This window comes from Camarhynchus parvulus, chromosome 4 (genome assembly GCF_901933205.1).
Source record: "Camarhynchus parvulus chromosome 4, STF_HiC, whole genome shotgun sequence".
Taxonomy (NCBI): Eukaryota; Metazoa; Chordata; class Aves; order Passeriformes; family Thraupidae; genus Camarhynchus; species Camarhynchus parvulus.
This window is the reverse complement of record NC_044574.1, coordinates 654,122-897,914: the sequence shown is the minus strand read 5'-3', so window position 1 is coordinate 897,914 and position 243,793 is coordinate 654,122. Positions and strand designations below refer to the sequence as shown.

Genomic DNA, 243,793 nt, shown 5'->3' with positions numbered 1-243,793 from the left:
CCATCCGATCCCTGCAATCCCTGCCCTCCCCATCCCGGCCCTGCCTCCGCGGGCCTCCCCTCTCGGCGGGGGCTCAGGTGCGGCCGCCCCCGCGGGCCCCGCAGGTACCGCCCGCCGCCGGAGCGGCCGCCGGGGCTCGGGGCTGCGTGGGCGCCCGCGGGTGGGCGGCGGGGCGGGGGGGCGGAGGGAAGGAAGGGTGCGGGCCGCGGGTCCGCGTGTGTGTGCCGTGCCCAGGGGAGGTTTCTTGCACACGCACACACACACACCGCACACCGCGCGCTCCCGCAGGACCGGCCCCGCCCGGCCCCCCGCTCCCGGCTCACACCATGTTCCAGCCGTCCGCGAAGCGCTGCTTCACCATCGAGTCCCTGGTGGGCAAGGACACCCCCTGGGCCCCCGGAGGACCCCCGCGCCCCGCCGCCCTCGCCTACCCCGGCCCCGCCGCCGCCGCCGACGCCGCCGCCTTCGCCCCCGGCTTCCAGGGAGCCGCCGGCCGGGCCCTGTACGGCAGCGCCGAGCTCGTCTTCCCCGAGGCCGTGGGGCACCCGGCGCTGCCCGTCGGGCCCCCCCAGCTGGGGGGCTCGGCCCTGCCGCACCCGCACCCTTCTTCGGGCCGCAGCACCGCGACCCGCTCAACTTTACCCCCTGGGTGCTGCGGAACCGCTTCTTCGGCCACCGCTTCCAAGGTGAGCGGGGGCCGCGGGGGGCGCGGGCCGAGCGCTGCCGGGGCCCCGGGGGCTGCGGGGCTCCGCACCGGGGCTCGGGGGGCCCGACCGCACCGCAGGACCTGTTGCTGCCGTGCCCGCACGCACGGCCGGGGCCCCGGGAGCTCCGTACCGGGGCCGGTATCTCCGAACGCCCGGTGCCTCCGAACTCCCGGCGTCTCTGCAGAGCCGGTGCCTCCGAACGCCCGGTGCCTCCGAACTCCCGGCGTCTCTGCAGAGCCGGTGCCTCCGAGCGCTCGGTGTCTCGGAACCCCCGGTGTCTCCGAGAGCCCGGTGCCTCTTCATACCCGGTGCCTCTTCATACCCGGTGTCTCCGCACCCCCGGTGTCTCCGAGCAGCCGGTGCCGGTGCCTTTCGTAGCCGCGGCCCCGCAGAGTCCCGGCCGAGCATCGCGGAGCTCCGGGGCACGGGACCGGCGCCGCCGCCTCGGTGCGCAGCCGAGCCGGGAATTTGGTTTTCTCCTTCCCGGGAAGGAAGGGAAGGATTTCGGTGCGGTGGATCTCGGCTGCGCAGAGAGATGTTGTTTGGTTCTGTAGATTTTCTCTCGATCTCGATTCCTTTTCTTCCCTTTATTTCTTTCTTCTCTTTCTTTCCTTCTCTTTCTTTTCCTAGCTTTCTTGTTTTGCTTCTTTCGTTCTTTCATCCTTTCGTTCATTCTTTCCTTCTCTCAATTTTCCGATTCTGTCTCTATTTCTTTTCTCTTTATTTTCTTTCTCTCCGTTCCTTCCTATCCTCTTTCTTTTCATTTTCCTTTCTGTAGCTGTGTCCTTTTCTTTCTTTTTTCCCCGTGTTTTTTCTTTCTCCTTATTTTTTCCCCCCTTTTATTTTCTCTTTTTTTGCCTCTCCGTTTCCCCTCCGCCGCCGTCCCCTCTGTCCCGCCGCGGTGCCGGGGGGTCCCGCAGCCCGGATTAGTTTTATCTGCTCGGCACCAAGCCCTCGCTGGTGCCCGGGGCTCGGCCGGGGATCGCGGCCGCTGCCGGCGGCGCCCGGGGGCACCGGCCCGGCCCCCTCGGCCCCAGCAGCGGCTCCGGGTCCCCCCCAGCCCCGAGCCCGGCCCGCCGCTCTCCCGAGCCATCCCTCGCTCCTGCCTTCTCTCTCCGCTTTTAATTTTCTGTTTCTTTCCCTTGCTTTCGTTTCTTTCTACCTTGTTTCACTTGTCTGCTTTACAGATTTCCTTCTCTCGCTCGTTATTCTTTGCTTCTTTCTTTTTCTTTTTTTTTTTGCTTTCCCACTTCTTGTCTCTTTCTTTCTCCTTTCACTTTCTTTTCCTTCTGTTTTCCTTTCTCTTCCTTTCCCTCTTTTAAAAATTGCTTTCCCACTTTTCTCCTCTCTTTCCGCGTCCCCTTCCCTCTTTCTTTCTTCCCTCCACTTTTTTTCTTCCTTAGTTTTTCTTCTCTATTTTTTCCTGTCACTTTCTCAGTCTTCCTCTTATTTTATAATTTCTTTTTCTCTCTGTCTCAGTTTTTTCTCTGTCTCCCACCTTCTCTTCCTCTCTTTCCTCTTTCTGCTGCTCTCCCCATCCATGCCTTCTCCTTCTCTTGATTTCTTTCTCTCTCTCCCTGCCCTCCCTTTTGCACCGTGTCCAACCCCATCGTGGGGCTGAGAGCACCCAGAACGTGGCACAAAACCAGCAATTTCAGGGTGGGGAAATCTCCCAAAAATCCCCCTTTTTGTGCCCTTGCCGTGTCCCAGGGCCGGGCAGTGACCCCGAGGGGGGCCGGGGCTGCGGGGCCGCGCTGAGCTCTGTGTGTGCCCGCAGGGAGCGAGGTGTCCCAGGAGAGCCTCCTGCTGCACGGCCCCTTCGCCCGCAAGCCCAAGCGCATCCGCACGGCCTTTTCCCCGTCGCAGCTGCTGCGCCTGGAGAGAGCCTTCGAGAAGAACCACTACGTGGTGGGAGCCGAGCGCAAGCAGCTGGCCAGCAGCCTCAGCCTCTCCGAGACACAGGTACTGCCACCTGCCTGTCCCACCGTGTCCCACCGTGTCCCACCTGCCTGTCCCTACCGTGTCCCACCGTGTCCCACCTGCCTGTCCCTCCGTGTCCCAGCAGCGGCCCCAGACCCGCACAGCGCTCCCGTGTGAAGCCCCAGCTGGATCTCCCCAGGACCCCCAGAGCCTGCAGGTGTTCTGGGGCTCCTCAGGGTGGCTTTGGGGTTTTTGTGAGGCAGCTTTTGGTGTTCCAGGAGCTGTGGCAGGTTTGGGGTTGGGAATGCGGCTCTGGTGTTGTCCCACTCTCCGAGCGCTTTTCCGGTGTTGTTCCTCGCTGGTTTGGGATGTTTGCCCTGGGAGCAATTTAAGGGTTTAAAATTCCAGTAAGGAAAGGAGCAGCAGGCTGAAGGCTTCCCTGGAAAGCTGGAAAACCGTGGCTGAGCCGAGCAGCTCTGGGTCTGTGCACCAACACCCGGAATTCAGGATGGGTGTGAGACGTTGCTGCCAAAGGGCGCTGGTGTTGGATGAGACTTTCTAGGATCAGAACAGACATTTCACGGGAATTTAGCTGTAAGGAGACCCAGGAGAAGCACGAGGACGAAAGGAAAAGTGTACAGAGCTGGGGGAAAATGCGGGAGCTGGGGCTGAGCGTCTCTGTGTCCGAGCCCGGTGTCCCGGTGAGCGGCTGTTCCCAAACGCTCCAGGGGAAGGAGTTTTATTTCCCAGGAAGGGAGAAAGTTTTCCCCAAATTCTGGTGAGGTGGTTGGGCCTGTGTGCTGAATTAATTGAAATTTTAAGCTTAAATTTAGTTGGGAAATAAAGCTGGAGCCGTGGGTGTTCCCAGTACCCGCCTGGCTCATCCTTGCCCAGGCTCTGCCAAACAAAACCTCCAGACGCGTCCCTGGGAGCAGGAACTTCCCGGGAGGAAAATGTCACCGGCAAGGGGACGGAGGAAAGGAGCAGCTGTGGGTGTCAGGAAGCAGGGACTGAGCCCCCCAAATCCCCAGCGTGTTTGGATGCCGAGGGTGAAGCTGCCCCAGCTCACGGCTCGCGGGGCTCAGCGCCGACACCGGCTCGGGGCCCTTCCCGCTGCTGCCGTCACCTCTCCGGGCTGGAATGGGGGAAAAAGGGGAAAAAAGGACAAAACCCAAAGGTCAAAGAACAGCCAGGAACTTGTCGGGGTGGAAAGGGCAGCTGTGGGATGCCCCGGGGGGAGCTTAGCCATTCCCTGGCCTTTCCCAGCACTGCCTGGAGCCTGAATGCAGTAATGCCATTTCCTGGGGAAGCGCAGCAGCGGCATCCAGCCCAAACCCCAGCGAGGTTTCAGGGTGCAAGGAGGCCACGGAGATGTTTTAAATTTTCATTTTTTGGGTGCTGCAGGCTGTTCGGTGGTGTGGTGTTGCCAGGATTTTGGGAAGCTGCTGCTGCTGGCGGGGAGCGAGCGCAGGGAGGCGGCGGCGGGGCCGGGAGAGGCTCCGTCCTTCCCGCAGCCCCTCGGATCCATCCGGGAACAGCACCCGGCTCTGGGGCTTCAGCCTGCGGGGAAACCTTTTCCTTTCTGTTTTGTGGCTTTGGAAAAAATATCTTTTTTTAAAAAAAAAATCTGTTTTAGCTACCTGGAGGGAAATAATCTCAGTGTGCTGAGGGTTTGGAGACACCCAGGTATTGGGATTGGAGGAGTGGGACAGCCAGGGGCTGGTGGCTGTGCCAAACCCAGGGTATTATTATGATTACTATTATTATTATTATTATTCATTAAATGTTCAGTGATAAATCCTGCATGGAATCAAATTCCCATGGAAAACCAGCCTGCTTTATCTGTGACACCCATCCTGGTGTGACACAGGTGTGTTTTCACCTGGGGCCCCACACCCGAACCCACAGTTTGGGGGTGTTTTACCATTTTTTCATGGATTTAACAATTCCCAGGGGTTTGCAGCTCATGGCTGTGCCTGGCCCTATTTCCCAGCTGCTTTTCCCCTGGAAAATGGAATTTTGCTCCCTGGGCTGTGCCAGCTCAGGGTCCCCCAGGCAGGGAGCAGCACCTGCAGCAGCCCAGGGCAGGTGAGGAGGGTTCAGGTCCTGCCCAGCACCAGGAAATGCCCTGGGATATGGGCTGGGGGTGGTGCAGGTGTTTAACCCCTTCCCAGCCGCTCTCCCACCGAGGAGCAGCGTTAATTCGGGGTGAGATTGGAACAACAGGTCCAGAACAGCAAAATCAAAGGGACTGGGGGAACAAAACGCAGCTCGGGGCCCTGAGGGAAACCCAAAAGCGGGGTCGGGGGGGAGAAGGGGCAGAGAGGGCTCCGAAGGGAATCTGGGGTGGTCTGAGCAAGGGGAGCCATTGGGGGGTTTGGGTGTGATGGGGACGTGGGGGTGTGACACAGGTGGTGTGGGGGGGGAGGGGTCTGGGCAGGGTGGGGATACTGGGATCAGCAGGGGATCCTGGCATTGGGATCAGCAGGGATCCTGGCATTGGGATCAGCAGGGATCCTGGGCAGTGGGATCAGCAGGAATCATGGCATTGGGATCAGCAGGGATCATGGGCAATGGGATCAGCAGGGATCCTGGGCAATGGGATCAGCAGGGATCCTGGCATTGGGATCAGCAGGGATCCTGGGCAATGGGATCAGCAGGGATCATGGGTAATGGGATCAGCAGGGATCCTGGGCATTGGGATCAGCAGGGATCATGGGTAATGGGATCAGCAGGGATTCTGGGCATTGGGATCAGCAGGGATCCTGGGCATTGGGATCAGCAGGGATCCTGGGCAATGGGATCAGCAGGGATCCTGGCATTGGGATCAGCAGGGATCCTGGACATTGGGATCAGCAGGGATCACGGGCTCTGGGATCAGCAGGGATCATGGGCAATGGGATCAGCAGGGATCATGGGTAATGGGATCAGCAGGGATCCTGGCAATGGGATCAGCAGGGATCATGGGCAATGGGATCAGCAGGGATCATGGGTAATGGGATCAGCAGGGATCCTGGCAATGGGATCAGCAGGGATCCTGGGCAATGGGATCAGCAGGGATCATGGTAATGGGATCAGCAGGGATCCTGGCATTGGGATCAGCAGGGATCATGGGCACTGGGATCAGCAGGGGATCCTGGACATTGGGATCAGCAGGGATCATGGGCAATGGGATCAGCAGGGATCCTGGCATTGGGATCAGCAGGGATCATGGGCACTGGGATCAGCAGGGGATCCTGGACATTGGGATCAGCAGGGATCCTGGCAATGGGATCAGCAGGGATCCTGGGTAATGGGATCAGCAGGGATCCTGGCAATGGGATCAGCAGGGATCATGGGCAGTGGGATCAGCAGGGATCATGGCACTGGGATCAGCAGGGATTATGGGCAATGGGATCAGCAGGGATCCTGGCATTGGGATCAGCAGGGATCCTGGCATTGGGATCAGCAGGGATCACGGGCAATGGGATCAGCAGGGATCATGGCATTGGGATCAGCAGGGATCACGGGCAATGGGATCAGCAGGGATCCTGGGCAATGGGATCAGCAGGGATCATGGGTAATGGGATCAGCAGGGATCCTGGCAATGGGATCAGCAGGGATCATGGGCAATGGGATCAGCAGGGATCCTGGGCAATGGGATCAGCAGGGATCATGGCATTGGGATCAGCAGGGATCATGGGCAGTGGGATCAGCAGGGATCCTGGCATTGGGATCAGCAGGGATTATGGGCAATGGGATCAGCAGGGATCCTGGGCAATGGGATCAGCAGGGATCCTGGGCAATGGGATCAGCAGGGATCATGGCACTGGGATCAGCAGGGATTATGGGCAATGGGATCAGCAGGGATCCTGGCATTGGGATCAGCAGGGATCCTGGGCAATGGGATCAGCAGGGATCCTGGCATTGGGATCAGCAGGGATCATGGGCATTGGGATCAGCAGGGATCATGGGCATTGGTTTCAGCAGTGCCCCCATGCCCTGTGGTGTTGCCAGGATCAGCAGGGTCCCCATGCCCTGTGGTGCCCAGGACTGTGTGCCAGGCTGGGATCTGGGATGTGTGCTGGGAATGGGACGAGCCGGGGGCAACGTGCTGTGTCCTGCTGGGTTGGGCATGGCTTTGCTGTGTCCTGCTGGGTTTGGCATGGCTTTGCTGTGTCCTGCTGGGTTGGGCATGGCCTCACTGGTGGCGCCAGGTCACTTCCCCTCCCATGGGAGCAGCCTGGGCTGGGAAGGTGCTTCCCTGGGTTCCTCTGGCACGATGGAGCCCAGAATTCCCAGCAGAGCCGCTCCAAGCTGGCACCTTGTGGGGGAAACCCCACTCGGGGTCTCCAATCTGCACTCCCTGGGCAGAGAGCTCTCCCTGGCTGCTGCAGAGGGGAGCTTGGGGTGATTATGGAGCCACTGTATGTCCCAGTGTCCCCTCACAGCTTTGGGGTGGTTATGGAGCCCCTGGATATTCCCTCCTGGTTTTGGGGTGATTATGGAGTCCCTGGATATCCCGGTGTCCCCTCCCAGCTTTGGGATTTTTATGGAGTTTCTGTGTATCCCAGTGTCCCTTCCTGGTTTGGGGGTGATTATGGAGTCCCTGGATAACCCGGTGTCCCCTCCTGGTTTTGGGGTGATTATGGAGCCCCTGGATATCCCGCCATCCCCTCCTGGAGCTGTCCCTGCAGGGACAGAGCAGCCCTGGCCGGGGGCTCGGTGCTGGCTGTAATTAATCATTAATAATTAATGGAGCGGATGCCTGGGAATCACAGGAGGAGAAAGATGCCCAGATAGAGCTGCAGAGCGAGGCCCAGGCCTGGCAGCTGTCCCCTGCCCTGAGACCTGTCCCCAAAAACAAACCAGAGAAATTTTGGGGAGTTTTAGGGGAAAAGTCCCCGCAGGAACAGGCAGAGGTGCAGGGCTGGCACTGTGGGTGGTGGCACTTGGGGTGACAACCCGGCACAGGCAGTGTCACCCAGTGACAGCGGGGCTGCTCCCTCCCTGTCCCCATCCAGGGCCACCCCAGTGCCCTCACCCTTTGTGCCACCGCCTGGGCAAGCTCCACGGGGATTTTAACTGTCCCCGAGTAGTGAGGGCAGTGTCACCTTGGGGCCAGCGCTGATCCCCCAGGTGCCAGCAGCATCTCCGGGTGGCCGTGGTGGCCCTCAGGGCACAGCAGAGCTGGGAATGTGCGGGGAAACACGGACGGGAGCTGGGCTTAGGGACGGGACAGGGATGCAGGAGCCACCCGGGACTGTCACTGTACCTGTGCCTGTCCCTGTTCCTGTCCCTATCCTTGTCCCTGTCCCTGTCCCATTCCTGTCCCTGTCCCTGTGCCTGTCCCTGTCCCTATCCTTGTCCCTGTCCCTGTCCCAGTCCTGTCCCTGTCCCTGTCCCTGTCCCATCCCTGTCCCTGTCCTGTCCCTGTCCCTATCTTTGTCCCTGTCCCTGTCCCATCCCTCTCCCTGTCCCTATCTTTGTCCCTGTCCCTGTCCCATCCCTGTCCCTGTCCCATCCCTATCCCATCCCTCTCCCTGTCCCATCCCTGTCCCTGTCCCTGTCCTGCAGCAGGAGCTCGGGGTGGGAGGTGACCCCGGGGGACAGAGCCAGCCCCGGGAGCAGGACCTGGAATGCACAAACACCCGGCATGAGAAGGGTTAATTTGGGAAGGGATGAAGCCCCGGGCTCCGGGGTTTAGAGCGATTCCTCCGGAGCTCGGGGCCAGCTCATGCCCGGTGCCCGCGGGGAGCTCCCCGCAATTCTCCCGCCGCGGCTGCGGCCCTTGGAGCGAGGGACGCGGCCCGGGAGCTCCTCCAGCCCGGGAACATCCCCGCTGCCAGCCGGGAATCCCGGGGAGCCCGCAGGAACCGAGCCCAGCCCAGCCGAGCCGAGCCGGGCCGGGCCGAACCGAGCCGAACCGGGCCGGCCAGAGCCGGGCCGGGCAGAGCCGCCGTTCCCCCGCCCCGCTCCGGCACGGATTTAATTGCTCGGGCAGATTTAATCGCTTTGTGCCTCGGTTCCCCTCCCACAATTCAGGGATAAGGCAACTTCCCCTCTCCCGGAGCTTTAATTAAAGTTTGCAAAGTGCCCCGGGACGCCTGGATGGAAGGCGCCAGCCCGGCACGGCTCCGGGAATGCCCCAGAGGTAGGAAAGGCAATGGATTGTGTCCCAGGAATGCCCCAGAGGTAGGAAAGGCAATGGATTGTGTCCCGGGATTGTGTCCCGCTGCCGGGAGGAGCCGTTCCCAGCCGGGACAGGCCAAAGTCAGCGGCTGCTGCTGGGCTGGTGTGGCTCCAGGGAATGTCGGGCCGGGGTGGGAATGATGGGCTGGTATGGGAATGCCTGGGATGGGAATGCCAGGCTGGAATAGGAATGCTGACCCGGGATGGGAATGCTGATCCGTGATGGGAATGCCTGGGATGGGAATGCTGGTCCAGGATGGGGATGCCTGGGATGGGAATGCTGATTTGAACTGGGAATCTGGCCCAGGATGGGAATGCTGATCTAGAATGGGAATACCGGCCCCTGAACTGGGAATGCCAGGCTGGGATGGGAATGCCGTCCCCAGAACTGGGCATGCCCCAGAACTGGGCATGCTGACCGGGATGGGGATGCCGGGCTGTGCCGGCCCGGGGAGGCTCCGGAGCAGGGAGCGGTGCCGTGGTCGGGGCTGAAGGGAAAGGGCCGCTGGTCCTGGGATCAACTGAGCAGGGCCAGCGGCTGCAGGGCACGAACAGCTGCGGGAGAGAGCTCAGCCTGGGCCGGGCTGGGCCGGGCTGGGCCGGGCTGTGCTGGGCCGGGCTGGCAGCGGTGGCCGAGCAGCGGCACTCAGTGCTGCAGGCCTGGGAGCCAGGCAGTGTCCGCAGCCCGCCGGGGGCACCCTCGTCCCTCCGGGGGCATCCTGGTTCCCACCTGCGGCATCCACATCCTGCACCACTGCCTGCACCATCCCACCTGCAGCATTCCTCATCACTGCCCACAGTGCCCCTCATTCCCAGATGGAGCATCCCATAACCCTGCCTGCAGCACCCCATCCCATAACCCTGCCTGCAGCACCCCATCCCATCCCATAACCCTGCCCGCAGCACCCCACATCCCATAACCCTGCCTGCAGCATCCCACACCCCTCGCCCCATCCACTCTGCTTCCTGCAGCATCCTGCATCTCTCACCACTGCTACCAGCATCCCTCCTTGCTGGCATCCCCCATCCTGTATCCCTGCATCCCTGCCTGTGCCATCCCATATCCTGCATCCCTGCATCCCTGCATCCCTGCATCCCTGCATCCCTGCATCCCTGCCTGTGCCATCCCCATCCTGCATCCCTGCATCCCTGCATCCCTGCATCCCTGCATCCCTGCCTGTGCCATCCCCATCCCTGCCTGTGCCATCCCCATCCCTGCCTGTGCCATCCCCATCCCCATCCCTACCTGTGCCATCCCGCCTCCCTGTGTGCCCCCTGACCCTGTGGGTTCCCCCAACATCCCAAAGTGCCCCAGGCTGTGCTGCCCTGTCCCCAGCTCTGCCCCTGAGCCCAGCCCAGCCCCTGCTGCCAGCGCTGGAGCCAGGACTGAGGGGTGGATCGGGGTGGGATCCCAGCGATGGAGACCCTGCTGCCCCTGTGGGCTCCTGGGACAGGGTCTGGCACCAGCAGAGCAGGAAAGGTCTCCTGAAACCTCAGTGGGGTCAGTTAGTGATGGATAATTGGGATCCTGGTCCTGGCTGGAGGTGTGGGGATGGCCCCGAGCATCATCCCAGTGTCACTGGAGCCGCCATGCCAGTGGCAGCCTGGCAGCAGTGGTCAGTTAGTGATGGATAATTGGGATTCCTGGCTGGAGGTGTGGGGATGGCCCCAAGTGTCGTCCCAGTGTCACTGGAGCCATGGCAGTGGCACCTGGCAGCAGTGGCAGCTGGAACAGGGCTGGCTTTGGCTGCTCCCCCGTTCTGTGCCCGTCCAGGTCCAGCTCAGCTCGGGCTGAGGGGCTCTGGGTGCTGTGAGCAGTGTCACCTGTGCTGTGAGCAGTGTCACCTGTCCTGTGCTGTGAGCAGTGTCACCTGTGCTGTGTCACTTGTGCTGTGTCACCTGTGTCAGGCTCTGGGTGCTGTGAGCAGTGTCACCTGTGCTGTCCTGTGTCTGAGGTGTCAGGCTCTGGGTGTGTGAGCAGTGTCACCTGTGCTGTGAGCAGTGTCACCTGTGCTGTGTCTGAGGTGTCACCGAGTGTCCTTCACCCCCCTGTGTTTCTCCAGGGCTGCGAGGTGGCAGCAACCACATTTGTGCCACATTTGTCCCATATTTGTGCCACATTTGTGCCACATTTGTCCCCCGTGTCCCACCTTGCCGTGGGAAACTGAGGCAGGGTGCGCTGGCTGTGGGGGTGCTCCTGGAGGGACGGGGACAGGGACAGGGACAGGGACAGGGACAGGGACAGGGACAGGGACAGGGACAGGGGCAGGGATAGGAACAGTGATGGAGTAGGGATGGGGACAAGGATGAGACAAGGACAGGGACAGATGTAGAGACAGGGACAGGACAGGGACAGGGACAAGGATGGGACAGGGATGGGGACAAGGACAAGGATAAGGATGGGAACAGGGAAAGGGACAGGGACAGGGACAGTGATGGGGATAGCGATAGGGACAGGGATGGGACAAGGACAGGGACAGGGATAGGGACAGGGACGGGACTGGGATAGGAACAGGGACAGGGTCGGGATCAAGGACAGGGCCAGGGATGGAGACAGGGATGGGGACAGGGCCAGGGCCAGTCTGTCCCCTCTCCAGGGAATCCCGAGCCGCCCCCCCTGCAGGCCCGGCCGTGGAGCCCACAGTGCTGTGTGTGTGCCGCAGGTGAAGGTGTGGTTCCTGATGCAGGTGAGGGTGTGGTTCCAGAACAGCTGTGGTTCCTGATGCAGGTGAATGTGTGGTTCCTGTGTGCCACAGGTGAAGGTGTGGTTCCAGAACAGCTGTGGTTCCTGTTGCAGGTGAAGGTGTGGTTCCAGAACAGGTGTGGTTCCTGATGCAGGTGAAGGTGTGGTTCCTGTGTGCCACAGATGAAGGTGTGGTTCCAGAACAGGTGTGGTTCCTGTTGCAGGTGAAGGTGTGGTTCCTGATTCAGGTGAAGGTGTGGTTCCTGTTGCAGGTGAAGGTGTGGTTCCAGAACAGGTGTGGTTCCTGATGCAGGTGAAGGTGTGGTTCCAGAACAGGTGTGGTTCCTGATGCAGGTGAAGGTGTGGTTCCTGTTGCAGGTGAAGGTGTGGTTCCAGAACAGGCGGACGAAATACAAACGGCAGAAGCTGGAGGAGGAGGGCCCCGACTCGGACCAGAAGAAGAAGGGCTCGCACCACATCAACCGATGGCGCCTGGCCACCAAGCAGTCGAGCGGAGAAGACATCGACGTCACCTCCAACGACTAAGGCAGGGCCGGGCTGCAGGTGCGGCCAGCATGGCGAGGAGCGCAGGGCGGACCCCGGCGGCGGCACCCAGCGCACTCTAGGGACGCTCTGGGGACACTCTGGGGACACTCTGGGGACACGGCCACGCCGCCGCCCGCGGCCTTTCCCGGGGCCGGGGCCCGTGCCCGTCCCCCCGCCGCCCGGGGCCACCCTCGGAGGGGCTTTCGGGGCGCTGCCGCCCCGCCGAGCAGGGACAGGAGGCGGCCAGGGCGGCCCCGCAGCGCATCCTCCCCGCGCTGCGGCCCGGGAGATGCACGCACCGCCTCCGACCCGAGGCTCCGTGTGCCAAGCCCTCCTCATTTGCCTTTTTATTCTCACTTCCCCATCATTCCCCCCCCATTATTTGCTCATCGTTTGGGTTTTTTTATGACGATTTCTTTTAATTTATTCTCTCTCCCCGTGCCCGTGTGCGTGCGTTCCCTCCCGTAGGTAGCGGCTGTAGTGAGTGTTACTGCGTGGAAATAAAGGAAAAACCTGCTGGAAACTCACCTGGACACCTGCGGGGTGGGGACAGCGCCCCGCCAGCGGTGGGGACAGCGGGGTCCCTGTGGGACGGCGATGGGAGGCACTGGGGGGCACTGGGAGGAACTGAGAGGAGCTGGGAGACACTGGGAGGAACTGGGAGGAACTGGGAGGTGCTGGGAGGAAGGGGACAAGCGGAGTTTGGTGGCTCCATGGCACTGGGTGAGGACAGGGCTGTCCCCTCGGGGGTCCCACAGGTGTCACAGGTATGTGGGGTGTCCCTGAGGGTCCCACAGGTGTCACAGGTATGTGGGGTGTCCCTGGGGGTGTCCCCGGGGGTGTCTCTGGGGGTGTCCCTGGGGGTCCCATAGGTGTCACAGGTATGTGGGGTGTCCCTGGGGGTGTCCCCGGGGGTGTCCCTGGGTGTGTCCATGGGGGTCCCACAGGTGTGACAGGTAAGTGGCAGCTCCAGGGACAGCAGCCCCACACCTGCACAGGAGTTGAGCGTCGGGAGAGCTCCCGAGCTGCTCTGGGGAATGTCCCTGCAGGGATGGGACACCCAGGGCTGGCCCCACCGGGACCCCCCAGTCGGGGCAGCGCAGGGGAGAAGGGTCAGGAGCCCCTCCCAGGTTTTCCTGAGATTTGGGGGAAAGCACAGATAAATATTAAAACAAAACAAAAAAAAAAACCAAAACCAAAAAACCAAACCCATATATATATATTAATTATATATATATGTAAAAAAAGAAAATAATAATATATAAAATATAGCCTATATACACATATATACACATGAATAAATAATTTACATACAAATGCATATATAATGTGTATATTGTGTTCTATAATTTATATTTTATATATATTTATTAGTATGCACACCGTGTACTTTGTATGCAATATGTATATATAAAATATAGATTGTGCTTTATGAGGTGTATACTATATATAATAATATCTAATTACATATTTTAAAATATATCAATTGGCTTATATATTTTATTATATGTACTAGATGATAATTATATATATTATGCCTATAATTATACATATTTTTATAGTCTAGCATGATACAGATTTTGCAGTTATTTTTGTATAATTATATACAAACACACAAAATCCATCATTCCTGCTCCCTCCCCACATCCTGGGAAAACCATCCCAAGGAAAATCCCCATCGCCAGCAGCTTCTCCCCTGGAGAGCCAGCCCATAATAACCCTGTCCTTAGAGGGGACCTTTCAATCCCAACGCTCCCTCTGGAACGGCACACGGAGCTGGGAGCACAGCCAGGTGTGACCTCTTTATTGTGACAATCCGCGGCTGGCACGGGGACTCGCGGGCGCTGGCAACGCAGGGGTTAAAAACAGATGGAGACGAGGGGGTCCCGAGGTGTCCTGGGGTGTCCCTGGGGGTGTCTCTGGGGGTGTCCTGGGGTGTCCCTGGGTGTCCCTGGGTGTCCCGAGGTGTCCCAGCGTGACCCAGGGGTGTCCCAGGCTGTTCTGAGGTGACTCAGGGTGTCCCCAGGGTGTCCCTGGGTGTCCCAGGGCTGTCTCAGCGTGTCCCTGGGGTGTCCTAGGGTGTCCCAAGGGTGTCCCTGGGAATCCTGAGGTGTCCCAAGGTGTTCTGGGGTGTCCCCAGAGGTGTCCCTGGGTGTCCTAGGGGTGTCCCTGGGTGTCCCTGGGAGTCCTGAGGTGTCCCAAGGTGTTCTGGGGTGTCCCCAGGGGTGTCCCTGGGAGTGCCAAGGTTTCCCAGGGTGTCCCAAATGTGTCCTGGGAGCGTCCCAGGATGTCCCAGGGGTGTCCCAGGGTGTCCCAGCATGTCCTGGAGGTGTCCTGGGGCTATCTCAGGGTGTCCCAAAGGTGTCCTGGGAGTGTCTCAGGGTGTCCCTGGGTATCCCAGAGGTGTCCCTCGGTGTCCCAGGGCTGTCTCAGGGTGTCTAGGAGGCATCCCAGGGTGTCCCAGGGATGTCCCCGGGAGTCCTGAGGTGTCCCAAGGTGTTCTGGGGCATTCCAGGCTGTCCCTGGGTGTCCCAGGCTGTCCCAGGCTGTCTCTGGGTGTCCCAGCGTGTCCCAGGCTGTCCCTGGGTGTCCCAGGCTGTCTCTGGGTGTCCCGGGGGTGTCCCCAGGACTCCTGAGGTGTCCCAAGGTGTCCCAGGGTGTCCCCGGGGTGTCTCAAAAGTGTCCTGGGGTGTCTCCAGGGTATCCTGGGTGTCCTGGGGGTGTCTCAAGGTGTCCTGGAGGTGTCCTGGGAGTGTCTCAGGGTGTGCCAGGCTGTCCCTAGGATGTCCGGGGTGCCCACCCCGCTGGAAGACGTGCTGCTGGCAGCTGTCCCCTCACCCTTCCTGGGGGATTTGCTGTCAGGTGTGCTCAGACCCAAGGATGTGTGGATGCCAAGTGCGGAATGAGCCATAAAAACCAGGAAAAAGCCCAAAGTGGTGTTTCCTAAAGGGACCTGGGGACACACCCGGAGCTGGGGACAGCCACCAGCACCAGGACCCCACATCCCAGCCTGGGAATGTCCTCAGAGCATCCCAGAGGAGCTGATCTGTGCCCAGAGCTCTGCCCAGGGGGGTCTCACACACCCCGGGACCCCCCACGCTCCTCCCAAGGCCATCCCAGGCTCTGGAGCTCCATCCCAGCCCTGCACGAGGAGGGGACAGCGCATCCCTCGGGCAGGGGGCATTGCCAGGGATGTCCCAGCACCTCCTGTCCCTGGGTGGCAGCGTCCAGCATTGGCCAGGTGACCCCACAGGGACCTCCTGCCACCCTGCCAGGACCTGGCACAGCCCAGGGACGGGAGCAGGAAAAGGAGGAACAAGGAAAAACGGAAGGAGCTGAGCTGTGCCCAGGCGGGGAGTTTGGGACATGGGTGACAGCACCCTGGGCTTGTCCCAGGAGCAGCCACCAGACCCATCCTCCAGGAGAGACACTCCAAACTTCTCGCTGGCACCTCGTGCTGCAACCTGGTCCTCATTATTCCTTAATTAACATAGCCAAGAAATCAATTAAGCACGCCATTTCTAATTAGATGCTCCGGGAGCCGACGGTCTCGTTATTGTTCTGTGCCGAGGGGAAGGACCCGATGTGAGCGGCGCTCCCCGTTCCCTCCCTCGTTCCCAATTACAGCAAACCGGGAATGCAGCGCTCGGGGTCGTTCCCGCCAACCCGGGGCTCCGTTCTGTGCATGAGGAGGTTAATTAGTGATTAAATGAATGTGCAGAGCGGCGTCATTGCCTGGGCTGTGGAGCTGCCTGGCACCGCTCGCTGGCCTGACAATCGGAGCTGACGTGGAGCCGAGGCCTGACCCTGTGTCCCGGCCCCAGAGCCGCTGGAAGGGCTGAGGGGGACATTCCCTCAGGGGACATTGCCATGCAGGACGTTCCCATGGGGCATTCCCATGTGGGACATTTCTATGTGGGGCATTCCTGTGGGACATTCCCATGTGGGACATTTCTATGTGGCACTCCCACGTGGGGCATTCCTGTGTGGGGCATTTCCATGTGGCATTCCCATATGCGACATTCCCACGTGGGACATTCCCATGGGACATTCCCATGTGGGACATTCCCACGTGGGACATTCCCATGTGACATTCCCATGTGGGATATTCCCACGTGGGACATTCTCATAGTGACATTCCCATGTAGGACATTCCCTTGTGGCATTCCCATATAGGGTATTCCCACATGTGACATTCCCACATGTGACATTCCCATGTGACATGTGACATTCCCACATGGGGCATTCCCATGTGACAGTCCCACATGGGACATTCCCATGTGACACTCCCATGTGGGACATTCCCATGTGACATTCCCACGTGGGACATTCCCATGAGACATGTGACATTCCCATGTGTGACATTCCCATGTGACACGTGACATTCCCACGTGGGACATTCCCATGTGACATGTGACATTCCCACGTGGGGCATTCCCAGGTGACATTCCCATGTGGGACCCACTCCAGGTGGGTTCAGCTGGGGACACTGTGATCTCGGCGTCCCCATGCTGGGACGCCCAAGGACTCTGGGTTCCCAAGGGTTTGGGAGCACAGGGCCACCACCACGTGCTCCTCGTGCAGCGCCCTCATCCTGCTCGTCACCAGGCTGGGGACAGCGAGGGGAGGGCAGCAGAGAGGGACCTGCAGTGTCCTGATTGCCCCAGGGACGCCTGCAGCGTCCTGATTGTCCCAGGGACACCTGCAGTGTCCTGATTGTCCCCGGGGGATGCACTGGCTTTGGGAGATGTGGAGACAAGTCCCACGGTGTCCAGGGCCACCTCCCCACCCCAGACCTGCAGGGACTGTGGATGAGCCCTCCCTGGCAGGGGTTTGGAATGGGATGAGATTCCAGGGCCCTCCAACCCAAACCATCCCACGGCTCCCTGCTGCCAGAGGAGGTGGGGAAGGGAACTGAGCCCAGGGCCTGGTGGCTCTGCCCAGCTCCCCCAGGAGCTTCTGCCCAGCGCTTTGGGCAGGGCCATGACACTTGGAGTGACACTGGGACAAAATCTGGGAGGAACCGCTGCTGCCCCGCTGGCAGAGGCTGGCAGAGGTTCCCCTGCCAGGGGCAGGGCTGGCTCAGGCCCGGGTGTTTCACTGCTCAGCACAAACCCTGCCGAGCTGACTGAGCCCCGTTCTGCTGCCACACCAAGCCAAACAAGTCTGACGGGGTTTGTGCGGGCAGACACCACCCCAGACTCATTTAGGGCCTGTCATTGTCACTTGTGTGACGGAGCAGCTGCCTTTGAGCCGAGCCACGCTCACAGCACAGCTCCTCTGACATCCCCAAGCTGTGCCCAGCCCCTCCCCAGGATCAGGCCCTCGGCATTCCCCGGAGCTGCCTGGCTTTAATAAACCCGGCTCTCTGCTCTGGATGGATCCAGCCCCTGCTGGTGGTCACTGCATGGTCACTTCTCCACCTCCTCCGGCAGCAGGGAATGCTGGAATGGTTTGGGTTGGAAGGGCCCTGGAACCTCATCCCATTCCAAACCCCTGCCAGGGACAATCAGGACACGGGATGGGCAGCCCTGCTAAGGATGTGTGATCCCTGCAGGGGATGTGTGTGCAGGGAAAGCACCCACAGCCTCTCCCACCGCGGGGAAACAGGGATGTGGCTCCTTCCCCGGGCAGACCCTGATCAACCCCTGGTTTTCCTTGATGGCAGCAGAGCCCAGGCTGCTTCCATCCACTGGGAATCCCTTGCAGGTAACCCCAGCTCAGACACCACCCCTGGGCTCTGTGATCACCCACAAACCCGAATTCTGCTCCCTCCCCTCCGGGATCCCACAGCAGAGCTCAGCCTCCATCCCTCCCTCCTTCCCCCTGCTCCAAACAGAACCCTGGCATGAGGAAGCTCTGAACAGAACCCTCGGGGAAGGGGGAAGGGGGGAGGCTGCCCCAGGCAGGCACCCGAGCCAGGAGCCCTCCCCTGCCTCAGCCCTGTGCCCACCCTGCAGCACAGCCCCCCTGCCACCGGGAATCTCATCCTCAGAGGAGCCTTTCCCTGCTCCACACAGCCCACGGAGGTGCTGCCAGGGCTGCCTGCACTCCCAGCACCCCAGAGCCCCAAGGAAAGGCTCTGCTCCAGGCTCACAGCTGCTCTGGGCACTGCCAGCATCCCTGCACTGCCACATCCCCCTGGCACTGCCAGCATCCCTGCTCCCCTGGGCACTGCCACATCCCTGCTCCCCTTCCCTGGGCAGTGCCATGTCCCTTCTGCCCTCCCTGGGCACTGCCATGTCCCTTTTCCCCTTCCCTGGGCACTGCCATGTCCCTTTTCCCCTTCCCTGATCTCGTTTCCCCTCCCCTCACTGCTGCAGGAGTTATCTGTCCCAGGGTGCTGAGAGTGGCACAGATGGCCATGGAAATGTCCCCAGGACAGCTGCCACCTCCTTGTGACCCCCCAGATGCCAGCTGGGGTGGGACCATCCTCTGCAAGGTACATTCATCTCATCTAGTGCATTGAGGGACTCAGTGTGCCCAACGCAGCTGCGCTGGCCCCGGTGTAACCCAGAGCAGCCCCAGGGTGAGGGGGCCCACTCTGGGTTCCCAGCAGTGTTTGGGACCAGGAGCTGCCCCAGAGCAGCAGCTCTGAGGGGCCTGGAGCTGCCCCTCCTGTCCTGCCTGCTGAAATCCACAGCATCCATCCCCTTTGTGCAATTCCTCCCGATTTACACCAGGCAGGGCAGGAGCAGGGGCCCTGAGCTGCCCCACGGGGTGGATCCTGCTCCTGTGGGTCTGACCCCACACCTGGGGGGCTCAGACCCCCCAGTTCCAGGCATTGCAATAAATCCATCAAATACATTCTGTGCCAGTGGGGATTTGCTTTCCCCTTTGCCCCCACCCTCCCCAGCCCCACAAGAAATTGGCATTTGAAGGGTAAGAGCCTGTGCCACCCCAGCACCACCACGGTGCCCTCTCCACGGGGATCCTGCAGGGACAAGGGTCCTGCAGGGACACAGATCCCTCAGGGACAAAGGTCCTGCAGGGACATGGATCCTGTAGGGACAAGGGTCCTGTAGGGACAAGGGTCCCTGCAGGGACATGGATCCTGCAGGGACATCCTGCCTCTGGAATGTTCTGCTGGTGGCCACGCTTCCAAATGAAGCTGAGGGAGTCCCTCAGGGTCGGATTTGGGGTGAATTTTTGTGGAATTTTGTGAGGTACCAGAAAGTCACACTGTGCCCCCAAACCCAGGGAGGGCAGGACTTGGTGCAGTGTGGGGGTGACTCAGCTCTCCCCTTTAACCACCCCAAAGCTTGAAGGGACAGCCAGCCAGACAGCCAGATGTCCCCAGAGGGCAGTGTCCCCTCGGAAGGTGCAGTGGCACAGCCATCAGCTCAGCACAGCTGCCAGGACCTGGCTTCGGGTCCTGGTCTGCACCAGCACAGGGACTTGGGCAGAGCTGGCTGTGCTGGGTGGAGGGGTTGGAAAAATGGGGGAGAGGAGAGGAAGGGGAAGAAAAGGAAAAGAAGGGAGAAGGAGAAAAAATAAAGGAGAAGGAGAAGGAGAAGGAGAAGGAGAAGGAGAAGGAGAAGGAGAAGGAGAAGGAGAAGGAGAAGGAGAAGGAGGAAGAGGAAGAGGAAGAGAAAGAGGAAGAGGAAGAGGAAGAGAAAGAGAAAGAGAAAGAGAAAGAGAAAGAGAAAGAGAAAGAGAAAGAGAAAGAGAAAGAGAAAGAGAAAGAGAAAGAGAAAGAGAAAAGAGAAAGAAAGAGAGAAAGAGAGAAAGAGAGAAAGAGAGAAAGAGAGAAAGAGAGAAAGAGAGAAAGAGAGAAAGAGAGGAGAGGGAGAGGAGAGGAGAGGAGAGGAGAGGAGAGGAGAGGAGAGGAGAGGAGAGGAGAGGAGAGGAGAGGAGAGGAGAGGAGAGGAGAGGAGAGGAGAGGAGAGGAGAGGAGAGGAGAGGAGAGGAGAGGAGAGGAGAGGAGAGGAGAGGAGAGGAGAGGAGAGGAGAGGAGAGGAGAGGAGAGGAGAGGAGAGGAGAGGAATTCCAGTTGGAAGGGGCCTGCCATGATCCTTGTCCAGCTGGGGATTGATCCAAACTTAAACCACATCCTGTCCTTAGACGCCAGCTCAGCAAAGCGTGGCTTAGCCAAGCACCTCAGATTAACAACCTCCCTGTCAGAGGGTGCTGGGTGGGACAAACCCCCCTCAGGGCTGTGCAGAGGAACAGAGCAGCTCCAGCACCATTTCTACTCCAACACTCCACCCGGGGGCACCTCGGCTTTCCAGCATCTTGAAACCCAGGCCAAAGCCCCTGTGGAATTCCAGGGGCTGGGATCCAGGGCCAGCCAGTCTCGCAGTGAAGGGCAGGATGCCACCAGCAGTGTCTGCAGGAGGAGGAGGAGGAGGAGGAAGGACGGAGGGGCACAGCCCAGCCCTTCACTGGGCACACGGACGTGGCAATTCCTCTTCAGCTCTGGGGTGAGTGCTGGGGTGGGATGGGCAAGAAATCAACACTGGGCATTCCCAATCCCCTGATCGATCACAGCCACGCTCCCCTTGGTCTCTGCAGAGCTGGTGTTGTGCAGCAGCCGTGGGGACACAGGATGTGCTGGGTGATGTCTGTGCCGCGCAGGCGGCTCTGAGCTCGCCCCGATCTCCCTCCATGCAGTGCCAGCCATTCTGAGTTCTGTTAGCTAGTTCTAAAGTGGTTCAACGTGATTTTATTTGTTGCAGTTGCTGCTCCTGTTGCTAAGTTAGAACTTTTACTATGACTCTTTTTGAGTGGTGTGAGGTGTCAGTTCTCTGCAGGTGTTAATTCACTCCCGGGCTGCCGGGAGCAGCTCCTATCACCGAGCTCTATTATTTCATCTTCTTCTTGTTGCTGTTTGCTTTCTCGCAGGGCTGGAGCTTCCCCTCTTCCCTCCCCAGACCTCCTGGGCTGGGATGCTCCTCTGGCACTCACAAGCCTTTGTTGTAGACCACGGTTTTACTGGTGGTGGCCATGGCGATCTCCGGCTCCAGCTGGGACGTCTCGATCTGCGGAGGCCAAGAGGAGCAGGATCAGAGCCCAGGCATGGATCAGCTGGAGAATTGATTCATGGAGAGGGAGGAGATGGGGATAATTCCATGCCAACCACGCCGCCGCTGGTGTTTGGTGTGTGCCTCCCCCCCGAAGAGGATGGGTTTGCAGCACAGCGAACGCTGCACGTTCTGTGCCTGGCAGTGCTCAATGAATTATTGAGTGTCTGAGGCTCCAGCACATCCCACCCAGCCCAGCCTCCCATCCCTTCCTTCCCTGCAGCTCCCGGGGTGCAGAGCCCAGAGCTGGACCTGCCAAAGCCCAGGTGGTGCCTAAGGGAAGAGCCTGGCTGGGCTCCACCCTCCTGGCCAAACCCTTCCTGCCCCTTTCTCCATCCCCATGAAATCTCCATAAATCTCCATCCCTTCCCTAAATTTTTTCCTTCCACCAGCTCCTCCTGAAGCTCTCCCTTGCTCTGAAATCACTTGGAATCTCTGCATCCCCAGGAGGGATCCGTGGCACTCCTGGGGAAGCAGAGACCCCGCTCCCAGCCGGGCCAGGACACCTGGGAAAACCTGGAATTTTGGGAATCCTGTACACTGAACCCACGCTGCTGCTGACACAATGCGAGGAACCCACGTTAAAAATCGAAATGCTTTTGAAAATGTTTAACCTAGTTAGACAAATTAGCAAAAATTTGTGCAAAACAATTTAGGTATTTAAAATATTCAATGTTTTTAAAAACTGGAAAAACTGTTCTTAGCTTTCAGCTGCAAAAACCCAACAAAATATAACATCAAAGCAATCTTAACATGAGGTGCAACATAACCCTTCAGCAAAGCTGTTAAACAGCTACTGAAGCATCATGGGAAATAGCACTTCATTTATTCAAATGCACATATGTCAGGTTTTTGCACCATATGTCATTCCAAGCTATTTACAGTAATAATTAAATCTTAATCAACGTTTAACCTCTGTAAAATGTTTGAAGGGATCTAATCACCCTTCAGACTGCACTAATGAAGGAGAAATATATAAACATAAAAAGAAAATGATGCATAGATAGCACACCAGAAAGAACAGTAATTGCAAAATTGTATTTCTTTTAAATATAATCAGCAAATTATGTAAAGTAAAGCCAACGAGTATTTTAAGTGAAGACATCTTGGGTGTCAGAGGTGTGATCAGCTAATTTTGTACTGCTATCCATAACAGATGTAGCATATTTTCTTTTAGTGCCATTATTAGCAACTTCACCATTGCTTTCAGCGCTGCAGCACAAAGTGAAGCATTGTGCCGGGAGAGCACCGGCAAAGGTGCAGCGGATCCGGATCCCACGGATCCCTCCCGAGGGAGGATCAGCCCTGCTCTGCTCTGCCCGCCTCTGACGCAGCTTTCCTCCCATTGTCTGGGCAGTGTTCTGCCAGCGACACACGGAGCAGCTCCGGGGTTTTTGGGGCTGGGTGGGTTCAGGAAAACATCCCGGGGGAAAGCGGAGCCCCAGCCTGGGGTGCAAGGAATGGCTGGAGGGGGTGATGCCACCCTGGTGCCAAGGTGGGGATGGGTCACAGGGTGGGTTCCTCCAACCTCAGCCATCCCGGCATTTTGTGCTTTGAAATTAATTCCACCTGGAATTGGGAGGGTCAGCGCCGACCGTGCATGGGAAATGGGGCAGCTCAAACCCAACCTGCTCCACAGAAACAGAATGGAGAGGCCCCCCCAAACCCACCCTCTTGCTCAGTTTGGAGAACTGGGAGCCCCAAGGAAGGCCCAGGTGCCCTGGAGGAGCCCAGCTCAGTGCTGGGACAGCCCCGGGGTGCTGGGGATGGGGCTGTGCCCAGCTGGCAGCACAAGGCTGCATGGGGAGAGGGGAGGAAGGAGGGAAGGAAGGAGCAGGGCTGTGCTCACGCTCTCGTGGGACACAATTCAAGAAGCAGCCAGCACAATCCAAGCTGAACAGCAGGAAGAGGATCCTGGTGGGAAGAGCAAAATATCGCAGCCGACTGCTGGGGGAAGGTGTGGGGCGTCTGTGGTGGGAAGTTTTCAGCACAAATTACAGGGAAGCCATCAGGAATAGTTTAGGCAGAGCTGAGCTTGTCTTGGTGGAAGGAAGAGATGAGATAATTGTTTGGAGATCCTTCCAGCTTCCATCCCCTGGGCCAGGGGGGAAACAGCTCCTTTCCCTGCGTGGGGAATGGGTTTTTCACCCATGGCAAGGCTGTACAGAGGGGTCTGAGGTGGGTTCAGGGAGCTGGGAGGCAGGTGGGATAGGCCTGGTCACCGAGCAGAAGGATGTGGGAAGTGCCTTAGGATTCATGCCTAAGGTGGAAGTGCTCAAAAACCACACAGATGTGGCACGTGGGGACATGGTCAGTGCTGGGGGAGTGGTTGGACTGGATGGACCCTGAGGGCTGCTCCATTTTAATGACTCCATGGTTCTTATGCAGGATGGGCACCCAGCCAGGGCCCCCTGTGACATCACCAGCCACAGACACTGCTTTGGAGCTGTGCCACCAAGCTCAAGCACCTTCCTGAAGCCTGGGAAGGTGTTGCACACACTGGGGGTGACTGGTTGGACTGGAGCCTCCCCTGCAGGTCTCCTTGTGGTTGGGTTTGATCAGGAAGGGATTAAAATCTACTCCAGAGCCTCAGGAGCTCCAAGGGGTGCATCTGCACCAAGGAAAAATGTACAGGAAATTGGGAAAGCTGCTCAGAAATCCATCGGGAGGAACCTACTCCTCCCGCCTGGAAACCAGATGGAGAAGAACAGGAGATGGTGGTGGGTTACAGGTACCAAGACAACATTAAATCCCAGCCTTGCTGTGCACCAGCCTTTGACTCCCTTGCTGGTGGTTTTTGTTGGAAAGTGTAATTTCACTCATTTTGGGGTTTTGCTGTTCCAGCTGCCCAGAATCCTGGACCTGCTCAGCCAGCTGGCCAGGGAATTGTGACAGATGTGGGGACCACAGCTTCTCCTCAAGGTTTTGGTGTCTCAGCTGCCAAGATGTCCCCAGTGATGGTCATGGCCATGCTGGGAACCCTCCTGTGAAGGAGCAGCTGCCTTGGAGGGTGCTCTGAGGAGCAGGCTGGGCCTGCACTGGTGGGACCTGTCTCACACAGGGCACTTTGTCCCTGCAAACCAATGCCCACCATGGCACTGGGGTTGAATCGTGTCCATCCTCCTCTTCCCAGCTCTGTCTGTGCCAGGGCAAAGGAGGGATCCCCCTCTGGCTTTGGGATGATGGCACTGGGGTGTCACCGGGGAAGGGCCTTCACCAATGCATCCAGCAGAATTCCAGGAGGGACAGAAGCTCCCAGCAGCACTGAGGGACCCAGGCTGGGCAGCACCACTCCCAGACAGTGCTACAAGGGGTTGTTTGGGCAAACCCCAGGATTTGGGGCTGATGGTTGCACTGACAGCTTGGTACCCAACATGGGGAGCTCTCCAGTGAGGCTGTGGGAGAAGCAGGAACTCCTTCAGTGCCCTGTGAGGCCACTGGGAGCTTCGCCATAGATCCAGGGAGATCCCCACTGAGGGCACCACCAGGATGCACCTCCCAGCTCACCCAGAAACGTGGCTGGGATGAACCACAGCCCATCCCAGTCCCTGGGAGCAGGTGAAACCCAAGGATGCTCCTTTCCCTCTGGCAGACAGTCAATAGCACAAGAGGAAAACCCCAAAAACCCCAGTGCCCTGATCCTTATTAAGCACCTGCTCATGGACCAGCATCTCTCAGGTATCTCGGGCAGGATGGCAGCAATGCCAGCACCAGGGTGAAACCCATCCCTCCCTCCCAGGGAACCACAGCCCATCCCAGCCCTGGGAGCAGGTGAATGTTGGGGATGCTCCCTTCCCTCCGGCAGACAACCAAGAGCACAAGAGGAAAACCCCAAAAACTTCAGTGCCCTGACCCTTATTAAGCACCTGTTCATGGACCAGCAGTGCTCAGGTAACTCAGGCAGGATGGCAGCAATGCCAGCACCTGTGCCCCTGCCTGGTGAAACCCATCCTTCCCAAATAAAAACAGCCCACCCCAGCCCCTGGGAGCAGGTGAATGTTGAGGATGCTCCTTTCCCTCTTGCAGACAGCGAAGAGCACAAGAGGAAAACCCCAAAAACCTCAGTTCCCTGATCCTTATTAAGCACCTGTTCATGGACCAGCATGCTCAGGTGTCTCGGGCAGGATGGCAGCAATGCCAGCACCAGGGTGAAACCCATCGCTCCCTCCCAGGGAACCACAGCCCATCCCAGCCCTGGGAGCAGGTGAATGTTGGGGATGCTCCTTTCCCTCCGGCAGACAGCCAAGAGCACAAGAGGAAAACCCCAAAAACCTCAAGCATGAGAGAAAAATGGGGGAAAACCCCAAAAACCTCAGTTCCCTGACCCTTATTAAGCACCTGTTCATGGACCAGCATGCTCAGGTATCTCGGGCAGGATGGCAGCAATGCCAGCACCAGTGTGAACCCAACCCATCCCTCCCAGGGAACCACAGCCCATCCCAGCCCCTGGGAGCAGGTGAAACCCAAGGATGCTCCTTTCCCTCCGGCAGACAGCCAAGCATGAGAGAAAAATGGGGGAAAACCCCAAAAACCTCAGTTCCCTGACCCTTATTAATCACCTGTTCATGGACCAGCATCCTCAGGTATCTCGGGCAGGATGGCAGCAACGCCAGCACCAGGGTGAAACCCATCGCTCCCTCCCAGGGAACAAAGCTGGGAATCGCCTCCCCGCGTACCCACGGCTCTCCAGCTCTCTTCCCCCCATCCCTTGCCTTGCAGTGGGAGCCTCTCTCCTCTCATCAGCTCAGACAAGGCTAATTGGGGTGATAAAGAACTGGCTGGGAGTGCTGGCGTGGGCTGGAGGAACAAATGGTGCGGTGGTCACAGCTGGTGCTGCGGAGCCGGCGCGGGAGCGGGCGCGGGGGGCTCGGGGCGCTGCACGGGGGGCTCACGGGGGGCTCCCTGTGTTTTGCATGGCTGCTGACACGGGTGTAACGTGCAGGCACGGCCGGTGAGGCAGCAGCAGGCAGGAAGCAGATGCTTTTTGTTTGGGGTTGATACTCATTTCTATCCCAGCTCGGGAAAAGGTGTAGAAAGGAATGTGCTCCGGAGAGTGCGGGGAGAGAGATAGGTCTAGGCTGGCTGCCAGGGATCCTGGAACGATATGGAAGGCAGCTAGGGGAGACAGGAGCAGATGGATTTGGCATACAGCTCATCACTCAGCCAAAAAAAAAAAAAAAAAAAAGGAGGGGGGGAGAAAAGGGAGAAAGCAGCCAATTTTGGGAGGGGGAGGGTCAGGGGGACTGGCGGATGCTGCTCCGGGCTGGGGGAAGGGAGGGAGGGCCAGCGTGGTCACTGTGGCTGCTGCCGGCAGGGAGAGGTGCTGGAGGCTCCTTGGGAGCCTGGGAAGGGTCTCCTGGCCCTTCCAGCTGCTCTGGGCCATCTCTCCCCAGGCCTCTGGCCACCAGGGCAGAGCCCAGGGCACGGGCTGGGCGCTCCGAGCCCCTGGGAGGCTCAGCCTGGTGTAGGAAGGGCTGTGGCACCACGGAACCATGGAATGCCTGGGGTGGGAAGGGAGCTGAGAGATCACAAAGCCCAACCATGTCCAGCACTGCCATGGCCACTGCGCCTGTCCCCAAGTGCCACATCCACAGGACTTGAAATCCCCTCAGGGATGGGCACTCCAAACCTCCCTGGGCACTTCCAATCCCTGACCCCCCTTTCCATGGGGAAATTCCTGCTGGTGCCCACCCTGAGGCCATTCCCCCTCTTCTTGTCCCTGTTCCCCTCCTGGCAGGAGCTGTGCAGAGCCACAAGGGCCCCTGAGCCTCCTTTGGTCCAGGTGAGCCCCTTCCCAGCTCCTCAGGGATTCTGCAGCCCCTTCCCAGCTCCTCAGTGATACTGCAGCCCCTTCCCAGCTCTGTTCCATGCCTGGGACACGCTCCAGCCCCTTTCTTGTCGCCCATTTGCATTCCCAGTCAAATGTGACCTTTCCAGTAATCCAGGAGCACTGATAAATGGTGGGAAATGTCTCCAGGAATCATTCCTTCCCCCAGGTCCCCCAGCCCCTCTGGATGGATCCATCCCTTCCCATGGATCTGTGGTGTCTCAGCAGCGTTTCAGGTCACTGACCAGTTCCCCTTGGATTATGGGGCTTGGAGCACCCGGCCTAGTGGAAACTGTCCATGGAAGGTGTCCCTGACTATGGAAAGTGTTCATGGAAGATGTCCCTGGCCATGGAGGGTGCCCATGGAAGGCGTCCTTGCTCATGGAGGGTGTCCCTGGCCATGGAGGGTGTCCTTGACCATAGAAAGTGCCCTTGGCCATGGAAAGTGTCCCTGGCCATGGAGGGTGTCCATGGAAGGTGTTCCTGTCCATGGAAGGTGTCCGTGGAAAGTGTCCCTGTCCATGGAAGTGTCCCTGATTATAGAAGGTGTCCTTGGCCATGGAAGGTGTCCCTGGAAGGTGTCCCTAGCCATGGAAAGTGTCCCTGCCCATGGAAGGTGTTCATGAAAGGTCTCCTTGCTCATGGAAGGTGTCCCTGTCCATGCAAGGTGTCCCTGATCATGGAAGGTGTCCATGGAAGGTGTCCCTGTCCATGGAAGACGTCCCTGGCCATGGAAGATGTCGATGTCACATGGAAGGTGTCTATGGAAGGAGTTCCAGATCATGGAAGGTGTCCCTGGCCATGGAAAGTGTCCATGGAAGGTGTCCCTGGCCATGGAAGGTGTCCCTGGCCATGGAAAGTGTCCATGGAAGGTGTCCCTGGCCATGGAGGGTGTCCGTGGCCATGGAAAGTGTCCATGGAAGGTGTCCCTGGCCATGGAGGGTGTCCCTGGCCATGGCAGGGGTGGAATGAGATGGGTTTTTAGGTTCCCTCCCACACAAACCACTGAAGTGTCCCCAAGGATGGATCCCTCAGGAATGAGACGAGGACAGCAATGCTGGCTAAGGAATCCTCCTGGAATGGCTACAGACCTGCAGACAACTGAGGGTGACCCGAAGGTGACAGAATTCGGGAAACACCCCAAAAACCTTTCGATTATATCACAAAAAACATTTTTCAGAACATCTCCAGCCTCTGGTTCCAGAGCCCAGCAGCTGTGGAGCCCCAAGGCCTCTCCGTGTCCTGCTCTGAGCAGCACCAGCCATCCCCAGGGTTGGCATTTTCCTAAATCCACAATTCCAGCTCTTCATTTATCCATTTGCTGCCCTGAGGAGCTCCCTCCTGACAGAGATTTTCCTCCCATGAAAGTGCCCAAAGATTATCAGCTCAGCTTTGTTAAAACCGACAGACAAAACTTGTGGTTCTCCTCAGCAAGGCAGATTGTTGCCTGAAATGCTGGTGTTAAAGCTCTTTGCTGACAACTTCCCTGTTTCTCTACCAAGCTGAAATCCTGGTGTGCCCCAAGACTGGGCACATTGGTTGAGAGATGTTCTCATGACCGAAGTACAAATGAATGATTAATGAATTACTGATATTCAATTTTCTGCCCAAATCACCGAGTTGGGGGAAAAGAGTTTTTAGAGAAAGCTGAATTTTGTGAAGTTTTCCTTCAAATTAATAATAAACATTGAATTTAAGAGGTGACCAATCCAATTCTCTTCATTTTAGGTTTCTCTCAAGTCTTTTTGACTCCTGTCTTTGAAAGAAATGTTCAGTTTTCATAATAAAAAAAAAATTGTATTCAGTCAAAATGTTTTTCACAAAACCATGGAAAGTCTCCTGACATCTCAAGATTAGATCCATGGAATCATGGAATGGTTTGGCTTGGAAGGGACCTTAAAAATCCTCTCATTTCCACCCTGTCCTACAGCAGTTGGAGGTGGGTGCTGGTGGCCAAAGCCTTCATGGCAAAGAAAAATCTGGAATGGATAAATCTCAGGAGCCAAACACCCCAAATTTACTCCTTTTCATTGTTCCAAAGAAGGGAGAAAAGCTGGAAATGCTCTGCCTGTGACAGGACCCATGGTCAGCACTTTTGCACCAGAGCTGGATCGGGGCTGCTGCTTCACCCTGGGTTGGGGGAATTAAAAAGCACCAGAACTTGAAATGAAAGTTATCTTTAAACAATAAAAATGGAGGAAAGTTGGAATATTTGGCTGTTCTGGAATATTTGGTTGTTTTGGCTTTTGAGAGTCATTAAGTTCAGGAGATCTTTTTTGTCCTGGAATATTTGGCTGTTGTGGTTTTTGGAGGTTTTCCCATTTCAGGAGGCTTTTTGTTTGCCGGGGATGCTTTGCAGGGATGTTCCTGCCCTCAGCTGAAATGGGAATAACCAATTGCCCTGAAGCAGAGCAGATTTCAGGATTTTTGGGGCAGCTGTGGGACTGCAAATTCGCCCCCTTCACTGGGTTGGGCGGTGCTGGTTTCATGGCTGGATTTGATGGTTTTAAAGGTTTTTCCTGCCTAAATGATCCTGTGGTGCTGGGTTAATGGTTGGACTTGACAACCTTAAAAGTCTTTTCCAACCTAATTTCATGATTCTACAATCAAGGCTGGGAGTTTTAAAAGAGTTTTTTTAACTTTTGGGGAATTACCACAGCTTCTCTGAGGAAAAATACTCAGCAAAGACCCCGACATTTAATGAGGTGGGAAGAAGGGAAATGTGGATTTGTGGAAAGGAAAAAGAAGGGAAATTTGGGAACGTGGATTTGCGGCTGGAGCAGGGAGCTGCCCTGGCCCGGGATGTCTCTGCAGTGAGTGATGATAACAGCCATGATAACAGAGCACAGGTGGGATCCCACACCTGGGGAGGTGACCCCGCTCCCTGCGTGTCCCAGCCTGTCCTGGAGCAGCAGCTCCTGAGCTCCAGCCCCGTGGTCATCCCCAGTCCATCCCCCAGGAGCTCTCCTGCTCCCACTGCCCCACCTGAGGGACCCTGCGGGGGCCTCACGGTGACATCAGGGACACCCAGCACACACCAGGAGCTTCTTCTTGGTCTTGCTGTTTGAAATCTGCAGGTTTCTAAGCCTTTCTTTGTGTTTTTTGGGGGGATTTGGTTAACACTGAGCTCTCAGAGCCTCAGCACTCCCAGCTTTATAAAAATTGGAAGCTCAACCCCCAGCACGGCAGCAGCTCCAGGTCACTGCAGAGCTGTGAGTTTGGGTCTTCTGGGAAAGCAGAGGGCTGCCCACAGCTCCAGAAACCTCAGCTGCTCAAACAAAACACCAAACCCCCCCAAATAAAAGCTTTGAGACCCTAAGACTTCAAACAGCAAGGTCAGGAAATCTTCCAGAGAAAGGAGACACCCAAGGCCGTTATGGGAGATGGACCTTCTCCCCTCTGCTCTGGAGGTTTGCTCGGAGTGGGAGGTCCAGAAACCTTGGCTGCTCAAACAAAACACCAAACCCCCCCAGATAAAAGCTTTGAGACCCTAAGACTTCAAAAAGCAAGGTCAGAAACACTTCCCTGAGTGTCCTCCCAAGAGAGGAGATGCCCAAGGCCTCTGCGGGAGCTGAACCTTCTCCCCTCTGCTCCGGAGGTTTGCTCAGCGTGGGATGGGGTTGGGATGGGGTAAACCTGAGATTTCCACAATAAATTCTCTTCCACAGCAGCTCCAGAAAGGTCTCAGGCTGGCACAAAAGCAGCTGTGTGGTGACCTCAGGGCTCGTGGCCTCCCTCAGGACAGGGCTGAAGGAACTTCTCCTGCCTTCCTGGGAGAACCATCACATTCCAGGATGCAGATTTTTTTTGGAACATCCAAGCCAGTGGATTGGTGGAAAAGTCACCAGCCCACTCCAAATATGGCCTTGAGAGCTCCCAAAATTGCAGTTTGGTTGTGATTCCTGATTCTTGCTGGAATGGAAAGCACCTACACAGGCACTCAGAGTTTCTCCTTTCTTGGAAGGTAAAAAAAAATCCTACTTTTGAATGTGGACAGTACTAAAAAGTTTCCATTTGGATGAAAAGGAGCTCTTAGGTCCATTCCAGCAGGAATTCCTCAGGCAGCTCTGCCAAGGAAGAAGGAATTTGTTGCTCTTTGCTGAAGACATCGACCCCTGAACTCTCCTGCTGTTCAGGAGGAAGAGCACGATGGAAGAGCAGGGTTTAGGTTTTAGGATTTCCCTTGGTGCTTTAGGGAAGCTGAGCAAATTCCTCAGGACCCCAACCTCCAGCACATTTCCTTCTCTCACAGACCACCAGCCTCACTAGGAACAGGAAATTCAAAAAGCAATTACAGATAATTACATATGTGAGATGTGATTAATAAGGCATCCTCAGCCCTAAGCAGGCAAGTCTGGACAGCTGATCCCCTTCCTTTGCATCCTGCACCTCTTGGGGAGCCCAGAGCTGCTCCAGATGAGCCAAAACAGCTCCAAATACACCAAAAACGACAAATGCAACCCTGTGCAACAAGAGAGGGGCAAGGCAGGAGATGGGCAGGGAAGATCTGGGCACCAGACGAAGAGGCCTCTGACCAGGAATGATGATATTAAAGGTATTTCTGATTTAATGATTCCTGTGTGGGGCCAGCAGTCGGACTCTGCATTCTTCATTTTTCATTTTTCATTTTTCATTCTTCATTTTTCATTCTTCATGGATCATTCCTGATTCCAGCTCAGGGCATTCCATGATTCCCAGCAAGTGGCCAGGGGCTCAGGGTGGGGCAGGCATTTGGTTTTCAGGCCCAGAATAAAGCAGCAAAGCGCAGGAGCCAGGGGAGGGCTCAGGAATGGCCAGGGCAGGGCAGGAATCCTGGGGAGGAGCCCCTCTGTTTACAGTAGGTGCTGCTGAAAGGTGTCCCGAAGAAAGACAGCAATTAACAGGCCAGCGAAAAAAATGGCTTCTTTCCACAAAGAGCCTTTTAAGTCTGTTTTTCGGGCCACTTTAAGGGTTAATGTTTAGCTGTTTATCCGGACTTGTCGGATGTCAGCTCTTTCTTTTGACTCCTAATGGCTTATAGCCATCAGGAGGTGAAGACTCCTCAAAAGAGCTGGTGTCAGGAATGTTTTTTTATGCCCACCAGCACCCACACACCTGCAGCAGCCTGTGCTTGCAGGGGGATAGTTTACATACTTGAACCTGTCTCCCAGGGCCAGGGGTGTAAACATGAAACCAGATCCTGTCTGACAGCCCTGGGCGCTGCAGAGGGTCCCTGCTCCCACAGCCAGCCCCTGGCCACAAAGAACAGCTCGGGTCAGGCCCTGCTGCCCAGCTCTGCTGCTCCACCGAGGCGTTTTAGGGCTCTGGAGAATGTTCAGCGCCTTTGAGCGGGGAAACAAAGGAGCACTGCCAGGAGCAGCCATCAAAAACCAGCTGGGTCACAAATCAAAGGCTGCGGGACAGGCAGGGGAGGCAGAACAAAGGCACAGCCCCCACAGCCAGCAGGGCTCTGCTCACTGCTGACCTTCCCTGGCCCTCAGGTGTCACCGAGACCAATGATCACCCAAACAGGCGGAGCAGGTGGAAATTGAACCACCCTGAAGCGGCCCAGGGGCTCCTCAACAGTGGTGGTGGAGCCCCTGAAGGCCAGAGCCTTTCTCTTCTCCTTCTCCTTTTCTCCTTCTCTCCTCCTTCTCCTTCTCCTTCCCCTTTTCTCCTTCTCCTTCTCCTTTTCTCCTTCTCCTTCTCCTTCTCCTTCTCCTCCTCCTCCTTCTCCTTCTCCTTCTCCTTCTCCTTCTCCTTCTCCTTCCCCTTGGAAATGCCCCTGGATCCCTGGCAGTGCCCAAGGCCAGGCTGGACAGGGTTTGGAGCAGCCTGGGACAGTGGGAGGTGTCCCTGCCATGGCAAGGGGTGGAACAAGATGAATTTTAAGGTGGGTCCAACCCAAACCATTCCAGGATTTTAGAGAAGCATTTGCTCCCAGAAGAAGTGACCAAGGTCTCCCAGCTCCAGAGCGGGGAAATGCTTTGATTTTGAAATTTTGAGAAAGAAGTGGGGATGGGAAGCCCCATAGAAATGGGAGATGTCATGGTCCAGAAATGTTCTTTGCTTGGCCAAACTGGCTCCTTCTCTCCTGGTCAAGAGGAGTTTCAGTTGTGCCAGGACACAAATCCAAAGGGCACTGCAGGGAAGAGCTTCCAGATGAGTTTGGGAAATGGGGGTGGCCCTGGGACAAGGCCAGTGCTGCCTCTGTGGCATCGCCGGCATGGATCTGCAGCTGGAATCCCACCAGGTGGAGCAGGCAGAAGGGAATTACGGGCACACAGCATCTGCTCTGTCCCAGAGAACCTGAGGGAGCATCATCTCACGGTGGGAATGAGGAGTTGCCCTGCAAAAAGGACAACCTGGGGGTTCTCCTGGCTGGAATGTCCCAGCAATGGAATGGTTGGGCTGTGTGGTCTCTGCAGAAGCACCAGGCCCTGACCCAAAGCCCTCCCTGGATGGAGCAGGAAGGGGCTGGAGGCTGCTGGATCAGCAGCTCAGGACAAAGCCCCACTGCAGCCACTTCTGGCTTTGGTATGTCACTGCTTGGGCCTGCCTTCGTTCCCTCTCTGACACGATGAAAAGCCAGTTCTTCATTCTCAGTCACTCTAGTTCTTTGCTTATTCTGAATTCCGTGTTTTCCTTGCTCTTGTCAAAAAATCTTCCCGCATATTGAGCAAAGAGTACTTTTAATAATGTTCTGAAGACTCTGCCTACGGAGGAGCAGAAAACATGCTGTGGTGCTTCTTCTGTGCAGGCAGATGAGGAGCTGCTTTACTTAGAAAGCCAAAAGGGAAACTCCTTGCTTCTTTACCTTGACTTTTGCTGTTTAGTCTTCTAGACCTGACATTTGACACTGCAAAGCACAGTAGCACAAATGGTACTGTAAAGTACAAGGGCAGGACAGGACTGAGCCTGGCATCCCTTCCCATGCTCTGAGGCAATCCCTTCACCCAGGAATGCTCTGGGAGGTCTGGAGCACCTGAACCTACCTCTGTCCTCACCTTGAATGCACCTGAGCTCCCCAAAAAGCTCAGCTGTCACACTGACCTGCAGTTTCTCCCATGGAGGGTGGCCTGACCTTGCAAGCTCTAAAGCAAACCCAGCTCCAGGTCCCCTTTGAGGGTGGAGATGATGCCAGAGAGAGAAACTCCAGGTGGGAGCAGGAGCTGGGGCAGATCCCTGCAGCCAGGTGCGGTTCCATCAGAACTGGGGGGTGACAGATGTGCCCTTCACCTGAGCAGATCTTTGCCCTCCAATGCTCACCTGAGGCCTGTCCTGGAGCAGGGACACCTGCCTCCCCTCAGTGGGGGATTCTGGTCCTCTGGTGTCAAAACTCAGCTGAGATAAATCCCACCAGCCTTGAGAGATCCCAGGAAAAACCATCACAGCACAACTTCTGAACACTGATGGATGGACAGATGACTCTTCAACTAATTACAGTTCAAAAGTGCTGTGTTTATTACAGTGCTGGACACAAGCTGAATCATTTCTAAAGGCATGTGCACCCTTTGAGAGTCTAAACTTTGTCTCCTAATTTGTTGCATATGCATTAATTTTTGTAATAGGTTTATGCATATTTATTTCTTATTAGTCTTTGTGCAGAGAGCTCTCTGGCTGTCTGTCCATCTCCTGCACCTTTGGTTTAGTTCTTGTTTCAAGGTTTAAGGAGCCTTTCTCATCTTCTTCTAGCTTGGAAGTTCACATTCTTTCACCTTGTTTGAGGCAGGTTTGTGAGCTGCAGGCTTTTGTGAGCACAAGTTTTTTGTGAACACAGCAAATTAACGAAACAATTCAAAGCAGCACACTTCACTTAAATCTGAAATAGATTTCTAACCTAGTTCCTAACCGCGTATCTCAGCACCTGCCGTGGGCCAGACAGAATCCACAGGAAGCAGGAACACCAGGATGGCACAGCCAGTGTCCATCCACCGGGGCAAACTCTTCCCACCCAAAGGGAGCCTTCATCTGTTGGCAGCTTCCCTGGCAGCAGGACCCTCCAGGATCAGCTGGAAAACCCAAACTGCCCCCCCCAGCCATGGCCAGTGCTCCAGGCTGTGCTCAGATCCTGGAAGTCCAGATGGAGTTTAGGACTTGCTTAGGCCATTAAAGATGGGCTGGGAGCTTCCACTGGAGTTCTGTGCAACCCCTGGGGCCTGCTGTCCCCAAATGTCACCTCCTCTCCTGCCACCTCACCCTGCCAGGGGCAGCACCATACTCTGGGAGGGTCTCTCATGCTCCAGCCTCTGACAGGAACGAGTCCATCCTCACTGAGGAACTCCAGAAACCTCATCAAGCACCACCACCCTTCATTTGAAGGCTGGGAAGGGGCTCAACACATTCCCAAATACCTCAGATCTTCCCTCAAGGCCTACTTGAACCATGCCAGTGTTCAGCCACCCACTGTCATGTAAATTCTGGGGTTCTGCTCAATTCAATCATTTCATGGGCATTCAAGAAGCTCCCTGGATCACCTCTTCATTCGAGGTTCACATGGAGAACAAAGTTACTCTTGTCTTTGTCAACAAGGGAAAGGCAAGGACATAAACCAGAAGATAAGGCAGGAGATAAGGGAGGAGAGAAACCAGAAGATAAACCAGAAGATAAGACAGAAGATAACCCAGAAGATAAGGCAGGATATAAACTAGAAGATAAACCAAAAGATAAGGCAGAATATAAACCAGAAGATAAACCAGAAGATGAGGCAGGAGATAAGCCAGAAGATAAACCAGAAGATAAGCTGGGTCAGCACTCAGGAGAGGAACCTCAGATGAACCTCTTGGTGCTCCTGGAGCAGGAGGAAACCATCTCTGAGGCACAGCTTGAATCCTCTGCAGTCTTTGGGAGTCACTTCCCACTGAGCTCCCAGCCTCCTGCCAGCCCTCCAGGACCTCGTGGCACTTCTTTGCTGAGAGGAGCTCCTTCCAAGCCCAGCCTCCATCCCAAGGGCTCCCAGACTCCCAGGAAACCGTTCCCCAGCCCCAGAAGCAAAGCAGAACTTCTCACTTCTCAAACATTTTTCCCCATGGCAGCTGGCAAATCCCTTCCCTGGCTTCTCATCCAACTTGGACAAAATTACTGCAGAGAATCCCTCCTGCTCCCCTCCCCCCCGTGCAAAGCAATCCCAAGGGAGGGATGGTTCCATGGGGACCCCCTGCTGGATTGCATCTGATTTCCCTCCTAAGTATGGAATGGGGAAGCGTCTCGAGGGCTATGGCTGTGACCTCCATACAGCTCTTTTGTCAAGTGCCATTTCATTAAAAAATCAGCCTTTTAACTGTGGACACATTTCAACCTCACCAAATCTGCTAATTATTGACAGTTGGTGAAGAGGAGATTTCACTTGTTCCTCCTGTTAAACTGCATCTAATTAGTAATTACTGGTTCACTGTCATCTTTACTGCAATAATCCCACTGCACATTGGCTCATTAACCTTTTGCTTTTCTAAAGCAGCCTGCCAACAAGATGAAGGCTAAAACAGATTGGAAAACAATAGCTCAGCCTTGGATTTTAGGCTGTTTATTCCCCTTGTCCTGGAGATCCAAAAGGAAGATTATTTTTAAGGAAAGGCTGAAATCAGCCTCGTTCTGGAAGACACCTCGGTTTGCGTTGAGCATCGCCCCAAAAACACCCTTTAAACTTCCCCCAGGTGAGGGGCTCAGGTGGGTGAAGGCTGCTCTGCCATTCTCCAGCTCCATTTCTCCCTTTCTCACCTGGCCCTGTCCACCTCTGAGCCCCGGATCCCCGCGGGCAGGGGGTGACAGGAGCTCCTGGTGGATCTCATGGAGGAACGCTCTGCAGGAGCAGGGCCCACGGGGCAGGGAAGCAACCCCGTGGTTCTTTCTTCTGCTGCTACACTGAATTTCATTTGCACAAGCCCCATTTTCGGTTTGGAGCTGTCACAGCTGTTTCCATTGGCAGTGCATAGCTGAGTAGGAGTTGTCAGTGGGGATGCTGCGGGATTGGGAGAGGGAAGAGATTCCCCGGGGGGCATGGGAGGCAGTTGGAGGTTGTGGGCTAAATGCATTAACTACATGTTTCTCCTAAACTTAACAGCAGCGAATTACTCAATGCATACTGATGGCTTTAGGTACCACAGTTAACACTATCCTGGCACGACAGGAACGTTTCTCAGCAGCTCCAGCGTGAGTATTCCCATGGATCCATGGTTTCATGGCTGGTACATGGAAGGGTTTATTTTTGTAATGTTCTCTTTAGAGCCGTAATAGCCAGAAACAAGCTGTGATTGTGGAGCACCGCCGCAGAAATCCAAGTGGAATTTCATCCCTACCAAACCCAGGGCTTGGCTGGGCTGGGTATGGACCCAAAAAAGGCTCAGGGTGCATTAAGCTTGCCAGCACGTGGAGGCTGCTCACCTCCAGAGCTCCCTTTCCCTGTTTTCAGCCACGGCTGAGCCTGATTTCACTGGAATTGTTGTAACACAGCAGTAACTCTGGAGCAGCTACAGCTGATGGGACAAGGTGGCTGCACTTACCCAGCAAATTCATGAAACCTATTGCAAGGCTTCAGTTCTGCTGGAAAACCAATTGTGAGCTTGAGCCCCATTAGGAGAGAGGATCAAAGGTGGCCACGCAAACTCCTGGCCCAAAACAAGCCCTCCATGACACATCAGCCTCTGTGCTTGCTCCCTGACTTCCAAAAAGTTCTGGTGTGTGAGCAAGGGCAGAACTTGGCTCACTCACAGTTCCTGCTGCTCCCACCACAGCCCCGTTTTCGGGACAGAGCACATCTCTGACACCTTGTTACTGATCTGGTACAACAATGTCCTGTCCTGCTGTGCCCGTCAGCCAGGCCATGGGAAAAGCAAAGACATTCCCACAGAGATCAGTGCTTAAACGCCTCTGAATCCCTCATCTGACAGGACAGAATCATGGAATCATTCAGGATGGAAAAGACTCCAAGCTGATCGAGCCCAACCACTGAAGTTCAGAGTGTGGTGATGAGTGTCCCAAAATTCACAGGTTTTGAGAAACACTCCCTGCAAGGAGACTTGGATTTCTCATCCAAAAATGGATCCAGAGGGGTTGGTCCAGGTAAAACACCCACTTTGCTCCATTGAGCATCTCCACAGGAACCTCCAAAGAGATTCTGGAGAAGGGGAAATGTCCTTTGTAAACACTCACACATTTATAGAAAATGCAAACATAATGGGAAAATAGGCTGGGAGAGCTGGGAATGTTCCCCTGGAGAAGGGAAAATTCCAGGGAATCCTCAGAGTGCCTGCAGGGGCGGCAGGAGAGCTGGAGAGGGACTGGGGACAAGGCCTGCAGGGACAGGAGCCAGGGAATGGCTCCCACTGGGAAAGGGGAGATTGGGCTGGCATCTTGGCAAGGAATTCCTGGCTGGGCTGGGATTCCCAGATTTGCTGGGGCTGCCCCTGGATCCCTGGCAGTGCCCAGGCCAGGCTGGACATTGGGAGCACCTGGAACAGTGGGAGGTGTCCCTGCCGTGGCAGGGGTGGCACTGGGTGGGATTTGGGGTCCCTCCTGATCCAGACCATCCCAGGATTCTGTGACTGATCACCCCTGGCTGCCCCCGGAGCCCCTGAGCCCGTGGTGTGAGCAGATGTGGGATGCAGCTGTGCAGGGCTCCCATCCCCTGGAGCAGAGCTGGGTGGCAGCAGGATGGCAGAGCCCAGGCAGGCTCTGGAGGGCTCCTTTTCCCTGGCAGGGTGTGTGGGCAGCACACATCATGCTGTCTGATCCCTCAGCAGGGCTGATTCATGTTTGCTGTGCTCAGAACATCTCAGCTGCCTGCACTGAGGTCACTCCCCACAACGCTGTCACTGGTGCCTGCAATCCCAGTGTCCCCTGAGCCAAACCACTCCTGAAATTTCCCTCTGGGTTAGAATTCATTCAGCTCCTCAAATCAATGAGATTTTCCCTGCTGGAGTATCAGGTACTGCACAGGAGAAGTTATGTGAAGTATGTGTTGTTTTTAGGAAAAAATTTTCACCGAAAGAATAATAAAATACTGGAATGCTCTTCCCAGGGAGGTGGTGGAATCACCATCCCTGGCTGTGTTTAAAAAAGCTTGGACATGGCACTTGGTGCTTTAGTTGAGCTGTTAGGGCACAGGTTGGACTCAATGATCATAGAGGTCTCTTCCAGCCTCATTATTCTGTGATTCTGTCACCCAGAAAGCCACAATTCCAGTGGGAAGTGTCCCTGGTCATGGCAGGAAACCATGAGAGGGTCTTTGAGGTCCTTCCAAGCCAAACCACTTTAGAATTCCAGGATTTTGGAGGAACAGTGGCAATGTCTCCTTTGAGATAAATCAGGTGGGTGGTACCTGCTGTGGCCTTGCTGCCCTGATTATCCTGAAAGATTTTGCCTGGAAATAGGGAGGAAATTGGAAATTTCCAGGAAAATTGCACCAGGGAAGGCTTAAACTGGATGTGAGGAAGGAATTCTTCCTGGAAAGGGTGGTCAGGCACCCCCAGGGCAGGTCCCCATCTCTGCAGGGATTTCACAGCCCTGTGGCACCTGGGGACAGGGGCAGTGGTGGCCCTGGCAGAGCTGGGGGAACAGTTGGACTCACCGACCTCAGAGGGCTTTTCCAGCCTTAAAAGCGCTCAGATTCCCTGGGAAAGGAGCAGGAGGGGTGCTGTGTGCCCCAGCCTCCTTCCCACGGGCAGCCTGGCCATGCTCCAGCTGCACCTTGAGCAGGTGGGAGACCTGGCAGCGCTGCTCAGCCGTGCCAAGCCCAGCCTGGGAGCAGAAGTGGGGATCAGCGCAGAGCTGGGGGCCTGGAGCTGAGGCTGAGCTCCTGCCAAAAGCACTGCCAGGCTCTGGGGGTGCACAGAGCCCAGGAGAGGCAGGGAAATCACATTGCTCCTGCAACTGGGGCTTGTGCAGCTTCTGACTGCAATGCTGTGTCTGCTCCTGATGGAAGGGCTCCAAAAACGATGTTGACTAATTAGAAAAAGTTTAAGGAAGAGCCATATGAATCATTAAAGCTTCAGCAAACACGTCTTTTAGCAAGAGGCTCCAAGACTGAGATAAATTCAGGTTCTTAGAGAGAAGGGACAGTTTTCTCTCAGCCTAGAGACAGCAAGAAGGACAACAGAGAATTCCCAATGTGTTTGTCAGTCAGCACACAAGTGTACAGCAAGATTCCCTGGCTGGAAGTCATGGATAAACCCATCCAGACTGAAAAAAACATGAATTCATGTGCAGACAGTGATACCAACTCCTGATCCAGCCGACAGGAAAAGAACCTTGTGAGAAAGACCCTGTTTTTCTCCCTTAGGAATAGAGACCTTCTCTGGAAATGCACAGATTTACAGCCAGGAAAAGCTCCAATCACCAAAATTAAAGACTTAAAATAAACCCGCCCGAGCAATTTGTTCAGCTAAATTGATCTGAGCGATTGCATTGGTCATTCCCTGTTTCCTTGGCTGGTTTTCCTTTGCTTACCCCCAGGCTGGGCCTTCCCAGGAGATGAAAAAGCAAAAAGCCCTCAGAGAAGCTCTGGGGAAGAACATCCCCCTCAGATATGTGGTCAGGGCTCTCGGCCTCGTGGACAGAGCTTGGATTCAATATTTTAACTCCAAGGAAAGGCCAGTGTGAGGGAGAGGGGCCTTCCCCTACCTGGTGAAGCTGTGCTGCTCAGGAGAGGAATAGTCACAGAATTTTACACCGAATTCTACACAGAATTGCCAGAATGACCAGGTTGGAAGAGACCTTCAAGACCATTGAGTCCAACCCAGCCTCACCCCCACAACTGAACCCTGGCCCCCAGTGCCACATCCAGGCTTTGTTAAACACCCCCAGGGATGGGGACTGCACCACTCCCCGGGCAGAACATTCCAGAACTTTCTCACCTTTCTGTAAAAACCTTTTCCCTGCTGTCCAACCTGTATTTCCCTTGGCACAGCTGGAGGCTGTGTGCTCTGGTTGTGTCAGTTCCTGCAGACAGAGCCCAGCCCAGGTGAGCACAGGCACCTTTCAGGAGCTGTGCAGTGATGGGGGCAGCCCTGGGTCTCCTTTTCTGCAGGCTGAGCACCCCCAGCTCCCTCAGGGGTTCCTCACAGGGTTTGTGTGCCCAGCCCCTCTCCAGCCCCCTCTGGATGTGCTCACAGTTCCCAAAGTCTTTCCCAAGCTGAGGGGCCAGAGCTGGGCACAGCACTCGAGGTGTGACCCCAGCAGTGCCCAGTGCAGGGGCAGAAACCAAGTCCCCTAGGAAAGGAGGGGCCCACAGCAGTGGGGCACCCCCCAGGAAGGCAAAGAGGCCGTGGTTTGTCACCCCCTGAGAGCCCCAGACCCCACTGACCTCGGACATCTGCGGGAAGAGGCTGATGGCCAGGGGCAGCGCCAGCCCAAAGGCAGCCAGGCACACGAGGCTCTGCACCGGGAGCAGCATCCGGGGCCGGCACCTCAGGAGCCACGTCCTGCAAGGGAAAGGCTCAGTTAGAGCACTGCAGGGACAGGGGACAGCCAGAGCCACATCCTGCAAGGGAAAGGCTCAGTTAGAGCATCCCAGGGACAGCCAGAGCCAGGTCCTGCAAGGGAAAGGCTCAGTTAGAGCGTCCCAGGGACAGCCAGAGCCAGGTCCTGCAAGGGAAAGGCTCAGTTAGAGCATCACAGGGCCAGCCAGAGCCAGGTCCTGCAAGGGAAAGGCTCAGTTAGAGCACTGCAGGGACAGGGGACAGGGCAGAGCCAGGTCCTGCAAGGAAAAGGCTCAATTAGAGCACTGCAGGGACAGAGCACAGCCAGAGCCAGGTCCTGCAAGGGAAAGGCTCAGTTAGAGCATTCCAGGGACAGCCAGAGCCAGGTCCTGCAAGGGAAAGGCTCAGTTAGAGCATCACAGGGACAGCCAGAGCCAGGTCCTGCAAGGGAAAGGCTCAGTTAGAGCACTGCAGGGACAGCCAGAGCAGTCCTGCAGGGAAGGCTCAGTTAGAGCATCACAGGGACAGCCAGAGCCAGGTCCTGCAAGGGAAAGGCTCAGTTAGAGCACTGCAGGGACAGCCAGAGCCAGGTCCTGCAAGGTTAGAGCACTGCAGGGACAGGGCAGAGCCAGAGCCTGAGGCAGAGATGTGGGACTGCAGGCAGCTCCTCAAAATGGGTTTATTGTAGAGAAGTTACAGCAGCCTTGGGTCATGGGTGACAGAGCCATGCCTAAAGCTGCCGGCTCCAGCTCTAGGAAAGCCTGAAGACCCTTTAGTTTTGGGTACACTGCATTTTATATTTTCCTTTGCTGAGCATCTTCACACATAACAACCAATCAACAGCTTTACCATTACCTATCATAATACCTACAGCCTATCATAACCACTATAATTATCATGTTATGGTCATTACTATCCCACCACATGAGTTAGTGTGTTACACTTACCACGTTATGGTCATTACCATCCAACCACATGAGTTAGTGTGTTACACTTACCATGGTGTGGTCATTACCATCCAACCACATGAGTTAGTGTGTTACAGTTTTAAGCTTAAAGTTGTTTTTCAGTTTCGTTGCAGTGGAAAGGGAAGCCTGAACCATTTAGTTCTGGTTACATTGCATTATATATATATATTTTTTTTTTTTTTGAGCATCTTCATACATAACAACCAATGAATACCTTTACTATTACCTACAGCCTATCATAACTATCATTACCATGTTATGGCCATTACTATCCAACCACATGAGCTAGTGTGTTACACTTACCATGGTGTGGTCATTACCATCCAACCACATGAGTCAGTGTGTTACACTTACCATGTTATGATCATTACTATCCAACCACATGAGTTAGTGTGTTACACTTACCACGTCATGATCATTACTATCCAACCACATGAGTTAGTGTGTTACACTTACCACGTTATGATCATTACTATCCAACCACATGAGTTAGTGTGTTACACTTACCACGTTATGATCATTACTATCCAACCACATGAGTTAGTGTGTTACAATCACCATACAAGTTATTATCATAATCATCATACATGAGTTAGTATGTTACAATTATGGTCAATATGACCCAACCACATGAGTTAGTAAGGTACAATTTAAGCTTAAAGTTGTTTTTCAGTTTTCTTGCATTAGATCTTTTTCCCACTTGCCACATCAGTGTTTGTTTGCCTCTGGTACCTTTCTGCTTTTCCTTAGACCTATTTCCACTTGGAAAAAGCATCTTTTTGTTTGTCGTCAACAAATCCTATGTTATAGTCATAAAACCTCCTTCCAGCTTGACTTAACCTTTGTTTTCTTAATTGTCCAGTAAATGTCCTGGCTCAGCAATTGTCAATTTACACATCTATTGCTCTTCTATATCAAAACTTGCTTCCACCTCTGTTCTGCTCTCAGGCTCTACATCCAGAGAGCTTTCTGCCAAGCACACACATCCGTGAAAATTTCTTGTCACACTTCCATCCTTCCCAAAGGGGAGCGCAGGACATCCCTGCATGGGCTCAGCTGCTCACCTGGACCTGCTGTGCCCCTCTCCTCACTGGTGTCAGCCTTCTCAGAGAACCATGGAATGGGTCGGCTTGGAAAGAGCCTTAAAGCTGATCCAACTCCTCCTGCTGTGGCAGGGACACATCCCCTGGGCCAGGGCCCTCCCAGCCCTGTCCAACCCCTGCCACAATGGGTGAGGTGAGCAGGTGAGCCCAGCACAGGTGACACCTGCACAGGTGAGCCCAGCACAGCTGAGCCCAGCACAGCCGAGCCCAGCACAGGTGACACCTGCAACAGGCTGGAGCTGATGCCCCAGGTCCTTGAGAGGCACTGGGAGCTCTGGGAGCTTTGGGAGCTTTGGAAAAGGCCCTGGGAAAGGCACAAAGAGCTTCATTAATGGGGTGATAAAGGCACAGCATTGACAATCCCTTAATTTGTTAAAATCCAACACCTGCAGAGGGCGGGAAGGATGTTTGGACATTTGCTGTTCCTGGGGGATGTTTATGAGTTCAAGATTTGTTAACAGCAAACTCCTGAAGGTACCTGCAAGGTCAGGTTCTGGTAATGACCCAAAAGTGCCCCTTCTGATGGAATTAACACCAGAAAACTGGGACAACATTTGGCGGGTAGGAGCTGGTATATTAAATATATTCCAGGATAAATATTAACTAAAATATTATAAGTAATAATAAATGTTATTTATAAATAATATATAAAATCCAAAATTTAAACAACTATAAATATTGTAAACATTCTATTAAATATTCTAAATATTATATTAACTATTATAAATACTGTATTAAATATTATAAATAATAATATTTAATCAATTTTATAAATAATGATTAAATAAATAATATAGATAATAACTGCCTCAGGCAGTTTGCCAGTGTTAAAGGGGAAAATATCATTTGTGAGGGATTTATTCCAGAGCCATTTACAAAAAGGATCCCTATCATTCAATTGAAAAAAATGGGAATATAAACCAACACCAGGACAGGGGGTTCTGCTGGAATGTTCAGTGTGTTTGAGCAATGTGGGGAGGGAGTGGATTTGCTGCTGGGTTACTCAGGACACAGGGAGCAGCTGGAGCTGGGCCAGGGCAGGATTGGGTTGGATTTTAGGGAAAGGTGGATTTTGCCCGGGCTCCCCAGGGAATGGGCATGGCTCAAAGGCTGCCAGAGCTCCAGGAGCCTTTGGACAGCACTCCAGGGATGCCCAGGGTGGGATTTTGGGGTCTGGGCAGGGCCAGGGCTGGATGGATGATCCCTGTGGGTCCAGCTCAGGATATTCCGTGACTCCATGATCTCCTTCCCCCTGGGGTGGCCACAGGAGCTCTCCTTGGCCAGGGAAGGTACAAGAGATGACACCAAGCCCTGCTCATCCATCCCTGAGGTGACATCCCTGGGATTAAACCAGTCCCAACCCAAAGTGCTCCATTCCCAGGTGTCACCAGCCCTGCCTTGGCACGGGGCTGCAGCCAGGTTGGACCCAGGTCGCCTCAGCCCTCGCTGCACCTGCAGCGCTGGCTCTGAGCACTCCTGGGGGATGTGGTGAGGAGGAATTCATGCCCTGCTCCTGCCTGAGCCTCCCCAGCCTGCTGAGAGCTGCCTTCATGCGCAGGAGCCAGAGGAGAGCAAGCACCAGGGTTTAACTCCTCCAGCAGCTCAGCTCCTCACTAATAAGCTCTCGAGACAGAGTTGATCCTATCAATTTGTGCTGTGAAAATCAAACTTCTGTTCTCCAATCTTGAGCTGCTCTGTGCTGCACAGAGCATGGCTGCAGCTCAGAGACTCACAGAGGAGCCTGCAAGGCTTCAACCAAGCAGGACAGCAGGGCACCTGTCCCAGCAGGACAGCAGGGCACCTGTCCCAGCAGGAAAGATCACCTGTCCAAGGAGGAAAAGTCACCTGAGCCAGCAGGGAAGGTGACCTATCCCAGCAGGGAAGGCGACCTATCCCAGCAGGACAGCAGCTGACCTGTCCAAGGAGAACAGGTCACCTGTCCCAGCAGGAGAGCAGGTGACCTGTCCAAGGAGGACAGCAGGGCACTTGTCTCAGCAGGAAAGGTGACCCATCCAAGCAAGAAAGGTGACCCGTCCCAGCAGAGAAGGTGACCTGTCCCAGCAGGACAGCAGCTGACCTGCTCCACACCCTGTCACACCTGCCCTGTTCCAGAACTGCCCTGGATAACCCCGATCACCCCTGGCATGGGCAGGGGCAGCTCCTGGGGCTGTGACCATCCCTGGATGCACAGGGGCAGCTCCTGGAGCTGTTACCATCCCTGGATGCACAGGGGCAGCTCATGGAGCTGTGACCATCCCTGGCATGGGCAGGGGCAGCTCCTGGGGCCATGACCATCCCTGGATGCACAGGGGCAGCTCCTGGAGCTGTTACCATCCCTGGATGCACACGGGCAGCTCCTGGGGCTGTGACCATCCCTGGCATGGGCAGGGGCAGCTCCTGGGGCTGTGACCATCCCTGGCATGGGCAGGGGCAGCTCCTGGAGCTGTGATCACCCCTGGATGCACCAGGGCAGCTCCTGGGGCTGTTTTTTGTCCTGCTGAAGCTGCTGTGATCCATGAGAGCCCTCACTGGGACACTCCCAGCAGCAGATCCTCACAGCCTCCTGGGGCTCAGTTTAGAGCCAAGGCATCGCTGCTGACACCACCCCTGACATCTTAATTTGGAACTGCACCCTCTGTAATTACTGCCCTGTCGGGGACCTTATAATCACCCAAGTAAAACCTCAACCAATTTAAAAGGATCCTGGGTCCAGCCCCCAGGTGTGACTTCCAGGGGTGCTTCCAGCCCAGGCCAGTTCAAATTACAAGGGCCAACCTCCTAATTAGGAAGAGTTATGGCTCGATTTAAAAAGGAGAGCAGACTAATTAACACATGTAGTGTAATGTCTTAATTGGGATTCAGATTGGAGAATCTGTGTGGTTCAGAATAAATGACTCATAATTAGCCAAGAGGTCCAGTTTTCTCCTGTCCCTGGATCCCTGCTCCCGACACCGAGCTGGGGAGGAAGGGGAGTTAAATATTGCATTTTGTGAGCTGTCAGCTGCACTGCAAATCCCTCTTTGCACCCATTAAACCCCATTGGAAGGGAGTGATGAGGAGCTTCCAAAGGGTTTCACTGCAGAGGATCAGCACAGATTGAAAATAAATTAATAAAATAAAATATCCGCGTGGAAATAAAATTAATATCCATGTGGTGAGGAGGGATTTAGTTCACACCACTGCCCTGCATGCTCTGCCAAAGGTTTGGGTCAGGGAATGGGGAGGTTGGACCTTCAGAGCTCCCTGACAGCCCAACTCTGGCATCTTCTGGAGCCTGAGCAATCCCAGGGTGAGTGAGGTTGGGAGGGAGGTCACCCCATCCCACCTCCCTGCTCCAGCAGGGTCCCCCGGGGCACAGAAACCAGGATTGTGCTCAGATGCATTTTGAGAATCTCAAAAGGTACTCAAAACAGAGATATTAAAAATTGAATTACTGAACATCTACAGAGATGTTCAAAAAGCGGAGGAAGGAACCTGATTTATTCTCAGGAGCAAACCCCATCCCACCCCACCATAACTGCAGAAATATTGGTGCTGTTTTGCCAAGAACAGGAGTTTTACAGATCTCACCCCATGCACAGGACAGAGGCAGCTCTGGAATTAAACCCCGACTCAGATTATTCAACAAAGCATTGGAAAGTTTGGTCTCACCCTGGAAAGCTGCAGGAGGACAAGAGAACTGTGGAATGGTTGGGGTTGGAAGGGACCTTAAAGACCATCAGGGGCACCTCCCATGATCCCAGGTGGATCCAAGCCCCAGTGTTCAACCTGGCCTTGGGCACTGCCAGGGATCCAGGGGCAGCCCCAGCAAATCTGGGAATTCCAGCCCAGCCCCTGCCCACCCTCCCAGCCAGGAATTCCTGCCAAGATCTGATGCAAACCTCTCTCCTTCAGCTGGAGACAATCTCCCCTTGTCCTTGCACTCCCTGCTCTTGGGAAAAATCCCTCTCCAGCCTTTCCCAAGCCCCCTTTAACATGTTCATTTTGTTGTCCCCAATTCCACAACCCAACACTTTTGCTCTGTCCCATTGGCATAGAAAAACTGCTCCGCGTTTCCCCCCTGACCTTGGGATGGCAAAGAACATCAAATCCCGCAACACTTCCTCCTCCTCTTCCCTCTTCCTTCCAGCTTTGTCCCTTTCCCCCTTCAAACCCCGCAATGCCCCTTCCTCCTGGGATTTCCCTGTACACCTGTGGTGGTTTCAGAGGTGTTTTTGTGCTGGGAAAACCCTGGGAGAGGCAGAGAGAGGCTGGTGTTGGAGCGTCGGGGGATAGGACGGTCGGGACGGATGGAGAGGAGAGATCTATGAAGCCAGGGCTTGGAACTTGGGGTTTATTGCAGACGGCCTGGGTGCAGGGGCACTTTGGAACTTGGGGTTTATTGCAGAGGGCCTGGGTGCAGGGGCCTTTTGGAATTTGGGGTTTATTGCAGAGGGCCTGGGTGCAGGGCCCTGCTGGGAGCTGCCAGCCACAGCTCGGAGCAGTAAAGAGAGAAGAGAGGGGTAGAGAGGATGAGAGGGAAAGAGAGTAAGAGGGTAAGAGAGTAAAAAAGGTAAGAGAGTAAAAATGATAAGACAGTAAAAAGAGTAAGAGAGCGAGGTTCCCGTTCCAATACAATAAATCTTCTGTGTTGAATATTCTGATTCTCACTAACCAATCTAGTACAAGATACAAATCCTACAGCATTTACATACAGCCTATAAGAATCACTACATTACCACACTGTGTTACATTTTAAACCCTACAAACTCCTCTTTGGGCCCCTTCTGCCAACTGGTAGGGTCTGTTCTGACCCTTGGAGCTGCCTGCAAGCAGAGGGTGTTTTCATTAAAGGGGGATGGCCATACCATGGCCTTCAGCTGGCCATAGCATTGTTTTCCAGTTGTTCAGTAACTGAGGGATCTCAAAGCTTGCTCTCATTGCAATCTCACTTATAGCTCTATATTCTCAAAATCTTTTACCAGACAATCACATTGATAAGGCTTTCCTGTTTCACCTTCCCCACAGGCTGGGGAGGTTCCCTGAGGGCCGGGTAGGCCGCAGCAGGCCATAGGTACAAACACACACCCAGACAGTGCATGCGCTGCATGGAGACACGGCGCTGTAAACACACCTTCATTCAACTCTCATCCTACAGCATTTCCATACAGCCTATAAGAACCATATTACCATCCTGTGTTACATTTTAAACCCTACAAACTCCTCTTTGGACTTTTTCTGCCAACTAGTGGGGTCTGCTCTGACCCTTGGGCCTGCCTGCAAGCAGAGGGTGTTGTTTAATGAAATGGGGATTGTCACCCTGATTTTTTAAGATTTTCTAAGTCTTCTGATGTTGACATTCTTGTAGCAAACTTTATCACACACTTTCTGTAAATAACTCATTGTTTTGCATTCCTTTATGGAGAAAGAGAAAGTTGATGGACTGTTGGTTTGTCCAGTGTCATTGGAGAGGTGGCACAGTCACCCTTGAATCCACTGTCACTCCTGGAAAACTATAAATGTTGGAGTCATAAAATAAACTTCCCTTTTTTCTTCACCTTGAGAACAGCGGTGTGAGCTTGTGTTCTTTCGTGTCCTACAGTGACAGGGGATTACCTTCGGCCAGCCATAGCATTGTTTTCCAGTTGTTCAGCAACTGAGGGATCTTAAAGCTTGCTTTCATTTCAATCTCACTTAAAATATAGCTCTATATAGCTTTTGAGAATAGCTCTATATTCTCAAAATCTTTTACCAGACAATCACATTGATAAGGCTTTCCTGTTTCACCTTCCCCACAGGCTGGGGAGGTTCCCTGAGGGCTGGGTAGGCCGCAGCAGGCCATAGGTACAAACACACACCCAGACAGTGCATGTGCTGCACGGAGACACGGCGCTGTAAACACACCTTCATTCAACTCTCATCCTACAGCATTTCCATACAGCCTATAAGAACCATTACATTACCATCCTGTGTTACATTTTAAACCCTACAAACTCCTCTTTGGACTTTTTCTGCCAACTAGTGGGGTCTGCTCTGACCCTTGGGCCTGCCTGCAAGCAGAGGGTGTTGTTTAATGAAATGGGGATTGTCACCCTGATTTTTTAAGATTTTCTAAGTCTTCTGATGTTGACATTCTTGTAGCAAACTTTATCACACACTTTCTGTAAATAACTCATTGTTTTGCATTCCTTTATGGAGGAAGAGAAAGTTGATGGACTGTTGGTTTGTCCAGTGTCATTGGAGAGGTGGCACAGTCACCCTTGAATCCACTGTCACTCCTGGAAAACTATAAATGTTGGAGTCATAAAATAAACTTCCCTTTTTTCTTCACCTTGAGAACAGCGGTGTGAGCTTGTGTTCTTTCGTGTCCTACAGTGACAGGGGATTACCTTCGGCCGGCCATAGCATTGTTTTCCAGTTGTTCAGCAACTGAGGGATCTTAAAGCTTGCTTTCATTTCAATCTCACTTAAAATATAGCTCTATATAGCTTTTGAGAATAGCTCTATATTCTCAAAATCTTTTACCAGACAATCACATTGATAAGGCTTTCCTGTTTCACCTTCCCCACAGGCTGGGGAGGTTCCCTGAGGGCTGGGTAGGCCGCAGCAGGCCATAGGTACAAACACGCACCCAGACAGTGCATGCGCGGCATGGAGACACGGCGCTGTAAACACACCTTCATTCAACTCTCATCCTACAGCATTTCCATACAGCCTATAAGAACCATATTACCATCCTGTGTTACATTTTAAACCCTACAAACTCCTCTTTGGGCCCCTTCTGCCAAGCTAGTAGCATCTGCTCTGACCCTTGGGCCTGCCTGCAAGCAGAGGGTGTTGTTCCATCAAAAGGGGATCACCTTCAGCTGGCCACACCATTGTTTTCCAGTTGTTCAGTCACTGAGGTATCTCAAAGCTTGCTCTCATTGCAATCTCACTTATAGTTTCCATATTCTCAAAATCTTTGGCCAGACAATCACATTGATAAGGCTTTCCTGTTTCACCTTCCCCACAGGCTGGGGAGGTTCCCTGAGGGCTGGGTAGGCCGCAGCAGGCCATAGGTACAAACGCACACCCAGACAGTGCACGTGCTGCACGGAGACACGGCGCTGTAAACACACCTTCATTCAACTCTCATCGCAGCCTTCATTAGTGCTCTGAGTTTTGCATAATTTGGCAGCTGCCCCTGGCGTTTTTCAGGAGGTGCTGTAATTGATTCCATATGGGAGTTATCGGGGGCGCTGAACCGGGCCCGTGTTTGCCGGGGAGGAGGTGTCGGATGCGAAACCAAACATGACGGGAGCGAGCCCCAGGCTCCCAGCTGACACCGTCTGGGGGTTTCGGGGCTGGTTGCTGCAAACGGGAGCAGAGGCAGCGCAGACACCGCCAGACGCCGCCGGGCGCGGGGAGTGACGGGATCCTGGGTGGTTCTGGGTGGTTCTGGGGGGTCCTGGGGGGCCTGGGGGGTTCTGGGGGGTCCTGGGGGGTTCTGGGGAGTCCTGAGGGGTTGTGGGGGGTTCTGGGGGGTCCTCTGGGGTCCTGGTGGGTTCTGGGGGGTTCTGGGGAGTCCTGAGGGGTTCTGGGGGGTCCTGGGGGGTCCTGGGGGGTTCTGGGGGGCCCTCTGGGGTCCTGGGGGGATGCTGAGGGACCCTGAGTGATCCTGGGGTGTCCTGGGGGATCCTGAGCAATCCTGAGAGATCCTGAGTGATCCTAGGGGATCCTGAGGGATCCGGGGGTCCTGGGGGGTCCTGGGGGATCCTGGGGGGTTCTGGGGGATCATCTGGGGTTCTGGGGGGTTCTGGGGGGTCCTGAGGGATCCTGAGGGATGCCGAGGGACTCTGAGTGATCCTGGGGGGTCCTGGGGGATCCTGAGGGATTCTGGGGGGTCCTGGAGGGATCCTGGGGGGTTCTGGGGGAGTTCTGGGGGGTCCTGAGGGTTCTGGGAGATTCTGAGAGATTCTGGGGGATCCTGAGAGATCCTGGGGGATCCTGAGCAATCCTGAGCAATCCTCAGGGAACCTGAGGGATCCTGAGGGATTTTGGGGGGTCCTGGGGGGTTCTGGGGGATCCTGAGGGATGCTGAGGGACCCTGAGTGATCCTGGGGGGTCCTGGGGGATCCTGAGCAATCCTGAGTGATCCTGAGGGATCCTGGGGGGTTCTGGGCAGTCCTGGGGAGTCCTGGGGATGCTTGGAGGTCCTGAAGGATCCTGAGGGATTCTGGGTGATTCTGGGGGATCCTGGAGGGTCCTGAGTGATCCTGAGGGATCCTGAAGGCGTCCTGGGGGATCCTGGGGGATCCTGGGGGATCCTGGAAGATCCTGGGGGTCCTGGGGGATCCTGAGTGATCTTGGGGGTCCTGGGGGGCGATCCTGGGGGATCCTGGAAGATCTGGGGTCCTGGCGGGGCTGGGGTGTGGGGGGGGGGATCCTGAGCGATCCTGGGGGATCCTGGAAGATCCTGAGGGATCCTGGAAGATCCTGGGGGTCCTGGGGGATCCTGAGTGATCTTGGGGGTCCTGGGGGGGGATCCTGAGCGATCCTGAGGGATCCGGGGGGTCCTGGGGGATCCTGAGTGCTCCTGGGGGTCCTGGGGGATCCTGGGGGATCCTGAGCAATCCCACACTCCTCACAACACCCCCCTGGTGCACCCAGGAAGTTTGGGATCCAGAGATCCCCATCCTGCTGGGCCTCTCAGGTCTCTCTGCTCTGTCCCCCAGCTTTTGTCACCCGTTTTGGGTCATTTTGGGAAATGTGAGCTGTACCAGAGACCAGCAGCTCTGCTGTCCCACCCAGCCAGGCCAGCACTGTCCTCACACCGCAGCCCCAGCCCTGAGCCCTTCCAGAGGACACAGCAGATGCAAAAGGAGGGAGGCTGGGGGCTTTTTGTGCTTGATTGACACCATTAAAGGAGCAGTTTCCGTGTTTACTCTGGGAACAGCCCCAGCAGTGGAAGGTGTCACTGCTGGCAGCTGCTGAGCCCAAACAAACTTCTCTGAGGGCTGGGCTGGCCGGGGCCTGGCAGCAGGAGCACCTGTGGGAGCATCCTGCGCTCCCTGGCACGGCAGTGTCTCCAGGAAAACCCAGGGACACCAGGGCCAGGGGGAGCTCCTGCCTCACCCCGGCTCTGCCGTGACAAACCGGGCTCAAGGAGAGGAAAATGCCCTTCCAGCACCTCAAAGCACTGGCCAGCCCCCAGGAAAATCCATTTTTCCTGGTGCCACTGCTTCAGCTCTGCAGTGCTGATCCAGCCCGGGAGCATCCTGATTTTATGGGATTTACAGGAAAACAGCCCTGGGAACTGCTGCACGCGGAGGATCTGGAGGTGCAGAAGAGCAGAAATGCTCCCCTTCCATGGACACAACTGTTCTGCTCCCATTTCTCCCTCAGCTCCTGCCCTTTGCCAGTAGCTCCGGCTTTGTCTCTTCCACAGACACTGCCCAGCCAGCTCCAAGGCCTTCTCCAGTGCATCCTGACATTCCTGAGCTCTTGGAACCCTCTCAGTGCTTCAGGCTCTCTGAAAGGTCTTCTCTGAGGGGCACAGAGGAGGTCTGAGATAAGATAAGGACATAAGAAGAGCTCAGGTTCTGCTCAGAGGTCCCCCAAAGTGTCCCCAGCAGACGCTGGTGATGGACTGAGCTCCTCCAACTCCTGGCCACACCACAGGGGCCAAAAATTCGGGCTCTCCCAGCACAGAGCTCAAACTGAGGCTGCACTTAGAGCTGGCCTGCCCCACACCCAGCAGCTGCAGCGCTGCAGGGAGCTGCTGGAGAAGCCTTGGATGGTGGCTGGGAGCAAACAGCTCCATCTCCCAAATTCCATCGCAACAGCCAAACAAAGGACTGACAGAAGGGGCTGAATAAAGGGAATAAAGGGAGATGGGGATGAAGAGCCCAACTTCCCGCGGTGGCCGCTGCTGTCCCCACACCTGTGTGACACAGAGACATCAAAGAACCCCCATTAGCAGGCACCCTCACCCCTCAGACACCTCCGAACCGATACTCACCCGCAGCGAGAGCTGCCAGCGCGGATATTATTTATAAAACCTCAATGAGAATACATCTGCACGGATAACTGACACCGTGTTCCCTGCGTGGCATATGCAGGCTGAAAATAAACATTGGTTCTATATGTTCACTGCTCCAGCAGAGTCCAAGCAGCAGGAAATGCATGAAACATGGGCAAGAGCGGGAGCGCGGCGGTGGGAGGGAACATGGAATTACTTGGAGAGCAGAGAGGCGGCCCCGGGAGTTAAAATACACAGCAGGCAAAGAGAAGAGAGGAGCCAAGAGAGCTGAAAAAAATGGCACAAGAGATGGGAGAGGCAGCTGGGGGAGTTAAAACATGCAGATGGAGAGATGGCTGGGAGAGAGGAAAGACCTGGATGCGAGCGGAGAGACGGCGGCCGGGAACTGGCCACTTAAAATAAACTTTGGGAGCAGCGAGCTGGGGAGAATTCCTGGGGTCTGACACCCTGCTGGGGGCAGGGGCTGGGCCCTGCAGGGGTGGGAGTCCCACCCAGGTGAGCACCATTACCCACCTGCACCCGGGATCACACTGAGCACGGGAATCGGCCCCTCCTTCCCATATCCCAAATTCCAACTACGCAGAGGAGTCACCCCCTTCCTTCCCCACAATCCCAAATGCAAATGGGGAATCTCTCCCTTCCTTCCCCACAATCCCAAATGCAAATGGGGAATCTCTCCCTTCCTTCCCCACAATCCCAAATGTAAATCCATTGGAGGAATTGTTCCTTCCTTCCCCACAATCCCAAATTCAAACTACTCAGAGAAGTCACCCCCTTCCTTCCCTACAACCCTAAATGCAAATGAGGAATCTCTCCCTTCCTTCCCCACAATCCCAAATGCAAATCCATTGGAGGAATTGTTCCTTCCTTCCCCGCTTTCCCAAATTCAAAATACTTGGAGAAATAACTCCCTTCCTTCCCCACAATCCCAAATGCAAATCCATTGGAAGAACCATCCCCTGATTCCCACAATCCCAAATGCAAATCCATTTGAGGAATTGTTCCTTCCTTCCCCACTTTCCCAAATTCAAAATACTTGGAGGAATCGCTCCCTTCCTTCCCCACAATCCCAAATGCAAATCCATTGGAGGAATTGTTCCTTCCTTCCCCACTTTCCCAAATTCACAATACTCAGAGGAATCACTCCCTTCCTTCCCCACAATCCCAAATGCAAACCTATTGGAAGAACCATCCCCTCCTTCCCATATCCCAACTGTAAATCCATTGGAGGAACCATCCCCTCCTTCCCACAATCCCAAATGCAAATCCATTGGAGGATCCAGATTGTGGCTCCTGATCCCAGTTCTGCAGAGTGACACCTTCATCCTTCCCATTTACAGCCCCTGTAGGGATTTCTAGAAATAAATGGATAATGCCTGCCTGGATCTCACCCCCATTAAAACACACTCCTCAAACTCAAATCCTACTAAATTTATCAAGTTACACTTTCCCCAGACGCTCCAAAGGGTGGGGGTTTTTTTCCCCAAAATGAGCTTTCAGCTCTGAGTGAGCCCTTTGGGGACGAGATTTAAGATCTGAGAGTTGACTTCAGCTCCCTGAGGCACAGACAGGGACACTCCCCGTGTCCCAGGGCTGCTCCAGAGCTGCCACCAGCTCCAGCAGCGTGGCCAAGCCACACCTCACCCCCCATCCCTGCTGCTTCTCACTCCCAGCCTTCCAGGAACCCGAGGATATCTGGTGGAAAACGCAGCAGGCACAAAGCTCCGGGCACAATTCAGGCGCGCAAAAGCAGAGCCCGGATATTTTTATACCCACGGAGTTTTGTGGCAGCGAGAAGGAAAATTTTCTCTCACAAACGTGAATTAAAGCTTTCAATAAGTTAAAATGATGATTTTTTTTTTTTGGAGGGCAATCTCCTGTAAGTTCACAAATAAAATCAGTTTTAGAAAGGCCTGCACTGAGCACAGGTGCATTCAGCAAAACTCGTATCAATCCAAGGATTTATGATGCCCCCGAGGACAAAGAAGTCATTTACTGGTTTTATTTTGCTGCAAAGGAGGGAACAAATTTCACCATCAGTTTTATTTTCTCCCCAGGTGCCAATCCAATTTTACTGCCAGGTTTATCTCAGCCTAGGGATGGCCCAGGCTGGGCCCTCAGTGTGTCCTGCTAGAGACAATAATTTATTAATTTGTAGAAAATTAATTTTCTACAAATTTCTCCAATTTTTTGCACATAAAGGATTTTATCTGTGGATACTCAGCAATAAAATGATTTGAAGCAATAAAATAATTTGTCCTGAGTGTTGAATTTTTGGATGATTAAATGGGAACCAGTTAAACCAGTGGGAACACACAGTGCAAAGCCTCAGTTCTACACACAATTTGGAGTAAGCCCTGAGTAAATTACTCCAGAGTAAGTTACTCCAGAGTAAGGCACTCCCAGGCACATTCCCAGCAGATCCTGCAGGTAAATCCTGACTTTGTAGGTGACAAAATATTTGGAGCAGGGATGAGGCTGCAGAGATTTTGTCCAGAAGGAAAAGGAAATAAAATTCAAATGTTTTGCACAAAATCAGGGGGTTTGGAATCTGCTCCTCCTTGGAATTAGATGGTGTTTATGGTGTCTTCCTACCCAAACAATTCCATGATAATCTCTCTGAACACCTTTTGATCTCTAATGTTTCCTAAAAATCAGGGGCAGTTTTCCACCGAATTCAGGGGCTGACCTTCCACCATGGGTTATCCAAACTGCTGGGCTGTCAGGCTGAGTTAAAATAATCATGTTAATATAAAACTTCAACAAGCTGGACATTGGTCCGAAATGATGGAAATTGATTGAAATTATGGAAATGATTGGTCCTCAATGTGGAAATGTAATATGCAAAAAATTCTATCTGGTGGATGAAATGTGAGGGGACACCTCGTGGCTCTGCACAAGGAGGGGACAGGAGGGGACAGCTGGGGACGTCGGGCTCTGCTCCCAGGGAACGGGGACAGGAGGAGAGGGAACAGCACCAAGGAGGGTTTAGGATGGATTTGGGAGAAATTCCTTCAAAGAAAGGGTTGTTAAGCACTGGAAGGGGCTGGAATCCCCATCCCTGGGGGGATTTCAAAGCCTGAGGGAAATGGATTTATAGAAAATTCTCAAAGCCTGACAGAAGGCTCACATAGTGCACATCTGTATGCAAACCCTGAGATAAGAAATACTGACTTAGAAATGGCATGGAATAAGAGAGAAATTGTTGAGAGGGAAATTAAGTTTCAAAAGATAACCTTACAAAAAAGACTAGATACTTTAGAGAAATAGAACTGCAAAAGATACATTGTAGTAAAACCCACCAGGGGTAATTTCAAATAATTAGCTTTAAAGCATTTACAACATAGTGGAGCTAAAGCTGATAAGCCAAGAAACACTTAGAGTGTATTATAATTAAGAAATAGCTTCTGATTGTAATAACATAACTTATAACATCTGTATTATCTCACCCTTCATATGAGACTAAAAACAAAATAAAAGTTTTTAAAGCCCCATCTCTAAACAAGAATAAAACATAACCCAACAAAAGCACTGTAGATATGGCACTTGGGGACATGGGCCAGTGGTGGCAGTGCTGGGATGGTTGGACTGGATGACCTTGGAGGACCTTTCCAACACAAACCATTCCATGATTCCATAAAATGGTTGGACTCAATGACGTTGGAGGACCTTTCCAACACAACCCTTTCCTTATTTCATAAAATGTTGTCACCTTTCCAATTCCAAATCCCATAAAGCTCACCTTTCCATGACTCCATAAAATGGTTGGACTCAATGACCTTGGAGGACCTTTCCAACCCAAACCATGCCATGATTCCATAAAATGGTTGGACTCAATGACCTTGGAGGACCTTTCTAACCTGCCAAATCCAAAGGGTGGGGCCTTGGCTCTTTGGGGCGTTTTTTTTTTTTCTTTCCTTCATTCATAGGTTGGTTGGTTGTTGTGCTTGGGGGCCTTTTCCCCCCCACCTCACCCTTTTCTTTAAAAAATTTTTGTTTTCGTTAACCTTGGGGCCTTTCACCCAACCATTCCATGATCCCATAAAATATCCACGCCTGGCACCCTCTGAGGCCCTTTCCTCCCTCCCTCCCCCTGGGCAGACTCACTTCTCCAGCACGGACATGATGATGGGAGGTAGAACCAGTATAGGCATGGGCAGGACCACTCTGGTCAGGGCTGTTTCCAGCAGGGCCTGTGGAGCAAACACAAACAAACAAACACATGCAGACATCCCAAACCAGCCCAGGACGGACCTGCCAGGCTCAGGATGGCTCTGCTGATGGCACTGAGCTGTCCCCCCAGAGTCTGCAGCAGCTGACAAACCTCAAAGCAGTTGGGAATTGGAAAATCATGCCTGGATAACGATTCTCCAAGCTCACTTTAACAGAGGGTTCAGCTGTCATGTACAGGGGGTCAAACTGCCAAGCCAAAGTGACTTGGATACTTTTTGATGCAGAAAACATCTGGGTTTATCATCAATTATCCCATCTGAGTAGAGCTAGAGCTTGGCCAGAGCCCAGACTCTAATTGGTGGATGTCACCTTTGTTGCTGATGGGAATGACATGGGAATCACTGATGGGAAATGTGGGGGAAACATTGTAGGGGAGATGTTGTGGAGGAAATGTTGTAGGGAAATGTTGTGAGGGAAATGTTGGAGGGGAAACGTTGTGAGGAAATGTTGGAGGGGAAATGTTGGAAGGAAATGTTATAGAGGAAATGTTGTGGAGGAAATGTTGTAGGGAAATGTTGGAGGGGAAATGCAGGGGAAATGTTGGAGGGGAAATGTTGTGGAGGAAATGTTGTAGGGAAATGTTGGAGGGGAAATGTTGTGGGGAAGTGTTGGAGGGGAAATGTTGGAGGGGAAATGGAGGGGAAATGTTGTAGGGGACTGTTGGAGGGGAAATGTCGGAAGGAAATGTTGGAGGGGAAATGTTGTGGGGAAGTGGTGGAGGGGAAATGTAGGGAAATGTGGTAGGGAAATGTGGCAGAGAAATGTTGTAGGGGAGACATTGTGAAGGAAATGTTGGAGGGAAATGTAGGGAGAATGCTGTAGGGGAAATGCTGTAAGGAAATGTTGAGGGGGAAATGTTGTAGGGGAGACGTTGTAGGGAAAATGTTGCGGGGAAAATGTTGGGGGGGAAATTTTGTTGGGGAAATGTTGTAGGAGAGATGTAGGGAGATGTTGTAGGGAAATTTTGTAGGGAAATGTAGGGGAGATGATGTAGGGAAATATCCCACCATGGGCCAAGCAGCACTTTGAGCCCTTCCTGCCTGAGCTGAGCTTTGATCTCACTCTGTGCTGGGGATGCAGCTCCTCACTGCTGCTCCAGGAATTGTTTCTCATCTCTGCTGGTTCATTCCCTGCAGGGATTTGGGACAAGCAGAGCTCTCCTCTCCCAGGAAAACCCCAACCATGGAGCTGCATTGGGCCTCCACAATTCTTCCTTCCTCACCAGAGGGAGCAAGCAAAGCAGGGTTTGGATTTATTGATGCCCAGAGATCTCCCAGGGCCTGCAGGGGCTGGAGAGGGACTGGGGACAAGGCCTGCAGGGACAGGAGCCAGGGAATGGCTCCCACTGGGAAAGGGGAGATTGGGCTGGCATCTTGGCAAGGAATTCCTGCCTGGGCTGGAATTCCCAGATTTGCTGGGGCTGCCCCTGGATCCCTGGCAGTGCCCAAGGCCAGGTTGGATCCACCTGGGACAGCGGGAGGTGTCCCTGCCCATGGTAGGGGTGGGACTGGATGGGATTTAGGATCCCTTGCACTCAAAGCATTCCAGGATTTTATGTCACAGGGACATCTAACATCACAACAAACCCTCACACGGGGACAGCTGTGTCACACTGAGGATCTGCCACAGTTCACATGAGGAAAACCAGGATTAACCTATCCAGGAAGAAGAGCTGGGATTGGATGACAGCTGAGCAGAAGCTCCCAGAACTCCCAAATTTTACATTTAAGCTCCACCTACATCGCTCTCACAGCGCCTTCTCTTTTAATCTTCATTTTCTCTTTCAGCCATCAGGACAGAGAGGGGAGAGCGGGTCCTGGAGCCAGTTAATGGAAGCGATGAAAACTGGCTCCAAGAAGTGTCTCTGAGCCCTTCAGCAGACTGTTTTAATCCCCCTGTTAACCAACAATATGGAGAGCTATTCGAGATCTCCCCGTTCCTGCCGAGGACTGCAGAGCTGTACATTAATTGCTGTCTCTGGAGTGCCTTGGACAGAAGGAGGGAGGGAAATGCCAAGCATTATATTATTAACTCCTGTGCCTGGGCGTGTGCTCAGCACAGCTCCACATCTCAGTCAGAGCCCACTTGGAAACAACAGCTCAGGGGGTGCTCAGGAGCCAGGACTGCACCCAGGGATGGGAAGGGAGCAGCTCCAGGCAGGTGGCACAGAGCGGGTGACAGGGAAAGCAAAACCAGCTGTTCACGAGGTTAACAACATCTGGCTGCCCTCAGCCAGCTCTGGGCGGCAGGTTTTGGTGCAGGATCGGCGGGGAAGGGTTGGAAAGCTGCTCAGCTCTGAGCCTGAGTCCTCCTCATTTGGCAAAAGGTGTGAGGGATCTTTGCTGGGTGTTCCACAAGGAATTCCCATGGAAGCACCAGGGATCTGTCCTGTCACTGTGCCCTTCCAAACCACCGGGGCCAGCCCCCAAATTTCCATGTTCTCTGCATCTCCTCCGCTCCCAGCTGCCAAAGCCATGGGTTCCAGAGGCTGTGGGATGTGCTGGGCCTGGAATCAGCCGTGGCCCAGCTCTCCCAGCTCCTGTACTCACGTGTTTGGCAGCAACTCTGGAAGAGCCGACGATGTTCCCATTAGTGTCCAACACATCGATTCCCTCCTCCAGCTCCGTGTGCCTCATCAGGACCACGTTGCAGATGTTGGCACTGGCTGAGGAGGAGAAAGGCAGGAGGATCAGCCCTTCTCAATCCCCACTGGCAGCTTCTGTTTGCCCTGACTCCAAATTTCCTCCCCTCAGTCTGCTGAGGTGAATTGCTCTGATCCCCCAAAAAAATATGGGATTCTCAAGGAGAATAATAACCAATTTTTTTCCTCTGCGGCAAAAAGAGAAGGTCTAGTGCAAGACGTCCTTGCCTGTGCTTGGAACTAGATGGTCTTTAGGTCCTTTCCAGCCCAAACCATTCCGTGATTTCACACATTTTAGGGGAAAAATGGCTCCGTGCACCTTCTGACCCCTCCTCCTGGCCCAGCCTGTGGATTTTGAGGCCTCGAGATGACCCCAAATTCTTTCTCTCAAGTCTGACCAAGAGCTGGGTTTGAGCACCACGTGCAGCCCCTCCTCTCACTCAGGCACTCCCCAACTTCTCCCAGAGAAAAGCTGCTCATTCCCACAAAACTTTTGGGCTGATCAAGTGGCATTTTCCAGCACCCCCCACACCACATTTCCCTGCAAACTTTCCACCCAGAACTGAGACAAACCCACTGTTGCTGCAAGCACCAGTGCCTTCCAAAAATGTGTTTCTGCACTGCTTGATGGGTTAATATTCGCTAATTAATCTCAATTCATGTCATATAACAAATGTCTAATTTTTTGAGGGTGGTGGGTGGGTGAGCCCTCTCTGAAGGCAGCTCTGTGCAATCAAGGATGATTTGTGGTGACAAATGCTCCTTCCACTCGAGAGGGAGAGGAACACACACACACGCACACTCTGTCTCTCTCTTTAATATTCCAACGACCAGACCACTCTTCCCATCTATCAAAATATCTGTGTTCCCAACCCCTCAGCTCCCGAATCCCAGAGAAAAAAACAAAACAAGGCCTTTCATTTAGAGAAAGTTTAGCCCCTGTGTTTTTCGTCGTTTTTAACACTCGCACGCCCCGTCCTTCTCGCTGTCAATCAAAACCGAGCAGATCAGAGAGCCCAGCAGAGCTGCTCTGGCCAGGGATGCCCTGGCACAGAGTTCCTGACAGACTCAGGATGGGGTGGCCAGCCCTGACGCTCCCAAGATGCTTTCCCAAGGCTCTGGGTTCCCTGCCCTGGTCCCAAAGCCAAAAGCTGCTTCTGTGGTTTGTCTGAGACAAGGCGCTCACGTAGCCGCTCCCCTTCTGCTTTCTGAGAGAGCAGAAACGCTGCTAATTATGGCTAAACTTGGATTGCATGGATGTCTCAAACGCACGAGGGTGGGGGGGGAGAAATAAATAAATTTCTGTGCAGACAAAGTCATCTGCGGGATTTGGGAAGGGATTGTGGTGATGGAAACTGCGGCTGTGAAAGCACGCTGAGGAAACGGGGCTCGGGCTCCACACCAAGGCACCACCCCACTCCTGGTGTTTGTAGGGATTCTTTCTATCCCAGGATGCTTTCCACACTCTAAATCTGTCCTTGGGCATCACCTAAACACAACAATTTTACCCACACACACAAAAAAAAAAGCCCAAGGAGGAGAAATCCTTCCTCCCTCTCCCTTCCCTCCAATGAGGATCTTTCCATCAGCTTTAATTTCCTTCAGATCAGGGTTGGGATGGGATTTTTGGGGTTTTCTGAGGTTTTTAAGCTGTTAACATCTCCAGTACAAAGCACACTCTCACCAGTGACACTCTGGCCTTGGGGCCAGCTGTTCACACCCAGTTCTGGGGAAGAAAAGGGCGAATTGCGTTCCTCAAATTCCCCATGGCACCAAGACCCTTCCCCTCCTCACCTCTGAGCAAGGATGATCCAGCCCTTCCCTGCTCAGATTCAGGCTCCAAGAGCTCCTTCACTTCCCTGCTTTTCCAGGGAACCCCTTCAGCCCTGAGGATGCCCCAAGCCCGATCCCAAACCCCTTTTCCAGCCCCCGGCTCTGCAGGGCCTTGGCTGCTCCTCCAGGAGCTGCTCCCCTGGCTTGGTTTCCTGGATCCAACCCCTGGTCCTGGGTGGGATTTTTTGGACAATTTGGGGGTTTTTCAGCTGGAAAATTAACCTTGGGAGGGGGTGAGGGCAGGGCCTGACCCAGCAGCACTGGTGTTAAGGTGTCCTCCAGGCAGAGCTGCTGCAGGTGGGCATTCCCTGATGGTGCAAACACAACCTTCACACAGACCTCTCTGAGGGCTCCAAGACCTTCCCCAGCACCCATCCCAGCTTCCCAAAGCTCTGTGGAGCCCTCAGAACATCCCTGCTGGAGTTTGGGCTGCCTTCCACCCCAGCAGCAGCTGCCCCTCCCGTGGTAACTTGGGATGGGACCCTCAAGCCTGGATGTCCCCCCAGTTTTCCAGCTGCCCCCCAGCAGCACGGCCCTGGGGGTCAGTGCAGAGGGAGGCAAGGAAGGGATGGGGAAAACCCTCTAATTTCACAGAATCACAGAATTCTTAAGGCTGAAAAGGATCTCTAAGATCACCAAGTCCAACCATCACTGCCAAACCCACCAGCCCATCCCCGAGCACCATATCTGTGGGGTTTTTGCAGCAAGGACTTTACCCCAGTGTTTGGCTTTTCACGTAGAAATAGAGAATTTCTGCCTTTCTGCTGGGGGCTGGAGGCTCAAAAAGAATTGGGAGACAACTTTTAATGAAGGGTTTGTCCAGGTCTGCAAAGCACAAACCAGCAATTAGTGGGAGGATCCCTGATGCCCTGGCCCATAACGAAGCAAGACAAATAAAACATTAGCTGGGGAATTAATTACAGGCTAAACAAATTAATTATGGGTCCTCAATCAATGCCAACACAAACACCTTGGTGTGAAAGCAGATCAACCCTGAGGCAAGGATTTCCTGCCTGCCTTTGACCCAAACACCCCTCAGAGCTGCCTCCTGGGGCTGGAACTCATCCCTTGTGCTCTCCAGGTTGTAAAACCCCAAGGAAAGCTGGATCCCCCTAAAATAGATCCCAGAAAAGTCCCAGGAAAACAACAACAATGGCCACAGATCCCTGGTGTACAAGGAAAATGTTCAGTGCAACGCCCAGAGCACAACCCCTGTCCCCTCTGCTCTGCAGGCAGGGCAGGCAGCTGCTTTTGTGGCAGAAAAGGGGAAAAAATCCAGGAATTTGGGAATTGAGGGCTGGAGGGACACAAAACCCAGTTCTCTGCTAAAAAAGGAGCAGAAAGGCCAGAGAAAGCAAGAGCAGCAGACAGGTAAAGGGGCTCAGGAGAGCTCTGAGGTTGTGGCACTTGCACAGCAAAGGAAAAACCTGAAAGGAAAATTTGGCATTATATGGCTGAAAAGGGAACCTGGAACCGGGAGCAAACCCCATTTTTTTAGTGATTTTGCACCATCTCTGTAAATAAACAAGCTTACACAAAAAATTACCCCAAAGCCGCTGGTGATTTCTTCAGGGCTAAAATAACTCAGCATGTGCTGGAGGTTGGAACCACAACCCAGCAAAGGCTGGGTCCAGAGCATCCCTGCCCTCAAACACGGGGCTGACAAAACCCCAGTAAATGCTCCATCAAGCCAGGAGCAGCCTCAGTGCTGCACACACTTGGGGCTGCTCTTAACCAGTGACCCTCAGAAATCTGCACATTCAGGGCAGAACCATTTCTCTGCATTTTATTGCAAAATAACCCCAGTGCTGCTGCTTATTCGAAGATTTAACACAGCTCAACCCAGATCCTGCAAATGAAATCCTCTCAGGCTGGAATGGTCGAGGACCACTCAGTGCTGATCACTTCTGAAGCTGTTTCAGAGTGCAAAATGCAGCTGAAAAGCCTGAGGAGCTGCCTCCACCAGCAGCTCTGCAGCATTTTTTTGCCAAAATTCTGCTTTGCAGAGTCCCATCCCTGCCTGCCCCAGCTCGGGGACCACCACTGGGGGGACACGAGCAGCAACGGAGGAGCTGTGTCCATCCCAGTGGCTTCTGGGCACCTGCAGGTTTGCAGCCACCCCCTGGAATACAAAGAAAAGGAATTTTTCCTTACCGACAGCGGGGAATGGCACAAACCTCTGGATCAGCAGCCGCGTGGCCGGGGTAAACTTGTTGGCTCTCTGGATCAGAACATTAAGGCCCACCTTGGAATGGAGAAAAGCAAACCAGAGGAGCAGAGAGTTAACGACCAGCAGCAGGGCAGATGGCACAGTTTGGGGTCCCTCCCCATGAAAAGGTGTTTGAGAACTAAACCTCCCCCAGCTGCAGGGTTTGGCTGTGCTGGGCTCAACCCTTTAGTCAATACAGGGCTAAATCCAATTGTTGAGCTCAAAACAAGGGTTGAACCCAACCTTTGGGCTTAAATGAAGAGTTGAACGGAACCTTTGGGCTTAAATGAAGTATTGAACCCAATTCTTGGGTTTAAATGAAGGATTGAACCCAGCTCTTGGGTTTAAATGAAGGGTTCAACCCAACCTTTGGGCTTAAATGAAGAGTTGAACCCAACCTTTGGGCTTTAATGAAGAATTGAACCCAACCTTTGGGCTTTAATGAAGTATTGAACCCAGCTCTTGGGTTTAAATGAAGGATTGAACCCCGCTCCTGGATTTAAATGAAGGGTTGAACCCAACCTTTGGGCTTAAATGAAGGGTTGAACCCAATTCTTGGGTTTAAATGTAGGGTTGAACCCAATTCTTGGGTTTAAATGAAGGTTTGAACCCAACTCTTGGGTTTAAATGAAGGTTTGAACCCAACCTTTGGGCTTAAATGAAGGGTTGAACCCAGCTTAAGTTTTTATGAAGTGTTGAACCCAGCCACTGGATGGAACCCAAACATTTGGTTTAAATGAAGGTTTGAACCAAACCCTTGGGTTTAAATGAAGGATTGAACCCAACAATTGGGTTTATCCAAAGTGCTGAACCCAACCACTGGATTGAACCAAACCACTGGGTTTAAATGAAGGGTTAAACTGTTGGGTTTAAATGAAGGTTTGAAGCCAACTCTTGGCTTTAAATGAAGGGTTGAACCCAGCTTGTGTTTGTATGAAGCTTTGAACCCAACCATTGGATGGAACCCAAACATTTGGTTTAAATGAAGGATGAACCCAACCCTTGGGCTTCCAAGAAGGGTTGAACCCAACTCTTGGGTTTAAATGAAGGATTGAACCCAAACTTTGGGCTTAAAAGAAAGGCTGAACCCAACTCTTGGGTTTATATGAAAAGCTGAACCCAACCTTTGGGTTTAAATGAAGAATTGAACCCAACAGCTGGGTTTATCCAAAGTGCTGAACCCAACCACTGGATTGAACCAAACCACTGGGTTTAAATGAAGGGTTGAACTTTTGGGTTTAAATGAAGAGTTGAACCCATCACTGGGTTTAAATTAAGGATTGAATCCAGCTATTGGGTTTACACCAAGCCTTGAAGCCAATGGTTGGATTGGACCTCGGTTTAAATGAAGGATTGAACCCAGCCGTTTGGTTTATATGGGAGGTTGAACCCAACCATTGGGTTTAAACCCTTCCCAGCTAAAAGATAAGCCAGAACCCATTCCAAAGCCTCCAGTCCTTCTGGAATTGCCCTTGGCTGGATTTTTGCCCAGGTCACCATCATTTTCCCCATCCACCATAAAATCCTTGGGACTGGCAGTCCTCACCTAGCTGGGAAAAACCCAAATTTCAGTGGTGGTGGTGGTGGCCCAGCACAATGAATTCCTTCTCCAAGGGTCTGGACTACACAACCCCATCCAGTGCCAACATTTGAGCTGTAAAGTTTATTATAATCATGGATTTATTTTTGTTGCCTTGTCCCATCCTTGAGTAATGCAGAACTCTCCGTAGTTTTTCATGGATCTGGGTCATTGTGGATGTTCATAGAAACATAGAGGAGTCGCTGCCTCCTGACTCTCACATTGATAATGCTGAAAGCTGGGAGAATTTCCATCAAAACTGGCTTCATGCACATGTGGGGTTAAAAATTAACCAAATCTATTCATGGGGAATGACTTCTGTCTTTAAATTACTCTTCCTCGCAATATTTCTCTTTTTCATCCCTCCTAAAAAAACCCCAAATGCACAAACTAAACAAAACAGCCCCAACCTGGGAATTTTCAGCTGGAAATGGAAGCCTTGAGAAATATATGGCCAAAGTGTTTTCAGCCCAAAATGCAGCAAAATTAAAAAGTTTTTAAAAATCAGCCAAAACCAAAAAGCTGCCAGAAAAGAGCAATTTTTTTGTTTGTTTGTTTTGGTTTGTTTTTTTTTTTTTTTTGGAGGGGGGGTTTAAAAAGCAAAGAGAAGCCTGGGAGAAGATATTTTGCAGGCTGCTGCATTACACATGCACATCCCAGCTCATCCCAGCGTGCCAGAGGCTGGGAGGAAGAGGAGGAGAAGCACAACTGCGGGGCAAGCCCTGCATGAGCACAGGGCTGCTTCTCCAGCCCCAGGAAATATTTCCAGAGCCTTTCACAAGGTTTTCACCCAGACCCAAGCAGGAACTCCTCCTCTTGCCCTCAGCAAATGCACCCCTAGAGCTGAGTTCAAGAGAGCCATGATGACTCTGCTTAGTCTGGACAGCAGTGAGGGCTTGTCTTGAACTTCTCCCCCCTCAAAAATGACTGAATTATTATTATTTTTTAAAATTTTCTAATTGTTAGGATGAGTCTTTTCAAAGTCTGAACACCTCCAGAAACTGTAGCGCAGCCTAAAATGTGTGGCTTTAAGAGGAGCCAGTTTTAAGCCTGGCTTTGCTGGTCTGCCCCATGGATTTGGGTATTTAGTCTGGATATGGTTAATCTGCGCCCATGACAAATTTTATTGGGTTTGCAGCCCCTGCTTGGAGGTTTGGTGGAGGATTTGACAATGAAGTGGAAGAGCAGCAGCGTTTGAAAGAGAAAAGCTGAGTCTGGGAGAGCCACCACTGCGAGGGCAGTGAAATAAAATCATTTTACTTCCAGATTTAATGTGATGAACTCAGTCCCCACTTACAGCACCCCCCCTGCTGGGAACATGAAATTAAATGTCGCTGGAGATTAAATCCCATCTCCCAAACCCTCAACACAAGGGCTGGATATAGGAAACTAATGAGGGTTTGTTTTCTACAGTTTGGAAATTGCTGTAGCTGATCTGTGAACTCCTTCCCACGGGCCATGAGGTGGGATGAGGGTAAACAGGGCAGGAACTGCTCAACCTCAGGCCACCAAAGCTAAAGGGTCATCAAGGTGATGTTAATGAGTTTAATTACTTGGGATTGGCCAAAGGACACTGTTGAGGCAAATTCATCATTAAAGACCAACGCCAGGTTAATTATTGTGACCATCACCCAGCCACTGAGCAGGGTCTGCAGCACTGGTGATGGAAACATGGAACAGAACCAGGGGGATTCACCCCACCAACCTGGCACAACCGCAGGGTCACTGAGGCTGGAAAAGCCCTCCAAGACTGAGCCAGCCATCCCCAGCACTGCCAGGGCCACCACTGCCTCATGTCCCCAAGTGCCACATCCACAGGGCTGTGAAATCCCCCCAGGGATGGGGATCAGCCAGCCCTGCCCTGGGCAGCTGTGCTTGACAACCTTTGGTGAAGGAATTCCTCCTGACATCCAACCTAAACCTTCCCTGGCACAGCCTGAAGCTGAGCCTATCCTGTGGGTCCCTTTGCAGCTCAGCTTCTCTGGGCAGCCTGCTCCAGAGTTTGACAGAACTCCAGAACGGTTTGGGTGGGAAGGGACCTTAAAGAACACCCAAGGCAGGGACACCTCCCACTGTCCCAGGGTGCTCCAAGCCCCCATGTCCAACCTGGCCTGGGACACTGCCAGGGATGGGGAGTTATCCGTGGTGCACATTCTCATACTGTGACCCAGAATGAATCCAGGTTTCTCCAACTGCCTGGTTTGCTGAGGTTTCCTCCTCCAGAGCACTCCCTTGATGTGGCTGAGGGAGCTGGGGGAGCAGGACACACCGACACAGGGCTGGACACAGGGATACAGGGCTGGACACAGGGACACAGGGCTGGACACAGGGACACATAAGTGGACACATGGATGGACATAGGGACACAGGGCTGGACACACAGACACATGACTGGACACAGGGACACAAGAGTGGACACAGGGATAGACTCATGCTGACCGGACACAGGAATATGTGACTGGACACAGGGACACAGGGCTGGACACAGAAACACAGGGCTGGACACAGGGACACATGGCTGGACACAGGGACACATAAGTGGACACATGAGTGGACACAGGGACACACAGCTGGACACACAGACACATGACTGGACACAGGGACACAAGAATGGACACAGGGATAGATTCATGCTGACCGGACACAGGAATATGTGACTGGACACAGGGACACAGGGCTGGACACAGGGATATGTGACAGGACACAGGGACACATGAGTGCACACAGGCACATGAGTGGACACAGGGACACATGGCTGGACACAGGGACACGAGTGGACACATGGCTGGACATAGGCTCACATGGCTGGACACAGGAACACATGGCTGGACACACAGACACATGGCTGGACACAAGGACACATAAGTGGACACATGGCTGGACATAGGGACACATGAGTGGACATACGGACGCATGAGTGGACACAGGGACACAAGCGTGGACATAGGGATAGATTCATGCTGACCGGACACAGGAATACATGACTAGACACAGGGACACATGAGTGGACACACAGACACATGAGTGGACACAGGGATGTGTGACTGGACACAGGGACACACAGCTGGACCCACGGACACATGGCTGGACACAGGGATACGTGACACCAACACTTAACATCCCTCAACACAAAACCGGGATCAAACATGGCCAGTGGGAGAGAAACCTCACCCAGGGCTCTGCTGTGCCTCTGGCAGCACTCTGCCCTTCCTCCCTCCTCCTCCTCCTCAAGGGCCAAGAATTCCTGCCATTTCTTTAGCTCCCTTTTGTTTCAGCATCACCAACATTCCCTCAGCAGAACGTTTGTGATGCCACCGCACTTTGAAGCAGAACCATCAGATGCTGTCAGAGACCAACGTTTCTGATTCCTTTTCTTCTCCTTCTTGTCTCACAAAGTTCTGACCTCATGTCTACCAAGACACCAATTCTAAAACCACAGGAATTTAAAAAAAAATCCCTGTTTTTTCTGCCTTTTTGTGAAGAGTTTTGAAGCCTGAGAGATGGTTTTGAATCCCTGACATTGGCAATGGCCAAGCCCACACCTCTTAAACCCAGCCTAGAGAAGTAAATCCATCCAAGGAGTTATTTCATTTCATATTGGGAGGGAATTTTTATAAAATAGAGGAATCTCAGGAGTCCAGAGAGGATTAGCTGGTAGATGACACCACCCAAATGTTCCTTCATGGACTGTGCTGGAGAAATCTCCACTGATTTAGGGGATTTAACTCCAGGGCATCCCTGAGCGCTGCAGCTGGAGCTGGCTGTTCAAGTGACCTGGAAAGTCAACTTGGAAAGAGGGACTGGCTCCAAAGGAGGTTATCCCTCATTCCCCAGTCACCAGATTGGATTAGAACTAATTGGATCTGATGAGTCCCATCCAGCCAAGCTGGAGAAAAGAGCATTAGGAGAAGGAAGGAAAAAACTCATTCATTAGGGCTGGGAGGTGAAGATGGAGGCAGAGAGATGGAAAACTGGGCTCTTTCCCAACTGGAGCTTTCCCAAGCCAAGGAGAACAGAATGGAAGAGTCTAAGGGAAGGGAAAGCAATCAGGATCCGAGTGGGGAAGGAACTTGGAGCGGAGCAAGAGTAAGGGAAGGAGGAAACATCACTCCCAAGACAATTCCAGCAGGGATGGCCACAGCAGCCCCACAGCTGGATGCTTCAAGGGAAGAGAAGGGTGCAGTCTGGAGCAAGGCTGGAGAAAAGTGGGATTCCTGCTGAGAACACAACAAACTTGGTTTGGGAGATGGTGGAGCAAGGAGGATAAGGGGCCATGCCCAAGACAAGAGGGACTTGTCTCACACCAAGTTTTCCGTGCACCTGGATCCTGCCCAGAGGCAGCAGCACTGCTGGGGTGGTGGGGATGGGCTGGGGCAGAGGGAAAGGAAGGGATGAGAACAAACCTGCTGGAAATGGAGACATCCCAGTGGAACGAGAGAGAAGATGATACAGACAGGCACACGGGGTTTGGGAGGGGACAGTCACAGGAGGAACATTAAGGATCATCTACTTCCAACGCCCTGCCTTGGACACCTTCCACCATCCCAGGCTGCTCCAAGCCCTGTCCAGCCTGGCCTGGGACACTCCCAGGGATGGGCTTGGCAGCACCCAGCAGGTGCCAGGTGCTCCTGACTCCAGGGACAGGATGATGATGGACACTGGGAGCATTCCCAGAGAGCCCCATGTCCTTGTCCCCACAAGAGCCCCATGTCCTTGTGCCTTTGGGAATGGCTGCTCAGCTCCAGCGATTTCGGGGCTCCATGGAGGAACTGCCAGGCTGAGTGTCCAGTCTGAGATATCCAACCATTCCCTTCCGGGGTCTGAGAGTGAACAGGGAAAGGGATGTGCTCTCTTCAGAGCAGAGAGATGCACACTTTAGCGCCAGGCACCGCTTCATTTCAAACTTAAACTTAATTTAAAAGAGAAGTTGATCACCAGCTCCTCGGATCCCCTGGGATTTGCCCCCTGCTCCCATGGAGGAGGGAGCCAGGCCACGCTCCATCCCCTCTCCTTCCTCCAGCCCCCGAATGTCTCCTGGCTGCCCCGAGCACGGCAGAGCGAGGCGGCGGGAGGGCTCCGGCTCTCCCAGCTGATTATGGACATCACACCCCATTCACAGGCTGTCAGCGCAGCCTCGCAGACAATTATCGGGAACAAGGAGCGGATTGGAAAAATCCACAGGGGCACCTCCACCTGGAGAGGAGAGCGAGAAATGGTGTGTGAGAGGTCAGCGTGAGAGCTAGCGGGGAAGGAGGAGCAGCCCCGCGGCACGGGAAGGAGCGGGAGTGCTGGAAAGGGAAAGATTCGGATTGCTGGAAAGGGATAGAATAGGATTGATGGAAAGGGATGGAATGGGATTGATGGAAAGGGAGGGAATGGGATTGATGGAAAGGGAGGGAATGGGATTGATGGAAAGGGATGGAATAGGAGTGATGGAAAGGGATGGAATGGGATTGCTGGAATGGGTAGGGAAGGAATGGGATTGCTGGAAAGGGAAGGACTGGGATTGCTGGAATGGGTAAGGAAGAAATGGGATTCCTGGCATGGGAAGGAATGGGATTGATGGTGTGGGAAGGAATGGGATTGATAGGAAAAGAGAAGGAATGGGATTGCTGGAAAGGGAAGGAATGGGATTCATCAAAAAAGAAAGAATGGGAATGATGAAAAAAGAAGGAATGGGATTGCTGGAAAGGGCAGGAAAGGAATTGCTGGAATGGGAAGGAGTAGGATTGATGGTGTGGGAAGGATTTGGATTGCTGGAAAGGGAAGAAATGGGATTGCTGGAAAGGGAAGGAATGGGATTGATCAAAAAAGAATGGGAATGATGAAAAAAGAAGGAATGGGATTGCTGGAAGGGGAAGGAATGGGATTGTTGAAAAGGGAAGGAATGGGGTTGATGGAAAAGGAAGAAATGGGATTGATGGTGTGGGAAGGAATAGGATTGCTGGAATGGGAAGAAATAGCATGGATGGAAAGGGAAGGATTGGGATTGATGGAAGGGGAAGAAATGGGATTGCTGGAAAGGGAAGGATTGGGATTGATGGAAAAGGAAGAAATGGGATTGATGGAAAGGGAAGGATTTGGATTGCTGGAAGAGGAAGAAATGGGATTGCTGGCATGGGAAGGAATGGGATTGATGGAAATGGAAGGATTGGGATTGCAGGATTTGGAGCTGCTCTTGGCAGAACTGGAAGCTGTGATCAGGGAAATTGAAAAGCCGATGGACAAAGCTCCAATCCCACAGCAAAACTGGGAGGTGCTTCAAGGAGAAGGTCCAGAGGGACCCAAAAAATTACCCCAGAGGGTTCCAGAGGGGTCAGCCCACATTAACCCCACCAGTAACCAATCCAAAGGTCCCAGCAGCAGTGACAATGCAGGAAACAGGGAATGGCTGCTCCTGGCCCTTGGCTGATTTAATTCAGGCCTTTCAGCACAGCCCCAAGAGTCACCTCTGACCCAAAGTTTCATCTAAGTCCTGAAGAGCTGAGCCAGCACCAAAAGGGATCAGCAATGCCACAGCAAATGGAGCTGGGATCTGGAATTAGGAACTGGAAAATCCTGGAACGGGTTAGTTTGGAAGGGCCCTAAATCCCCTCTCATCCATCCCTCACCTTCCACTGGGCCAGGGTGCTCCAAGCTGCACTTGGACACTTCCAGGGATTGCCCAATTTCCCTGGGCAGAAGAAACCTTCTTCCACATAGAAATAATAAAGTTGTTATAAATAATTATTATCTATATAAAATTATAATATCTAAAAAGCAATTGTTGCCAATAAAATCGGCTTCATGAGCTTTTTTAATCTTCTAAAAGCGTGAAAAATAGCAGAGTAAGAGTGTGTGTGTCAGCTGGAAAGAGTTTCTGTCTCATCACAGCCCCCCTGATCTGTGCAGCTCTTGGCACTGGAATACTGGGGGAATAAAAAATTCCAAACATTTAAAATACATTTGGTCTTTCTCAAGTCTTTTTACTTCTCCCTGCCTTTGTTTGCCTTGTTTAGGAAAACCAGCTGGTGTTAATTGCACTTCATGCACCACCAGCATGAACAGCAGCCAGATATCAGGATTTGGAGCCTGATCCCAGGAATCCACTCAATTGTTTGGGGAAAAAAATTACATTATCACTCTTCAGAACAGCGGTAAAGTGAGGGAGCAAAAGAAAAGGCAGGAAAGAGGCTGGTGGGGGGAAAGCGGGATAAAAATAAACTACAATCACAGAAAGAGAAAAGGAGATGTTAGAGGATGGAATTCCCAGAGCAGCTGTGGCTGCCCCTGGATCCCTGGAATGTCCCAGGCCAGGTTGGACATTGGGGCTTGGATCCACCTGGGATAGTGGGAGGTGTCCCTGCCATGGCAGGGGTGGGGTGGGATGGGATTTGGGATTTGGGATTTGGGATCTGTTCCAACCCAAACACCTTTCCCAGCCTTATTTCAAGTGATTCCTTCATCCGAGTCATGCACAGGAGAAGGGACGAAGTTATGGACCTGGCACAGCTCTGTGCTGTGACTTGGGTTGGGATGGGAGTAGTTGGAGAGAAAAGGAAATGTGGGGAGAAAAATGTGGAATAAAATAATATTGATTCCTCCCCAGATTCACCCTGTAGGGCTGGAAATCAGGAGCTGCGGTTGTAGCAATTCCTCTCTCTCTAGAAAGGGAAGAAAATCAGGATATTTGCAAAGATTTCCCATTTAACCGCAGGACAATGAGGCCAAGCCCAGCCCTGATGGAGCAGTGTGCTTGTCCCTGCTGTGAGGACACAGAGGGTGAGGCACAGCACAAATTCACTGCTTTGTCCTCTCTGGGCTTCTCCTGGCCCTTTTCCACCTGCACACAGGGAAGGGTCTCCCCCCAGTGACTGAGCCCAGGGCCTCCCTGCTGGGCAGGGCTTTCTCCAGGCTGGAGGGAGCTCTGAGGGCTTTCAGGACACAGCATTCCACAACTGCAGGAGTGTTCCCAGTGGGATGTCTGTGGGGACACAGAAACCTCACTGCACATCCCCTGTGCCAGCCCTGCTCTGCTGGGAAGGTTTTCTTCCAACATCAGAGAGGAGGAGAACCTCTAAAGGCTGCTGGCCTTCATGTTTCATGTGGAGAAAACCTCCTTCCAACATCAGGAAAAAACGCCTGTGAAGGCAGCTGCTCTCCCTGCCCTGCGTGGAGGGAGACCTCCCAACATCCAGGAGGAGAAGAACCTCTAAAGAAGAACCTCACATGCTGCTCTTCATGCTCCATGTGGAGGAAAACCTCCTTCCAACATCAGGAAGGAGAAGAACCCTTGAAGGTTTTTGCCCTTCATGCTCCATGTGGAGAAAAACCTCCCAACATCCAAAAGGAGAAGAACCTCTAAAGGCTTCTGTCCTTCATGCTCCATGTGGAGGAAAAGCTTCCAACATTCAGAAGGAGAACTCCTAAAGGCTGCTGCCCTTCATATTGCACATGAAGAAAAAGCTCCTTCCAACATCAGGATAGAAGAAAAACCCCTGAAAGTTTTTGCCCTTCAGCTCCACATGGAGGAAAAGCTTCCAACATGCAGAAGGAGAAGAACCTCTAAAGGCTGCTGCCCTTCATGGTCCACGTGGAGGAAAAGCTCTTTCCAACATCATGATAGAAGAAGAACCCCTGAAGGTTTTTGCCCCTCATGCTCCACGTGAAAGAAAACATCTTTCCAACATCAGGAAGGAGAATAACCCATGAAGGTTTTTGCCCTTCATGCTCCATGTGGAGAAAAAATATCCCAGCATCCAGAAGAAGAATCTCTAAAGGCTGCTGGCCTTCATGGTCCATGTGGAGGAAAAGCTCCTTCCAACATCAGGGTAGAAGAACCCCTAAATATTTTTGCCCTTCAACTCTACATGGAAGAAAACCTCCCAAACATGAGGAAGGAGAAGAACTCCTGAAGGTTTTTGCCTTTCATCCTCCACATGGAGGAAAACCTCCCAGACATCAGGAAGAAGAACCCTTGAAGGATTTTGCCTTTCCTGCTCCATGTGGAGAAAAACATCCCAATATCCAAAAGGAGAAGAACCTCTAAAGGCTGCTGCCCTTCATATTTCACACGGAGGAAAAGCTCATTCCAACATCAAGAAGAAGAACAGCTAAAGGTTTTTGCCCTTCATGCTCCACATGGAAGAAAACATCCTTCCAACATCAGGAAGGAGAAGAACCCAAGAAGATTTTTGCCCTTCATGCTCCATGTGGGGGAAAATATCCCAGCATCCAGAAGAAGAAGCTCTAAAGGCTGCTGCCCTTCATATTTCACATGGAGGAAAACCTCCTTCCAGCATCAGGGTAGAAGAACCCTTAAATGTTTTTGCCCTTCAGCTCCATGTGGAAGAAAACATCCCAACATCAGAAAGGAGAACCCCAGAAGGTTTTTGCCCTTCGTGCTCCACGTGGATGAAAACCTCCCAAACATCAGGAAGAAGAACCCTTGGAAGGGTTTTGCCCTTCATGTTTCACATGGGGAAAAATATCTCCGCATCCAGAAGAAGAACCTCTAAAGGCTGCTGCCCTTCATATTTCACGTGGAGGAGAAGCTCCTTCCAACATCAGGATAGAAGAAGAACCCATGAAAGTTTTTGCCCTTCATGCTCAACTTGGAGGAAAACCTTCCAAAGATCAGGAAGGAGAAGAACCCCTGAAGGTTTTTGCCCTTCATGCTCCACATGGAAGAAAACCTCCCAAACATGAGGAAGGAGAAGAACCCCTGAAGGTTTTTACCCTTCATGGTCCACATGGAGGAAAACATCTCAAACATCAGGAAGGAGAACCCCAGAAGGTTTTTGCCCTTCAGCTCCCAAACATCAGGCAGGAGAAGAATCCCAGAAGGTTTTTGCTCTTCTCCACCCCGGACCATCCACAGCCCCACAGAAAGCTCCTGCCTGTCCCTGTGGCACTGTTCTGACCCCCTGAGCACCCCAGCTCCGAGCCAGCACTGTTCCACACACCCAGGGCATCCAGGTGGGATGCCAGCCTGGGGGACAGGGTGGCCCTGCCCAGGAGGGAGCAGCTTTCCCGTGCAGGGAGATCTCTGCTTGCACCAGGCTGGAACTCCCCAGTTTTATTCCCTGCCCATCTCAGGGAGCTTCCCACACCTCTTTGCACAGGGGTGTTTCCCAGAGCACCCCAAGGTCCCTTCTGCCCTCTGGAGCTGCCCTGCAGGCTCTGAGCAGCCCAAGGAACTCCAGCTCCCCAAGTCCTGCACAGCCCTGCAGCACGGACAGCTCCACACCCACGGGGTCCTTACCAAAGCCTCCCAGCTGCTCGGGGGACAAAGCTCTGCCAAGATCCTTGTCCGTGTGTCCTGCCCCTCTAATCTGCCCCTGTTCCAAGAGGGAGAGGAGCATTAATGCCAAAACCACGGGATCAGCAGCACCACAGCGTGCCAGGGTGTGAGGGGCAGCAGCTCGTCCAGCTGGGGACTGGCACCTCAGGGACACACAAGGTGAGAAAAATGCTGGCCTAAGCACTGAGGAGCTCAGGGAAACCATCCCACGCTTCCTCTGGAAGCTGTGGATGGAAAACCAAAGCGCTGAGGTTGTTAGGATGGAGATTAGGGTTCAAGTTGAGCTGGAAAAGTGAGCACTAATCCTGGGTGAGGAGGTGGGAGCTCAGGTGAGTCAGGGTGTGAGCCCAGGTGAGCCAGGCTGGGAGCTCAGGTGAGCCAGGGTGTGAGCCCAGGTGAGCCAGGCTGGGAGCTCAGGTGAGCCAGACTGGGTTTTAAGCTCAGGTGAGCCAGGGTGTGAGCCCAAGTGAGCCAGGCTGGGGGCTCAGGTGAGCCAGACTGGGTTTTAAGCTCAGGTGAGCCAGGGTGTGAGCCCAGGTGAGCCAGGCTGGGCTGGGAGCAGGGTGAGCTCTGCAGGAAGGGACAGCAGAGGGGACAGGAGCAGCAGTGCCCAGCACACAGACTGAGACATGGCAAACCATCCTGCACAGGGGTACCCAATACGATGGAGTTTTCCCTCAAAACCTCGAGGCACTCCAACAACTCCACACCCTTTGGAAAACGGTCTGGCAGCTGCACAAGGAGCAAATTGTCCATGACCTGAAAAAATGGGGAAATGTCTTGGCCAGAGGGAAAAATACCAACTGCTGTGGGATCTGTAATGCTCCAAAGGAAAAGGTACAACCACTCAGTTTGGGGCTTATTTGAAACCCCAGTGTAAGGAATAACTTTCCCAAGCTGCTCCTCAAAACTGTTCCTGCCCATTTGGGAAGAGCTGATCCTGCTCCTGATGTCAACCTGTGCTCCTGGGAATGTATCGAAAGCCACAAGAGCTTGATTTTAGGAATGTTAAAATCTCTCACAGATTATTTCACACAGAACTGCAGAAGAGGCCCTGGAGCTGCTCCTCTGCTCTGGAGCCAGGCTGGGAGAGCTGGGAATGTTCCCCTGGAGAAGGGAAAATTCCAGGGAATCCTCAGAGTGCCTGGAGGGGCTGCAGGAGAGCTGGAGAGGGACTGGGGACAAGGCCTGCAGGGACAGGAGCCAGGGAATGGCTCCCACTGGGAAAGGGGAGATTGGGCTGGCATCTTGGCAAGGAATTCCTGGCTGGGCTGGAATTCCCAGATTTGCTGGGGCTGCCCCTGGATCCCTGGCAGTGCCCAAGGCCAGGTTGGACATTGGGAGCACCTGGGACAGTGGGAGGTGTCCCTGCCATGGCAGGGGTGGCACTGGGTGGGATTTGAGGTCCCTTCCCACCCAACCCATTCCAGGGTTCCACACCACGACCTGAACTCCAGCTCCAGCTTGGAACACATCCACAGGGGAAGATGTAATTCCATCCCCCAGCGGAACATTCCAGAACTCTGCCTCTCCTCTCCTGCCACCCAGGGCCCTGCAGCCTCGAGGTCTCTCAATTAGCCTGGTTAATTAATTCCCCACCAATTAACGCACGAGGGAGAGTGGGAGTTCACAGAGCAGCCAAGGCACAGCGCAGGAGGGGCTGGGTTCTGGTTCTGCCGCAAAGCTCGGGCATGCAGGGCCAGCCACACCCCAGGTGACAGCATTTGCTGGTTATCAAAACGGAGTTAAGTCAATTAAAAGACATCAACATGCTCAGCGACCCAAAAAACATCTCCCAAGCAGCTCCTTAGTCATGAAATCCAGAGACATAAAGAGTTACCCACTGCTATTGAGACAGCACTTATGACAGCTCCCAAGTAGCCCTGGATGAACTTGGATGTCGGAGAAGGCTTTGGAAAGAAAAACAAAACATATTTTCAATAAACAAACTTCTGGTTATTAATATTCAACCCTTTTTTCCCCCCTTTTTTTTTTGTTTGTTTGTTTTGGTTTTGGTGTATTTGTTTCAGAGCAGAGACAGGTTTAATTTTGTCATATTGTTCTGTGACACATGGTCTGTCATCCCAAGAGGCAAAAGCGAGGAAATCGTGGCCTCCTGAGCAAGGTTACAGGGAATGGAAAATTAATTGGCATCAGAAAATTATAATAATAGCAGCTCAAAGGAAGGATGTGAGTGAAATTCAGCAAATGGTACCAAATTAGCATTTCTACCCTGGAGTGCTGAACCCCAAACTCGCCACAGTCAATATTTCATCTGTGAAATGTTCTCTCAGTGAGCTGGATGGATTCCAGCTCAGCTTCCCACATCCCAACACGGGATGAATGGAGGCTGAGGAGAAGGAAGGGAGCAGGGACAGAATCACCAAGATGGAGCAGGGACAGCCCCAGCACTTTCCAGGGACAGCCCCACCAAGGATGGAGCAGGGACAGCCCCACCAAGGGTGGAAAAGGGACAGCCCCAGCACTCCCCAGGGACAGCCCCACCAAGGATGGAGCAGGAACAGCCCCACCAAGGATGGAGCAGGAACAGCCCCACCAAGGATGGAGCAGGGACAGCCCCACCAAGGATGGAGCAGGAACAGCCCCAGCACTCCCTAGGAACAGCCCCAGCACTTCCCACTGCCACCAGCACGAACAAAAGCCTTGGGAGATGGGATGATGGAGCTTCCTCCTGCTCCCCCAACCCAGGCACCATTCTGCTCTGTGCTCTTTCAGATCCCAGTTAATCCATTCCAGACCAGTTGGGACCATGGACTGGTTCAGCTCCAAGGCCCTGAGCCTCATTTCTGTGCCTGGAGTGATTCCCAGATCCTTGTGCTGGTTACACTGAGTTTAAACACGGGACAATGGCCAGTCTAGACATCCCCCAGTGGCCACCCCAGAGGTTTCATGGTCACCCCAGAGGTTTCATGGTCACCCCAGAGGTTTCATGGCCACAGAAGAGGCAGGATTGGTGTTTCCATGTGGGAATGCCCCAGGGCAGGCCCACAGCTGCCTCATGGCTGTGTGTAGGAATTAGCACAGCTGTGATTCAAAGTCAGCCAGATTTTACCCCAAAAGAACCAGGTGTGAGTTTTGAGCCCTGGGAATCATTTGTTTAACTTAGGGTGAGCTTGAGAGTTCCCCCACAAGCCTTTGGTGTTATGCTAAGCTGTCCAAGTCCTGCTCCCCTATTGGCTATGCCCTGTTATGTATCCCCTGTATGTTTCACGAAGTTCTGCTCCCCTATTGGTTACTTGTTTCCCCTGTATGGTTATAGTTCCAGAATGTTCCACCCCCAAGTGTATATATTGTTGCTTCCCCTTTGTCTCAGGTCTTTGGATCCTGCCCCTGCTCAACTTCTCCATGTTTGTTGTTTTTCACTCTGTTGTTAAAGTTCTTTTTGGGCAGCTCCATTGAACCTGCTCCTTTTCATTTTTACCACCCTCACCATGAAGTTAGGGCCCAGGGAGGTTTGTCATGGTCACCCTCAATGCTCTGGAATCAGGAACCAGGGAGGTTTGTCATGGCCACCCTCACCCTGAAATCAGGGACCAGAGAGGTTTGTCATGGCCACCCTCACCCTGAAATCAGGGACCAGAGAGGTTTGTCATGGCCACTGTCACTGCACCAGAGTCAGGGCCCAGAGAGGTTTGTCAGGCACACTCGGTCCCTGAAATCAGGGCCTAGAGAGGTTTGTCACAGTCACCCTCACTGCTCTGGAGACAGGAACCAGGGAGGTTTGTCAGCCACCCTCACCCTGGAATCAGGAACCAGGGGTGTTTGTCACCCCCACCTTCACCCTGGAATCAGGGCCCAGAGAGGTTTGTCATGGCCACCCTCACTGCCCTGAAGTCAGGGACAAAAGAAGTTTTTCAGCCCCCCTCACCCTGGAATCAGGACCCAGGGGTGTTTGTCACCTCACGGCGACAGCTGGCTCACCTTGCTCGCGTTGCGGTTTGCATAGTTCACACACGCGTTGTGGCTCTGGTTCAACCACTGCGGGACACAGAGACACAGCATCAGCACAAACCCAACAAAATCTGACCTTCTGGGAGTTCTGAGGGAAATCTCATGTGCCCTTGGACTGCTCCCAGCACAGCACCTCGCTGCTGCAGGGTCTAGGTGTGAGTTGATGCCTTTCAAAAGGAGGGATGGGAATTCCGAGGTGTCCGGTGTCCCAAGGGCAGCTCTGCTTCCCTGGATGGGCAACTCCTCTCCTGGTCCCATCTCCCTCACTGCTGTTGGGTTTTAATCCCACAGAATCCCAGGATCACTGAGGCTGGAAAATCCCTCCAGGGTCACCCAACCCAAGCTGTGCCTGTTTCCCCCTTGTCCCCAGCCCAGAGCTCTGAGTGCCACGTCCAGGCCTTCCTGGGATATCTCCAGGGATGGGGTCTCCACCACCTCCCTGGGCAGCCCCTGCCAATATCCAATCTCCCTTAATGTGAAGGAATTCCTCCAGGCGTCCTGGCCAAACCCACATGCAGTCAGGATGCAGCAGTGCCATTCCAGCAGGCCCTTCCTGAGCTCCACAGGCTCCCAAGAGGCTTCTGAGGAGCAGGAGATGAGCAGATGGCCCAGCTCATGGACACACATGGCATTAAACTGGCTGGAACAGAGCACTTGGGGCTGCCCCCGAATCCCTGGAAGTGTCCAAGGCCAGGCTGGACAGGGCTTGGAGCCCCCTGGGATGGTGGGAGGTGTCCCTGCTCACCTGGGGTGGAATGGGATGGGATTTATGGTCCCTTCCCACCCAAACCAGCCTGGGATTCCATCCCAGATGTCTCCAGACAGGGCAGGTGAGCGGCCTTCAAAGCCCTGAGTGACCCAGGATGTCCCCAGCCACTCCTCCTGTGGGGCAGCTCCCAGCCAGACCCAGCACACCCCAAACTCGTGGCAGATCCCCACACTCCAGGCAGATCCCACCCTGCTCTGAGCCTTCCTGACTGCACAGCTCCATCCCCACTCTCAGTGCAGACAATAAAAAGACATTTGCCACAGAAAGGAGGCTGAAAATAACTCGTTCCTTCGTTTCAGCTGGCGACGGAATCACACTCGTGGTGTGTTTACTATGGAGCTCTCCTTCCCATGCCTGCTTCCTCCCCTTACTCTTAATTCCCAGAATGTGAATGGGAAATCACACCAGCACCTCCCTACACACAGATTGTTTTCCCGCAGAGTTCCTGTGGCAGACTCAGTGCAGGGCTCCTGGGCTTTGCCATGAACACCTATTCCCAAAATTCCCAGCAACAGGGCCTCCCATCATCCCCAGCCCTTCCAACATCCTTCCCCAAGGAAAATCCCAGCTCCTCATCCTCCCAAAGGCAGATGGGTGGGTTTAGGGCCAGCCCCTCCATCGATGTGCACATGGAAGAATCACTTACACCCTGACAAAATGGCTCCAAAATCTGATTTTTGCTTCTGGCCTGCTCTGCCTCTTCCTTGCCATGGCACAGGAAGGTGTGGGGTGGAAAGGGGAGCCCAGATTTGTTTCCAGCCCCTTGCAGGCCTTTCCCTGAAGGGATCCAGGCACAGCCTGTCCCTAAAGCACGGCCAGGAGGGACAGCCACAGCTGCAGTCTGTCCTCTGGGCAAAGCCCAGCTCTTCCCTCCTGTCCTGGGCTGCAAGATCAGTGTGTATTCCATTGCCACCTGTCAGAGCTGGGGCAGGGATCTGCTGTTCATGGGGCAGTTTTTGTTATCTCTTCCACAGCCAATCCTCCCTGCAGGAGATCTCTGCTGTCCATGGGCCATTAATCATTACTTATCTGCTGTTCATGGGCCATTAATCATTACTTATCTGCTGTTCATGGGCCATTAATCATTAATTATCTGCTGTCCATGGCCAGTGAGTGTCCCTGCAGGGCTGATCCAATTCCAGCATCCCATGGGGAGATGCTGCGCCCAGGGGAGGAGCCAAGCATTCCTACCTGGATCCAATCTGAGCCTGGAGCAGCACAGCAGCCTTTGCCCGCTGCATTGCCAGAGGAGCAGCTTTCTGCTGCCCTGCATTGCCAGAGGGAGCCCAGGCCCATCTGCAGCAGCCCTGGAGCTGCAGAGGAAAACTCCCCCCTTGTGCAGGATCCCTGCTCCAGCAGCAGCACAGCTGGCACTGCAGGAGGGCTGAGCCCCCATGGGATGGGGCTGTGCCACCCCCGGCACACAGGGGGACAGGGCACATTCTCACTCTGTCATGCTTGTTTTGTACTACTGCATTTGTGTTTTTAATATTCCTGTTAAAGAACTGTTATTCCTGCTCCCATATCTTTCCCTGAGAGCCCCTTAATTTCAAAATTACAATAATTTGTAGGGAAGGGATTTACATTTTCCATTTCAGGGGAGGCTCCTGCCTTCCTCAGCAGACACCTGGCTTTTCAAACCCAGACACCTCCCCACATTCCCACCCTTCCCAAGGAGCCTCACCTGCCAAAACACAGTGGAGGCCAGGGTCTGGTTGGGCAGGAGGAGACCAACAACCTGCAGGAGGAGAGATTCTCTCATTATTAAAGCATCCCTGCCTTGCTCTCCGTGCTTCTCCAGGCATGCAAACAGCCAAGCTGATTTCCAGGGACTTGAATAAATTATCCTCATTTCTGGCTTAATTTCATTCCTGTTATTTTTGTCATCCCAGTCATTACCAGCCTCCTGTCTCTCCGTTTTCCAGGGGTGGAACTGGCTGATGTCACTGCCCCTGAATGCTCTGCACATTTAATTATCACAATTAATAACCACCTGCTCGTGATACACCCTGAAATTCCCCTGGCAGCTGGCACTGCCCAAAGAGCCCATGAAAACCCAAACAATTCCCTAATCCAGGTGTTTCTGGAGGGGAACACAAACCCTGCACGGAGGCAGGAGTTCAAACGGGGGATTCTCATTTTCCCTTGGCACATTCCCTCTTTGGGGCACCAGAAAAAAACCCCGCTGGGATCTGAGGGCAGCAGAGCCACCTGGGAGCACTTTGCTCCTGTTTGGGAGCCTGGGATTTATTTTCATTCCATTTATTTTAATTAATTCATCTGCTTTAGAGCGTCGCTGTCCCCCCGAGGCTCGGGGCAGCCCAGCCCAGCACATCTGGCCAGATGTTCCCTGCTGGGGCCTGCACTGGGACACCAGAGGCTCCGCAAGGTCACCCCTGGCAGCACCTGAGGCCACACAGGTGTGTCCTGGGCCTGGGGTGTCCTTGGGCCGTGTCTGACAGCACCACAGGGACACAGCTCTGCAAATCCCATCCCTGGCACACCGAATACCTGCCTCAGGGCCAGCCTTCCCTGTTTAAAGCAGTTTTTTCTTGGTTTTGGGGCCATCTTTCCTGCTTTAAGGACATTTTTCCTGCTATAGAGCCATTTTACTTGTTTTAGGGCCATTTTTTACTGGTTTAGGGCAATTTTTTCCTGGTTTTGGGTCATTTTTCCTGCTTTAAGGCAGATTTTCTTGTTTTAGGGCCATATTTCCTTCTTTCAGGCAGTTTTTCTTGTTTTAGGGCCATATTTCCTTCTTTCAGGCAGTTTTTTCTTGTTTTAGGGCCATGTTTCCTGCTTTAAGGCAGTTTTTTTTCCTTAGGACCATCTTTCCTGCTTTAGGGATCTTTTTCCTGCTGTAGAGCCATTTTTCTTCTTTTAGGGCCATTTTTTACGGGTTTAGGGCAATTTTTTCCTCTTTTAGGGTCATTTTCCCTCATTTAAGGTAGATTTTTTTGTTTTAGGGCCATGTTTCCTGCTTTCAGGCAGTTTTCCTTTCCTTAGGACCATCTTTCCTGTTTTAGGGCCATTTTTCCTGCTATAGAGCCATTTTTCTTGTTTTGGGCCCATTTTTCCTGTTTTAGGGCAAATTTTTCCTGTTTTAGGGTCATTTTTTCCTGCTTTAGGGCATTCTTTTCTTGTTTTAGGGCCACATTTCCTGTTTTAGGGCCACATTTCCTGCTTTAGGGCCATTTTTTCCTGCTTTAGGGCCATTTTTCTTGTTTTAGAGCCATGTTTCCTGGTTTAAAGCATTTTTCTTCTTTTCGTGCCCTTTTTCCCGCTTCAGGCCACCAGCAGCTGATGCAGAGGAAAGGGATGCAGGCGAGGGGATCCCAAGGACCAGCCCCACAAACGCAGCCAGGACAAAGAATTCCCAGCAAGGTGAGCGAGCCTGGCACCCCTGCCTGCCGGTGCCCGGAGCTCCCCACCTTTCTGGAGGTGTTTCCTGCCTGCAAAACCCCCCGGAATTCAGAGGTTGAGCGACTCTTCAACCCCGTCCGTTCACTCCCAACGCTGGGAGCTCATCGCCACCCTCAGAGCTTCCCCAGAGCCTCCTCCCCGCTCATTCCCAGGAATCTGGGAAGGGATGGGATGGAGTCCTGTCCTCCCAGGAACACAAGCCGTATGAAGAACGACTGAGGGAGCTGGGGCTGTTCAGCCTGGAGAAAAGGAGACTCAGAGGTGACCTTGTCACTCTCTGCAGCTCCCTGAAGGGCGGCTGTGCTGAGCTGGGGTCGGTCTCTTTCTCCGGGCAACAACAGACAGAACAAGAGGACACAGCCTCAAGCTGCGCCAAGGGAGGTACAGGCTGGAATTAAGGAGGAAGTTTTTCACAGAAAGAGTGGTCAAATACTGGAATCATCTACTCAGGGAGGTGGTGGAGTCACCATCCCTTGATGTGTTTAAAAAGAGCCTGGATCTGGCACTCGGTGCCGTGATCTAGTTGAGGTGTTAGAAGATGGGCTGGACTCGATGATCTTAAAGGTCTCTTCCGACCTAGAAATTCTGTGATTCTGTGATTCTGTGACCCCCAGGGATGGAGGGAACGTCTCCAACGGCGCCCAACAAAGGGGGCCGGCGCTTGGGCGGCCTCGTTCCCTTCCCATCCCCTCTCCCTTCTCCTCCTCCAGCTTTTCCTCCCACTCTCGTGGAGTTGCAGGGACTTTGTTCCCTGGCCCGGAGCCAGCTCCCACTAATTTACGGCTCCGTTCCCCCCACGCGGAGCTCGGCATTAATTAACGCGGCCCCAAACGAAGCCCCCCTAACCCCAAACCCAACCCCAAGCCCCAGGAGCCCCCAAACCGGCGGGAGGATGAGGCTGGGGAAGGAACAGGGCCAGGCAGAGGCTGGGGCTGAGCGCCGGGGGAAAATTCCGGCGGGGGGAAAATAAATAAATAAAGAAAAAAAAGAGCACCCAAAATCTGTATGACTGAAAGAGGCACGTTTAAATGCAAACTCTCCATATGTGCAAGAGTCTGTCAAGAAATGTACAATTTCACTTTTAATTACTGTCAGGGGAAAAAATAACTAAGAAGGAAAACAAAATATAAAAAAAAAAAAAAAAGAGAGAGAGCTCCTAAACACTGGCGAAGTGTCAGCGACAGAATTTAATTGGTGATCAGGTGTGAAGGGCCCTTGGTGGCCCCAAAGCCACCCCGTGGGCATTGAGCAGCCCCAGCTCAAACCCCAAATCCTGCCTAAGGTGGGACGGCTGCCTGCAGCCCCAAATTCCCACCTGGGTCCTCAGGGGCTCCCTAAAACCTCACCCAGAGCCCGATTTTGGGTGGCTGGGGGAAATAAGGTGCTGAGAGCTGTGGTGGCAGCAGGACTCTGCCCTCAAGGCCAAGCTTGAGCTGAATTTCCTAAAGATGGATAAATCTTCCCCCAAAAGGAGAAAACAGCGGCCTGGGGAAGAGGCTCCAGCCCAGCAGCTGCTTTGTAGGGAAAGAATTCCAGCGGCTGGACCCTCTCCCTCCTGGGCTGGAAATGGGGAAAAGGGCAAAGCCAAACCCTGCACACTCACACACAGATCCCAGGCTGTCCCTCTGCTGTGGGGTCAGCCCCAAACCCGGGTTGGGAATGGGGAAAAGAGCAAACCAAAGCTGCACACTCACACAGATCCCTCTGCTGTGGGGTCAGCCCCAAATCCAGGCTGGAAAAGGGAAAAGGGCAAAGCCAAACCCTGCACACTCACACAGAGCCCTCTGCTGTGGGGTCAGCCCCAAATCCAGGCTGGAAAAGGGAAAAGGGCAAAGCCAAACCCTGCACACTCACAGACAGCCCAGGCTGTCCCTCTGCTGTGGGGTCAGCCCCAAACCCGGGTTGGGAACGGGAAAAGGGCAAAGCCAAAGCTGCACACTCCAGGCTGTCCCTCTGCTGTGGGGTCAGCCCCAAACCCCAAAAGGATGGAGAGGCCAAGCCCGGGGCAGGGCCATGGGGAGAGGGAACATTGCTGGGATTTGGGATTTGGGATTTGGAGGTGTCGGGGGAGCTGCTGCCAAGATCCCATTATTCCCCCAAAGCCTTAATCCCCTTCACAATGAGCTAGCCCAGACTGGATTATCCTGCAGGGAAACACCCCGGGGAGGGGCACGGCCCTAAACTGCTCATCCCCACCCCGCTCACGGCTCGGGGCGTCGGGCTGACCCCAAATCCCACCTGGGGACAGGCACAAATCCTCCCTGGGGACAAGGACGGCCCAGCCCGAGCCTCTCTTGAGGAAATCCCATCCCCCTTTGTGGAATAGAAGACTCAAACTGTTTTTATGCTGGAGCAGGCTGCCAATTTTGTCACTAAATTTCACAGATCGATTGGCATAAATGTTACATTTTAATTTTAACATTTGAAACGTTTGGGGTTTTTTTTTCTAAATGACAAGAGGTTCCAGTTTATCCTTTACAGCTCCTGAAATTGGGCTCATCTGACAGCTCTCGGCTCCTCTGACAGCTCTGGATTGGGGCCGATTTCATTGTCAATTTGATCGTTAACTCGTTTTTGTTTAACCTTTTCTTTTAAAATGCCCCACACAAAGTTGCCACCGTGGCTTTGCCCACCACAACAAACAGCAGCAGCCCTGCTGAGCCCCTCCCTGGGGCCTAAGCCGGGCCTAGAGCACCCCTGGGTTTAAGGAGATTTAATTCAGTGCGTTTTGCTCCTTCGACCATTTTACTGGACCAGCAAGCTGAACCAGGAGCTGGTGGCTTTGAGGATAAAGTGCCTTTGGACTCCAAGTTTTTGGGGCAAAGTGTGCCTCAGTTTCCCACAGAACTGGGCTAAATGAACCATTCCTGTTTGGATGAGGTGACATTTCAGCAGGAGGAGAACAGGCAGAATTCTCTCCCTTCTGCCTTTGGCCATGGAGAGCACCCAAACACTCCCAAAATCCCCCAAAACAAGGAGAAATCACCCTCAGGCACAGCCTCAGGAGGTGAATTAACCCAATTTCATTCAAGGTTATTTATCTGCTATTGAGGTTATTTATCTATCAATATATTGAGGTTATTTTTTATTAAACATCAGGTTATTGATCAATTAACCCAACCCCCATTCGAGGTTATTTATCTACTATTAAGGTTATTTATCTATCAATACATTGAGGTTAATTTTTATTAAACATCAGGTTATTGATCAATTAACCCAACCCCTACTCAAGGTTATTTATGTGCTATTGAGGTTATTTTTATCGTATTAATATAATTGAGGTTATTTTTTTATTAAGTTATACATCAATATATTAGGTTATTTTTTATAAGGTTATTGATCAATTAACACCCCCATTCGAGGTTATTTATCTTCTATTGAGGTTATTTATCTATCAATATATTGAGGTTATTTTTTATTAAATACCAGGTTATTGATCAATTAACCCAACCCCTATTCGAGGTTATTTATCTACTATTGAGGTTATTTATCTATCAATATATTGAGGTTATTTTTTATTAAATACCAGGTTATTGATCAATTAACCCAACCCCCATTCGAGGTTATTTATCTACTATTGAGGTTATTTATCTATCAATATATTGAGGTTATTTTTTATTAAACATCAGGTTATTGATCAATTAACCCAACCTCTGTTCGAGGTTATTTATCTACTATTGAGGTTATTTATCTATCCATATATAGAGGTTATTTTTTATTAAATATCAGGTTATTATGAATTAACCCAGCCTCTGTTTAATTTATGTACTATTGAGGTTATTTATCTATTCATATGTAGAGGTTATTTTGTATTAAATACCAGGTTATTGATCAATTAACCCAACCTCTGTTTGAGGTTATTTATCTACTCTCAAGGTTATTTATTTATTCATATGGAGAGGTTATTTTTTATTATCTATCAGGTTATTATGAATTAACCCAGCCTCTGTTTAATTATCTACTATTGAGGTTATTTATTTATTCATATGAAGAGGTCATTTTGTATTAAATATCGGGTTATTGATGAATTAACCCAGCCTCTGTTTGAGGTTATTTATCCATTTAACATCGTTCCCACAACCTCCTTCAGCACCTTCATCTTTCCCCTCTCCTCTTCATCTTTGGGTTAATTAACCCAAACGAGAGCACACTGCACTGCCTGGCTGAGCTGGAGCTCCTCACGTTGGGAAGAGACCCTTAAACCACAGAAATGCAAAATAAAACTGTCCAAAAACGAAATCTGAGAGTTGCAGGAGTTGCATTTTGCCAGCAACGAGTTCAGATTTGCAGAGGGAAAGATGAAGGTGCTGAAGGAGGTTGTGGGAACGATTTTAAATGGATAAATAACCTCAAACAGAGGCTGGGTTAACTCATCAATAACCTGATGTTTAATAAAAAATAACCTCTCCATATGAATAAATAAATAACCTCAATAGTAGACAATTAACCTCAAACAGAGGCTGGGTTAATTCATCAGTAACGTGATATTTAATAAAAAATAACCTCAATATAGTGATAGAAAAATAACTTCAGTAATAGATAATTAACCTCATACTGGGGGCTTGGATTGATTCATCAATAATGTGATAGATAATAGATAAATAACCTCAATATATTGATAGAAAAATAACTTCAGTAATAGATAAATAACCTCAAATAGGGGTTGGATTGATTCATCAATAACCTGCTAGATAATAGATAAATAACCTCAATATATTGATAGAAAAATAACTTCAGTAATAGATAAATAACCTCAAATTGGGGGGTTGGATTGATTCATCAATAATGTGATAGATAATAGATAAATAATCTCAATATATTGATAGAGAAATAACCTTGATAATAGATAATTAACCTCAAACAGAGGTTGGGTTAGTTCATCAATAACCTGATAGATAACAGATAAATAACCTCAATATATTAAAAAATGAATAACCTCAATAATAGATAAATAACCTTGAATAAGAGTTGGATTAATTCATCAATAACCTCAATAGATATGATAGATAATAATAGATAACAGATAAATACCCTCAATAGATTGATAGAAAAATAACCTCAATAATAAATAACCTCAGAAGTTGTGTTAATTCCTAAATAACCTCATAAATAGTAGATAAATAACCTCAATATATTAATGGACAAAACCTCTTTAATAATAGATAAATACCCTCAACTAGAGGCTGGGTTAATTTACCAGTATTCTCATATAGAATAGATAAATAACCTCAAGATATGAATAGATAAAAAACCTCAATAGTAGATAAATACCCTCAAACAGAGATTGGGTTAATTCACCAATAACCTGATAGATAATAGATAAATAATCTCAATGCATTAATAGATAAAACCCCTTCAAATAGATATTATAGATAGTGAGGAATTAACCTCAAATAGAGGTTGGGTTAATTCCTCAATAACCTGATAATTAATAGATAAATATCCTCAATACATTAATAAATAAAACCCCTCAATAACAGATTAAGCACCCTCAAAGAGGTTGGGTTAACTCATCAATAACCTGATAGATAATAGATAAATACAATTATTTCTCAATACATTAACAGATAAAACCCCTCAATAACAGGAAATGGGGAAGGTGGGGATGCTGTGGGAATGGCACGAGGTGCTGAGCTGGAGTGTGCAGAATTGTGCTCAGGAATCAATTCCTGGGGCAGAATTGTGCTCAGGAATCATTCCCTGGTGCAGAATTGTGCTCAGGAATCATTTCCTAGTGCAGAATTGTGCTCAGGAATCATTCCCTGGGGCAGAATTGTGCTCAGGAATCATTTCCTGGCACAGAATTGTGCTCAGGAATCACTGGTGCAGAATTGTGCTCAGGAATATTTCCCTTGAGATTTCAGGAATATTTCTGGAGAATGTCTCAGATTTTTGCAGATTGTGTAGTTGCAGAATTGTGCTCAGAATTTCTGTTAGGATTATTCTAGGAATCATTTGGGATGTCAGGAAATTTGTTTATCTGGTGCAGATTGTTCAGGAACTCCTGGGGCAGAATGATGTGCCTAGGAATTTAGATTAGGGTGTGCAGGCATTCCTGTGCAGAATTGTGCTCAGAAATCATTCCCTGGTGCCCACAACCAAATACTTACGATGGGGGTTCCAAAGGGGATGTAACCTGTGGGGGGAAAAGAAAAATAAATGAATTAATTTGAATGAATGTCTCAGTTTAGGGACTCCTGGCACAACCAGGTGCCCTCACTGCCACCACCCTGGGACATCCTGGAACCCCACCTGATGCTCCAACCCACAGCTGCAGCCCCTTCCTGGTTTTCCCATCCTTTATTTTTTGCTTTTCAAGCTCTCCCAAGTCTTTTCCTCAAGTTTTATTGAGCACCAGAGAAATCAAACGTTTCACATTCCCCCTGCTGTGGCTGCCAATTCCTGTGCTAATTATAATTCATCTCCCTGACTTCCAGGGGGAGGTCTCAGAGCCTTTCCCCAATATCACCGAATGCACTTCCTGCATCCAATTTACAGCCAAAAAGGGCAAAGACCTGAGAGGAAGAAAAAATTGGGAGACAAATTCAGGACAAGGCAGCAAAGCAGAGGGTGCTGGCTTCTCCCCCCTTCACCCTCAGCATCATCCCCCAAAGCACTGAGCACAAACCCTGCTCATTTCCCCTGTGCCCAAATCAGGGGATGTTGCACCCAAAACCATGGGAAAGGTCCTGTTTATTTAAATAAATCTGCTGGAAAAGCACCAGGGCTGCCCTGGCATTCCCAGAACAGCTGCTGGGCACCTGAGCACGGGGAGAGAAACCCCAAAGAGGGTTTTTAATTTAATTTTGAATCATTAAACAGCTCATTAAGGCACAGAGGAGCTGATCCTCCCTGGAATCCCAGCGCTGGGGCTATTGGATATCATAACCCATGGAAAACCAGGGATCAGCCCATCCTTTCCTGGAGAATAAACCCCCCAGCCCCCTCCTCTTCATCCAGCGAGGATGGATCAAGCTGCTGACCTGGATTTTACACCCCTGAAGTTGTGGGTGCAAGATCTGCCATTTAATGCAAAGTTAAAATGCTCCCAATAGGGATGGAAAGGAAAAAGGAAAGGGGGAAAAAGGAAGGGAAAAGGAAAAAGGGAAAAGGAAACAGAAAAAGGGAAAGGGAAAAGGAAAAAGGAAAAAGGGAAAAGGGAAAAGGAAAAAGGAAAAAGGAAAAAGGAAAAAGGAAAAAGGAAAAGGAAAAGGAAAAGGAAAAGGAAAAGGAAAAGGAAAAGGAAAAGGAAAAGGAGAAAGGAGAAAGGAGAAAGGAGAAAGGAGAAAGGAGAAAGGAGAAAGGAAAAAGGAGAAAAGGAAAAAAATGAAAAAAGGAGAAAAAGGAAAAAAAAAGGAAAAAGGAAAAAGGAAAAGGAAAAAGGGAAAAGGGAAAAGGAAAAGGGAAAAGGAAAAAGGAAAAAGGAAAAAAGGAAAAAGGAAAAGGAAAAAGGAAAAGGGAAAAGGGAAAAGGAAAAGGTAAAGGAAAAAGGAAAAAAAGGAAAAGGAAAAAGGAAAGGGGAAAGGGAAAAAGGAAAGGGGAAAGGAAAAATGGAAAAGGAAAAGGAAAAAGGAAAAGGAAAGGAAAAAGGAAAATATTAAGCACTAAGTCTCACAGTGGAATTTAGGGTCCTCATTTTCCTTGCCTGCAAAGGGATTTTGGTGTTGGAATTCCTTCCTGATCTTGGTTTAAAAGCTGACAAGATTCAGTTCCCAAAGAGGAGAACCCCCCACCCCAGTATTTATCCAGATCCCAGGAGAACGGCAGGACATGGCGTACCTGACATTCGGAAAGGCATGAAGATGGTCTCGTTGGTGTCAGGGTGGATGATGGCCTGGAAAATGTCACCAGAGAGCCCAGTGAGGGCACAGGGCACAGGGCACAGCCACCCCCAGCTCAAACACCTTCTGTGACCACGCAGTCCCTGGAATCTCCCTGCCCTGGGACCCTCCTCGCTTCCACCAAAGGCTCAGCAGGCTCCACAAAACCCCTCCCAGCTCTGCTCTCCCCTCTCCTGCAGTAATTAATGATACTAAATCAAAAATGTTAATGAATTTTAGTTATTTAGGAGGAAATCATTGACCTCACATACACAGAGTGGATCTGTGTCCCCAAAAGCCACCCCAGCTGTGCCTGAGCCCCAGGAAAGGCAGGTTGAGGAGGGAAAAGGAGAATGATTTTCTGTCCCTGCCTGTCCTCAGCACCTCCACTGGGGCTGAAATGTCCCGGGTAGGAGAGGTGGGAAAAGCCCTGGCTGTGGCCGAGGATGGGGGGGATGAGGAGAAAAATCAATTTATCCTTCAGGGGAAGCAAAGGGGCCACAGGGCAAACCCCAAAACCCAACACAATGGGGGATTCAGTTCAGGAACTTCTCCCCATCTCCAGCTGTGGATCCCATTCCAGAACCTTCTCCCCATCTCTATGTGTGAATCCCATTCCAGAACTTTCTCTCCATCTCCAGCTGTGAATCCCATTCCAGACCGTTCTCACGAAGTGGATCCCATTCCAGAACCTTCTCCCCACTGCAGGTGTGGATCCCATTCCAGAACCTTCTCACAAAGTGGATCCCATTCCAGAACCTTCTCCCCATCTCTGTCTGTGGATCCCATTCCAGAACCTTCTCCCTGCAGCTGTGGGTCCCATTCCAGAACCTTCTCCCCATCTCCAGGTGTGGATCCCATTCTAGAGCTTTCTCCCCATCTCCAGCTGTGGATCCCGTTCTAGAACCTTCTGCTCCCTGCGTGTGAATCCCATTCCAGAACCTTCTCACTGCAAGTATGGATCCCAGTCCAGAACCTTCTGCCCCCTGCAGGTGTGAATCCCATTCCAGAACCTTCTATGTGTGGATCCCATTCCAGAACCTTCTCCCTGCAGGTGTGGATCCCATTCCAGAACCTTCTCCCCACTGCAGGTATGGATCCCATTCCAGAACCTTCTCCCCATCTCCAGCTGTGGATCCCATTCCAGAACCTTCTCCATCCTACATGTATGGATCCCATTCCAGAACCTTCTCCCCATCTCCAGCTGTGGATCCCATTCCAGAACCTTCTCCATCCTACATGCATGGATCCCATTCCAGAACCTTCTCCCCCATCTCCAGCTGTGGATCCCATTCCAGAACCTTCTCCATCCTACATGTATGGATCCCATTCCAGAACCTTCTCCCCATCTCCAGCTGTGGATCCCATTCCAGAACCTTCTCCATCCTACATGTATGGATCCCATTCCAGAACCTTCTCCCCCATCTCCAGCTGTGGATCCCATTCCAGAACCTTCTCCCCCCCTGCTCCAGCCCCAGCTGGGACACCAACAGGCAGGCCCAGCCCTCTCGGGATGGCTCCACAAGGGACACCCAAAAACCCCACACAGCACCTGGATTTTCCAGAAATTCCAACCCTGCTGTGCCCCCACAGCTCCTCAGCCAGCCCTGGTGCCTCTGGAGATCCCAAAACCCCAAATGTGCCTCACTGACCAGCAGCAGCAAGGCTCACTTGGCCCCTTTTTGCCCACATTTCCCCCCAGATTTGCTGCCAAGCCCAGGAGGCTGCGCTGGGATTCGCTGGGAAGGAGAAATCCATTCCCCAGGGATCTGGGGCTGCAGGGAGGAAGGTACAGCACAGGCACAAACCTTCCCAAGGAACTGTCAAACTGTTTGCAAAAAACTGGAGACAAGAAAGCTCTTGACTAGACAGGAAGGAGAAAATGAAGACATCAAAATATATAAATATATATAAAAAGAAAAAAAATCAGGCTCTTTGGTGGCAGAGTGTTCTCTGCATTTACATTTCCATGGGAAGGCAAAACAGCAACTGGCAAAGGGAACGAGGGAGGACGGGAAAAAGCAGCAATACTTGAAAATAATAAGGAAAATTGAAAATATTTTTAAAAGTGTATTACCTGTTTGATTTTTTGAGCTCCCCACAGCTGGAAAAACAAAAGAGAACATTAAATGTAAAACAAAAAAAAACAGTGTAATTTTATCCCAAATATTCATCTTTTAGCTGCTGTCATAAACAAACACAAGGGATTGGGACAAAATCTCATTTTCTGCAGCCCACCAGGATGGGTTTAAAGACTCTTTACACACCTGAGCTCCTTCACACCCGCGTGGGCAGCGAGAGACAATATTAAACTTGCATTAAATGGGAAGAAAGAGCAAGAAGAGCCAGACTTCAGAGCTTTACAAACCCCAAATCCTCTGCTGCACCGAGATCTCAAGGCAAATTTAGCACAGCCTCTCCCCGGATGAGCTTCCTGCGGAAATCCAGCCCTGCTGGGGAACAAAGGTGGGGCAAACCCTGCAGGGAGCACGAGGAGCTCTTCCAACAAATAGAATAAACAGGCACCAGTTCTCATTTCTGAATGCACCGAGAAATGCTCACGGAGAGAAAAGATCTCGTTGAAAACTCTCACTGTTGCCTCCTGACAGCTCCAAAACCCCCAAATGTGGCTCAGAGTGAGGGGTTGGAGGAGGAAACATCCCCTGAGAGGTGCAGGAGGAGACAAGGAGGAGACACCAAGCCCGGCACAGACACAGCCCCAGGGTTTGCCCTTCCTCTCCAAGGCACAGGGGTTTCCTAAACCTAAATTAAAACTTAAACCCAAATTATCACCTCCAAACACCCCAAACGCTGATGTGCATCACTCCAGGGATGGGTGGGAAGCCAGGGCTCTGAAATGTCCCAGCAGCTGCTGGGTTTTGCTGTTAAAAACTCGTGTTCAGCCCCGAGGCCCCGGCACCTCTGTCTGGGTTTGTTCTCCCCCCGAGCCCTTGGAGCTGCAAATCCACCCTTGAAGCTCCATTTCCATCTAAAATCCCACAAATTCTCTGCGAGCCAGGCTCCTGGCTGCTTCCCTGGCAAGGCTGCTTTGCCAATCTCTCCCCACCCTCGTGGCTCCTTCGCTTCTCTCCAATTTGTCAACATCCTCTTGAGTGGAGGCCGCCAGGAACCGGGGGAATTATTCCAAGGAGAGTTGTGCCAGGAGAACCTGGGGAGTTCTGCTCCTGCTGCTGCCACAGCCCAGGATGGTGATGGCTCTTTTTGGCTCCTGATTTCTCCACCCAACCCACCCAGCCTGCACATCAGGTGCTCACCCTGCTGAGCTCAGCAGTGTTCATTAACCCTTGTGCCTCACCCCAGCTTTGTTGCCAGTCCCAAATAGAAATCCATTAAAATGCTGTTGGAGTAAGGTAATCAGTCTGCTGCAAATTGCATTAATTGACCCATTGATACCAGCAACCCCAAATTTCACTCCCAATTCATCCCAGCTCCAAAATGAAGCTCTGTGATGAACTCCACTGCCTGTGATGAGGAACTGAAGGTGTAAATGTCACATACCCGCGGGAGTTTTCCTGAATAAAAATTCCCTCCCTAAGGAAAATCATCGTTCCCCCTTTCCCGGGTGGAAAACAGAGCCTGGGGCACACAAAGGACAATCCTGGTGCTAAAGACCAGGTGGGTTCAAACCCCAGCACCCAAAGGGAAGGAGGCTCCACGCCCTGACAGTGGTGAGGTCTCTGCCTGCCCAGCAGCTGGAGAACTTCCACGGGGCGATTGTTCACCTGGAGAGGAATTCCTGGGGCTCCAGGAGCCTCCCCAGCCCATCTCCAGCGACCCCAGGGCTGCCCAGATCCCCTTTATGCAGGGTGGGAAACAGAACTGCGGGATTTCCCTCTCCAACTGCAGGCACTGACACCAGCAAAAAGGAAGAGGGATGCTTTCTGAGCCAGCACGAGGGCTTTTTTGGTCAAATTCTCTAATTTCATTAATTGATCCCAATATTTATGCCTTTCCCTGCTGCAGTGCAAATATTGTTAGAACACGCGGTTTCATTACTTCTCCAAAGAGACTTCACAAGATGCACCTGATGAGTCACCTCAGGATTCTGCCAGCTCATTTTCACTTCTTTCTCCTCTAATTCCTCTTCTGTCTGCAGCGTTTTCCAGCAGCTCCAGCTCCCTGCCAGCCCTGCCAGCCCGGGCTGCTTTGGGAGAGCAGTCTGTGCCTGTGGGGGATTTCATTCCTGCCCTGGAGGAACAGCCATGCTCCCACTTCCGCCACGGGAAACTGGGTCTCTTTGGGCTAGGGAAGGCCCACATTCTGTGGGGTTCAGGGATTTCATTCCTGGGGCTGAGTAGGAACAGCGGAGCAGGAGGCTCCCTGGGACTGGAGCATTTCCCACGGTGGCCACCTGGAAACTGGGAGGCTCTGCTCGGAGCTCGGAAAAGAATGGCCCCAGATCCGTGCTGGGGTTCAGATTTCAGCCCACGGTAGCTGGGTAGGACCAGGTGGAGCAGGAGGGTCCCCTGGGATGGACATTGCCCCTGGATGGCTGCACCTGGACCAGGAGCAGGAGGGTCCCCTGGGATGGACATTTCCCATGGATGGCTCCACCTGGACCAGAAGCAGGAGGCTTCCCTGGGATGGAAAATTCAGGAATGACCCCAGATCTGTGCTGGGGTTTAGATCTCAGCCCAGGGTGGCAAGGTAGGACCAGCTGGAGCAGGAGGGTCCCCTGGGATGGACATTGTGCCTGGATGGTTCCACCTGGACCAGGAGCAGGAGGGTCCCCTAGGATGGAGCATTTCCCAGGGAATGACCTCAGATTCGTGCTGGGGTTTAGATTTCATCCCAGAGTGGCTGGGTAGGACCAGGTGGAGCAGGAGGATCCCCTGGGATGGAGCATTTCCCACGGATGGTTCCACCTGGATCAGGAGGGTCTCCTGGGATGGACATTGTGCCTGGATGGTTCCACCTGGATCAGAAGCAGGAAGCTCTCCTGGGATGGAACATTTCCCAGGGAATGACCCCAGATCCGTGCTGGGGTTTAGATTTCAGTCCCGGGGACCTAAGTAGGACCAGCTGGAGCAGGAGGGTCCCCTGGGATGGAGCATTTCTCATGCTTGGCTCCACCTGGACCAGGTGCACCAGGAGGTTCTCCTGGGATGGGCATTTCCCCTGGATGGCTCCACCTGGATCAGGAGGGTCTCCTGGGATGGACAGTTCCCCTGTGGCCACTGCAGCTCTCCCCTAGGTCAGATCAGGGGGACCACAGGGGTCAGGTCAGGCTCTGCTTCATGGACATCCCTCATGCATGGGCAGGAACCAGCTCCAGGCTGATCACAAGCGCTCTCAGATCCACCTCTTCAGGACTCATGGAAGGGATTTCCACCTGTCCTTTCCAGGATTCTGATTTTCCTACAGTTCTTCGAGGAAGAGTCACCACTTTTGTCACCACCTGGAGCAGTTTTGAAGCCCTGAGCTCGGGGTGCCAGCACAGGGAGGAGCTGGAGCTGCTGGAGAGCCCAGAGGAGGCTCCAGGATGGACCCAGGGACGGAGCAGCTCCGCTGGGAGGAGAGGCTGGCACAGCTGGCATTGTTCACCTGCACAGGAGAAGCTTTGGCCTGAGCTCAGGGTGGCCTTGCAGGGCCTGCAGGGGCTGCAGGAAAGATGGAGAGAGACAATTGCCAAGGGATGGAGGGACAGGAGCCAGGGAATGGCTCCCACTGGGAAAGGGGAGATTGGGCTGGCATCTTGGCAAGGAATTCCTGGCTGGGCTGGAATTCCCAGATTTGCTGGGGCTGCCCCTGGATCCCTGGCAGTGCCCAAGGCCAGGCTGGATCCACCTGGGACAGTGGGAGGTGTCCCTGTCCATGATGGGTGGCACTTGGTGGGACTGAGGTCCCTTCCATCCCAAACTGTTCCAGGATTCTGTGATTTTATGAACTCAGGAGCTGAGTTCAGTTCTCCAGAAGCATCCCCTCAAATACCACGGTGATGTTTAAGGCAGGGTCTCCCAGACCACCAGAATCTGAAGAGAACCAAAGCCGTGGTGAGGAGATGGAGACTGGAATAAATCTTTGGAATAGATGTGATCTTTGCTTGTCAGGACATTCATTAGCAATCCTTATTTAGCAGCAGAATTGCAGCTTAGAGATAGTTTAAAAAAAATAAAAAATAAAAAAAAGAATTTATTTAAAGAATCCATCCAGCCCCAATCTCTTCCCCAACACCTGTCACTATAAAAACAGCACGGAGGGTTCCAGTTCTCCTTAATGGATGAGCCTCCTCCTATTAAACACGGGAACATTTCACAGTCCTGCACTCAGAGACAGCAATTGATTTGTCACCCTCTCCATAAAAATCTTCTGCCTTATTTCTAATCCAAACGAATCCTCCTTCAGCTTAGAAGCACCTGGTGCCACCCTGTGAGCACTGATCCTAAATCCATGGGTGCCTGCTCCAGCCACGCCAGGAATAACTGCCTGGAGAAAAGCCCTCATTGATTAATCACTCATTAATCACTCATCGTGACAAGGCACAATTACAGACAAAGGACTAATTAGGAGGCACGGGGTGGATGAGCACAACGTGGAAAGGAACACCCGGAGGTGTAAGTCCTGCAGAGAGCCCTCAGTGGGGCCTGCCCGGGCTGGACTTTGCACCATTACACAACCAAACCCCTCTCTAAGGACAAGGGTGGAGAGGAAATCATTGAAGAACAGTATTTTCAGTTAATTATTTCATCTGTCCAGCCAGTTCTGTTCCCAAAGCTGTTCCCATGCTGCTCCACAGCGATGCTCTCACCTCCCAGCCTGCACCCAGAAATGCAGATTTTAACGAGGTAACAGCCGGCACTTTGCACCCCGTCAGGAACTGCCAGTGGTTTCACACCCCGGGGCTTGTGAGGTTTTATTAAAGCACAGCTCGGATCACCCGGCCCACGCTGAATTCCAAATATCGGGTGGTGCGGAACGTGGGATGCAGCAAAGCTCCTCCCGGAGCGCTCCGGCTCCCTTCCTGTGCCCTCGGGAGGGCAGCCTCCAACCCAGATGTGCTTCCCCAATAATCCCAGTTCTTTAAATGATTGAAATAAGGAGGGAAAAGCAGCCCGACGCCAGCTGCTCACAGATGTGGAGCAGTCTGGCATTCCTGATACACCTGGAAAAGCAGGTAACACCATCCGATGGCTCTTCTTGTTCCTCACAGGAAACCTCCCCACCGGAGTTTTCACAGCCCTGCTCCTAAAATCCTGGCATTGGGAAGGGTTTGGTTCTTGAGGACATGAAGCTCAAGGGATCCCACGAGTGGGATAAATCCCAGAGGGCTCTGATCATTTCTGCCCCTCCTGAGGCTGCACTGAGGCAGCGCAGGAGGCGCCTGGGGCTCCTCCTGGATGCCACAGCTCCTCTGCCATTCCGAGCATTGTTGAGTCCCTGAGTGGCATCAGGGAATTGTTCAGCTTGGAAAAGATTTCAGACAATCACACCCAACCATGCCCAGCACTGCCAGGGCCACCATGCCCCATGTCCCCAAGTGCCATATGCACAGGGCTGGAAATCCCCTCAGGGATGGGCACTCCAAACCTCCCTGGGCACTTCCAATCCCTGACCCCCCTTTCCATGGGGAATATTCCCAATAATCCACCCTGAGCTCCCCTGAGGCCGTTCCCTCTGCTCCTGTCCCTGTTCCCTGGGATAAGATCCCAAATCCCCCCGGCTGTGCCCTCCTGGCAGGAGCTGTGCAGAGCCACAAGGGCCCCTGAGCCTCCTTTGCTCCAGGCTGAGCCCCTTCCCAGCTCCCTCAGGGATTCTGCAGCCCCTTCCCAGCTCCTCAGGGATCCTGCAGCCCCTTCCCAGCTCCTCAGGGATTCTGCAGCCCCTTCCCAGCTCCTCAGCCATTCTGCAGCCCCTTCCCAGCTCCTCAGGGATTCTGCAGCCCCTTCCCAGCTCCTCAGGGATTCTGCAGCCCCTTCCCAGCTCCTCAGGGATCCTGCAGCCCCTTCCCAGCTCCTCAGGGATTCTGCAGCCCCTTCCCAGCTCCTCAGGGATCCTGCAGCCCCTTCCCAGCTCTGTCCCTGCCCTGGCCACTCTCCAGCCCCTCCCGAGCTCTCCCCAGCCCTGCAGGTGCCCCGCCAGTGCCAGCACTGCCCTGGCCCTGCTGATTCCCAGCACCAGGAGCTGCTGCCAGATCCCAACCCAAGAGTGGGTGGAACAAGAATCGAGTCCCCACGGCTAAAATCAGCTCTGAAATAACTCGGTGCAGCCTCCCAGCACTCAATAAACATTAACTAATTAATCCTCCCAGCACTCTCCTGGAAAGGCTTCAGCAGAGTGAGAATTCACTGAAAACCATCCTTGCTCCAGGGCTGCAGGAGGACGTGGATGCCACTGGAATCATGGAAAGGTTTGGGTTGGATGGAGCCTTTGGAGGTGCCCAACCCCTCCCTGGGCTCCCTAATCCAGCTCAGGTTGCTCCAGATCAGATTTGTTTAATCCCATTTTAGCCACACCAAGCTGGCGGGTGTAATCAGCTCTGTGACCCGGACGTGACTTGGAATTGTTAAAAATAGGCTAGAAACTGTTGTAAAATTGAGTTTTATAGGAAATCCGGTACTCAAGGTACCATAACACACCTCAGTGGACACACCACGAGCCAGCCCGGACAGAGCTGTGACGGGCCCGTGTTTATCAGGATGAGCTGATAAGATCAGCTCCTAAATCCCGAGCTGACGTTTGGAACCAAGCCGGGCTGTGGCTGAGCAGGAGCAGCACCTGGCACCGGGGAGGTTCTTTGGGGTGCATCGCAGCTCCCCCCGTGCCTTCGGCGATGCCGAAACCCCGCTGGCCTCAGCGACACCGAGAATATTCCCAAACCCAACCCTCGGCCAAAAAAGGGGCTTTTCCTGCCAGGAAAAGGGAGCAGCAGCTCAAGGAGCACAACCCGGGTCTATCGCATCCTGCGGGAGGCCGGAGCGGGGGAAAATTACAGTTTACTGCAAATGGGGCTCTTCGCTCTTCATCAACACTGTGAGGAAAAGCCATTACTGCCCAAAAGGGAGGCTCTTATCGCTGATGGATCCGGCGGGCGCTGCTGCGGCGGCGGCAGCGGGAGCGCCTCTCCCCGCTGCTCGCCTGATTGAGGCAGCGGCGCCGCGCTGAATCCCTGCCCATCGAGCCGCCGAGCCTCTTTGCACTTCCCCGAGCCTAATGGGGGAGAAGCGAAACAGTTTCAGAGCAGCCAGCTGCCAGAAGTGCATTTGGAGAGGCTGCGGAGTGAGAAGTCACAAGTGACACAGCTCAGGCTCCGCCAACGCGCAGGAAGGGCTGTGCAGAACAGCGAGTGTCTGTCTGCCTCCAAGGGACCTCTGCCTGCCTCACAGCCCCGGGCTGGGCTCATTCTTCATCTTTTCCCGTTTTTCCCTACTCCCCCTGATGCTGAGGGGTGAAGCTGAGGGTGCGAAGTCAGCGGTGGAGCTGTGTTCGCTCACAAATTGGTGTTCTTGCATTTGGGCAGGAGGCGCAGGCAAACACGCACTGAAATGAACAGGCAGAATTCCAGCAGCGAATCCTGGGGGCTGCGACCTCCCCAGGTCCTCTCCAGCCTATGATCCTACATAGAGATCATAGGGAGGGAGATGTGGGTCAAAAATCCTAAACCCGGTGTCTGGTGGCTCCAAGGATTTCAGTCAGCCAAGACCCACAGCTCAGGGTGTTTATTGCTGGTTTTGTGATCCCTGGATTAATGTCCAGCCTCCACTTCAGGCTTATTGTTGATTCTTTATCAATAAAAATTGTATCTCAATAGAAATTTAATAGAAATAAATAGAAATTTGATCGAATTTTATCTTTTCTCTCCCCTTCAGCAGCCGCAGCTGGTTCCTGTTTGGGCAGCACAGCCCCAGCACCCTGATCCCATCCCATTATCCCATTATCCCATCCCTCAGGCTGCACAGACAGCAGGGAAATCAGGGCCAAGCAGAGGCAGAGCAGGCAGGATTTGGGGAGGGGGAATGAGCCGGGTTTTCATTAAGCTCAGCTCCTGGAGCAGCCAGCTGTGCCAGTGCAGGCTCGGGAGGTGGGAACACATGGCCCCGAGAGGAGGCAGAGCCGTGGCACTGCTGGCACTGCCAGGGCCTCACACCTCCCTCCTCCCGGAGTCTGGGCACGGGGCACACCCGTGCCAGCTCACATCTGAACTTTGGGGGGAAAAAACCACACAGGGAACCGGCAGCACCTCCCTCTGCCCGACCAGGGAGCATTTATTAACGAGCTGCATTCATTCATGAGCTGCGTCTTGTGATACATGGGTGATGCCGTGGCTCACTCGCACAAGGAAAAGGCAAATATCCTGTACATGTGTTTAATATATATATATATATATATATATGTTTAATAGAGAATTGAGAGAAGTATATATATGTATATATGTTTAATAGAGAATTAATAGAGAGATGTATATATATGTTTATATGCTTAATAGAGAATTGAGAGACATATATATGGATAAATGTTTAATAGAGAATTAGTAGAGAGATGGATATATGTTTAATAGAGAATTAATAGAAGTCTATATATCTGTATATATGTTTAATAGAGAATTAGTAGAGAGAAGTATATATATGTTTAATAGGTATTAATAGAGAGAAGTCTATATATATGGATATATGTTTAATAAAGAATTAATAGAGAGAAGTCTATAAATATATGTTTCATAGAAAATTAATAGAGAGAAGTATATATATGTATATATGTTTAATAGAGCATTAATAGAGAGAATTATATATATGTATACATGTTTAATAAAGAATTAATAGAGAGAATTATATATATGTATATATGTTTAATAAAGAATTAATAGAGAGAAGTATATATATGTATGCATGTTTAATAGAGAATTAATAAAGAGACATGTATATATATATGTATATATGTTTAATAGAGAACTGATAGAAGTCTATATATCTGTATATATGTTTAATGGAGAATTAATAGAGAGAATTATATATGTTTGTATTTTTAATAAAGAATTAATAGAGAGAATTATATATATGTATACATGTTTAAAAGAGAATTAGAGAGAAGTATATATATGTATGCATGTTTAATATAGAACTAATAGAGAGGCGTGTATATATATGTATATATGTTTAATATATATGCATATATGTTCAATAGAGAATTATTAGAGAGAAGTATCTGTGTGTATAAATGTTTAATAGAGAATTAATAGAGAGAAGTTTTATAGATTTGTAGTCACGTTTTACACCCCTCGTGTTGTTATCAGGGCTGGGTTTGGGACATTTGGGAGGGCATTTGGGTTGTCACTATGGCAGCACCTGACCTCCAGTCAATTGTTGCAGTGTGATGGATATTATTCCAATAATCAATATTTAAGGAAGTGATCTCCACCACTGGACAACAAAAAGGAGTTGGTGGACAGAACTTTGGGAGGGGCTAAAGGGTTAAAAGGCAAAACCTCCACTGTGTGATGAGCACACGGTTGGAAAAATCCTCTGCTCCTGGCACCTCAACATTTCTCTATTCAGCCTTCTGTTGTATTTTTGATCAGGTTTTAATAAACCCTTTCGTTTTTTTGAAAGTGGGTGGCATTTCTCACAATTTCATTAATGAGCTGCGCCTCCAAACCTCTCGTAGGCATTACAAACTCCAAATCTCCCCCGGGAAAAGCTTCACTCCCCTGCAGAGCCCCCAGCCCTGCTGCTGCTGCTGCTGTGTGGCTCTTTGCCTCTCTCTGCTGGCAGCAGCACCGGGAGGAGCCAGCCCGGGATGGGGACACAGGGACACGGGGACACGGGGACACGGGGACACGGGGACAGGGCTGAGGGACCTTCCCCTGCATCCCCGGCACTGTGTCCCACTGCACTTACAGGGTGGAGCATTAGGAACCCACAGCTGGGGGAAATCAGGGCTCTGAGCCCAGCCTCCAGCAGCTTTGCAGCATCCTGGGCTGCTGCTGGGCAGCACTTGGAGCAAAACTGAGACTAAACCAAGAGCTGGGCAGCACTTGGAGCAAAACTGAGACTAAACCAGGAGCTGGGCAGCACTTGGAGCAAAACTGGGACTAAACCAGGAGCTGGGCAGCACTTGGAGCAAAACTGGGACTAAACCAGGAGCTGGGCAGCACTTGGAGCAAAACTGAGACTAAACCAAGAGCTGGGCAGCACTTGGAGCAAAACTGAGACTAAACCAGGAGCTGGGCAGCACTTGGAGCAAAACTGGGACTAAACCAGGAGCTGGGCAGCACTTGGAGCAAAACTGAGACTAAACCAAGAGCTGGGCAGCACTTGGAGCAAAACTGAGACTAAACCAAGAGCTGGGCAGCACTTGGAGCAAAACTGAGATTAAACCAGGAGCTGGGCAGCACTTGGAGCAAAACTGAGATTAAACCAGAAGCTGAACAACGCGAGCAAAACTGAGATTAAACCAGGAGCTGGGAAGCACTTGGAGCAAAACTGAGATTAAACCAGGAGCTGGGCAACACTTGGAGCAAAACTGAGACTAAACCAGGAGCTGGGCAGCACTTGGAGCAAAACTGAGACTAAACCAAGAGCTGGGCAACACTTGGAGCAAAACTGAGACTAAACCAGGAGCTGGGCAACACTTGGAGCATTGATATTAAACCAGCAGCTCAGCAACTCTTCCTACCCCAACTTCTGAGGCCAAAATTCAGCCTGCAAAGGGAAGGAAACGCAGTTCCAACTTGGAATGACTGCAGGGAATTCCAGCTAAGAAAATTTTGGGGGAAGAAGTGATGAACAAACCTGAAGTTCATCACGAAATCCCCCCAGTGCTGATACCCACCTGCAAATCTCCCAAGGCAGACCTTTGGTGCCCAAACCCTGAGCACACCCAAGGTTCCTCAGCCTTGCAAAGGGTTCTTCTGGAGCACAATCCCCCAGGAGAAGCAGCTGTGCCCTGAGCAGGAGGGATTTCAGTCCCTCTGGGGCTGGGAGCCGCCGAGTGCTGCTCCCCTCAGGCCTCACCAGTGCTGCCCTGCCAGCACCAAGCTGTTCCCCCAGGCTGGGCTGGGCTCTGGGACAGGGGACAGGACACAGACACAACCCCACAAATTAGCGGGAAAAAGGACAAAAGCCACCCCATTGCACCCTGCAGCTGGTACAGCCTTTTGGATGGAGGCTGAAGTCAGCGTTCCCAAAGCAGGGAGAAGGCCAGGTCTAAGCAAGCTGGCCCCTGGTCCTTGTTTGGCAGGCTGCATTTTCCAGCCTTGCTTGCAGGGCAGGAGCCATTCCCTGAAATGAGAGCTGCTCCCCCGGAGGTTCCCCCGAGGAGGCTCCTTGGGAATCGCTGCCCTGCCTGCAGTTGGAATCGGATCTGTTACAGCCTCCACCTTCTGCTGCGAATTGGCTCCCCGAGGCCTCTGTGTGTCATTTGCACCTTCCCACTCGCAGCAGCCACCGGGGCTCTGGGGACAGACCCTGCCAGCCCTGGGGACAGACCCTGCCAGCCCCGGGACAGACCCTGCCAGCCCCGGGACAGACCCCGCCAGCCACCGAGCGGCGGCGGGGACAGCGGGGCTGCCTCGGGGACAGCGGGGACAGCGGGGCTGGCTCGGGGACAGCGGGGACAGCGGGGCTGGCTCGGGGACAGCGGGCACGGGGACAGCCGGGAAGGGCAGGGACAGCCGGGGCGGGGACAGCCAGGGTGGGGACATCATGGACAGAGAGGGACCTTCAGCATGGGGACATCCAGCACAGGGACATCATGGACATCATGGACAGGGACATCAGGGTCAGGGACAGCTGGGACAGGGACAGCTGGGACAGAGACAGCCAGGTCAGGGACATCTGGGACAGGGACATAATGGACAAAGAGGAACTTTCGTCATGAACAGGGACATCTGGGACAGGCACATCTGGGAGAGGGACAGCAGGACAGGGACAGTCAGGGCAGGGAGGGACCCTCAGCCCACCCCACTCCCAGTCCCTGAGCAATCCTGGCTGAGGGACCACGGGAGCAGCCTGGGCCAGTGGGAGGTGTCCCTGCCATGCCAGGGCTGGCACTGGGTGATCCTTAAGGTCCCTTCCAGCCCAAACCTTCTGGGATTCTGGGATTGGTGGTGAAATGAGGAGCACAAAGTGCAAACAATGGAGGGATCCCTATGGAAGGGCAATGACAGGGCCAGGAGCTGCTGCAGGGCTGGAGCCAGGCTGGGAGAGCTGGGAATGTTCCCCTGGAGAAGGGAAAACTCCAGGGAATGCTCAGAGTGCCTGGAGGGGCTCCAGGAGAGCTGGAGAGGGACTGGGGACAAGGCCTGCAGGGACAGGAGCCAGGGAATGGCTCCCACTGGGAAAGGGGAGATTGGGCTGGCATCTTGGCAAGGAATTCCTGGCTGGGCTGGAATTCCCAGATTTGCTGGGGCTGCCCCTGGATCCCTGGCAGTGCCCAGACCAGGTTGGATCCACCTGGGGCAGTGGGAGGTGTCCCTGCCATGGCAGGGGTGGCACTGGGTGGGATTTAGGGTCCCTCCCATCCCAACCCATCCCATGACTCCACGAATCAGCACCTGCAGAGCTGGAACAGGCGGTGCACAAATGACAGCTGCAGCAGTTTCTCCATCAGCACAAATCCTCCACATTTCCTTTCCCCCCTCACGTCCCTCCCCAGGACCCTGGTTTGGGGACAGGGGGACAAGAGGGGACGCAGGGAGCAGCAGCTGCCCCTCACCCTCTGCAGGAGCCCCAGGAGGACACACAGGAGCAGGGAGGAGGAATTTCACCAAACCCCACAATTCCCTCGGGCTTCCCACAGCAAAAATTTCCAAATTTCCAAAACTTCCCAGCCCTGCTAACAAACAGCTGTAGTTTTCTTCAAACATTTCTGGATCCACAGACTTCCCTCACCCAAATTCACCTCCCCAAGGCCATCAGGGGCTTTCTCCCCCAAACATCTTCTCTAATCCTCCTCAAATATGTAACCCCAACCACCAAGAGAGCAGAAAACCACCCCAAACAGGTGCAATTACCAAAGATAACTTGTCATTTCAAGAAAAATTCGGAAATCCCAAGAGCCTGCTGGAGAGGGGGATTAATAAGCGTGGGGTATTCCCACTGCACAGAATATTTGGGGCTGGGGGCATTTTAACAAACACTCAGCTGCGTATTTAATAAAAAACCAAGCCTGGCTTTTAAATATTTCAATAAAAACTCAAAGAAATAAGCTCAGCTGAAGAAATGGAGTGTTTTTTCTTGCTGCCCTGAATAAATACTGATCAAGCAGCTCTTTCTCCTCTGTTTTGCTGACCACATAATTGATACAGCCAGGCCGAAAATCCTGTTTTTAAAACATCTTTCAAACGTAGGAACAAACCCCGGAGCCCCCCTCAGTGAGGAGCTCTCAGCAGTGCAGCAGCTATCGACAGGCGAGCGATCAATTCTTCATTTTGGCTAATGAGGCCCCAGAAATGGCTTTTTCCCACCTCGGGTTAATGGGGAGTTTGCTGGGCAGTGAAATCCAGCTCAGGAGGAAGTTCAGGAGCCTCTGGCAGGGTGGGGAGGCTCGGAGGGGCAGAGCTGCAGGAGCTGGCGCTGCTGCTGCCCAGCGCTGCAGCGTTTCTGCTGCAAGCCGCCCCAGAGACGGTCCTGGGGACATGCTGCAAGCACAGTCCCAGCTCCCGAGAGGGATTTCTCATCTTCAGATAGCCCATGGCTGTGGCACGGCAGCTCATTTGGGAAAAGCTGCCTGGGGAACGCGGCGGAGCGGGGCTGGCTCCAGCAGAACCCTGTCAAGGAGCGGCGTGCGGAGGAGCTGCTTGCTGTGACATAGCTCTAGGCTCTGTGTTTGCCACCCCTCGTGTGCTGAAACCATCGCAGCAGGCGCCAGGGGCTGTGCTGAGCTGCCGGGAGGCTGCAGCTCCCGCAGCTCGCCGCGGATTCCTCAATGAGAGCGATCCGAGCTCTGTCAGGCGCTGCCGCTGCGCCGCGGAGCCTCAGACAGAGCTTGGTGAGAGCTCTGTCAAAACAACTCGTCTGAGCCCGGGCTCAGAGCTGCCTCCTCAGGGGGGGACTGCTCCTCCGGGGGCATTCACGCTCCAAAGCTCTGCCCAGAGCTGCTTCTGGGTCAGAAGCCAGGGCATCCATCCCCCTGGCTGCCCCGGGCCCGCAGAACCTCTGCTGCCCACAGTGACTCTGACATACACACAGATCTCTTTTCCCAGCCTGGCAGTCAAGTAAGGAGTCAGGATTCTTCTGTTCTGGTTCTCAAGGTTGTTTATTATTTCTTATCTATAACATTCTTTCTCCAACCTGCTGTAGGTCTGTCCCTCCTTCCTTCCCAATCCCTCCATCCTAATCCCTGCTCCTTCCCAATCCCTGCTCCTTCCCAATCCCTGCTCCTTCCCAATCCCTGCTCCTTCCCATCCCTGCTCCTTCCCAATCCCTCCTTCCTTCCCAATCCCTGCTCCTTCCCAATCCCTGCTCCTTCCCAATCCCTGCTCCTTCCCAATCCCTGCTCCTTCCCAATCCCTGCTCCTTCCCCCAATCCCTGCTCCTTCCCAATCCCTGCTCCTGCTCCTTCCCAATCCCTCCTTATCCTTCCCAATCCTTCCCAACCTCTCCCCCTCCTTCCCAATCCCTGCTCCTTCCCATCCCTGCTCCTTCCCATCCCTGCTCCTTCCCAATCCCTGCTCCTTCCCAATCCCTGCTCCTTCCCAATCCCTCCTTCCTTCCCAATCCCTCTTTCCTTCCCAATCCCTGCTCCTTCCCAATCCCTGCTCCTTCCCATCCCCTCTTCCTCCCAACCCTTCTCCTCCTCAGTCAATCCCTCCACCTTCCCCACCCCTTCTCCTTCCCAGGTCAGACAGAGGCACACTGACCACCTTGGGGCAGTGTTATCTTTTTATACTAAAAACGATATTATTTTACATTATTTACCATTACATTATTTACCATAACATTATTTAGCATTATTTACCATTATTTACCATTCCATTACTTACCACAACTTCCTCAATACCCATCACCTGTGTTAGACAGTGAGTTTCTACCTTAGACCAATCCAAAAGTGCCAGCATCACCCAGAAGATGGAGGCCAAGAAGGAGAAAGAAGGAGGACAGGGCACACCCAAATTCCTCCATCTTGGGACCCCAAGCCCCCATTCTGAAAACCCCAAAAATCTATTTTTCACCCCGTGATAAACTATTATTCTACTTAAACTCTCTTGACTTGAAATTCTTCATATAAAGGTGGTGATTTGCTCCATGGGTCAAAATGAAAGGCACAGGGGGCTTGGGCTCTGTGCCAGGGTCTCTGAGCCCCCTGGCAGGGGCTGGAGCCATCCAGGGCAGCCAGAGGGGTGTCCTGGGCTCCAGAGGGGTGTCCTGGGTTCCAGAGGGGTGTCCTGGGTGTCCTGGGTTCCAGAGGGGTGTCCTGGGTTCCAGTGCTGGTTCCAGAGTCAGGAATTTCCTGAGTTCCAGAGGAATTTCCTGGGTTCCAGAGGAATTTCCTGGGTTCCAGAGGGGTGTCCTGGGTTCCAGAGGGGTGTCCTGGGTTCCAGAGGGGTGTCCTGGGTTCCAGAGGGATGTCCTGGGTTCCAGAGGAATTTCTTGGGTTCCAGAGGAATTTCCTGGGTTCCAGAGGAATTTCTTGGGTTCCAGAGGGATGTCCTGGGTTCCAGAGGGGTGTCCTGGGTTCCAGAGGGATGTCCTGGGTTCCAGAGGGGTGTCCTGGGTTCCAGAGGGATGTCCTGGGTTCCAGAGGGGTGTCCTGGGTTCCAGAGGAATTTCCTGGGTTCGTTACACTGGGGTGTTGGGTTCCAGAGGTCCTGGCCAGTTAGGGATGTCCTGCAAGCTCAGAACCTTGCAAGCTCACAGACACCTGTGCCTTGGATTTTAGCCCACGGAAACAATTCCCAGCTTTGTGCGAGGAGCTGCCAGCCACAGGGGTTTGAGTAGAATGATGGTGAATTTACCACAGGGTGGAAAAAGGAGAATTTTGGAGTTTTAGAATGGGGGTTCAAGAGGCAAGATGGAGGAATCTGGGTGTGTTCTGTCTTTCTTCTTCTCCTTCTTGTCCTCCACCTTCTGCTGTGATGGTGGCACTTTTGGGTTGGTTTAGAGTAGAGACAAACTGTCTAACATAGGGGATAGGTATTGGGAAATTATTGTGAATAAATTTTAGTATAAAAAGATAACACCAGCCTGAGGGTGTGGAAAAAGCAGAATTTTGGGGTTTTTAGAATGGGGGTTCAAGAGGCAAGATGGAGGAATCTGGGCATGTCCTTCTCCTTCTTGTCCTCCATCTTCTGCTGTGATGCTGGCACTTCTGGATTGGTTTAGAGCAGAGACAAACTGTCTGACATAGGGGATAGGTATTGGGAAATTATTGTGAACAAAGTACAGGTAGTTCTTAGTATAAAAAGATAACATTGGCCTGAGGGTGTGGAAAAAGTAGAATTTTGGAAAAGTAGAATTTTGGAGTTTTAGAATGGGGGTTCAAGAGGCAAGATGGAGGAATCTGGGTGTGTTCTGTCTTTCTTCTTCTCCTTCTTGGCCTCCACCTTCTGCTGGGATGGTGACACTTCTGGGTTGGTTTAGAGACAAACTGTCTATAGATAATAGGTATTGGGAAATTATTGTAAATAAAGTATTTTGTTATAAAAAGCCAACACTGCCCCGAGGGTGTCAGTGTGCCATGAACCAACCTGCCAGACAGACCTCAGCAGGACAGACAGACAGACAATGTTATAGATAACAGCAAATAAACAACCTTGAGAACCAGAGCCAAGGAATCCTGACTTCTTCTTCAGTCTCAGGGCTGGGAAATAGAGACTTTCCAGCACCTCGGGGTCACCTCCACCCCAGAGACCAGAGACCCCATCCCCTCTGAGCCTCTGAGTGAGTGTGGCTCTCCCTCAGCCCTCTGACATTTCCTGGTGTGCCACATCCAGCCCAAGGGCTCTGAGGGGGACAGGTGAGCCCTGTGCTGCTCCCCTCTCACAATTACAGGGCAAAACCTGCACTGTGTGGGTCAGCACAAGGTGGGGGAAAATCCTCTGCCATTATACTTTCTCTCTTTTCTCTACTCTTGTGTTTTGGATTTCCTTCCCCCCCCTCACCTGGATTCCCTCCCAGGCTGCTCAGCCTCTCCCCCTCTGGAATTCTGAATGAGCCCTGGGAAGAGCCTGGCTTTGTCACTCTGCAAAATGTGGGTCAAAAGTCTGCAGAGTGGTTTGTCACAGAGAGTGCCTGGGTGTCGTTTGTCACACAGAGTGCCTGTGTGTCATCTGCCTGGGCAGATGGGGCTGAGTCACTGCCTCACTCCCTCACTGCTGCCTCAGGCCTGCTCCCTCCCAATCCCTCCTTCCCTTTCCTTTTCCTTCCCAATCCCTCCTCCTTCCCATCCCTTCCTCCTCCCCAGTCCCTTCTCCTTCCCATCCTTTCTACTTCCCAATCAATCCCTTCTGCTTCCCATCCCTTCTTCCCAATCCCTCCCTCCCTCCTGCCTCCTTCCCTCCCTTCCTCCCAGTCCCTTCTCTTCCCCAATCCCTCCTCCTTCCCAATCAATCCCTCCTCCTTCCCATCCCTTCTCCTTCCCAATCCCTCTTTCCCATCCCTCCCTTTCTCCCAATCCCTCCCTTCCTCCCAATCCCTGCTTCCCATCTATTCTCCTCCCCAGCCGCTTCTCCTCCCCAATCAATCCCTTCTTCTCCCCAACGCCTTCTCCTTCCCAGTCCCTTCTCTTCCCCAATCCCTTCTCCTTCCCATCTCTTCCTCCTCCCAAGTCCCTTCTCCTCCCAATCAATCCCTTCTCCTTCCCATCCTTTCTCCTCCTCAGCCTCTTCTCCTTCCCAGTCCCTTCTACCCAATCCCTCCTTCCTTCCCAACCCCTTCTCCTTCCCACTTCCTTCCCCCAGTCCCTTCTCATTCCCATCCCTTCCTCCTCAATCCCTCCTCCTCCCCAATCAATTCCTTCTTCTCCCCATCCCTTCTCCTCCCAACCCCTTCTCCATCCCAATCCCTTCTTCTCCCCAACTCTTCTCCTCCCAATCCCCTCTTCTCCCCAATCCCTCCCTCCTTCCCAACTCCTTCTCCATCCCAATCCCTCTTTCCCATCCCTTTCTCCTTCCCATCCCTCTACCTTCCCAGTCCCTTCTCCCCAACCCCTTCTCCTCCCCAACCCCTCCTTCCCAGTCCCTTCAACTCCTTCTCCTCCTCAGTCCCTTCTCCTTCCCAATCAATCCGTCCTCCTCCCCAACTCTTCTCCTTCCCAATCAATCCCTCCCTCCTTCCCATCCCTTTCTTCTTCCCATCTCCTCTCCTTCCCAATCCCTCCCTTCCTCCCAACCCCTTCTCCTCCCCAACCCCTTCTCCCCAATCCCTTCTCGTCCCCAGTCCCTTCTCGTCCCCAACTCCTTCTCCTCCCCAACTCCTTCTCCTTCCCAACCCCTTCTCCTCCCCAATCCCTTCTCCTCCTCAGTCCCTTCTCCTCCCCAATCAATCCCTCCTCCTTCCCATCCTTCCTCCTCCCCAATCCCTTCTCCTTCCCAATCAATCCTTCCCTCCTTCCCATCCCTTTCTTCTTCCCATCCCCTCTCCTTCCCAATCCCTTCCTCCTCCCCAATACCTCCTTCCTTCCCAACCCCTTCCCCTTCCCAACCCTTTCTCCTCCCCAATCCCTTCTTCTTCCCAATCCCTTCTCCTTCTCAATCCCTTCTCCTCCCCAATCCCTTCTCCTGCCCATCAGATGCTGCCTGGAAGAGCACAGTGACACCAGGAGAGCCCAGGCCACTGCCTTGTGACAATTTCCCATTTATTTTCTGTTCCTCTTCCCCAGCACAGCACCTTCCACATCAGCTGCCCCTTCTGAAGCGAGCAGGAGTTTTAATTTCCTTCATTTGCCTCCTGTATTTGTCTTTGGTGAGAAGAAATTATAGTTGTGAACGGGAAAAAAAGGTAAAAGAGGATTTTTGACCTCCAGGGTGTGGGGGGAAAGCTCCCATCCCAGCACTTCCATCCCTGTTTATCTGGGGGTGCATCCCCTCAGGCAGCCGGACATTAATTCACCTTTACAGGGCATTAAATCACACAGAACTGAGCATTAAAAAGCCCTGGGTTGGTGTCATGGTCAGGAGAAGGCTCCCAGCCCTGGTGGAGTGCGTGCTCTCCATCTCCTGGCAGGGATCAGCAGCTGCCAGCAAAGAGAGCACACCCTGTGCCAATCCCAGCTTTGGCAGCAGCCAGGAACAGCCTGGGCAAAACCTCCATATTACCCATAATATGGGTAAAAAACTCCATATTCCAGGTAAAAAACTCCATATTATGGCTAAAAACCTCCATATTCTGGTCAAAAACTTCATATTCCAGGTAAAAATCTCCATATTATAGGTAAAAACCTCCATATTATAGGTAAGAACATCCATATTCTGGGCAAAACCTCCACATTTCAGGTAAAAATCTGCATATTATAGATAAAAACCTCCATATTATAGGTAAGAACATCCATATTCTGGGCAAAACCTCCACATTTCAGGTAAAAATCTGCATATTATGGGTAAAAACCTCCATATTATAGGTAAGAACATCCATATTCTGGGCAAAAACTCCATATTTCAGGCAAAACCCTCCATATTATGGGTAAAAATCTCCATATTCTGAGCAAAACCTGCATATTCTGGGCAAAACCTCCATATTCCAGGTAAAAATCTCCATACTTTGGGTAAAAACTCCATATTTCAGGTAAAAACCTCCATATTTCAGGCAAAAACATCCATATTATGGGTCAAAATCTCCATATTCTGGGCAAAACCTCCATATTTCAGGTAAAAATCTCCATATTATGGCTATAAACCTCCATACTCTGGGTGACAACCCCATATTCCAGGTAAAAACCTCCACATTATGAGTAAAAACCCCATATTTCAGGCAAAACCCTCCATATTCTGGGTAAAAACTCCATATTCTGGGCAAAACCTCCATATTTGGGGTAAAAACCTCCATATTATGGGTAAAACCTCCATATTTGGGGTAAAAACCTCCATATTATGGGTAAAAACTCCATATTTCAGGTAAAAACTCCATATTTGGGGTAAAAAACTCCATATTTCAGGTAAAACCCTCCATATTCTGGGTAAAAAACATGCACAGGAATGGGGAAGAGTTTCAGGCAACACCCACACAAAAATGGATGGTTTTTGTTTCACAGCACTGACTTGCAGGTAAAATACTCCAAAAACAGTTTGATTGCCCTAAAATCCACATCCCTGCTTCCACAATATCCATGTGCAGAGGAATATGGGGGAAAAGCCCAGAAAATGGGACTGATGTGGCCTTGGAGAGATCACCCAGCCCATCCCTCCATCCCAAAAATGATCAATGGAAAATATTGTACAGGAACAGCCCAGGTGAGCTTGGGATCGGGGCAGAAATGGAAATTATTGTGCAGAAACAGCCCAGACAAGGTTGGGATCAGGCAGAAATGGAAATTATTGTACAGGAACAGCCCAGATGAGTTTGGGATCTGGTCAGAAATGGAAATTATTGTGCAGGAATAGGGCAGAGGCTGATGCAGCCAAACCAAAGTTGGGATCTGGGCAGAAATTGAAATTATTGGACAGGAACAGCCCAAACAAGGTTGAGATCTGGGCAGAATTATTGTACAGGAACAGCCCAACCAAGGCTGGGATCTGGTCAGAAATGGAAATTATTGTGCAGGAATAGGGCAGGGGCTGGTGCTGCCCAACCAAAGTTGGGATCTGGGCAGAAATGGAAATTGATGCACAGGAACAGGGCGGGGGCTGGTGCTGCCCAGCTGCTGCTAAAGAACTCACAGGAGTGACAAAATGACATTTTTTCCCCTTTAATGGTGTGAGCAGTTGGTGTTTGCCCCCAGAAACACCAGAAATGCCCTTGAGCAGAGCCCTCCCCAGGGAAGGAGCAGAAGTGGAAGGGTTTCTCCCCCTGACCTGTTTGTTGGTGACTCCTGGGGGCAGAGTGCCGTGTTTGTAATCCTCCAGCAGCTGCACTGCCTCCTTCAGCCGGCTCTGCAAGGGAATAAACACAGAATAAATGGGGGAAGCCAGGAAATCCCATAGGGAACCCTGGGGGGAAAGGGCCCCAGGGATCGTCCACCCGCATGGGCAGGGACACCTCCCACTGGCCCAGGGGGCCAAAAATATTATATTAATTATATATTATATTATATTATATTATATTATATTATATTATATTATATTATATTATATTATATTATATTATATTATATTATATTATATTATATTATATTATATTATATTATTATATTACATTACATTACATTATATTACATTATATTATATATTACATTACATCACATTATATCACATTATATTACGTTATCTATTAGACATATTGCATTATATCAACTACAATTTATTTTACATTATATTAACTACAATTTATATTTATAAATATAATTATATATAATTAAATATGTAATTATATATAACATAATTATATAATATATAATTCAATCTTGCATTACATTATATGGCTTTATCTATTAGGTACATTGCGTAATATTATATTAACTATTATTTATATTACATTATTTTATATTAGTTACTGTTTCTATTTAGAAATATCATTACGTATCATTAAATCGAAAATTATATCCTATAGAATATATATATAATATATATATTTATAATATAAGATTGCATTATATGATATTATATTATATATTATATATTATATATTATATATATATAATATAATATAATATAATATAATATAATATAATATAATATAATATAATATAATATAATATAATATAATATAATATAATATAATATAATATAATATAATATAATATAATATAATATAACTATATTATATAATTATTACTATATTATTATATACTATATTATATAATGTATTACTATATACTATATATTCTATTATATATCATATTGCACTATATTATATTATTATATACTACATTATATTATTGCATCATCTATTCTATATATTACATTGGATTAACCATTATTTCTATGACATTAACTACCATTTCTATGTACAAATATACCCACATATAATGATGCACAATTAAATATATATATAATTACATATTATATAACTGTGCTCATTACGGGGACGTGGCTTTGTCCCTGCAGTCCCCTCCCCTCTCCCCGAGCAGCCCTGAATGGAGAGCTGCAGCAAGGCATGAATGGGGCTGCTGCTATTTTTTCCCCTTCTCTTGAGGAAATCTCAGTAGTTACTATAACAACCCTGGCCAGATCCCATCTCGTTTAGGATGGTAACAAACAGCAAACAAAAAAGCTCAGGCTGGCTTTTAAAAATCTCAGTCTCCACAAATTCCCTCTCCCAGCTCCATGGGGACAGAGGGGAACTGTGGGAAACAGATTCGTAAAAAACGTTCCAAACTTAACAGAAAGTTTACACGGCATGTATCTGCGTGCAAACTTTAAGAGAAGAAATACCAACTTTAAAATATATAAAATGAGACATTGTTGAGAGAAAAAACATATATATCTGCATGCAAACTTTAGGAGAAGACATACTAACTTAAAAATATATGGAATAAGAGATATTGTTGAGAGAAAAAACATATATATATCCATATGCAAACTTTAAGAGAAGAAATACTAACTTAAAAATATATGGAATAAGAGATATTGTTGAGAGAAAAAACATACATATATCCATATGCAAACTTTAAGAGAAGAAATACTAACTCAAAAATACATAAAGACAGACATTTTTGAGAGAAAAAACATATATATCTATATGCAAACTTTAAGAGAAGAAATACTAACTTAAGAATATATGGAATAAGAGACATTGTTGAGAGAAAAAACAATATATCTATATGCAAACTTTAAGAGAAGAAATACTAACTTTAAAATATATAGAAATATATAGAATAAGAGACATTGTTGAGAGAAAAAACACATCTATCTGTATGCAAACTTTAAGAGAAGAAATACTAACTTTAAAATATATAGAAGAAGAGACATTGTTGAGAGAAAAAACATATATATATCCATATGCAAACTTTAAGAGAAGAAATACTAAAATATATAGAAATATATAGAATAAGAGATATTGTTGAGAGAAAAAACCATATCTATCTGTATGCAACCTTTAAGAGAAGAGATACTACCTTAAAGATACTATGGAATAGGACAGACATTGTTGAGAGAAAAATAGAACTGGAAATAAATTTCAAAAAATGGCTTTACAAATAAAACTAAATACTTTTAAAAAACAGAGCTGTGAAAAATATATTGTAATCTGTTCAACAGGGAACTTTTGCAGAGAAAGGAGTGAGGAAAGTATATAATATGTATAAAAATATATACTATTATAGAGTATGTATAAAAATATATACTATTATGGAGAAAGAAAGGGGAAAATCCTGAGGGGGACAAAAGGGTGGCCCAGAAAGTGAACAGAATGTTAAACCCCGCTGAGGAGATCCTTTCACACAGCTCTGAGCTGCTCACGTGCCTTCACCAAACACCCCCAAACTCAGGGAAAATTCAGGGTTGCCTCCTATTCCTTCTGGAACACTCAGGCAGGTTCTTTTAACCAGAACCTGCAAAAATCCAGGTTTTTTGGAGCAAACTTTGCCACATGAGCAGCTCCAAGGGCCAGGCAGCTCCAGCTCCTCTCCCTGTTCCCTGCAGCTCCATCCATGGCTGCTGATACCAACATTTCCCTCCACCACAGCTCCATCCATGGCTGCTGATACCAACATTTCCCTCCACCACAGCTCCATCCATGGCTGCTGATACCAACATTTCCCTTCAGCTCCATCCATGGCTGCTGATACCAACATTCCACCACAGCTCCATCCATGGCTGCTGATACCAACATTTCACCACAGCTCCATCCATGGCTGCTGATACCAACATTTCACCACAGCTCCATCCATGGCTGCTGATACCAACATTTCCCTTCAGCACAGCTCCATCAATGGCTGCTGATACCAACATTTCCCTTCAGCTCCATCCATGGCTGCTGATACCAACATTTCCCTTCACCACAGCTCCATCCATGGCTGCTGATACCAACATTTCCCTTCAGCACAGCTCCATCCATGGCTGCTGATACCAACATTTCCCTTCAGCTCCATCCATGGCTGCTGCTACCAACATTTCCCTTCACCACAGCTCCATCCATGGCTGCTGCTACCAACATTTCACCACAGCTCCATCCATGGCTGCTGATATCAGCATTTCACCACAGCTCCATCCATGGCTGCTGCTATCAACATTTCCCTTCACCACAGCTCCATCCATGGCTGCTGATATCAGCATTTCCCTTCAGCTCCATCCATGGCTGCTGATACCAACATTTCCCTTCACCACAGCTCCATCCATGGCTGCTGATACCAACATTTCACCACAGCTCCATCCATGGCTGCTGATACCAACATTTCACCACAGCTCCATCCATGGCTGCTGATATCAACATTTCCCTACAGCTCCATCCATGGCTGCTGATACCAACATTTCCCACAGCTCCATCCATGGCTGCTGCTACCAACATTTCCCTTCACCACAGCTCCATCCATGGCTGCTGATATCAGCATTTCACCACAGCTCCATCCATGGCTGCTGCTATCAACATTTCCCCACAGCTCCATCCATGGCTGCTGCTACCAACATTTCCCTTCCACAGCTCCATCCATGGCTGCTGATATCAGCATTTCCCTTCAGCTCCATCCATGGCTGCTGATATCAACATTTCCCTCACCACAGCTCCATCCATGGCTGCTGATACCAACATTTCCCTTCAGCTCCATCCATGGCTGCTGCTATCAGCATTTCCCTTCAGCTCCTCCTCAGCAGCAGCCCCAGCTCTGTTGCAGGGTTGTGCCCCTGTTTCCATGTTTATTGGCGCTTGCTGCCTCTGCTGCTGCCTGTGGGATGAAGTGTCACTCGAGATTTTACAGCATCCCTGGTTAAAAACAAACCCACAACCATGGGGGTTTTTTTGGGTTTTTTTTTTCTTCCCGGAGTGTCTCATTCCTTGCAGAGCCCCTTTCCTCAGAGGGAAAATCTTCGAGCACTTCTAGCGGTGGCTGCTGGGGTCTGAGCTCTCACCGAGGGGTGCCAGACAGACCATCTGCAGCGGGGATGTGCTCACGGCTCAGCCCTGCCAGCAGCAGCAGCTCCTGCAGCCCTGGGGACAGCACCGAGCATGGCTGGGCAGGGCAGCACAGCTGGGAACAGCTGGGACAGGGACAGCACGGCCAGGGCAGGGACAGCACAGCTGGGAACAGCTGGGAACAGCTGGGACAGGGACAGGGGCAGCACGGCCAGGGCAGGGACAGCACAGCTGGGAACAGCTGGGAACAGCTGGGACAGGGACAGGGACAGCACAGCTGGGAACACCTGGGAACAGCTGGGACAGGGACAGGGGCAGCACAGCCAGGGCAGGGACAGCACAGCTGGGAACAGCTGGGAACAGCTGGGACAGGGACAGGGACAGCACAGCTGGGAACACCTGGGAACAGCTGGGACAGGGGCAGCACAGCCTGGGCAGGGCAGCACAGCTGGGGGGGACAGGGAATGGGACCAGGAATGGGCCAGGGCCTGGGACTGCAGCTCTGAAACGAGCAGGGAGTGGGCCAGGGTTCAGATTCCAGCTGGAATGGGCCAGGGAATGGGCCAGGGCTGGGACTGCAGCTGGAATGGGACAGGGAATGGGCCAGGGCTGGTCCCTCAGCCTGGGCAGGTGGCTGTGCCTGTGCCACCCCAGCTGGGATGAGCCCCCATCCCCGGGATCTCTGTGGGTTTGGATCCAGCCCCTGCCCAGGGGCGCCTGGGCACAGACTGGAGTCAGCAGGGCCAGGACAGCCCCTGCAGGGACCTTGTGGAGAGGAGAGCATGGAACAAGCCCTGCCAGCTGCTGCACCCACCCCAGCCCCTGACCAGTGGGAGGGACAGAACCACACAGCCCCAGAATCGCTCAGGATGGAATTCTGAGACCAATCCAACCATGCCCAGCACTGCCAGGGCCACCACTGCCCCTGTCCCCACATCCACAGGGCTCTGAAATCCCCCCAGGGATGGGGACACCACCCTGCCCAGGGCAATCCCAATCCCTGACCCTCCTTTCCATGAGGAAATTCCTGCTGGTGCCCACCCTGAGCCTGTGACACGCAGGGCACAGCAGGGCAGTGCCAGCAGCCTGAGAGCCCAGGTGTGACACACAGGGCACAGCAGGGCAGTGCCAGCAGCACCAGCCCAGGTGTGACACCACCCCCACGCAGAGCCAGGCCTGCATCGGGCTCTGGGGGCACCAGGGAGGGGCTGGGCTCAGGGGACAGCCTGGTGTCACATCTGGGATTGTCACCCTGGGACTGTCACCCTGGGATTGTCGCACTGGGTCAGGGGACAGCCTGGTGTCACCCTGAGTTCACCCTGGGACTGTCACCCTGGGCTCACACTGAGATTGTCACCCTGGGACTGTCACCCTGGGACTGTCACCCTGGGCTCACACTGGGACTGCCCCTGGGACTGTCACCCTGGGACTGTCACCCTGGGATTGTCACCCTGGGCTCACACTGGGACTGTCACCCTGTGACTGTCACCCTGGGACTGTCACCCTGGGGTCACACTGGGACTGCCCCTGGGATTGTCACCCTGGGCTCACAGGGGACTGTCACCCTGGGGCTGTCACACTGGGTCAGGGGACAGCCTGGTGTCACCCTGAGTTCACCCTGGGACTGTCACACTGGGACTGTCACACTGGGACTGTCACCCTGGGCTCACCCTGGCCACCAGCAGCAGCACCAGCACAGCTCTGGCTGGGGGATGCAGGTCTAGGGGGATGCAGCTGGAGGATGCACTGGGGGGATGGATGCAGCTCTGGGGAGATGCAGCTGGGGAATGCAGCTCTGGGGGGATGGATGCAGCTGGGAGATGCACTGGGGGGATGGATGCAGCTCTGGGGGGATGGATGCAGCTGGGAGATGCACTGGGGGGATGGATGCAGCTCTGGGGGGATGGGGATGGATGCAGCTGGGGGGATATGCATTGGGGGGATGCATTGGGGGGATGGATGCAGCTGGGGGGATATGCATTGGGGGGATGCATTGGGGGGATGGATGCAGCTGGGGGATGCAGCTGTGGAGGTGCAGCTGTGGCCCAGCCCAGTGTGGGCCCTGTCCCTGCTCCCCAGGATGACACAGACACACAGACACCAGACTTGACTCCAGCTGGCCCCATTGTATTGGATCCACAGTGACAGACAAGAGGAGCCAGAAACTTTTTGTTCGAGTGGAGCCAGCAGCTGTGACACTGAATAAACACAGACAGGCAATCTGCTGAGTAAGAAGGTATGGTTCATATAAATAACATACATCTAATCCTGCTTCCATCTCAGCCCCAAATATGGCAATGCAAGATGCTCTGCAGCTCCAGGCTCTGAACAATGAGACACAGCAAAGGCAGACGGGAGGCAGCCCCTGGAGCTCTCCTGGGTTCTGATTTCACTGGGAATGATTGTCAGCCCTCCCTCCTTCCCACAGAGTGCCAACAGGCTCGTGGCACTGGGTGAGTCCCCTGATCAGAATATCTGCTGCCCCATGGACCTTCCTCATTCACAGCAATTCAATTATTACTGCAATCATTTGTCCCTCCCACATCCCCATCCAGGCCCTGAACTGGGACCTTCCTCATTCACAGTAATTAAATTATTACTGCAATTATTTGTCCCTCCCACATCCCCATCCGGGCCCTGCACCCTGAGGGACACCCTGGGCACAGCACTGGTGACCTGCAGGACACAGGGTCCCTCTGAGGGCAGCAGTTTGCAGATGTGCAGCTGCCAGGAGATGGGTCCATTGGGGAGGCACTGGGGGTGAAGGAGCCACCAAAGGTGAAGGAGCCACCAAAGGTGAACGAGCCACAAAGGTGAAGAGCCACCAAAGGTGAAGCAGCCACCAAAGGTGAAGGAGCCACCAAAGGTGAAGGAGCCACCAAAGGTCCTCCCCAGAGGGGCTGCAGCACTGCCACCACTGCCACCTCTGTCACCTCATTGCCAGCTCCGCTAGCACAGCCACCACTGCCAGTGCTGCCACCCCACTGCCACTACTGCCACCCCACTGCCACTACTGCCCCCTCACTGCCACCCCACTGCCACCTCACTGCCACCTCACTGCCACCTACTGCCACCCCACTGCCACCCCCGCCCCCTCACTGCCACCACTGCCACCCCACTGCCACCTGCACTGCCACCTCAACGCCATCAATGCCACCATTGCCACCACTGCCACCTCACTGCCACCTCACTGCCACCCCACTGCCACCCCACTGCCACCCCACTGCCAGCACTGCCACCTCAGCCATCAATGCCACCATAGCCACCAATGCCACCTCACTGCCACCTCACTGCCAGCACTGCCGGCACTGCCACCACTGCCACCCCACTGCCACCTCACTGCCAGCACTGCCGGCACTGCCACCACTGCCACCCCACTGCCACCTCACTGCCAGCACTGCCACCTCACTGCTACTGCTGCCACCTCACTGCCACCCGACTGCCACCACTGCCACCACTGCCAGCACAGCCACTTCACTGCCACCTCACTGCCACCTCACTGCCAGCCCTGCCAGGGCCGTGCTGCAGCCCCTGTGCCCTCAGCTGTGCCCAGTGCCATGGGGTGAGTGTCCCTGAGCAGATAAAAGCACAGCCCCAGCAGGACCCAGGGCCATCCCCCCAGGACCCCCTCCTCAGGGCCCTCTGGAACACAAGGAAGTTCCAGAATCTGCTTTACAGAGAAATAAATGACAAGGGAGGAGTGGCACTGGTGATCCTCAGCACGCCTCACCCCTCCATCCCTCCCCACAGGATGCACCAGGGAACACACAGCCACCAAAGAAAAAGGATTAAAATAAAAATTTAAAAATAAAAAATAAAAATAAAAACATTTAAAATAAAATATTTAAAATAAAATAAAAATATTTTAAAATATTTTAAAAATTCAATATCATCACATTTCCCAGCATTTTCCATGGGGTTCACCTCCACTCCCATCAGAAACTCATTGATCCCCTCTTTTCCCCCTCCCTGCACAGCCTGGGCTCAGCAAACCCCTCCTGGCTTCCATTTGCCCCCTCAGCTACCAAAGGAAAGCAAAAAAAAACCTTGGAATCCTATGTCTGCACACCCCAATCATTGTAACACACAGAGCAGCGAGCAAAGAGCAGATTTTGTGCCCGAGGAGTCACCCAGGGGATCGTCCTGCCAAGAGGCTTCTCCAGGGAAAGGGGATTTCTGGGGCCATCAGGCTGTTCAGGTTTCCTGAGGCATCCCTGCCGCGGCATTCACAGCCAGAGGAAATGTCAGAGGGCATTTCCCTCCCTGCAGAGCCCCCTGGCCTTTCCTGAAGCTCAGCCCTGCCCCAGAGATGGCCACCGGCCCTCCCTGCTCTGCTGGGGCTCACTCTGGGACCCAAAACTGCTCTGTTTTCACCCAGGATAAAAGTGGGCCACTCAGGCTTGGTTCATTTCATTCCTTTTTATTTCACCTTCCTGAAAGAACCTCCCAAAAATGAAGTTACAGCAGCTGATCCCTCTGAACCCACAGCATCCCAAAACCTGGGAAGGGTTTTTTGAACAGGTGACCAAGGGAAGGCCAGGGATCACCCCAAGGGGTTCAGAGCAGGAGCTGAGCTCAGCCCAAACTCCTCTGCATCCCGGGAGAGCAGGAAAATCCCCCAGGAGCAGCAGAGATTCAGCCTTAAAAAGTGCTGGGAAGGGAATGGAGAATCCCTGAGGAGCTGGGAAGGGGCTGCAGAATCCCTGAGGAGCTGGGAAGGGGCTCAGCCTGGAGCAAAGGAGGCTCAGGGGCCCTTGTGGCTCTGCACAGCTCCTGCCAGGAGGGCACAGCCAGAGAACAGGGACAGGAGGTTCAGGGTGGACATTGGGCAAAAGACACAATAAAAAGGAAACAGCAGCTGCCCTTCATTGAAATGCCAAAGTTTCCTGGCCAAAGGGCAGAGTTCCAGAGCAGGAGCAGAACTGTTCCTTCCCCAGGGCTCCCCATCACCCTCGGCCACTGTCTGATGGAAGCACAGAGCTGCAGTGAAGCTGGGCAACACCAGAAGGAAATGAAGGGGCAGGGTCCCCAAAAACCTGCTACAAACAGGGCAAGAAGTGAGGAAAAAGCACAGCCCAGAGCTGAGGAAAAAGCACAGCCCAGAGCTCTGGGGTGCAGCCCCTGCAGAGCTGCAGCACAGCTCCACTCCCCCATGGAATTCACATTTGCTCTCTCATCCCCCCAGCTGCATTTCTGCCATGAAAACCTGCAGGAGTTTTGCTCCTGAGAGGACAAAACCAGAGGCAATTTTGCCAAAAGCCAGCTGAGGTGGCCAAGGGAGCTGGGGGTGAGGATTGCCTGGTGCCAGGCAGGTTTCTGCTCCAGATTCACCAGCACTCACTCCTTGGGGCAATCCATCCCCTGAGAGGCACAAACGCTCTGCAAGCACGGGCTCAGCACTTCTGCTGCTCACAGGGGGATTGGGTTTCACCTGCAGCTGTCTGACACCCTGCCCTGTCCCAAAGAGGAGTGCAGACCTTACCTCAGTCACAAACAGGGTGCGGGGGTCAATGATGTCCAGGAAGTGCCTGAATCTGCCATAAAATGAACTCTGCAAAACAGGGAGACAAAAAACAATAAAAAAGTGAGAAATTCCCTTTCAGGGGTTATTTCCCTTGCAGAATGAAGCATCAGCTGAAAATGAATAATATAGGAGGTTTTTGTTGGTGGTTTGGGATAGGAAACCCAAAGAACTCCAGGATTGCCTGGATCCCTCCCTTTGCTCCCAGCAAAGCCTCCTCAGGCTCTTCCCAGCTTTTCCATCCCCACACAAGCACAGCCAGCCCAGATTGTTCCCAAAGTGCCCCCAAGAACCAGCCCAGGCTGCTCAGGGCTGCACCCTGGGCACCTCCAGAGCCAGGAAAAGAATCTGCAAGGAGGGAAAGGATCTGTGAAACAGGGGGAAGGCCATGGGCAGCTCCAGGGGAAAGGAGAAAACACGACTCAGTATTTAGACAGTGAAAATAAAAACATCAGTGGGGGTTGTACCAACTGCAAGCACCAGACCATGAAATACTGAGGGACTGGGAGCCCTTGGGACACATTTGGGAGCATCATCACTCCTGCCCCAGCTGGATTCCAGGATCCTGGGGCACGAGAGTTCCTGAGAATGCTCAGGGCAGCCCAGCGGCCTCTCCTCATCGCCCAGAGCCCCTGGGGACGTGGATCATGGCCAGGGACACCAGGAGCTCTGGGAATTCTCCATCCTCACATGGCCCATCTCCTGCTGGGCTACAAGTACAGGCCTGGAGCGGGGATGGGGCAGTGGGAATGGTGTTTAATCACTGCTGGCACCTCTTCCCAGAATGGGCTGCTGGCCCCTGCTCCTCTTCCCAGGTCCCCAGGGATCCCCTTCCTCCTGCTTTGCAGATCCATCTGTCCAGGATCCCTTCCTGCAGGGATCCCCCATTGATTTCTGCAGGGATCCCCCTGTCCTGCCCCCATTGCTGCAGGATCCCCTATTCCTGCAGGATTCCTGCAGGGATCTCCCCTGATTCCCACAGGGATCCCCCCTGATCCTCCAGGGATCCCCCTGATTCCTGCAGGAATCCCCCTGATTATGCGGAACCCCCACCCCAGGGATCCCCCTGATTCCTGCAGGGATCCCCCCTGATTCCCACAGGGATCTCCCCTGATTCCTGCAGGGATCCCCCCTGATTCCCACAGGGATCTCCCCCCTGATTCCTGCAGGGGGAACCCCCTGACTCCTGCAGGGATCCCCCCCTGATCCTCCAGGATCCCCCATTGATTCCTGCAGGATGATTCAGCCCTGACATGCAATCCCCCATTGATTGCTGCAGGGATCCCCCTGATTCCTGCAGGGATCCCCACTGATCCTACAGGGATCCCCCATTGATTCCTGCAGGGATCCCTGTGCGAGGGCCCTGCCCAGGGCACTGCTGACCCCCACTTCAGCCTGACCCCACAAACTCCAGCATTCCTCCATGTTCTGCACCAAAAACCCCAAAAAAACCCCCCCAATGGAACAGAACAGCTCCACACAAGTCCAGGGAAAAAGCACAGCGGTTTTTAATTAGCATGGATCTAATTAATGCTAATTCTGGTACTTTTGAGTGGATTTGAGTTGACATTTTGCTGCCTCCCTCTTGTTTTGGGTGTGGGATCCCTGCAGATGGCAGAACCGTCCCAGCCTGTGCCAGGGGTGGGTGGGCAGTGAGCAATCCCTGACTCAGGAATGGAGCAAGGCCAGGAGCAGCCGCAGCCCCTGCCCATCCCACAGAGCCCAGGGCAGCTGGGCAGCTGCTGAACTAACAGCTGGAATTGCTGCTGAACTAACAGCTGGAAGTATTGCTAACCAGCTAGAATTGCTGCTAACCAGCTGGGCAGCTGCTGAACTAACAGCTGGAATTGCTGCTAACCAGCTGGAATTGCTGCTAACCAGCTGGGACTGCTGCTAACCAGCTGGGCAGCTGCTGAACTAACAGCTGGAATTGCTGCTAACCAGCTGGAATTGCTGCTAACCAGCTGGGACTGCTGCTGAACTAACAGCTGGAATTGCTGCTAACCAGCTGGAATTGCTGCTAACCAGCTGGGCAGCTGGAATTGCTGCAGACTAACAGCTGGAATTGCTGCAGAACTAACAGCTGGAATTACTGCTAACCTGCTGGGCAGCTGCTGAACTAACACCTGGAATTACTGCTAAATACTTGGGATTAATGCTAACCACGTGGAATTGCTGCTAACCAGCTGGAATTGCTGCTAACAACCTGGAATTATTGCTAACCAGCTGGAATTATTGCTAACCAGCTGGAATTGTTGCTAAACAAACACTTGGAATTATTGCTAAATACTTGGAATTACTGCTAACCTGTTAGATTTACTGCTAACCAGCTGGGACTGCTGCTGAACTAACAGCTGGAATTATTGCTAAATACTTGGGATTAATGCTAACCATGTGGAATTGCTGCTAACAACCTGGAATTACTGCTAACCAGCTGGGACTGCTGCTGAACTAACACCTGGAAATATTGCTAACCAGCTGGAATTACTGCTAACCTGTTGGAATTTCAACTAACCAGCTGGGACTGCTGCTAAACTAACGCCTGGAATTATTGCTAACCAGCTGGAATTACTGCTAAACAAACACCTGGAATTATTGTTAACCAGCTGGAATCACTGCTAAATACTTGGAATTACTGCTAACCCGCTGGAATTACTGCTAACCAGCTGGGACTGCTGCTAAACTAACACCTGGAACTATTGCTAAACACCTGGAATTATTGCTAACCAGCTGGAATTGCTGCTAAACGAACACTTGAAATTATTGCTAAATACTTGGAATTACTGCTAACCTGTTAGATTTACTGCTAACCAGATGGAATAACTGCTAAACACTTGGAATTACTATTAACCTGTTGGAATTATGCTAACAACCTGGAAGTGCTGCTAACCAGCTGGGACTGCTGCTGAACTAACAGCTGGAATTATTGCTAAATACTTGGGATTAATGCTAACCAGCTGGAATTGCTGCTAACCAGCTGGAATTATTGCTAACCTGCTGGAATTGCTGCTAACCAGCTGGAGTTGCTGCCTTCACCACCAGCAGGATGTGGGGATTCTAAATTTCAGTGGCCTTGGCTTCCCCCTGCCTTTATCTCTGTGCCACGTTGGGAACAGCAACACCACATGGAATGAAATGGGATTCCGTGGAAATTAATGGAAATTATTGGAATTCGTGGGATGAAATTAAATGGAAATCAACATAATTCAATGGAAATTAATAGAAATTATTAGAATTAATGGAATTAAATGGAAATTAATGGAATTCTATGGAAATTAATGGAATGAAATGGAAATTAATGGAATTCAATGGAATTCAATGGAAATTAACATGGAATTCAATAGAATTCGGTGGAAATTATTGGAATTAATGGAATTCTATGGAAATTAATGGAATTAAATGGAAAATAATGGAATTTAATGGAATTAAATGAAATTGAATGGAATTAAATGGAAAATAATGGAATTGAATGGAATGAAATGGAAATTAAATGGAATGAAATGGAAATTAAATGGAATGAAATGGAATTAAATGGAAATTAAATGGAATGAAATGGAACATCAGTGTTTTACACCCCCTTGACCAGGAGTGGATGACAAGGGAGGGGAAGGAGAGCCCAGGATCCAGGGGCAGCACGGAAATGTCCTCTGGAATGCCCAGCTCCCCTCTCCTGGCTGCTGCCCGTGCCAGGCTCAGGCTTGGGCTGGCACTGAGCCCCTGCCTGGCCCGGCCCAGCAAGGCCCAGCCCAGCAAGGCCCAGCTCAGCCCCAGCCTGGTGTGACCCCAGCCCCACATTCCCTGCCCATGGCTGGGGAGCTGGGAGTGCCCAAACCCCAAAATCAGGGAATGGTTTGGGTGGAAGGGACCCCAAACCCACCCAGTGCCACCCCGGCCATGGCAGGGGCACCTCCCACTGTCCCAGGTGCTCCCCCAATGTCCAGCCTGGCCTTGGGCACTGCCAGGGATCCAGGGACAGCCCCAGCTGCTCTGGGAATTCTGTGCCAGGCCAGGGGGCACTGAGGGGTTTGTTTCTGGGGCAGGGGGCACTGAGGGGTTTGTTTCCGGGGCAGGGGGCACTGAGGGGTTTGTTTCCAGGGCAGGGGGCACTGAGGGGTTTGTTTCAAGGCCAGGGGGCACTGAGGGGTTTGTTTCCGGGGCAGGGGGCACTGAGGGGTTTGTTTCCAGGGCAGGGGGCACTGGGGGGTTTGTTTCCGGGGCAGGGGGCACTGAGGGGTTTGTTTCCGGGGCAGGGGGCACTGAGGGGTTTGTTTCCGGGCACGAGGGGTTTCGCACTGGAGGGGTTTGTTTCCGGGGCAGGGGCACTGAGGGGTTTGTTTCCGGGCCAGGGGGCACTGAGGGGTTTGTTTCCGGGGCAGGGGGCACTGAGGGGTTTGTTTCCGGGGCAGGGGGCACTGAGGGGTTTGTTTCCAGGGCAGGGGGCACTGAGGGGTTTGTTTCCAGGGCAGGAGGCACTGAGGGGTTTGTTTCCAGGTGCTGCTGCCTGAACTTGCCCATTCTGTGCTCAGAGAGCCCCAAAACCACCAGGGAGGCTGGGTCTGGACAGGTTTGGTGGAACGCTGGTGAGTCATTGCCCTGCGCCTGGAGTCCTCTGAGAACCAGGCTTAAACTGGAGCCAGGCTCAAACTGGAGCCAGGCTTAACCCAGAGCTACCAGGGCTCCTTGGGCTCACCTCAACCAGAACCAGGCTCAAACCCGAACCAGGCTCAAGCCCAGAGCCACCAGGGCTCCATGGGCTTCACTCAGCTAGAACCAGGCTCAAACCCAGAGCCACCAGGGCTCCTTGGACTCCACTCAACCAGAGCCAGGCTCAGACCCAGAGCCAGGTTCAATCCCAGAGCTCAATCCCAGAGCCAGGCTCAATCCCAGAGCTCAATCCCAGAGCTCAATCCCAGGGCTCAATCCCAGGGCTCAATCCCAGAGCCAGGCTCCATCCCAGAGCCCAATCCCAGAGCTCAATCCCAGAGTCAATCCCAGGGCTCAATCCCAGGCCTCAATCCCAGGGCTCAATCCCAGCACCAGGCTCAATCCCAGAGCCCAATCCCAGCACCAGGCTCAATCCCAGAGCTCAATCCCAGAGCTCAATCCCAGCACCAGGCTCAATCCCAGAGCTCAATCCCAGAGCCCAGTCCCAGCACCAGGCTCAATCCCAGAGCCCAATCCCAGAGCCAGGCTCAATCCCAGAGCTCAATCCCAGACCAGGCTCAGAGCCCAATCCCAGAGCCAGGCTCCATCCCAGAGCTCAATCCCAGGGCTCAATCCCAGAGCCCAATCCCAGAGCCAGGCTCAGTCCCAGAGTTCAATCCCAGAGCCAGGCTCAAACCCAGAGTTCAATCCCAGAGCTCAATCCCAAGTCACCAGAGCTCAATCCCAGAGCTCAATCCCAGAGCTCAATCCCAGAGCCCAATCCCAGCACCAGGCCCCATCCCAGAGCCCAGTCCCAGCACCAGGCCCCATCCCAGAGCCCAATCCCAGCACCAGGCCCAATCCCAGAGCCCAGTCCCAGCAGGCTCAATCCCAGAGCTCAATCCCAGAGCCCAATCCCAGAGCCAGGCTCAATTCCAGAGCTCAATCCCAGAGCCCAGTCCCAGCACCAGGCTCAATCCCAGCCCCACCAGGGCTCCCTGGCTCCCCCGCTGCAGTTCCTGCCCCGCTGCCAGCCCCTGCCCAACAAGGATCCCTTTGTGCGCTGCTCGCAGCCTGGCACTCGTGGTTTCCCTTTCAGAGCGGTGCAGAGCAGCTCCCTGCTGGCATCCCCTCATCCAGGTCAGCCCAGCTCGTTCCCACCGCATTCTCCTCACTGCAAGCCAAAGGAATTTTATTTTTTTTTTTCAGTTCAGGATTGGTTTTCACAGAGCTGCATACAAAACCCAAGGCAAAAAAAGCATAAAAAACCAAAAAACAAAAAAAACAAAAAAACAAAAAAAAAAACAAACAAAAAAAAAAAACCCACAAACAAACAAAAAAAACCAACCCAATAAACCCAAAACAAAAACCAAGCCCCAGCAATTCCCAATGTCAGGAAAATGAATCCACAGACACCAGAGGTTTATGTCCAAAAAGGAGACAGAGGAGTCCTTTTTTGGCTTTATTCCAATAAAGGGAGAGCCCATGGGGCATCCCTTGGGATCTCTCACATTTTGGAAGATGCAGCCTTCTTTTTATCCCAATTTCCAGCCACATTTCCCTTCTCTCTTTCCCCATTCCTGAGGTACTTGAGAGGTTCAGACTTCCCAGAACACCTAATCCCAGAGATTCCCCTCTAATGTACAGCCCTCCCTTTTCATTTTTAATTCCTATGGAATTTCGGGAGTTTTCCCCATTTCTGAGGTACTTGGGAGGTTCAGACTTCCCAGAACACCTGATACCAAAGATTTCCCTCTAATGTACAAAACCCTCCCTTTTCATTTTTAATTCCTATGGAATTTCGGGGTTTTTTTTCTTCCCCATTGTTTCTTTCATCTCTCAATGTCTAATTTCATTTCTCAGCAAACCCAAAGTTTATTTGTAAAAGCAAATCTCTTTTTCCATTCATCAATCAGTGGAATCCTTCCCATTGTTTCTTTTTTCTCCCAGTGCTGGTTTTATCCACCAGCAGCCCCACAGCTTGTTTGGAAAGAAAAATTTACTATTCCTCTCACCAATAATTTGGAAATTTGGGGGAAATTCTGCCCTGGCAGGGTGGGCAGGGGCTGGGCTGGGATTCCCAGAGCAGCTGTGGCTGCCCCTGCATCCCTGGCAGTGCCCAGGGCCAGGCTGGGCACCGGGACAGTGGGAGCTGTCCCTGCCATGGGTGGGTGGCACTGGGTGGGATTTGAGGTCCCTCCCACCCCAAACCAGTGTGGGATTCCCTGATCTGTCACTCTTATATTTTCTGAAAAATCCCTGTGCCAGGATTTTCTCCTGGGAAGCTGAGAAGCCTCAGAGGAAAATGCAAACAATAATTATTTAATTGCTGCTCCTGTGTTTGCTGCTTTGGGATGGGGCCTGGACATTGTTTACCAACAGGTGAATGTTTGATTGGTTCCATGTGGATTGTTTTTAATTAATGGCCAATCACAGCCAGCTGTGCTGGACTCTGGTCAGTCACGAGTTTTTCACTATCATTCTTGTTAAACCTTCTGTCTGAATGCTTTCTCTTCCTTTAGGATAGCAATATAATATAATAAATAAATATAATAAAATAAATATAATAAGTATAATAAAATAAATATAATAAGCATAATATAATCAATTTAATAAATTAAATATAATAAATATGGTATTATATTATATATAATATAATGTAATATAATATATAATATCGATTATATTAGATATAATATATAATATGTTATATATTATATTATATAATATGTAATATATAATATATTATATATTATACATTATACATTATATATATTATACATTATACATTATACATTATATATTATATATATTATTATATATTATATATTATATATTATATATATATTATATATTATATATTATATATTATATATTATTTATATATTATACATTATATATTATATCAGCCTTCTAAGAGCGTGGAGTCAGATTCCTCATCTCTCATCTCGTCCTGGGGACCTCTCAAACTCCCCAGTGTTGCAGCAAACCCTGAGCTGCCAGGAGGTGGGAATGGATGAGAGGAGCAGCCCTGGGCACAGGAGCAGCTCTGAGCCCTCCCTGCCAGCCCTGCCTCAGTTTCCCTGGGAGCTGGGGATGGTTCGCTGTGCCAGGCTCATCCAGCCCAGCCTAACCCCTGTGCCAGGCTCAGGCTCATCCCAGCCCAGCCTAACCCCTGTGCCAGGCTCAGGCTCATCCCAGCCCAGCCTAACCCCTGTGCCAGGCTCAGGCTCATCCAGCCCAGCCTAACCCCTGTGCCAGGCTCAGGCTCATCCCAGCCCAGCCTAACCCCTGTGCCAGGCTCAGGCTCATCCCAGCCCAGCCTAACCCCTGTGCCAGGCTCAGGCCCATCCCAGCCCAGCCTAACCCCTGTGCCAGGCTCAGGCTCATCCCAGCCCAGCCTAACCCCTGTGCCAGGCTCAGGCCCATCCCAGCCCAACCCCTGTGCGCTCAGGCTCATCCCAGCCTGCTAACCCCGGAGTGCCGCTCAGCCCAGCCAACCCCTGTGCCAGGCTCAGGCCCATCCCACCCAGCCTGTGCCAGGCTCAGGCTATCCCACCTAACCTGTGCCAGGCTCAGCCCCCGCCCGCCCTGTGCCAGGCTCAGGCCCCGCCCTGTGCCGGCTGAGGCCACCGTGAGCGGCGGAGCACAGTGCAAATCCCATTTCCTGAGGAATCTGGGCTGGTTTGGGAGCACTTCCCAGCAGGGGCCTGGGAATGTCAGTGCCAGGGAACATCCTGGAGCTGGGCCCTGGAGGTGCAGCTGGTCCCAAAAGCCACAAAGGGTTTGGGGGCAGGCTGGAATTCGGGATTTCAGCTCACTGATCCTAAATAAGGAGCAGGCTGGAATTTGGGATTTCAGCTCCCCATCCTGCCCTGCACAAGGAGCAGCTGGAATTTCGGATTTCAGCTCACTGATCCTAAATAAGGAGCAGCTGGAATTCGGGATTTCAGCTCACTGATCCTAAACAAGGAGCAGCTGAATTTGTTTCGTCCTGCCCCACAAGAGCAGCTGGAATTTGGGATTTCAGCTCACTGATCCTGCCCTAAACAAGGAGCAGGATGGAATTTGGGATTTCAGCTCCCTGATCCTAAACAAGGAGCAGCTGGAATTTGGGATTTCAGCTCCCTGCACAAGGGAAGCAGTTGCAGGATCAGGGAGAAGGTGAGGGGCAATTAGGGAGCTGTTAATGACCTTCAGGAGCAGAGGAATCCCGAGGAGTCCGTGCTGGGCAGGGCATGGACAGCCTCAGCACTTCAATTACAGCCTGCTTAACCTTAAGTTAAACACAGTTTAATTAAACCAGAGCAAAAGGCATGCAGGCTTGGCGTGGGGCTGAGCTCAAAACCAGGCTCATGGCAGCTTTGAATGAATTAGGAGAGATTGAAGCTGAAGCAAATAAAATTAAGGCAAAGCCAGTGAGCAATGGGGCTGTGTCATTTGGGACAGCCCACTGCAAGTTTGGGCAAAACCTGGAACCCCTTTGATGGCTTTAATTTGGTTTTCCAAAGTTGAGGAGCCAGGATTCCAATGGGAGAAGCTCCTGCACCAGGGGCAGGGCACAGGAACCTGCCAGGAGCAGGAGCTGGGGGTTAAAACCCAGAACAAGGGACAGAAACCAACAAATTCCCCTCTTTAAACCCAGTCCTGGGTGATGGAGGTGGGGAAAAGCCACAGCAGGAGGATGTGGAGCTGCTGGAGTAAATCCAGAGGAGATCCCAGGGCTGGAGCCAGGCTGGCACAGCTGGGAATGTTCCCCTGGAGAAGGGAGAATTTGGAATTTGGGATTTCAGCTCACTGCATCTTAAACAAGGAGCAGCTGGAATTTGGGATTTCAGCTCCCTGATCCTACACAAGGAGCAGCTGGAATTTGGGATTTCAGCTCACAGATCCTAAACAAGGAGCAGCTGGAATTTGGGATTTCAGCTCCTGCCCTAAACAAGGAGCAGCTGGAATTTGGGATTTCAGCTCCCTGATCCTACACAAGGAGCAGCTGGAATTTGGGATTTCAGCTCCTGCCCTACACAAGGAGCAGCTGGAATTTGGGATTTCAGCTCCTGATCCTAAACAAGGAGCAGCTGGAATTTGGGATTTCAGCTCCTGCCCTAAACAAGGAGCAGCTGGAATTTGGGATTTCAGCTCCCTGATCCTAAACAAGGAGCAGGCTGGAATTTGGGATTTCAGCTCCTTGATCCTACACAAGGAGCAGCTGGAATTTGGGATTTCAGCTCCCTGATCCTACACAAGGAGCAGCTGGAATTTGGGATTCCAGCTCACTGATCCTACACAAGGAGCAGCTGGAATTTGGGATTCCAGCTCACTGATCCTGCCCTACACAAGGATCAGGCTCTGGCAGCACAAGCTGAGATCTCAGACACTGAACCAAAGCTGGGCAGAGCAGGGGGGCTGGGGAAAGCCCAGAGCTCCTGGCAGGGAAGGTTTGGGGGTCCCTGATCCCCTGGGAATGAGCTGGGGCTCCTCCAGAACAAAGTCTGGGGGGAAACAACACGGGCAGGAGGGGGGAAATAAAGAACTGGAGGGGCTGGGACAGGGATGGAGGGGTCCCAGGCAGGGATGGAGGGGCTGGGCTCTCCCAGGAACAGTCTGAGCACAGATGGGGGGGCTGGGCTCTCCCAGGAGGATCTGGAACCAGGGGTGCAGGGGCTGGGCTCTCCCTGGAGGATCTGGAACTAGGGGTGCAGGGGCTGGGCTCTCCCTTGAAGGATTTGAGCCAGGGATGGAGGGGCTGGGCTCTCCCTGGAGGATCTGGAACCAGGGATGGAGGGGCTGGGCTCTCCCAGGAGGATCTGGAACCAGGGGTGCAGGGGCTGGGCTCTCCCAGGCCGCGGTGGGAGCAGGGATGTGAGTGGGGCTGCATCCCAAGCAGGGCAGAGCAGCCAGGACCCACAAGCCCTGGGAGCATGCCAAGCCCTCCCCCTGTGACCCCACAGCGCTGCTGGCTTCCCGCCCTGGGCAGGCAGGAACGCGGGACGGGGCCAGCGGGACAGCAGCACCTCAGCCCTGCCACAGCTCCTGGCAGGGCAGGGGCAGGGATAGAGCCCCCGGGCACAGAGTGGGGGCTTTGCCACGCTCAGAGTGCCCCCCTGGCAAAGCACTCCCAAAAATGCCCTCCCAAGGGCTCTCCCAGCACAGGGGGACCCTCACTGGGGCCAGCAGCCAGGAGCAGCCCTGGAAGGATCCCCAGGGCTGCCCCCAGGGCCAGCAGCTCCTGAATGAGCAGAAAGCAGCAGCTCTGCCAAGCCTGCCTGCCAGGGCTGCGCTGCCCAGGGGGAGAGGCAGCGTCTCCTCCTCCTCCTCCTCATTGAAACTGCCCAGCTGGAGCGTCCTGCCTGTTCCCAGGGGAGTCAGCCCTGCCTGGGGCTCTGAGGATGTGCTCTGCGACCTATGGGACCCCAAACCCTTCCCACTCCCACTCCCATTCCCATTCTTACTCCTGTTCCCACTCCCATTTCCACATTCCCATTCCCATTCCCTGGGCCCCTGCACTGTCCCAGGTTGCTCCAAGCCCCAGAGGGATGTGGGGTGTGGGAGAGGCAGGAGATCCACCCTGGAATGGCCCCACCATGGAATGGAATTGTCCCACCATGGGATGGCTCCATCATGGAATTGTCCCACCATGGAATGGAATGGTCCCACCATGGAATGGCTCCCTGGGAAATCCACAGCTGAGCCCAAAGGTGGCTGGGTCAAGCCGAGCACAGGTGTGGAGTCAGACTGGGGTTAAACAAGGGTTAAACAAGGGTTAAACAAGGGTTAAACAGGGGTTGAACAGGGGTTCTGGATTGTTGTGCACGGTGGGAATGGTCCCCATGGCGGGACACACTCACACGCCCAAGGTAAGGAGCAGCTCCTCCAGGGAGTCCTGCCCAGCTCAGGAGGGACTGGTGGAGGTTTATCAGCCTCACTGGTTCCACCAGCACAACCAGTCCTCTCTGGTCACCCACACTGGGTGGTAACAATGCCCACCTGCCCCTGCCCTGCTCACCTGGGCACAGGTGTGTGCCCGAGCACAGCTGCTCTGCCCATCTCAGCTGGCAGCTGTGGGGGTGACAGCGGTTCTATCTGTCACATTCTCTTAACCTGACACCATCCTGGGGGTCACAACCCCCCCTCCATCCCATGGCACCAGAGCTGGGCATTGCCCGGCGGGGCTGGCAAAGTGCCCACCTGGAGCACCCCTGGTTCTGGGAGCCCCACCCCGTCCCAGAGCTGCTCCTCCCCTCCCAGCCAGCCTGGGCAGAGCCCATTCCCGAGCAGCAGCCCCCCGGGACAAGGACGAGGCCGCGCCGTGCCACGCCGAGCACCTGCCCGCCCTCACGGGGCTCGAACCCACGACCCCGGGGCCCCGCGCCCGCCGCGCTGCGCGCCGCGCCACAGGGGCTGCGGGGCCGCGCAGTGCCCGCCGCGGGCAGGGGGCGGCGGCTCTGACTGACAGCTCACCCGGCCAATGGCGCGGGGGCTGCGGGCCAATGGGCGCGCGGCGCCGCGGGAGGGGCGGGGCGGAGCGGGGAGCGGGGGGCTCCGTTCGCGGAGTGGGGGGGCGATGCCGCACGCGGGGAGGAGGGGGCTCCCGCCGCCGCTCCCGGTGTCCCCCCCGCCGTCCCGCGCCGCCGGCAGTACCTGCTCGAAGCGGGGCTTCCCCAGCTGGAACGGGGGATAGTCCGCCGGCTCCGCCATCCCGCAAGCGCCACTTTAAACAGCCTCCCCCGCCGCTCGGCCCCGCCCCCTGCCGGCCCCGCACTGATTGGCTGCGGCCAACCGCAGCTGCCGCGGGGCACGCCGGGACATGGAGTCCGCCGGCCGCCGCCGGGGGCGAGGCCGCGCCCGCTCCGGCAGCCAATGGGGAGCGCGCTGGGCGCGGGGCACCATGGGAAATGTAGGCCCACTGGGGAAAGGGGGGCTCCAGCGTGAGGGAAGGGCTGGTGAGCGGGACAGGAGAGAAGAGTTTCACCTTAATTGTGTAATGGACTGGGCTAATAATGAAACACAGAGAGGAGAAAGCCAAATAACGCCTAAAAAACCACCCCCAAATGTTGTTGGATTACATCTGTGAGAAAAAGGACACGGAGGGGCTGGAGCATGGCCGGGGCAGGGCCTGGAGAATCCCTGAGGAGCTGGGAAGGGGCTGCAGAATCCCTGAGGGAGCTGGGAAGGGGCTGCAGAATCCCCGACGAGCCTGGGAAGGGGCTGGAGAATCCCTGAGGAGCTGGGAAGGGGCTGGAGAATCCCTGAGGAGCTGGGAAGGGGCTGCAGAATCCCTGAGGAGCTGGGAAGGGGCTGCAGGATCCCTGAGGAGCTGGGAAGGGGCTGCAGAATCCCTGAGGGAGCTGGGAAGGGGCTCAGCCTGGAGCAAAGGAGGCTCAGGGGCCCTTGTGGCTCTGCACAGCTCCTGCCAGGAGGGCACAGCCGGGGGGATTTGGGATCTTATCCCGGGGAACAGGGACAGGAGCAGAGGGAACGGCCTCAGGGGAGCTCAGGGTGGATTATTGGGAATATTCCCCATGGAAAGGGGGGTCAGGGATTGGGAATGCCCAGGGAGGTTTGGAGCGCCCATCCCTGAGGGATTTCCAGCCCTGTGCATGTGGCACTTGGGGACGTGGGGCATGGTGACCCTGGCAGTGCTGGGCATGGCCGGGCTCGATGCTCTCGGAGTTCTTCCCAATTCCAGGAGCAATTCCCGGTGGAATTGCAGATCCAGCTCTGACCAAGGGCAGCAGCGCCCTTTGGGGAGCTGATAAGGATCCGGGCTGATAACGATCTGAGCTGATAACAACGGTGTGATCTGATAATGACCTGAGCTGATGATAACGATCTGAGCTCATAAGGATGCGGGCTGATAAAGAGCTGAGATAACGATCTGAGGTGCAGATAAGGATCCGGGCTGATAACGCCAAGGTCGGGGGCACCCCGAGCCGTTCGCGGAATTGCCTGGCCCAGCTTAGTGGGATAAGAAACGTCTGCACCTTCACACGCCGGGAAATTGTTGGGAGGATTAGGATCAATGCCCAGGAAAGCACGGCGAGAGCAAACAGAGGGAATGCGGCTGGAGAGGGAGGGAGGGCAGGGCTGGAAATCCAGGAGCAGCATTTCCAGACAAGGAGGGATTTAAAAATACACCTGAAAGAAAAAAAATCCTGTATTTTTGCCACTCAGGAGAAATGAATGCCCTGAAACAAAACAAAACAAAACAAAAAAAAAAACAAAACAAAAACCCAAAAAACAAAAAAACAAACCTGATTTTTACCACCCAGGGAAAAGTGAATGCCCTGATGCTCTGAAACAAAAAAATCCCATATTTTTGCCACCCAGGAAAAATGTGAATGCCCTGAAACAAAAAAAAAAATCTCGATTTTTGCCACCCAGGGAAATTGTGGATGTCCCTTTTTGCTGTGGGATTTCTGCTGCTGTGCCCCGTGGCTGCAGAACCCATCATTTCCCATTTTCCTCTTTCCTTCCCCCCTGCAGAAGCAGTTTCTGATTTTGGGTAACTCAGCACCGATCCCCTTCAGTGAACCCCAAATCTCCGGGGGAAAGGGATGGAAAAGGGGCTCAGAGGGGTGAAAAGGGGAGCAGGAAAGAGCAGGGAAATGGTATTTTGTCATTTCTGTTTGCTTTTCCTCAGAGCTATTGCTAAAACAGGGTTTGCTGCTGACTGAGGTGGCAGCTCTGTGGCCCTGGGGACAGGGACAGGGACAGGGACAGGGACAGGGACAGGGATGGGACAGAGCAGGGACAGGGATAGGGACAGGGACAGGACAGGGACAGGGACAGGACAGGGACAGGACAGGGACAGGACAGGGACAGGGATGGGACAGGGCAGGGACAGGGATGGGACAGAGCAGGGACAGGGATAGGGACAGGGACAGGGACAGGGACAGGGACAGGGACAGGGACAGGGACAGGACAGGGACAGGACAGGGACAGGGATGGGACAGGGACAGGACAGGGCATGAGGAGCAGGACCCTGCTCCCACCTGGCCCTGCCATCCCTGGGCTTTGGGATCGCTGCTGGAGGCTCTGAGCTGTCCCCAGAGGCCTGCAGGGACAGCCCTGGCCCCAAACTCACCCAGCCCCAATCCCAAACTTATTCCTGTCCCCAAACTCAGCCTTGGCCCCAAAACCAGCCCTGGCCCCAAAACCAGCCCTGGCCCCAAACACATTCCTGACCCAAACTCACTCAGCTCTGACCCCAAACTCAGCCCTGACCCCAAACCCGGCCCTGACCCCAAACCCAGCTCTGACCCCAAACTCAGCCCTGGCCCCAAACTCAGCCCCCCCAGGCTCCCTCTGTCCCCCAGCCCTTCCCCAAAGGAAACCAAAGCCATGGATCCAACCCAGCCCTGCCAAAGCTGGGAAGGCTCCCCGTGCCCCAAATCCATCCCAAATCTGTGTGGGGATGAAGGCTGCCCCAAAATCATCCCCAAAGCTCTGAGTGAGGATAGAGCTGCCCCAAATCCACCCCCAAGGCCCATCCCAGGATGGAGCTGCCCCAGATCCATCCCAGGCTCCGTGTGAGGATCAGGCTGCCCCAAACCCCAGATCCATGTGAGGATCAGGCTGCCCCAAATCCCAGATCCGTGTGAGGATCAGGCTGCCCAAACCCCAGATCCGTGTGAGGATCAGGCTCCCCAAACCCCAGATCCGTGTGAGGATCAGGCTGCCCAAACCCCAGATCCATGTGAGGATCAAGCTCCCCAGATCCCAGATCCGTGTGAGGATGGAGCTGCCCCAAACCCCAGATCCGTGTGAGGATCAGGCTCCCCAAACCCCCTTTCCCCCCCTTTCCCCCCCTTTCCCCCTTTCCCTCCCCGGAGCTGCTGCTGCCACCGCCGTGTTTGCTGACAGCAGAGGGGAGAGAATCTGTTTATCCCCAGCCCATGTGGAGTGACAGAAGACTATCACATTTTGGTGCCATCCCAGCAGAATATCAATTCCTTGGCTGATTCAACCCCACCAGATCCATCCAGGCTGGCAACTTGTGTTTCCCTGCCTGGGAGGAGGGGGAAATCTCCCACCAAAAACAATGGTTTGTTCCAATATTTGGGGTTTTTGGGGGAATAAACCCCCAGCCTTGGGGTGAGCTCACCCAGAAATGGGGAATAACCCCAAATCCATGGGGTGAGCTCACCTAGAAATGGGGAATAACCCCAAATCCATGGGGTGAGCTCACCCAGAAATGGGGTTTGGGGGAGAGGGGCTCCAGGGGGGCTCCTGTGAGGAGATCTGGAGCTGTGACCCCATAAAAAGTCCCTGAAGGAGCTGTGACCCCATTGGAGGCTCTTGAAGGAGACTGAACCCCATAAGAAGTTCCTGAGGGAGCTGTGACCCTATGGGAAGCCCCTGAAGGAGACTGAACCCCAAGAGAAGCCCCAGAAGGAGGTTGGGCCCCATAAGGAGCCCCTGAACGAGCTGTGACCCCATAAAGAGCCCCTGAAGGAGCTGTGACCCAAAAGAACCCCAAGAAGGAGCTGTGACCCCAAGAGAAGCCCTTAAAGGAGATTTGGCCCCATGAGAGGTCCCTGAAGGAGCTGTGACCCCATAAGGAGCCCCTGGAGGAGCTGTGACCCCAAATGAAGCCCATGCTGGAGCAGGGGCAGAGTGTGAGAAGGAGGAGGAGGAGGAGGAGGAGGAGGAAGAAGAGGAGGAGGAGCAGGAGGAAGGAGCACAGTGTCAATGTGTGAGGGACTGAGCACAGCCCCGTTCCCTGTCCCCCTGCAGCACTGGGAAGGAGGAGGGAGAGAAGCAGGAGGGAAACTGAGCCTGGGGAGGAAGGAGGGGTGGGGGGAAAAGGGATTTAAAATTTGGGTTTGTTTCTCACTGCCCTGCTCTGGTTGGATTGGCAATAAATTAAATTAATAAATTAAACTGATTTATTTCTCACTGCCCTGCTCTGGTTGGATTGGCAATAAATTAAATTAATAAATCAAACTGATTTATTTATCGTTGCCCTGCTCTGGTTGGATTGGCAATAAATTAAATTAATAAATTAAGCTGATCTCCTCCATCTCTTGTGCCCGTTGCAGTGGGTTCTGAGGGATCCCTCCCTGCCCTCATCCCCAGATGGGACTTTTGTTGTGTTTTCTCTCCCTGCCCAGCTGAGAGGGGAGGGAGAGCAGCTTTGGGGGCACCTGGTGCCCATCAGGTTCCCCCCGCACCACGAGGGGGCTTTGGGGTGCCCAGGGGGGACAAGGGCACAGGGACAGATGTGGAGAAAGCTTTGGGCAGCAGAGGCGGAGCCTGGAGCAGCAGCCAGGCGCTCAGTCCTGCAGGGCTGGGGCTGGTCTGTGCTCCAGGAGGGCTCAGCAGGAATTTGGGTTTCAATCCTCGCTTTGCCCAGCCGCAGAGCCCAGCTCCCCCGGGACTGCCCCGGCCTGGATCCCCTTTCACGGGGACCCAGCCCAGCCCCAGCATCTCCCTGCTGAGCCCCCGGGTTCCTGGGACCCCCAGACATGCCCAGCTCCCCAGGGCCTCCATCCCTCCCGCTGCAGGGAAATGAACCAGGTTAGAGCTGGGGGAGCTCCTCTGGGGGAGCAGCAGGGCCATTGCTGGGGGCTGAGGGCAGCTCAGGCTCTTCAGGGAAAGGGCTGGAATGGAGAGAAGGAGCTGGGCAGGAAAAGGGCTCAGTGGGGAAACGTGGGGGAACAGGAGCTCCTTCTTTCCTTTCCTTTCCTTTCCTTTCCTTTCCTTTCCTTTCCTTTCCTTTCCTTTCCTTTCCTTTCCTTTCCTTTCCTTTCCTTTCCTTTCCTTTCCTTTCCTTTCCTTTCCTTTCCTTTCCTTTCCTTTCCTTTCCTTCCCTTCCCTTTCCTTTCCTTCCCTTCCCTTCCCTTCCCTTCCCTTCCCTTCCCTTCCCTTCCCTTCCCTTCCCTTCCCTTCCCTTCCCTTCCCTTCCCTTCCCCTTTTCCCTTCCCTTCCCTTCCCTGTGCTCGGGCACCTACCACAAACTTCCCTAACCCCTCACGTCCCCACACCTCCCGGACCAATTGGGTGAACTCAGGTCGCATTCCCACAACAGCACCAAATGTCAGGGATGCAAACCGCTGTTGACACCCTCCTCCTCCTCCCCCTTTCGGGCCCTCCGCTTCTCTTCCCCACAGCCTCGCCTGCTCCCGGCCTCGAGAAGCTCCTCGAGATTGGACCCCTCCTCCTCCCCTCCTCCCCTCCTCCTCCCCTCCCCTCCCCCCTCCTCCTCGTGCAGCAGACAAACAGAAATGTCACTCGGTGTCCAGGCGCCGTCAGCACAGACGCTGTTGTCAATGAATCAGAAGTGTCTAGGAACAGCTTGAACAACTTTTATTTTTTTTTAAAGTGCTCAAAACGTAAATAACAAGCTCTTTATAAACATTAGTTGCAACTCTTACAACATGAGACACACAGAACCCACTTCCTGCAGACGTGAAGAGAGGGAAACCAACAACTCCAAACCCCAACACCTCTCCCACCTGGGGATGCTTTTCCAGGTTTTTTACCCCAAACTGGGGCTCCCTCCAGACAAGGCTGAGTCTACATCACACTGGAGAATCCACATCTCTCAGGTCTGTTCCAGTTTGAGGACAAGCCTTGGTGGCTCTCCTGGCCCACACGAGGCCAGGAGGACCAGGCAAGGGGAAAAGCAATTGGCCGAAGCTCTGGAGAAGCAAACCCAGCTGAGGGCTGGCACCCTGCTGCAGCCCTGCGGAACAGCTCAAGAGTGGGGAAACAAACTCCAGGAGAAAGGCAAAACCACAGGGCTGTTATGGCTGGGTTGGAAACGGAACAGGGAGAGGCTGCTGCTGGCCCAGGAAACCCTGGGGGTGTGCTGGGCCCAGCACAGAGGGACAGAGCTCAGGGACACAGAGCAGGAACGCTGCTCCTGCCCCTGGGACCCCAAATAAATCACTAAATGGGAGATTCACTCACTGAGCACAGAGATAAATCCCAGATGGGCAACTTGAGAACACTTCCCCAGGTCTCTTCCTCATCCCCTCCCTCTCTGGGGAAGCATTTATGCCCTCAGAACCATTCCCTGGGGAAGGTGGAGGTTCAACACCAGCACCACAGACCCCACTGCAGCGCTGCCGTGCTGCTCTTGTGCGCAGAACAAAACCTGTGTGCTGAGGGGGGAACCCCAAATCCTCACCCAGAGTGGGGGAAAACAGAGAACAGAGACAGGAGCATCTGTAGGACCTTCCCCGAGCACAGGGAGGGACCTGCCGAACACTGGGGGACAGACACGGAGCATCCATCGCTGCTCCACACTCCTGCAGCACCCGGGGAGCCCTGCACACCCGGGCTCCTGCAGCTGGGAGGGGCAGGGACTGCTGGAAATGGGAAATGGGGAGCAGGGATTGCTGGAAATGGGACATGGGGAGCAGGGATTGCTGGAAATGGGAGATGGGGAGCAGGGACTGCTGGAAATGGGAGATGGGGAGCAGGGACTGCTGGAAATGGGACATGGGGAGCAGGGATTGCTGGAAATGGGAGATGGGGAGCAGGGACTGCTGGAAATGGGACATGGGGAGCAGGGATTGCTGGAAATGGGATGTGGGGGAGCAGGGATTGCTGGAAATGGGACATGGGGGAACAGGGACTGCTGGAAATGGGAAATGGGGAGCAGGGATTGCTGGAAATGGGACATGGGGGAGCAGGGACTGCTGGAAATGGGAAATGGGGGCAGGGATTGCTGGAAATGGGAAATGGGGAGCAGGGACTGCTGGAAATGGGACATGGGGGAGCAGGGATTGCTGGAAATGGGACATGGGGGAGCAGGGACTGCTGGAAATGGGACATGGGGGGCAGGGATTGCTGGAAATGGGAGATGGGGAGCAGGGATTGCTGGAAATGGGATGTGGGGGAGCAGGGATTGTTGGAAATGGGAGATGGGGAGCAGGGATTGCTGGAAACGGGAGATGGGGGAGCAGGGATTGCTGGAAATGGGAAATGGGGAGCAGGGATTGCTGGAAATGGGACATGGGGAGCAGGGATTGCTGGAAACGGGAGATGGGGGAGCAGGGATTGCTGGAAATGGGAAATGGGGAGCAGGGATTGCTGGAAATGGGAAATGGGGAGCAGGGATTGCTGGAAACGGGAGATGGGGAGCAGGGATTGCTGGAAAGGCAGGAGATGGGGGAATGGAACAGGTATTGCTGCAAAGGCAAGACGTGTGGAATCACCTATTGTTGGAAAGGCAGGAGAGGAGGGAACAGGTATTGCTGGAAACGGGAGATGAGGGAACAGAACAGGAATTTCTGGAAAGGCAGGAGATGAGGTAACATAACAGGTATTGCTAGAAAGGCAAGAAGTGTGGAAGCACCCATTGCTGGAAAGGCAGGAGATGAGGAATGAGTATTCCTGGAAAGGCAGGAGATGGAAGGAAAGGATATTGCTTGGAAATGGGAGCTACGGAAGCACCCATTGCTGGAAAGGCAGCAGATGAGGGAACACGTGTTCTTGGAAAGGCAGGGGATGGAAGGAGCAGGTACTGCTGGAAAGGCAGGAGATGAGGGAACAGGTACTGCTGGAAAGGCAGGAGATATGGGAGCACACATTGCTGCAAGGGCAGGAGATGAGGGAACAGAACAGGTAGTGCTAGAAAGGCAAGAGGTATGGAAGCACCCATTGCTGGAAAGGCAGGAGAGGAGGAACAGGTATTGCTGGAAACAGGAGATGAAGGAACAGAACAAGAATTGCTGGAAAGGCTGGAAATGAGGGAACACATATTATCGGAAAGGCAGGAGATGGAAGGAGCAGGTATTGCTGGAAAGGGAGAAGATATGGGAGCACCCATTGCTGGAAATGCATGAGGTGAGGGAACAGGTATTGCTGGAAAGGCTGGAGATGGGGGAACAGAACAGGCACTGCTGGAAAGGGGAGAGATATGGGAGCACCCATTGCTGCAAGGGCAGGAGGTGAGGGAGCAGAACAGGTATTGCTAGAAAGGCAAGAGGTATGGAAACACCTATTGCTGGAAAAGCAGGAGATGGAGAGAGCAGGTATTGCTTGGAAATGGGAGCTATGGAAGCACCCATTGCTGGAAGGGCTGGAGGTGAGGGAACAGAGCAGGTATTGCTAGAAAGGCAGGAAATGTGGAAGCACCTGCTGCTGGAAAGGTAGGAAAGGAGGAACAGGTATTGCTGGAAAGGCAGGAGATGAGGGAATAGAACAGGAATTGCCAGAAAAGCAGCAGATGAGGGAACAGTTTTCTTGTAAAGGCAGGAGATGGAAGGAGCAGGTATTGCTGGAAAGGCAAGAGGTGAGGGAACAGAACAGGTATTGCTAGAAAGGCAAGAAATGTGGAAGCACCTATTGCTGGAAAGGCAGGAGATGGCAAAGCACCTGCTGCTGGAAAGGCAAGAAGGGAGGGAACAGGAGATGGGGGAACAGAACAGGTATTGCTGGGAACAAAACAGGTATTGCTGGGAACAGGAGGTGAGGGAACAGAACAGGTATTGCTGGGAACAAAACAGGTATTGCTGGGAACAGGAGGTGAGGGAACAGAACAGGTATTGCTGGGAACAAAACAGGTATTGCTGCAAACAGGACAGGTATTGCTGGGAACAGGAGATGGGGGAACAGAACAGGTATTGCTGCAAACAGGAGGTGAGGGAACAGAGCAGGTATTGCTGGGAACAGGACAGGTATTGCTGCAAACAGGAGGTGAGGGAACAGAGCGGGTATTGCTTGAACAGAACAGGTATTGCTGCAAACAGGAGATGAGGAAGCACCTATTGCTGGCAGGGCTGCACACCTGGTCCAGCCTGCTGAGCTCTGAGAGTAACTTTTTCTATTCAAGTGCAAAACGTTGAGGCTTTTGGAGCAAAACAAGGCAGAGCTGACTAAGGCAGAGGGGGCTGAGGGAGGCGGTGAGACACGACGGAGGGGAGGGAGAGGTGGGAGGGAGGGCCGTGGGATCCATGTAAACATTGGCACTTGTGTGGGGAGCAGCAAGAGCCGTCCCTGCAGGGGCACGGGGCCAAGGGCAGGGTGTTTGTGAGGCTGGGAGCAGAGAGCGGCCCTGGCCCCCGTGGGAGATGTTGGCCCTGCAGCTCCCCCGTGAATGCCCACTGAGGAATTCCTCTCCCTCTGCCCAGCACCCATTGCCTGCTGCACTCCCAGGGCTGCACTCCCAGCGCCCACAGCTCCTCCCTGGCTGCTCACGGGGCACAGCTGGGCACAGCTGGGCACAGCTGGGCACCCAGAGAGGGCTCGGGCTGCCAGGGCACGGGATCTGACCCTACAGGCACAGAGGTTCCTGGCACTTTCTGAAGTGTGAGAAACACTTCCCTTGGACACCCCCATCCCACGCCAGACACACAGAGGGAGGAGGAGCAGAAACACAGCAGGAGCAGCTGGAGCAGTGCAAAACTCAGGTATTTCCCAGGAGAGGAGAGGCAGGAAGGAGTGGGAGGTTCATGGCTGCTGTTCTTCCCGGGAACACATCTTCCTCCTCCTCCTCCTCCTCGAGCAGGGGTCCAAGGCTTGGACAGGACAGAGCTCCTTTCCTCCTGACCCAGTTCTGCCTGTCTCACGCTGTATTTTAACTTGGAATACTCAGCCAGCCCTTGCCTGCTGTGTCAGCTCCTGATCTCTGCCCCAGCTCTCCTGAGCTGCTGTGCAGAACTCCTGAAGGAGCCAGGGCACCTGCACAGGGGTGGGGAGGCTCTGCTGTCCCTGGGTGACAATGAACTCCCTTTGCTTGGGTGAGAAGGAAAACAGAGGAGGAACCAGCCCCAGGCAGGTTGTGTGGGATGGAGAACTGGGTTGCAGAGCTTTTTTGGGGCAGGAAATTGCTACTGGCCTGTGGCAAAAGGCACTGTTCTTCAAAGGCATGGTCTACATGGGGGCAAGTGAAGAGAAGAGCAGGGAGGGTTTAAAAGAACACAGTGACTTTGGGAGGTAGAGAAGAGGGAGAAGATGCCTTTCATGTTGAAATCGCACTCCAACTGCCCCTCTGCCTGCACGGCCACCTTCTCCAGCCAAAATCCTGGCAGCATGAGGGAGGGAACAACATCCTTCCTATCCCCTTCCGCAGTAGCTCCAGTTCAGGGAGGTAAATCAGGTGTGGAATCCTTTGAAACCTCCAGGCTTCAGCCTGGCAAGATCTACCACAGAGATTTCCCCAGCTAGGCTGAAAGAGAAGACTTCCCCGTGGAGCCTCACAACACTGATCCTCCCAGCTTCCTTCCCCACATGTCCCAAATTCTCGTGGTTTCTCCTTTCCCTGTTTCCTCACTGGCTGTGGCATCCCTGGTGCCTGCCCTGTTTTCCCTGTAGGGCAGGACAAAGGGCACAGTGCCACCCCTGTGCCCTCAGCACTGCCTGCTGACCCAGAGCACATGGGCTGGTCTTTTGTCCCTGATTTCCCTTCAGCCTGCTGGAACAAACCTGGCTGGAATTTATCCTACAAAAGGCCCTTCTTGCCTCAGTGAGCTGAGCTGGCTGTGGTGAGTGTGCTGTGTGGACTTGACCGCTTTGCCTGAATTCCGACCCAAGCAGCTTTTCCACAGATGTGTTCTAAATTGAAAGATTTAGTTGTGTGTTCTGTTCCCATCTGTCAGAGGTGGGGCAGTTATCTTCTGTTAATTGAGCAGTTTATCTCTCCCACAACCAATCCTCGCTCTGGGAAATATCCTGTTAATGGGCCATTAATTATTAATTATTTTCTGTCGATGGGCCAGTGAGTCACACTGATAAAATTCCATCATCCCATTGGGAGATGGGGAGGAGCCAAGCATTCCTACCTGGATATAACCTGAGGTTTGGAACAGCACAGCAGCCTTTACCCACTGCATTCCCAGAGGAGCAGCTTTCTGCTGCCCTGCATTCCCAGAGGAGCCCAGGCTCATCTACAGCAGCCCTGGAGCTTCAGAGGAAAACTCCCCCCTTGTGCAGGATCCCTGCTCCAGCAGAACCACCCCTGTTTACATTTTCCATTTCGGGGGAGGCTCCTGCCTTCCTTAGCAGACAGCTGGCTTTTCAAACCAAGGCAAGACCCTTCTTGGGAATCAGGCAGCAGCTTCCACGCCATCTGCACCCCAGGCTGCTCCAGAGCGGGGCCCAGCGCGGGGTGAGCGGCGCGGGGGTAGCTCTGGGGAGCGGGAGGAGCCGCGGCCATGTCGGAACGGAAAGTGCTGAACAAGTATTACCCCCCAGACTTCGATCCTGCCAAAATCCCCAAGCTGAGGCTCCCGAAGGACCGGCAGTACGTGGTGAGGCTCATGGCCCCCTTCAACATGAGGTGCAGGACGTGTGGGGAGTACATCTACAAGGGCAAGAAGTTCAACGCCCGCAAGGAGACGGTGCAGAACGAGGCCTACCTGGGGCTGCCCATCTTCCGCTTCTACATCAGGTGCCCGCGCTGCCTGGCTGAGATCACCTTCAAGACAGACCCCCAGAACACGGATTACGCCATGGAGCACGGCGCCACCAGGAACTTCCAGGCACAGAAGCTCCTGGAGGAGGAGGAGAAGAGGATGCAGAAGGAGAGGGAAGAGGAGGAGCTCAACAATCCCATGAAGGTCCTGGAGAACAGAACCAAGGACTCCAAGCTGGAGATGGACGTCCTGGAGAACCTGCAGGAGCTGAAGGAGCTCAACCAGCGCCAGGCCAACGTGGATTTTGAGGCCATGCTGAAGCAGCACAAGGAGGTGGAGGAGGAGCAGAGGCGCAAGGAGCAGGAGGAAGATGAGCAGGAGATGAAGGCCATGTTGGAACAGGCCCAGAACCGCCGGCTCCTCATGGATTCTGACTCTGACGAGGAACCAGCAAAACACTGTCCAAATCCCACAACCCGAACAAAACCCAGGGCCATCCTGCAGGAGGATCCCCAGAGCAAGAGGCCGAGGATGGAGAGCTGGGAGCGCAGCAGGGGCAAGCTCAGCACCAGGGCCCAGCTGGCCGGGCTGGTGGCCTGCAGGAAGGAGAAGGCAGATCCTGCCCTGGATAAGGGGCTGGAGACCCGAGGCACCACGGCCACCACCAGCTCCCTTCCAGCAGCAGCAGCAGCCACGTCCTCACTGGGTTTGCTGGGAGCCTACTCGGACAGCGAGGACAGCACCAGCGACTGAGGGTGGGGACAGGGCAGGGACGGGGCTGTCCCCAATCCCTGCTGCTCCTGGAGCCCCACACGGAGCAGATCCCACCTTTGCACAGACTGGGGGGCTCCTCCAGCCCCTCACTGCAGGCACAGGGCTGTCCTGCCACCACTAGCCCCCTAGATGTCCCCAGGAGCTTGGGGACAAACCTCTCCCTGCTGTTCTGTGCCTGCTGGGCTTCAGCAGCCACAACTCTAGAATAAATGGGATCTGGCAGAAAAAAACCCCAAAAAACCCAAAAAATCAACAAAGCAAAACAAAACAAAACAAAAACAAAACAAAAAAAACCCCAAAAAAACCGCAAAAAAAACCCACCAAAAAAACCCCAAAAAACCAAACCAAAACAAAAAAAAAAAACCACCAACCAAAAAAACCCCAAAAACAAAAAAAAAAAGGACTTTATGACATTAAACAGTTTAGAACCTTTGTACCAAACCAGTGAACATCTCCAGTTCGCTCTGGACAGCTACCCAGGCCAAATCTCCTCCACCTACCAAAACATAAACTGCTTAATGCTTGCTTTAATTTGGTCCCAAATTCATTAAAAAGTAGAACTCCTCCAAAGGCATAGACTGTATTTACTGATGGTTCAGGGGGATCCCACGAGTCAGTTATGACGTGGAAGAATCCTGACACTCAAGAGTGGGAGTCTGATGCTCAGATTGTTCAAGGATCCCCACAAATTGCAGAATTAGCAGCCGTTGTCAGAGCCTTTGAGAAATTCAAACAACCCTTAAATTTAGTCACTGATTTGGCCTATGTTGCTGGAATAGCTGAGACAGCAGAACATCCCTTGCTAAAGGAAGTGCCAAATCTAGATTTGTAAGGCTTGCTCTCAAATTCCATACACCTCCTCTCCCACTGAGAGCAACCATACCACATTATGCACCTGAGGTCACACACTGACCTCCCAGGACCAGCTACAGAAGGCAACTGGGGGGCAGATATTTTAGCCATGGCAGTGCAGACCGCATTTTCAATCAGGCTAAATTGAGCCATCAGTTTTTTCACCAAAATGTGCCAGCCCTTGTCAGAATCATAAAAGAACGGGCAAGAGCAATCGTGGGCTCCTGGCCCAGTTGCCAGGAGTTTGCTTTGCCCTCTGTGAGGGCCAGGGTTAACCCCTGAGGCCTCGAAAGTTTACAGCTTTGGCAAACAGATGTCACACATTATGCACCTTTTGGGAAACAAAAACTCATTCACAAATACAACACCTGACTAATGTGGGAGATATTGAATATGTAGGGCTCCCCATGGGGGCTAGAGGAAAATGGTATAACAAGAACTCTGAGCTGCTTTTGGCCCTTAATGCCTTCATTCCATAGATACGTTCTCTGGGGCAGTGTTTGCATCAGCCCATGCAGGAGAAAAGACAAAAGATGTCATCCAACATTTTCTCCTAGCGTTTCCCACCCTAGGCATTCTCCAAACACATAACAGTCCTGCTTACACCTCCAAAAATTTCAAACAGTTCCCAGGTCAATGTGGGGGTGAAACACACCAATGGCATACCCCACTCACCAACAGGGCAATCTATTGTAGAGAGGGCTCACTGTACACTCAAGAGAGTCCTTGATCAGCAGCATGGGGGAGTTGAAACACTACTGAATGTAGAAAGATTATGTAAGGCTCTTTATGTCATCAATTTTCTTGAAAATTCATTCATGGAGCCAAACCCTTCCACTGTCACGCACCTCTCCAACATGCACAGATCCCAGCTCACAGAGAAACCCCCTGTGCTGATCAAAGACCCCCAGTCCAAACAAATAATGGGCCCATTTAAATTAATTACTTAGGGCAGAGGCTGTGCTTGCATGTCTACAGGATCTGGCCCAAGGCAGATTCCAGGCAGGAATGTCAAGCTGTACATCAAACTGCCAAATGCAGCACCCAGAGACACTCCCCCTGAACCTCAGAGACTGCAAAGGGATCAAGCTCAGGTGGGTGTGGAGGAGAAGGAAAAGGAATGTAAACACAGATGTTTGTCACAGAAGTTGACTCTGCACTGCTCTGAAAGACTCTCTGTTGAGTTTCATTTGCTCATTATTTTGCTTTGTTACCCCTCTTTGGATGGTTTTACTGCTACCCCTCTCTAGTTTGTTGCACTGTTATCCCCTTCTCTTTTCCTTCCCCTTTTCTACTCAGTAAAAACTGAGGGGATCAGATGGGAAGGTCTGAGGAGCTGTTAAAGTCATGTAAGTCTAAAATCCATTTTTTCAAACTCACAGATCAACTCATCCCCAGGTATCCTGCCATGTCTCCAGCGGCAGGAATCCCCAACTGCTCCAGACAGGATTTTGGATGCTCCTCACCTTTCCATCAGCTGGTGCATGGATTGTCCCTCAGCCCAGCCAGGACATCTGGGTCACACTGGCCAAGACTTCACAGCAGGACAATCTCTGCCTGTCCATGGGCAGCATGGACAGCCCTCTGTCAATCTGCCTGGGAGGATTCCTTTAGCAGCAAATGAATACCCACAAACAGATAAGAAACACAATCTGGTAGATGCTTGGGATGGGTAAACCAAGACCCTGCCTTGAGCACCAGAGAAATTCCAGGAATTAGAGCTGTTAGGGTCCTCCAAAGCTCATTATTGTGTTCAATTTCAATATCAACCTCCCAACCAACACTTGACCCACCTTGAATTTATCAGGTCTACCCATAGGAAAGATGCAACCCCATTTAACAAAAATGATACCCCTCCAAACTGGTGCAATTACACCAGTCCTACATCTTCTTCATCCTCACTCCATCCCAAAGTGCTGCCCCAGGGAGTGTTCCTTAACTGTGGACACTGAATATGGGCTGGAATCCCCTCAGGCCTTCAAGGGGGTTCCTGCAGCCTTAGCCAGCTTACTTTACATAATTTTACTTCAAACATAACTTTACTTCAAAATTGGAAACAAAAAGGGGAATTGGCACGCCAAAAGAGATGATATACTGAATTTGATGAAAATTGCAACAGACAAGTTTACAACTGGAACAAAGAAAACAGTCGTGGTCTCATGCTGCTCCACCTTTGGGTGGTCACTCAGGGGTCAGCAGGGGACAGAGCTGCCCCTGAGGCTGGGCACTGCCCTGGACAGCCCATCCCAGGGTGTGGATGTGATCAGGGCAGCAGGGTGGGCACTGCCCTGGAGAGCCCATCCCAGCCTGGCACTGCCCTGCCAGGATTTGGGAATTCTGGGCTGTGCCAGGAGGGTTTGGGGTGCCTGACCCCGCAGGGGCCCTGCAGAGGGGTCAGACCCCCCAGGCCTTGCTCTGGGGGTGTTTTCTGGCTGTGCTGGACAGACAAGGCAGAGGCAGGGCAGGGCAGCTGTGAGCAGCCATTCCTGGGAATACTGAGTGGAAATTCAGTGTGGATTCTGCACTCATTGGTCCCTCCAGGGCACAGCAGCCCCTGCTGGGTGGGGGTCTGCAGAGGATCTCCTGCAGCACTGCTGGGGCACCATCCCATGCTCCCTTTGCCATATTTCCAGCCAGCCATGAGGACCCAGGCAGTGTCAGCCTGGCACTGGTGCTGTGACAGAGCCAGCGTGGCCCAGCCAGGCTCTGACACCACCCAGGCCCGGCACTGTCCCTTTGTGGAGCATCTCCCACAAGTGTGGTGAGGGAGTGGCACAAACTGGGGTTGGCTCTTCACCCTTCACTGGGGTAACTGGGGCAGGAGGGGAAGGGGCGTCCCACAGGCTCTGCTCAGGAACGTGCTGGGGGAGCCTCAGGGGGTCTCAGTGTCCCCAGTGTCACCCACCAGCCCAGCACCAGCCAGGGGACACCACCCTCAGGGGAGAGAGGAGGAGTGTGGGCACAGGAGCAGCAGCAGGATGAAGTCACGAGGAGATGGTTTCCAGCTCTCAGATGTCCAGGGGTCACTTAAAGCTCTGGCAGGAGGAGTGCCCAGGAGGTGGCACTTGGTCACAGTGACAGGAACCCAGGGAGGCGCCTGTCTGGTGGGGAGGGCTCTGCTCCTCCCCATAGGGTGCTGGCAGCCCACCACCCTACAGCTCCCTGGAGCCGAGCTGGGCTAAGCTTGGGCTGGGAAGGAGCAGCCAACCCTTCCTGCTAACTCTGGGAGCAGAAGCCATGGGAGGTCTCGGGCGAGAGGAGGGGGTGCAGGGGTGTTGGCAGCGTCGTGGTTACTGGGGCACAGCTCTGCCGGTGCTGCTGCCCTGGGCAGGCTCAGGGGGCACAGCTCTGCCGGGTGCTGCTGCCCTGGGCAGGCTCAGGGGGCACAGCTCTGCCGGGTGCTGCTGCCCTGGGCAGGCTCAGGGGGCCTGGCCTCCCCCCAGAGGGATCTGCAGCAGCGTGGGGGACTGCTCCATGATGCGCACCAGCAGCTGGTCAATGTAGTTCTCCAGCTCGTGGATGTGCTCCTCCTTCTTGCTCAGCTCGCCCTCCTTCTGCAGCAGCAGCTGGATCAGCTCGTCGTGGGTCAGGTGGTAATACTTGGCTGACTGGTCCAGCTGGCCAGGGTCCTGCTGGGAGGCAAGAGGGACATTCAGGGACTGGGATTAAAACCTCTGCTCCTGGTCATGTTGGCAGGATGCAGTAACAGCCAGTGCACTCCTACTTTCCATGTCTGTCTTTCCAAAGTGGAGAGGCAGGGGCAGCACAGGGGACCCACAGAGACCGCGTGTGCTGCTCATAAAGCACCAGCTGAACTCCCTGCAGCACCCACAGGGTGCAGAGACCCGCAGGGTTGTGCTTGTCCTTCAATCAGGTGAATCCCAGCAGCATTTTCCATGTGACATTGGGGAGGCAGACGGAGTGGGAGTGGACAAAGGGATGGAGGGGTCACCCTCAGAACACCCTCTGTGTCCTCAGAGGTGCCACAGGTGCTTTGCTGGCCCCAGCACAGCAGGGTTTGGAGTATATCCAGGTCAGCAAAGCTCCAGGAAGGACCTTCCCCCTGCCAGGATTAGCAACCCTTCAGAGTATCAGTCAGGCAGCCACTACACCTCCCACCTTCCACACCTTGTGGAGACCAGGTTGGATGGGGCTTGGAGCAGCCTGGGGCAGTGGGAGGTGTCCCTGCCCATGGCAGGGGTGGCACTGGGTGGGATTTAAGGTCCCTCCCAACCCAACCCAACCCAGCCCAACCCAACTCAACCCAACCCAACCCAACCCAACCCAACCCATTCCATGTTTCTACAAGCAGGGATTCACTCACACACTGCACAACACCACCCCCAAAGCAAAGCAGGTGATGGGAGAACAATGGGGTGAGGAGGTGCAGAGCCCATGGGAGAAGAGAAGCAGCCCCAGACCTGGACCCTCACCCACCCCAGGGCAGGCCCTGGAGCAGCACACCTGGAGCAGGTGCGGCACAGCCTCCTACCTTTACCTTGGGGTCGGTTTTGTCCTGTTGGGAGGCCGGGGCCAGGGGCTGGACGCTGCTCGTGGTCACTGTCTTCAGCCTCTCCAGGCCATTGCTCAGCGCCGAGCCCAGGCTGGCCCTGGGCTGCTGCTTCCTCTCGCTGGAGCCCTCCTGCACTGCACTCAGGGGCTTCACGGGGTGGGGGCTGTGGGCAACAAGGGTGGCACGGTCAGCACCCCCAGGGCTCCTGTCCCTGGGACTGTACAGGGATGGCACCACCTGTCTGTGCCACAGGAGAGCCAGCAGGGCAGGGCAGAGCCCCTGGAGCTGCTCCCACCCACACAGGAGATAAGGAGCCCCAGCACACGTGTTAGGCTGAGATCCTGGAGCCCACACCTGCACTGCCCAACCTCACTGGGAATGCTGTGGGTCACAACTCCCGCCTGCCAGGGGCTCAAATGCAGCTCCAGGGTGATCAGAGCCTGCTGCACCCACTGCCCAGAGCAGCTTTTTGCTGCCCAGGGACCTCCAGATTACTCTGGGGTCACCACTGATGCTCCAGCCCAAGAGCTGAATGTCACCTGCCTGAAAGCCACCACAGAATTTGTCCCCCTCCACAAGGCCAATGGGAGGGTGAGGAGCCAGTTAAGGGGGAATTAGATTTTCATTTATTTTTGCCTCACTTTTCACCCAAAAGTTCTTTCTGGGCTTGAACAAAGTCCAGTTCCTTCTCAGCGTGATGGAAAGAGAAGTGACCTGATGCTCCCTCCCTGCAAGGAGCAGGCACAGCTGTGCACTATCCTTGGGATGGAAACATCCAAATATCTGTCCACGGAGATGGAAACATCCAAACATCCATCCATTGGGATGGAAACATCCAAACATCCATCCTTGGGATGGAAACATCCAAACATCCATCCTTGGGATGGAAACATCCAAACGTCCATCCTTGGGATGGAAACATCCAAACATCTATCCATGGGGATGGAAACATCCGAACATCTATCCATGGGGATGGAAACATCCAAACATCCATCCACTGGGATGGAAACATCCAAACATCCATGCATTGGGATGGAAACATCGAAATATCTGTCCACTGAGATGGAAACATCCAAACATCCATCCATCGGGATGGAAACATCCAAATATCCATCCATTGGGATGGAAACATCCAAACGTCCATCCTCGGGATGGAAACATCCAAATATCCATCCATTGGGATGGAAACATCCAAATATCCATCCATGGGGATGGAAACATCCAAACGTCCATCCATGGGGATGGAAACAACCAAACATCCATCCTCGGGATGGAAACATCCAAATATCCATCCATTGGGATGGAAACATCCAAATGTCCATCCATGGGGATGGAAACATCCAAACATCTATCCATGGGGATGGAAACATCCAAACGTCCATCCTCGGGATGGAAACATCCAAACATCCATCCTCGGGATGGAAACATCCAAACGTCCATCCTCGGGATGGAAACATCCAAATATCCATCCATTGGGATGGAAACATCCAAACATCTATCCATGGGGATGGAAACATCCAAACGTCCATCCTCGGGATGGAAACATCCAAACATCCATCCATTGGGATGGAAACATCCAAATTCCCATCCACAGGGATGGAAACACCCAAACTTCCGTCCATGGGGATGGAAACATCCAAACATCCATCTTTGAGATGGAAACATCCAAACGTCCATCCATTGGGACGGAAACATCCAAACTTCCATCCATGGGGATGGAAACATCCAAACATCCATCCATTGGGATGGAAACATCCAAACGTCCATCCATTGGGACGGACACATCCAAACGTCCATCCACTGGGATGGAAACACCCAAACTTCCATCCATGGGGATGGAAACATCCAAGCCTCCACCTGGGAGCTCTGCAAAGCCTCTCACAGGTGACAGTCCCACCAGCTGTGTGTCCCAGCGGTGCCGTGTCCTCATGCCTCGGCCATGGTGATGGGATCAGGACATACCAAGGATGTGGAAATCCTCTTCAACCACGATGATGCCTCCTACTGTCCCTGTGCTGGGAGGGGACAGCAGTGGCAGCCACCAACCTGCTCCAACAAGCCAAAGGATCAGCTCCTCCCAAGGGATAGCACAGGGCAGCTCTGATCTCTTCCCTCTGGTGACCAGGGACAGGACCAGGGAACAGCTGGAGCTGGGCCAGGGCAGGTCAGGCTGGAGATCAGGAAAGGTTCATCCCCAGAAGGTGCTGGCACTGCCCAGGCTCCCCAGGGAATGGGCACAGCCCTGAGGCTGCCAGAGCTCCAGGAGTGTTGGGACAGCGCTCCAGGGATGCCCAGGGTGGGATTTTGGGGTCTCTGAGCAGGGCCAGGGCTGGATGGATGACTCTAGAGGGTCTCTCCCAGCTCAGCACACTCTGTGATTCTCTGATCCCTTGGGAGAGCTGTCCAGGCACAAGGACAGAGCCCAGCACTCCTGGGCAGCTGGAAAGGATGGAGAGGGATCCCAGAGCCCTAAGGGGGAGCCTCTGACAGTGCCAGGGGCTGCAGGAGCTGCTGTTGTGCACACGACGCTCAGCACTGCCCACTGGACTGAACCTGAAGCTACAACCACCAGGACACTGCAGGACAGAGGGCTGGGGGAGCCACCAGGGCTGCTCATCCAGCCAGGGCTGAGCCCCAAATGTCACTGTCACCTTGTGCACCCCCACAGCCAGCACAGAGGCTACAGCCAGAGCGTGGCTGGGAACCTCCCTGGGACCGAGCTGCCCTGGAAGCCAGTGGGAATGCTTGCATGTGTTTGGAACAGGGAGATATCCCCACCCAGGGGTGGTGACAGGCAGCTGCCAGCCCCATGGCCAGTGGGAACAGCCGCTGCTGCAGGGCTGGAAAAGGGGCTTTTGAGAAGAATTCTTTATCCTACTGCTTCCCACTGAGGGTGTTGCATGCAGGGCTCTGCCTGCTCCATGTCTCTGGGAGGATCCAAGAGCTGGAGACATTCCTTGAGCTGTTTGTCCTGGGATGGTGGCACCAGGTCCTCCAGGGGAGCTTCACACCTCACACCAGGTCTGAAGGTCTGGTGGACCTGCCAAGAAGCTGGACCACTTTCCTCTCCTGGTCCATGAACATCAACTGGAGCGTGGAACCAGCTGCTCACCAGCTCCTAACCCAGAACTGCATGCCAAGTGGATCTGAGCTATGATGGACCTTAAGGCCAAGGTGGAACATCTCAGGGTGACACTAGCCCAGCCCTGTCCCCCTCTCTGAGCCAGCCTTGCCCTGTCCCAGGTTTCACTGGTGCTCCCAAGGTCACTGCAGAGCACAGGGAAAACCCGGCTGCATTTCCCTCAGCAGCTCCCCAAGGCAGCCTTTAAATGCTCATCAAAATGCTCCTCACCCAGAGAAGGAATCCAAGGGAATCCCTCTCCCATGGCCCAGCAGCTGTGCCTGGAGCACCACACAGCACCCAAGGGCCAGCCCTCCATGGAGCAAGGGTCCAGAGGAGGAGGGGGAATGGCTGGGCTTGGGATCAGCTCTCCAGGCCTGCCCTGGGTGGGCCAAGCCACGCTCCCAGCTCCAGGGGCTCCACGAGGATCACCAAGATGGGGTGACCTAACCTGACACCTCATTTTCAGAACACAGCATCCTCTGCATTCTTGACACGAGGGAGGCACAGCCTGTGCCACCACCTTGGTACCCGTGACACCCCCAGTCCTGTCACCTGCACATGCCACAGGATGCTGGGCCAGCCCCACATCCAATGCAGCAGGAGCTGCACAGCTGCTGGGTTCCAATGGAGGAGCAGGAGCTGCACAGCTGCTGGATTCCAGTGAAGGTCAGGAGCTGCACAGCTGCTGGATTCCAAGGGAGGAGCAGGAGCTGCACAGCTGCTGGATTCCAAGGAAAGGCCAGGAGCTGCACAGCTGCTGGATTCCAGTGGAGCAGGAGCTGCACAGCTGCTGGATTCCAAGGAAAGGCCAGGAGCTGCACAGCTGCTGGATTCCAGTGGAGCAGGAGCTGCACAGCTGCTTTCCAAAGGCCAGGAGCTGCACAGCTGCTGGATTCCAGTGGAGCAGGAGCTGCACAGCTGCCGGCTCCTCCAGGCAGTGGAGCTCCCAGGCTGTCCTTGGGGTCCCTCCTGTCCCCGGGATGTGACACATCCCCAGCAGTGGAGGCACCATCCTGCCCTATCCCCAGGAGCAGCAAAGGGCCCTCCACACACCTGGGAGCTGCAGCTGATGCTCCCCTGCCCCAGCAGCCACACAAGATGACCAGAGAGCCTCTGGCCACTTGGGAAGGGCCATGGGACCCCACTGCGCATTTCCAGCTCTCTTGAGGAGGCACTGAAGCCCCTCACCCCAAACTCTCACCATCCCACACCAGGTACCCTCTCCCCTTCACCCTTTTTGTTCCAGCCAAGGCTCAACGCCCATTCCAAGTCTGAAGTATTTCCTTTTTCCTTCCACCTTTTTCCTACCATCTTCTCCTCATCTGTGTGTCTCTGGCGATTCCAAAAGGAGATGATCCTGGGAAGGGAAGCATGGCCATGGGGATTGGGAAAAGATCCCTCACCTGGGACAGTTCTCACATCTCCCCAGTGCTATAACGCAGTTCAGAGCCTCAGAGCCTTCCCCGAGGCCTCAGGAGCTCTTCAGAGGTTCCTCAGTCACAGCAAGGATCCAAAAGGTGCTGGAGGAACCCGAGCAGGGACGCCCAGGAGCTCCTGGCCTCGTGTCACAACAGAAGCCAGCACTGATATCCAGGATATGCAGCTCTTGGATCCCAGCCCATTCCATCCCAGGAGCCAGCCAGGCCTGGATGGATGCACAGGCAAGGCTGGGGATGGCCACGAGCAGGTGCCACCAACACAGAGACCCCTGTGCTTCCCTCACTGCCTCAGTGATCCCCTTGGGACCGCAGGACACTTCTCTTTCCATGAAACATAACAAAATCCACGTTTCTGGGCAGCAGCCCTGCAAGTTTTGGAGAAGGCTATCTGCTGGTGGATGAATAATCCAATTAAAAATGATTGGAGGGTCTGGCTTAAATAAGAAGAAAAAACATCATCTGACAGACCCAGCCAGATGCTGTCTTTGCTCCTGAGATCACTTTGCACCTCATGCTCAACCCAGAGAGGGATCCCCTGGTGGAAGGACTGGAGCTCAGTGAGTTCTGCTGGTCCCATCCTCCCTCCTTTCCTCTCCCCAGGGCCACAACCAATCTTGCTCTTGGGGCAGGTGGGATTTTACCACTTTGGTGCCCCCAGGAAGCTCCATTTGCCTCATGATCAGTGATGAGGCTGATCAATAAATCCCTGCTGGAGCTCGGTAAATCCCCTGGGCAGGCAGAGCCCAGGAGAACCAGGAAAATGAGATGAACTGAAGGACACAGAGCAAGACTCCATGCCCTGAACTCACCAGCTTTGCTTTGTGGCATTTGTACAGACCCAGGATTGACCTGGGAGGAGGAACAGCCCCTTCTTTCCACCCTTCCCATTCCCATCAGCCTCAAGGCTAAATCCCAGGTGGTTCATCACCAATGGGCATCTCTGCAGGAGGGAGGGCAGAGGGACATTTCGCCCTGGTGAAAAAACTCTTTTTTTTGGCTATGGACAGAAGGTTTTCAGTACCCAATGGGCACCTGGGAGGAAAGCAGCCAAAGCTGGATGGATGGCAAGGGCAGGGGCAGCAGCCGTGCACATGCCATGAGGGAGCTCAGGAGAGCACAAACAGCCACAAGCTCTCCTGGCAGGCACGGGAAAGGCATTTCCTCTGCAAGCACAGGGGGGATGATGGAGCTAAAATCAGCACTGGGTGCAATGTGGGTGCAGCTCTGGATTTCCAGCTGGGGTGCATGGAACCCTTTGCCCTGGCCACACCAGACACCAGCGGCCACTCTCCCCAGCATCCCAGAGAGCCAAGGCTCCCAGCAGCTCGGGCTGGGCCCTCTGGGACCAGGGGAAGTGAGGGAACAGGAGCTGCAGCAGGCGCGGAGCAGCTTCCTCGGAGCCGGCCCAGCTGGGCGCAGCCCTGCCAGCAGCAGAGGGGGCCAGCAGCAGGAGGGGCCAGGGCTCACCTCTCCCACACACACACGCCCTTCGCCTTCCCCGCAGTGCTCACCTGGTCGTCTGCTGGCCAAGGGGCTTCTCAGCCGGCCGTGTCTCCCTGGGCAGAACCAGGAGCGCCGAAGCTTCCCCGGGCTGCGGGCACGGGCAGGGCCGGGCGGCGGCGCGGCGGGCGGGGACCCCGGGGGGCCTGGGGCGGCCACACGGCTCGGGGTTAGTGGCAGCCGCGGGGAAAGGGGTGGAGAAGGCCAGGGGCTGGCTGACATGCAGGGGGGTAGCGTTAGTGGGCTGCAAGCCGTGCCCGGGGGGTTCCTCCTGCGGGCTGCGGAAGCTGAAGTCGCCCTGCTCAAGCTTTTCGGGCAGCACAGCTTGGACAGGGACAGGGGCTGGGGGCTTCTCCACGAAGGGGTTGCTCGGGGAACTGGGGCTCAGCGCCAGGGTGAAGGGGTTTCTCAGGGCTGAAGCTCCCTGTGTGTGCCTCTCTGCCCTATCTGGCTTCCAGAAATCGGCTTTCTTGAAGTCTATGCTGCTCTCTGCCCAGCGCCCCTCGGGCTCCTCGCTGGCGGGGGTCCTGCCCTGCTCTGCCTGCTGGGGAGGGGCACGGGGCTTGGGCTGCTCTCCTGCTCGCCCCTCGCCATCCTGGCATGCCAGCTCCAGCTGGCATGGCCTCTGCCTGTGTTCTGACCTTTGGGGCTGCGGGTGTGGATGCCCAGCCGCCTCCTGCTCTCCCAGAGCTGTCCAGCTGCTCGGCTGGCCCAGGTCTAGCTTGGAAGGTGCGTTTACTCCGGAAATACGGAGCTCCTCAGGGAACAGCTCCTGCTTGGAGGCCGTTTCCCACTTGGCACTGTCTGTGGCCCCCTGAGGGGATAAACGGGGCTGGCTCCAGCTCTCCTCAGCACCCGACCGGTCCAGTCCATCCAGGGAGAAGTTGGATGTGCAAGTCTCAAACCGCTCGGCCACCTCTGCCTCGTTCATCTCTGATTGGTGCTCCCCCACAGAGGTGTCCCCTGTCCCCAGCTGGCTGGCTCCTGCCTCCAAGCCACCTGCTGGGTCCACAGCAGCAGCTCTGGCACCCTCAGACGCTGCGAACTCTCTCCCGGCTTCAGCGGCGGCCGCTCCCGGTGCGGGCAGGCTGGGAGGCGCCGGCACGGAGGGCTCGCTGCTCGCACGGCTCCTCGGCAATCCCATCTCTGCTCCTGGGCCCTCTGACTCTTCCCATGGCTCCTGCTTGCCTCGCTGGATGCCACCAGGCTCCTCGTCCTCGCCGTCCCCCACAGGGCCCGCGGCCGCGAACCGCCGGGGGGGTTTGGGGGGCGGCCCGCCGGGCCGGGCGGCAGCTCCGGCCGGCCCTGAGGCCCTGCCCACGGCGCCAGCACCACGCGCCTCGCGGATGTCGGAGCTGAAGTGCAGCAGGCCCTCGCTGGCCTGCAGCCGCATGCTGGCCTGCAGCCGGAACACCGAGCTGCGGATGTCCACGGGCGCCCTCCCCGCGCGCCCGCCTCGGGAACCTCCGGCCCGCCGCGTTCCCCGGCACCCGCGAACGGCACGGCCGCCAGCACGGTGCTGCCGGGCGGGGCCTCGGGGGCCGGCTCGGGGGGGAAGGAGCTCCTGGGCAGCACACAGGTGGTGGTGGTGGTGGCACGGGACGAGCTCTGGGCTTCAAAGGTGCCCTCGCCCAGGAAGGGCGGGCGCGGGCCGAAGGGGCCCGGGGGAGCCGTGCGCTCCCCGGCGCTCTCTGAGGGCTCGGCGGCGCTCTCCGTGGCTATGGTCATCCAGCCGTTCGTCCCCGTGCTGCAGGACTCCTCCTCACCGCTGTCCCCCTCCTCCCTTGCGCTATTTTCAGTGCTCAGTGCTGTCGATGCCTCTTTGTCCCCGGGGTTGCCCGAGGCAAAGGCGGCTGTCCAGACCATGGGCGTGCTGCTTTTCCTCCTCCTGGCCATGGAGCCCGCGGACACGGGGCTCAGCACGTCCTCGATCACCGTGGCCTCCTGGGTGGTGCTCACCAGGTTGGCCCCCACGTCTAAAGCGGAGAAATTTGTCCAGGAGCGGAGAGCTGCAGGGATTTCAGCCGCCTTTTCGAACGCTTGGGAGCCCTTCTGGCAGGGCGGCCCCGCTGGGCTCTCTGGCGGGCTGGCTCTGGGGTCATCGATGAAAGCCATACCCTCTGCTGCCACCGAGGCAAAGAAGTTCTCCTTGTTCCGCTCAGGTTTGAGCCTGCTGGTGGCAAAGGCATCGAAGGTATCGTCCCACTCCGAGGGCAGCGGGGGGACGGCGGGCTCGGTGTCGGTGTCGGCCGGAGGGAGCTCTCCCGGTGCTGGGGGACTGGTTTCTGGCACGGGGACACCAACGCTCTGGGCTGGAGACTCCCTCTGGGGCTCTGTGTGCCTTGGGGAGCCAGAGGGACTGCAATCCTCAGAGGAATAAAAGCTCCCAGCGACCTCGGGTGCAGCACGCGGCCCAGGCGGGAAACTAGAGAGAAAGTGAGTAGGTGAAGGAGAATTTAGTACCTGGTCAGCGAGGAGCTCCTCAAAGAAGGGATTGCTCTGCAGGGAGTTGAGGAATGGGTTGGTGGGGGCCAAGCATCCGGCCTGTCTGTCTCCAGGGGCGGGAGGGAGGTTAGAGCTCGGCATGCTAGCGGCAAGGGCAGCGGGGCACGGGGCAGGGGAGCGGGGAGCACAATGAGAAGGAGCATCTGAGCTGGTTTCTACCTGAGGAGACACTTCCAGGCTGTGGAGGGAAGACAGAACAGTCCTCCTGGTTAATGCTGTGACAGGGCTGGAAGCACACACCACACACACCACAGACGCTCCAAGCAGCGCAATGACCGATCCATGCCTGGCTCTTGTTAGGCACAGCAATGATTATGGAGTCACGGCGTGGAAGGGGCATGCACGACACCCAGGGAGGGGCAGCCCTGCTCCCAGGACACTCCTCCACATTCCCCTTCTGCCCAGGAGCCACAGAGGTTTCCCCACCTCCTGCAGCCCAAGGTGAGTTTGTCCCGGTGCTGGTGGCACCCGGGGCATGTGGAGCACCAGGAGCAGCCTGGGCTCCTGGGTCAGGGTCACCTGAACCAGTGCAGAGGAGCCTTTCCCAGTTCATCCCAGTGCCTCCTCGCTGGTTTGCCAGCATGACCAGCATGGGAGCACACACAGAGCTCACGCTGGCACGGGAGGGAGGGACAGGGCTGAGGGACCAGAGCCCAGCAGGAGGGAACACATGGCCAGGACAGGGCCCTGTCCCCACTCTGGACTCTGGCCCACCTCCCACATGTCCCTTGTCACATCACTTCTGCCTGAGATGCCTGAAACCCCAGGGGGATCCCAAGGTGAGCTGACAGCACCCTGCTGCCTGCTCAAGCAGGACTGAGGGACCTTTCTGTGGGATTTCACTGATTGCAGTTGTTCCTCTGGGAACAACTGCAGCAATGTGGAGTCACCACCCTGAGGAGGCTCACCAGGCTCAGAGGTTTTCACATCACAAAGGGGGGTGTGGTGTGGACACCCCACATCCACCTGGTGCTCTGACTGCCACGCTCCCTCCTCTGGGCCCTTGCCTCACCCTTGGGAGGAGCAATCCCATCCCCAGGACAGCGCACCTGGCCCTGCCCCATAACAGATCCCAGGGGATTGATGCCTCCTGCACCAGAGAGCTCCTCTCTTGGCTGGGGAGGAACATGGGCATGGATCAGCCAGCTCTGGGCACACCAAGGTTTAGGAGGAAGGAATAAATGAATTGCTTTGCCAAGGTGCCCAGGGTATGTCCAGCCCTGGGGCTCCACCCTGGGATCTCCCTGCCCAGCTGCTGGGAGGGATTGCAGGTGGCACTGCAGGATCACAAAGTTGTTTGGACAACTATTTCCATGTTATTGTGCATCCACCAAGCGCCTCAGACACATTTTAAAGCACAAAATGCCACCTTGAGGCAAGAGCTGGTGCTGGTGATGGTACAGCTGGTCGGTCCCAAAGCAGGGAGGGCGTTGGGCTGGCAGCACCTGGCCCAGGAGCGATGTCCCCACCATGGGCACCCCCTGCTCCCACTCCTGGCAGCTGCACAGCCCCTTCCCACATCCTGCTCTCAGCAGCTCCTTGGAAAGGTGCCCACTGAAGCCATCCATGCCACCAAAGTCCCCCGTACCAGTCTGGGGGCAGGGAACACTGCTGGCTCTGCTCCAGCACCCACAGAACACCACTGAAGGGACCTGGCAACCCAGGGCCAAAGAAAAGCCTGGACCCCTTCATGCTGACTGAGATCTGCAGCTGCTTTGGGGCACAGACAGCTCGTGGGTGCCCTCTCCTGCTGTCACACAGCAGCCGTGGTGGCCGTGCCCAGCCTGGTCCCCACAGCCCCACCCTGCTCCGTGTCCTCTTCTGCTTGGCCCAGGCAGGAGCAGCCAGGAACAAACCCCACAGCTGCAGCCCAGTCCTCCCAGGGGTTTTGAGCTCTGGGTGAGCACACACAGTCTCCAGAAGTTTTGGGAGAAGCTGATGGACCCTGAGGCACAAAGCACCCCAGAGTGGCAGCCACTCTCTGGAGAGAAACCTCTCCTGGCATTGCCAGCCTGGAGATCAGCAGAGGGTTGGACATTTTCCCCAATCTGGCATTGCCAGCCTGGAGATCAGCAGAGGGTTGCACCTTTTCCCCCAATCCCCCTCAAACCTGAGCTCCCCAGAAGAGGGGAGCAGCTGCTCAGTACCTGACCACTCAGCTGGATGAGTTCACAACATCCACAAACAGATTTTAACAAGGCAAACCATGGCAAATTTGCCTTCCCAGCTGGAAAGGGAAGGTGACAAGGGAAGGTGACGCGGGAAGGTGACAAGGGAAGGTGACAAGGGAAGGTGACGATGTCCAACCACCAGGATCCCAGGGTGGCTGCAAGGGGCACACAGCCCTGCCCCACCTCTGCTTGTCCTGCTGGCACTGCTTCCATGTTTTGCTCCAGACTGAGATCCAATCCTTTGTGCTGAGTAAGAGCAGCCAGGGCCTGATCCAGCTCTGCTGGGCTCCAGCTCTAAAAGGCTGCAGAGCATTAATCAGCTGCACTGATTAATGAGCACTGGCTGCTAACGACCGTGCCAGCTGCCAGAAGCTGAGTGGGTGAAGTTCCCTCCTCAGGGGGGGCTGATGCCAGAGCAGCAATTCCAGGCACCTGGAATTGCACCAATCCCCACCTGCACAGGTGCAGGAACAGCTTCAAGGCCTCCTCAAACCCCTGAGATGATCCTGTCTTCATTCCCCAGGTCACCATGGAATGGTTTGGGTGGGAAGGGCCCTTAAGGATCATCCCATTCCACCCTGCCATGGCAGGGACACCTCCCACTGTCCCAGGTGGATCCAAGCCCCAGTGTCCAACCCGGCCTTGGGCACTGCCAGGGATCCAGGGGCAGCCCCAGCCAATCTGGGAATTCCAGCCCAGCCAGGAATTCCTTGCCAAGATGCCAGCCCAATCTCCCCTTTCCCAGTGGGAGCCATTCCCTGTGTCCTGTCCCTGCATCCCTTGTAAAGTCCTGATGGGGCTCATGGGGTGCTGGACCTGCTGATATTGGCTAAATATGTAAAGACAGAACTTGAATCCATCTTTGTTGGATTCTCATTTCCTCCTTCAGCTCCACTGTGGAAATTTCCTTTCTGCTTCTCAACCCCACTCCTGCTGGGACCCACTGGGGTTTGGTCAGGGGCTCTTGGCTGCAAATTCCAGACAGAAGAATCATGGAATGTTTAGACTGGAAAAGCCCTCTAAGACCATCAAGTCCAACCATCCTCAGCACTGCCAAGGCCACCACCGACCCCTGTCCCCAAGTGTCACATCCACAGGGCTTTTAAAGCCCTCCAGGAATGGGAACTCCACCCCTGCCCTGGGCAGCTGTGCCAGGGCTGGACAAACCTTTGGAAGAAATTTTCCTCAGGAAGAAATTTTCCCAATATCCAGCCTGACCCTCCCCTGGCACAACCTGAGGCTGTTTGAGAACCTGTGACTTTCCACTGGGATTTCAAATTGCAGTGTCACCATTCCACCCCATTCCTTGGGATGGACATCCCTGTTCCACCCCATTCCTTGGGATGGACATCCCTGCTTCACCCCATTCCTTGGGATGGACATCCCTGTTCCACCCTATTCCTTGGGATGGACATCCCTGTTCACCCCATTCCTTGGGATGGACATCCCTCTGACCCCATTCCTTGGGATGGACATCCCTGTTCCACCCCATTCCTTGGGATGGACATCCCTGTTCACCCCCATTCCTTGGGATGGACATCCCTGCCTGACCCCATTCCTTGGGGTGAACGTCCCTGTTCCACCCCATTCCTTACCCTGAGCCCAAAATCCCCTTTCCCACCCCCCTGAGGGAGGATGCTGGGAGTGCTGGGTGAAAGCAGGAGTGGAGCACGGCAGATTCCTCTAGAGGGAAACCTACACTTGTCTGATGGAAGCAGCTCTGTGCAGCACTGAAATGCTGACTCACCCTCCTCCTCCTCCTCCTGCTGCTCCTCCTTCCCCTCCCATTCCCAGCACACGGCTCCGCCAGCCAAAATAAATCTCGGGTACCTCCCTGCCCTCATTTATTTGTTTGGCAGCACTTCACAGACGCCTTTGAGCCTCGCAGCAATAAAAAAAAAGGAAATAAAATATTGCTGAGCAACCCCCTGATGGAAAAAGTCTATTGGAAACAGCTTGTTCAGTGCAGGGAGATTTCTCCCTCCGGATCCCAGCCTGGCTCTCAGGCCGAGCAGGGCTCTGCACCAGCAGCAGAAAGCAGCACAAGGGAAGGGCAGGGAGGGAGCCAGCCCCGCTGTGCTGAGGGCAGAGCTGTGCTGCAGCCCAAGGAAATCCCCCAGGAGGGCTGGACCCGGGGGTGCCACTCCCGAGCTGCTCTTGGCCCCGTTTTCCCACAGACAGGGCTCCCCTGGGTGGAAAAGCACAGCATGGAGGGGCTGGAGCATCCTGCAGCAGCTCCAGACCTGGCAGGGATCAGGAACCTCCTCCCACCGGCAGGAGCAGGATTGGGCAGGAAGGGGTTGGGAAGAGGTGGGAACAGCAGCCCAGGACATTTTTGTACAGGGTGGGAACACCAGAGGGAAGGAGTCAGGGAATGAGTTTTAAATAGGAATTCCAGAGGTAGAAGGACTAGGTTTCTCTATAATAAATCACCTATAATAATCCATAAATGATCTATAATAATTATCTGTGCAATAACCACTTTGCTCTTCCCTTGGGCCTCACCTGTCCATCATCCCCATGCAAATGGACAGATCTTCCTTTACAGACACTTGCCCTCAAAACCACAGGAATTTAAAAAACGGGAGAAATCTGGGCAGTAGGAACCCAGGGAGATGCCAACTTCAACCCCAATTCCCACTTTTAGGAGTGGGAGTGGGGCTGTGCTTCTCCTGGATGGTTGCAAAGCACATCAGGGCTGAGTCCAGCTCTGGGTCCCATCCTGCCCTGGGAAGGGCAGGCTCAGCAGCACCAAGAGCCATTTTCCAGCCTCACACTGACCCCACTCCATCCCTGGGGCTGCTCCAAGGCAGGGGCAGAGCTGCACAACCCCTGTGCCACAGCTGTGACCTGATGGCTCCCATGGATTCATCCCTGTTAGCCACCACGCCCTGCTTTCACATCACGGCCTTCATCTCCCTCTTCCTCAACCTCTGCAGCCTCCCAGGCTCTGCTCTGGGGTCCTGCTGGCTTTGGAGGGGCTGCCACAAGCTCCATGCTCCATGCCAGCACTGCCAGCCTGGCCAAGGACTCTGCTCCAGCCATCCCAAGCCCTGCTCCCATTCCCAGCCCTTAGCAAAGGCAATTTTTAGGAGCACATGAGGAACAGGGAGGAACTGAGTCAATGTTTGGCCTCACTGCTGGATCCAAGGGTACGGGCTCTGGGAAGGGGCTTGAACCTGAAAATGGAACTGGTGCCTCTGTTTTTATAGGACAGAGCAGAATTTCCTCTTTCTCCTATTGCCAGGCCTAAGATGCAGCCCCGTTTTACCATCAGGATTCTCCGCAGGAAGCAGGAGCTGCAGAGCTCTGATAACATTGGAGGAAACCCTGGAAACATGTAAAGGATTGTTTCAGCCCCAGGCTTTGCCTCAAATAAACCTGCTGAGCTTCTTCCTTACACACAGCCCTTAACCACTGACATTCAAAGCAACAACCCCCAACCAGGCTTTTATTCAGCCTCCAAAGAGCAAACACCATCTTCCTACTGCTCCATCCCCTCCAGGATCAAAGCCTGGAGCTCCAGGGATTAGCAAAGCCAGGGATGATGAGCAGAGCCTTTGGGACCTGCTTCCCTGAGAAGGATCAGGGAAAATGGGGTGTAAATAAGGGCTGAAGGCAGAAATGCCCACTTCTGTCCCCAGTGAGAGCACAGGCAGGTTTGCAGAGCCAGCTCCCACGCTGAGGGCTCAGCAAAACCCACCCAGCACACAACAAAACCCTCTTTATAAAGCTCCAGTTAAACCCAGCCCAAAGCAGCAGCTCCTTATTTTGGGAAGGGTGTGTTTGGCAGAGCAAGTGGGTAAAGATGAGCTGTGCCAGGCTCAGTTTGCTGCAGGCAAACTCAAACCATCCTTCTAATTACAGACCTTTTAACTAATTACAGGCTGAGGCTTCTGGGCTTGCAAAGGGACTGACTTTGATGCTTTCTCACCACCTTCAGCTCTGGGTTAAACTTGGCCTATCCAAGGTGGCCAAACAGGTGAGAAGGTGCTGCTGGCAGAAGTTTCCAGAGTCAGGAAAGCAGGAGGGGAAAAGTCCTTTCTGCAAATAAGTCAAAACTTAAAACTGCTCAGTTCAGAGGCTGCTTCTCTCCAGAGCAAGGGTTAGTCCAGCTCTAGGAGTGACACTGCTACTGAACAGCCACAGATGGACATCAGAGAACCCCCAGAGACAAGAGAATCTGGAAAAGTTTGGGCTGGGCTCAAATCCCACCCAGTGCCACCCCTGCCATGGCAGGGACACCTCCCACTGCCCCAGGCTGCTCCAGCCCCAGTGTCCAACCTGGCCTGGGACATTCCAGGGATCCAGAGGCAGCCACAGCTGCTCTGGGAATTCCAGCCCAGCCCCTGCCCACTTTCCCAGCCAAGAATTCCTTCCCAAGGTTCCTTCTGACCCTGCCCTCTGGCACTTTGAAGGCACCAAGACCTAAAAGCTCTTCTTCTTCTTTGACCTGAACCACCAGCTTGGCCCACGAGGTCATTCAGTGTAAGGAAGCAAAAGGAAATCAGACAAGTCAGCTTGTTAAATAATAAATAATAAAATAAATAATTAAAACAAGTAATGATGTCCTAATGAATGGCCAGCAAAACTGAAGCACTGGGACAGGCAGGGCACAGACAAACCCTGTCCCTGTGAGGATGGACAGGGCCTTTCTGCAGCAAATCAGGCTCGGTCACCAAACGATTCCTGGAATGCTCCCCAAAGGCTCTCAGCTGTCCCAGTCCCTGGACACTGGGAGGGAGAATCCCTTCCCAGCCAGGCAGCTCCAGCATTTCCTCCTGCTCCAGGAGCCACTTCTGCCAGCTCCTCCTCTCAATCCCCCCTGCTCCAGTTCAAGCTCACTATTGCCCATTCTCAATTGCAAACTGCACCTAAAGCCCGCTCTGATGTTCCTAAACACCCAAAAGGGGTTCTGTGGATTCCTGCCCTGCAGCTCGTGCTGCTTGGGATCCGTTCCTGGATTTGGGAGAGAAAACCCCAGCCAGAGGAGCTGCTGCCACAGCCCAAGTCTCTCCTCAGGGACAAAGTCCTTGGCAAGGCAGCTCTGAGCAAAGCTCAGCTCTGGCTGAGCCTGAGATTAAACTGTGAGCACTGGAATGGATTTAAACAAAGCCATGGAGTGGAACACTGGGAAAGGAGCAAGGCTGGGCATGAGTGCAGGGAGCTGTCAGAAAGCTGCAGTGGTTAGGGGCACTCGGGGTGATTATCCACTGGGCTGGATGGACAAGGAGCTGAACTGGATCTGCAATCCCTGCCTCGAAATCAGAGCATCCTGGCCCTGCCTGCCTCCTTCCCAGGACTGCCAAGAGGGGAAAACCTGCTGGTTTCTCACCCATTTCCCAAAGAAAAGGCCCCAGAGAGAGATGCTGAGGGCAGCTCCATCCCATCCCATCCCATCCCATCCCATCCCATCCCATCCCATCCCATCCCATCCCATCCCATCCCATCCCATCCCATCCCATCCCATCCCACTGATGCTTCCCTGGCTGCCTCAGGCACTTGTGGAGGCACTGCCTGGATACAGCAGGATTTTTAAGCCTTGATTTTATATTCTAGGCCTTAACCAGCAGGTTTCTTATCCCAAAATTAGAAAGAAAAATTCAAAGAATGATCTTGAGTGGGAATGCTGTGTCCTTCCTCAAGGACAGGGTGCAGAGACTGGAGTCCCTCAGGCTCATGCACAAACCCTGCCCTGGGATGTGACACCAAACCACTCCAGGGCTTTGATCTCCTGGGAATCCCAGAATCACAGCATGGTGGGGGCTGGAAGGGACCTTACAGCCCATCCCATTCCACCCCTGCCATGGACAGGGACCTTCCACCCCCCAGGGTGCTCCCAGCCCCATCCTTGGGCACTGCCAGGGACAGGGAATGCCAGGGGGGCAGCACAGCAGCCCCCAGACCTCACAGCCGTCTCACATCCCGCCTGCTGGACTTTGTGGAACTGAGCTCCAGTGGGATGGGACATTGCTGGTGTTCCTGCCCCAGGGGAGCAGCTCCTGCCTGCCCCAGTGTCCCCAGCTCTGCCTGTGCAGCCTCAAGGCCACCACGAGCACGACACCTTCCCGTGGAAAGGAGGAACCCTGGGGCTGGAGCTGGAGCCAGGCTGAGGGATGTGCTCATCCCCTCACAAGTTTAACCCCTGTGGGAGCCAGGTTATGTGGAATAAACCAGGAGAGCCCTTTTCATTAAAGGAGGCTCAGACTGAACCAAAATCCTTCTGCTTAATAAATGAGGTTGAAGTCAGCCCAAATTAGAAAATCCCTCTAATAAACAAGCCTGCAGACTGAAGCAGCTCTGCTCTGAGTGCTGGTTGTTTTCTCTGGCTGACTTTAACCCCATTTCCTGCCTCTCACTGACACCAGCCTCGACCTCTGGACTGCCAGCTCAGCTCCAGGGGGGACACGGGTGACAAATCCCTGACAGGAACAGCACAAACACCACAAGCCCCCAGGACTGGGAGGGACAAATCACCACACAAAGCAAGAACAGTTAGAGACTCATTACTGGGAGAAGGGAAGGCTGGGTGGGATGGGAAGAGGAAAGAGCAGGGTTGGGATTAGTTACTTTGGGAATATTCATGATACCTCATATAGCCAAAGTGCTGCACCCTGACCAGACCCTAAAGGGGGGTGTGGGGTTCATAACAGGAATGTGATTACAAATCCCACTATCCCACATCCCAGCCTGACTGCCAGGGAAGCTTTGTTAGCTCATTAAAGGATAATGAATCTCTGTTTTGAGGCCACAGAACCACCTGGTGTGACCACACGGAGCCTCCCCTCTCCGTGGAGGGGATCCCTCCCTTCCCTGAGAACAAAACACATCCCACATCCACCAAAGGTGGTTTTGGCAGAAACCAGGAGAGGATCCAGGAAAATCCCCTTCCCTTTGAGACATTTAAGAGCAAGGAAGCATTTCCCCTACTCTGCCCTTGCCTGAGAGCTCCCAGGAGCACCCAGGAGCTGCTGGAGGCAGGAATTGGGGCAGGAATCACCAGCCTGGACCTCCACACCCCCTGGCACTGACCTGGGCTTCTGAGGGGACTCTTTGGGCTCCTTGGACCCAAACCAGCCGCTGCTCTTACTCCTCTCATCCCCCGCGGCCGAGGTGTGCACGGGGGTCCCTCTGTCCCCCTGGCCTTTGCCCCCGTGGTGGAAGAAGCCTCCCTTGGCTTTCTTGTCCTCCTTCCTGCTGTCCTCAGGCGCTCTGTCCTTGGCCGGCTCGGCGGGGAAGCCCAGAGGAGCCGCACCCTGGCCGGGTTTGCCCTCCAGGCGGGCGCTCTCCTCCATCCTGGCCCTGCCCAGGTGGTTGCTGAGGGTCACGGCCTTGGTGGACACCTTGAGCTCTTCCTGCAGGGCCAGGCTGGGAGGGGACGGGATGAACCGGGGCTCGTCCCTCTGGGGGGCCCTCTCCAGGCTGCCCAGCGCCCAGGGGGGCTCGGCGTGCAGGGGGGCGAAGCCCAGGGGCTCGTCCTGCCTGCGGGGCACGGGCAGGGGGGCAGAGGCGGCCGGGCTCCGCGGCGCCGCGGCCTCCTCGCCGTACACGTGGCTGCCGTTGATGCACAGGGACGAGCGGCAGGCGGGCTCCCTCCCGGCCTGCGGGCTCGGCGGGGCCTCGGCGGGGCCGGCCCGGGACGCGTCGTCACTGAACGCTCGCTCGTGGCTCAGCCTGGGCGAGGCCAGCAGCTCCTTCACTGCGGGGAGCAAACACACAACAGAACAGAGCGTCAGAAACGCCACTCGCTTGGGTTTCTAAAGTTAAAAGTTTAATAGCAATCACATGGGTATAAAAATAGAATACAAATAATAGTAATAGTAATAAAATTTTTTACTAAAAAGTATAAAACTAAAAATAGTAATACAAATATTAAAAATTATTAGAAAATAATTATATAAAATTAATTATATATATTATATATATCATTATATAGAAAAAATTATATATATAATATATATCATTATATATTATTATATAGAAATAATTATATATATAATATATATCATTATATATATTATTATATAGAAATAATTATATATATAATATATATCATTATATTATATATATATAATTACATGCAGATAATTATAAACATTATAAAAAAGTAATACAAATATTAAAAATAATTATAAAAATAAAATAATTATATAGAAATAATTATATATATAATATATATCATTATATAGAAATTATTATATATATAATATATATCATTATATATTTTATATAATTACATGCAAATAATTATAAAAATTATTTTAAAAGTAATAAAAATAATAGTAATAATAATAAAAATTTTTACTAAAAATTATAAAAATAAAAATAGTAATACAGATATTAAAAATTATAAAATAATTATATAAAAATAATTATATATATTATATATCATTATATAGAAATAATGATATATATATAATATATATCATTATATAGAAATAATTTTATATATAATATATAATTATATAGAAATAATGATATATATAATATGTATCATTATATATGATAGATATATATAATTACATGCAGATAATTATAAAAATTATTTTAAAAGTAATACAAATAATAGTAATAATAAAAAAATTACTAAAAATTATAAAAATAAAAATAGTAATACAAATATTAAAAATAATTATAAAATAATTATATAGAAATAATTATATATATTATATATATCATTACATAGAAATAATTATATATATAATATACATTATTATATATGATATATATATAATTACATGCAGATAATTATAAAAATTATTTAAAAAGTAATACAAATAATAGTAATAATAAAAATTTTTACTAAAAATTATAAAAATAAAAATAGTAATACAAATATTAAAAAATAATTATAAAATAATTATAGAAAAATTATATATATTATATATATCATTACATAGAAATAATGATATATATAATATATATCATTATATATGATATATATATAATTACATGCAGATAATTATAAAAATTATTAAAAAGGTAATACAAATAATAGTAATAATAATAAAAATTTTTACTACAAATTATAAAAATAAAAATAGTAATACAAATATTAAAAATTAATTATAAAATAAAATAATTATATAGAAATAATTATATATAATATATAGATATAATGATATATAATATATATAATTATATGCAAATAATTATAAAAATTATAAAAAATAGTAATACAAATAATAGTAATAATGAAATTTTTTACTAAAAATTATAAAAAATAAAACTAGTTATACAAATAATTATTAAAAATTAATTATAAAAATAAAATAATTATATATAATTATATATAATGTTTATAATTATATATTATATATAATTATATAGAAATAATGATATATAATATATATCATTATATATTATATATAATTATATGCAAATAATTATAAGAATTTTAAAAAGTGATACAAATAATAGTAATAATAATTAAAAATTTACTAAAAAATAGTAATAATAACAGTAATATTATTACAATTAAAGTAATAATAATTTGGACAAATTGGATTCGGACAATACGAGACAATAAAGACAAAGAGTTATGGACGTCCAGGTACCTTTTTCTGGGCAGCACAAGCCCAAAAACAGACCCCCATTAACAAAGGATTGACCTTTAAAAACAATAGCTCGTTGCATATCCATACACTTCATACACGATGCATAAATTCCATTCAAACACAGCATTCTGTCTGGTCATCATAACTCCTTCCTTCTAATCCTAACAGCCCCTTCAAGGTGGGAAGAAGTTCATTTCTTCTGATAAGAGGGCAATCAATTCTTTTTCTCTGAAAGATTCAGGTGTCCTGGGGCTGCTATCTGGTGCGAGTGCCTCATTCCTTTCTTAAAAAAATCTCACTAACACAGTTCTTATTTTAACTACAAAAGCTACATTTTAATTACATATTATATTATTATAATAATGTATCATATTATTAAAATGTTAATACAGCACTACTAATCAGTACCTCAAAATACATATGGTAAATATCTGTGTAGAGCCATATAATATGCACTTTTCACAAGATCGTCCTTGTTTTCCACCTGGGCACGCCAAAGAGAGCTGGGAACCACCCCAGCCTTCTCCGTGCCACGGGATTGGGATTAAACCCTTGGAAATGCAAAGCACAGCTCACTGGTGTGCGGCCACACTGGGGACACAAAACTGCAGGGGAGGAGCCCCAGAGGAGGCTCTGCAAGATGACAAACCCATTGTCTGACAGGATCTGAGCTTGGTAATAAACGCAAGGAAGTCCTCGGAAGCTCCTTACAGGGTTTGAAAGCTTCCATGTGACGTATGAGTTTGCTCTGAACAAGAGATGATGGGGCCATGGGCTCCAGGCCACTGCTTGGTGGGATGAGCCAGGAGGGTGCAGTGTCTGCCTCTCCCTCCCACTGCCTCGAGGGTTGGACTTGATCATCCTAACAATCTTTTCCAACCTTAACAACTCTGTGATTCTGTGACCTCGTGGCTACTGCAAATCTCTGGGGCTAAAAGTCATGGGAACCCGAGGAAAACAACTGACAGCTGCTCACCCCTCCCAGCTGGAGATGCTGCTTCCTTCACAGAATCCTGCAATGGTTTGGGCTGGAAGTGACCTTAAAGACCACCCAGTTCCAGTCCCCTGCCATGGGAAGGGAAGCTCCCAGCAGCTGGAAGGCTCAGCCCAAGGATGATGGAACCAGCACAGGAAGGTCACCAGCAGAAGCCACAGGGCCTCCCCGGGGACTCCCACCCAACCTGGCATTGTGCAGTCTCAGCCAACTGAACCATTTAATGGTGTATTTGTTTCCAAGGGAGAATTAATTCCCTACAAGGGCCTTTTTTGTTTGTAAATGACTGCCCTGGGAGTGCCAAGAGCTCAGATTGTTTTAATCACCGAGCCGGCCCCGCTTGGGCTTTGCCTGCGAGCGGAGGAGGCTCATTAGAGACAGAGAGCAGTGACCAGGGCAGGGCCAGCAGCCAGGCCCAGCCAGGCCCAGCCCAGCTCAGTTCAGCTCAGCTCAGCCAGGCCCAGCCCAGCCCAGCCCAGCCCAGCAGGGCCCTCCTGGCAGGGACTGCTCCGGGGGGCTGAGAGGAACAGCCCTGAGGAGCCCCCAGATCGTGGGAGTTCCTGGTGCAGGCATGGAAAAGCAAAATCTGGGATGTTCCTCCCGTTCTGGCAAACACCTCAGTGCCAGCACACAGGTCTCGGGGGGGTTTGTGCAGGATGTCACCTCTTAGTGACATCCTGGAGCAGAAGGAGGCTCAGGGGCCCTTGTGGCTCTGCACAGCTCCTGCCAGGAGGGCACAGCCGGGGGGGTCGGGCTCTGCTCCAGGGAACAGGGACAGGAGCAGAGGGAACGGCCTCAGGCTGGGCCAGGGCAGGTTTTGGGAAAATTTCTCTACTAAAAGGGCTGCCCACCCCTGGCACAGCTGCCCAGAGCAGGGCTGGAGTCCCCATCCCTGGAGGGATTTCACAGCCCTGTGGCTGTGGCACTTGGGGACATGGGGCAGTGCTGGCCCTGGCAGTGCTGAGGGAACAGCTGGACTCCATGATCCTGGAGGGCTTTCCCAACCTGACCAATTCCACATTGCTGGTTCCACGTTCCACACTCCTGGAGCTGGAATAACCAACTCCCCAGTCCCTGGCTCTGTGCTGGGTCAGCAATCAGTTAACAGAGCTGCAAGGAAGTCTCAGCAGCCCCTTGCGAGGAAAGGAAGGGAGCAGGGGGGATTATCCCTGATCCTCTTACCAGAGCGCTCGGTGGACAGGCTGCCCTGCCTGCTGGGGGACCTGGGCACCTCGGGCACGGGGGCTGCCAGGCTCAGGCTGGCAGAGGAGATGGTGCTGTCCGAGCCCAGCGACGTGCTGGACTGCGTCAGCGACGACCTGCGCAGCTTGTTCTTCAGGAAGAAACCCTTCAGCTTGGACTTCTTGCCCCCCAGCTCCAAGTCATCCTCCATGTCCAGGGCTGCCATGCTGCTGGGGATGATGGCAGAGGCCGACTCCAGGTCGTACTTCTTCTTGCCTGTCACCTTGTCCTTGAGCTTGCCGAAGGGCGAGCGCGCCTTGTCCTTCACGGACAGGTCGAACATGCTGGCGGTCAGGCTGTGCCTGCTGAACTGCAGGCTCACCAGGATCTCACCACGCTCCTTCTCCTTCTTCCCAGCCTTGGAGTGCAGCTTGTGCCACCTGCAGCCACAGGGGACACACAAGGGAAGGGCCTCTGTCACCTCCCAGAGCCACAAGCCAGCAGAACTTGGAGGAGAGAAAGCACCGGGGATATCCAGCACGAGTTTCTCCAGGGAAAGGGCTGGAAAACATTGCAACTGCCCAGGAGGTTTGGAGCCCCCATCCCTGGAGGTGTCCAAGGAATGCTGGCACTCGGTACTTTGGGCATTGGGGAGTAGACTCAGTGTGGGGGATGGACTCAGTTGGACTGGATGTGGCACTCAGTGCTTTGGGCATTGGACTCAGTGATCCAGGAGGGCTTTTCCAACCTCAGTGATGCTGGGATTCTAACCCAAGTGTCCCAGATATCACCTAAATCCCAAGTCAGAGACACAAACACCCCACAAAGAGGTGGCACACAGGGCCTGAGCCCTCCCTGGTACATTTGGGAGGTGGCACACGGGACCTGAGCCCTCCCTGGTGCACCTGCAGCCCCATGTCCATCCCTGTACCTGCCCTCCCCCCAAACACTGCCCTTCCACTGAGCAGCCTGGGAACCAGAGCTCACCGGGCCCTCCAGGCAGCTCTGTGATTCTGCAGGCAAAGCTGGGAGCTGTGTTTGGAAGGAGACAAAGCCACCAGCGTTTTGTGCTCGTGACTGGAATGTCCCAGAGCCGGTGACTCAGGGATCCTCTCAGCACAGACTGGCCCAGAGTGGCAAAGGAACTCAGGAGCATCCATTAAATCAGATTCCTCCTGCCAGACCTGCTGTGTCTCACTCCAGCAAAGATGCTCAGGGCTGCCTGGAAGTGTCCTTGGATCAATGCTTCAAAGGGTGATGCATCCCAGGAGTTCTCTGGGGCAGCAGCAGCTGCTGAGCAGCTCCAGCCCCAGCAACACAAGCCCACCCTTCCCAGGCTGCTGATCTGGGGGCAATCCCCACATTCCCACAGAAGGTTCCAGAAGGAGCTATTGGCCATGCCCAGCACAAAGCTCCCACTGATTCCTGAGGATTCCTGGGAATGCTTCCCACTGTCCCACCCCCACACAAAACCCCTGACACAGATTTTGCTCCAAAGCTGCCTGTGGAAATGGGAGAACACTGGAAAAGCCTCCAAACCACTCCCTGCACGAGGCAAAACCACCCCCAGGCTCCCTTCAGGCGCTGGTGCTTCCTCAGGGAAGGGCTGGGAGCTGGCAGGGCACGGAGCAGCCCCTGGAGTGGGATGAGAGGGGTCTGGACTCCTGCCAGAGGGGAGGAACGGTGGGACAGGGGACACCAAGGCAAAGACACACCCAGAGGCACCCCCTGGCTCTCATTCCCACAGTCCAATGGGGCAGCACCAAACACAGGCCATGTTTCCCGGTTCTTTCCCAAAAATCTGGTCCTACCCAAACTTCACTTCATCCCCATGGGATGCCCCATCTCTGCCAGCCCAGGCCCCCCTTCCCAGGGGTGCAGCAGGATGAGCAGGAACCCAGCACAGCCACTGCCCTGACCCTGCCCAGATCCAAGTATTAAATGAATTTCTGATTAAAATTCCCCTTAACAAGGCCCAAGGAAAGCTGCAGGCTCAGGACAGATCCTGTTTCTCCACGTTGTGCTTCCCGGGAGCAATGGGAGGTGAAAACACTTCTGACATGCACTAACCATTTCCCAGAAAATAAAAATCCCACTGGTTCACTCACTGGAGAGTGAAGGCACTAAGTAAACAAATAGGGAAGGAAAATGGGATGGGATGGGATGGGATGGGATAATGGGATGGGATAATGGGATGGGATGGGATGGGATGGGATGGGATGGGATGGGATGGGATGGGATGGGATGGGAGCAGCAGCAGGAGGTGCATCAGGAGAACACCTCCCAAGGGACTGGAGGGGAAAAGGCTGCCTGGAACATCCCCAGTGCATTCTGCACTGGAAGGAGGAGCTGGAAGCAGCTCAGGAGGGAAGGGCTGCAGCAGCCTGGCAGCTGGGGAGGGACAGCCTGGGGGCTGAGTCACTGCTCAGGAAACAGAAAGAGCTCCTGAAAGGGGTTTGTGTGCCTTACATCATCCCATGGAAAAAACCAGGGAGGACCTGGGGGGATCCACACAGGGAAAGGCAGGAGCTCCCCTGGAACAGCCTGGACGTGCCCCCAGCACCCCCAGCACCCCCAGCCCCGTGAGCATCCAAGGGGATTTAGGGGCTGAGCCTGAGCTGCTCCAAAAAGCAGCGGTTCAAGGCAGAACCTCTGCTCCTGCTGGGACTCTGGAGCTATTTCTGGTTCCCAAGACCTCATCAGCAGTCGGGGCTACACCTCTAACAGGCAACAGGGCTATTTTTAGGCTGAGCTCTCAGTTTGTGGCACAGGACGAGGGTTTGGGAGCATCCAGCTGCTCCATGTCGAGTGCTTGGGATTTTTATGAATCAGTGGAAACAGGAGGTGCAAACTGCTGGGATGGAGCAGGACAGCAGGAGCAGGGAGGGAGCAAGTCCCAGGCAGCAGCTCACAGACTCCCAGGGAGCTTTCCACCAGGAACCCCCTCCCACAGCCCTGGGTTTCCCAAATTCCTCCCAGGAGCTGCCCTGGGGGGATGCTGGGAGGGGTTTCTGGGCTGGGGACACCAAGGTCACATCTTGGAGAGGGACATGGTGTTTTTTATGGGAATAGGTAACAAACAACACACCTGGAAAACAAACATGAGCTCCCTTTTCCAGGTCTGAAGGAGCAGAACTGGGTTACATCAGTCAGCTCTGGAGCAGGGAGGGAGCTGTGCCAAGCACATCCAGCCCCAGGGATCCACCAGGATCTGCGTCCTGGGGGGGTGGGAGGCACAGCTGGGATCCAGCCCCTGGCTGCACAGCACACCCAGGACAAGCCACTCACCCCCAGCCACCCGCTCTGGGGGACCCTCCCAAGGTCTGGAGGGGTCCCAGCCCCACAGAGCCTTTGCAGGTCACAAAATTCAATTAAAATGCAGTGAAACCCTGTCCCAGGGCCACAGCTGGTGGGGAGCAGGAGCAGCATTGCTCCAGGTGAGGAGATGTGTCCTGGGCTGTGCCGCTTCCCTGCTCCTCACAGCTGGAATGTGCTTCCAGATGTGTCCTGCTGCTTCCCTGCTCCTCACAGCTGGAATGTGCTTCCAGATGTGTCCTGCTGCTTCCCTGCTCCCCACAGCTGGGATGTGCTTCCTGTGCTTCCAGATGTGTCCTGGGCTGTGCTGCTTCCCTGCTCCCCACAGCTGGGATGTGCTTCCCAGGGGAGGGGACCTCCTGATCAGCGTCCCCTGCTCCATGGGAAGCTGCTCCTCTTCTCCCAGCTCCTGCTCCCTGCCCTGCCAGGGGATGTCCTGCTGACACACAGGGAGCTTGGGGACACCTCCAGGGAATGGAGAGCCCAGGGACACCTCTAGGGTGACACATGGAGAGCCCAGGGACACCTCCAGGGTGTCACGTCCACGGGGACACCTCCATGGGACATCTCAAGGGAATGGTGAACCCGGGGACACTTCCAGGGTGACACATCCATGGGACACCTCCAGGGAATGGGGACACCTCCAGGGTGACACATGGAGAGCCCAGGGACATCTGCAGGGTGTCACATCCATGGGACACCTCCAGGGTGCCACACCAGGCAGAGCAGCCCCAGCCAGAGGGAAGGCACAAACCATAGGATGGGAACACTCTCTTTGCTGACAAATGTGCATTGTCCCTGTGACCCTGCACAGAGCCAGCACTGCTGGGGCGCATCCCCAGAGACAGGGACCCCAGATCTGTGTTCCATGCAGGACATCCCCAGAGACAGGGACCCCAGATCTGTGTTCCATGCAGGACATCCCCAAAGAGAGAGGGACCCCAGATCTGTGTTTCATGCAGGGCATCCCCAGAGACAGGGACCCCAGATCTGTGTTCCAGGCAGGGCAGGGCATCCCCAGAGACAGGGACCCCAGATCTGTGTTTCATGCAGGGCATCCCCAGAGACAGGGACCCCAGATCTGTGTTCCATGCAGGGCATCCCCAGAGACAGGGACCCCAGATCTGTGTTCCATGCAGGACATCCCCAAAGAGAGAGGGACCCCAGATCTGTGTTTCATGCAGGGCATCCCCAGAGACAGGGACCCCAGATCTGTGTTCCAGGCAGGGCAGGGCATCCCCAGAGACAGGGACCCCAGATCTGTGTTCCATGCAGGGCATCCCCAGAGACAGGGACCCCAGATCTGTGTTCCAGGCAGGGCATCCCCAGAGACAGGGACCCCAGATCTGTGTTCCAGGGCAGGGCATCCCCAGAGACAGGGACCCCAGATCTGTGTTCCAGGCAGGGCATCCCCAAAGAGAGAGGAACCCCAGATCTGTGTTCCAGGAGCAGGGCACCCCAGATCTGTGTTCCAGGCAGGGCATCCCCAGAGACAGGGACCCCAGATCTGTGTTCCAGGCAGGGCAGGGTCTGGAGAGCTCCCTGGTGAGGCTGAGGGGGAGAAGCAGAGCAAACCCAGCCAGGAGAGCCTGGCAAGGGGAAGCTGCTGCTGCAGCAGGCCCTGTGGGCTCTGGGGAGGCTCTGGGGAGGCTCTGGGGAGCTGGGGGGCCCTGCAGCCCCCATTCCTGGGCTGTCCCCCCGATCAGGAGCAGCCCTGCGTGGCAGAGGCTCCCCAGCCCCCACGGTGGGGCTGTGCACACTCATCTAGGTCAGGGTGGGTAATGAGCACAGCCCAGCCCTCCCAGACAGCCCTGAACAGCTCTGCTCCTCCTGCTCCCCCTGCGAGGACAGGAGCAGCGCCAGGGCAGCCTGGGGAGACAGCCCCAGCTCTGTTCTGACATCTGCTGTTGTCAGGAGCAGCGCAGGCACGGGGAGCAGGCACAGGGCTCCCAAAACCACAGCTGCCCTCGTCCTGCAGCATCCCTGCCTGAGCCAAGGGCAACAGGAGCACAGGAATGTGGTCATGGAGGGAAAGAGACCCCACAGAGGATGAGGATGGGGTGGATTTGCCCAGGGCAAAGACCTTCCCCTTCTCTGTGCTTCATCCTCCCCTGGGCAGCAGGGGACAGTCCAGGGGGGCACAGGGACACCCCTGGCCCATGAAACATTCGTGGAGCTACAGGGGAATGCTTGGGCACTGCTCACTCCCCATCAGTGGGAACCTTGCAGGGTTTGGGAGTGCTGGGCTGGCCATGAGCAGGACATGGCATGAGCAGGACACAGCCAGCACCACCAATGGCATGAACAGGACACAGCCAGCACCCAGGATGGCATGAGCAGGACACAGCCAGCCCCAATGGCATGAGCAGGACACAGCCAGCCCCACCAATGGCATGAACAGGACACAGCCAGCACCCAGGATGGCATGAGCAGGACACAGCCAGCCCCACCAATGGCATGAGCAGGTCACAGCCAGCCCCACCAATGGCATGAGCAGGACACAGCCAGCCCCACCAATGGCATGAGCAGGACACAGCCAGCACCAATGGCATGAACAGGACACAGCCAGCCCCACCAATGGCATGAGCAGGACACAGCCAGCACCACCAATGGCATGAGCAGGACACAGCCAGCACCCAGGATGGCATGAGCAGGACACAGCCAGCACCCAGGATGGCATGAACAGGACACAGCCAGCCCCACCAATGGCATGAGCAGGACACAGCCAGCCCCAATGGCATGAGCAGGACACAGCCAGCCCACCAATGGCATGAGCAGGTCACAGCCAGCCCCAATGGCATGAACAGGTCACAGCCAGCACCCAGGATGGCATGAGCAGGACACAGCCAGCACCAATGGCATGAGCAGGACACAGCCAGCACCCAGGATGGCATGAACAGGACACAGCCAGCCCCACCAATGGCATGAGCAGGACACAGCCAGCCCCACCAATGGCATGAGCAGGACACAGCCAGCACCACCAATGGCATGAGCAGGTCACAGCCAGCACCCAGGATGGCATGAACAGGACACAGCCAGCACCCAGGATGGCATGAGCAGGACACAGCCAGCCCCACCAATGGCATGAGCAGGACACAGCCAGCCCCAATGGCATGAGCAGGACACAGCCAGCTCCACCAATGGCATGAGCAGGTCACAGCCAGCCCCAATGGCATGAACAGGTCACAGCCAGCACCCAGGATGGCATGAGCAGGACACAGCCAGCACCAATGGCATGAGCAGGACACAGCCAGCACCCAGGATGGCATGAACAGGACACAGCCAGCACCAATGGCATGAGCAGGACACAGCCAGCACCCAGGATGGCATGAACAGGACACAGCCAGCCCCACCAATGGCATGAGCAGGACACAGCCAGCACCCAGGATGGCATGAACAGGACACAGCCAGCCCCACCAATGGCATGAACAGGACACAGCCAGCACCAATGGCATGAGCAGGACACAGCCAGCACCCAGGATGGCATGAACAGGACACAGCCAGCACCAATGGCATGAGCAGGACACAGCCAGCACCCAGGATGGCATGAACAGGACACAGCCAGCCCCACCAATGGCATGAGCAGGACACAGCCAGCACCAATGGCATGAACAGGACACAGCCAGCACCCAGGATGGCATGAGCAGGACACAGCCAGCACCAATGGCATGAGCAGGACACAGCCAGCCCCACCAATGGCATGAGCAGGACACAGCCAGCACCCAGGATGGCATGAGCAGGACACAGCCAGCCCCACCAATGGCATGAGCAGGACACAGCCAGCACCCAGGATGGAATGAGCAGGTTATTCCCAGGGAGGACAGGGGTTATTTCCAGGCAGGACAGAGGTTATTCCAGGAGAACATGGGTTATTCCAAGAGGACATGGATTATGCCCAAGGAGGACGGGGGTTATTTCCAGGAAGCACATGGGCCATTCCAGGAGGACATGGGTTATTCCAGGAAGCACATGGGTTATTCCAGAAGGACAAGGGTTATTCCCATGGAGAACATGGATTATTCCAGGAGAACAAGGTTTATTCCCAGGGAGGACAGGGGTTATTCCAGGAGAACATGGGTTATTCCAGCAGGACAGCGGTTATTCCAGGAGGACATGGGCCATTCCACGAGAACATGGATTATTCCAGGAGGACATGGGCCATTCCAGCAGGACACGGGCCATTCCAGCAGGACATGGGTCATTCCAGCAGGACATGTGCCATTCCAGGAGGACATGGGTCATTCCAGGGAGGACCACCTTTGCCCTTTGATGGCTCTGGTTGGGGTCCCCAAGATTCCCCTCCAAGCTCCAGCTGAGCTGTACCTCCAGTGCCCCAGCAGCCTGCTCAGCACACCCTGGGCACCAGGAGCTCCAGTCTCCCTCTCAGACTGGTCCCAGTGCTTTGCCAGCAGGAGTTCAGAGGAGTTTCCTGGGGGAGTGAAGTCCCCTGGTGACCCCTGGGGTTCAGGGATGCACCAGGGGAGGAGGCACAGCTGGAGCATTTCTGGGGCACTTCCCCTTCAGGTGCTGCCCCAGAGGCTCCCCAAAGCACTGAGCACTGTCAGGGCAGGACAGGGTCACCTAAAGCAGCAGCAGTCCTCCTGCCCTGCCCAGCTCAGAGCTGCAGTCAGACACAGGCACATCCCAGAGGCTCTTGCCAGCCTGCTCCAGGCTGGCATTTCCTGCTGATTCATCCCTGCAGCAAGGTCAGCCTGCCTGGGCAGGAGAGCCCTGAGCCTTAAAGGATCCCCTGGGCTGCCACAGTGCCAGGGCAGGGCAGGGCATGGAGCACCAATCCAGGGAAAACACAGAGGCCAGCCCCTGCTGGCACAGCCCCCGAGAGCCCAGCACAGGCACACTGCCCTGCAGAGAGGCAGCTGGGCAGGAGGAAGCTCACCTAGCCAGGAGGGGAAGCACAGGGTGGAAAACAAGCCAGCCCCGGGGAATTCTGTGCTTTTCTGTCTGGTTTGTGTTCCTGCCCCAGCTTCCCCTGCCAGGGCTGGGAAGCTTTTCTGCAGGGCTGGTTTTGGATGGCTGATCCTGCAGGTGATCCCTGCGAGCTGCTGGAAGCACAGATGGAAAATAAACACAGGCTGGTTCCCTGAGGATGGAGCAGCCGAGGTGGGAAGTTCATCTCTCCAAATGCTCTTCCCAGAAGTGCTCACAAACAAGGAGCCAAGCCCAGCTGCTCACACAGCCAGAGCCCAGCCCTGCTCCTGCAACAGGGACAGCAGGGGCTGTGTGCAGGGACAGGGAGCCCTGGGCTTGGTGCTCATGCTCCTCTGGGACACCGGAACCCAACTTGCCAAAGGGCTCATCCCAGCACTGACAGGCCAGGAACAGAGGTGGTGTCACTCCAGGGGGACTCAGTGGCAGGAACAACCTGAAAAACAGGGAAAAGCCAGCCCTGCCAGTGTGCCCAGGGATGGGACAAGGCCTGGCACAGTCAGAGGCAAGCAGGGCATGGCATGGAGGGGACAGCTTTGGGACCAGGACAGACACCAGGCTTGGAAAAGAGCTCTGAGCCACCAGGATGGGGCTGGCATGGGAGCACGGGCAGCAGCTTCATCCCAAATCACTTTTTTGGGGATCTGTGGCTTTTCTCTAGCACAGGATGGACAGGAGGGGAGAGGGAAGGGGGGAAGATTTCAGGAGCTGTAAAACAGACTGGGGACAGCAAGAGCAGAAGTCAGGATGTGATCAGCCCAGCTGGATTTACCTGCTCAGCAGCCACAGTTTGTGTCCCCCAGCTGCCTCCCAATAAACCACCCAGTGACCTGAGCTGCCCAGACACCACAACCCAGGGGACAAGGTGCCACTGGCAGTGCTGCTGATCCCCGCCCTGCCCACAAGAGCCCAAAGTTAAACCAACACGAGCCCTGTGCTGACTCTGTGAGACTGCAGAGCACCAGGGGCTGCTGCACAGGCCCCATGGGGGCAGCTGCTCCTGGCAGCCCCTCCAGGGCATGGGGGGCACAGGACAGACACCCTCTGCTGTGGGATCATGGGGGCACAGGACAGACACCCTCTGCTGTGGATGCTGGGGGCACAGGACAGACACCCTCTGCTGTGGATCATGGGGGCACAGGACAGACACCCTCTGCTGTGGGTCCTGGGGGCACAGGACAGACACCCTCTGCTGTGGATCATGGGGGCACAGGACAGACACCCTCTGCTGTGGATCATGGGGGAACAGGACAGACACCCTCTGCTGTGGATCCTTCCCACTCCCAGCTGGGAGAGGCACCAGGGCAGGTGAACACACAGAACCAGCACCCAGAGGCTGGGGAATGCCTGTTCTCCAAAGGGACACCAGTGCCAGGGAAGGGACGCCAGTGCCAGGGAAGGGACGCCAGTGCCAGGGAAGGGACAGCAATGACAGGAAGGGACAGCAACCCTGGGGCAGAGACACCAGTACCAGGGAAGGGACACCAACCCCAGGACAGGGACATCAGTGCCAGGAGAGGGACACCAGCCTCAGGGAAGGGACGCCAGTGATTGGGAAGGGACACCAATGACAGGGAGGGGACACCAGTGCCAGGGAGGGGACACCAATCCCAGTTACCAAGGGAAGGCACATCAGCCCCAGGGCAGGGACACCAGTGCCAGGGCAGGGACACCAACCCCAGGGCAGGGACACCAATGACAGGGCAGGGACACCAACCCCAGGGGAAAGGACACCAATGCCAGGGCAGGGACACCAGTGCCAGGGCAGGGACACCAATGCCAGGGCAGGGACACCAGTGCCAGGGCAGGGACATCAACCCCACAGCAGGGACACCAGCCCCAGGGCAGGGACACCAGTGCCAGGGCAGAGACACCAACCCCATGGCAGGGACACCAATGCCAGGGCAGGGACACCCGCCCCAGGGAAGGGACACCAGCCCCATGGCTCCACACAGCCTCAGGCACCAGCTGCAGCCACTGTGGGACCGGGTCACACGGGGATTGCTCATCCATCACAGCAGCCCCTGCTCAGGAGTGAGTCAAACACAAGCAAAGGGAGAAGGGAAGGAATGCTGAGCCCGGCAGCAGCTCCACTCCCTCATCCTCGCTGGCTTGCTCAGGGAAGAGCCCCCTGGGAATGCAGAGCTGGGGAGCAGCCCCAGGGTGCTGCTCCAGGGATGGAATTCCCAAAGGCCACGTCCCAGGCCGGCCCTGATGGAGCAGGAGAATTCCAGGGCGGGTCTGAGCACACCTCAGCCAGGCACGGGCTCTGACAGGCCCCGGGCACAGAGAGGGGGGCACAGCAGGGGCTCGAAGGCCATTTCCACCCGGCACTGCAGAGGATGCCAGCTTTCCCTCGGGCTCCTCCAGCATGGAGCAGATTGCTCCAGGAGCCACAAGGAGCATCCCCCAAAAGGAGGGGAGCAGAGCCCACCCTGCACCAGGCTCTGGAGGGACAGCAGGGAGCAGGGACTGAGCACAGCTGAGCTCAGCACAGGCAGCAGCTCCAGCTGCCCCCGGCCTGCAGCTCTGCACCAACAGGACGGAGGGGTTTGCCCAGGTTTGCCCTGCAGGTTTTTGTGCAGCTGGAGGCAGTCAGGGCCCTGGGAAATCCACGTGACACAGCGAGAAGCCTGAGTCTGCAGCTTTTTGGGCTCTAAGATGATGGAGGGTGATGGGCCATGCTCTCAGCCACCACCACACCAATGTGCCAGATTAGCTAAGCTGGGAGCAGACTACTCAAACGTCTTAAAAAATGAGAAAAGCAGAGTTTTCCTGCAGGAGAGCCGAGCAAGGGCCTTAAACCCCTTAAACCAGCAACGGCAGCTGGGTGAAAATGGGGTTAACTGGGCAGGTAGGAGCAAAATTACACCCAAAATTACACCCAAAATTACACCCTGTGGGGCACCTGGGGCCTCTGCCCTGCGCTCCCAGCTCAGGGCAAACGCGGGGTCAGCTGGTCAGCAAGGGTGTTAGCCCAGTTCTGTCACCATGGTGCCATCCCACCCTGGTCACCATGGGTGTTATCTCACCCTGATCACCACGGGTGTTATCTCACCCTGATCACCATGGTGCCATCCCACCCTGGTCACCAAGTGTGTTATCTCACCCTGATCACCACGGGTGTTATCTCACCCTGATCACCATGGTGCCATCCCACCCTGATCACCACGGGTGTTATCTCACCCTGGTCACCACGGGTGTTATCCCACCCTGGTCACCACGGGTGTCACCCCACCCTGATCACCACGGGTGTTATCTCACCCTGGTCACCACGGGTGTCACCCCAGCTCTGGTCACCAAGTGTGTTATCTCACCCTGGTCACCAAGGGTGTCAGCCCAGCTCTGGTCATCATGGGTGTCACCCCACCCTGGTCACCAAGTGTGTTATCTCACCCTGGTCACCACAGGTGCCATCCCAGCTCTGATCACCACGGGTGTCACCCCACCCTGGTCCCCAGAGATGCCACCCCAGCCCTGGCTGTCCCCCCTGCCCCCCGAGCAGAGCAGAGCATCCTGCCCCAGTTTTTGGCAGCAGCAGCCCCTCCTCCCCTGCAGCATTTCGACACTCCAGGGCGTTTCCTGCCTCAGAGCTGCATTTTCAGCCCGAACCATCCCAGCTCAGGGCACGCCAGGAGCTCCCTGGTGCTCCTGGCCACCCCACAGCCCGTCGCCAGCCCTGCTGGGCACTCCGTTTGCCCTTGGATGCAAAGCTCCCATCCCAAACCCACCCCAGAGCAGCATTTCCTCCCCACCCCAGCGCAAGGTCTCCCTCTCCTCGGCCTAAGGACAGCCGTGCCAAGGACAGAGCTGCAGGGATTTGGCCTGGCCTCAGGTCCCCGGGGAGCAGACAGAGCTCAGCCTGGGTGTGACAGTCTCCCCTGGCACGAGGAGCCGAGGCCAGGCTGGGAATGGAAAGGAGCACCAGGTCCCAGGGAGACGGCACAGCCCTGAGCCTGCAGGCTGCCACAGCCCCATTCCACTGCTAATGATCTCCTCATCTTCATTAAATGGAGGAGGGAGGGAGAGCCCACAGGCACAGCGTGGGCTGACACGGCTCCAGAGGGGCTGGGGAGGAGATGGGAGTGGGTCCATGGCAGGGGGAACACCAGGACAGTGCCAGGGAAGCATCTGCCACAGCAAGGAGGGGACAGGATGGGTGCCACCAGTCCAGCAAGGGACAAGTGCCTGGTGTGGGGCTCCTGGCAGGGATTTGGGACCATCCTTGGCTCTGAGGGAGCTCCTGACCCCTGCAACACACTGAGCACATGGGCAGCACCCATCACTGGGCAGGATGGGCCCCTCTGGGTCAGCCCTCTCCTTCTCCCAGCCTCCCTGCCCACGCCGGGGCTCACACCTCCTTCTCTGCTCTCTCGGCCTCCGTGGCAAAGAGAATTCCCCGTTCCCTCCCCTGAGAGAAGCCCTGGTGGCCCCAAGGAGCTGGGCTGGCGTTTGGCAGCCAAAGGAAAGGCCCTGTGCTGGGGGAGAGAGAGGGACGAGAGCCCAGGCCCTGGCAGCCCCCCAGAGCCCCCCCAGCCGCAGGTGCCCCACAGCTGGGCAGGAAGGGGAACCAGAACAGGGAAGTGCAGCCCGGAAGGGCTTTGGGGAAGTCAGAGCTGAGCTAATTCTGCAGAGGGAACAACTCCCCCAGACGAGTTCCCTGTCGGGAGCAAGTGCAAGGCACTGCAGGAAAAGCAGATTGGGAATCCTGACTCCTGCTGCACCCACTGCCCTGAGACACAGACCCCAAACCCTGGGGCTGAGCCCTGGAGCTCCCTGCCAAAACACAGACCCCAAACCCTGGGGCTGAGCCCTGGAGCTCCCTGCCAAAACACAGACCCCAAACCCCAAACCCTGGGGCTGAGCCCTGGAGCTCCCTGCCAAAACACAGACCCCAAACCCCAAACCCTGGGGCTGAGCCCTGGAGCTCCCTGCCCGCACCTTCAACCTTTCCCATGCCCATGGGAGATCTCTGGGACAGGGACAAATGGAAATGGTTCTGCAGAGAATGAGGGACCAGGGAATGGCCACTAAGGGCTTTAGCCAGCCCAGGACACCTTGGACCTTCCTCCTGCCATCAGCCTCACCCTTAACCTGCAAATCAGGGAATTCTGGGTTCCTAGGCAGGGAGATCCAGGGCCCAGCCCTGCAGGTGTTCCCTCCTGTCCCCTCAGTGTCCCCTCCCTTGCTGCTCACCCTGGGCCAAGGGAAAGGTCCCAAGTCCTCTGGAGAGGGACTGGGGACAAGGGCTGGAGGGACAGGGCACAGAGAATGGCTCCCAGTGCCAGAGGGCAGGGAGGGATGGGATATTGGGAATTGGGATTTGTTCCCTGGAAGGATGGGGAAGGGCTGGGCTGGGATTCCCAGAGCAGCTGTGGCTGTCCCTGGAACCCTGGCAGTGCCCAAGGCCAGGCTGGACACTGGGGCTGGAGCACCTGGGACAGTGGGAGGTGTCCCTGCCATGGCAGGGGTGGCACTGGGTGACTTTTACAGCCCCTTCCCACCCAAAGCACTCCAGGGCTCTCAGCTGATGGGCTGTGTGTGCAGGGGACAGTCCCTGGCTCGCTGCCACCCCACAGGATGAGCCCCACGGGGGACTCCAAGGGCATTTCCTGGAAGTTGGGAAGCACAAGCAACACCTGCCTTATGAGTTCCCAAAAATCCCTCCTTTCCTGGGCTGGAGCCTGGCTTTGCACAGGACAGGGAGCTGCAGGATCAGCTCAGGGGAGGGAGGTGAGGACCAGGAGATCCTGCCCAGGGCTCTCTGGATGCACAAAGGCTCAATGCAAAGGGGGAAAGGATGCTCAGAGCTTGCTTTGCCTGCCAAGCCCGATCCCCAGAGCTGCCTGAGCGTGGGACAAACCCCGGGACGCCCAAAAAGGCCCTGAGAGCTCTCAGGCTGCTCTTGTGCAACTCCAGGAGTTGATTTTGCCCTGGCAAAGCACCGAAATGGCCCAGGCTGAGCAGCTCGTAAACACCCCTGGCCCCCCTTCCCGGGGAAGAGTCCAAGCCTGACGGAACATTTTCCAGCAGCCGAAAACAAGGATAACAATTATCACTGCTCAAGTTCCTGTGCAATAAAAACCTGCAGGGAAACGAGAGCAAGGTCAGCACACTGACAAGGGATGCTTTGCTGGAGCAGGCTCCCCCTGCCCTGGCAGCAGGGCAGAGCTCAGCCCCACAGCCCCGTTATCTCCCCAGCACAGGCCTGCCTGGGCCCTGCAGGGCCAGCCCCGGGGTGGGAGCCTCTGTTTGTTTTGCTCTTTCTAATCTGGGACTGGAAGTTTCCTCCTGAACAAAGTTGTTTCCAGACGTTGGAGCCGGCTGGAAGCTCCCAAAGAGCCAGAACCCCCTGAGCTCCCCATGATCCTTCTCCCACCCAGCTGGGCAAGCTCCAGCCCCTGGGGTTCTCCTCCAAAAGCCAGTGTGGCCCCTCCAGGCTGCAGAGGGGCACAGGGTGAGAGCTTCCCTCGTGTTTTCCGTGCTCATTTCCATCCTCAGGCCACGGGTGAAAACAGAGTTTTAAAAGCTCCTGTGATCCTGAATGCCTCAAGGGGAAGTGAATTTTCCTTATGCAAGCAAAGCTACAGGAAGGGAGGGAGACAGACAGCAAATGAGAGAATCATGGAATGGGTTGGGCTGGAAGGGACCTCAAAGCTCATCCCAGTCCATCCCTTCCCCTGTCCCAGGTGGATCCAAACCCCAATGTCCAACCCGGCCTGGGCACTGCCAGGGATCCAGGGGCAGCCCCAGCAAATCTGGGAATTCCAGCCCAGCCAGGAATTCCTTGCCAAGATGCCAGCCCAATCTCCCCTTTCCCAGTGGGAGCCATTCCCTGTGTCCTGTCCCTGCAGGCCTTGTCCCCAGTCCCTCTCCAGCTCTCCTGCAGCCCCTGCAGGCCCTGCCAGGGGCTCTGAGCTCTGCCTGGAGCCTTCCCTTCTCCAGGGGAGCATTCCCAGCTCTGCCAGCCTGGCTCCAGAGCAGAGGGGCTCCAGAATCCTGGAATGCTTTGGGTTGGGAGGGACCTTTTTCTCTTCAGGCCCTGGAAGGTGCTGGAAGGTCTCCCTGGAGCCTTGTCCAGGCCCCTGGGGCTCTCTGGCCTGCAGGGCTGGTGTCACAGGGTGACACAGGCCGGACATTGCTCCCGTGGGATTAACAGCCCCTGACGGGACCTTTGGCACTCCAGGAGCCAGGAGCAGGCCCGGGCCAGGAGCAGGCCTCGGGGGATCCACAAAAACCTCCCCCGGGCAGGGCTCTCCCCAACCACGGGGCTTTCCCACATCCCCCGGTTCCAGCAGGCCCCAGGAATGCCGGCCCAGCCCCTGAGCCCGCCCAGCTCCGGCGTTTTGCTAAGAAAAGCGGAATAAAGCCGAATAAGCGCGGGGGAGCTGCCAGCCGCGTCCCCGGGCTCCTCACGCCTCCCCCGGGAGCCTCGGGGCTGGGGAAATGCGTTTGCTCCACACGGAAAGTTCCCCCAGCCCGGTCTGCTGCTAATTCTTGTGGCTGTGAGGGGAGGGAAGGAGGGAAGGAGGGAAGGAGGGAAGGAGGGAAGGAGGGAAGGAGGGAAGGAGGAAGGAGGGAAGGAGGGAAGGAGGGAAGGAGGGAAGGAGGGAGGAAGGCTCCCTGCGAGGCCGCAGCTCCGGGCACAGAGCCAGCCCAGCTGCCGGGGCTGGGGGACCAGGGGGGCACTGCCAGCCCTGCCCGAACTAAGCCCCCAAAACTCCTTCCCTGCAGCCGCATTCCTGCCCTCTGTGCCGGGCAAAGGCTGGGAAACGTTCTGCTTGTTGTAAACGCTTCTGGGCAGGGAGGAGGAGCGGCAATTCCCGCCACGCACAGGGTTTGTGCTGGGGGCAGCGTGGGGCCGGGGTCTGCACCCCAAACTGGGGACCCTCCGTCACAAACCAGGTGACAACGGGGGGGCTGCAAAGCCACCGCAGCCACCAGGGAACACCTGGTGGGACAAACCACCAGGGACAAACCACGAGGCACAGGAGGGACAGAGCCCTGGGGATGCAGAGGGACCGCGGGCCATGCTGTGCTCACCCGGGGCGGATGCTGTGCCCTGCCCGGGGGATGGATGCCCCAGTGCCCTGCCCGGGGGATGGATGCCCCGGTGCCCTGCCCGGGGGATGGATGCTGTGCCCTGCCCGGGGATGGATGCCCCGGTGCCCTGCCCGGGGGATGGATGCTCGTGCCCTGCCCGGGGGATGGATGCCCCGGTGCCCTGCCCGGGGGATGGATGCCGGCCCTGTCCAGGGGATGGATGCTGTGCCCTGTCCGGGGGATGGATGCTGTGCCCTCCGGGGATGGATGCCCCGGTGCCCTGTCCAGGGGATGGATGCTGGCCCCTGCCCGGGGATGGATGCCCCGGTGCCCTGCCCGGGGATGGATGCTGGCCCTGTCCAGGGGATGGATGCTGTGCCCTGCCGGGGGGATGGATGCTGTGCACCGGGGATGGATGCCCCGTGCCCTGCCCGGGGATGGATGCTGGCCCTGTCCAGGGGATGGATGCCCCGGTGCCCTGTCCAGGGGAAGGATGCTGTGCCCTGCCCGGGATGGATGCGCCTGTCGGGTGCTGTCCGGGGGTGGTGCTGCGGATGGATGCCCAGTGCTGCCCGGGGGGTGCTGCGGGGGGCAGGGCCGTGTGGGGTGGTGCGCGGGTGTCGGGGTCTGGTCGGAGGGGGGCCGGGGAGTGTGTGCTGGGGATGTTGCCCGCCTGTGTGGGCCGGGGGCTGTGGGGGTGTGCGGGGTGTTGTCGGGGGGCTGCTGGGGGGGTGAGGGGGCTGCCGGCTAGGGTGCTGGGTGGGGTGTGCCCGTGTGGCGGCGGGGTGTCCGGGGATGGATGCTGCGCCCTGTCCAGCACGATTCCCTCCCAAGAGAATGCAGGGACCCCCGTCCCACAGCCCTTCCTGGCACAGCCGGGATGTCCCAGCCCCCCCGCATGTCCTTCCCAGACATCCCCAGGCCCTGCCATGCCCCGAGTCCTCCCGGGGGGGTGACACCGCCAGCCCGGCCTGGGGACCCCTCCCCAGGGCACCCCGAGCTGCCCCTCCTGCGGCAGGCACGCCGGGACCCGCCACACCCCAACCCCCGTGGCACGTCCCGAGGGTGCCCATGGAAGCCGTGATGCCCTTTCCTCCTCCAGCAGCCATCCTGGGGACACAGGGACCCAGTGACAGCCATGGCAGGGCACTGGGGGGGTCCGTGTGCCCACCCTGGGCTACAGTGACACAGTGACAGCCATGCCAGGGCACTGGGGGGGTCCGTGTGCCCACCCTGGGGCACACAGTGACACAGTGACAGCCATGGCAGGGCACTGGGGGGGTCCGTGTGCCCAACCTGGGGCACACAGTGACACAATGACAGCCGTGCCAGGGCACTGGGGGGGTCCGTGTGCCCACCCTGGGGCACACAGTGACACAATGACAGCCATGGCAGGGCACTGGGGGGGGGTCCATGTGCCCACCTTAGGACCCCCTGACGCCCACCCGGAGCCGCCCGGTGCAGCCCCAGCCCCGGCCGCGGCCCCAGCCCCGGCCCCAGTCCCGCTCCCGCGGCCGCCCCGCACTCACCGCTCGTCGGGCTCGCGGCCGCGCTGCCGGGCGGGCTCCAGGGGCACCAGGGCCTGGCCCAGGAACCGGTCCATGCCCACGAGCGCCCGGTGCATCACGGTGAGCACCAGCTCGGCGCAGGCCCCGGGCTCGGGGGGCAGCTCGAAGGCACATTCCTCCCTCCACTCGGGGCTGCCGCCGCTCTTCTCGGCCACCGACGTGCTGTACTTCTCGCGGCCCAGCTGGATCACGGTGTACGCGTCGCTGCCGCCCGCTTTGCCTTTGCCGCCGCCCTTGCAGCGCAGCCCGCGGGCCCGCACCACCGTCACCTGGACGTGCGTGGGCAGCCAGGCCGGGCAGCCCTCGGCGGGCAGCGCGGCCGCCCGCAGCAGCGCCATGGCCGGGCCGGGCGGGGCCGGGAGAAGCGGCCGGGCCGGGCCAGGCCCCGCTCCGGAGCCGCCGCTGCCGCAGCGCGAGCGACACCGGCGGGCCGGCCCCGCCCGCAACGGCTCAGGGCACGCCCCCGCAGCGCCCTGACCACGCCCACAACGCGCTCTGCCTCCGCCCCGCTCGGCTTTAGCTCCGCCCCAACCGACCCCGCAGGGCGCAGGCCCCGCCCCTGAATCATAACCACGCCCCACGGGCAGCCCTTGCCCTGCCCATGGCTCTTAACCACGCCCCACGGGTAGCTATTGCCCCGCCCCTGAGTCGTAACCACGCCCCACGGGCAGCCCTTGCCCTGCCCCACCCTCATTGACTCCGCCCCCACCGCCCCTCCCCGCCCCTCCCCGCCTGGCGGTTGGAGAGGGCGGGGCTCGGGGCACATGCAGGGGGCGGGGCTGGGGGCGGGGCCGCGATGACGCCCAGCCCTGGTGCGGCCACACCCCTGCGGCCACACCCCTGCGGTCACACCCCTGCGGCCACACCCCTGCGGCCACACCCCTGCGGTCACAGCCGCGGCACAAACATCGCCACGGCCCGGGGCACCGCCGGCACCGCGTCCCCCGCACGGCTCTGCCTGTCTGTCCCCCAGACCCACATGAGTGTGAGCACAGGTGTGTCCCTGCCCACGTGTGTCCCTGCCCACGTGTGTCCGCACTGGTGTGTCCCTGCCCAGGTCTGTCCCTGCACTGCTGTGTCCCTGCCCAGGTCTGTCCCTGCCCACGTGTGTCCCTGCCCAGGTGTGCCATGTACATACAAGCACGCAGGTATGTCCATGCCCAAGTGTGCTCATGCTCAGGTGTGCCCATGCCCAGGTGTGCCCATGCCTAGGTGTGTCCATGCCCAAGTGTGCCCATTCCCAGCTGTGCCCATGTCCAGGTGTGTCCATGTCCAGGTATGTCCATTCCCAGCTGTGCCCATTCCCAGGTGTGCCCATTCCCAGGTGTGTCCATGTCCAGCTATGTCCATTCCCAGCTGTGCCCATTCCCAGGTGTGTCCATGCCCAAGTGTGCCCATGCCCAGGTGTGCCCATTCCCAGGTGTGTCCATGTCCAGGTATGTCCATTCCCAGCTATGTCCATTCCCATCTGTGCCCATTCCCATCTGTGCCCATTCCCAGGTGTGTCCATGCCCAAGTGTGCCCATTCCCAGCTGTGCCCTGCCCACACCCCACACCTGTGTGTGCCCTCCCAGCTGCCAGAGCCCTTCGGGCTGTTCTGCCGTGGCCAGGCACACCAGGACCAGCTCCCCGCTGTCCCCACCGCAGCTCCCCAGTGTCCCCATGGCTGGCCCCCGGTGTCCCCATCGCAGCTCCCCAGTGTCTCCACACTGATCCCCGGTGTCCCCATTGCTGACCCCAGTGTCCCCACTGCTGACCCCGGTGTCCCTAAGGCTGACCCCCGGTGTTCCTAAGGCTGATCCCCAGTGCCCCCACCGCTGAGCCCCGGTGTCCCCACGGCTGACCCCCGGTGTCCCCGAGCCCCGCACACCCCTCCCCACCGCTCACCCCTCCCGCCCGGGAGCGTTTCCCAGGCCGGGCCGGGGCCCCAATCGCAATGTCCCCTCTCAGTGTCCCTAATGTCCCGTTAAACCCCCAGCTCGGCCCCGCCGCCGTTCCGTGCCCGGGGCAAGGTCGGGCCCAGCGGGGCGGCGACCCCGATCCCGATCCCGATCCCGCCGCGATAAGGGGCGGCCGGGGCAGCGGGGCCGTGCCAGCCCTGCCCTATCGCTGCCATCGGCCACCGCTGCCACCGCTCCCGGCGCGCCCGTTCCGCTCCGGCGCGGGGACACTGAGAGGGGAGGGGGACACTGAGCGGGGACACCGAGAGGGGACACTGAGCGGGGAAAGCGGGAGGGAAGGGGACACCGAGAGGGGACACTGAGAGGAGAGGGGGACACTGAGAGGGGACAGCGGGAGGGAAGGGGGACACCGAGGAGGGAGGAGGACAACGAGAGGGGAGGGAGACACCAAGCGGGGATTCCGAGAGGGGAGGGGGACATCGAGAGGAGACACCGAGAGGGGACAGCGAAGGGGGCACCGAGAAGGGAGGGGGACACCGAGAGGGGACACCAAGAGGGGACACGAGCGGGGACACTGAGGGAGGACACAGAGAGGGGAGGGGGACACCAAGAGGGGACACTGAGAGACGACACGAGAGGGGACACTCAAAGGGGACACCGAGAGGTGACACTGAGCAGGGACATGAGCAGGGACACTGACTGGGGACACTGAGAGATGACACTGAAGGGGGACACTGAGTGGGGACACCGAGAGGGGACACAGAGGGGACGCTGAGCAGGGACATTGAGAGGAGACACTGAGTGGGGACACTGAGCAGGGACATTGAGAGGAGACACTGAGTGGGGACACTGAGAGGCAACACCGAGCAGGGTCACTGAAAGGGGAAACCAAGCGGGCTCTGAGGTCCCTTCCAGCCCCAGTCATTCCGTGATTCTGGTGTCCCTTCCTTTCCTTTTGGGGACACCGAGCGGGCTCTGAGGTCCCTTCCAGCCCCATCATCCCATGACTCCCATGTCCCTTCCCTTCCAGCCCCATCATCCCATGACTCCCATGTCCCTTCCCATGTCCCTTCCCATGTCCCTTCCCATGTCCCTTCCTTTCCCTTTGGGGTCCCTGCTCACCCCAAGCGCAGCTGGTGGGGCTGAAGCTGCCCAGTGCAGGAGGAGCCCCATTTCACCCCAAAAAGCCCCCAGGCAAACCCGAGAGCTGCAGAAAATCCCATATTTTCCCGTTGGGATGTGCTGCCCTGACCATATTCAAATCCCCCATTAAAATTTGCTTCAGAGGGAATAAAACCCTCCCCAGGAACTGCTTATCACCCCGAGATGAACTCAAATCCAATTATCCCTCCAGTCCAGGGCCTGCTCCCGCTCCCCCGGCTGCCCCTTATCCCTCCTCAGCATCTGCTTTTGATTTTCCCTTCTTTTGATTGTTTTTCCCCAGTTTTTTATGCTCTGATTATCTCTACTCTCTGCGCATCTCCTCCTCTCTGCCACTTCCCATCTTTTACCTCCATAATTGGGATTTTTTTCCATCTCCCTTCACCTTCCCTGCCCTCCTCCTATTTATTTATCTGGTATTTATTCATCTCTTTGATTTCACGCTCACTTTTGCATTTGTTGCATAAGGACAGTTTTTAATTACCCCTAAATCAATTTCTGTATTTTTTTATTCCACTCTGGAATCAAAGGGAACACCGGGATCCTTTGCAGCATCCTCAGCGAGCCTGTCCTGAGTGAAATTTTCCTTTCATTCTTGCTCCAACTTCAATTTTTTTTGCTTTAATTTTTCCTTCACGTTTCATTTTTGTTTTAACAACAATTTTTGCTTTGGCTTTAATTTCTGCTGTAATTTCTTTTTTTTTTCCATCAATTTTAATTTAATTTTTTCCTTTCATTTCTCCTTCAGCTTTAACCATTTTGAATAATTTAATTTTTTTTTCCTTTAGTTTCTCCCTCAACTTTAACCTTTCCTTCAATTTTTGATTAACTTCATTTTTTCTTCTTCCTCCTGCTCCATGGAATCTCCCTCCCTCCGCTCACCCTGGTGCTCCCCTAAAACACTGGGTGTGGACTGGCAAGAAGCTGCAAAACAACACCGGTGCAATGACTTTTTTTCTCTTTTTCCATACTTTTGGTCCAAAATCCCTCTCCAGTCTAATGGAGATGGAGATCTCCATCCCAAGCTCACCCCGGGAGCTGCCCAGCCTGGAGCTGCCCCTCCCCGGGGATGGGAGAAGCTCCTTGGGCTGCAGAGAAATGGGAATTTCATGGGAGACAAGGGAAGTGCTGCAGGAACAGCGGGAGCTGCACGATGGGATTGGGATTGGGACTGGGATTGGGACTGGGATTGGGACTGGGATTGGGATTGGGACTGGGACTGGGATTGGGATTGGGATTGGGACTGGGATTGGGATTGGGATTGGGATTGGGATTGGGATTGGGACTGGGATTGGGACTGGGACTGGGATTGGGATTGGGATTGGGATTGGGATTGGGACTGGGACTGGGACTGGGACTGGGATTGGGACGGGGATTGGGATTGGGATTGGGATTGGGATTGGGATTGGGGATGCCGAGCCAGGTTTTGCTTGGGAAGGCTGGGATCCCATTCCCAAGGCTGGGATCCCATTCCCAAGGTTGAGATCCCATTCCCAGAGCTCAGATCCCATTCCCATGGCTCAGACCCCATTCTCAGAGCTCAGATCCCATTCCGAAGGCTGGGATCCCATTCCCAGGGCTGGGATCCCATTCCCAGGGCTTGTTGAGTCTTTGGATCCATTGTGTGGTGGAGCCGAGAGCCAGCACGGGAGTGACAGCAGCAGCAGCCCTGCAGGGAAGGGAAGGGGTGAAGGAAGAGCCAGAGCTGGGAATGCAGCACCTCAAAGGTGGGAGAGGTTGGAAATGACCCAAAACCCCCCAGCCCTGGCTGATGGCAAAGGCAAGGTGGGAATTGTGTCCCTGTGCCCCTGGCTCAGGTGAGAGCCCACCTGCAGAGCTGCCCCAGCCCTGGGGCCAACAGCAGGAGCACGTGGAGCTGCTGCAGAGAGCCCAGAGGAGGCCCCGGAGCTGCTGCAGGGCTGGAGCCCCTCTGCTCTGGAGCCAGGCTGGCAGAGCTGGGAATGCTCCCCTGGAGAAGGGAAGGCTCCAGGCAGAGCTCAGAGCCCCTGGCAGGGCCTGCAGGGGCTGCAGGAGAGCTGGAGAGGGACTGGGGACAAGGCCTGCAGGGACAGGAGCCAGGGAATGGCTCCCACTGGGAAAGGGGAGATTGGGCTGGCATCTTGGCAAGGAATTCCTGGCTGGGCTGGAATTCCCAGATTTGCTGGGGCTGCCCCTGGATCCCTGGCAGTGCCCAGCCCAGGTTGGATCCACCTGGGACAGTGGGAGGTGTCCCTGCCATGGAACTGGATGGGATTTTGGTCCCTTCCAACTCAACACACTCCACGGCTCCATGGCATCTCTTCCCAAGGATGCACATCCCTGCAAATACTCCCAAACCATCCAAACACCCCCAAACCCCGGCACACGGACCGGGACCGACAGCAACACCCAAAGCCCCCCCAGCCCCAATTCCTTGGAATTGAAGCAGCAAAACTTGTTCCAATCCATTGGGAAGGGGCAGGCAGTGCAGAATTCCCAGCTGGCAGCGCAGGGATGCCCGGGAATGGAGGGAGGGAGCGGAGGGGAGCTGTGGGGGAAGGGGCCTGAGCCAAGACAAATAAAGAGTTCAAATGGGAAACGATTAAAACTAAACTAAAGTCACATAAATGGAAAGCGGGGGAGATAAGGCGCGGGCGCCCTCGCTGCCTATTTAACATTCATTGGATTGAATAATCAGGCCTCATTATCTCAAATTGCTGCATATTTGCCCTCAAAATGCTAATTTGAAAGTTGGCTGCGAGCGCCGTCTGCCTATTTTGACTAAAATATGATTTTGCTTTATTGTGCGGCACTCGTAGCTCCGGGGGCATTTCCCCTGCGCCGAGCACACGGGAATGGGCAAAAAAGGGGAGGAAAAATCCCCCAACATTTATCAAAAGCCGGCCGGGGAGGAGAGCGGGCCCTGCTTTGCGTAGAAATGGCATTTTTAGGCCTGGCAGTGAAATTAAAGCGTTATCAGGCGCTTTTGGGGATGGACACTTTATCGCTCATCTCGGGAAGGGAAATGGGAGAAATAATTTGCTTTTATTCTGATTGTTTGGCGGAGCGGGGAGGGCTGCAGGCTCCTCCCTGCCCTCTCCCTCCTCCTTGCCCCCCTGTCCCCTTCACCCGCCCTTCCAGGGGGCACAATCGACGCTCTGGGCTTTATCCAGCAGATCCCGCACGGAAAATTTGCTCCGTTTGATCTCCGGCCGGGATGCAGAGCATCAGTCTCGGGCTGCTGTTACCCTTCCTAGGAGTCAATCGATGGATAGCAGGGTGGGACAGCGGCCCCCCCCCGGTCCCGGCGGGGCCGGGGTGAGCCGGGGTTGCCGCTCGCAGCGCCTCAATCCCCGCGAGCGATGCGGGATCCGCTCCGGGCCCCGGCGCCCCCCCGAAGGACGCGCTTGTCATGCAAAGCCCCCCCGCGCTGTTTGCACAGCAAACTGCAATTGTGTGCGGGATTAAGGGGGTCCCGGGAGGCCATCGAGCCTTGTTGACACTCCGCCATGGAAATCCGGCGCCATCAATTCCGCGGGCGCCTCTGGATTTGGCAATGACACCGCGGGTGACATTCCCGCCGGCAGATGGAGGGGCGCTGACCCCCCCATGTCTGGGGGCAGATGGTGACACGAGGGGGACACGCCGAGGGGCTGGTGGCCCCGGGGATGCTGCAAACCCCCGGGGGAAGTCAGAGCAGTTTGGGCCTGCTGTCCCAAAACCAGCATGTGAAGGACAAATGTCCCCCTCCCCACTGTCCCCATTGCTGCTGCGCCTCGGGGTGGGGGGACATGTCCCACATCCACACCCAAAGGCTCGGGCAGAGCTCGTGTGGGTCAGTGGCACCAAAGCACAGAGAGGGACAGCTCAGAGCCCCCCTTGATCCATCGGGAAAAACCTCCAAGACAAACATGCTGGGAAAAACCTCCCGGCACTGGGTGTCCCACCCTGGTGTGTCCTCTCCTGGTGTCCCCCAGCCCACTGTCCCACCCTGGTGTGTCCTCTCCTGGTGTGTCCCGGCCCACTGTCCCACCCTGGTGTGTCCTCTCCTGGTGTGTCCCAGCCCACTGTGCCAGCCCAGGGGGTCCCACTCTGATGCGTCCCATTCTGGCGTGTCCCCTCCCACTGTCCCCATCCCTCTGTCCCATCCCTCTGTCCCCATCCCTCTGTCCCATGTCACTGTCCCGTGTCACTCTCCCTGTCACTGTCCCATGTCACTGTCCCGTGTCACTGTCCCCATCCCGCTGTCCCCATCCCACTGTCCCTGTCACTGTCCCCATGTCACTGTCCCCGTCACTGTCCCATGTCACCGTCCTGGTCACTGTCCCTGTCACTGTCCCGTGTCACTGTCCTGGTCACTGTCCCTGTCACTGTCCCCATGTCACCGTCCCTATCACTGTCCCTATCCCGCCGTCCCCTCCCGGTCCCGCCGGGCCCAGCGCGGTCTGTGATCGCCCTCTGGCGGTCACGGAGGGAACGGCTCCAGGGAGACCCCGCCGGGACCTCACGGGACCTTCCAGGACCTCACCGGGACCCCCCCGGGACCTCACCGGGACCTCACGGGGACCTCACGGGACCTTCCAGGACCCCACCGGGACCCCACCGGAACCTCACGGGACCTCCCGGGACCTCACCGGGACCCCACCGGAACCTCACGGGAACCTCACGGGACCTCACGGGACCTTCCAGGACCTCACCGGGACCCCCCCGGGACCTCACCGGGACCTCACGGGGACCTCACGGGACCTCCCAGGACCCCACCGGGACCCCCCGGGACCTCACCGGGACCTCACCGGAACCTCACGGGACCTCACCGGGACCTCACCGGGACCTCACCGGGACCTCACGGGACCTCACCGGGACCTCCCCGGGACCTCACGGGACCTCACGGGACCTTCCAGGACCCCACCGGGACCCCATCGGAACCTCACGGGACCTCACGGGACCTCACCGGGACCCCACCGGGACCTCACGGGACCTCACCGGGACCTCACCGGACCTCACCGGACCTCACGGGACCTCACGGGACTTCACCGGGACCTCACGGGGACGCCACCCTGCTGGGATCCTGCTTTGCGACCCTGCCCTGTGGCCCCTCCCAGCCGGGATTCTCTGGCATCCCGGTACCCGGGGTCTCTGGATGCACTCACTGGGATCGGCCTGGACCGGCATCCCCAGTAGGGTGGCCAGTGATGGGAGCTGGCAGCTGACTGCATGAGTGCCAGCTGGGATTGTCACTGACTGGGATTGTCACTGACTGGGATCCCTGCTAACTGGGATTGTCACTAACTGGGATTGTCACTAACTGGGATTGTCACTAACTGGGGTCCCTGACCCCTGTGGATCAGAGATGCTCAGCACTTCAGGTGCCTTTGGGAATCAGACCCAGATGCCCCAAAAAGAGGATTTTTTTTCCTGGAAGTGGCTCCTATGGCACCATCAGCATCCAGAGGAGTCTGGGTAGGGAGCAGGACCAGAGCAGAGTGGGAAGGGAAGGGCAGGAATCCCAGGAACCCCCACAGTTCCAAAAGCTCCAGAACAGAAATGAGGAAGATTGTGGAGAAAAAACCCAAAATCATCATTTTTCCTTCAGGTGCAGGGAAAGCTTTGAACGTCACATACCCTGTTCTGCTGCCTCAGTTCCTGAAGGATCCATCCCAACCCTGGGGTGACCAAACCCAGCCTGGGGGGGCTGTCCCAGTCCCAAGGGTCCCCTCCCAGCACCCAGCTCTGCTGCAGGACCCCCACTTTGGGATTTGGGGCACATTCAATCCCATATCATTCAGCTATGGGTGTCATTATTTACAGAAATTCCCCTGTTGGAGCTCCCAGCTTCCAAAATCTCCTGTGCAAGGAGTTTCTCAGGTCAAGCAAATCCACCAGGGTTTAAAAATATTTGTTTTCCTTCATTTTTCCTGCATTGCCACCCTCAAACAGCCGGGGTGACCTGTGCACGTCCAAGTCCTGCTTGGGAAAAGCTCCCTGGAGCTGGGTCAGGTCTTTGGAGAGGAGAAGTGGAGCTGCATATCTTAGGATGCTTAAGGGAGGGCTTTGCTCTGCATCCCGAATGCGGCTGGGAGACCTTTAATAACGGGAAAAAAGAGAGGATTTTCCTGGGGGCGGATGTGGAACTCTGATAAAATGATCCCACAGAGGACTGGGGTCAGGTCTGGCCCCTCCTCAGCCACTTGATGGCAGTGGGCATCCAAACACTTCCCCCTTTTCCAGTGATTTCGGCTGAATTGGTAGAAAATGTCCCATTTTCCCCAGACTGGGGGTGTCCCTGGCCCCACAGTGCAGGGATGGACACATGGACAATGGACACGTGGGCAATGGACAGATGGACAATGGACAGATGGACAATGGACAGAGGGACGCTGCAGGACAGGGGATGGACGCAGAGCCCAGGGGGGCTCTGGGATCAGCCTGAGCCCGTGCAGGGACCCCGGAGCTCCATCCCCCTGCAGTGCACACCCCACCCAGGGCTAATGAGCACCTCTGTCACTAATTAGCTCAGGAGCCTTCGGCAATTAATCCTCAAAATCAGGCACAGCCATGCCCGGTTCACATCCCACTGCTGGATCCTAAGGAGAGCCTGGGTTTGCGGGCAGTGACCCCAGTTCCAGCTCTCCCTGCACCCCCGGATTTCTGACACCTCTCTCCAGGACAGGATTCTCCCACCTGGAAAAGAACTGAGCCAAAAAAACTGCTGGGCACCTGTGTCTCCATTTCACTTGGATCCCAAACATCACTGGGACCCCAGCGCCATGGACCCCAAACACCAGTTTGGGACACCAGTGCCCCCGTTCCACCCCAGAGCACAGGGACCCCAAAGCCCCACTGGGCCCCAGTGTCCCCATTCTGGTCCCCATGTCACCTGGATCCCAATCCCACCGGTGCCACCAGCCCCCAGCCAGCCCAGGGACCCTGAGCACCCCATCCTGGCACCACCCAGCTCTGTGGGGGCTGCGGGGTGTTTGCTGAGCTCCATCAAACAGGGCAGAGGAAAAGGGAATAAAAAAGGGAAAGCACCTCCTATCCAAACACAGCCGGGCCCACCGAGGGCTTCCAGCCTTTTTATCTTCCCAAGGCCCTCATTAAGGCTCAGGAACACCAAACCTGCCCCCTTCTCATCTGTACCCCTCCCCAGGGCCTTTATGTGCCCCCAGTAACCCCAAACCTGCCCCCCTCTCACCTGCACCCCTCCCCAGGGCCTTTATGTGCCCCCAGGGCAGTGGCAGGGCCGGTGGGAGGGGTCCCTGTGCTGCTCCAGGGAATGCCATGCCCTCTGTGGGATTTTAGGGATAATTTGGATGGTTTTGGGGTACAGACCCCCTGGGGAGCTTCCCCTGCAGCCCCCGGTGGGGGTGCCCCACAGCGCGGCTCTGGGGGTCCCCTGGGTGCCGGGGGAGCAGAGCAGAGGCTGCCCCGGCCAGGGCACAGCCCCTGATGACTTTTCCAGCGATGCTCGGGGCTGTTCCCAGCCGGGAGCAGTCGGGGTTTGCTCCCAGTTCGGGGTTTGCTCCCAGTTCGGGATTTGTTCACAGTTCGGGGTTTGTTCAGGGTTTGTTCCCAGTTCAGGGTTTGTTCCCAGTTCGGGGTTTGTTCCCAGTTTGTGGTTTATTCCCAGTTCGGGGTTTGTTCCCAGTTCAGGGTTTATTCCCAGTTCGGGGTTTATTCCCAGTTCAGGGTTCGTTCCCAGTTTCGGCGTTTGTTCCCAGCCCAGGGTTTGTTCCCAGCCCGGGGTTTGTTCCCAGTTTGGGGTTTATTCCCAGTTTGGGGTTTGTTCAGGCTTCGTTCCCAGCCTGGGGTTTGTTCCCGGTTCAGGGTTTATTCCCAGTTCAGGGTTTGTTCCCTGTTTCGGCGTTTGTTCCCAGCCCAGGGCTTGTTCCCAGCCCAGGGTTCGTTCCCAGTTCGGAGTTTGTTCCCAGTTCAGGGTTTGTTCCCAGTTTGGGGTTCGTTCCCCATTCGGGGTTCGTTCCCAGTTCGGGGTTTGTTCAGGGTTTGTTCCCAGTTCACGGTTCGTTCCCAGCCCGGGGTTTATTCCCAGTTCAGGGTTTGTTCCCAGTTCAGGGTTTGTTCCCAGTTCGGGGTTTGTTCAGGGTTTGTTCACAGTTCAGGGTTTGTTCCCAGTTCACGGTTCGTTCCCAGCCCGGGGTTTATTCCCAGTTCAGGGTTCGTTCCCAGTTCGGGGTTTGTTCCCAGCCCGGGGTTTGTTCCCAGTTCGGGGTTTGTCCCTCGGGAAGGCCAAACGAGGGGGCTGCTGGGGCTGCTGGGGCTGCTGTGGTGCAGCTGTGGCCCCGGCCGGCTCCCCCTGCCCCATTTCCTCCCCAATAAAGCCCCGAGCCCCGGGGAGGCCGGGCCGGCCGAGGTGTGACTTTTCCCAGCTCATTAGGACAAGCTGCGGGGTTTTTAGGAATCGCAGCCCCTAATGACCATCTGAATCCCATCAGCCGAGCTGGGGGTGCAGGGAGAGCCCCGGCACATCCCCTCGCTGGCCCGGGCTGTGCTGAACCCCCAAAATCAGCTGCGGGGGGATGCAGAGCTCAGGGAGACAAGGGGGACCCCAAGTCCCTGCCCCGGGGATTTGGTGGCCTTGGGGTGACACTGGGCTCCTGTGTGGTCCCGCTGAGTAATTCAGGGCCAGGGTCACCCGGTGGGAGGGCACGGGGGGGTCTCTGCCCCAGGGGCGGGGGGACATGGGGGGACATCCCAGTGGGGGGCAGGGGAACACGGGGGACACCCAGCCGAGGGCAAGGGGACATGGGGACAGCGTCTCAAAGGGGGACAGGGGGCGTGGGGGGTAAATTCCCATCGAGAGTAGGGTGACACGGGGGGACACCCAGCCACGGGCAGGGGGACGTGGGGAGTTACCCACTGAGGGCAGAGGGGCACGGAGGGGACACCCAGCCGAGGGCACAGGGACACAGGGGGACACTGCCATGGAGCCCTGGGCTCACCGCGGTGGCACAGCCCCGCTGAGGGCCGGGGGCTGCAGGGCACAGCCCGTGGGAGCAGCGGGCCGGGCCAGGGGACATCCGGGCGGGCAGGGGCACAAGCAGCGGGCACGGAGCGGCGCGGGCGGGGCACGGGCGCTGCCGCGGTGCCGCCCCGGTGCCCCGGGCGCTGTGAAGGGGCGGCGGCGCTGCCCCCGGCCCGGCCGTGCCGCCCCCCGCGCCCCCGGCCGCTCCTTCACCATCGCGGCGCTGCTCGGGCCCCCCGCCGGCCCGGGGCTGCGAACCGGAACCGGCACCGGCACCGGCACCGCCGCTACCCCGGGGCTGCGAACCGGGACCGGCACCGGCACCGGCACCGCCGCTACCCGGGGCTGCAAACCGGCACCGGCACCGCCGCTACCCCGGGACTGCGAACCGGGACCGGCACCGGCACCGGCACCGCCGCTACCCGGGGCTGCGAACCGGGACCGGCACCGGCACCGGCACCGCCGCTACCCGGGGCTGCGAACCGGGACCGGCACCGGCACCGGCACCGGCACCGGCACCGCCGCTACCCGGGGCTGCGAACCGGGACCGGCACCGGCACCGGGACCGCCGCTACCCCGGGGCTGCGAACCGGAACCGGGACCGGGACCGGCACCGCCGCTACCCGGGGCTGCGAACCGGGACCGGCACCGGCACCGGGACCGCCGCTACCCCGGGGCTGCGAATCGGGACTGGCACCGGCACCGGGACCGCCGCTACCCCGGGGCTGCGAACCGGAACCGGGACCGGGACTGGCACCGCCGCTACCCGGGGCTGCGGACCGGGACCGGCACCGCCTCTACCCCGGGGCTGCGAGCCGGGACCGGCACCAGCACCGCCGCTGCTCCGAGCCCCCGCCCGCGGGGAGCCCCTCGGTACCGGACCCCGAACTGCCCCGGGACCCCGGCATGAGAGCCCGGCCCGCATCCAAGGATGGGGTTCCTTGTCCCTCGGGGATATCCCGCCATAGGGACCCCTTCTTGCTCCCACAGGGGACACCCCCTCTCCCCACGGAGACCCGCATCCTCCTCTGCCGGGGGACACCCGCACTGGGGACCTTTTCTCCCCAGGGACACCCCAAACCGGGACCTTCCTCCCCAGGGACACCCTCACTGGGGACCTTCCCCCCCAGGGACACCCCAAACAGGGACCTTCCTCCCTCAGGGGCACCCCCAAATGGGGACCTTCCCCCCCCAGGGACACCCCGCAATGGGGACCCCCTTCCACCACTCCAAGGGGGGACCTTTGGCCTTCTCTCCAAACAGGGGATCCCATCATTCACGGGGATCTCTTCCAAGGGATCCCCAGCCCCCTCTCCAGGGGAATACCCCAAACGGGGACCCCCTTCCATCCCTTCAAGGGGACCCTTGCCAGCCCCTCGGGGACCCCTCTCAAGGGGAGTTCCTCCAGGGAGGGTCCTGCCCCCCACCACGGGAATGGCTCCAAACGGGGCCTGAGTCCACCTCTCCTGAGGGACAATCGGCAATGGGGCTCTCCTTTCACCTCTCCAAGGGGAGGGATCTCTTCCAGGAGAACCCACCCCCATCTCTCTTGGGACACCCCCAAAAGGGACAAGTATAGGGCAGCTCCTTGCACCTCTGCCTGGGAAATTTCCCCCAGGGATGTTTGCCATGAGGGACCTGTGTCCACCTCTCCCAGGAGAGCCTCGGGAAATGCGGGGCCCTCTGGAACAAAACCTCTTCAAAGGGGAAACCTCCAAATGGGAATTTTCCTTCTGCCTCTGCAGGAAAGGACCCCAGGACACTCCGGAGGGGACCCTCCAAGGGCTCCTCTCCGTGTGCCCCCTCTCTGTGTCACTCAAGGCTTCCTGCTCTCCGAGTGCTGCTTCCCCCTGCTCAAAGGCAAGCCTGGCAAAGCCAAGCGAGCCCGGACCGTGTTCGGCAGTACCCGGTGGGGCAGGAGCGCTGCCTGCTGGCCTCGACCCGGCAGCTCAGCCAGGAGCAGGTGAGCCCCACCTCCATCCGCCTCCTGTCCTGCTGTGCCACCGGTAGCTCCAGGAGCTTCCCCAGGAGCTGGGACGTGTCCCCAGGGACCTGGGACACTGGGATGTGTCCCTAAAGGAGCTGGGACATGTCCCCAGGGACCTGGGACACTGGGATGTGTCCCTAAAGGAGCTGGGATGTGTCCCCACAGAGCTGGGATGTGTCCCCAGGGACCTGGATGTGTCCCTAAAGGAGCTGGGATGTGTCCTCGGGGAGCTGGGATGTGTCCCTTGGGGAATTGGGATGTGTCCCCACGGAGCTGGGATGTGTCCCTAAAGGGGCTGGGATGTGTCCCCAGGGAGCTGGGACACTGGGATGTGTCCCTCGAAGGAGCTGGGATGTGTCCTCGGGAAGCTGGGATGTGTCCCCAGGGAGCTGAGACACTGGGATGTGTCCCTAAAGGAGCTGGGATGTGTCCCCAGGGAGCTGGGACACTGGGATGTATCCCTAAAGTGGGATGTGTCCCCAGGGACCTGGGACTGGGATGTGTCCCTAAAGGAGCTGGGATGTGTCCTCGGGGAGCTGGGACACTGGGATGTGTCCCCACGGAGCTGGGATGTGTCCCTGTGTCCCTGAGCTGGCACGGAGCCCCGGGGTGCTGACTGCAGAGAGTTTCAGTTAAAAGGGTGGTGGATGGCGGGTGGGGAAACTGAGGCACGGCGTGGCTGTCCCAGAGCCAGGAACTTGTGTCCCTCTTCAGGCTGGGCTCCAGCACGGGCAGGGGCAGCTCCTGGGATGCAGGGAGCAGTTTGCCATCTCGGCAGGGACGAACTGGACGCTGCCTGAGCCAGGGGGCCGTGGAGCAGCCAGGCTGCAGAGCCAAGCTCGGCCCTTGCCCGGGGGGAATTGGTGGAATCCCCGCCCTTGGAAGTGCCCAAACACACGAGGGTGGCACCTGGGGACACGGGTCAGTGGGGAAGGGTGTGCTGCTGGGTTCATGGCTGGACTCAGTGGCCTTTCCACACTCAGTAATTCCATGATTCTGTGACCCCAGGTGAAATCCGGTTCCAAAACCGCAGGACCAAGTGGAGGAAACAGAGCCTGGAACAGCAACAAGCCAAACTGGCCAAAACGGGCTTGGGCACCCCACGGAGGAGCCCAGACCCACAGAGCCACCACGAGGAGGACAAGGACTGCCCAGCAGAGCCAGGGGGCAGCCAGGAGGACACGGCCTCGTCCCCTGGCTCAGGGACAGCCCCTGCACAGACTGTGACAGAGCCGCTGAGCCACCACAGGCCCTTTGTGGGCATTGTAGATGTATCATAGCTGGCAATATCCAATGTGCACAGGATGTGTGGGGCACCCCTGGGGCTTGGGGCTGAAATAAATTATTTATGCAACGCTGGGGCTCATCTTTGCAGGAATAACCCCCATCCTGCAGGGCTTCTTCCTGGGGGAGGGGGAGCCACTGCAGCCTCAGCTCACCCCAGAGGTGTTGGGAGCCTGGAAATCTCCCAGCTCAGGAGCTTCACAGAGCCCCTGAATCCTGGAGAGGATCTGTTCACCACAACCCCCTGCTCTGCCCATAGCTCATAATCCCAGTGCTGCCTTCCTCTGCAGGATTCAGAGCCAGGACAGCAGGGAAATGTACCAGGAGCCAGAGCTGGAGGGAGCTCTGGGACCCGAGCTCCTGGGGTGACATCCCAGCTGGGCAAGGATTAGCCAGGCTTTGGTTTTCAGTGCTTGGCGCTGCTTAGGCTGAGGTGGAGGTTTCAAATGCAGTTTTGGGGTGCACACTGAGCAGGGGATGATCCAAAGGTGGGACCCACGGGAGGCTGGGCAGCTCCTTGAAGGGTGCAAAGCAAGGGAGCCCCTGGGGTGTCCCAGAGGAGAGCAGCAGGGGGGACATGGGGTGCTCGGCTGGGCAGTGCCAGCTCCTGCAGCTGGGCTTTGTCCCTGGCTGGGTTTGGAGGGAAGAGCCTCAGGTGCAGGATTTATTTGGGCAGGTGTGAAACGTGGGGCAAGGACAGGGGGGACAGCCCAGGGGATGGTGCAGAGAGAAGGGATCAGTGCAAGGAGAAGGGGATGGTGTGGGGAGAGGGGATGATGGGGGAGAGTCTCGGGAGTTTCAGTTTATTGCAGCCCCAAGACACATGAAAATTTCTGTTTCGGCCCACACGTTCGAAGAACGAGCTGGAGTTCTTCAGTTCTCAATCTCAGAGCTGTTTATTTTATCTTATCTATAAAAATTTTTCTCCTGCCCTGCCGAGGTCCGTCTACCAGGACAGTTCCAGGCACAGTGACTGCCCCCGGGGTGGTGTTATCTCTTTATACCACAAACTATGTATAACATGTTTACAATTACTTTCTAACACCTATCACCTATGTTAGACAGTGAGCTTCTACTCTAGACCAATCCCAAAGTGCCAACATCACAGCAGAAGATGGAGGTAGAGAAGACGAAAGGCTGGACATGCCCAAGTCCCTCCATCTTGTCCCCAAACCCCCGATTCTAAAAACCCCGAAATCTACTTTTTCACCCCGTGATAATTTTATTATTACACTACTTTAACCTTCTGTGGCTTTCAGGTCTTCATACAAACAAAGCTGGTAATTTGCTCCACGGATCATAATCAACCCCACAGGTGCTCTGGGCTGTGCCAGGGTCTCTGAGCCCCCTGGCAGGGGTCCCGGCAGCTCTGGACACCCAGAGGGATGCACTGAGCTCCGACAGGGATGGTGCAGGGAGAGGGGATGGTGCAGGGAGCTGAGGACAATATCAGGAGAAGGAGATGCTGCACGGGGAGAGGGAATGATGCCTGAAAATGGGGATGCTGCAGGAGAAGGAGACAATGTAAGAAGGGGCAGTGCAAGGGGGGGATACAGGAAAGGGGGACAAGGCGAGAAGGGGACAGAGCAAGGACAGAGGGACAGCGCAAGGACAGAGGGGACGCTGTGACGGAAGCTGCCCTTTGTCCCGGCTCTTGCAGGGATTAGCCGGCACATCTCAAAGAGCCCAAACTGTGCTAATGTCTTCACATGTCTGCCGGGAGCGCGGGCCGGGCGCGGGTTTAAGGCGCTAATCTCGCACGCCGGCGGTTCATTACAATCGGCCCCGAGACAAGAGGGCTCTCGGGGCTGTTTCAATCCCGCCCGGCCGGGGGCTGAGCTGATTGCGGCACTCCCGTTGTTCTCGGGACACCGTTAATCCGCCGGGAGCTGGCGGGGCTCAGGGCCCGGCTCCTCCCGGGAGCAGCGGGGAAGCCGGCCCCGCTCCGGGGATGCTCCCGCAGGGTCTGCCCGGCTCGGCCCCCGCTGCGGGGAATGTCCGAGCCGGGAGAGATTTAATTAAAACCGCTGGGCTTGCTCGGGTTTTTAAAATGTACTTGTGTATGAGACGGATTAAATCACATTCCTCCGGCACCTCGGGATTTGAGCGGGAGGTTTTTGTCGTGGGGGTGATAAGGCCTGAGGGCTCGGGAGGGCTCTGTCCCCTCGGGACAGCTGAGTCACAGGGAATGCCGTCCCTCGTCTCCCTCTGGCCAGCAGAGCGGCCTTTCGCAGGCTCCTTGGGGTGGGGAAGGGACTGTGTGGGACAGAGCAGGCGAGGAGCGCCGAGCCCCAGGTCTGCTCCCGGGTATGGGATGGGGTTGATGGCATGCAGAAAAGCTGGATTCATCGTTTTCTGTCCTGCTGAGCCCTGCCAGCCTGGGCAGGGGGTAGGAATGTGTTTTCCTTCCTCTCCAACCCTGCTGTCTGCAGCTCAGCCCAGCTCCTGGCAGCTCCACCGGGGCACGAGGATTGGGATCAGGTCTGGGCACTGATTTGGCACTGTGGAAAATAAGGGAGAGAGATGCTTGGGAAGGTCTCTGCTTGGAAGGCTGCATCGACCCGCTTGGGGCAGAGCCTTGGTCCTCTCCTCCCCCAGGAAATTCGTGTATTAAAGAGAATAAAGAAAGAATAAGAGCTGCGTGCCCTTACCCAAATCCCCCACATGCCAAAGACCCTGCCAGTCCCTTCCCCATCCATGGCTCTCAGAAAGACGCTGGTTTTTCACCTGTCTGCAAAACCCGAGGTGGCTTTCGGCGACAGATAATTAAAAGGAAGTGAGAATTAAGCAGCTTTATTAAGGGGATAAAGGTTATCTGCCAAAGATGCAGCGCTCAGCCCTTCCCGGCAAATCTCCTCTCGGCCCCGGCGATAAGCGGGAGCGCAGTGGGGCAGGCAGGGATGGGTGATGGATCAGGAGAGGAGTTTCCCGAGGGATTGCAGTGGGGCAGATGGGTAGGAGGATGATTGGGATGAATGCAGGGCGCTGCTGAAGAGGTGCAAAGGGGCTGGCAAGATGGGATGGGGCTGGGCTGGAGAGATTGCAGAGAGGATAACCAGGCGGAGCCGAGCCTCAGGCTCTCGGGGTGCCCCCGTTCCTGCCGGGATGGTTCCCCCTGTGCACGGTCGGTGTTTGCAGCACGGGACCCCCGCAGCCCCGTGCTGTGCCCCGGCTGCTCTGCAGGCACCTGGTGCGTCCCTTCCCGGCTGGCAGCGCCGTGCCCCCTTTGGAGGGGGTCCCTCGATGGGATTAGCGTGTCCCGACCCGGGGCCGGGGGCAGCCGTGCGTGCTCCGGGCTCCATCCCCTCGTGTAATCTTGTTAAATGGTCAGGGAGCATTTCCCCTGCCTCTCCCTCCCCGCTAATTCCCGAGTGAAACATCAAATGAGTTTCCCGAGGCTGCTGGGCGGCTCTGCCCGGTTCCAGTGGGGTTTTAAAAGAGACATCATGAGCAATGGCAGGAAATCCCACTGCAGCCCCTATTTTCCAGACTCTCTGGGATGAATTTACCCCAAGCTGCCTTGCACAGGGAGCAAAGGCATCACATTTTAAATTAAACTCTCCTGGATTCATGAAAATAAGGATGAATTGCAGTGGCCTGCCTGGAAATGCAGCAGGGGAACCGGCAAACTGAGGATTCTCCTTTACGGACTGAGCATTGCAGTGACCAAAATCTTTGGGCTTAAAAGCCTGGCTTTAGACCAGTTCTGGTCAAATAAACTGTTATGAAAAAGAGGAAAGAATTAAAAAAAAATTTTAAAAAGGAAATTTCACCATCTCCCTCTTTGCAAATGGTTTCTGGCAAAAAAATAACCCCCTTGTCCCTGTGGCACTGCCATCCGAGCATGGATGAGCCAGGATTTCCTGGGGGAACCTGGCACCAGGCCCCCCTGCCTGGTGTGATTTTATTGTAAAAGATGAATAAATCATTCCATCAAGTGATGTCTGCTGCTGTGGAATGAATTTGGGTGACCTTGGCACCATCTTTGCATAAAATCTGTTTGATTTTATTGTAAAAACGGATTCAATCGTTAAACAAGCGAGCACTGATGCTGCGGGATGAATACGGGGATCCTGACGAAGGTGTGGGACTGGCGGGCAGATAAAGCCTTTCCCAACCCTGCTAGAACCCCGTCCTGGGGCTGGCTTGGGCTGCGCAGCTGCCGTGCCTCAGTTTCCCCGCCGCAGGAGGCGGGTGAGCGGAGCCCGGGGCCGGGCCGGGGGTGCCCCCGCTGCCAGCCCGCGCCCCCGGAGAGCAGAGCCGGATCCGAGCCTGCACCGGCCCCATCCTCCCCCCGGCCCATCTCTATTGATTTAATAAGATGGAGGGGAATTAACGGGGCCGGAGCATTGGAATAATGAAAGATGAACAAAGGGGCAGCGCTAGCAAAGATGCTGCCAGCTTTTAATGATGAGGCCGGGCAGATCCCCCGCCAGTTGTCCCTTTGGAGTGGCGATTAAGAACATACTGTTATTGTTAAGGCCGAGAGATAAATCCCTGCACCGTTTCTGATGTGATCAGCCGGGGCTTCTCCCTACAATTTGTGATCCTATTGTGGACGGTGTTTGCCCTGGGCAAGGAGAGTCTGGGAACCACTTATGAACCATCCTTTGGTCATTAGTCTCCTCATTAGGGGAGAACAATGTGGGAAAAAAAAGATAATTGAAGGGAGCAGCGGGCTGATGGCGCACTCAGGCCCGGCCCAGCGCTGCATCAATGCTTAGTTTGTTGATAATTCCCAATTAATTTTAAATGCGCAGGTTTGGGATGCTCTCGACACCTGGAATTGCAGCCCCTGTGAGCAGGGGAGGAGCACGGAGCGCCTTGAGTGTTAATTGATTTTTGGGGTTCTCCCAGGCTTTGCCGTCAGCGGGATGAACTCCATGGAATCACGGAATTCTAGGCTTGGAAGAGAATTTAAAGGCCCCCCAGCCCCAGCAGACCGCGGCACACCTCACGCGGTGTTGGAGGGACCCCGGGGAGCCGCCGGCCGAGGGCGGGGTGCAGCACGTCCCGCTCCCTCCCTGCACATCTGGCCGAGGAACGGGGCCAGATGCGCACCGAGGAGCGCGGCCCGCGGGCAGGAGCCCGCCGGGACCGGGGCTTTGTCCCCAGGGAAGGCAGAACGCGGCTCCGGGGGCTGCCCGCGGCTCCTGCCTGGACATGCCCGGGTGCCTGCGTGATGAATCAGCCCCGGCTGGGGAGGAGGGGAAAAGCCCTAATTCCTCAGGATGCTCGATATTATCAAGTGCTAATGAGGCTGGATGGGGCTGAGGTGCTTTGCAGGCCATTATCCCAAATTAACCTGACAATGAGGCCGGGCAGCGGTGTCTGAGGGGCGGCCCGGGTGTGTATTGGCTGTCTGGGCTGGGGGTGCTGTCCTCTGCCTCCCCCAGCACAAACCCAGCGCCTCGGCACGGCGGGGAATGAACACAGAATCACGGAACGGCTGCGGCTGGAGGGGACCTTGGGGACCATCTCGTTCCACCCCTGCCATGGCAGGGACGCGTGCCACTGTCCCAGGCTGTCCCAAACCCCGTCCAGCCTGGCCTGGGCCATGTTGAGTCAGCTTGGGGGGGTTTGACAGGGAGGAGACAAAATGAGGTGACAAGGATGGAGAGAACGGGCAGGGACTCCTCTCCAGGCCACCTTTGGGATGACCTACGACACTGGCATGTCCCCAGATTGTCCTGTCCATCCCATGCTCCACTGACACCTGGCTCTGGCAGGGTCCTTGGGGGTGGCCTTGCCCTTGTCACCTGGAACCCAGGCTCCCCTTGCTCCGGTCCTCACCCACTCTGGGGCTGTTGGCGGGATCCTGCGAGGTGCTGAGGATCCAGAGGGAGACCTGGATCCTCCTGCAAAGGGAGGGACGGGATTTACCAGGAGGAGACAACTCCAGTACTGCGGTCTGCAGCTCCCCAGGGCCTGTCTGAGGGGGACAGAGCAGAGGCAGGGGGCTCCTGGCTCCCTGTCACAGGAGGGGGACAGAGCTGAGGCAGGGGGCTCCTTGGCACCCACTGCCAGGTGCTCCCGGTGCACAGAGCACCCACAGCTACTGTTGTGAGCCAGAGGAATTTATCTTTTCTATTATCCTTTCATTATTTGGTTATCCTGGAGGAATAGGAACACATCCATCATCCTCCTCGGATAAAACCTGCGCTCCTCTTCCCACTGCAAAGAAGGTTCCCCATTCCCCTCTCCTAGAGGATTTGGTGGGATCTGGTTTGGAAAGGGGCAAAGCGCCAGCTCAAAGAGCCATGGGGCTGAGAACATTCCTAATTTCCCATTGCTGGTCCATGGATTATCATTTACTGTCACTTTGGATTAGCACAGGAGAAACCTCTGCAAAAATCTGACGTAAGGCCAACACCTGGTGTTCAGAATGCCATTTTAAAGGCAATTTTCATTAAAAGACACCAGCTCAGGATTTCAGCCCCCTCAGGTTGTTGGCGCTGGGCCATTTATTTCAATGAGCAGGAGTACCCTCTTGGCTCAGCAGCACGGGTATCCTGGGATCCATCCTCCCCTGACTGCAGGAGCACAGAGAGCCTGGGATCCATCCTCCCCTGACTGCAGGAACCTGGGATCCATCCTCCCCTGATTGCAGGGAGCCTGGGATCCATCCTCCCCTGATTGCAGGAACCTGGGATCCATCCTCCCCTGATTGCAGGAGCACAGAGAGCCTGGGATCCATCCTCCCCTGAATGCAGGAGCCTGGGATCCATCCTCTCCTGAATGCAGGAGCCTGGGATCCATCCTCTCCTGACTACAGGAGCACAGGGAACCTGGGATCCATCCTCCCCTGATTGCAGGAACCTGGGATCCATCCTCCCCTGATTGCAGGAGCACAGAGAGCCTGGGATCCATCCTCCCCTGATTGCAGGAACCTGGGATCCATCCTCCCCTGATTGCAGGAGCACCAGGGACCAGGGATCCATCCTCCCCTGACTGCAGGAAACCTGGGATCCATCGTCCCCTGATTGCAGGGAGCCTGGGATCCATCCTCCCCTGATTGCAGGAGCCTGGGATCCATCCTCCCCCTGACTACAGGAGCACAGGGAACCTGGGATCCATCCTCCCCTGAATGCAGGAGCCTGGGATCCATCCTCTCCTGACTACAGGAGCACAGGGAACCTGGGATCCATCCTCCCCTGAATGCAGGAGCCTGGGATCCATCCTCTCCTGACTACAGGAGCACAGGGAACCTGGGATCCATCCTCCCCTGAATGCAGGAGCCTGGGATCCATCCTCTTCTGACTACAGGAGCACAGGGAACCTGGGATCCATCCTCCCCTGATTGCAGGAACCTGGGATCCATCCTCCCCTGATTGCAGGGAGCCTGGGATCCATCCTCCCCTGATTGCAGGAACCTGGGATCCATCCTCCCCTGACTGCAGGAGCACCAGGGACCAGGGATCCATCCTCCCCTGACTGCAGGAGCACAGAGAGCCTGGGATCCATCCTCCCCTGATTGCAGGAGCACCAGGGACCAGGGATCCATCCTCCCCTGACTGCAGGAAACCTGGGATCCATCGTCCCCTGATTGCAGGGAGCCTGGGATCCATCCTCCCCTGATTGCAGGAACCTGGGATCCATCCTCCCCTGATTGCAGGGAGCCTGGGATCCATCCTCCCCTGATTGCAGGAACCTGGGATCCCTCCTCCCCTGCCGCAGGGGTGCTCCCGATGGATGGATCGCTCTCTCCCGGGGTGTTTCCCGCTGGCAGGAGCACTCAGGAGCACTCACGCCTGGGATTACAGATGCACCAAATCCCCGTCACGTTTTCGCGTGTGCTTGCTGCGCGTTTGGGGAAATTTCCGCCGCCCCTCTCGCCCCGCTGGGATGGGTTTGGGGCTGGGAGAGGGATGGAAATGGAGCCGGGCTCTCCTCACCGAGAGGCGAGGTGTGAAATTTCTCATGGGCAAACAAGTGAGAGCTGCGGGGTGCCCAGGAGAAGGGGGACAGAAAAGATGAAGCGGGGGGGGGGGATGAGGAGGAGGAGGAGGAGAGAAAGCAGCAGCCAGGGAGGAACAAAAATCCCTAAAGCACCAACCTGGATTGAAGAGTGGGGCGTTTTCTATGGGGGGATTGTAAAATGCGCTCTCTCTTTCCCCTTGGCAGGGGGAAAAAGGGCCCCCCCTCTATCTGATAGTCATTAGCATCAATTAGCCCCGTTTGAAGTAGGCAACATCTTTGTCTCTTTGCAAAAAAAGAAATAAAAAAACCTTTCAGGGAGCCCATAATAACATCTGGAGCAGGAGAGGCTGAACTGAGTTCCCCACTTTCATCTCTTGTCGAGGGACTTGGAATGTTAATGCAGCCTCATTCTTTAATGGAGTTATCAGGAAATGCTTTTCACCTCCTTCCCTTTGCTCAGGGGGTATGTTTACAAAGGGCTGGGGGCTTTTTGGGGGGCTTTTTGGGTTGTTGTTTTGTTGTTGGGATTTTTTTTACCCCTTCTCTAAGAAACTCCCCCTAAGAGATTTCCCCCCCATTCCCCTTTTATTTTCTACACTCTTGAAAAACAAAACAGGAATAAAATATAATGAATAGAATAAAGTGAATAAAATAAAATAAATTAAATAACCACCACCAGAAAACCAGAGAGGATCAGATCCCATCCTTTCATGTCCCCTCTCTGGAGGGTCTGGGGCCGGTGCTTGGAGCAGGTGTGGGCAGGGGAGGTGGGGGGTCCTGGCCAGAGCCCCCGGCCCTGCCTGGCTGCTGGGTGCTACATTTCCCAAGTCATTACCAGCGGGTGAAAATTTCCAGCTTTCCCACCAAAATGCATTAGCTGAGCACACAGCACTAATGGGAAACAGGACACGTCATTAGGCACCGGCTGCAGCCAGGCACGAGGAGTGAAGGCAAAAATCAGCTGGGCTTTGGCTGCCGGTGCATCCCTCGGTCCATCCCAGCGGGTCCCTGTCCAACTCTGTGGCTCCCTGGAATGGGGAATCCATTCTAGGGACTCCCTGTCCATCCCTGCAGCTCCCTGTCCATCCTAGGGGTTCCCTGTCCATCCCAGCAGCTCCTTGTCCATCGCAGGGGCTCCCTGTCCATTCCAGCAGCTCCCTGTCCATCCCAGCAGCTCCCTGTCCATCCCAGCAGGTCTCTGTCCATCCCAGAGTCTCCCTGTCCATCCCAGCAGCTCCCTGTCCATCCCAGCAGCTCCTTGTCCATCGCAGGGGCTCCCTGTCCATCCCAGCAGGTCCCTGTCCATCCCACAAGCTCCCTGTCCATCGCAGGGACTCCCTGTCCATCCTAGGGGTTCCCTGTCCATCCCAGAGTCTCCCTGTCCATCCCAGCAGCTCCCTGTCCATCCCAGCAGGTCTCTGTCCATCCCAGCAGGTCTCTGTCCATCCCAGAGTCTCCCTGTCCATCCCAGCAGCTCCCTGTCCATCCCACAAGCTCCCTGTCCATCCGTCTGTCCACCCATCCTGCCAGGGGGATCCATCAGTGTCCCAGCTCTGCCTGCAGCTTGCCCATCCCAACTCCAACACAGCTCCTCTAATAACTGCAGCAGCTCTGACATTGCTTTCCCTGGGAATCACAGCACCAGTCAGGACTTATTATAAAGAGCAAAAATCATGAATTGATTTAATAATCTTTTAATAACCCTAAACCTCATCTAATGACACCCGTGTTCAATCCCACACATCCTCTGTGCCAGCAAAGCCAGGAGCTGTGAATCTCCGAGGATGTTTTTTTTTCCCAAGGTGACTTTTCTGGGAGAGGCTTCAGCACTCGCCCAGCTTTGAACGTGTGATTCCAATTAGGGCCGTGGCTCCACGGCAGCAGGATCAGAGCTGCCTGTTTGGATAAGGAGCAATAAAGCAGCAGCTGTATTTATTCACTTATTTGGAAGCTGCTGGGGAAGACAGGATGCTAAAAGGCAGGAAAAAACGTGTTTTAAAGGCAAACTTCAGGGACTCTTTTGTCTCCTGTGGGCATCCTCCTCCCTGAGGATCCTTGTAGCCATCACCAGGGTGCTTCCTCATGAGCAGGATAATCCTGCCTGTGTATTCCCAATCGCTTTGAAATGCTCAAAAATACAGAGATGCTTGTAATTATTTCTATGCATTGTGCGGAGAAAAGAAACTTTAAATGGCATGAATGCCTGTTTAAGGCAGGATTTACTGGATATGGCCCGTGAGCCTGTGCATGCAGGGATGGCTAATGCCAGGTTATTAAACCACAGGGGATTTTTGCTCTGTGTTTATTAACCTGGAGACTCCGGGGTTCCTCTGTGTTTGTACACACCAGAGTGAATTTCCAGTGAGAATTTGCTGGGATTTGAGCAGGAATCCCACCTGGGAGAGGTGGCTGTGCCATCCACAGCTCCCCATCAGCCATGTGGCTGTGCCCAGCTGCACGGGTGTCACACAGGGATGGCACCAGTTCCATTCCCAGGCCATGGTCACCTCGGACGCTGTGCGAGAACCCGAGGTGCCTGTCCTGTATCCCAGATATTCCCACTCACCTGGGCAGGTACAGACACTTTCCCTTGGCACAGGGGCACAAGGTGATGTGCTGGCACAGCCTGCGGTCCCTGAGGAGTGTGGCCAGGAGATGATGTGGGGACTCCTGTGAGGCCTGGGGATCTCAGGGCGAGTTTGGGGATGGCACTGAGGGATATGTCTGGGAATGGGACTGAGGTATTGTTTGGGAATGGCACTGAGGGATTGTTTGGGAATGGCACTGAGGGATATGTTTGGGAATGGCACTGAGGGATTGTTTGGGAATGGCACTGAAGGCGAGTTTGGGAATGGCACTGAGGGATTGTTTGGGAATGGGACTGAGGGATTGTTTGGGAAAGGCACTGAGGGATTGTTTGGGAATGGCACTGAAGGCGAGTTTGGGAATGGCACTGAGGGATATGTCTGGGAATGGCACTGAGGGATTGTTTGGGAATGGCACTGAGGTATTGTTTGGGAATAGCACTGAAGGCGAGTTTGGGAATGGCACTGAGGGATTGTTTGGGAATGGCACTGAGGGATATGTTTGGGAATGGCACTGAGGGATATGTTTGGGAATGGCGCTGAAGGCGAGTTTGAGAATGGCACTGAGGGATTGTTTGGGAATGGCACTGAGGGATTGTTTGGGAATAGCACTGAAGGCGAGTTTGAGAATGGCACTGAGGGATTGTTTGTGTCCCTGTGGGTGTCCGTGGGGAAGGGATTGCTGCTGGTGTGAGGTGTCCATTGGGAAGGGGTTTAGGGGCTGTTCTGGATGTCTGAGGAAGGAACAGGTGTTGGTTTGGGGGTCCATGAGGAAGGAATCATTATCCATGGGGCATCCTTGGGGAAGGAGGGAGTGCCAGTGTAGAGGTCTGTGGGCAAAGAGCGCAGGTCACTGCAGGGGAAGATGCAGGGCAGGTGACACTGGAGGTGACAGCAGGAAAAGAGGGGTGCCATGGGGTGCCAGGGCAGAAGGAGCAGTGTCTGTGGGAAAGCTGCCATGGAATGTAGGGTGACTGTGGGGCTGTCCGTGGGAACAGAGGATCCGTGGGGCTGTCACTGCAGAAGCAGGGCTCTCCATGGAGGTGCTGGTGTGGAAGGAGGGGTGTCCATGGAGGAACTTGAGTGTAAGGAGCGTTTCCATGGGAGTGTCGGTGGGGAGGAAGAGGGTCTGTGGAAACTGGGGCGTCGGTGGGGAAGCAGGGGTGTCGGTGGGATATCGGTAGGGAAGCAGGGGGGTCGGTGGGGAAGCAGGGGCGTCGGTGGGATATCGGCAGGGAAGCAGGGGTGTCTGTGAGGTGTCAGTGGGGAAGCAGGGGTGTCGGTGGGATATCGGTAGGGAAGCAGGGGGGTCGGTGGGGAAGCAGGGGGTCGGTGGGATATCAGTAGGGAAGCAGAGGGGTCGGTGGGATATCGGTAGGGAAGCAGGGGCGTCGGTGGGGAAGCAGGGGTGTCGGTGGGATATCGGTAGGGAAGCAGGGGTGTCTGTGACGTGTCAGTGGGGAAGCAGGGGTGTCGGTAGTGGTGTTGCTGGCGGCCAGCGGGGTGTGTGCAGCCCCCGCCGCCCCCCCGCCGCCACTTTGCATAGGAGCACGGCTGTCCCAGGCCCCCGCCCTCCATATAAGCGGCCGCGGCGGCGGCGGCCGCACCGTCCCGGCCATGCTGCAGAGCCCGGCGTGCCCCCGGCCCGGGCCGCCGCCCTCCAAGACCCCGTTCCACATCGAAGCGCTGCTGGCCGGGAGCCGCCGCGCCGCGGCCCCGCCGGCCCCGTGAGCCCCGCGCCGCCGGCCCCGCGCTGGCCCGCGGCGGGAGCCGCAGCCGGACCGGCCCGGCCGCAGCAGCGGGAGCTGGGGCCGCTGCCCGCAGCGTGGGGCTGGGCCTGGCCCTGGCCGGGTGCAGGTGAGCGGGGGCCGTGGGCGGGAGCGGGGCCGGGGTGCGGAGGGGGAATGCCGCGCACCAGGACGGGATGCGGGACCGGAGCAACGGGCGGGGATGCCGCGCACAGGGACGGGATGCGGGACCGGAGCAACGGGCGGGGATGCCGCGCACCGGGACCGGAGCGCCGGGCGGGGATGCCGCGCACCGGGACGGGATGCGGGACCGGAGCAACGGGCGGGGATGCCGCGCACCGGGACGGGATGCGGGACCGGAGCAACGGGCGGGGATGCCGCGCACCGGGACGGGATGCGGGACCGCAGCGCCGGGCGCTCGGCCGGCGCCCGAGCGGGGAATAACGGGGTGGGGTCACCCCAGAGCACTTCGATCCCCGCTGCCGCTGTGGTTTCATCCCTGCAGCCTCTGGAGCGGCCCCGAGCTGGAGCGGTGGGCTGCGGGACAGGGACAGGGACGAGGGAAAACTTTCCTTGGAGTTTTTTCCCCCTCTATAGGTGATCGATATAACGAGACCAAAAATGAACGGTTTATGTGGGGTTTTTTGTTTATTTGTTTATTTTGCGAGGGAGTTTCTAACAGACCTGATGTCTCTGAACAGTTTGACAAAGAAAGAGCCTGTGGTTGATTCCTGAAGATGCTGCAGGATTTTCCTAATTCACTATTCAGTTCCCAGTCCAGAACCTGGTGCAGAATATCCAAACCCACTGTTTGCATTTGAGATGGAGCCAGAAACTTGGAATAGGTGCAATAGTAAAGGGCAGAGCTAAAACCAGTATTGCAGTGGCTCGGCTAGTGGAAGGTGTCCGAGGTGGGAACTGGATGATCTTTAAGGAGCTTTCCAACCCAAAGCCGTCTGTGATTCCATGAGATTTTACGGGTGACTTTACACACGCTGGCATTTATTTCTCCTTCCATATAGCAGAAAGGCACTTCACTGCCAGAGTTTTAATCAAAAACCTGCTGTAATTTCCCAAAGTCTCGCTCCAAAAATTAATTTCTTCACCCCTGCTGCTGTGTGGGTCCCTCTTCTCCCAAATTTGCCCTCATCCCTCTCTAATTTTGCTTTCCCTGCAATTTTTCACTCACAGAAGTGAAACTGCCAAGTGTTTTGCAGCACTTGGCCCTCCAAACTGCATGTTTTTAGCGGAGATTTATCTAAGGAAAATGTTTTTTGTTGATCTGTGGGTAAAATTTGCACCGTGGTGGTGGATGATACCGCCTGATCTGCCAGGATCTATTTCACTGGAACTTTATAAGGACAACGACCGAGTGATTTTAACAAAGTATCTCTATTCAGAGTATTTTTCTTGAAGCATTCCTTTTTAGCATTCAGAGCGTGATCTTGCTGTTGTCCAGGCAAAACCTGCAGCCAGGTTTCCCTGTGTATAAAGAACTCCAATTTGAACCTGATGCTACAATATTCAGACACCAAAAGCATTTGCCGATCTTTTATTAAGTACTTAGCACAACTATTTAATATATTATTTCTTTCACGAGACAGCATCTGCAGAATTGTGTTAATCTTTGTATTCTATCAAACTTCCAGGTATGAAAACACAGTTAAACAATTTGCAGAGCGATTTCCACTCAGTGTTCCATGTTGGAAATTACACTTGCTATTATTCCAGTGTTAAAATAGAAACAAAAAGTGATGGGTGAAAAGATTCTAATGATGAAAATAGTTTAAAGTGCAATTACGGCTGTTAAGCTGTCAGGTCTCCATCCCACAAATCCTTAAACACACGCAGAACTTGCACCCAATTAATGAAAATAAGTAGGTCAAGGTGCGGGTTTGTGCCTGGAGAACGTGACAAGATCAGTCATTAAAGAAGAGATAAGTAGCAGGTGTGAATGGGGATCATTATGTGCAGTATTTCCATAAAAGCTAGAGAAACCTGGCTTGCCACAATATTTAGGAACAGCAGAGATGGGGACATTAATGTTCTGATCCTGCCAGAGCTGTTCGGTGCTTTCCACAGGGAAAATCCCGCTGGTTGGAATCAGTGGGTTATGTTAAAGTGAACCTGGTGCTGGAGAAGCCGCGGTGCCATCAGTGCTGGCCTTCCGTGGCTCCTATGGCTCCTAAACCCTTCAGGCCGTGCTGGGAGCCCTGGAGGAGCTCTGCAGTGCGATCACCTGGGCCTGGAGTCACAGTGGCTGGGCTGGGAAGGGATTTTCAAGGACCTGCCCTGCAGTGAGCAGGGAGGATGAGGGGCTGGGGAAGGCGAGACCTGCTCTCAGTCAGGTGCCAGTGGCAGTGCTGGTGTTGGATTGTATGTTAATTTATGCTAATTACGGCTATCCTCAGGCCACAGCTGGAGACCAGACAGGTCAGATACACTTCTTAGTCCGGCCAAATCATCATCACCCCTGGGAACTTTATGGGGAGCAGAGGTGCAGGATGTGGTCCTGCATGAGAGCTGGATCCTGGACACTGAGCCCCTTGTGCCAAGGGAAGGGGAAAACCAGGGGCCAGTCTGGGGTCAACTCCCCCAGACTTTGAACATTTGTGGTTTTGGGGTTTTTGAGACAGAAGTGGGATTTTGTGTTCTACAGCTCTGTATGCAATTTATTATCCTGTTACAAAGGTGCTGTGCAGGCAAAGGTCAAATCCTGCCCACCTCACTGAGTGCTGATTTCTTTGCCTCTGGCTGCATGTCCAGGACTGTCCATGGTGTACCCTGAGGGTAAAACCACAGAACAGGCCCTCAAAAGTTCTTCTACTCCAGCTTTTCATGGGAGAAGGAGCCTGGATGAGATTATCTGGATAGGGACAGGGCATTGACATCCCTGCTGCGTTTGGTGCTACTTTCTCCAGCTCCTTTAGTGCAGACCCCTTCAATTTTTGCTGCTTTCTGGCAGGTCTGGAGTTGTCTCACTGTGTGGGGACCACCCCGCTGGGTCCTGCAGGGCCTTGGAGGTCGGGGGGGCCCTGCAAGATGAAGAGAGTGCGCACGGTCTTCAAGCCAGAGCAGCTGGAGCGGCTGGAGCAGGAGTTCCTCAAGCAGCAGTACATGGTGGGCACGGAGAGGGTGGACCTGGCTGCAACGCTGCATCTCACAGAGACCCAGGTAAGGCGTGGGGGAGCTGAGCTGTGCGACTGATCCTGGGGTGCTCTGTGCTGACCTTCCCACTGGGAACCGTGGTGGGAGGACACACGGTGCAAAGTGACCCGTGGGACACCCTGCTGCCAGGTGACATTGGAGAGATGTGCCTGGAGTTTGGATGGTTTCTGGATAAGATTTCTGAATCCACGAAGTGGAACAAAAAGCATTCAGGAGCACAACCCTGCTGTGCGTTAGAGTTCGAGCTGGGTTGGTTGCTGTGTCTGCATTGTCACGATCCTCTGGAGTCTGTTTCAAGTGTCCTTTTATGACACTCGATGTAATTACTTCCCTGCTCTGCCCTGTGCGTTCCTGCTCCTCCCACAGTAAACTGCTTGTTTAGTGTGGAAAGAAGGAGCCGGGTGATCTTCCACAGTGGGATCTAAATGCAGCTGGGAAAAAGGGAGAGCAAAACAAGGCCAGTTCTGGGGGACAATGGATAATTATTGGGGGTCTCATCATGCCCTGTGGCAACTGCAGTCCTGGGGATGGGTGAAGGGGCTGCAGTAAGGGGCTCCTTAGGGAGCTGCTTCCTTCACTTCCCTGGCCAGAGCCTTCTCAGTGCAGCTGCTGTCCCCTTATCCTTCCCCATCACTACTCTGCCCTCTGTAGTTTCACCTCCTCCTGTTCTCACTCACTATTCCCTCAGGGAATAATGCATGTCCCCATTTAAGGAACTCTGCTTTTTGGGGATACCCACGTCAGAAACACATGAATTGGAAAAGGGCTCCTGGAGCCCTCGGGTTAAGCTGTTGTGCCATTCCCATCCAGGTGAAAGTGTGGTTCCAGAACCGGAGGATCAAGTGGAGGAAGCAGAGCATGGAGCAGAAGGCGGCAAAGCTGTCTCAGTTCGGGGTGATCCAGCCTGCGAGCGCCGACTCCACCGACAGCAAGGAGCACGAGGAGGACCCTGTGGACGTGGAGCTTTGAACAGCCCATGAGACTGGGCTGCTTTTTGGTGCCTGGGGACGTGTCTGGGCTGCTTTGGTCCAAGTGAGACTGATCTGAGAGCTGGAGCCACAGGACTAAACTGCAGCTGGCTGGAAGGAACCCCCCGAGTTTCTTTGGCTGCTGTTCGGTAGCCAAGTGCTGTAATTCCTGGGGCTTCATCATCACTCGATGGCAGGTGATCTCCTGTTTGCTCATGAAGCACCAGGACACACAAACAGTTTCCAGCAGAGAGCCTGGGGTGACAATCAGGGTGTCTCTGGTGCTGGGGTGAGACTCAGAGTGACTGATACTGGGGTGACAATCAGAGGGTGATTCTGGTGCTGGGGTGACAGTGTCTCTGGTGTTCGGGTGACCATCTGCTGGTGTCTCTGCTGCTGGGGTGACAATCAGAGGGTGTCTCTGGTGCTGGGGTGACAATTGCTGGCTTGTTGTGGGGGTGACAATCAGAGGGTGTCTCTGGTGCTGGGGTGACAATTGCGGGTGATTCTGATGTGGGGTGACAATCAGAGGGTGTCTCTGGTGCCGGGGTGACAATCAGAGGGTGATTCTGATGTGGGGGTGACAATCTGCTGGTGTCTCTGGTGCTGGGGTGACAATTGCTGGTTTCTCTGGTGTGGGGGTGACAATCAGAGGGTGACTTTGATGCTGGGGTGACAATCAGAGAGCCTGTGATGCTGGGCAGGCAATGGCATGCTGTCTCTGATGCCTCTGAGCACAAGGGCATTTCAAACCAGGGTCACTCATGTGTGGCCGTGTGCTCCAAGGAGGAAGGAAGAGAATCTCCCTGATCGCTTCTTCCTCTCAGCTTGCCTCCCATGTTTGAGGTTCAGATCAATCACAACCAGAATACCCCAAACAGGGACGCCCTTTGCTGCCAGGCTCAGACTCCTGGACACGAGGAGCAGGGTCTGCCCCTGCCCTGCAGCAAAGTGCCCCCTCCTGTCGGTGCCTTGCTGTATCTGTGCCTTTTCCCTGGCTCCCCATGGGTCCAGCCCCGGCAGTGTGTGTCCCCTGGCACTGCTGTCCTTGCCCAGAGTGTGTGTGTGTGTGTGTGTGTGTGCTGCTGCTGCAGGAGGCAGCCCCGGAGCTGGCCGAGGTGCAGGGCTGGAGGCTGCAGTAAAAACCAGCCCCAACAGCTCAGCTGCTGCACCAGACACCCCCTGCCCCGCGGCCAGATGTGCCACTGTGGCCCAGACACAGGCAGCTGCTCTGTTCTCTCCTCATTATCCCTGCAGATGCCCTGGGACACAGCACCTGGAGTGCTCCCAGCACATCTGGAGCAGCCTGATGCAGTTAACAGCTGGATTTTTGGGGGTAGGGAGGGCTTTGGGGGGCCAGGACTAAGGACTCAGGCTGTCACCTTGCCTTCCTACGGCAGTGACCACAGCCCATTAGCTCAGGATAATTTATTCTGTCTCTTTCTGACCTAGAACACTGTATATCACTTTACTCTTACATTGTTATTTATAGAAATACCTTTTTTTTTGCCTTAATATGTATCACTTATTTATTTGCTTTGTCTCTTAATAAAAATCGAGTCAATTTTAAAAAGAGATGGAATGAGTGTAAAAACAAAGAACAGATGGAAAAATTTCCAGGTACTCACTTTAATTTTCAACTGAAATTAGTAACAAAAAAAAACAAAACAACCAAATATATTTTTATCTTTCTCAAAAGAGTTTGAGGGGTTTTTTCTTAATAAACTATTTTGGACAAAATATATACGAAAGATCTTTTTTTAATTGATTGATGACCCCATATCGAAGTGGATGAAGGAAGTTACTATCTCTGGGCTGGTTCCTGCTGAGATAAAACTACATTTTCAGTAAGAGCAGTCAGGCTGGGTTAGTATGGGGTGCTCAGGTTCCTGGAGAACAAGAATTTGTGTCTGCAGGATGTGGCCAAGCCTTCTCTGCAGCTCCTGCTCTGCCAGCCTGAGGAGCAGGGCCAGGGCAGGAACAGAGCTGGGAAGGGGCTGCAGAATCCCTGAGGAGCTGGGAAGGGGCTGCAGGATCCCCGAGGAGCTGGGAAGGGGCTGCAGAATCCCTGAGGAGCTGGGAAGGGGCTGCAGAATCCCTGAGGGAGCTGGGAAGGGGCTGCAGAATCCCTGAGGAGCTGGGAAGGGGCTGCAGAATCCCTGAGGAGCTGGGAAGGGGCTGCAGAATCCCTGAGGAGCTGGGAAGGGGCTCAGCCTGGAGAAAAGGAGGCTCAGGGGCCCTTGTGGCTCTGCACAGCTCCTGCCAGGAGGGCACAGCCGGGGGGGTCGGGCTCTGCTCCAGGGAACAGGGACAGGAGCAGAGGAATCCCAGGATCACTGAGGCTGGAAAATCCCTCCAAGGTCACTGAGTCTGAGCTGTGCTTGATCCCCGCCTTGTCCCCAGCCCAGAGCTCTGAGTGCCATGTCCAGGCCTTCCTTGGGCACCTCCAGAGATGGGGACTCCAAACCTCCCTGGGCAGCCCCTGCCAATGCCCATTCCACTCCTTTCCATGAAGAAATCACTGAGGGAATGGCCTCAGGTTGTGACAGAGGAGGGTAATATATAATGGATGTTGGGGAAAATTCATTCACAGGAGGGGATGTGCAGCCCTGTCACAGCTGCAGTGGTGGAAACCCCATCCCTGGTGGGATTTAAAAGCCATATGGATGTGGCACTTGGGGACATGGCTCAATTGTGGCCTTGGCAGTGCCAGGGAACATTGGACTCCTTAGTCTTAGAGGGCTTTTCCCACATAAATATTCCACGAATCGCTGAGGATGTAATGGTGAGTGACGGGAGCATTGCCTCACCTGTGCCTCGTTCTTGTGGTCCCTGATGTGGGCACACTGTGATGGAGCACAGCCTGCGCTGGCCCCACCGGCCCTGGATCCCACAGCACGGCCAGGGGACGTGGCCCTGGCAGCCTGTTTGTCGCTTGTCCCCCGGCCGGGTGTCCGGAGCAGTGGCCAGCCCTGCGGCCACGCCGTGGGTCAGTGGCCAGCCCTGCGGCCGTGCTGCAGCTGCTGGCCGGGGCATGGAGGTGGCAGCTCCCGCCTTGTCACCCGGTGTCGTGTCCCTGCCACGAGCCGACAGTGACATCTAGTGACACCAAATCACTGCCCAAAGCCCCGAACACGGAATCGTCCCGAATTCCCAGCCCTGCTCGCGCCGCCTGGCCAGCGATGAGCGGGGCTGAGCCGCGACGCTGTGAATTAGTAAATACAACCAAACACGCATTTTCGTGGACTTTAAGGCTTTGCAGACCCCCAAGCAGGAGGTAGCGAGGGCAGAGTGGGCACAGTAGCGTGTTTTGAAGGCTTTTTTCGGGGAAGTCGGGCCAGTTTTGGGTGCGCAGGGCAGTGGACGATGCCTCCTCTCTACAGTAGGGGAGACCTCAAGTGAGGGGGGAACTTGTGCCTGACAGGGCTGTGACGCCTCTACCATTAAATAATAATAACTGACTGGGGAGAGATAGCAAACTCCTGTACGATTTGGGGTGGCAGCGGCAGCGCCCCGGCCCCGTTTTGGGGTGTTTTGGCGCTGTTTTGGCGCTGTTTTGGCGCTGTTTTGAGGTGTTTTGGCGGTGTTTTGGCGCTGTTTTCAGACGCTGGCCGGGGTCTGTGGAAGGGGGGCCAAGATGGCCGCCGGCCCCGCGCCTCGCGGCTGAGGGGGGCGATGGCGAGCGCGGACCCCTGAGGGGCGCAGGGGGCGGAGGAGGAGGAGGAGGAAGAGGAGGAGGAGGAGGAGGAAGAGGAAGAGGCGCTGCCCGGCGGGTCAGGGCGGGGAAGTTGCCGCCCGAAGATGGCGGCCGCGGCGGGGCCACACGCCGGGGCTGCGGCGGAGGCGCGGTTCATCAGCAGCGCCAAGGTGAGCAGCCCGCGGTCTGCCCTCCGTGAGGGTCCCTCCCTTCCCGCCCAGCCTGGGGGCACAGCGAGTAGAAGCCCGCAGGGATGGAGGGAATGGAGGGATTCCCTCAGCTCAGCTCCCGGGTATGACTCGGCTTCGGGCGCGTCCCTGACCCGCGGTTGTCCCTCGGCAGGGAAAGGGCTTGTTCGCCACCAGAAACATCCGCAAAGGGGAAACAGTCTTCGTGGAGAGGCCGGTGGTGTCATCCCAGTTCCTCTGGAATGCCCTGTACAACTACCGAGGTGAGCGGCCGGCGCTGGTGGCGTGTCCCCATCCCTGTCACCTGTCCCGGTGGGGTGACCGCGGGGCAGCAGGGGTTCCAAGGGAAGGGTTTGGGTTTGTCTTGGTGCCTCTATAAAGATGGTCCCGCTGCCTTTTCTGCCTTTGCACTAAACTGTTGACAAGTTCAGGTGTCATTTGAGGGATGGTGACTTCCATCAGCTCTGGAGGAATGTGCCAGATGCCACCATAAGAATCTTGGAATGGGTTGGGTTGGAAAAGACCTTAAAGATCATATTCCATCCCTAGCATGGGCAGGGACACCTTGCCCTAGCCCAGGCTGCTCCAAGCCCCGTCCCCGTGTTCCTCTCTTGTGTTGGTACCAGTTATGTTGCTTTGCCTTGGGTTCTGGTCCCTTTGCTTTCTGAAAGCTTTCCTGTGCCATCCATCCATCCATCCATCCATCCATCCATCCATCCATCCATCCATCCCTTCATTCATCCCTTCATTCATCCATCATCCATGCATGCATGCGTGCATCCATCCCTCCACCCACCCCTCCTGTGCCCCACAGCCTGTGATCACTGCCTGCGGGCTCTGGAGACGGCCGAGGAGAACGCCCAGCGCCTGCTGGGGAAGAGCTCCCTGGTGCTGCCTCACCCAGAGCAGTGCAGCATCAGGAAGGACCTGCACCAGCAGTGTCCCCGCTGCCAGGTACGGGGCTGCCAGGAGGGACTGTGCCCTCCTTGGGATCATTGAGTCCTTCCCATCCAGCTGGGCTCTTGTGCTGTCTGCCTTTCCATGCCATGGGCCAAAGAGCCAGGGCTCTGCTGGTCAGGGAGAGGGCACAGCTGGCTCAGCTGGATCTAGGAGCCCCTTTTCCTGGTGCCACAATGCCAGTGCTGTCCCCTCGCTCTAGGTGACGTACTGCAGTGCAGAGTGCAGGCAGGCAGCTCTGGAGCAGTACCACCAGGTCCTGTGCCTCGGCCCGTCCCGGGACGACCCCACACACCCCCTCAACAAGCTGCAGGAGGCATGGAGGTAGGGCCTGACCTGCCTGTGGCTCCACAGGCAAGGGAGGTGGCTCTCCTGGGCTGGCTCCTTGCTGTGCACCCCTGCACAAGGTGGCTGGAGGGTGAGGGAGGCCATGGGACACTGCCCAGCTCTTTCTCCTGGGGGAGGTGTTGTCATGTTGGCAGCCCAAGGGTTTGGACACACAGCTGAGCACTCCTTATCTTTCTCCCACTAAAGAGCTACAAAGTGCTGAGCTATGCACATCCCTCACTCCTGCAGGTTTATGGTATCCCTGCAGATCTCCAGCCTCTGGGAGATCCTCCTTGTAGCATCCCATGGACCCATTTCTGTCCCTGCTTTCAAAAAAAAATGCTTCCAGAGGGGATAAGCAACATCCCTGACTGAAATCTTATCCCAAGCCCCAGCAGAGTGAGCAGGATGGAGGGGGATTGTTTGTATGGGTGGAGCAGGAAGGTGGGTGCACGTTTCTCTCCACTGGGTCCCCACACAGCGATGCTGCACTGAGCACTTTGGAGTGCTGGATCAGTGCAGGCCTGACCACACCTATGGCAGCTGTTTCTGCCTCTCTCCAGCTTTTTGTTCCCATGCCAGGCCTGATCTGCTCATCTCTTCTCCATTTTAATCCCACAGAAACATGCATTACCCCCCAGAGACCTCCAGCATCATGCTGATGGCCAGGATGGTCGCCACCATCAAACAGGTATGGTGGGTGGTTTTGTCATCCCACTGTGGATGTTACTCCCAAGGTTTCCTTGGCCTGGCTTTCTCAGCATTTATTCTGACAATCCTCCCTCTCTCTGGGCTGGGGAGGAAAGTGGTGTTGGTGCAATGCCTCTGCTTGATTCTTTTGTCAGGCTAAAGACAAGGAGTGGTGGATCAAGGCCTTCTCCCAGTTCTGCAACAAGACAGCAAATGAAGAAGAGGAGATTGTGCACAAGCTGCTGGGGGACAAATTTAAGGTAAGACCCAGCAGCTCTTCAGTACTGGAGCCTTCCTTCTCCTGCCTGTGTCTGTGAGCCCACAGATGCAAAAGCCTCATTACCGCAGGGATAGGAAACACTGGAAACTCCAGGCTAAAAGGGAGGGCCCTGACAGTGAGGAAGTGGTTGCTTAGAGGGTTTTGGCCTTGTGATGCTTTCATGGGATATGCTGCTCCTTCCTGTGGGGAAGATGTTCCTGCTGTGGGCTGGGACAGCGTGATATTTAGCTGCTGAGTGGGTGGCTTTTGCTGCTAAATGGGTGGATTTCACGGCTGTGAGGGCAGCAGCCTCCAGCCATGCCAGCCATGCCGGGCAGGCTGGGGAGCCTGAATCCTTCCAGAGCCTCTGGCCTGGGCTGGGCTCAGCCTCAGCCCAGGGCTGGCACCCATGGCCCCCCACCCTGACCGTGCTCTGTGTCCTGCCAGGGCCAGCTGGAGCTGCTGCGCCTGCTCTTCACCGAGGCTCTTTATGATGAATATCTCAGCAGGGTGAGTGGATCTGCCTCCCAGACATCCCAGGAGCGTTGGCCAGGGCTTCCCTGGCACTCTGCTGGTCCCTTGCTTCCCCCAAAGCTCCCTGAAGCATTGCAGAGCGAGGTGCTCCTGCAGGCTCCTCAGTTCCTCTGTCTGTCCCTTCTGCAGTGGTTCACTCCAGAAGGCTTTCGATCCCTCTTTGCCCTCGTTGGGACCAATGGCCAAGGCATAGGAACCAGGTAATGGGGCTTTGTGGGTGCTCCTTGCCAGCCAGTGCAGATGTGCAATGTCAATGGCTGCGTTTAGAGATGGGGAGAGAGGGGCAGACTTAAAAAAACTTCATCTTGGCTATGTCCAGACCTTTCACATCCCCCTGCCAGACCTTGGATGCTCAGAGCCACCTTGGATCTCCACTGCGAGGTCCCACCATGTGCTGACAGCACTGTGGGAGTGTAAAAATGTTCTGCTGTTTCTGACAGCACTGTGGCACTGTGCCACTGCTCCCCAGGCACTGTGGCACTGTCCCACTGCTCCCCAGGCACTGTGGCACTGTCCCACTGCTCCCCAGGCACTGTGCACTGTGACAGTGTCCCACTGCTCCCCAGGCACTGTGGCACTGTGACATGTCCTACTGCTCCCCAAGCCCTGTGTCACTGTGACAGTGTCCCACTGCTCCCCAGGCCCTGTGGCACTGTCCCACTGCCCCCCAAGCCCTGTGGCACTGTGCCATGTCCCCTGTTCCCCAGGCACTGTGGCACTGTGCCATGTCCCCTGTTCCCCAGGCACTGTGTCACTGTGTCATTGCCCCACTGCCCCCCAAGCCCTGTGGCACTGTGTCACTGTCCCACTGCTCCCCAAGCCCTGTGGCACTGTGTCACTGTCCCACTGCTCCCCAAGCCCTGTGGCACTGTGTCACTGTCCCACTGCTCCCCCAAGCCCTGTGGCACTGTGGCACTGTCCCACTGCTCCCCCAAGCCCTGTGCCACTGTCCCACTGCCCCCCAAGCCCTGTGGCACTGTGTCACTGTCCCATTGCTCCCCCAAGCCCTGTGGCACTGTGTCACTGTCCCACTGCTCCCCAGGCCCTGTGGCACTGTGCACTGTCCCTGCTCCCCAAGCCCTGTGGCACGCCCCCCCCGCGCCGGCGCCCCTCCCCTCCCCCCCAGCCTTGCACTGTGCATGTCCCCTGTTCCCCAGGCACTGTGTCACTGTTCTCCCCACGCACCGCCCTGTGGCACTGTGTCACTGTCCCACTGCTCCCCAAGCCCTGTGGCACTGTCCCACTGCTCCCCAAGCCCTGTGGCACTGTGTCACTGTCCCACTGCTCCCCAAGCCCTGTGCCACTGTCCCACTGCTTCCCAGGCCCTGTGGCACTGTGCCATGTCCCCTGTTCCCCCAGCTCCCTGAGCCAGTGGGTGCACGCGTGCGATGCTCTGGACCTGCCCATGCTGCAGCGGGAGGAGCTGGACGCCTTCATCGACCAGCTCTACAAGGACATTGAGAAGGGTGAGCCTCTGGGGGTGCAGGGACAGGGCAGGCAGCCCCGGGGTAGGAATCTTTGCCCTCCATCCCCTTCCCGTGGCAGGGAAAGGCTCTTGGGAAATCCCCCTGCAGCACTCAGGCCCTGCTGGCTGTGGCTGTTCATGTTGATGGACATTCCTGTGTGCTTGTGTGTGGAAGAGCTGGAAGGGACCATGCAGAGCTCTAACCCCTCTCTCTGTGCTGCAGAGTCGGGAGAGTTCCTCAACTGCGAGGGATCAGGGCTCTACGTGCTGCAGAGCTGCTGTAAGTAGCATAAGGACTGCGAGGGAAATGTCCCGTGCTAGGCTGGCTCACCTCTTTCTCTGGAGGAAGGGGTTTGTGCTTGCCATCTGTGGGATGGGATGGGGTGGGTGTGATGGGTACTGCTCTCAGTGTTCCCAGGCACTTTGCCCAGCTGTGGAATGGCCACTCCTGCCTTGGATGCACTCATATGTGATGTGGTTCCAGGAGCCACTGAGGCATTTAGCAGAGATTGTATTGCCCGTAGGTAATCACAGCTGCATCCCCAATGCTGAGACATCCTTCCCAGAAAACAACTTCCTCCTGCATCTCACTGCTCTGGAGGACATCGAAGCAGGAGAGGTGAGACAGCAGGGCCTGGGTGGACCTGAGGTGACATCACACCTTGGCATCATCCCTGTGTCCCCTACATCCTCCATGGACCCCAGCCCCAAAACCTCCTGTGTCCTGCATCATCTTGGCAGAGGAATTCAATCCCCATCCCATGTAGGGGCTGCCACACCCCCTGTTTCTGCCTGATTCTGAGAGAGACTGGGAGAACTCCTGCTGCTCTGGGATCATGGGGAGTGATTCTGAGCCCCTCCCATTTCTGTTTGCTGCCAGGAAATCTGCATCAGTTACTTAGACTGCTGTCAGAGGGAGCGGAGCAGACACAGCCGCAACAAGATACTCAGGTAGGGGCTGCCTGGGGGGACCTCACACCCCTTGCCACCCCAAACATCCATCAGGGCAGCATCCCCACCCCGGGGCTGTGTGTGCCTTGGGGTGTGGCTGTGCACGGGCTGCTGTGAACTCCAGTGGGCTGGGGGTGTGTGCAGGACAAGCTGCTCCTGGTGCTTCGAGCTCCTTGTGATGTGTTGTAGGATTTGGGTTCCCCCCTCTCTCTGCAGGCTTACACCTGCAGACCCTTCCTTTTCCTTCTCTGTCCCTCAAGGGTAGAGGTTCCTGCTGGGGGTCACTGTCCCCCTGTCCCATCCCCCCTGTGGGGCTGAGAAATCCCCCTCTCCACCCGGGGTACCTTTACCCTGGCGGAGCCAGCAGGATGGAGCCCCCAGACTGCTCTGGGTGTGACACATTGAGCCCCTCCCTGGCTGTTCTCTTCCCGAGCCCTGCCCGGCAGCAGTGTGGGAGTGTAGCTGTGTCCACACCATGTCTGTCTCCTGCCTGCCCACCTACCAGGGAGAACTACTTGTTCACCTGCTCGTGTCCCAAGTGCCTCGCGCAAGCTGACGACGCTGACGTGACGTCGGACGAAGAGGAGGAGGGCGAAGGAGAGACAGACGATGCCGAGCTGGAGGATGAGATGACTGATGTGTGATCCTGGCCCCGGGCCAGAGGAGAGGGAAGGGATGGGACGGGAAGGGAAGGGCCTGGAGGCTCCTCCAAGAGGCAGCAGCTTTAATTTAGAACAGGGTTGTGTTGTGGGGTCGGGCGGGGCCGCGTGCCGAGGTGCTGGAGCAGGGGACCCGGGAGCCGGAGGCAGGCCCTGCTCCCGCCTGTCCGTGTTGTCCCTGTGCCTGTGTGTGTGTGTGTGTCAGGCTGTCCCTGTCCTCCCTGCGAGGACAAGCTGTGAGCCAGTGTCCCTCCAGCACATCCCAGTTCCCGGTGGGGCTGGCTGATGCTTGCAGGGGAGGCTGGAGGAGAGTGGGATCCAGCCAGCCCCTGGGACACCAGCTGGTCACCTGTGAGGTGGCTCTGCTGTGTCCATGCAGGCTGTGGATGTGGAGGAGCTTGTCCTTCCCACCCTGCAGGGACGAGGGGAATGTGTGTGTGTGTGTGTCCCTGTGTCTGTGCACGAGGGTACTATTTAATGTCTATATTAGCACTATCTACACACTATGGAGCTGGGGCCCCTCTATATCCTCCATCCCATGCCTTGGCCAGCAGTGAGGGGCAGCAGGATCTCACAGGGGATGCCTCGGAGGGTGGCCCAGAGTCCAGCAGGGGGAGCAGAACTGACCCTGCAGACACCTCCTTCCCAGCTCGGCCCATCCTTCCCGTGACACAGAGCCCCGGGCAATGACTGCAGGAGCCTGTGGGGATGGAGAATGGCCAGGAGCTCACATGGGCTGGGGTGTCATCCCAAATCCAGAAGACATTTTGGCTTTTGTAGTGAGGGAGTTGTCCCTCCCTCCAGCCGGCTGTGGGATGAGGATGTGCCTGGGGATGCAGCATGTGCTGGGTGTTTCCCTGCACCCAATGCTCCCACATGGAGATGTGCCAGTGCAGAGTGGCCCCCCGGATGTCCCCTTGTCATCCACCCCATGTGCCACCCTCAAGGCCACACAGCGCTGTCCCTGTGTGCAGACCATGTGGCTGGAGGGACAACGGTTCCAAGTGACAGGCAGCAGGTCAGGGATGCACCCGGGGTTATTTCCTCCCTCCATGGATTTTGGAGAGCTGTGTTCCTGCCGTGTCCGTGGCAGCTGGACTGTGGGACTGAGGGTGGCACACCTGTGGCACTGCCATCAGCGCCAGCCCTGCCTCCTGCTGCTTGTCCCCAGCCGTCCCGGGCCACATCCCCTTCAGTGTTCCTAATAAACCGAGACTGGTGACAGCTGGGACCTGTGCTTTGTATTGCTGGGTGCTGAGTGCACAGAGGGCTGTGAGCCAGGGGCTGGTCCTGTGGGGACACAGGGCTCAGGGAACAGACACCTGTGCAAGTGGATTTGTGACCAGCCCACCCCTGCTGGTGGCTGTGCTGTCCCGTGAGGCTCTGACCGAGCCCTGCCCAGCTGCAGGAGGTACTTGGAGAATTTTACTAGGAAAAAATTTGAGGATGAGATTTATCCCTTCATCTGCTGACTGCTGGAAATAAAAGAGAAACTTCCCTTTCTCTAAAACTTACTCAGACTTCATTAGCTCAGACAAAAATGTACAGACATCAGGTGAGCCCTGCTGGTACAGACCAAGCCTGTACCGCTCTCCCCCCATCCCTGCCAGTCCTGCATCCCTCCAGATCAGCAGCACAAGGTCAAATGTTTCCAGGGAAGTGCTCTGGGCCCTCACCTCCCTCCCACACAGTCCCAGCTCGGTGCCAGGCTCAAGGTTCCCCCTGGCACTGGTGTTTGCCCTTGCCACACACCGGTGCCAGCAGAAAGATCTCCCTGTGGCCGAGCCCAGCAGGATCTCTGGAGCATGTTGGGATCCTTTCCTCAAACCTGGTCCTTCGGGCAAGATCCTGGGATGCACCAGGAAGTCCTTGATCCACCACAGCCTTCTGCTGCTACCAGAAGGTCCAGGGGGGCTGCATCATCTCGTAGGTGGGAATGCTGGTGACGTTGACAGGAATGGAGATGACGGCCCAGGGGAGCCCATGCTGCTCCAGGGAGCGCCTGATCATGTACCTGGGGGCATGGAGGGGTGACAGCTGTTCCCAAGCTGCCAGGGCTGGGAGGGTGCAGCCAGACCCCAGCACAAACCACAGCCCAGCTCCAACTCTGCCCAGTAACCACGACTGAACCCAGCTCGATTAATTATTACATTTCAGCATTTCCTCTCACTGGGGTCTGAGCCCCTTGGATTTCCCCTCTGATCCAGGTACCTTTCCCATCACTGCGCCCCAGCTCCACTGCATTTCCTGCTGCATCCTCATCCAAGTGCATTTCCCCTCCCGTTTGTGATCCTGGTGGGTTTCCCCTGTGTTCCCCTTGGTCTGGGTGCCTATCACCCCTCTCCCCTCCATGGTCCAGCAGCATTTTTCCCTTCCCCTTGAGCACCCTAAATTAACAGAACTGAACCTCCCTGCTGTGCGGGACAAGGCTGTCACTCGGCTGTTGGTGAGCTGTCCTACCCTGGGAAGGCAGCTGGGCACGTACCTGTCCCTGCCCAGCAGGGAGAGCTGTCCCACCCGGGAAAGCAGCCCAGCACGTACCCATCCCTGTCCAGCAGGGAGAGCTGTTCCACCCGGGAAAGCAGCCCAGCACGTACCCGTCCCTGCCCAGCAGGGAGAGCTGTCCCACCCCGACACGTACCCGTCCCTGCCCAGCAGGGAGAGCTGTTCCACCCGGGAAAGCAGCCCAGCACGTACCCGTCCCTGCCCAGCAGGGAGAGCTGTCCCACCCCGGCACGTACCCGTCCCTGCCCAGCAGGGAGAGCTGTCCCACCTGGGAAAGCAGCCCAGCACATACCCGTCCCTGCCCAGCAGGGAGCTGTCCCACCCCGGCACGTACCCGTCCCTGCCCAGCAGGGAGAGCTGTCCCACCCGGGAAAGCAGCCCAGCACGTACCCGTCCCTGCCCAGCAGGAAGAGCTGTCCCACCCCGGCACGTACCCGTCCCTGCCCAGCAGGAAGAGCTGTCCCACCTGGGAAAGCAGCCCACACATACCCGTCCCTGCCCAGCAGGAAGAGCGCGGGGATGTCGGCCGTGCGCGCCGGGAGCTGTCCTGGATCATCTCGATGTAGAAGCTGTCGTTGTCGTAGGCGTTGTCGGCGATGATGACGGCCCGCCCGCCGTGCTCCTGGATCACTCGTGTCTTGGACAGGAACGAGCAGCCCCTGTGCCACAGAGGGACCACGCTGTCACCGACCTGGGGTGGCCACAGGTGGCTCCAGAGCCTGCACCTGCCAGAGCTGGCCTGGACACAGCCAAACTAGGGATTGTCTCCCTGATTCCACACCTCCTCCAAACCCTGCTCCTCTGTGTCTGATTTTAGGTACAAGCCACCCACACTCCTAAAATAAATAAAAATATAAAATCTTGGAATGGGTTGGGTTGGAAGAGACCTTGAAGCTCATCCAGTTCCACCCCTGCCATGGCAGCAACACCTTCCACTGTCCCAGGCTCCTCCAAGCCCCAGTGTCCAACCTGGCCTTGGACACCTCCAGGGATATGAGGCATCCAGAATATCTTTGGGTAACCTGTCTCAGAGAAGAGTTCTTTGCCACTGTCTAATCTAAACCTACTCTCTTTCAATCTGAGCCCACGCAGCGTTTCTTCTACCTTGCCACAGGCTAAAAACCACAAGATGCAATTCTCCAGGGTACGAACAACCTCGCGTTTTCCTGGCTTATCTCTGTGGAGAAAGCCTCAGGATGAATCTGGAGGTGACGGGGAGGTGTGGCCAGGGCTCCCCTCCTGCCCAGCAGGGTCCCCTAGCAGCTGCCATGATGCCAGACCTACCCCCTCTCCACCAAGGCGATCTGGTCCTGGATGAAGACCCCATTGTTGAGCTCTCCACAGGCCTCCGGAGGATCCGCGGGCACCAGGTGGATCTGGTCGTACCTTGTGTTCTCCGAGGAGACAGGAGGGGTGAGCCAGGGGCTGGAGCTGCTCCCCCTCCCCAGCCCTGCCCACCTGGGCTGTCCCACACCCTGCTCATCCCTCTGGGGGCTGCTCTGGGGACAATTCTGGGCTCCCACATTCAGGGACACTCAGAGCCAGCCCCGGGGCCAATCCCTGCCTCTGGAATCCTGCAGAGGCCAGGGATGCTTGTGGAAGAGCAATGAGCTCCATTTTAATCAAAACCCCAAATCACTGAATCCCACCCAGGAGCAATACTGGGATGGAGGGAGCCAAAGGGGCAAATTCAGTTTTTAATACTTACAAACACGCCACCGAAATCCTTGGCTGGGGTGGCAGTGAAGATGTAGCGGATGTCTCCGGGGCTCAGCACTTGGAAATACAAATACTCATGGATCCGTAATCCTGGGGGTGAAAGGACAGAGTTGAGGCAAGGGAAACTAAAGGCAAAGTCCATGAAAAAAGGGAAAAAGCCCCAGTTATCACTCCTGAACCATGGGGGACAGAACAGGCCCTCCAGCAATGCCAAATCCTGGCTGGGCTCAGGACCCCAAATGCCCCAAAGGTTTTGGGGTGTTCCAAGGGCAGACGGGGCAGTTCCCAGGGGCTGAGAGGGGATGAGGGAGAGAAAAGCACTGGGATTAGGGTGCTAAAAGGAAAGGGGAAAATGCTGCTGGACCATGGAGGGGAGAGGGGTGACAGGCACCCAGACCAAGGGGAACCCAGGGGAAACCCACCAGGATCACAAACGGGAGGGGAAATGCACTTGGATGAGGATGCAGCAGGAAATGCAGTGGAGCTGGGGCGCAGTGATGGGAAAGGTACCTGGATCAGAGGGGAAATCCAAGGGGCTCAGACCCCAGTGAGAGGAAATGCACCCAGACTGGGGTGCTGTGTGGGGAAATGCAACCAGGTCGAGCTGCACCGAGGGAATTGCAGCAGGATGGGGATGCAGGAGGGGAAATGCATCCGGATTGGAGTGCAGGAGGTGAAATGCTCCCGGATTGGGATGTGGGAGGAAAACCGCAATGGTGTGGGGGCACAGCGAGGGGAAATGTCCCCGTACCCCTATACGGGTGCAGGAGAGGAACCGCAATGGGGCCGGGCTGCCAGGAGGGAAAATACACCGGGATATAGGGACAGCAGGGGAAATACACCGGGATACAGGGACACGGGGGGAAATACACCGGGATACAGGGACACGGGAGGGGAAATACACCGGGATACAGGGACAGCAGGGGAAATACACCGGGATACAGACACGGGAAATACACCGGGAAAAAAAAAAAAATACACCGGGATACAGACACGGGAGGGGAAATACACCGGGATACAGGGACAGCAGGGGAAATACACCGGGATACAGACACGGGAGGGGAAATACACCGGGATACAGGGACAGCAGGGGAAATACACCGGGACACAGGGACAGCAGGGGAAATACAGCGGGATACAGACACGGGAGGGGAAATACACCGGGATACAGGGACAGCAGGGGAAATACAGCGGGATCGCGGTGCGCCGAGAGGGGAGGCGGCCGGGCCGGGATGCCTGGGATGTGTGCGCGGTCCGGGTGCGGGGTGCGGGTGGTGGCGGCCCGGCCCGGTCGCTGTCCCCGCTCCGTCCCTCCCTCCGTCCCTCACTCACCGCGGGCCGGCCAGCAGCAGACGCAGAGCCAGAGCCAGAGCCAGAGCAGCATGGCTGCGCCACGCCCCGCCCACCAGCCCGCCCCGCGCTTCCCATTGGCGGATGAGCTTACCGCTCTCCTTCCTATTGGTCTGCCGCGCCATCAATCACGCGCGAGCCGGCGCGGGCAGCCCGCTGTCACCACGGCGTTCGCTGCCAAATAGTGAGCCCTAGCATTTCCGGACGCTGCGCGCCCTCTTCCCTCCCTGCCAAATTGTGCTTCCACCCCCGGCCCGCCCCCGGGAAGGTTCTGGGCGTGCGCGGTGCATTGTGGGGGGCCGGGAGCGAGCAGCCGCCGCGATGATGGTGAGTGACCCGCGCCATCCGCCGCCATCCGCCGCCATCCGCCGCCGTCCCCGCGTCCCGCCGCCCTGCCCGGGCCGGGCCGCTCCCGCCGGTGCCCAGGGAGCGGCTGTGGCGGGGTCGCGGCGGGCCGGGCCGCGCGGATGGAGCCGCCCCGGCGCGCAGGCCTGGCGGTAACCGGGCAGTGCCGCGGCCGCGCCCGCTGGAGCCGGAGCCGGAGCCGGAGCCGGGCTGCGCTGGCTGCAGGGACGGGAGCTGGCAGCGGGCAGCCCCGAGCTCCATGCCGCTCTAGAGCCTTCCCCCGGCCCGGCCCTGGCCCCCGCGCCCCCTCCGGCTCCAGCCCCGCGGTGATGCGGGAGGTGTGTCCAGCCTGGTTTCCCCGGGGACAAGCGGGTCCTTTTCCCTCGGGATTCCTGCTCTGCTGGGTGTGGAGGAAAGCTGTGCGTTTTCTGCCACAGAATCTCTTCGGGTTTCAGGGATCACAGGATAGTCAGGGCTGGAGATCACTCAGCTCAACCCCCTGCCCAGGCAGGGTCACCTGGAGCAGGTGACACAGGAATGTCTCCTGGTGGCTTTGAGATGTCTCCGGGGCTGGATACTCCAGGCCCTCCCTGTGCAGCTGTCCCTGGGCTCTGTCATCCTCCATGGCAAGAAATTCTTCCTCATGTTGAGGTTCACCTCACTTCTTATATTTTAATTTGTGTCCTGTTACTGGGCATCACCAAAAAGAGTCTGGCACACACCTCTTGGCACTGCCTCGGAGAGATTTCTATGGATTGATGGGATCCCTCTCCAGCCTAAGCAGGCCCAGCTCCTCCTAGAAGAGATGCTGCAGAGCCCAAGGATATTCTTTGTGCCCATCACTGAACCTGTGCAGTAGCTCCTTTTCTTGTGCCTGCACCCCCTCAGTGCACCAAGCACAGTTCAGTTCTGCTCTGTGCCTGCTGGCAGCTGTTCTGAGCCAGTGCATCCCAAATTTGGGCAGTGTTTGGGCTTTGCCTGAGTTCTGCCTGTGAGGTGGTTGCAGCACTCATGGGATTATTTGGATTGGAAGGGACCTTAAATCCCATCCAGTGCCACCCCTGCCGTGGCAGGGACGCCTGGCCGGGGACACTGCCAGGGATGCAGGGGCAGCCCCAGCTGCTCTGGTGCTTCCACCACCCAGGTTTGTTTGGTTCCTCAGTGTCTCTGTAAATCCTGCACACTCTGTCTCCTCCAGGCCAGCATCAGACCAGAGCCTCAGTGGTTCTGCTCCAAAGAGCCCCCATTGTTTTTGGGACAGTCCCTGGGTGTCCCTGAGCCTGTAGTGGAGCGGTTGTGAATTCCCCGTGCTGTGGGAGCAGTGGAAAGCAGCAGGGTGGTGT

The 243,793-nt window shown here is 54.8% G+C and overlaps 7 protein-coding genes and 1 pseudogene across 8 annotated transcripts in view; 5 read left to right on the top strand and 3 right to left on the bottom strand.

Annotated features, from left to right (window-relative positions):
* Window positions 1-326: 326 nt before the first annotated feature.
* On the top strand, window positions 327-12,542 carry LOC115903454 (homeobox protein EMX1-like). Its single transcript, XM_030947951.1, is given in 4 exon segments — window positions 327-600; window positions 603-686; window positions 2,485-2,669; window positions 11,860-12,542. Coding segments are annotated over 4 exon segments (711 nt in total). The 3' UTR covers window positions 12,028-12,542.
* A 7,418-nt stretch (window positions 12,543-19,960) lies between these two features.
* SFXN5 (sideroflexin 5) lies at window positions 19,961-137,060 on the bottom strand. 2 transcript variants are annotated; one of them, XM_030947420.1, is made up of 14 exons: window positions 136,968-137,060; window positions 124,644-124,712; window positions 115,009-115,086; window positions 94,183-94,209; window positions 92,065-92,119; window positions 90,396-90,421; window positions 82,547-82,600; window positions 80,064-80,120; window positions 77,966-78,031; window positions 64,206-64,296; window positions 60,127-60,242; window positions 57,452-57,537; window positions 41,156-41,273; window positions 19,961-21,008 (listed from the first exon to the last, which is right to left on the bottom strand). In XM_030947420.1, the coding sequence occupies exons 1-14, from the start codon at window positions 137,022-137,024 to the stop codon at window positions 20,931-20,933; spliced, it is 978 nt and encodes a 325-aa protein (XP_030803280.1). In that variant the 5' UTR covers window positions 137,025-137,060; the 3' UTR covers window positions 19,961-20,930. The 2 variants fall into 2 exon arrangements, with proteins under 2 accessions (XP_030803280.1, XP_030803281.1); XM_030947421.1 differs by lacking the exons at window positions 115,009-115,086; window positions 124,644-124,712; window positions 136,968-137,060 and adding an exon at window positions 94,373-94,503.
* Window positions 137,061-148,434: 11,374 nt separating this feature from the next.
* LOC115903430 lies at window positions 148,435-149,389 on the top strand (annotated as a pseudogene).
* A 389-nt stretch (window positions 149,390-149,778) lies between these two features.
* Window positions 149,779-195,458, bottom strand: RAB11FIP5 (RAB11 family interacting protein 5). The gene is made up of 7 exons (XM_030947383.1): window positions 195,082-195,458; window positions 177,248-177,687; window positions 172,547-173,213; window positions 162,329-163,521; window positions 160,850-162,293; window positions 154,755-154,938; window positions 149,779-153,891 (listed from the first exon to the last, which is right to left on the bottom strand). The coding sequence occupies exons 1-7, from the start codon at window positions 195,456-195,458 to the stop codon at window positions 153,682-153,684; spliced, it is 4,515 nt and encodes a 1,504-aa protein (XP_030803243.1). The 3' UTR covers window positions 149,779-153,681.
* A 26,562-nt stretch (window positions 195,459-222,020) lies between these two features.
* LOC115903128 (homeobox protein not2-like) lies at window positions 222,021-226,805 on the top strand. Its single transcript, XM_030947376.1, has 4 exons — window positions 222,021-222,100; window positions 222,653-222,777; window positions 225,634-225,842; window positions 226,647-226,805. The coding sequence occupies exons 1-4, from the start codon at window positions 222,021-222,023 to the stop codon at window positions 226,803-226,805; spliced, it is 573 nt and encodes a 190-aa protein (XP_030803236.1).
* Window positions 226,806-230,562: 3,757 nt separating this feature from the next.
* Window positions 230,563-238,048, top strand: SMYD5 (SMYD family member 5). Its single transcript, XM_030947349.1, has 13 exons — window positions 230,563-230,671; window positions 230,844-230,952; window positions 231,504-231,643; window positions 231,849-231,970; window positions 232,595-232,664; window positions 232,819-232,923; window positions 233,370-233,432; window positions 233,586-233,656; window positions 234,816-234,922; window positions 235,145-235,201; window positions 235,446-235,540; window positions 235,802-235,872; window positions 236,378-238,048. Exons 1-13 carry the CDS (start codon window positions 230,606-230,608, stop codon window positions 236,514-236,516), a joined length of 1,215 nt encoding a protein of 404 aa, XP_030803209.1. The 5' UTR covers window positions 230,563-230,605; the 3' UTR covers window positions 236,517-238,048.
* PRADC1 (protease associated domain containing 1) lies at window positions 238,031-242,153 on the bottom strand. Its single transcript, XM_030947350.1, is given in 6 exon segments — window positions 238,031-238,545; window positions 239,526-239,569; window positions 239,572-239,695; window positions 240,321-240,430; window positions 240,745-240,845; window positions 242,088-242,153. Coding segments are annotated over 6 exon segments (552 nt in total). The 5' UTR covers window positions 242,140-242,153; the 3' UTR covers window positions 238,031-238,424.
* A 140-nt stretch (window positions 242,154-242,293) lies between these two features.
* The window catches only part of CCT7 (chaperonin containing TCP1 subunit 7), a 14,876-nt gene continuing 13,376 nt past the window's right edge, over window positions 242,294-243,793 (top strand). Inside the window, exon 1 of the mRNA XM_030947348.1 lies at window positions 242,294-242,432. Coding sequence (XP_030803208.1) covers window positions 242,427-242,432 — 6 coding nt within the window. The 5' untranslated portion in view covers window positions 242,294-242,426. The remainder of the gene's footprint in view (window positions 242,433-243,793) is intronic.

Excerpts from the sequence above, each read along its gene's own strand:
- SFXN5 (XM_030947420.1), bottom strand. The coding sequence starts at position 137,024 with ATGGCGGAGCCGGCGGACTATCCCCCGTTCCAGCTGGGGAAGCCCCGC. Across the intron at positions 78,032-80,063 it reads CAAACCGCAACGCGAGCAAG|CCTTCTCCGACATCCAAGTT; the intron begins GTGAGCCAGCTG and ends TTCTTTCCAAAG. Across the intron at positions 41,274-57,451 it reads ATCATGTCCGTGCTGGAGAA|GACGTGGCTCCTGAGGTGCC; the intron begins GTGAGTCTGCCC and ends TTTCCCTTGCAG.
- SMYD5 (XM_030947349.1), top strand. The coding sequence starts at position 230,606 with ATGGCGGCCGCGGCGGGGCCACACGCCGGGGCTGCGGCGGAGGCGCGG. Across the intron at positions 234,923-235,144 it reads CTACAAGGACATTGAGAAGG|AGTCGGGAGAGTTCCTCAAC; the intron begins GTGAGCCTCTGG and ends TCTGTGCTGCAG. Across the intron at positions 235,873-236,377 it reads AGCCGCAACAAGATACTCAG|GGAGAACTACTTGTTCACCT; the intron begins GTAGGGGCTGCC and ends CCCACCTACCAG.
- RAB11FIP5 (XM_030947383.1), bottom strand. The coding sequence starts at position 195,458 with ATGGCGCTGCTGCGGGCGGCCGCGCTGCCCGCCGAGGGCTGCCCGGCC. Across the intron at positions 173,214-177,247 it reads CCTGTCCACCGAGCGCTCTG|TGAAGGAGCTGCTGGCCTCG; the intron begins GTAAGAGGATCA and ends TGCTCCCCGCAG. Across the intron at positions 153,892-154,754 it reads AAACCGACCCCAAGGTAAAG|GACCCTGGCCAGCTGGACCA; the intron begins GTAGGAGGCTGT and ends GCCTCCCAGCAG.
- LOC115903128 (XM_030947376.1), top strand. The coding sequence starts at position 222,021 with ATGGGAGTGTCGGTGGGGAGGAAGAGGGTCTGTGGAAACTGGGGCGTC. Across the intron at positions 222,101-222,652 it reads GGGGTGTCGGTGGGATATCG|CCCCGCGCCGCCGGCCCCGC; the intron begins GTAGGGAAGCAG and ends CGGCCCCGTGAG. Across the intron at positions 222,778-225,633 it reads CTGGCCCTGGCCGGGTGCAG|GTCTGGAGTTGTCTCACTGT; the intron begins GTGAGCGGGGGC and ends GCTTTCTGGCAG.